At 34.9% G+C, this 288,358-nt stretch overlaps 2 protein-coding genes, 3 long non-coding RNA genes and 1 pseudogene across 12 annotated transcripts; 2 read left to right on the plus strand and 4 right to left on the minus strand.

Annotated features, from left to right (window-relative positions):
* Nucleotides 1-11,194: 11,194 nt before the first annotated feature.
* Nucleotides 11,195-202,515, plus strand: LOC123569875 (ubiquitin-ribosomal protein eS31 fusion protein-like). Of its 8 annotated transcripts, XR_006693762.2 has the most exons (5): nt 11,195-11,372; nt 11,543-11,639; nt 52,045-52,142; nt 53,864-53,988; nt 54,441-55,289. XR_006693762.2 is itself a non-coding variant. In XM_065533374.1 (4 exons), exons 2-4 carry the CDS (start codon nt 11,609-11,611, stop codon nt 202,440-202,442), a joined length of 414 nt encoding a protein of 137 aa, XP_065389446.1. In that variant the 5' UTR covers nt 11,195-11,372; nt 11,543-11,608; the 3' UTR covers nt 202,443-202,515. The 8 variants fall into 8 exon arrangements, 2 of the variants coding, with proteins under 2 accessions (XP_065389446.1, XP_065389445.1); XR_012426451.1 differs by lacking the exons at nt 52,045-52,142; nt 54,441-55,289 and adding an exon at nt 80,774-92,074; XR_012426452.1 differs by lacking the exon at nt 52,045-52,142 and having other exon boundaries at nt 54,335-55,289.
* On the minus strand, nt 54,566-67,613 carry LOC135968121 (uncharacterized). Its single transcript, XR_010582630.1, has 2 exons — nt 55,832-67,613; nt 54,566-54,764 (listed from the first exon to the last, which is right to left on the minus strand). It is a non-coding gene; the product is annotated as an uncharacterized lncRNA (long non-coding RNA).
* Nucleotides 173,233-202,090, minus strand: LOC135964416 (uncharacterized). Its single transcript, XR_010582631.2, has 2 exons — nt 187,495-202,090; nt 173,233-184,207 (listed from the first exon to the last, which is right to left on the minus strand). It is a non-coding gene; the product is annotated as an uncharacterized lncRNA (long non-coding RNA).
* A 57,517-nt stretch (nt 202,516-260,032) lies between the features above and the next one.
* Nucleotides 260,033-264,150, minus strand: SLITRK1 (SLIT and NTRK like family member 1). The gene is made up of 2 exons (XM_045377378.3): nt 263,800-264,150; nt 260,033-263,346 (listed from the first exon to the last, which is right to left on the minus strand). Exon 2 carries the CDS (start codon nt 263,291-263,293, stop codon nt 261,203-261,205), a length of 2,091 nt encoding a protein of 696 aa, XP_045233313.1. The 5' UTR covers nt 263,294-263,346; nt 263,800-264,150; the 3' UTR covers nt 260,033-261,202.
* A 5,035-nt stretch (nt 264,151-269,185) lies between these two features.
* Nucleotides 269,186-275,080, plus strand: LOC102114805 (uncharacterized). Its single transcript, XR_285911.5, has 3 exons — nt 269,186-269,321; nt 272,884-272,952; nt 273,249-275,080. It is a non-coding gene; the product is annotated as an uncharacterized lncRNA (long non-coding RNA).
* A 10,730-nt stretch (nt 275,081-285,810) lies between these two features.
* The window catches only part of LOC135968122 (homeobox protein VENTX pseudogene), a 3,810-nt pseudogene continuing 1,262 nt past the window's right edge, over nt 285,811-288,358 (minus strand).

A 288,358-nucleotide genomic window follows, 5' to 3' on the forward strand; every position in this document is an offset into this window, starting at 1 on the left:
GCAGACCGTTTTTCCCCAGAGTATTTCTTATTATGAGTATAGGTTCGAGTCTAAGGATTGAAGTTTGGCTAAGGATTGAGGTTCAGCTCAGGTAGAGCATGAGCACCCTGCTGAAAGAGTTGCCACCAAATCTTGTATTGGTTGTGGAGAACTGGAGCGACAAAACTGAAGACCTGGGAATCCTCAAACACGTGGTGGTTTTCTCTAAAATATTTGTTGATGTCTGACTGGATAAGAGATTAGAATCTGGGTTGAAAGCTTCTTTAAAGTAGCTTGTGATCTTTTAGTGTCTCAAGAATTTAGGAAACAAAGAATTTCCAAGGACCAAAACCTGAAGATAAAACAGACATGATGTGAAAATCATAGAGAGAGAATCTAAACAGCAATGAGATTTTACAGCCACTTACCACTTTTCCACTTGGGATTCCTTAGACTTTGGACTTGAACTTCTGAGTGACGTAAGAACTTCACAAAGATTTTACCATTTGCATAGAACTGGAATGAGGTGGGGCCAACTTCTTTCTCATGGCATTTGCCAATTTTGAAGCTGGTTGGAGACAAAAGCTATATGGTTAATATTAAGCTCAAAATAAATTTCCTCCATCATTCAGGACTGAGTAGATGAGACCTCCAGGCTCTCAACTGAAAGACTTGCAGAAACACACTTCACTAACAAGAATAATTCGAGTGAAACCAACCCACATCTAAATTGCATCCAGCTCTCAATCAGCATAGTTCCTGATCAGAATTAGAGATGTTATAATACCTTTCTTATTCCCTTGAGGAAAAAGAACAGTATCTCTCTTTTAGAAGACAATATCATTTACAACAGGGTCTTTTCAGTTCTTTAATGCATAGAAAGTGCCTTTTCTATATATTCTGGTTTTATACCTTGGGACTTCACACTGGATACAAAGCAGGGTGTTTGTAGGCTGGACATAATATGAAAAATTACTTTTTTGAGCCTGAGGAGGGGGAATCTTAATTGAAAGGCTACAACATTGGTGCCCATCCTTTTGAAAAGACATTTTGAAGAGACATCTATAATAGTTCCTCGCATAGTTGGTTAATGAAATTTTGATCTGTTTTATTGTACCAGTGCTTCCAAAGTTTATTGCAAATTAGTTCAATGATATTAGGTATCCATTTTAATTCATGTGATGGACAAAATAATAAACAAACAAGACCTTTGTGTAGGTAGACACATGGAACCTGTAGAACAGTTAAAGTGTGCCATCCTTGCAAGGATATATATTAATATCAAAAGATAGGAAGGAATAGCTAAAATAAGAAAATTTTATTATTGTTTTCTGGATGAGAAAATCATCTGTAATGATTCTGAAAAGGGTGAAAAGGGTGAAAAGCAGTCTTTTTTTCAAGCTCTTCAAGGCAAGTTCTTCAAGGCTGTTCTTAGGTTTGAAACAGCTTCATGGGAATTAGATTATCAGAGGTTGTCACAATTTATAGGAAGCAATCAAAATTTGCTGTGGACTTTAATGTTTTTACAGGACCATAAAGACTAGTCAGTTTATAGAGTATAATTTTACCGTCACAGTCACTCGTGAACAGGCTCCCAGAGTCAGGACTGCAGGACATACAGGTATCCACACATGCAGAGCAGATTTCTATATTTCTAAAGTTCTTGGTGTTCTCATAGAAAGATTGTTTTTAGGCTTTCTCTAGTGATGTTTCTTGATTCCCAGAAATTTGTAAGGTGTTTTGTTTTTGATTGAGCAGGATTCTTAATTTAAATGTGTGGATATTAGGTATGAAATTATGGAGATGTCCAGGCTGGATAGAAACGGAACATTTAGTACAGATTTCACAGGTTTGCCAGGCAAGGGCACTGACAGGAAAATCTTAGGGAACAGGCTTTCACACCAGAAAAATCCAAGACTGTATATCAGACCAAATCCCAAAAGAACACAGCCTCTTTGCCTAATGACAAACTGCTGGCTTAAACTCCGGAGTACAGCCAGGATGCTACAGAAAATAAACTGCAGAATGCTTTGTTATAAATGATCACAGTACTCGTTGGAAGCTGAATTCCATTTATCAAATTGCTGATCCAAGAGATGTATTTATAAGGACCTGGAGTAACCCAGAAATTTGGCATAAATGAAAGCAAGTAAGTGTCAATGAGAGTTCTAGAAATGGCAACACATGGACTCCTCAGACTCCTGAGTTACAGTGATTAAGATGGAAAGACTAGCTCTGACACGAACGTATTGGCACATATTAAGACATGCTTCTCGATCATTGCTTGGAAAGCCTTCTCTCCATCAATTTAAAAAGGCTGAAAGTCTAGGGACTTGGCTAGTTTGTCAGTCAAGGTACCTTGAGGCCTTTCAAGAACTATCTTCAGAAGAATAGGTCATTCCACTCTGCCTCCAAGTCAGAGAAACTTAATAAAGTATTGTTAATTATCACAGACATGAGGACGTTGCCCAAATGATTTTTGCTGCAGGAAGGCCCTAAAAATAGTTTTTCTGGTTGGATAAGGCAACTGATATCTTTCCCGACTCTTATAAAAGCAAGAAAAGAAAATGTATTATACATTTGTATAATCCTGTCTTAGCTTTGGCTGAGATAATATACCATAGACTGAGTAAGTTAAACAATAGAAATTTATTTCTCACAGTTCTAGAGACTGAAAAGTCCGAAATTAAGGTACTAGCATATTCATCTCTTTGTAAGGACTCACTTCCTGGCATACGAATAACCATCTTCTTGAGGAATCCTCACATGGTGGAGAGAAAAGCTCTCCTATCTCTTTCTCATCCTATGAGGGAACTAATCCCATTATGAAGTGTACTAGCCCATTCTCACACTACTATACAGAAATACCTGAGACTAGGTATTCATAAAGAAAAGAGGTTTCAGTGGCTCACAGTTCCACAGTTCTACGCTCACAGTGTGGCAGCATCTGCTTCAGGGGAGACCTCAGGAAACTTGCAGTCGAGGTGAGAGGCAAAGTGGGAGCAGGCATCTTCACATGGCCAGAGAAAGAAAAAGGGAGAGAAGCAGGAGGTGCTACACTCCTTGAAACAACTAGATGTTGTGAGAACTCACTCACTCACTATCAGGAGAACAGCACAAAGAATATGGTGCTATGCCATTCGTGTAGGATCCACACCCTGACGCAATCACCTCTGACCAGGCCCCACCTCCAACATGGAGCAGTATATTTCAACATAAAGTTGGGGCGGGGAGACAGATCCAACCCATATCGTAGGAGTACCACCCTTGTGACCTCATCTAAACTTAATTTCCTTCCAAAGGTCCCATGTTTGAATACCATTACACCGAGGATTAGGGCTTCAGCATATGAATTTTGGGGGACATAGGCATCCAGTACGTAACAGAGCCTAAGGTTGAGAGAGTCCTGTGCTGCTGTTGCTGTGAGGGAAAAAAAGACAGCAGGGTGGTTGAGTTTGAAATTCCATCTCCGGGTTTCCATAACTCACATACATCAATATTTCAAATCCAAGTCTCATTTACCACCCTTCTTCATAGATGTGACAGGGCTAAACAAAATGTCTCTTTAAGTACAAAAAGACGTATATGTATTGCTTAGCTTGTGATAAACATACGAGTTTGCAAAGAGCAATACAGAAGTGAAGTCATAAATACTATATTTTTGTCTAAATGTAACATCGGAATAAGAAAGATTTCTATAATACTAATTTTTAAGCTTTTGTATGTTAAAATATGAAAACCCCATGTTGCTTTTACTGTAGGGAAAAGAAGAAACTTATCCACGGAACAAAATTGGATAACTAAAATTAAAGTAAGTAGTGATTAGTGATCCAATCTGTTCAACAGCTTATTACACTTTCTTACTCTGTTTCTTTAAATCTATCTTTCAATTTTATTCTGACCTTCATTTATTAAATAATTATGAGTAATCCTAATTGTTTAATATGTATGAATTAACTAACAATTATCATATATGAATATACTAATTTTATAAACATGGGGTGATGAGGCTAAATTGTGAATTATATTTTTGTTTAGCAAACAGAGTTGTATGGAATTATTTTAGTTATCTATGCTTGGACTAAATCCTGAGTAGATTTCATTATTTCGGTTAAGAAATAAAAGCTGGGCATCACATGCACATGTTTGCAAGTACTCACATCAAGAACCTGATTCCTGGGAGGAAATAATCTTGTCAATTATCTGCCTTTAAACTCAAGCATTTGATTGCAAATATCACACATAAATTGTATAAGATTTTAAACTAAATTTATTCCTCACAATTTAAAAATTGATGACGTTTTATTTAACTGTATTTGGGAAGCACATTTATATTAATTTTCTTAAAAAAATTAATGGGTCTATATCAAATAATAATTCAAATCTGTTGTTTTACGGAGACTACCTCCTCTTTGTCTCTACACATAAAAATAATTAGTTAATGATTATAGTGCTTATATGATCATCTTGTTTAATATGCATAATATTCTTGAGAAAAAGGTGATGTACCCATTTTGCACCTGTCAAAACAAATAGTAAAAGAGGTTAATTAACTTGGCCCTGGTTCAACAGATGGTAAACAGTTGGGATTTAAACCTAGGCCCCAGTAGTCTCAATCATGGTAAACATATGATGCTGCCTCTCTGGTTTAGGTAGTTATTAATCAAAGGAGAGAACTATTTGTTTTTATGCCTTTAAACATTTTGTTTTTGAAAACTGTAGGACATACTCATTTTGGAATCAAATAAATAATACATTCCAAATCTTACTTTCCATAAAATGCTCATATAAGCAATTAGGAATTTCAAAAATTCTAATTTCATAAAATAGCTGATATGGTTTGGCTCAGTGTCCTCACCAAAATCTCAAGCCTAATTGTAATGTCCATGTGTCAGAGGAGGGACCTGGTGGGAGGTGCTGGATCATGGGGACAGATTTCCCCAAAGTTGTTCTTGTGATAGTAAGTTTTCCCGAGATCTGATGGTTTAAAAGTGCGGCACTTCTCCCCTCACTCTCCTTTTCCTGCAGCCTTTTGAAGATGGTGCTTGATTCTCCTTCACTTTCTGTCATGATTGTAAGTTTCCTGAGGCCTCCCCAGCAATGCAGAACTGTGAGTCAATTCAACCTCTTTTCTTTATAAATTACCCAGTCTCAGGTAGTTCTTTATAGCAGTGTGATAATGGACTAACACAATAGCTAATTTCAAATCCATTCAATTTTGCTGTCTCCAGTATTAACTGCATAACTGACTCATAGGAGGAAATAGATCCAAATTAAGCAGAAAATCTTTCCTGACCCCTTTGCAGGCAGGAACTGGAGTGCACGGGCACTAGAACTAGCCAGCCACTTTGATACTGGCAGAAGTGGACTCCACTCACTCGATCCTCTTGTGCTCAACCCCTCATGGGAGGGAGCACATAGGTGAGTGGGTACAGGAGCCAGGGAGAGTGCTTTTGAGTGCTGGCAGGAGTGAAACTCCATGCAGGCCCCACAGCAGCATCTAGTGAGGAGTACTCATGATCTCCAAAGCTCCAGAAGTAATATTGCGGTCAGTGCTCTTTTAGCTTTGCCATTCAAAGATGAGTCAAGAATTAACAACTCAGTGAAGGATCAGTGTGACAGCCTTCTGCATCCATACTTTTGGTACCGAAGCTCTTGTTCGACATTCGGGAAAATTCAGGTCACACAAATGAATTGAAGGGTGGTGAATATGGAGGATTTTATTGCTGATGAAAGTGGCTCTTGGTGGGAAAGGGAGTTAGAAAGGGGCTGGAGCAGGAAAGTGATCTTCTCCTGGAGTCTGGCCAGGGATGGCCACACTCCTTTCCAAAGCCATGCCATCAAGTCATCCCTCTGAAATCAAGCTGCCTCTCTTTGATGTTCAGCAGTATTCTCCAACATCCGGCTGCTTTTCCTCTTTTCTTCCTCTCCTCCCTCTGTTGGCAGACCCTGGGGTTTTTATGGCCACAGGATTAGGGATGAGGCAGGTCATGGATGGTTTTGGAAAAGGCAACATTCAAGTCGGAAAACAGGGACATAAAGTTCTCAATTTGGGTCATGATTCCAGGTGTGAGGGTGGAGTTCTTTCCCAAGGACCTACCCTCTTCTGCCCAGAATTTCCCTGCCTCCTCTCTCTATCACATACATCTCAACAATCTGTTTTGGACTTTTTTTTTTTTTTTTGAGATGGAGTCTCGCTTTGTCACCCAGGCTGGAGTGCAGTGGCACGATCTCGGCTCACTGCAAGCTCCACTTCCTGGGTTCACGCCATTCTCCTGCCTCAGCCTCCAGAGTAGCTGGGACTACAGATACCCGCCACCACGCCCGGCTAATTTTTTGTATTTTTTTAGTAGAGACAGGGTTTCACCGTGATGTTGCTCTCCTGATCTTGTGATCTGCCCGCTTCAGCCTCCCAAAGTGCTGGGATTATAGGCGTGAGCCACTGTGACCGGCCTTGGATTTTTTTTAACACCATGCATAAGGCAGTATATGCTGATAGTGACAACGACTTTGCTCCCTATGGAGATGTAAGGGAAGTCATTAAGAAGCTAGTATAGGGAGTTTAATGGGAGTGTCAGATGGTGATAGTAGAAGTAATAAGGACAGACAACCAGTGTCAATTGTGATAAGAGGTAAGGGGGGCAAGAGGATATTAAAGGGAGGTGAAGAAAAAAGGAAAAATTCAGGAGAAGAAACATTTCAATCTCTAGTGGCCTAAGGCAGAAAGTGGTTAAATATGAGGCCACATAAAATTTCTTCATTTTCTACTATACTTACTAGCTTTTTCTAATCCAAAGTAACTGGTTAAGCACCTTTACTCTAGGGCAGTGGTTTCCAAACCTTGTTGCCACACAGTATTATCTGGGAATATAATGCTAAAAAATTTTAATGCCTAGGATATATGCCTCACATTTTGATTTAGTCCAATTTGAGATGAAGCAGAGAAATCCACTTGCTGATTAAAATTAGGAATTTAATTTTTCTTCTGATGGCATAGGGAGCTTCAACTGTATGTTTAATAATTTGGTGACTGAGAAAGCCATCATTTTGTTAACCCAAGATACTGTATCTTATGGCCTATCATCAAAACACTCTGTCCAGGCTATATTGTGATAGTAGGGCAAATTTGAGGTATTGTTTGCAGGTTAAAGTTATAATTTAATGCTTACAAATTTAATATATAAACAGCTTGGGTTTAATTACATTAAGTACATTATGGCAAATAATATTGACTACTAACAGGCATTTCTCGTTTTTCTACTTTGCTAACAGGGCCTCAGTTTTGTTATGGATGATGTGATAGTGTTGTCAGGGAAGTTAGATGCTGGTGTTGATCCATGAATCAACCAATTAGGTAGACCAGTTACAGTATTCCTATTCCCTTTTTCCGGTGATTGGCTTACAGTTGTGCTTCTGGCCAATGAGATTAAAGAAGAAATCTTCCAGGGTTTCTGGAAAAGATTTTCCTCTAAGATAAAAAGCTGGGGTTCTACAAGGATTTCCTTTACTGGTTTTGGATGCTGTTTTGTGACTCTTATCATGCCTAGAGTTTGTGATGCTTGGAATTGCTGTCACCTTCTTGAAATTATGGAATTAAAAGCAGCCAATACAATGGATGCACAAAGAAGAAAAATTAAATGAGCTATGGTTCTTGCGGATATCTTTTGGCTTATTAACCAGCCCTGCTTCTGCTTATCTCTGAACACTTTATGAGAATAGATCACATATGTTTTCATTGTTCAAGTCACTGTCAACAAGGTATCATTTTATTGCACCTGATACATTGATTTATTCCTTTCCCTTTCTAGCAAGATGTTTTTTACTTAATTCTGGCTCACAGTTTTCAAGCTGGAGGGTACTGCTCTGATTTCTCCTGTGCCACATGAGTTCCTTTGTCTTTCTTTTAGCATTTCAGCATTATCATACTCACCTTACAGCACATTTTCCCCCCAAGGGTCTCAATGCTTCCAACTGATGATTTCAGCAAGGTTATTTAAATTTTCTTCAAGAGGAGTAGATTTTTTAAAGTAAGATTCCTGGTGTTTTCCATATGTGCTGATTAAATGAGCAGCAGACCAAGGTACGTTTATTAAAAACAGCAAGAATTTTAGCATGGAAGAAAAAGGCCAACAGTAGGGCGCACCACAGAATTAAAATTACAACTTAGCCAAGCTGTGCTGTCAAAATCCAGTGATTTCTGTCTCTTAACTCCAGTGTGGGAAAGTGAGGAAGCTGAAGTGGAAAATATTATTTCTGGGGTCTGGAGACCAAAAGAGGCAGAGTAATTCCTGGCTAGAGGAAATTAGTTCAGTTCAGCAGGGTCTGTAAGTAAGCTTCTAGGGGCAGCAAGAGAGGGAGAGACCACAGAGCTGATTAAAAAGATCCATCATCCCTGTATTCATGAAGCTTACTGTTGTAGGGAGAAACATGAGTGTACAATCAGTCAAACTCAAGGCAAAAACGTAGCCAACTCTTAAACAGTACCAGCTTTGATACAAACCTGTGTTCTGCCATGAAGAACCTTGAGACCTTATCAAAGTTAATTCATTTCAGGCCTTCAGTTGCATTCCAAATTAGAGGTCCTAATCAAGAGTGATAATGGAGAGTCTTTAATATAGTAACACATGTAGACCTATTAGCATACTCCCTGGCCCATGATAAATAGGCAATACATGTCATATGTTTAAAGTAAAAAAAATCATAAACTATGTGAATATTTAACTAGAAATAAAGAAGGAGAATGGCTGAGTTTCATAAATGATTGAATAATTGATTATTGGAGGCTTAAAACACTGATGAAAGGGGTTATAATTTTGTCATACTGCTTAATTCCATAAAGATAAAAGGCAAAACCAGAAAAAAAGAAAAGGATAGTAAGTCAGGTATATATTAATGTATTAGTAAAGATTTTGTGCAATTAAAGTCCAAGGTGTTATAAGGCTTATGATGTTTTTTATCTTAATCATAAAGTTTCTAATTTTTTCTCTTATGGCAGAATATTTTATAGACAATACTCTTGAATTAGTAATTATTTTTGCTCCCTTGGGGAAATTTGACAATGTCTGGAGACACTTTTAGTTGTCATAACTGGCTAGAAGTTGCCACTGCTGTCTAGAGGGTAGAGGTCAGAAATGCTACTAAACATTCTACCATAAACCAGAAAGCCTCACTACTACCCTCATCAAAGAATTACCTGGCCCCAAATACCAACAGTGTCACATCTAAGAAATACTGTTTCTTTCTCTTTGCAGATTCAAGATGTACATGTGCAGGTTTGTTACATGCGTATATCGCGTAATGCTGAGGTTTGGGCTTCTGGTGAACCCATTACCCAAATAATGAACATAGTACCCAATAGGTAGTTTTTCCAACCCTTACCTTCCCCACCCACACCACCACCATTTTTGGAGTTCTCAGTGTCTCTTAAAGAAACTCATTTTAAATTAATCCAGTTTGTTTTAAAGAATAAGTGTTACTGAGATAGGAGTGTGTCTCTGTATGTGTTTATGTGTGCACAAGGACGTGTTCGAATGCAATAATAGAGATATTCCACAAATATATAAATCTTCTACAAGCAAGCAAAGAGAAAGAGGAAAAAAGGAACTTTGATAATCGTCCAGTGTCATCTAGACTACAAGCCTATTATTTGCATAGGATTATGTATTGTATTTAAATGGCAGATTCAGAACTAAAATCCAGGGTTTTCTGCTGCTAAATCAAGGCATACTTCCTGAAATTATATCCTAAATATCAGTATTAAGTTTAGCTATTTTTGTTTCATTAGTGTCATGATAAACACATTCAATGTTTCTAAGATTTCCTGAAATACAATAATGATGTTTCTTATATTACATTGTAGCATATCAGAAGTCATTGTTTCCATTTATGCATATTTTTATTGACTTTGGGATTTCCCATAAGATATAAATACATTTATAAATGTTCTAGAATCTAGCCACTATTTAATTTATAATGTAAATAACACAAGCATATCATTTTAAGCATAACAAAACTTTTTTTTGTTCTTCCTACTCATGTAACAAAAGATTTTGTGCTAATTTTTTGTACCTTACTTATTGACTGTGTTTGCAAGTATGATCATTCTGAAAGAGAGTAGGTATTTTCTGTAACTGTGCAAGTTCTGACTCAGAAACAAAATTAGTCAGTAGAAGTAATATAACCTTGACCTTCTTTTAAAATATGTATTTGTGTAAAGTATGTTGCTTCGAATGATACAAAAGGGTAAGAGAGTGCCTGTGCTCTACAGTAATACACAGCTTTATCAATTCAAGCTGTTTGTACTGCAGCAAAAGAACGCCTACTCCTGAACTCCTCTGCATTCTCCTCTTGAACCAAAGCAAAGAATTACAGAGGCAGAGCCAGTGATGCTGCAGCCTCTTAGTGAGACCATGTTTGTCACGGGCTTCCAGGGTTGCAGTCAGCTGTGACTGTGAGAAATTGAATACAAGCTTTGAATGTCAGTCTCCCTTTCCGTGTCTGTCAGCAAAGATTACAAACCATGCAGAGCCAACAGGAGCAGAGTCATAAGGGCATTCTTGAATGCCCAAAGATTTGGCTATTTATTAAACTCTTTCATAATGAGGTCTCCATCATTGGAAATATTCAATATGGAGTAACGTGTTTTTAAAGGGAATCAATCATTGCATAAGTAGCAGTCATAGAAAGTATCTAGCATTTCTTCCATGACTGACATTTCTATCAGGGTTTTACTCAACATACCTTCCATATTATGTATAAGAAAGCAAATATCACTAGCAAAAATGCATAGACATAAAGAAAACAAAATGCACCTAAAACTTTTATTTTAAAAAAATGGCTAATGTGAATGCTTACAATTGTTTTATAGGAATGAATTATATAATTTTTCTTATTTATCTTAAATATTAATATGTTGAGTAAATTGCTATTGTTCAGGCTAGAATTATATATATGCAAATTGTGTTTTATCTTACATTCCCTCTATTTTTTGATGCTTTGTGCCATTGCAGGCTGAATGGTGCCCTTCAAAAGAAGTTCATGTCCTCATCCCTGCAATCTTTGAAAATTTTGTATTACATGACAAAGGGGAATTTAAGTAGCAGATGGAATTAAGGTTAATAATTGGGTGACCTTGAAATGGGGAGATTATCCTGGATTAGTTGAGTGAGTCCAACTTAATCATGTGTTCTTAATTGTGGAAGAGGCAGGCAAAAGTGTCAGAAGGATGCTGTGTGAGAAAGACTCAATCAGCCATTGTTCACTTTGAAGATGCAATAGGGCGACAAGCCAAGAGATGTGAGCAGCATCTGGTAATTGGAAAAGGCAAGAAAACAAACTCTTTGTAGAACCTTCAGAAAGAAGCACAGAACTGCCAAGTCCTTGTTTTTAGCCAGGTGAGCCCTATTTCAGACATCTGACCTGCAGAACTGTGAGATAATAAATTTGTGTTCTTTTAAGCAACTAAGTATATTTTACTTTATAACAGCAGCAATGGAGAACTAATACAGTGCTAAATAAAAACCTCAACCCTGTTGAATCTGTTCAGTTGTATTTTTGGTTGCAGGTAAAATACAATTCAAACTAACTGAGGCAGAACCTCAGAAAGGACAAATGCTCGTGTGATTTGGGGATGACTGGAATCATGAATTCAACAAACATCCGTGAGTTTTTCTCTCCTATAGTCTCTGCTTCTCTATGTGTTGTCTTCATTATTTCAAGCAGCCTACCTGTACACGTGATCACAGGCAGCAGGCAGATCCCAGAAACAAAGCACCTTAGCTTCATCTCTAATTAGGATTTTCAAATGAAAAAGAAAAACCCTAGTTAAGAGCCCAAATGGATCATTATATTCTCTTGTGCAGGTGGCCAGACAATGTATCACTTCAAGCCTTTCAATAGAAAAACAAGAATGGATGGAGTGAGGGGAGTTTCCTAAAAGAATGTTGGTGTTTTACGATAATAAGAGAAGTAGTACCCGCAGATAAAAGTAGAATCTACAACACAGGGTTTCGTGTATCCTCAATACACAGAATGGAAACCAGATCAATACTGCCTTCCAAATTGTAACAATGATAGAGAGAAATCAGTGATTACATAAACTAGTAGAAATAAGAACAGAAATATATATGTTAGTTCCAGGCACCCAAATTATCTTTGAAAATTGATTTTAGTGTTGGAAGAAATAAAAGTAATTGTAAAGTCAAGTTTTAACACTTTCAGCTTTAGGCTATTATAGGTTTTATGTTTTGAAGTGTTTCATATAAAGAGTAGCTAGATTTTTGGAAACATTAGGTTACCTACCCTAATGATTTCAGGAATGATTGCAAAGAAGCAAATGTAATTTAGACAGTCTAATGTGCTCCATTCCATTTCATTACCAAAATGAATTTCGTTAGATTTACATTTGATTACCTTCAGTTTTAGCTTAAATTTTTATTACATGAACTATTCCTATGGTTGGGGTCTTCTAAAAATATTAGAATCGTACATTTAAAAATATTGTTTTTCAAGACCTTATTTTGAAGTCCTGTCTCCCTCTGGCAGCTGTTCTACTTATCTGTCAAACAACCCTCCGGGTATTACAACTCTCTAGTATTTTGATAGGTAAAGAAAGATCATCTCTTTTAGTAGATTTTTAAAGATTTTTTTAAAGTTCTTTGGCAACCCAATCTTAATTTATGCAACATTAAACCACAAATAAAATTGAGAGAGTCTCATTTAATGACAATTAAAAAGTCTACATATTATTTTGTTAAGATCTTTAGGAAAACATAATAAACTATAATTCCGTTCTCAAAATTCTGAAAATGCTCACTATTTCAGATATAAAGTAGCTCTCCAGAAATTTCAAATGAGTTTTACGAGAAATTATTGTTGAAAAGTAAATGTCACATGTCTTCAGCACAAATCAGTTTTCATAACCAATAATTATATATTCATCTTGTTTGTTTTCAGTTTTTTATTTATAAACATATCTAGAAGCTTCATGTTAACTCCCCTAAATCAATGGAATATTTTAACTTTATCTAATGTTTGGTTTTTATGTCACAAAATTAATTATGAGCTTCATATTTCTTTTCATAATAAAACAATATCAGCTTGGAAAATCAGAATATTTTCTAGTAATCAATCATAACCTTGCCTAGATATAGTTTGGACTCTTTTTGAAAGACTACCACTTAACACCAATGTACTGCCAAATTTAAATATCAGAGTTCTAAGAGAGTTCAAGGGCTAAGTTGATACCTCTGTAGTAAGAAGAACTGAAGAAAAACATGGCTGGGCACAGTGGTTCACACCTGTAGTCCCAGCACTTTGGGAGGCCAAGGCGGGTGGATCACGAGGTCAGGAGATTGAGACCATCCTGGCCAACATGGTGAAACCCTATTTGTACTAAAAACACAAAAATTAGCTGGGCATGCTGGCACGAGCCTGTAGTCCCAGTTGCTCAGGAGACTGAGGCAGGAGAATCACTTGAACCCAGGAGGCAGAGGTTGTAGTGAGCCAAGAGAGCGACACTGCACTCCAGTCTGGTAACAGAGCAAGACTCAGTCTAAAAAAAAAAAAAAAAAAGGAAAAAGGAAAAAGAAAAGAAAAGCATGAAGGAGAAAAGAAAAACATGAAGGTATTCATTGCTTTATTAATATTTTAAAGAAATGCACATTAGATCTATCTGGGGATATTTTCTAAATAGATATATTATTTTATCTAGTGCTATTTTATGGACACAGGAGCAATATATTCAGAATTAAATAAAGCCTGTCTTCAATAGACCTGTCAAATTGGTATACTCCCTATCAAGTAGTAAGCAGTATGATTGGAACCACAGGGATTGTGGGTGTGACCAATTGGACACTGGATCCTCAGAAATTTTTAAAAAATAGGCTGAGTGTGGTGGCTCACACCTATAATCCCAGAAACTTGGGAGGCTGGGGCAGGAGGTCTGCTTGAGGCCAGAAATTTAATACCGGTCTAGGAAACATAGTGAGACCTGGTCTCTACAAAAATATAAACTAAAATATTAGCCAGGTTTAGTGGTACATTACTGTAGTCATAACTACTTGGGAGAATCATTTGAGCCCAGGAATTCAGGGCTGTAGTGAGCTATGATCATGCCAATGATTCTAGTCCTCCAGCCTGAGTTACAGAGCAAGACACTGTGTCAGATAGATAGATAGATAGATAGATAGATAGATAGATAGATAGATAATAAAATAGATAGCCTATAAAAGTAATATTTTATCTATACAACATAAAAAATTACTTCCTTCTTAAAAACTTCAGATCAAAAGCCAATAGCTTTCTCCCAGTTGCTAAATTTGAAGAAATTCATAGACCCAGAACCCTATTAACTAAAGACAGGTTTGATTTTCTTAAGCAGTTGTTATTAAAGTATGGTCCTGTCTTCAACATCAGCATCAGTTGGAAATGGATTAGAGAAATTCTCGTGAAATATTACACCTCCGACTACATCAGAAACTCAGAGTTTGGGCCCAGTAATCTTTTTAAAATCCCTTTAGGTAATCCTGAAGTATGCTACAGTTTGAGAACCACTATTCTTAAGGATGAACAATGTGATTTACAAAACCTGCCCTAAAGAGAACTGTGCCAGTTGGTCAGGATGACTATATACTAGGAAATTAATATACACACATGTTGGGAAGATGTTTAGATACTGGTTCTAACTTGTTCTTTTTCCTTGGGCATGTCAGAAAGGGAGTTTACAAAGCTGAGATCATTAAGTTTGGGCTCAGGTTTATCTTCCAAAAGGCCCAGGAATTCCACAAACCCTGTGTAAAGCTATTTCTTGAGTTCTTGAAGGAAAAGTTAAAGTAGACACATTTGTCAAATAGCATAATCTATAGCTTGGTTCTCTGACTCTTAAAGTGAGGGCTATATTCCTGAAGGATCCAGTGGAAACTGGTATGGATGAGACTGCCCATGCATACTAAAATATTAAACCAAAGAAATGCCACATTTCTGGAAATTTTTGGAGATCTGTGAGACTGCTAAAAATTTTAAAGATGCAAAAATGATGTTCTTATCACACTGCTCTTTTACATTATCTGTTTGGTAAAAAAAAAAAATCAGATGACCATTACAGTGAGGTCGTAACTATAACCACCTTCGAAGCCAGAGATATGGCATTCTTGCTAAAGTAATTCAACACTGTTTCTGGCACCTAGTAGCTATTGGGATCTGTCAAATTTATTATTTTCATGCCAGTCAAAAATTATATCACAAAAAGTGGTAGGAATAGAAATCCACCTTAATCCTCATTTCCCAGGAGTAGTTCCACTCTATTCTTGTCTCACTATCTCACTATTGTACCTAATGACCTCTTACTATGTTTTTTTCTTACTTTTTTATTTTTTACATGGACAGATAATGATGTATATTTACCTCATACAACATGATGCATTATCTAACATGGTTGCTACTTTTGTGGTAACATAACTTCGTATTCAGTCCATTTTTCAATATGAAAAATTATTAACTACAATTACCAGGTTATAAAATAGATCTCTTGAAATTATTTCTCTTGTTAATTATATTTATTTTCCTTTGGGCATCATCTCTTCACCCCCACTACCAACCATTCCAGCCCCTGAGATCAACTTCTTTGTGTTCTCTGAACATGTGAGATCATGCATGATTTGTGTTTCTGCAACTGGCTCATTTTATAAGTTCCCCTAGCTTCATCCATTTTGACATAAACAACAAGATTTTCTTATTTTTTATGACTTAATAGTAAATAGTATTTCATTGTGTATACATACTACATTATCCGTTCATTCCTTTATTGAAACTTAGATTGATTTCATCTACTTGCAATTGTGAATAGTGCTGCAATAAACATATGTGTAAGTCCTACTACTAACAGTGGGATTGATATATTATATGGTAGTTCTAATATTATTTTTTTGAGGAAACTCCATACTATTTTTCATAATGGCTGTACTAATTTACATTCCCACCAACAGTGTGCAAAGATATTTTTCCCACATCCTCACCAATACTTGATTTTTGTCTTTTCGATGATAGGCATTCTAATAGATATAAGAGGTTATCTCATTGTGGCTTTGACTTCTGGGACCCTGATGATTAATGATGCTGAGTGTTTATTCATATACCTGTTGTGCATTTATATGTCTTTTTTGGGGAAATACCTTTTTAGGTCTTAGCCCATGTTTTAATCAGGTTATTTGTTTTGTTGCTATTAATTTGTTTGAATTGCTTATATATTTTGGATATTAACTGCTTATCAGTTGCAGAGTTTGCTAATATTTTCTCCCATTCTGTAGATTGTCTCTTTACTTAGTTGTTTTCTTTGCTAGGCAGAAGATACTTAGTTCGATGTAATACCATTTATTTACTTTTGCTTTTGTTGCCTGTGTTTTGGGTTTGTATTAAAAAATTATTGCCCAGCAAACATCATGGAGCTTTTTCTCTATGTTTTCTTCTAGCATTTTATCATTTTAGGGTTTACATTACATTTTTAAACCATTTGAGTTTATTTTTGTATGTGGTGTGGGATAAGGGTCTAATTTCATTCTTCTTCTTATCCAGTTTTCCTAAAACAATTTATTAAAGAGATTGTCCTGCCTTCATTGTATATTCTTGGCTCCTTTGCCAAAAATCAGTTAGCTGAAGATATGTGGATTTATTTCTAGGCTTTTGGTTCTGTTTTGTTGTTCTCAGTGGCTTTCTCACCTATGGCAGCTGTCCTCACACATTTTGGCCCTGGAGCCCATAAGGCAAATGCGAGAGCCCCTAGGAAGAGCCAGAGAAAGAATCCTTTGTATATTGCAAAAGCCTTAGGCAGAGGAGAGGAAGCCCCAGCACTCCCTAGACTTCACTGGCTACCACTCTGTGTCCATTTTTGTATCAGTACCATGCTGGTTTACTTACTGCATTTTTGTAGTATATTTTGAAGACAGGTACTATAATGTCTCCATCTTTGTTCTTTATCCTCAGATTATTTTGGCTATTCAGGGTATTTTGTGTTTCTGTACAAATTGTAGAATTTTTTCCATTTCTGAGAAGAATGTCATTGGTATTTTGAGAGATATTTTATTGAATCTGTAGATTGCTTTGGGTGGTATGGACATTTTAACAGTATTAATTAATTCCAATCCATAAACAATGTATATCTTTCCATTTATTTGTGTCTTACTCGATTACTTTTATCCATGTTTTATAGTTTTTAGTGCAGAGATCTTCCTCTCATTAGTTAAATTTATTCCTATTGTTTTAGTTATAATAAATATAATTTTTGTGAATTTCTTTTCATATAGTCTACTGTTATGTAGAAACACTACTGATTTTTGCATATGTATTTTGTATCCTGCAACTTTACCAAAATCACTTTTTGGTTTTAACACCTTTTTGATGAAGTCTTTAGGGTTTTCTATTTATATTACTATCTTGCTGGCAAACAGGGACAGTTTCACTTCTTCCTTTAAACTGAATGACTTTGTGAAAGGAAAATAAAAACTTGGGACCCAAATTCACTATAAAGAAAGAAAAAATTAAGCTGAAAGCTGAGTCAAGCAAGAAACTGCCTTTTGTTCCTAAGCAGAGAGCTGTATATAAAAAGTTAAATATCTCCACAGGTAGTTACTCTATGGTCAGCTTATCTTATGTAAAGTGCTGATTTATTGAGCACTAGACACTAGATGAATATATAATTGGTTCTTCCTCTACCCGTTCCTTTTCCCTTATAACATGTGAATTACTACACATTTCCTCTTTCCCTTCCAGCCTACTTTTCCTCTTTAAATATTGAGGCCCTCGAAATCATCTTTGGAGAAAGGCACTGATCTCTTTCCTAGACATGTCCTTAACCTTGGCTAAATAAACTTATCAATTGATTGAGAGTTGCCTCAGGTTCTTTTTGCTTTACAACTCTTATTTCTTCCTCTTGCTTACCTTTTCTGGCTAGGACTTCCAGTACCGTATGGCATAGAAGTGGTGAGAGTGGGCATCTTTGTCTCATTCTGGATCTTAAAAGAAAAGCTTTCAACTTTTTCTAATTGAAGGTGATGTTATATGTGGATTTGTCATATATGGCCTTTATTATCTTGAGGTACATACCTTCCATACCTAATTTGTTGAGAGGTTATTGAAAGAGTGTTGAATTTTATCAAATGTGATTTTTGCATCTACTAAAATGATCATATGATTTTTGTCCTTCGTTGTGTTAATAAGATGTATTACATCTGTTGTTTTACACATATTGAACTATCCTTGCATACCTGAGATTCATACATTGTGATCTTGTGTGAATGGTCTTTTTATATTTTTCCAAATTTGTTTTGGCAATATTCTGTTGAAGATTGTTGCATCTATGTTTGTTAGGTATATAGATGTGTGTTACTCTGTTTTCATGCTGCTGATAAAGACATACCTGAGGTTGGGCAATTTACAAAAGAATGAAGTTTATTGGATTTACACTTCTATGTGGCTGTGGAGGCCTCACAATCATGGCAGAAGATGAAAGGCATGTCTCCCATGGTGACTTGTGCATGAAAACTCCCCTTTTTAAAAGCATCAGAACTTGTGAGACTCATTCACTTTCATAAGAACAGCCCGGGAAAGACCCACCCCCATAATTCAATCTCCTCCCTCTGGCTTCCTCCCATGACACATAGGAATTGTGGGAGTTACAATTTAAGATGAGATTTGGGTGGACAAAGCTAAATCATATCATTCCACCCCTGGCCATCCCAAATGTCATGTCTTCACATTTCAAAACCAATCGTGCCTTCCCAACAGTTCCCCAAAGTCTTAACTCATTTCAGCATTAACTCACAAGTCCACAGTCCAAAGTCTCATTGGAAACAAGGCAAGTTCTTTCCACTTATGAGCCTGTAAAATCAAAAGCCAGTTAGTTACTTCCTAGATACATTGGGGGTACAGGCATTGAGTAAATATAGATATTCTAAGGGGAAAATTGGCCAAAACAAAGGGGCTACAGGCCCCATGCAAGTCCAAACTCCAGCACACCAGCCAAATCTCAAAGGTCCAAAATGTTTTCCTTTGACTCCAGTTCTCACATCCAGGTCACACTAATTTAAGAGGTGAGCTCCCACAGCCTTGGGAAGCTCCAACCCTGTGGCTTTTCATGGTGTAGGCCTCCTCCTGGCTGCTTTCATGGGCTGGTGTTGAGTGTCTGTGGCTTTTCCAGGTGCATGGTGCAAGCTGCTGGTAGATCTAACATTGTGGGGTCTGGAGGATGGTGGCCCTCTTCTCACAGCTCCACTAGGCAGCGCTCCAGTAGGGACTCTGTGTGGGGACTCTGATCCCATATAACCCTTCTGCACTGCCCTAGCAGAGGTTTTCCATAAGGGCCCCACCCATGAAGTAAACTTCTGTGTGAGCATCCAGGCGTTTCCATAAATCCTCTGAAATCTAGGCGGAGGTTCCCAAACCTCAATTCTTTATTTCTGTGGACCCACAGGCTCAACACCACATGGAAGTTGCGAAGGCTTTGGACTTGCACCCTCTGAAGCCACAGCCCGAGCTCTGCGTTGGCCCCTTTCAGCTGTGGCTGGAGTGGCTGAGACACAGGGTGCCAAGTCCCTAGGCTTCACATAGCACAGGGACCCTGGGCCTAGCCCAGGAAACTGTTTTTTCCTCCTAGCCCTCTGGGCCTGTGATTGGAGGGGCTGCCTTGAAGACCACTGACATACCCTGAAGACATTTTCCCCATTATCTTGGGGATTAACATTTGGCTACTCATTGCTTATGGAAATTTCTGCAGCTGGCTTGAATTTCTCCTATGAAAATGGGATTTTTTTTTCCATCCCGTTGTCAGGCTGTAAATTTTCTGAACTTTTATGCCCTGCTTTCCTTACAAAACTGAATGCCTTTAATAACACCCAAGTCACCTCTTGAACTCGTTGCTGCTTAGAAATTTTTTTCAACAGATACCCTAAATCATCTCTCTCGAGTTTAAAGTTCCACATATCTCTAGGGCAGAGGCAAAATGCCACCAGACTCTTTACTAAAACATAACAAGAGTCACCTTTGCTCCAGTTCCCAACAAGTTCCTCATTTCCATCTGAGACCACCTCAGCCTGGGCCTCACTCCCAGTATCAATTTACTGTATTAGTCTTTTTTCACCCTGCTGATAAAGACATGCCCAGGACTGGGTAATTTACAAACGGAAAAGATTTATTGGACTTACAATTCCACATGACTGGGGAGGCCTCACAATCATGGCATAAAGTAAAAGGCATATCTCACATGGTGGCAGACAAGAGAAGAGAGCTTGTGTAGATAAACTCCCATTTTTAAAACCATCTTATGAGGCTCATTCAATATCACAAGAATGGTGCAGGAAAGACCCACCCCCATAATTTAATCACCTCCCACCAGGTTCCTCCCATGATGTGTGGGAATTGTGGAAGTTACAATTCAAGATGATATTTTGGTGGGGACACAGCCAAAAGATATTTTTGGTAATGTCTTTGTCTGGCTTTGGTGTCAGGTGATGCCAGTCTTGTTAAATGAGTTTGAACACATTCCTACCTTTTATATATATTTTTGGAAGACCTTTAGAAAAATTGTCATTTGCTCTTTAAATATTTGATAGAATTCAGCAGTGAAGCCACCAGGTGCTGGGCTGTTTTTTCTTTTTCTTTTTTCTTTTGGAAACTTCTTTTATTACTGATCCAATCTTCTTCCTCATTATTGATATATTAAGATTTTATATTTCTCTCTAATTCAGTCTTGATAGGTTTTATTTTCTATAAATTTATCTCTTCTAGGTTATCCAAATTTTTGACATATTATTAAAAATAGTCTCATAAACTTTTATATTTCTGTCATATTAGCTGGAATATCTCCTTTGTATTTCTGATGTTAGGCCAGCTAAAGTTTTGTCAATTTTATTTATTTTTCAAAAGCCAACTCTTAGTTTCATTGATATTTTCTATTTTTTTTCTGTTCTCTCTGTTTTCTTCTTCCTCCTCTTCTTTTTTTCTGTGATCTTTTTGTTTTGTTTTGTTTTGTTTTGTTGAGACAGAGTCTCACTCTGTCACCCAGGCTGGAGTGCAATAGCGCGATCTAGGCTCACTGCAACCTCCACCTTCCGAGTTCAAGCAATTCTTCTGCCTCAGCCTCCTGAGTAGCTGGGATTACAGGCACCAGCCACCATGGTCAGGCTAATGTTTTGTATCTTTAGTAGAGATGGAGTTTCACCATGTTTGCTAGGCTGGTCGCAAACTCCTGACCTCATGATCCTCCCGCCTCAACCTCCCAAAGTGCTGGGATTACAGGTGTGAGTCACCGAACCTGGCCCTTGCTATGATCTTTATTAATTTCTTTCTTTTACTAACTTTGGGCTTAGTTTGTTCTTTTTTTTTCTAGTTTCTTGAGGTACACCATTAGATTGTTTCTTTGATACCTTTTCTTCTTTTTTCATGTAGGTGTTTATTGCTAACAACTTTCCACTTAGAACTGTTTTTGCTGTATTTCTTAGGTTTGTGTATGTTGTGTTTCCATTTTCATTTGTCTCAAGAATGCTTAAAATTTTCCTTTTAACTTTTCCATTGACCTATTGGTTGTTCAAGAGCCCATCATTTAATTTCTGGGTTTTTTGAATTTCCAATGTTCCTACTTTGGGATCAAATAATACAAAGTTATTAATTTTTAGTTTTGTACCATGGTGGTTGAGAAGATACTTAATATAATCTCCATCTTTACAATTCTTTTAAAACTCTTACACTTGTTTTATGTCCTAACACATGATCTTTCCTGGAGAATGTTCCATGTGCTGTTGAAAAAAATATAAATTCTGTAGTGGTTGGATAGAATGTTCTGAATATGTAGTTGAAGTCTGATGTTTTTGTACTGATTTTTTTATCTGGACGATCCGTCCATTACTGGAAGTGGGGTGTTGAAGTCTCCTACTATAATTGTATTTTAGTCTATCTTTCCCTTCAGACCTATTTGTGTTTTCTTTATATATTAGGTTCTGATGAGTTCACATATATTTATAGTTGTTATATCCACTTGATGAATGGACCTCTTTATATTTTTATATAATGATACTTTTGGGTTTTTTAAATAATGTTTGACTTAAAGCCTATTTTATCTAATATAAATATAGCTATCCTGTTCTCTTTTGATATCTACTTGCATGAAATACCTTTTATCATCTCTTCACTTTCAGTTTATGTGTGTCCTTACAGGCATATATGCTCTTTGTAGCAGCATATAGTTATTTTGTTGCTATCTTTAAAATTCATTCAGTTTCTCTGCCTTTTGATTGTTGAATTTATTCCATTTACATTCAAGATTATTGTTAATAGATAAGGACTTGCTACTGACATTTTATTGATTTCTATTTCTTTTGTATATTTTATTATTCTTTCTACTTTTCTGTCTTTCTTTGTAGATAAGTGATTTTCTCTAGTGGTATGTTTTGATTCATCATTTTTTGTATGCATCTACTACAGGTTTTTGTTTTGTGGTTGCCATGAGTCTTAAAATAAACATCTTATAGTAATAACATGCTTTTTTTCAGCTAATAATAACTTTGATAGAAAAAAACGCTACCCTTTTACTTCATTCCTCCCAACATTTTGAAGTTTTAATATTACATTTTACATATTTTTAATATTGCATATCCCTAAAAAATACTGTAACTAATAGTATTTTAACAGTTTTTTCTTGTAGTATTAATACTAAAGATATAGGTAATTTATATACTATGATTTCAGTATTAAATAATTCTGTGTTTGCCTTTGTACTTTATCAGTGAGTTTTATACTTTTAGATGTTTTTGTGTTTCTCATTAGCAACCTTTACTTTCAGCTTGAATAACTCCCTTTAGCATCTCTTGTAAGATGAATTTGGTTGTGAAAAATTCTCTGAACTTAAGTTTCATAGTAAATTATTTCTCTCTCCATAATTTTTGAAGAGTGTAATAATCTTGGTTGGTATTTGCCTTCAGCACTTCTGAATATATTATTCCACTCTCTCCAGACCTATAAGGTTTCTGCTGAGAAATCATCAGCTACTAATATTGAAACTCCCTTATATGTTATCTTTTTTTTTGCTGCTTTCCAGATCCTCTCTTTGTCTTTGATGTTTGACAGTTTGATTATAGGATTTCTTAGAGTACTCTTATTTGGATGGAATAGAATTAGAGACCTTTGAGCTTACTCTACCTGGATAGTTTCACCTTTCTCCAGGTTTGTAAAATTTTCTTCAACTGTTTCTTTAGATGAGCTTTCTATACCTTTGTCTATTTCTTCTTTGACTTCTATGACTCAAAAAAAATTACTCTTTTATGCTGCCCCATTAATCCTGTAAGATTTCTTTATTATTATTTTTTCTTTTTTTCTCTTGTCTCCTCTATGTTTTTAAACATCCTTTCTTCAGGTTCACAGATATTTTTCTTGTGCTTGATAAATTTTGCTATTGGTGCTCCCTATTGCACTTTGCATTTCATTTATTGTATTTCTTAGCCCCAACATTTTTGGGTTTTTAGTTATTATCTCAACCTCTCTATTAAATTTCTCATTCTGGTCACATTGTTTTCCTTATTTTATTAATTTTTTTTCTGTGTATTTTCTTGAAGTTTGCTAAGCTTCCTAATAGTATTAATTTTGAATTATTTTTCAAGTTGTCCATATATCTCTGTGTCTAACTCAGTAACCTGACCTTTACTTTGCTGGTTTAGTGGTATCATATTTCCTTAATTTTTCTTGATCCTTATGGTTATCCATCAATGTTTGCATATTTGAAGAAGTAGATACTTATTGCAGTCTCCACAAACTCACTTTGTCTGGGTCAGATTAGAAACTTAGGACGGATTCAGCCAGCATGGCACCACCAGAAGCCTGGGATTCATTAAGGCAGGCATGATGCTGGGACACTAAGTCATGAAGCTAGGAGCCACTAAGAGCTGCCTGTTGCTTAGGGCTGTCTGGGGCCCAGGGCCACTGACATTGGCTCAGCAATGGTACAGGCCGGGGGCTGAGTTCTCAAAAACACCTGGCATGTGGGGCTGTGTGATCCCACCTGGCACCAAATCAGTTCCAAAGAGTTAGTCAATTTGTACTCACCTGAAATGCAGGGTCATGAGTGTCTGCCCAGTACTGGGTTTTACGGTGGTAAGCCTAGCGTTGAGTCCAAGACAAAGTCCTATGCTTGCTTCTCTCTCTCTCTCACAAGTGAATGGTATCTCTTCCCATGCTGTGTTCCCTATGGTTGGGGGAGGGGTAGCACATATGATGTCTTACTGTTCTTCTTACTCTCTTCAATGAATATTTTCTTAATATTGTGCTATAATCAGGTACTGTGGTCTCTTACCTGTGTTCCTTTGCTATTGGGAAAATATTTTTGCATGTAGGTAGTTGTTTAAGTTGATTTTTATGCAGAGCAATGATTGCTGGAGAGTCTTACTCTGCCATCTTGCTTCAATTCCCATTCCTAATTCCAATAACCCACTTTTAGCACTTTTGCTTCCAACTCAGTCAAACCTGACCTCTGCTGTTCCAGGTTTGTTGGCTCCCAAGATGATCCTATTAAACTTGAAATTGGAAAGACTTCCTGGATACTTTGGACACCTCTGTCTCACTGACAAAAAGAAAATGTATGAAAGGGTCTTTCTTTGACTTTTTGATGGCTAAAGTAAATGGCCTTTAAAAAAAAAAAAAAAGGCTAAATATATCAGATAGCTTCCTAACCAGTTAAAGAAATAAGAACTGTGGATTCTATACATAATTTTATTAGGTAGCTATTTATAGCCACATTTATTATCAATTATGAGTATTGCTTTTTTCTTTTTTCTCTTTTCTTATTATTTTAGATAAAATATATTAGAAATTGTTAATTTTATAAGTTCATAGATTATTAAAATGAAAGAAGACACATCTGAGCCTTGTGCCAGAGATCTTGAGATTCTTGCAATGACTAATGGAGTTTTGTGGTTCTCATTATTGATGAGGGGGAAAAGAAGAAAAAGAAGGAAGAAGAATAAGGAAGAGTAAGAGAAGGAGAAGGAAAAAAGGAGAAGAGGAGGAGAAGGAAAGAGGAGAAGGAGGGGAAAGAAAAGGGCAAGCCGATGTATATCTATTTTTATTTGATAATAGTTGACTCATGTCAAATGAAAGAATATTCTTTCTTTCTCTTTTTTTTTTTTGAGATGGAGTCTTGCTGTGTCACTAGGCTGGAGTGCAGTAGCACAATCTCAGCTCACTGCAACCTCTGCCTTCCAGGTTCAAGCTATTCTCCTGCCTCAACCTCATGAGTAGCTGGGACTACAGGTGCATGCCACCATGCCCAGCTAATTTTATTTTGCATTTTTAGTAAAAATGGGCTTTTACCATGTTGGCCAGGATGGTTTCTATCTCTTAACCTCCTGATCTACGCACCTTGGCCTCCCAAAGTGCTGGGATTACAGGCCTGAGCCACTGTGCCAGGCCAGAATACTGTTTCTTAATGTGAGTAAAATGATGAGCATAGATACCAAAAGAGGAGGGCATTTCTATTGTTAGACTTTGGCTCCTCTCTTCCCTAATCTGCTTGTTATAATGGAGAGGGAAATGTTTTCAACTACTGAATATTTTATTTCCCAGACTCCAGGATCAACTTAATTTTTACTGGAGGATATCAGCAAAATATTGAAGGATCATTTCCCTTTCTACATCAGCTAACTTTTCTGGCAGCCTTTATTTGTCCTTTATAATTTCAATTCCCACTCTCATCAGCAGATTAAGCTGCTGTGTTTCTTGCTTCTTTCAGTTGATCAAGACTTCTGGGACACAGAAACACCATTATTTTCATTTGCTTCTCATGAAGAGGCAAAACTAGTAGGGTATTGTGTTGTTTTTCTTCTGGATTATTTTATCAGCTCTTATATAGCTCTCAAGCTCTTCACCACCTATTTAAATGCAGAAATTCCCTCTGCGACAATATTTTAAAAATTGTTTAGCTAGACAATGACGGATATAAAACTTGAGAAAAATGGTCATTTCCCTATAATGCAACAGCTTTGGGAGATTTCAGTACAGGGTTTTATTTTGTTTTGTTTCTTTTTCAACTTTTATTGTTAGGATGAGGGGGTTGTTATGTGCAGGGTTGCTACATAAGTAAATTGTGTGTCACTGGGGTTTGGTGTACAAATGATTTCATCACCCAGGTAGTGAGCATAGTACCCAATAGGTATCTTTTCCGCCCTCACCCTTCTCCCATCCTCCTCCCTCAAGTTGGCCCCTGTGTCTATTGTTCTCTTTTTGTGTCCATCTGTAACCAATGTTTAGCTTCCACTTATAAGTGAGATCATGTGGTATTTGTATTTCAGATAAGAAAAAGTTAACCAATATAGACACAGACATACTTTAAAAGGGATTTGGGTACCATTAAATCTTTAGCGGGGGTTCTTTTTGCTACTTCATGTAACTGCTGCCTTCATTCTGGTCATAGTTATTTGAGGGGTACAGGTAAACCTTCTGATTGGGACAAGAATTAGTATATAATGCCTTTCTGTGCTAAATTCATATATATGTTCATAGTAAGAACATTTATGTGCTTTACCCGTGGTTATACCTTTATTAGATACATTTCTAAAATTTATGTAATAGTAGTATTTTCCTTTAGGATAGGAACTCAATCTGCTCTTATGGTAGTTGATGCATATACTTATTTGGATTATTTTCTTATCCCCTGTGTGTAATGCCATATTAGTTTGCCAGAGTCATCATAAAAAAGCACCACACGCTGAATGGCTTAAACAACAGAAATTTATTTTCTCACAGTTCTTGAGGCTAGAAGTCTGAGATCAAAGTTTCGGCAGGGTTGGTTCTCTATGCGAACCTATGAAAGAAGAATGTTTCAGGCCCTTCTCCTTGACTTTATGTAAACACTGTCTCCTCCCTGTGTCTTCACATGTTCTTCCCTGTGCGAGTATGTCTCTTGATGCCTAAATTTGCAATTCTAATGAAGACATCAGTCATACTGAATTAGGGCCCACCCTAATGACCTCATTTTACTATAATTACCTCTTAAAGACTGTGTCTTCAGATACAGTCACAATCTAAGAATTCAAAATTTGTATTTCAGTATATGAATTTTGGGGAAACCTAATTCAGTCCATAAAAAATGGAGGCAGCAATTGTTCCCTGAGTCATATCCCTTTCCATAGAAAAGACACATAATTAGGGATTATGTTGTCTAGCCTACCTTTTCCTTAACTGTATGTGTGGCCTTATTACTAGTCCTTAGCCAAGAATGCTATGAGAAACCATGAGTATCACTCCTGTCTGGTTTTAAGGAATTATTGGTGCCTCCTTTGTTCCTTTTTTCTCTTCTGAGATTTTCATAGTTAGAACGAAGAGGCCCTAACCTAGGGGAATTGGAGCCCCCAAAAAAGAGCTGGAGGAAATTATGCATTGCATGGAGAAAAACAAGCCAATCTACAAGCAGATATGTTAGCATTGAATGTTGTAAGGCTATCATATAGACTTGTCTGTAGTTTGCTATGCCTCAAAAATGTTGGGATTTAATATCAGATAGCTTTTACCTGATTCATAAATACGTAGAACAAATGGTGGGGGGAGCAGTTGTCTCGTTAGTTTAGCATGTATGTTGCAGATGATTAGGAAATAGCAACTTCAGATTGAAAAGTTGAAGACCTTTATTACTTAGTGGCAAAATACCTGAGAAAACTATAATTACCTGTAATAATTCTGAAGACAAACTGTGTCCTACTGAAGTCTGTAGCTTTAGAGAAGTAGTTGGAAAAGGTGAGAAGGTTCATGTTTGTTAACATTTACTTAATGTTTTAGAAAGGTGTTATTAAGAAAGAGAAAAGAGTCTCCAAAGTCTATTATTCTATACTCTATGACCACATGTATGCATTATTTAGCTCCCGTTTATAAATAAGAACATGTGGTGAAATTAAAAATAAAATTAAAAAGAGACAAAAATTGACTAACTCAGAACACAGGTAGAAAGAAATGGTGAGAAATTTTGAAGCCACACAAATTTGGGAAAGGCTCAAACTTCCAGTGACTAAACAGTAAGAGGTATTACTAGAAAAGGGATTTGCATGGCAAAGATCCACTAAGATTTCTCCAAGAGAGCATATCAATCTTTTGGTAAATATTAAATTAGGAAACTTTTCTTCCCATCCATGCTAATTATTTCAGTTTGCATGAGGATTAAAAAAAGCCAGGCCTGAAATTTAAACTAGAAGAAAATTTTGATATGTTTACTCACATGTAATTGACTAATGGCAACTGGATCAGAAGTCTATTAAGCTCTGCAGAGAATGAAATTGACAAAGAAAAAAACAAAAACCTCATCTAAATGTACTGCAGTTCTAAAACCTTCCTAGGTACCTAAATCTTTGAAACAGAAGGAAGTATCCCTCTCCCACACAGGATGCATTCCTCAGTGCCCAATTCAGAAGTAATCATCAAGGATGTTGTGACACGAAGAAACTCCTAAAGATTGGAATCAAGTGCCTGCAAAAAATGCCAGGGATCTTGAGGCTAATCAAATAAATCCCTCCTTTCCTAGCACAGGGATGCAGAAGGAGTTCATTATTGCCAGGGACCAGTATGTACATATGACTACTGTATGTCTCTTATTCTTCTATTTTAACATAGGCTATTTTTACCAAGATAATGTTGTCCTTAGTTTACCATTGCACATTGCGGGAGTTGGGTAAAGGCAGGTAATTTATTTTTAGTTTATAACTTTCCAGACTATGTGATACCACATTTGAACATAAATAGTAGGCTCTAACTGAGATACTGGACTTTGAGATATAAGAAGTACCTGGGATAGACACTGGTTTTCTTTTTCGAGGTAACAAGAGAATATGGTGTGTGAGTTTAAATAAAACTACAAATAATTTTTTATTGACCAGGAAGACAGATTGTGGAAGAAATGGCTGACTGTTCCTCTTTAAATTCATCTCCTCTCTATCCTGAAAACATAGCTTATTATATCTCTCAGGATTCCTTGCAGTTAGGGGATACCATGTTGCAGGGTTTCTGTAATGGAATTTTGGCAGAAGTGACAGACACAGCTTCTAGGTCTTGTGCAAACATCTTCTGTGCAATTGTATCCAGTGTCTCTCTCATTCCACCAATTGGATGTGGATTTACAGAGCTTCTGTCAGCTGGGTCCTTGGTTTTTTATTATTTTTATAGCAATGTCACTCCCTGTTTCCCTTACTGACCAGAAATAACCATATCGTACTTTGATATGAGTAAGATGTAACTTCAATTTTGTTAAGCTATTGAAATGCAGACATTCACTATGAGTAGTAGCATGGCTTCTCAATTAGGCTCCACTCATTTTAGTTCAATGCCCTCTTTACCAGTATAACAGTAGTGTTCTGGTAAAAAAAAGTTTTGATTTCTTGAATATTATTCATTTTTATAATTTTCTTCTAAAAATTTTTATTTCATTGATCAAAATCCACAGTCTTCAATGTGAATTTTTGTGATCAATGATAAGAAAATGCAAATGGAAAACTTAGGAAGGAGGAACAGGTAAATGAGACAAGAAATGTGGACAACAAATTCTGGTTTTATTTAGGGTTCATGTGGTAACTAGCTATAGGTTATGGTAGCAATAGCGTAAATCCAGTCTTGACAACAACTCATTTAAGAAGTAATCTTTACATTATACTGTATCCGAGGATGAAATGACTAGAGATGAAGTAGCGACCATCTACATTGTATTTTCCTGACTGCTTTCATAGGCGACGTAGTGCACACATTTCCTTAAGTAAATAGATGGAACAGATTAGGATTAGGAATATAACTCATTTCTCTCTAGGTGTACCCAGCTTTGTATATTTCTGGCAGGTGGATAGATATAGTAAGTATTCAGTAGTGATAACAAATTAGAAAGGCATTGTGCTTTAATTTTCATTAAGCCTATCCTCCAGTGATTATATGTTAGATTATCTTCAATACTTCTTTCACTAATATTTTGAAACTGGTTTGCTTTGCACCTGATGTCTCTGTTGTCAAAGTACCATTTAAGGGATTGAGTATCTGGGAAAATAAATGTCAAGTCTAATATTATTTCCTTTACCTGTAATGCAGGATCCCAGCCTTACTGAATTCTCTTTATTTGGGGTATGCTTCATTATGTGTCTGAACTGTGGGTATAAAAATTAGATCTTCTTACATTTGAAGGCATGACTTTCCTTTTCTCCTATTCTTTCCATCTTTAATTACTTTCTCATTACCTGAGCAATATACAGGTTTTGCTGCGTGTTACCAATGCTTTTCCTCTGTGGGATACCGCTAATGATGCTGCAACAGAGCTGTTGTTATTCTCACAGTAACACAAGAGAGCTGTGTGGTCCAGAGAGACGCAATGTACAGAAACAAGTTGGAATCCAAAGGAAAGTAAGGAGAAGGTCACATCAATCAATACAAATGTTACATTTTCCAAAGGAGAACCGGTAGTATGTCCTTGTGTGCTACCTAACAGAGACTTAAGAGAAATATTTCTTCAAATATTAATTCATATTCATCTTTTTTCCTCAATGTAGTAACCCAGAGATGAAGGAACAATACTACATTTGTTTTCTTTACCTTGGTAGTAAACTAAAATATTAATTGATTCATATGCTTTTAGCTAAAGTATTTATGAAATATATCACTCTTTTGTCATAGATCCATGGGCAATCAATTAGATTTTTCATTTTAAAAATTAAAATATTGGTTAATTCATGTTTAATGATAAAGTGCACATGGAAAATGTCCACTATTTATCATAGAACTACATGTAATATATTTTATTTTTTATTTTGAAAATGAAAATACTAAGGCTAGAAAATTTGCTTAACTGTTCTAAGATAGCAGCCTGAGTTAGAGGTAGACGGAGAATTGGAAGGCAAGTCTTTGGCATTTGTGTTTACTAGTCTGTGCATCCAGAAAGCTTATTTTAAATCTACTTAGGGCCAGGTGCAGTGGCTCACACCTGTAATCCCAGCACTTTGGGAGGCCGAGGTGGGTGGATCACTTGAGGTTAGGAGTTCGAGACCAGCCTGGACAACATGGTGAAACCCCATCTCTACTAAAAATACAAAAATTAGCTGGGCGTGGTGGCATGTGTCTGTGGTCCCAGCTACTCAGGATGCTGAGGCAGGAGAATAGCTTGAACCTGGCAGGCAGAGCTTGCAGAGACCTGAGATCGTGTCCTACTGCACTCCAGCCAGGGCAACAGAGCGAGACTGCATCTCAAAAAAAAAAAAAAAAAAAAAAAAAAAAAAAAAATCTATTTAGGCAGTGACTACAAAAAAGCTCAAAAAGCTCATTTCAAGTGTTACTTCGTTCAGTGGTATTTTTTCTTCTTTCTAATATTAATGCAATCGAATGTACCATAACAATACTCAATACTTGTTTTTTCTCTGCAAATAACAAAATGTTGTCAGAATGAGTGTAGCATAAATCTCTATTCAAAGAGTATATGCCAACACAAAGCCATTCATACAAGGAAAAAATTCTCTGGAGCATAGATTGACATAGTAAAGAATAGATTGAAGTAGACATGGCCTGAATGAAACAGCTTTAGGTTTTTGCAAAATGAAGTATTTTGGTTATTTTTATATTGTGTTTATATATAAGTGTTTATTATATTTTAAACATTTATATTTGCAATGAGTAAATGTGGCTGAATTATAATCAAGACTTTGACATTCACTGACATGATTTGTTTAAAAGTGTGACTTTATACTCTTATTTAGCCTAAGAAATTTAGGTATCCTTTGTTTTATTTTGAACAAACTAGATTTAGGTGAAGCAGTTCTGAATTGAAAGAAGTAAGACACTGCTAACATTTTGCCTTTCCACATATTTACTCATCATCGATGAAGAAACACATTTAAATTTAGAGAATCTAATACTAACAGCAATAAAATCTTATCTTCTCAGAGGCACAATCAATTCACCTTGTTAACTTTTTCTAAGACTAACAGTAAAATTCAATAAGGTTCTATTTTGTTTCCTATAAACTAAAAGCAAATAGGTCTTCAAATTTTATTCATGAATGTTGAGAGAACCATACAAAAAAATCCTGTAAATTGCATATAGAAAACACAAAGCAGTTACATAAAATTTTAAAGGTAAATAACACTAAGCCATAGTTCTTAGTTTATTTAGACTTCATATTTTCAGAGATTTAGTGGGAAGAATAGGGAAAACAGAAAAGTTACCATGATGATAAGATGTTTAAGTTTAGTGTGCATGGAGGTAAGCATGAGGCCTCTATTAGTTTCTTCTCATGCTGCTAATAAAGACATACCCAAGACTCGGTAATTTATAAAGGAAAGAGATTTAATTGACTCAGAGTTCAGCGTGACTGGGGAAGCATCAGGAAACTTACAATTATTGCAGAAGGGGAAGCAAACATGTCCTTCTTCACATAATGGCAGGAAGGAGAAGTGCCGAGCAAATGGCGAAAAGTCCTTTATAAAGCCATCAAATCTCGTAAGAACTTGCTTACTATCAGAAGAACAGCATGAGAGTAACCACCCCCATGATTCAATTGACTGCCACAACACCTGGAGATTATGGGAGCTACAATTCATGATGAGATTTGGATGGGGACACAGCCAAGGTCCTTTGACATATGTTGACATACAGTATTTCTCAGAATTCTTTTCAGAAGTTATTCTGCATATTTATAAATAACAACATCCACTTTCATTGAGAAGAGCTCAATTATTCTGAAGGATGATCTTTTAAATTTCAGTGAAAGAATATGTAAGAGGATATTTCCCATGTGTTCAATACTGCTGTTATGTTTTGTTTGTTATCATCTACATAATGCAAAAGAATAACATGCAAAGTTTATTTTTACCTTCTATTGCAGTTTATTATAGTCCTTTATGTAGATGGTTTCCAACAATCATCTAGGTCTTCCTACAATGTGTACCTTCAAGTCTTGCTCAATATTAATGTCGTAAAGAAATGGTTATGGAAGACAAATACAAAAATCAACTTGGAAAATGAATTTTAAAATCATAAAGTGAGAAAGAGGGAAATGAATGAGGTATGCCTCCCTAGGATCATGCTACCATTTTGTTTATCTCTATCCATGTCGAATAAAGCCCACTTTACAAATCCTCCATTGCTTTACTTGTAATTTTTTGTCTTCAATATTTTCTTCAAAGGATCAAAGCCAATGCATGTCTGCTTTGCCTGCAAGATAAATTTACCCTCACTTGTTTGGAAGGATTTGCATTTTAAAAAACTTGTGCAATGTACGAATTATTGCATTTGGCTTGGGGAGTTGAAGATGAACTGGCTGGAAACCAGACAACCATTTCTTTAAAGTTTTCATCTTGTTGATGAAAAATATAGTCAAAATATAACATGATATGTAAAGCAAAAAAGTTCCTTATGAACTTTTTATATTTGGTTAAACATAAACTAAAACAAAAATTCAAGCAATGCAGCCTAGATAAGTATTACATACATGGATTCTGAAGCCAGTCCTCCATGGTTTAAATCTTTATTTTGCCACCTACTAGCTCTATGCCCTGAAATAATTTGCATAATATTTGCCTACCTCAGTTTCCTCACATGCAAAATAATAATATGACTAAAGTACAAATTGAATATGGAAAATCATAAGCACTGTTTAGATGTAAGCTGTGTGTCTTCAAAAATAATGTCCTGCATAATATGTTAATGTAAATTATGCAAAACATATTAAATTATATTTATGAAGCACAAGAAGCATTTTAATTAGTTGTGATTAAGACATGCCTCAGTGTGGACCTATGTGATATGTAATATACTGCATGTTCCAGGACAAATTGAGATGAAAAAATAATTAAATGTATGGTCTACTGTCCAACATTTAAAAATCATATTTTTATATTATATAATTATTTTTTCTTAGTTTTTCCCAACTCAAATGATTATCATCTTAATTCAGGTGAAACAGTTTAAGTTTTCAGGACAAGCATTCACAGAAATTACAAAACTCTCTTGAATGGCAACTTACTTTTTCCTTCTTAATTAGGAATGCTGCTCCCTTGTCTATGAATAGCTTCTTACCTTCCTGTGCATGTCAGCTTAAAAATCTCCTCAAAGAGACCTTTTTATGACCTTAACTTAGCAACTGTCATCCTTTGGCTTGGCTTAAAATGCTTTTAACAACCTGAAATCATCATATACATTCCACTGCACATTTGTTTTTATGTTTACCACTATGAACATATGGCAGTTTTGATCTGTCATCCTTCTATTCCCAGGGGCTAGCATAATGCCAGGCACAGAGTAAATGCTCAACAAATATTTGTTGAATGAATGCATACTGTCAGCTAATTATGATTGCTATTCTTACATTGTAACATTTGGTTTTGGCTGTTTGCTTCTCTTAGATTCCATCCAGAAAAATCTTTTATCTTATATACAGCATTTTTATCTAAGACTGAACTGCCATTTCTCTCTTCCTTTTTGGTATTTTTTCGGTTGTTGTTGTTTTGTTTTTCTCCACTGAACTTAGGTTCAGCGCTGCTGATCTAAGTTAATTGATGTTCCTACTTCCGAATGACCTAGAACTCAAAATAATTTATATGTAGTAGAGAAGAGCCTTTTATTTTTATCCAGAAGAATGAAAGTTAGATACAAAAATAGAATGCTCATTGTATGGAAAAACTAGAAAATAGTTTTTTAAAAATATAATACTATCTGCATTCTTAAGACAGCTTTCATTAATTTTAAAAAACTCTGCCATTGGCTGTCACTTTTTATTGAACTGCTGCCTATTATAACTCAATGTTTAATTATATACATTTTACCAAGTGATGGCTAAATAATCAATCTATAACTGTATATGAGTTCCATGCCTAAACAACAACAATAATTATCTGTTCTATTGTTTCTACAGTTTTCTAAGTATTTCATTAGGGAAAAATATTGTCTTTTAATATGCTTCTGCGGCTTTCCTTCTATTGCTTATTTTTACTTAACTAGATGCAATATGCATATCTAATTATCATCACTAAGCACAAGGTCAATCCAAGGTTGTCTTCATTCTCTTCATCTATATCTATTTATATGCCACCTTTTCAGACATCCATGCTAATACACAGGAGCAGTGATTCAGCGACATTATGTATTAATTTGCTAGGGATGTCATAACAACGTACCACAAACTGAATAGATTAAACAACAAAACATCATCTCACAGTTCTGGAGGCTAGATCAAGGTGTCTTCAGGCTTGGTTGCTTCTGAGAAATATGATGGAGAATCTGTTATGTGCCTCTCTCCTGGCTTCTGATAATTTTTTAGAAACCTTTGATGTTCCTGGGCTTGTAGACACATCATCTCATCTCTTCTTCCATGTTATTATAGCATTCTCTTTGTGTACATGTTTGTCTCTTCAAATTTCTCCTTTTCATAAGGCCATCAGTCATATTGGATTAACGGTTTACCCTACTCCAATAAAACCTCATCTTATTACATCTATAACGACTCTATTTCCAAACACATTCATATTTTGCAATATTTGAGGTTAGAACTTTATCATATGAATTTTTAGGTGAAACAATTTAACCCATAGAACATTGTGCAGTTCTGTAACTGATAAGTAAATGTAGGACACTCAGATTAACTTTATCTGATAAAAGGATGCTCTTTAAAGAGTGCAAAAATGTTAAACAGTCATCAATCATTTGATCAGATTGATCAAAAATCAGTACGTTTTTTGCTAAAATACGTTGCTGTCTTCAGATAAATAAAAGCCTTAACACTGCCTACTTACCTTTTGGATACAGTCTTTTTAAGTTATACATTTGTTTATGGGTTGACATATATCTATGACACACAGGCTTGTATTTCCCACTCCTTTTTCCTACTCTGTAGCTGTAAGGAAGGAAAATGTCAGAAGCTTCATGTTGTTGGTATATTTGTACTATGAAGTCATTCTTTACATTTTCATAATTAATATTTCTTATTTATAATCCTCTTACATTACCATGTTTGTTTCAGTTTTTAACTTCCGCTCCTCCAGTTTTGACTTTATTTTCCTTCAGATTTTTTTCTTCCCAGTGGCATGTACGGCTATGTAAATGCAATTAGCAAATAGTATGTAGTTACAAAACTCAAGAGGCAAGAAACGCGTAAAACTTAACCATAATACACTTATTATATACACACAAAAAATAAAAATTTTAATTAAAAAACATAACTATGATATATTACTTTCAGGTAACTGTTAGCAGTAGCTGGCTTTTAAAAAAAATCTCATAAACAAGACTTTGATAATTCATTTACCTTAATCATATACAAAATAGTCAAGAAGATGGCTGGCCTTGACATGTGAAATCATTGATTTAAGTAAGCTAGAAAAAGTCTCTTTTTACAATTATGAATTCTTTATTCAAATAAAGAACTAGTCTTATTTCAATACTAAAGAAAAAATCTGTGTAATTTACTAAAAATGGGAAAAAAAGTGATGAAATCACTCAAGCACTTAGAAACCAATATTGACTAAAAATTTATATATATATATATATATGAAATATCCTGTATTGTAGAAGAAATAGGCCCTAATCTCTTGCTTGAAAACAATATACCATGCAGTTACACTATGTTTTTTTCCTACCTGTGCTGAATATAACCTATCAAGTTTATCAACTGGCAATGTTTTGTGATACGGTTTGGCTCTGTGTCTTCACCCAAATTGCATCTCGAATTGTAATCCTCATAATCCCCATGTGTCTAGAGAGGAGCCTGGAGGGAGGTGGATCATGGGGGCAGTTACCCCCATGCTATTCTCATGACAGTGATGAGTTCTCATAAGATTTGGTGGTTTTAGAAAGGGTTCTTTCCTATTCACTCCTCACTCTTCTCTCTCCTGCCGCCATGTGAAGAAGGTCCTTGCTTTCCCCTTCACCTTCCGCCTTAATTGTAAGTTTTCTAAAGCCTCCCCAGCCATGTACAACTATGAGTCAATTAAACCTCTTTCCTCTATAAATTGCCCAGTCTTGCATAATATCTTTATAACAGGGTGAAAACAGACTAATACACTTTGGTAAAGATCAGTAAAATGAAAATCTGCACTTCTATTAATACATCAGTTCACCAATTTTTTTTTTTTCTTTTGGAACATCATAGGGATAGTTAATACATAACAATCAACATTCTTTAGGTTAACAGTGGTAGGTTATGTTGTAGATTAATTTGAAGTCTCCAACCGTTTTAGATTTTAAGCACTATTTTATAAGCGCACCTAATGAAGTCAACAATCATCAAATAGAGAACCGAAATGTCAGCATGGACTAAATCTGAAAAATTGCTCATTATTCACTGTCAAAACTAGCTTATGAACTTTTAATAGATAAGCCCTCAAACTGTGAGAATAAAATAATTGAACGGATGAGACTGGTCTAAGTGATAGCGTGAGGTATTTCAATTCTATGCCTTTATGATTTTATAAAATAATATATATAAATTTCAAAATAATGATAATAAGGTCTTTGACCTTTAGAATTTCTATCTTTTATTATGTATGCTTATTTATGTCATTAATTTATAGATAAAGATGAGTCAGTCTTTTGCTCTTTCAGAACTAAAGGTATAATGTTAAGTGTAAATATTGAAACCTTTACAGAAGACAGGTGTTGTTTATCAAATATGCTTATTTTTTCAAATTTTCTGCTCCTTTTCAACTCTGTATAACCTTTCACTTACCCCTGCTGATTCTCTGATGTTCCAGGGGTCACACCTGTTCTTAAGGAAGCGTGGGAGGGAGTGGGTTGGGAATTTGAGAGAAATGCCTGGGTGAACTTTGCTGTAAGGGATCTTTAAATATTGCTCAGTCTTTTCACCTCCTGCCCCGTTGCCTTCTCTGTTGACAACAGCAGAATGCCTCTTGCTGCCCCATGGGTTAGAATTCTTCCTTACAGGCAAAATAACAGCAAACAGCTCTACTCTAAGAATAGTGAGCAGTTTTTGCTTTCAATAAAAAGCTCAACACTAAGAATGCAAGCATAAGGAAGGGATTTTGTTATAAAATGATACATAAACACTGAAACATAAAGTATGCATTTTTAGGAGAAGGAACATCAAGGATTTATTCTTAGCATCCAAAGTAGTATAATCTTCAGCAAGTTATTTAAGATATTGGAACTTATTATCTTTATACATAAAATGCTGTTCAACTAGATGATGTATAATGTATCCAGTTCCTGTAGTCTAACTCTATGGCATTTCAAGATGTATGGGCAGTTATTAGTTTCCAAGTGATGATTCTTCATCCCACCTTCCCCAAAACACAACTCTATGGCTTTGCCATTAAAACTCTGCTGCTTTTGATGTTAAAGCCATTGGAGGAGTATGGTATAATATTGCTACAGAATTGAAGGCAAGAAATTGATTTCAAAAAATAAGTAGTGGTGAATTGATTAAGCTTAAGTAAACAGATGCTAAGGAGCCAAAATACCTGCTTGCATGATGGTACCTGCTTTCACCCTTTAACCCTTTCACTCTTCTCTGGGAATCTGTCTGACACTATACCAATTAGATATGCATTGGAGTTACCAAAACTTTTCATTTAAATACATCCTTTAAAACTGATTGTAATACTAAAGTGGGAAGAATGTTTAATGTAACTGCTTTCTTGATCTTATGAAATAGATGGAATAAAGGCTATGAACAATGGTTTTACCACCAACAAACCATCTGCCCAGTGTGTGTAATGTGCCAGTGTTTACTAAGCTGTGTATCATCTCACTAAAAACTCACAAAGATCATATGGAGTAGAAATAATTATCCCCGTTTTACAGATGGTCAGATGGCTAAGCCAAAGATCATCATGTTTATATAGTTAATCTGTGGCCACAAGAGCTAATAAATGAAACAAATGATATTCAAATAAATGTTTAACTCTAAGTCTTATGTTTTGGCTGCTATTAAATGTTAATATATTCAGATAGCAAGGGTTTACAATACTGAAGGAAGTTTGAACAATATCGTATTTATTTAATATGATATATATATTTTCTTGAATTGAATACTTGAATTTTAGCCTAAGATTACATAAACATAGATTCTACATCATTAGAGTCTTTCTAAATATAATTTAATTGATGCCTGTATTCACTTTCTGTTGCTGCTGTAACAAATGGTCACAAATTTAGTGGCTTAAAACAATACAACTTTCTTATCTCGCAGTTTTGAGAGTCATAAGTTCGTGTTGCTGAGATAAAGTAAAGATGTTGGCAGGGCTGCATTTATTTCTGGTGGCTCCAGGGAGAATGTGTTTCCTTGCCTATTCCAGCTTCTAGAGACTGCCCGCATTCCTTGCCTCATAGTCACTTCCCCCATCTTGAAATCCAGCAGCAGTGGGTTAAGTCCTTGTCATATTGCATTACCCTGACCTACACTGCTGTCTCTGTCTTCCACTTTTAAAAACTCTTGTGAATACATGGAAGTCACCTGGAGAAAATATAAAATTTTAGCATCAGATGATTAACAGCCTTAATTGTGTCTGCAACTTTAATCCCCCTTTGCCATGAAACCTAATATAGTCATAGGTTCTGGTGATTAGGACATGGGCGTATTTGGAGAGTGGGGCATTATGCTGCCTTTCACAATGGCTAAAATAATATTTTCAAACTCTATCCTAATATTTTATAATGCCATTATCCTCTCTCTGAATAAATTTTATTAATGTTGAGATTGTTACCTTATGATACATACCTAAAAGAAGATAACATTTCAAACACATATACATACATTATATATTACTTGCCTGACACAAGTTTCCCACTTCCTGAGGTCATAATTGTGTCTCATAGGTTAGTCTTTAGAATATGTTGTAATTTTAAATTTTAATGTATTTTTCAAGATCTCTGTAAATTTGTGAATATATTTATGTTGATTTGTTACATGAAAGCTTAAAATACTAAGTGCATATAGTTTTAATTATTCCCCACTGAGGATTTGTAGGAATACCATATTTTCCCTGTCATCCAGCATTTCATAGGTGAAATGTTGGGCTAGAAGAGTAGGTGAACGTACATTTTCTGTTGTATTATTAGGTAATTTACAAAAAAAAAAAAAAAAAAAAAAAGGAGAAGAAAATAGTGTGGTAGGCAGAATTGCCTCTAACCAAATAAATACCTTAATTCCTGTAATGTGTGACTACGTTATGTTACATGGAAAAAGGAAGTGTACAGATGTGATTATGATTATGGACTTGAAGACTGAGAAAGTACTCTGGACTATTAAATTGGGCCCAGTCTCATCACATGAACTATTAGAAGCAAACAAATTTCCCCAAGCCAAAGTCAGAACGATGTGGCAGAAGGGGAAACAAAACCCAACTCCTAGCTGAGAGCTAGCAAGGAAATGGGGACTGCAGTCCTACAGCCACAAAGAACTGAATTTAGCCAACAACCTGGGTAAGCTTGGGGGCAGATTTCTTCTCCAGAGCCTCCAGTAAGGTACACATCCCTGCCAAACTTTTGATTTCATCTTTGTGAGAACCTAAGCAGAGGGCCCAGATAAACCCACTGAGACTTCTGACAGATGAAACTATTAGATAATAAATGTGTGTTGTTTAAACCAAGTAGGTAGCGATTTGTTTAGACAGCAATGGAAACCTAATATAGTTTCTTAAATTGTAGCCAATTAGCAATAAATGAGTATATGTATTTTGAAATAGTTCAAATTTCATTCCATCAGTCAAATTGGCAAAGATAAAAAAAATTTAATATCATGTAGGTTTAGCCAGGGTGCTTACATAAACCATTTATGAAAATATTAATTCGTTGTGACTCTTGAAAGAGTAATTTGACATTATGTGTGAAAATTAAAATTCTCATGCCACTTGATTGAATACAAATATAACCACACCCAAGCAGACATGAAAAAGGATGTATGTTAATTTTAGAGCTGTTCGTATGAGAATAGCCAATATTGCGTCAAAACTGTTTAACTCAATATGGAACAACAATGTAATAGAATGCCAGGAAGCAATTTTCACAATCAGATGGATCTATATTTGTTGTCATAAAACAATCCCCAAAATGCATTTTAAGTAAAAATAAGGTGTGGAAGAGTGCTTGCTGCATTATTGTCACATTGGTATGTGGATATGTAAAATATATAATAATGCATAGAATCTTTCTAGATCAATATCTTAAAACTGGTCAAACTAAGCATGTGTAGATGACATGGGACCTGGGAGTCTAGGCTAATGAGATAACATTTTACTGTAATTATTTATATTGTTTGAATTTTACCATGTGCCTATACCTCCTTTTATGAAGTAAGAATAATTAATAGAAATCCTTTGAGAGTTTTCTAGGTGTGGAAAATTTCTTGTTATTATCTGGGTTATGGTAGTGAAAAACATTTAGATACTCAGTTTATTTTGTTTTAGTCCCCAAAAGTATTATATTTTTATGCATGTCTCTTTGCTTGTTACTTTTGTTCTTTTTTTTTTTTTTTTTTTTTTTTGTCTCACTCAGGAATATCTATAACTCTAAAACTGGATGCCCATCACTTCTGTCTATATTTATTATTTTCTTGTTTATTTATTTTTTGACTCTTTCTTTCCATTCATGGAAAGCATCTTAAATATATCCTTCATGTTTTTTATATATAGTCATATATATAAAGGAAATATATATATTTACATATTTCATTATATGTATTTATATATTTCCTTTAGCTTTATTATGGCCTCCTCTTCCTGGATCCATCTTTCCTTCTTATGTCTTCCATTTAAAAATAAATATTACCCTATTTTTCATTGGATTTATAATTTTTTCTTAGGGTTTATGTTTCCTCAGAAGCTACTAAATCTATCAGCCTCTTGTAAAAAATTTGTTTCTAATAGCTCTAAAAATAATTTCCAAGGTCTCAGTTTTATAGACTTGGTATGATGCTATCAACTTGCTTTTATTTTGAAATATATTTTATAATATCCATGTTCAACAGGATTTTTTTTCTCCTCTAAATATTTCTTTTAGACTCTTATGTTTGCTCTAGCAAAGCATAAGACTCTAGCACTTATGTTTGCCTACAAAAGATAAGTGCTTTGTTATAATTGACCCTGTGTTCTGTCTACCAGTGGCAGTACTGATGAAATTTCCTCCTTACCTATATGCTGAATGGCAGGTTACAGTACACCACTCTTAGATGAAGACTTTATAATATATGTCAATATAGTTTGTATCAATGGACACAGATACAACATTTCAGTAAGATTTTTTATTTCATAACTTTCAGTTCTTTCCAAAAAGTATTATAAATATATACCTTCCTAGCAAGTAGCATATATAGCATGTTGTAACCTGCTTATTGTCAGTTAGACCATGAGATGAACATTTTTAAATGCCTCTTTATATAGTTTTACAATGTTAATTTTATGATTACATCATGTTCTGACTTTCAAACGTTATATGCTTCTTTTTAAATAACTTTCATGTTATTAATTATTTAGTCTCTAAATTGTGTTACTATGAATATATTATAATCAATAATATTAAAAATACTTTTGTCTACCTTTTGTTTCCAAAAAGTAGAATTATTGAGTCAAGATTTATTATTTTTTCAAAGTTTTTTTTTCAACTTACAATCAAATGCTTTTCCAGAAATTTTTTGACAATTTACATTTCCATGAAAACTTTTAGTACATCTATTTTCCTGGAATAAGGCTTTTAAAATAGGTTACTGGTTCCCTCTCACCTTTCTCCCTACCCTTAGATACAAACATATCCAAGAACTCATAAATACACAAGAACACACATATATTCCATACTTACATTTCTACATAAACTCAAAGTCTGAAACACCAAGAGTATCTGGGCAATAAGAATATAGAATGAGGGAGGGACACAAATTCATGTAATACTTTCCACATGGTATATATTGTTTTAACATATATATGACCAGTATGGGGCAGTGGACATAATGTATTGATATGCAAAGTGGGAGATATTCATGCCCTAATCAAACATTAAATATATTTGTAATATGGTTTTAATTCTAGTGGAATAAATTCAACTGAAACATGATATTAACTATTAGACTAAATGAGATAGCCATTACCATGTAAAATGTTAACTGCCTCTTGGTAGTAAAATTTAGAGAAAGTTGAGTTTATCTCTGTTTCCTATATTTCCTATAATAAACATGTAATACATTGTCATTAGAGAAAAAATATTTTAAATAGCTTATACATAATCAGGAAAAGACAGTTAAATAATCTCTCTCCACCATTGTTAACTTAGGTACAGATAATAGGGACCAGACCAGGGCTTTACCTATTTAGAGATGAATAACATGGATGAGCCATTGATTGTGTTTTCCATTCTGGTTTCATAGTCCTACTTTTTGATGTTGTATGCATGTTGTTTTCCAAGTGTCTTCATGGGCATGTTAGCTAAAAGCTGATAGGTGCTTATTAGTTGTTACTAACCACGCTCTACTCTGAAATGTATCCTAATTCGGAACAGGAAAATTTATTTGTGTTTTTGAATTGTGTACAACATGTAGCTAATTCAAATTAAGTATATCCTGTTATAAATGATAATTAAACATTGGATAATGCTCATCTTACCTGAACTGCCTAATTTGGTTCCAGATTCAAGACAGCTGTAGTAGTAGTCAGGTGAAGTCCATGCAGACATATTTCTATTCTGTAATAATAACTCAGAGATTTTTTAACTTTATATTTTGTGAACAAAATAAAAAATATTAGTTTTAAATCATAAACTCCCTACAAGTAATAAAATACATGTATTTATTTATCTGATATGTTATTGAGCATGAAAACTAAATTTTTCATGAGAATTGCCATTAACATTCAGTTGTAATTTACCAACACACATGAAAGGCATTTGGCTAAGATATTTTTTGTTATTGTCCTGGTTCATTCACATTTCTCTTCTTGATTTGTTTCTGTTCTATTGATCTTGTGTTCTTGCACAACACTAATGAGATTTGGGATATCACTTTCCTATGCGAGTATTCTTATTACTCTTTTATTAAAATGTAGATTTCTATATCCACATTGCTTAAAATTCACTTTGAGTTTGTATCTTCAGAAATTATTCTCTAAGGAGAATAAATTTCTCTCTAATATGAGATGCAAAGTCATTGCCTCTAGTTACTCATTAGTAGGAAAATAATTCCTTATTCACATTGTCTTGAAGTTGCCTGTATATCTCTGAATCTTCTTTATCAGCTAGATCCGTGCTCTACATGTATTTTGTTGCTAGTAATTGTCTTGAAAACTCATCTCCTTTTAGAAGAAAGAGTGGAAAATGTGTTCTTTTTGTTTAAATGTGTTCATTCTGAGTATTCTTTGGAAACTACCAATGTTATTGACAGCTAAAAATGAAAAGTTAGTGTCCATCATCAGGGCTGCAATAGGCTGTTGTTCCAACTGTGCACTCTGTAACATAAAGGGGAACTATTGGACACATAGACATCATTGTTTATATATTTATTGGAACAATTTTTGGGATGGCATTCATGTTTTTGACAATATTTTGATATATGGAAGTGTCCTAGGGAAGAGATATTTTTTGAAATTTTTGATCAAAGTGTAACATTGATCAAACATTTGATCAAATGAGTTAACATTGGCTCTCACTATTGTAGCAAGGGATGTTGGGACTGCATTTATTCAAATACATTTAGGCAGAAAGTACAACAGAGTAGTTGAGAGTATGGTCTTCTTTGGAATCAGAAAGACTTGGTTCAAATAATGTTTCTTTTGTTTGTTTTGTTTTCCCTACTAGTTGTGTAACCTTGGAATAGATATTTAACCATTGAGAAATTTGGTTTTCTCATCTGGAAAAATGGGAACAGATAACAAAATTGTTATAAGTCAAAACAAAATCAATGGATCATGAAATATGAGCATACACTGGTAAAAATGGGAAATAAGTATATGCTGCTGGGCCAGCAACCTGGGAGACGCAGGGAAAGAGTTGCACTTTGAATGTGTATCATGTGCATGCATATCATATTTAAATAAATAAATAAAAATAGCATCATTTTTAAATGATGCTGTAGGTAGAATGCTTATCAAAGTGGATAGCATGCAGTAAATATGTAATGGCAACTCCTAGACATGCATCCATGGCAATTAGAAACATTGACCCAAATGGCCAGAACTGCAGATAATTTGAAAAATAGGATTTGATAACTGAAAACTACAGGAAGAAGTCTCAGAAGCAGAGGCTTTGAGTGCATTGTACAGAATGAGCTATTATAGATATGACTAAAGTCCATTGCTTCCTCTGATCGTTTTCCTCTGACCTAAAGACCTTTGATCTTTTGGTGCTCAGAAAAAAAAAAAAATAGAAAATACATCTACCTAACACCATTTTAATCTCAAACGATCCACAGAAGTTTTTGAGACAGAATACCTGATTGAGAGCAGATGTGGAAGTCTGGAAAAATAAACTGAACGAGGCATAACTTGGCTGTGACTATTGTATACAAAACTACATCTTTCAAGCATTTTGTTGCTTTAAGTTTTTAGCATTTGTAATATTATGCACTTTTTAATCCTCTTTTCTCAAAGCAGTTTCCATGGATCATCAGAGATGGGATGTAGCCCGGGAAAAATGTGTAGTCACAGCCTAATGGGGGTCTAGGGGAACCTTTATAATTAGACATGTAGGGATATTTGTGTGGCTTGCTGGATTTTCTGTAAGCAGCTGGGTTTGAGATGGATTTTTGATATAAAATATTTATTAAGGATTGGCACCTGTGAAATAAAAGCGGGAGAAAAGGATTGAGCAGAGGGAGAAATTGAATAGTGATGTAGCTCTGACAAAACTTTAACCAGCCAAGTAGGTAGCTGTGAATTGAGTGCTGCCCAACAGAGTTTCCCCACATTGGGTTAAAATGGCTGGGCCTTTATAACCCACCTTGCTCATTCAGTGGATGTAAGCAGCTGTCTCTCCTTTTCAGCCCCACACACCAAGGCCTCAGGCAAAGGCAGTTAAGTTAGACTTGGAGAAGCTGATAACTGGATACTGCTGAGTGCACTTCAGCAGCCAGGCATCAAGTGTGGATGGATGCTGTGGGAACATGTCGCTGTGACTTTCACTCTCATATTAGAATTCTAAAATGACTTTGATAAGCAAAAACTCAACCGACTGCTGTACTTCCACAAATCTTGAGTATTTGTATTTCAATTGTTCATATCCTCATGGAAACCTTATTCATTTTCATTTGTAAACCTAAGAAAGATATCATAATAATAAAGGTATAATAATAATAAACTATGTATGTTTTTAAATACCTGCCAGGTGTGTGTGATCCATGTTTTCAACCCAACATCTAGACAGACACTCCAGAATGTCTCTTTATTTCTCTCGATATAATTGTGTTTCTCATTTTTTGCAGTTTCTCTTTTATTATGTAGATATATAATCTTGATGTCATACTTTTTCAAGTAAAACTAGGAAAGGTAATACATTCTTTTATTTAAATATGTTTGAAAGAATAACAGAATTTACCATATAGAAAAAATGTATAGTAATATGATCAATTATCCTGGTCTAGAGAAAAGTTTTAAGTTGATAAATTTGAAATCTAAGGCTGAAATAAGCTCTTTAAAATTATATGCATTAAGTTTTATATTTGAATACATTATTTTTAAAATAACATGTGAAGGGCTTATTTTTCAAAATGAGGGCCTGTTTCCCTGGAGGAAGGGAGAAGTTCTCTTTTTTCATATTTTAATAAACAATAGTTTAAACCTAACATTGGCAACTAATATCCCCAGTGATATGGTTTGGTTTTGTCCCCACCCCAATCTCATCTTGAATTATAATCCACATAATCCCCATATGTTGTGGGAGGGACCCGTGGGAGGTAATTGAATCATGGGGGTGGTTTACCCCATGCTGTTCTCCTGAGAGTGAGCGAGTTATCCTGAGATCTGATGTTTTTCTAAGCGTCTGGCATTTCCCCTGCTGGCACTCATTCTCTCTCCTGCTGCCCTGTGAAGAGGTGCCTTCTGCCATGATTGAACTTTCCTGAGACCTTCCCAGTCATGCAGAACTGTGAGTCAATTAGACCCTTTTCTTTATAAATTAACCAATTTCAGCTGTTTCTTCATAGCAGCATGAGAATGGACGAATACGGTAAATTGGTACCAGTATAGTGGAGAGAGAGTGATGTGGTTAGGCCTTGTGTCCCCACCTAAATCTCATCTTGAACTGTAATTCCTATAAACTCCGAAATCCCCATGTGTCAAGGGAGAGACTGGGTATAGTTAATTGAATCACAGGAATGGTTTCCCCTGTGCTGTTCTCGTGATAATGTGTGAGTTCTCACAAGATCTGGTGGTTTTATAAGGGGTTCTTTTCCCTGTGCTCAGCACTTCCCCTTCCTGCCACCTTGTGAAGAAGGTGCCTTGCTTTCACTTTGCCTTCTGCCATGATTATAAATTTCCTGAAGCCTCCCCAGCCATAGTGAATTATGAGTATATTAAACGTTTTTCCTTCAGAAATTATCCAGTCTTGGGCATTTTTTTTAGCAGTATGAAAGTGGACTAATACAGTACATTGGTCCCAGGTGTATGGCACTGCTGTAAAGATACCCAAAAATGTGGAAGTGACTTTGGAACTAGGTAATAGGCACAGGTTGGAACAGTTTCAAAAGCTCAGAAGAAGACAGGAAAATATGAGAATGTTTGGAACTTCCTAGAAACCTGTTGAATGGCTTTGACCAAAATGCTGATAGTGATATGAACAATGAAGTACACACAAAGGTGGTCTCAGATGGAGATGAGGAAGTTATTGGGAACTGGAGCAAAGGTCACTCTTGCTGTGCTTTAGCAAAGAGACTGGTGGCATTTTACCCCTACTCTAGAGATCTGTGGAAACTTGAACTTGAGAGACATGATCTGATATTGGAATTTATGTTTAAAAGGGAAGCAGAACATAAATGTTTGGAAAATTCACAGCCTGACAATGAGATAGAAAATAAACATTTATTTTCTGGGTAGTAATTCAAGCCCACTGCAGAAATTTGCATAAGTAACGAGGAGCCAAATGTTAATTACCAAGACAACGGGGAAAATGTCTCCAGGGCATGTCAGAGGTCTCACGGCAGACCCTCCAATCACAGGCCCAGGGCCTAGGAGGGAAAAATGGTTTCCTGTGCTGGGCCACGGGCCCTTCTGCTGTGTGTAGCCTCAGGACTTGGTGCCCTTGTCCCAGCCCCTCCAGTCATGGCAAAAAGGGGCCAACGTACAACTCAGGCTGTTGCTTCAGAGGGCGCAAGCCTCAAGCTTTGGCCACTTCAATGTGGTGTTGGTCCTGTAGGTGCACAGAAGACAAGAACTGAGGTTTAGAAAACTCTGTCTAGATTTCAGAAGATGTATGGAAATGCCTGGATGTCCAGGCAGAATTTTGCTGCAGGGGTGGGACCCTCATGGAGAACCTCTGCTAGCACAGTGCAAAAGGGAAATGAGGGGTCAGAGCCCTCACACAGAGTCCTTGCTGGGGCACTGCCTAGTGGAGCTGTGAGAAGAGGGCCACCATCCTCCAGACCCTAGAAGAGTAGATTCACTGACAGCTTGCAACCTGCACCTGGAAAAGCCACAGACAATCAATGCCAGCCTGTGACAGCTGCCTTCTGGGAGGGGGGCAGTACCCTGCAAAGCCACAGGGGCAGAGCTGCCCAAGTCCATGGGAGACCACTTATTGCATCAGCACAACCTGGATGTGGGGCATGAAGGCAAGGGAGATCATCTGGGAACTTTAAGGTTTAATGACTGCCCTATTGGTTTTTTGGACTTTCATGGGGCCTGTAGCCCCTTTGTTTTGGCCAATTTCTCTCATTTAAAGCAGGTGTATTTACCCAAAGCCTGTACCCCCATTGTGTCTGGAAAGTAACTAACTTGCTTTTGATTTTACAAGCTCATAGGTGGAAGAGACTTGCCTTGTCTCAGATAAGACTTTGGACTTGGACTTTTGAATTTATGCTGGAATTAGTTAAGACGTTGGGGGATTGTCGAGGAGACATGATTGTATTTTGAAATGTGAGGATCTGAGATTTGGGAGAGGCCGGAAGTGAAATTGTATGGTTTGGCTGTGTCCCCACCCAAATCTCATCTTGAATTATGATTCCCATGGTCCCTACATGTTGGGGGAGGGACCCGGTTGGAGGTAACTGAATCATGGGGGCATTTTCCCCCATGCTGTTCTTGTGATAGTGAGTTCTCATGAGATCTTATGTTTTATAAGCATCTGGTATTTCCCCTGCCGGCATGCATTCTCTCTTCTGTTGTCCTGTGATAGGTTTCTTTCACCATGATTGTATGTTTCCTGAGGCCTCCCCAGCCATGCAGAACTGTGAGTCAATTAAACCTCTTTTCTTTATAAATTACACAGTCTCCGTTATTTCTTCAGAGCAGTATGAGAACCGACTAATACACCTAGTTGAGCATGTATAGTTTATTTTTTGGGGAAAAAAGAAAGAAAAAAAGATTAAAAAAAGATAATTGACTGCTGAGATGGTGACAGCTTTTTCTTTGGCTTTCTTCAGTAACATTTCTGACATTTCTTTGACCATTCCAAAACTTCATGAGACCCTTCAGTCAGGAGTTTCACAGGAGTAGGCAAGCATGAAATTAATTTCCCAAAGTGAAGTAGCTTACAGATGCCAGAAGATCCCATAACTCAGTAATACTGGTAAATCCCTAAATTAGTTATTTTGCTTCTTGGATTTTGATTGCTGTCATTGTTATTGCCCTTATGATTTAACTGGGTGAATTTCTTCAACTTTTGGTTTCTTATATCAAAAGAGTGGATTACACATTTTTAGAACAAGGAAATCACTGCTTATTGGTGTGTGTACGTGTGTGTGTGTGTGTGTGTGTGTGTGTGTTTTAATTTTCTGGCAACAATATTTCTCAGTAAGACCTACTTATCCAGGTATATACCTATTTTTTACTCTATTTTTTAATGTTACTAATGGATATTGTCCCTTCATATTGCATTTAAAATTGTTCTAATCCTTTCATTATAATCCTGCAGGAAGGGTAGTATGTAGAGTTGTTGCCCTATAACTGTAATTCCTACTCTAAGGAATATAAATTGTGATCTCTGTATATAATCTTGGAGGAATTCCACAAGAAGGATTGTACTATGCTATACTTGTTTCTCATTTACAGATAGAAGTATCAGGTTAACTATATTAAAAATATGTAATTTTTAGTAGTGCAATCATTTAAACCTAAATTTTAGTATATGTTTATTGACCTAAATATAGTATTTTATTTTAGCCCTTGCTAAGTAATTGTCATCAATTATTTTAAATGAGTCACAATCAGGTATTTAGAATAGTGAGACAGACAGAGAGAGAGTGTGTGTGTGTGTGTGCGTGCGTGTGTGTGTACAGAGGATTCTCTATTGATTTGGGACCATAATGGGTAATTTGGAGGTCATTTGTTAAGATTCTTCCTGTGAGTTTAATCTCTCATCTTCATTTACATATTATCAGCTATAAAACACTGACAGAAATTTTGCATAATGTAGTGAATTATTGTGGCCACAAATCAGAAATTAAAACAAATTGTGAATATAAGACTTTCTGAACTAATCATGTATAGTGACTCGCTCTTCTATTCTGATTAAGCACTAACAGTTTCCTTTGTCAGCATGGAAGGATATGAAACCTCAGAAATAAATGGTAACCCAATCTGAGTCCGTGCCTCAGAAAGACTGATGGGTCGTCAATCCATTGCTGTTCATTTCTCTAAAACCTTAGTATATAATTGAGATGGATATTGAATTAGAACAGTCTTTACATTTATACCAAGACCAGTAGAATAAAAAGAAAATGGAAGATCCAAGTGGAAGCCCTAATACTACACTTCCTCCACCTAGATCTAGGTAATAAATCAGAAGCAATATTATATTTAGACAGATGGCAGAAGTTAGTGCCATTCTCATAGATGTATAAGACGCAGTGTTAATGTTCCATCATATCCCAGTTTCCTATATAAAGAATAAGTTATTGTACCTTGCATCTGCTACTACAAAGAAATAGGTATAGTACTTGGTATGCTTCTGTGAATTCTGAAGACTGTACATGCTACATACAGGAATATGGCTCCAATCTATTGGAGCCTTAAAGAGTTGTCGGTTCTGAGTAGCATGAAGAGGAAGAAAGGATTCTGCAAGAGATTCAAGACATTTGCGGCTCTGCCAATTAAACCATATGGCCCAGGAGATCTCAAGTCGCTGGAACTGTCCATATTAAATAGGAGTGCTTTTTCATGTCCTGTGTAAGTCTAGTCTCTTATGAAGAACAGGACCATAGTTTCCATAAGTTTGCACCATGTTTTCTAAGGAAGTCCATACCATCAGCAGCAGAAAACTGTTCCTTATGTGAAAAGCACCTCCTGATATTTACTGGACTCTAGTAGAGATTGAATGCCTAGATATGAGATAACAAGTAACTACAGTTAGAATTGATCATGTGCTGGGTACTGAGTATAGCAGACCAGTCAAGTCAAAGTCTTTGGAAAAAAGCATTAACTCGTATAAAGAAAACAGTGCATACATATGTGGTTCTGCGACAATTAAGTGTATACGAGTTAGTTTAACAAACAAATGGCTTGTGCACCCCTATCACCAGCCTCTGTTACATGTCTCCCCAAAATCAGATTACATTATGGTCTGTGATGTCTTATGTATGACCAGATAATTGAAAAAGGAGAAGAAGAAAGGTCTGGTCTGGTTTAGAAATAGCTTGGCTCAATACTATGCTACAGGAGAAAAAGTATCTGCTGCTGCCCAAAGCATTACTTAGAGGTGGCCCCGCAAGACCATGTTGAAGAAAAAATTCCCAGTATGTAGAGTTCTGAGCAATACATCTGAGCATAAACTTGATATAGATGGAGAATAGCTTGAGGCAATTCCTAAGCTGTAACTGTCTTGGCTGGTTAGTCAGGAGCCAGGAAGGAAGAGTAATGGAAAATCAGAGGCAATGTATCCTGGCAAGGAAATATGTGGATGGTCTACAGGAGTGAGCACATACTGTAAAAATGTTTTATTTCTCATCAGCATCCACCAGGGAGAATCTCTCCTAGAGAATACCCTACAAACCATCTGATAGAGTTCAGCCAGCCACTGTCCTCAGCCATCCCAGGACTGAAAAATTGGTAATGTTATAGTTATTATCATAAGGGATGAAAATTTGTCATGCTCTGATGGGAAGCGTTTCTCTTACCAAGGCTTCTTCTGTAGCGTTTACCTCCGTTTATTGTTTCAAACACTTGGTGACAAGTTAATTGTGTTAAATCCCTTCCTTACTGGGGTCAGAAATTCATTTTGACTTAGATTAAGACTTCTTCTAGGTTTATCTTTGCCTTTTTTGCCTTCAGGCTTTAGTATTACACTAATATCCAAAGGTTTATAAAATGCCTCATTTGTCATTATATGATTCCATATAACATTGTCTTGCAAAGGAAAACGTTCCACTTACAAAGAACTGTGACAGTTGACCAATTACTATGGTTATATCTTCGAAGCAGTCAGCCCCAGAGAATCCACCAGCTTTGGGAAGGTACCCTGCAGTTTTGACTGATGTACTTCAAGTCTGTTATTTCATGGTGATCTGTCCCATTTAGGTATAACGTACATGTCCAGGGCACAATAAAAGGATATAACAATGGCCCCCTATTGCCATATTTCCCTACCGGGAAATTTGTAATTCCCATTCACAATATTAGTATTTGCTGGGCTAGAATCCATTTCTCAAGGAGGATACTTCTAGCAGGAAACAAAATAAGATTTTACCTAGAAGTAAAATTATGCCTGTCACCTGAATTTTTCTTTTCTTTTTTTTTTTTTTTTTTTTTTTTGAGATGGAGTCTCACACTGTCACCCGGGCTGGAGTGCAGTGGCACAATCTCGGCTCACTGAAACCTCCCCCTTCCAGGGTAGCTGGGATTACAGGCACCTGCCACCACGCCTGGCTAATTTTTTGTATTTTTAGTAGATACAGGGTTTCACTATGTTGGCCAGGCTTGTCTTGAATGCCTAACCTCACGATCCACCTGTCTCGGACTCCCAAAGTGCTGGAATTACAGGCATGAACCACTGTGCCTGGCCTGTCACCTGAATTTCTAATACCTGCAGAAAAGCAGGTGAAGAAGAGTGTCACTATACTGGCAATAATGACCCTGCTTATCATAAGGAGATAATCATAATGAGGGCAAGGTTATGCCTGAAGTTCAGAGAATTCATTGGGGTAAATCTTGATGTTTCCATGCCTGTTGATCATTGTAAATGCGCAATTGTAGTGACTAAAGCTAGACAAGAAATAGTGTTAGGGGCAAGCAACAAGGAGCAGCTAAAGTGCTAGGCAAGCGTGTGGGGAATCAAGAATGGGTAGTAGAGGAAGGAGACTCAGAATCATCAGTTGCAACTTCAGAAACATGGTACCAATGCCAGCTCTTACTTGTTCTATTTACTGCATTATAACTGGTTGGAGGCTATTACAAAAGGTTTGTTGCAAGTCCGTTTTTTTCCTCACTTCCTCTTTCCTTACTTCCATCTCTCCCTTCCTCAATTCTTTTCTTTTGATGTATGTAGAGTTCCTTCCCTCTCTGCCTCACTCATATGTCCTTTCCTCCCTCATGGTTAATTGTGAGTAGTTACCTTGGAAGAATCAATAATAGGATGAACTGTATTTATTTATTTATTTATTTTTGAGATGGAGTCTCTCTCTGTCACCCAGGCTGGAGTGCAATGGCACTATCCTGGCTCACTGCAACCTCTGTCTCCCGGGTTCCAGCAATTCTTCTGCCTCAGCCTTCAGAGTAGCTGGGATTACAGGTGCACACCACCACACCCAGCTAATTTTTTTGTATTTTTGTAGAGACAGTGTTTCACCATGTTGGCCAAATGGTCCTGAACTCCTGGCCTTGTGATCCACCCACCTCGGCCTCCCAAAGTGCTGGGATTACAGGCATGAGCCACCGCGCCCGGCCTGGATGAACTAAGGTATGTACATATTCTGTGCAGTGTAGCAGGTGATGTCAATGTCCTTTAGGTAACTCTCATCTTTATCATTCCAATTGCCATTACTGGCATGCTACTGCTTAGGGTTTTTCTTGCTGCTAGAGACCACTTTTCCACTTTGCCACCACTATGACACACTGGGAGTGCTGGGATCTTGCAGACACATTGAATTAGCTCGGAAGCAATGACAGATGGGAGTTGGTATATAAATAGACTGCTTTCTTGCTGCTCAGGCGGGATAATTTGGAATCAGGTGTCTTAGGCCAGCTGCTAGTTTCCCCAGTGGAATTAAGTTCAAATTACTAACTTCATAATACTTACTTTATAGGGTACCTTCTTTTTGCCTTGTGGTTCCATTTCTTCACTCCTTCACAAGTGTTCTCTTTACTTCCAAAGTAAACCGTTAACATTCAGATGGTTGTCTCTACTTCTAGGTCTTGAAAAACTTCAATGAAGATATTACCCTTCTGTAGGGTCCAGCCCTAACGGGGCTTAGCAGGTGTTCTCCTCATGTGCGGAGACGAGAAATTGTAATAAATAAAGACGCAAGACAAAGAGATAAAGAGAAAGCAGCTGGGCCTGGGGGACCACTACCATCAAGACACGGAGACTAGTAGTGGTCCTGAACGGCTGGGTGCACTGGTATTTATTGCATACAAGACAAGAGGGGCAGGGTAAGGAGGTTGAATCTTCTAAGTGATTGACAAGGTGAAGCAAGTCACGTGATCACAGGACAGGGGGCCTTCCCTTTTTGGTAGCTAAAGCAGAGAGAGAAGGCAGCATACGTCAGCGTTTTCTTCTATGCACTTATAAGAAAAATCAAAGACTTTAAGACTTTCACTATTTCTTCTACCTCTATCTACTATGAACTTCAAAGAGGAAACAGGAGTACGGGAGGAACATGAAAGTGGACAAGGAGTGTGACCATTGAAGCACAGCACTACAGGGAGGGGTTTAGGCCTCCGGCTGACTGCGAGAAGGGCTGGATAATATCCAGACTCCCACAGGAAGATGGTGGAACAGAGTGTTCCCTGACTCCTCCAAGGAAAGGAGACTCCCTTTCAAGGTCTGCTAAGTAATGGGTGTCTTTCAGACACTGGCATTACCGCTTGACCAAGGAGCCCTCAAGCGACCCTTATGCGGGCCTGACAGATAGCTCACCTCTTGCCTTCAAGGTCACTTCTCACAATGTCCCTTCAGCACCTGACCCTATACCTGCCAGTTATTCCTAGGTTATATTAGTAATGCAACAAACAGTAATATTAAAAGCTAATGATTAATAATGTTTGTAATAATCATTGATAATTGTCCGTGATCATTTCTATATTTAATTTGTATTATGACTATTCTTATTCTAACTATTTTCTTTATTATACTGAAACAATTTGTGCCTTCAGTCTCCAGCTTCGGCACCTAGGTAATCTTTCGCCCATACCCTTCCTGGCATTCAACTTGGATGAAGTTTTCTGTTTAACCCAGGCTTTGTCATTCTTTATGCTAGTCTCTGCTGAGGCATCTGCATTGATTTCTAGTTCCTGGTTGCACAACCCAACATACTTCTGAAACCTCCCTACTTTCCAGCCAGAAGGTTCTGTGGTTATAGTAACTCTTGTGTCCATCCACATCACTTTCAATCATAAGGGAATATCATTCAGCGACCTTGGGCTCACAGGTTTCCTACAGGCGGTTCAGTCCTGGTTATTCAGGTACTTCTGCTCTGCCTCTACTTTTTGTGAAATTGCTGCCTATCAAAAAACTTTCTGCCTGGAAATGTACCACTGGTACCCCCTGATTTCATAACCCCAAGCTGAATTTCTTCCCTTACCCTCCTCTTCATGCCAGGATTTAACGCTAAATGTTTCCAATAATATTCCTTCTGCTTTGGTCAGAAAGCACGTTCGTTTTCTTGTCTTCTTAGTAGAAAGCAGTACTTCAGCAAGTACACTTGCAAACTTAAGGCATCTTAGTCTTTTTTAATGTCTACAGCCAACAATTAATTTCTCTAATTTCTCATGACAATTCTGCTGTGGCTTCATTATCTAACAAGAATGTTATAGTCTAGCCTGAGAGAAGAGAAGAAAATAAAGTACACACATGTATATGTGAACATAGTAGTTAATATTTTTTAATTAGTTATCCCTCCCACATGTGCAATGAAATTAGTCTAAACCAAGCAATAATCATGATAAGTGTTCAGAGTGAGAGATCACAAGAGATCAAATGTTAGATGACTTCTAGGTTAGCAAGGGTAGAGTTGTTAAATACAATTAAGATAAAACGAAAATACTCATCAGACTTTTACCATATGTCATGAAAAGGGCATGTGTATGTATATGTGTGTGGAAGTGGGGGTGTAAGTAAGGGGCAGGTGTCATGGAGCTACAGAGTAACACATAAAAACTTACACAGTCATAGAAATTGATCAGATACTAATAATTAACTATTTCCACATGACTTTATGCCAAAATTTCTTTAAAATATATTTTTTGTGTGATGGCTTTTGAAAAAATGTATGCCTAATAATTTAGACCCATTACCTCTTATCATGTTAGTTCCATTATTTCCTTCAGGATATTTACCTGTTCATATATTTATATATGAATATAATGCTATATTATTCTCACATATGATAATATAATAGAATAAATAATATATAAGTATATAATATATAATTAAGTTTATATCATATATAGCCTAACTAGTTATAGAGGTATATCTAATTAGTATGACTAATATATAATATTTAAACACAACATATTATATTTAATATATAATCATCATGTATATTATATATTTTTAGTTAATTCATCAAATAATGCCCTATGTTATATATTTTATATTGCTAATTTAATTATTTAAAATATAAAATATATTAATTCTTTCAGAATTAAAGAATTCTTAAGATTTTAAGAATATATTTTACATATTCCTAAGTATATCAAGTTTCTATTCCTATGATATATACATATATTTATATATGTATATATATACAATGATATATACATATATTTATACATATATATATCCAATATATATGTATGTATATATGTATACATATATTGGATATATATAGTATATATATGTATATATAGGATATATATACATGTATAATATATATGTGTATATATAGGATATATATACATGTATAATATATATGTGTATATCATTGGAAAAACATATATATATATAAAATATATATATACCCCAATATAATTATTTAATCAGAAAGAACAAGTATTTTTTTTGTTGCCCATGTTTTATTTGAGCAACACTCCAACTGGCTTATTGTGCATGATAGACTCTTAATATGCCTTAGTTAATAACTGAAGTCTAATCTCCAAATCTGCTAGTGTCTTTATTTCTGTCAATCTTCAGAATTTACAGCAACATCTGTCCAAAAGGACAGGTAGATGATTGTTGCTGAAATAAACCAGACTCTGTCACAACTGAACACTTCAGCTAGTTTAAGGTGAGCAGAAATATAGGATGCCACATTAAGATACAGGGAAAAAAGCTGAGAACCTATTGTATTGCATACATCTTGCTTTTCAACATGCATGACAAGAAAACACAGTCATATTAAAGGCAGACCCGGGATGGCAAAGGTGATTTCTATATACATCTGTTTATCAGTTTTGCAAGCAAAAAATGCATCTGAATATGTCATTACCTTGTTTTAAATGCTGAATTAATTTGCTGCTAATCACTAGTTTAACAATAAGACATTTTGCATACCAGTGTTTCTCTTTCATAATTCTAAAACTGAAAATTAATTAACTAACTTTTATCAGTATTTTCTTGGTAAAACAAAACTTGAAAAAGAGTAGCTACCTCTTTTACTGAAATATGTCTTTAAAAGGCAATTGCTAAAAAAAATGAAAGATGCAATAGGAAAATAAGAACTCTGTATGGTAAAGTTATACATACACACACACACACACACACATATATATATATACACACACACATATATATACACACACACACACACACATATATATATACACACACACACACACACACATATATATACACATATTAGTAAAGATAGTAGGTGAAATGGCCTAGACCCTTCCAAGGAATATGTAAAAGGATGTGAGGAAATAACTATTGCTACCTAACGTCTATTGAAAGGTTTTCATGTGCCAGGCATGTAGTTGATCACAATGATCAGGTTAGTTTTAGTTTCCTAATAAATGAACAAAACAACAGCAAAAAAAAGTATAAATCAAATGCATAATTCTACCGTTTTACAGATCGAATTGTGCAAATCACATAGCCAGTTAGTGGTCTATTCTTATTTAAACCCAGGTATTTCTAATCCAGAACTTAAACTGCAAGTTACTGTGCTTTTTGTGCAACTGTGAATAAATGCAAATACACAGATCATCTTGTGTGTTATTAGATTTCTTTGTGCAAGAAGGGGGAGAATCGGCCTTTCTGAGATGGAAGAAAATACATACTTGTAGCCTTAGGTACAAGCACAGTTAGTCTCTCGAGCCTGCCAGAAGCCTGTCATCAGACTTACTCAGAGTTTTTCTGCCAGACGATGCTTTATGATACATTGGCAGATGGAATGGTGCTCCACAAAACTCTATTTCTCCTAGATGCAATCTTAAGTGGAAGATGAGGTGTTTCCACCATTGGAGACATGTAACACTCCATAAGGACTAGTTATACGTACCCCTTCTGGTGAATGCACCTCTCTTTGAAGTCCCCCGCTATTAAATTCAATGTGCATAGTATGTTCCTTGAAACTATGAAGCTAATTAATGTCAACTGATGCCATGTATATAGGCCGCCCTGAGGATTCTCTCTCACTTTACAGAAAAGAAATCTTGGATAGTTCTTTTGAACATTCATCCATTTATTATTTAACAAATATAAATTAGGAACTTCTACATAGATTTTTGCCAGCAGTGTTTCAGGAACTGGGGCTAGAGCAATAAACAAAACAATGTCCTTTCCCTGTGGGGTTTGTATTTGAGGGAAAAGAGAGAAGGCTGGTAGGAAGTGAGATAAAGGAATAGCTAAGGACCCTGGGAAAGATTTGAATTTTACTGGAACTCTGATGGAAAGCCACTGGAGGCTTTTGAGCAGGGAAATGATCAAACTTAACGCATGTTTTGAAAGAATTATTCTAGCTGCTGTGTGGGGAAGGGACACATACTTCTGCTCGTGTATCCAAATTAATTAATTTGGCCTTAGATAAATAGTTTCTGGATTTCTCCCAAGAACCTTTTTGTGATGCATTTTAATACCACATGCAATGTGAACAAAGTTTCAGGATTATGACCCTTGCATTTCAGTCTTAAGAATCCCAGCATACAACAGAGTTAAGCAGGCACTGATATTTGAAGATTGTGTTCTCAAGAAAGACACATATTTTAGTCCAGTCTATTTGCAATTCTAACAAGATAGATTATCTATTTTGTACTTCTGCAGATTGCAAGCAGTACTTTTGGAGAGACTGTACTCTCCAAAATTGAAACAGACATGATAAATTTGAATCCAAAGGTAACAAATTGCTTGTTTTGGCTTTGGAATTTTGTGTATGTGTAATTCAAATGGCTTCTGCACTTTTTGTATTATATGCCATCATATAATACTGTTCTTGTTCTAGGAACAACATTCCTGTTCCTGACACATAGTAGGTGTTTATTAAATATATTTTAATAAAAGAATAAATGTTGTCCATTTATCAATCCACAATTGTATACTGAACGCTCTCTATACATCAGGCAATACGCTAAATCTCAGGGCTGTTACATATTGAGAGAACACGTGAGCCCTGCTTTTAAGGAGTCTGCAACCCAATTTGGCTTTAGATTAATGTGATGACTGTTTATATGGCATAAATAATAATTGGCATTTACCGAACGTTCATTCAGTGCCAGGCACTGTTCTCTGTGCCATCAATATTATTTTCTCTCTTGTCCTTGGAACATAGATAAAAAGATAACAATGTTATTACCTTCATTATTCAAATAAAGAAACTGAACCTTGGAAAGTTAAAATAATTTGACGAACATCCTTGAACTGAGAAATGAACCCAGACAGTCTGACTTGGCTTCTTAACAATTAAGTAATAATTGTCTCTAAGTAGGTGGAGGTGTCAGACTGTAACTGGTATTAACCTTCAGCAAAGGAGAAGACATTCTGTTGTTGAATTCTCAGGGAAAAGTTCATGGAGAAGGTAGGTCAATGAAGCAATAGTAGAAAGACAGAAAGCCATCGATCCCAGAGGCATGTCATCAGTGACAAGGTTGAAACAGCAAAACAAACAAACAAATAAAAAAAAAACTGAGTTGTGTGGAAAAAATAGAGGTTACAGCTTTAAAATTTCAATTAACTTTGGGTATGTATGATGTGTGTCCCTTTGTGTACATATTTTTATTCTTTAATTTTAATTTTAAAATCAGAGATATGCTTTACACGAATTTTAAAATTTACCTGCATTAAGTTATTTAGCTGATATAATTTTATGTATTCCTCTATTTTGTAAGATGTCAATTTTTGCAAATTTTGTAGAAATAGTCAAGAACAGGAAATAGGAAATAACTTGCAAATTTACACTAACCCACCAGAAGATGTGTGTGGGAAGGGATGGTGAAGGAGGGAATAAGGGGAGCAAATGAAAGGGGGGAAAAGAAGGAGAAATGGAGAGCTGAAGCAGCAGGAATTGGACAATGGGGAGAGGGAGTGAACTAAACTACCACAGCTAATGTTAGAAAAAAACAGCTACCAAAGGAAAGGATACTCTCTATTAACATAAATTCAGGTAATGTGTACTATCTATTTAAAGTATGGATGACTCTATCTCAAACTCTTTTAATGGCATAGTACATTGACACATAGAAAGGGGGAAATATGTGTGTGTGTATGTATGCATATATATGTGTGTATGTGTATACATATATACATATATGCATACATATATATACACATACACAGATATATATATATATATTTCTACAGCTGTGCCCCAGAACTCTTCTCATTGTGTGCCACCATGGAGGGCTTGTCTCCCTGCTGCCTAGTGCTCTTTTTCCTCCCTTTTCCCTCTCTAGTCTTTTCCCTATGCCTTCCAATCTCCTATAGAGTAAGAAGACTAAGCCCAATATATTGCATGCTGTGAAGATTTTAAATGACAAGATAAATGCCAAGGAAGTCTCCGAGTACTGGCAGGGTATTTCCAGAGCTCAGGGTTTAAATGCTTTAACCTTTAGATGCAAGTAGCTCTTTATCTCTGATTGACATGCGTTCTTTAGTCTTGTTGGTTTCTTCCAGTTCTTTAGCAAGCACTTTATATTTGTTCCTAAAAATATATATGATATCATTTTAGTGCATATCATCTTTTTAATGCAAATTCCTGTTTCAATTTGGAGCAAGACTGACAGAGAGAAAAGCATTGAGAAGTGCAGGCACAGCAACAGCTATTCATAATTTTAATATTTCTTATTTCATTATGGCTTTCAAAATCTTTTTCTGTTTATACTAACTTTAATTTGTTATTTGCTAATAATTGTTATATCTGTTACAAATTATGTTTTCTGATAGTAATAGTCACTAAACTACAAAGTATTCAATATTACATACTTTCTTCCCTCACATAAGAGAAGGCCAGAGGTAAGCTGTTGACGGTTGCCTTGGTAGCTCTGTGCAATCAACGTTTGGCTTGTTAGATCTGTGCAATCAACTAGGAACAAAGCTTCCTGTCTTCTTTGTGGTCTGTCATCCAAAATGTGTCATTGGTACCCACAAGCTTACAAAATGGTTGCTGCAGCACCATCTGTGGTATAGAATTTCCAGATAGGACATAGAGGAAAGAGGGGAAAGCAAAAGAAGGCCTGTGAAGGAAAATCTGTCCCAGATTTCACTGGTGAAGTTTCCCAGCAGAACCACGCATCACTTTTACTTATATCTCTAGAATTAAATATTCGGCCATACCAACCTGCAAGAGAAACTTCAAAACTATAATTTCTTTAATGGACATATTGCCATCCTGAATAAAATTATAAATATTTCACTAGGAAAGAAAAGGAGAATAAAAATAGTATAGGCATCTGCCACTCCCTGCCATAATCATGTAACTTTTTATTCTGAATCTGGTTATCTGAATCTCATTATCTAAGCTGAAAGTGACATTGGAGATAACTTTCTAATATTAGAAATGAGTCCATTTATTGCTAACATTTAATAAGTACTCACTGGGATAAACAACTTACAGAAGGCTTTATATGCAACATATTATTTCATCTTCCTACTATGCTGATGAAGTGGCGTAACTACTGTCTAGCTGTGGTTTTGATTAAGACTTAAACTTAACACTAAGCCTTACCTTCCACACAGGGTCCTGGAGATAGTAAGTATGTAATATTTGTCAGGCTTTAAGGTGAACGTAAGTGAGGATTATGTACTCAATATGCACCATACAAAGAACAGTGAGTGTTAGATGCTCAGTTAAAATTTTTGATTAATAAGTAGAAGTTCACAGTGCTGGCAAGAATTGAAGCAGTTATATCTGACACCAGAGCTTGGGCTTTAGACTACACTGCATTGCCTTTTTTTTTTCCTGTCAAAATGTCTTATTTTAAAAATGTATTCATCACTTTACATTTTTCATAGTACTTTTTTCTCACAAATAGTTCGAAAATCTCATGAAATTAGGATATTTTTTATCGCAAATGAATGAAACCCAATTTAAATCAGTTTAAACAAAAGGGGAATCTACTGTAGAAATACTGGTGTTTGTCAAGGAATCCAAGTAAACAGATACTCTTAGATCTTGGGAACAACTAGCAACAACTATGCCACAGCAGGCACTTTCTGGTTCATGTATTTGCTCATTTCTGCTCACTTAGGTACTCCTCTTTCACTCTACGTTTTGTCATTTTATGATCTTCAGCCCACAAAGCAGGGAACAACACATTGTCACACAAATGGGGTATGTTGTATTTTCAGCAATTAGAGAGAAACAGAGTCTCGTGGATCTCAGAACTCTGAGCCGCTAAATTTGTGTGAAGTGTCTGCCTCTGTATGGATACATTGAGAGGAAGGGGACTGTGATTATCACTTTGTATCAACATAAGCATCATTGGACACTATGGTTTCCAGTTATTCAATCAAACATCAATTTATGTGTTGCTCTGAAGATGTTTTGTAGACACGATTAAAGTCCATTACCAATTAACTTGAAGGGATATTAGCATAGATTATCTGGATGGGCCTTGTGTAATTGACAAATCACTGCTGATTCTCCTCAGGACATATCCAACCACCCCAGTTTGCTTCTAGACTAAGAATCAAGTCCCAGCAGGCCACAAAAGATGAGTTACAAAGAATAACCCAAGAGGTTGTGCACTACAACCTCTTTTTGAGGATGAATACTGCTATATTTGGCTATATTGCCAAGGTATAACGTTACTTTTTCACCAAGTCTTTCTTAAAGGATTTATGACCATTTACCAGGGGTGTTACACTGGGGAAAGGGGGATGATAAGACTATTTGTTCATTGCTGGGTACTGTCTTTGAACTCAAAAACATTCCTAAAGACACAAAATATTATTGTAGTCTACCAGTCAGAGAAGATGTTTGAAGAGGTCAAATAATCCATAGAGTTTTAGCCCAGATCCATATCATCGTTGGTCCAGTAGGTTACAAAACACCTTCTGTGGTTACTTCCTCAGTTCTGGAATGCATAATCAAAATAGACATAGTCCTGGCAGAATCTGCACATTTGTTCTCCAGCTGTGAAGTGATGGCTATTTTGGTGGGAAGGCCAAGTGGAAGACACTAGAACTGCCTCTACCTAGGAAAATAGTCAGCCAAAAGCAATACTATATTCTGTGTGGGACTGCCGAGATTGGTGTCACTATCAAGGATTTAAAGAATGCAGGAGTGATGATGCCCACCACATTCCCATTCAGCTGACCGATTTGCCCTGTGCAGAAAAACAGATGAATCTTAGAGAATGGCAGACGATCATAAATTTAATCAGGTGGTGACTCCAATTCCATCTATTCTTCCACATGTGGTTTCACTGCTTGACCAAATCAGCACATTTGTTAAAATTGATATTCAGCTATTCATCCAACAAATGCTCTTTTCTAACCACCTATTAGTAAGGGCTGCTGGAAGTACTGCTTTTTGTTGGCAGGTCTTAGCAATACAACTTCACTGTCCTACCTTGGCTGGATATCAACTTTCCAGCCCTGAATCATAATTTAGTCTACAGGTAGTTTGATTGCCTATTCCTCTCCACAAGATATCATGCTGATTAATTATGTTGATATTACGCTGATTGGGGTTGGGGAGCAGAAATTAGATACTACATTTGTTATACTAAATATCAAGTATAGAAACTATACTTGATTTCTGTGTGTCAGAGTGCAGAAAATAAATCCAACAAAATTCAGAGACCTGCCACCTTAGTTACAGTTTCAGGGATCCAGTAATATGGGGCATGTTGAAATATCCCTTCTAAGATGCATGATAAGTAGCTACAGCTAGTCTTTGCAACAACAAAGAAGTGCAACATCTAATGAACCTCTTTGGAAAAAGAAGGCAACATTTTCCTCATTCGGATATGCTAATATAACCGATTTACCCAGTGACAGTTATGAGCGGGGCCTAGAATAAAAGAAAGTGCTGCAACAGGTCTGCAATGCTATTCAAGCTGCTCAGTCACTTGGGCCATTTAGTCCAAATAAGTTTGGTACCTTTCAGCAGCCTCTGTAGGCTAATTATAGTATCACTCTTCAGTTTTTGGAGCAAAGTCCTCCATCCTCTACAGAAACCTACCCTCCATTTGACAGTTTTTGTTTACTATTAGGCCTTAGTAGACACACTGAATGCTTACTGATGGACCACCAAAGTGCTAGACGACCTGATCCTCATGTGAACACTCACAAAATGGTGACCTCAGCAGAAGATTTTACTAACAAAGTGGATAGGATTACCAATTTTGTAGATATCATTTAGTCTCTTTCCCCAACTATTCTTGTCCATGTTCGATAATCTCATAAACATAATTAACATGGTGGCAGGGATGGAGGTTTCTCTTGGACTCGACAATTATAAACTGAGTGTTGTCTGACCCTTTAAACTGTAAATGGGACATGCAAGGCAGTACTCCGTCATCAATGGAAGTGATACATGTGATAGCAGGCTTCAGCAGGTCCTGAAAGCTCAAGTAAATTGCATGAAGAAGAGGCCCAAAACGCCCTGGGCCCTTCTTTGCCTATGTTACTTTTACTCTTTGAAGCCCACACTAATGACTCCTGGAGAGCTCTGTATGAACAGTTGACTGAGGAAGAGATAACTTGGGTCTGCTTTAGAGATAATTCTACATGATATCCAGGATACATGACAGTGGACAGCTGTAATACTATAGCCTCATTCTAAGACTTTCTTGAAAGAAAATAGTGAAATAAATTATTATCAGTTGGCAGAATTTTGAGAAGTACACCTATTTGTTCATTGTGCCTGGAAAGAGAAATGACCAGAGGCATGTCTATAGCAATCCACGGGCATGGCTAATGGTTTGACCATATGATCACGACTTGAAAGGAAAATAATTGAAAAATTAGTGACAAGGAAGTCTCAGGAAGAGGGAAATGGCTATTCCTCTAGGAATGGGCAAAGAATGAGAAGATATTTGAGTCCCATATGAATACTTATGAAACCATGACCTCAGCAAAAGAATATTTTAGTAAGTAAGTAGATACAATTACCCATTCTATGAATACAAGCAGCTTCTTTCCCTAGTTACTCTTGTCATTGACCAACGGGCTAATGAACAAATTGACCATGATATCAAAGATGGAGTGTATACACATGCTTTCCAATGTGGGCTTCCATTGGGAATACTAAACTGACTCCAGCTATTGCTCATTGTTCACTCTTTGAGAAGAGATTAAATCTAGGTCTCCTGGAATAAAACTAGATCCCTAAAATGGTCAGCCAGCTACCTAATGGCAGATTTATTAAATTGGACAACCTTCATTAAAAAATAGATAGTTTTTACCCTGGATCTGGATGTGCCTTTCCTGAACTCAGTACTTCTGCCAAGCTACCACCCATGAACTTACGGAATTTCCTCCATAGGTTTCCTGGAAACTGCAAGTTTAAGTGAAATAACTTACAACAGAGCCTCAAATAACACTGTTCACTTCATGTCATTTTACTATAATGTTGATGAGGAAGACATTAATTTTGCTATGCACTGTTTCACTTAAAGTCACAGTTTCAAAGAACCTATCAACAATATTCAGTGAGGACTTAGTGTACTCCACACAACATTGCTTCTCATCAAAGAATTCACTTAACAGCAACGGGCCCATACTCATAGAATTACTGGTATTAGCATATCTGCCATCATCCAGAAATGAATGATAGCATGGACTTCTGGAAATTTAGTTTCAGTGCCATATAGGTGGCAATACCTTAGAGGACTGGAGCAATGTCTTCCAGAAGACTGTGTATCATCTAAATTAGCATCCACTATATTATTTCTTCCATAGCCAGTATTCACTGGTCCAGGAATCAAGGGGATGGAAACAGGAGTGATCCTGATCACTATTTCACCAAGTAATCCACTAGAAATAAATGTAGTTCCCGTTCCTATTCATTTAGGCTGTACTGGTCCACAGGTTGCCACACACTGTTACAAAGATAAGAATGCATCTCCAGGGAGATGCAACAATAATTGAACTGAACTGGACACTGAGATTACCACTGGCCACCCTGGACTTGACACGTCTCTGAATCAACAGGCAAAAGAGTTACTATACTCTTTGGGGCAATTGATCTTGACTACCAAGGGAGAATTGGGTTGCTACAATATGACAAGAGTGAGAAAGACCATGTTGGGAACAGGGCATTCCTTGGGGTATCACTTAGTACTATAATGTCCTGTGATTAAAGTCAATGGAAAACTACAACCACCTAATTCAGGCAGGACTGCTAATGGGCCAGGCCCTTGAGGAATGAGAATAATGACCAGTGAGGTGCTGAGGTACTTTTTTTTTTTTGAGAGACAGGGTCTTATTCTGTCACCCAGGCTGGAGTGTGGTGGCATGATCAGAGGTCACTACAGTCTCTGAATCCTGGGCTCAAGTGATTCTCCTGCCTCAGCCTCCTGAGTAGCTGGGACTACAGGTGCATGCCACATTGCTGGGCTAATGTGTAACTTTTTTAGTAGAGATGAGGGCCTTGCTATGTTTACTAGGCTGGTCCCCAAACTCCTGGCCTCAAGTGATCCTCCTGCCTAAGTCTCCCAAAGTGCTGGAATTACAGGCATGGAACACCATGGTCAGCCCAGGTGCTTCCTGAGGGCAAAGGGCATATGGAATTTGTAAGAAACTAGCTAACTATAAACACCAATTGTGATCATGTGACCAGTTCCAGAACTAGGATTGTAATAATTATTCACATTATTATGCACATTTGTTTCTTATTTTGCTATGAATATGTTTATATATATATATGGATATGGAATATATATACACAACCACACACATATCAGATTTTGTGTTCTTTGATCCCTTTAACCCTTATCTAAAGTAAGATGTATTGTTAATACTTAACATTTTATCATAATATTAATCTAAAGGATATTAAAGGAGAAGTGTCAACCTCACCTCAAGGCTTTGCATCCTCTCCTGCTGAAAGGATAAGCCTATTTTCAAATTTGTACAAGATAGTTGTATCATGTTTTGTTAAGGTATGACTTTGTTATGCTAAGTTAGAAACAGTTTGGTTTAAGAAGATGTGTATGGGTGCCAAGCTGACAAGGTTGGGACTCTAATGGTCAGTTTTACATTTCAACTCATTAAGCTATTGACCGAAGTATTCAAACAGACATTAACCTAGGTATTGTAGTAAAGGCATTTTGTAGATGTGGTTAAATCCCACAGTCAGTTGAATTTAAGTAAGTGAGATTATCCGAATGAATCTGCATGAGTCTCGTCCCATCAATTGAAAGGACTTAAAAGCAAAAGTGAAGTTTTCCTGAAGAAAAAATTTCAACTGTGGACATCAGCTTCAGCTCCTGCCCAAGAGTTCCAAACTGCCTTTTCTATCGCAAGTCCTGTGAATTTCAGACTTGCTTTACCATCCCCCAGAAGCAAGTAAGAGATTTCCTTGAAACAACTGTCCTCATGTCCATCTCCTATTGCCCTGCTTCTCTGGTTGTACCTGACAATCTGTTATGTACCTTTTACATAATAGATGATGCAGTGGGAACCAAGGCATAGAAAGGAACAGGGATCAAATTGAGGATTGAGTGAGTGGGGGTGTGGTTTAGGGTTAGAGTGGAGGGATGGTGAAAAGATGTAGCTAGGCCTATGGTTTATAGGTTTCTTTTCTGACATATACACTGAGGCTATGAATTAGTTTGTTCATGCACTACAATAAAACTGAAACTGTGTAATTTATAAAGAAAAGAGGTTAAATTTGCTCATGGTTCCACAGGGTCTATAGGAAGCATGGCTGGGGAGGACTCAGGAAATTTACAACTGTGGCAGAAGGCAAAGGGGAATCAGGCATGTCTTACATGGCCAGAGCAGAAGGAAGAGAGAAGTGAGACGTGCTACACACTTAAAGAAAAAAAAAAAAAGAAAAAAAAGCTGGGCACAGTGGCCACGCCTGTAATCCCAGCACTTTGGGAGGTCGAGGCAGGTGGATCATGAGGTCAGCAGTTCAAGATCAGCCTGACCAACATGGTGAAACCCATCTCTACTAAAAATACAAAAATTATCTGGGTGTGGTGGTAGGCGCTGTAGTCCCAGCTACTTGGGAGGCTGAGGCAGAAGAATCACTTGAACCCAGGAGGCAGGGTGCAGTGAGCCAAGATTGTGCCACTGTATTCCAGCCTGGGCGACAGAGGGAGGCTCCGTCTCAAAAAACAAACAAACAAAAACACAGATCTAGATCTCGTGAGAACTCACTATCAGGAGAATAGGAAGCGGGGAAATCCGCCACCATGATCCAGTCACCTCCCATCAAGCCCCATCTCCAACACTGGAATTGTAATTCAACATGAGATTCGGGTGGAGACCACAAATCCAAACCATATCAGCCTGCAATCAATATTCATGATGCTTTGTATTGTGTAGAAAATTTCACATAAGCAGCATGATCTTTTTCACTCTCTTTACATGTATTTATTTATCTACAGTGTTCTCAAATTATCCACATTGTTTAATTTAGTAAAGAATAATGCTCAAAGGTTAAAAAATTTTTTTTCTGATTCTCATAATCTCAGAATTTTTAGTTTTTCAGCTGATCAGTTAAAATGCAACTGCAGTCTCTATAAATACCTAGCAACATACTCTAGAAAATTTTTTTAAATACATATTTAAGTTGGGACTGCATGTCTCTCTAAGTCTACATTGTCTCTGTTTTAGATTCTGAGCATTTCGACATATATTGTAACCACTTCCCTTTTATTTTCTACGGTTTGTATTCTTCATGTATTCCTTTTATCTTTACTTTTGCTGAAACAAAATTGCTGCTGAATTGTCCATTAACTCTTCTTAGCAACTGCACTTTCTTAAGAAAAAAAAAATTCATACTAGCTCAAGGCAAAATGAACAGATATTGCCAGTATTTTCAGCAGCTCCATTACATAGCAAATAAGGGAAGAATATTAGACTTAAAGAAAATTAAAGCACTAACAATACAAGGTCTTTCTTAAGAATATTTCTGCTAAAAATTAATCTGTTCTAAAATACAGAATGAGTTCGCTATATTGATGAAGCTCTTCCTTACAATTAAACATCAACAAGACAATTAAAATATATTATCCTTGTTTTAGGTCTCTCTTTAGGAGGATAATCAGGGGAAAACACACACATACACACAAAATGAGGTAAGAAAAATAAATGAGACTAAGAGGAAAGATGGGGTAAAATAAGCAAGAAAGAGGAGAAAGTTCTAGAGAAAAAAATCTTGCCGAAATAGTAATATTCAACCTTTGTTAACTCAATGCATAATTCAGTCTGCCTCACAATAGACTATCTGATTCACGGGAGTCATTTTGAATGTTATCTTCTCAAACAGCAATTTTGCCTTTTGGAAAACTAATTTCAAATAGGCTAGGATTCCTTTGTAGACTGTCAACAATAATAGCAGGTAACAAAAGAAAAAAAGAAAAAAGAAATAGTTGCGGGGAGGGAGGGAAAATAAATGGAAGGAAAGAAGGAAGGAAGGAAGAAAGCAAAGATATACTTTGTGAAGTTTGATATACTCTTGTTACATGCATCTTGCATGTGGATTACTGTTTTTTAAAAGGTTCACATAGAGCATTTTAGAGGTTTATATTTAGATCCATGATGTTTATACGTTTAAATTCAATAATATATTTATTTGAAGATTAAGCTAAAGAACTATTAAATACTTAGAAAAATATATGTTCATTAAGCTATACATTACTGCAAACTTATTTGAAGAGGGGAAATTAAAAGAAATGTAGTTAGGACTCAGAGAACAGTTAGTAAATTGTAGGCCATTAATTAATGAAGAGTAGTATTCCTTTGCTAAGATGATTATTAGATGCTCTATGCCTGTGGGAATGAATATAATGAAGATCTGAAAGCAACAGTTGTGTTTGAGTAGTGGAATTGTAAGTAATATTTCAATAATTATCTTTTTTATGTAATGCATGGAAATGAAGAAGAAGATTTGGCCTATGATGTTTTTTCAAAATTTTAATTTCCCTAAAATAATTGGTGGTTTTTAAATGACATTTTGTCTAAACTTTCTCTTCTACACCTGTATTTCTCTTTTACTTTAATCACACTCTTTCTTCTCTTGGTTCACTTGTCCAGTCCCACTGTTTTTATATTGATGGTATTTATTCTCAGACTCTCTAATTCATTACCTACCTCAACTCCCATTTTATAATATGTATTTATTTACATCTAAAGGACATTGTTGGGGAGGAAAGAAAGACATCTTGGGAGGAGGGAAAGAAAAGATAATAAAGAGAGAAAAAGAGAAAATAGAATTCCATAATGTAGGTGCTTGAAGACACAAAATTGAATTCAGGTGGACATAGTCCTTTTCCAAAACGATGTTTTAGTCCCATAAGTAAAGATAGACATTAAAAATAATAATAAAACAATTGTACACATACTTATGTGGAAAATTCCGTGAAAATGAGTATACTTTAATACAAACACACACACACACACACACACACACCCCAAAAAGATATAATTTAGGTTTGGAGTTCAAAGAAGGTGGTATCCACAAATATCTTATATTAGGATCAATTATAAAGAATATAGTAATTATTCAAGGTGAAAGAAAAAAAGTGATTGTTAAGGGCTAAAGCTTCTTGTGTGGCAAAGATTTAAAAGAAAAAAGGAAATGAGATCTATAGGAGTTTGGCACATATGAGAAAATTGGAAGATTGTGGTTGTGGTCAGAGCATATGAGAAAGGAGAAGTATAGAGTTGATGTATGATGGGGTCAGAAATTTAGACATGACTTTTTTTGTCATCGTAAGAACTTAGGATATTTAATCTAAAAGCAAAGAAACCACAGAAGTATTTAATGCTAGGAAAGAACAAGAGACCAAACTCAGGTAGTAAAAGGAATGCCTGGATGCTTTGTAGACAATCATCTGGAAGTAGCCAAGGGTGAATATGAAAGCTATTGAAAAAGACAAAGCAAAAAATCATAGTGGCTTAGACTAGGGTGCAGACATGAAGACAGAGAGGTTTTGTATTAAGAATATATTTCAGATATAATCCATAGAATTTGGTGATTAACTAATGTGAAAGCAAAAAAGGTCAGACAAATACTGAAAAACTCATAACATTTGAAGTTGTGGATAATGAACACAAATAAAAAGGAGGCGTCTAGGAAGAAGTGCCAGAGATATAGAAATAAATTTTTAAAGGGTAATCACAAAGAAGACAGGTATAAATTATGTGTAACTTAAGTGTTTCTGTTTACTTTTTCCTTCTGAGGATGACCCCAGCTATCTTAGAGAATTTGGTTTTATTTTCTGTCCTGTGTTTACAGAGATCGGACTTTCTTCACTGCCTCTTCCTCCCACCAGGGACTCCTCACAAAACTCCTTGTAGGGAACTATTGTTCTGACTTATGTGAAAGCAGAAAGAGATTAGGATACATCAGGCTTCCATTCTCCTTGTCACACTCTGTCTCAGATAGCCTTCATGAAAATAGTATTCCAGAATGCAAAGTTTGCTTTGAAGGGCCAGGGAAATCTCAAAATGAAGCTAAAACACAGGAAATACTAGTGGTTAGTTAACTTTGACTTTGACATTGCACAGCACTGGAGAAAAATTTCTAGGCTTAAGCTATAGGATCCTGTGTGACGCCTGGGAAGTTTTCTCCACAGGCGAACTAACTCTCCTGGCTGGTATCCCCATTCATATGTAGACTGACTTCCTCCTGGCTCTCAGTTCTAAAGCCTCACTCCGTTCCCACCCTCAAAACTAATACCTCCTTTATATTTTCCCTATCCTTTCCTGCAACCTTCAAATGGGATGACTTCAGCCCATGAGTTAGCAAGCAAAACTCCATTTCTAGCTAATTCTCTTCACATGTAAGAGATCGTGGCTTCTTATTTCTCTTACTACAAATCCTAATCAGAAACATAAGTCTAAAAATTAGCATTTCCTTTACAAAAAATGCATGCTATACTTTTAAATTCATTTGCAGCCATTTAGACTCAAGGAAAATTAGGTTATATTCTGCTACTTTGGGGGGCACTAAAGACATCAAGCAATTAACTGAAAACATTTGATGGCCGCTTTTGGTTTTTCGTTGTTGTTGTTTGTTGTTGTTGTTTTTTTTTTATTTGGGTTTCACTCTGTCACCTAGGCTGGAGTGCAGTGGTGCAATCTCAGCTCATTGCAACCTATGCCTCCTGGGTTCAAGCAATCCTCCCACCTCAGCTTCCTGAGTAGCTGGGACCTTGGATACATGCCACCATGCCCAGCTAATTTTGTGTATTTTTGATAGAGACAGGGTTTCACCATGTTGCCCAGGCTGTTCTCGAACTGCTGAGCTCAAGTGATCCACTCGCTTCAGTCTCGCAAAATGCTGGGATTACAGGGGTGAACTACTACACCCAGCCTGTTTTCTGTTATGGGTGTCCATCATATTATATAGTTTTTATTTAAAGCATTTCTTTATTAGAAATAAAGAAGACTAACAAAGATCTATTTTAATGAGTTATTGCTAATCTCGGATACTAAATTCAATACCGGGAACACTAAATCTTTTTCACTGGGTGGAATGTCTTGTTAAACTGACGTGAAGTTATTCAGCTGTGTGAAGAGGTAGAGGCCAGACTGGAGCGGATTGAGAGTGTTGATGAGAGATGGAGAAGTGGAAACAGGCAAAAGAGTCTGCCTATACCATACATAGAAATGAGGTGAATTAAAGAGTTAAAATGGCTGCTGGATGGTGAAATCTCAATTTTAGGTGGGAGTATTAATTTTTAGAAGTCACTAGATTATATATGAATGAAGATGAAAAGAATAAAATTTAAAGGCAGAGATAATGTCATAGAAACATGGGCTAATCAAGATTAGAGAAACCGGAGGAAGAGACAGCTCACAAAGGAACAGATTGCCTTGATAAGAGGAGGGACACAATCTTGACTAAAATATATATGAAATTAAAGATGATGGGTACTGCAGAGATAGATTTGGATAATGTGTGCCAGAAATTGGAAATAATTTTTGCTTTGTCTTTTACCTTCTTAGTGAAATATGAAATGCCAAGTGTTCAAAATGGATAAAATTTGAGAAAGTCATTACAGATATTACTCAAGAAAGCTGATTAGAATAATGCAATAGGATACCAAGGGATGATTACTGAGGACCAAGTGGAGGTTAGTGAAAATGAATTTTCATCTTTAACAGTCTGCCGGCTATTTGTGTGAGATTCTCCAGCAGTCTGCATCTACGCTAGGCAATGTAGAGAGGAGGAAAATGTATTAATGATTAATGCTAGTGTAGGAGTGAGTTTCAGTCGTGCCAACAAATAATTATACATACTGCTCTAACACATTTTACTCTACTCTAACACATTTATATAACAATGTCATGTATGAAGTTTTTGTTTTGTTTTGTTTTGTTTTAGAGATGGAGTCTCACTCTGTCCCTCAAGCTGGAGTGCAGTGGCATGATCTCCTTCCCTGCAACCTCCACCTCTGGGTTCAAGTGATTCTCCTGCCTCAGCCTCCTGAGCAGTTGGGATTACAGGTGTCCACTAGCACGCCTGGCTAATTTTTGTATTTTCAGTAGAGACGGGGTTTTGCCGTATCGGCCAGGCTGGTCTCAAACTCCTGACCTCAGGTAATCCACCCAGCTTGGCCTCCTAAAGTGCTGGGATTACAGGCATGAGCCACCATGCCTGGCCTGAAGTTTTAAAATAAGATAAAATATGTGTTTGCTTGATCAAACAGCTCTGAGACTTAACACTGATAGCATCTCTTTGGAAGCTCTTCATGAGTTTGGAAATCACCCACGTTTGTGATTTCTCAGTCTACACTTTGTATCATTGCTTCTATATTTTAAAATCTAGTTATTGGCAACAATTTCACTATAAACTATTGTATATAATGGTTTAATATAAACTTGCAATGCACAAGGACATATATTCTGTAAATAAAATTTCATTCTCTTGTTACAATTTTTATTCTTGAGCATAGATATAAACTAGTATGAACAATATAACAAATTCTACCACATTATAATCCTCACCCACAATGCAAAACTATTTGTAAAAACCTAAAGTAGTGTCATTATATGTATGATTCGATACATATCAATTATTTTAACCTGGTTGTGAAAGTGCAAAATAATTCTCCCAATTCTGACAAATAATGCATTTCTCTTTAGGTGATATCTATATGTAGTTCCAGCAAAACAAGTAAGATACTGGCTCTATCTCCTGAATATAACTACATTCCCTAAAATTAAGATAGACACTCTCTGTATATTTTCATATTATTTTAGTGTTTGTGTGTGTATGTGTGGGTGTGTTTGCTTGTTTTGTTTGCTTTATTTTGTATGTGCAAAATAATGACTGGGGGATGTTGATAAAAAGTGATTCTTTTGTTGGAAGCAGAAGGCAATTAGGATAGAAACAATCCTTATATGCAGGTGATTTTAATAAAATATATATCTCCCTCTGCTACTGAGCCTTAATGTGTTTATCTCTTCCTACTTCTGTTTTTCATCTCCTAACTAAAAATGTTGTTTTAAAGGCAGCACATTTTTTTCTGTATTTTAAGGCAAATAACTCTTATTGCATATTCCACCTGCTTTGGAGAGTCTTCCTAAATAGAAAAAAATTGACCGTTGATCTAGAAGGATCATTTCTCAGCAGAAATAATTTTAGACAGTGGGAATATGGAAGTTACATGTAAGTTATGTGTCCCTTCCCCGGAGCTGACTTCACAGCTTTAACATTCACAGAAGGAAGGAAACTGTAGCTGCAACCCTCGGGCTAACTGTCACTGTTTTTTAATGTCATGATCTGGAAGTTCAGGAGGGTCATCTGAAAATGGGTCTTGGGCTAATCCTGAGAAATGGCTAGAGGATGTATAAAAATTGATGCTGTGGCTGATAATACATCCTCATTGCCAGAGGATTTGAAGGCTGCTTGGAGAAGTTAGATGAGAATATTTTTTCAGAATGTTCATTGCTAGTAATTTTAGTAACTGGAAAATGTCTGGGTATCTGTGGTAAACATGGACCGTTTAATCATGCTCTGAGTGTAAACAAATATGATCATCCAAATAATAGTAGGATTATATAGTTCAGTGCTTTTAAAAAGTATATTATGACCTATAATAGTTTCACTTATTGCACATTTTTCTATGAATTGGCACTATTACATCTTTTGGCTTTTTGTCTTGTTTTGGTTCTCAGCCCACATAACCTTATTATTACCTATATTATTATAAGATACATTATTTTCAGAAGAAAATGTATTTCAACTTACTTTATAGCTAAGGTATTTTTTAAAATAAAAATTCAGAATATTTGATACTATGTAAGATGCTTGAATGTATTAAAAACTGAACTGTGAGAGCTTTATAAACTCTAATTTTTCACTTGAAAACTTCAAAAGATGTTGTTGTTAATTGTAATTTTAAAATGGTAGAGTAAGGGATATGATTCAACAACATTTTAAAGATTAGATGGTTTGCATAGGTTTTGTCAAAATGCTTATTACCTAATCAGCATTACAAAAGAATAGGGGGATAATAAGGTATGATTTGGATTTTTTTTCTTTTGCATTTTCATCTGAGATTTTAATCTAGCTTGGGAAGAAAATTTCTCCCTTAAAAATTTTATACATTTTCTAAAATATTTCTTCCCAAAGAGTCACATCCTAAAATACTCATTGTGAGCCATGATTTAATAAACCAAAAGAATAATTTATGAAAATATAGAAGAATGATTTTTCGGAATAATTTAGTAAAGGTGGGTATTTGTTGAAATAATAGCTCTTCATATTGAAAACAGTTGATTAAAGAGAAAAGCATAATGTAAATAATTATCAAATGTAACTCTTTATAAAGAATAACATAAAATTGAAAAAATCACTTGACTTACCATGTATTCGAATTTGTGTTGTGAAGTTTACATTTTTTAAAATATTTGAATATTTCAAATATTATTGATAGTTTTCTCAAGAATGAGCAGAGGATATATTGTTAAATTTGCTCATTGTCACATAGCGAAGAACGTGAAGAAATTGAGATTTGAGATTTCAACCCCCACGTGTTGAACTTGCAAGTTAATTCCAACACAAATATATTTTTTCTTGACTCTAAATGGAAGTTTTTCTGATTAACTTATGAATAGTATTTTCCAAATAATAAATTATTATATTAGTTTTATAGAAAACATACAGATATAGTGAGATAATTTCACCTGTAATCTGAAAATTCTGTTTTAGTGTGTATTTGATAACTTGTGTGCTCCGTGGTGTGGTATATATACAGGTATGCGTGAACAAGGGTGTCTGTGCATGTGTAAGTGTATAACATAAACGTTATTCATACATTGAAAATATGTGTCATCTCTTCTTTCCTTTATTATGATGTCATTGAATGTGTTCAAAGAAAAACAAAAATTCATTTACAGATAATGTTTTTAATAAATAAAGCTATTCTTACATTTGAACTATATCAGTTGAGTTTTGTGAAACTGAATGACAAGTGTGTCTATTATCAAAATTAGAAGATGAATTCTCTACTTTGAAATTTTTTATCTCCCTGTTCTTCAATACACTTGTTACTTTAAGTGATCTTTTGACTTATTATATAATAAATCATCTATCAGTTCTTATAAACAGAGCATTTCTCAAATGATAAGAACTAAGAATTTTTTTTCATAACAACATGGGTTCTCCTTTTGGTCACTGGTAGTCACTGGCTTGATCAGAATTAATACGTTATATAATAGCTGCTCAATTTGTCAAAAAAAGCAAATTAATATTGATCTCATTTTCCTTAACATGTTAAACCCAAGTACATATATATTGCAAGAAAAATTATCTCTGTTTAGAAGGGACATTAATATGAAGGAAAATAATTTTTTATTAAGTATTTATGCTTTACAGCAAGCATTGAAAATTGCCTGGAAACATTTTCTGTGTGCGTTAGTGCCTATAAAAATTATCTTCCATGTACCATTTAAGTATAAATAGACAAGACCATGTAAATTATACCTTACAACTACACCTCTGTAATCTCCATACAGTAAAACTGGAAAGGTCAGAATATTATTTAATGTTTTACAATTTACATGAAAATAAACTGAATCGTAGCTTCCCATTTGGCCTTGACAGGTAATATGGTAATATTAAAAGCTTCTAGATTCTTTCTTTTTAATTCATATGGTAATCTGACATCACCTTCAGTTTCTAATTTGCCTTTTAGTTTGCTAACACTTTCAGAACTACTGGTACATAAAGGTCTTATTAATACCTTGCCTCTATTATTTCCCAAACTGATCTGCATCTCTATTCACTCAATTAAGAAAATCTGTCCTACCTATAATAGCAATGCAGTCAATGAAATAATTGGTTTAAAATGTTGTACTTTGATGCTGTACACTGTAAAGACTTTTGCAGCCATTATAGTTTTTAGGATATCACTTAGAATGTGATTTGTGAAGTGTACTGTTATTTAGAAGAAATTGCAGGACAAATTTAATGCATTTGGTATTTCCCTTGACATGAGTGCTTTTCATACCTTTTCCCTCATATTTTTTGGTTTTGAAAATTTTTTTCTCCCATCTTATGCAGAGTGGCAATATGAGGCTGCAAAAATGCTCAAGTATTGCAAGAGAGCTGACTGATCATACAAAGCCCGTGTCTTACAGCCTCAGTTCCCTCACCTCCAAGCAAAGTTTCTAACCAAAAGCGATCACTGGAACACTAAATGTGTTCATGTAAACTCATTCCATGCAGTATGATTTGTTTAATTTAATCTTACTATATTTGTGATATTCTATTTCGCTTCATATTTGTTCCATAAGGGAAAAAAAAAACCAATTTACATTATCCCCATGTGTTAAATTGGCAGCTTGAAAATTTTTGCAATTAGGAAAACTTGGGCATAAAATTTTAAGAACTTGCTACAGGAGAAAGGAAACACATTTGGGAGTCAAGTATTAACTTTGCCAGTTAGTGGTTGTATATATTCTGGCAGGTCACTCAGTTTTCTCAATTTTGATATATTGAGCATCTAAAATAGGCATCGTTAGAATAAAGATATGTAAAGTTTCTGGTATTTTAACCAAGTATACATGCAAGAATTCTCCACTACCCTTTTCCTTAATTTCAGGAAACCTGAAATGGGCCAATGATGTGCTATAATTACATTCTTTTTAGTATATATGGACACGTGTAATCTTTCAGACACAAATCCAGTCAGGGGAAGGGCAGAAACCTAGTGGGTGCTTTAAAACACTTTGCATTTATCAGTTAATAGGGATGATTACTCAAAACATGCCTGTACAGTGGCTATATGGTGGATTTGAAGCAGTCCAGCCAGAAAGAAAAGAAGTATTTTATCACAGATATTGTTTAGAATTGTTGGCACTTGGTGTTAATAAAACATATACTCACTTTTATTCCACTTTAATATTGTTTTTAAATTATCTAAAACAGAGGTTCCCCTCTCTCCTTATAGCAGTCACCTTTTGAGACATTATGGACTGAACTGGTTGTTTTTGTCTGTTGTCCAGTCAGAATTGGTCACTTCCCATTTGTCATTTCCATGTGCCAATGGGTCAGTGCCTGTTTCTGAGAGTCAGTATTAATGCTGCCTTGCCGTCAAATATTGTCAATATCAATTCTGATTGAAAGAAACTATATGTAATATCAGATAGTAAAGGAATGATTCGGATAATGAGAAATCCATTTGCTGCCCATACATCCTCCAAAACCCTTTAAGATGCTATGTTTCTGATGCAATTGAATATATGTAGTATAAGAAATATGTATATTTTAACCATAAGTAAGAATCGCAGGATTAAAAGAATCCTATCAAACACTGATTTTTAAACACAAAGTATAATTCTAGCCATGTTTCAACTTTTACCAACATCCCGACTATTAAATATACTTTAAAGGAGAATCTTTAGGCAGAAGATAAAAATGACTTTGATATGCTAGCACAGACCTTTTTTTCTTTTAGCTACTTTAAAGTTACTTTTTCCCATTTCTCCTCCAAAATTCTCAAAGACTAGCTTTGTCTCTCTTTGTCCACTTTCTAACCTCACATTCACCATTTAGCCCACTGCAACCTGGTTCCTGCTCAGCTAAAAGCACTGTCGTTGTGAAGGTTACTAGGCAGTTCCTAATTCCCAAACCTAATGGACATCACTTCATTTGATGTTATTGAAACACTATTCCACTTATTTCTGAGTTTCATAATTCTTACTTTTACTTTTTTATGAGCACATTTATCTCGTTTTCCACATTATGCATTTTACGATATTCCTCAGACCCACCACTCTTGACGCTTCACAAATTCGCTTACTCTCCTGGTAGCTATGACTTTGTATACATTGAATCCCAAAACTATACGTTCAAGAGCAGAGCTTACAAACAAAACTTGAGGTTGAGATTTTTTAAATCAAGATCAGAACTTTAGGACAAAATGTGAAGCTGAGATAATCATGAATTTACTTTCTTTGACATCTCCACCCACATGCCCTACAGGTACATCATATTGAATATACCAAAAACAGAGTCAATTGTGTCTATGCTTAAACAATACTGTATTTTCTGAGTTTGTGCTATTATCATCTATTTTTCAAACCTAGAAAAAGTTGAGTTATATGTTTAATTATCTTTACTTGCTTTCATTTATCTTATTATCGTTTTTTTTTTTTTTTGGAGACAAAGTCTCGCTCTTGTCCCCCAGGCTGGAGTGCAGTGGCTGGCTCACTGTAACCTCCGCCTCTCTGTTTCAAGCGATTATCCTGCCTCAGCCTCCCACGTAGCTGGGATTACAGGCACCTGCCACCAGGCCCAACCAATTTTTGCATTTTTAGTAGAGACAGGATTTCACCATGATGGCCAGACTGGTTTCGAACTCCTGACCTCCGGTGATCCGCCCACCTGGGCCTCCCAAAGTGCTGGGATTACAGGCGTGAGCCACCGCACCCTGCCTCTCTTTAATCTATATTTAATGAATAATCTATTCCTTAGGTACCCTAATTTTTATCTCTATTTTATCTTCTCAAGGTCAGATCTTTCCTCTCTACTACTAGACATAACTACTGTCGAAGCCTCCTAGGCCAGTCTCCTGTTTTTGGTCTTATCTCACAACAGTCATTCTCCAGAGAGTCAATGCAAAGTTTTGTAATGCAAATATGCCTTTGTTTTTCTGTGTAAGTGTTGAGGCACATATAATGCATTTTTAAAAATATAGTCACATCTTTGTTCAATACCATATCTGTATTCTCCTCTTTTACCTGTTGTGAAGAATCTGTTTGTAAGATGTCTCCTCCATGACAAGTTAAAATGCAAACAAACAAAACATGAATCTGAAGAGTTAGTGGCTTTATTAGGTCCAGCTGATAAATCTTGAAAATGTGATCAGAGAACAATCAGGTTTCATTCTCTGCTTCCATTACTGCTTTTTCTAGTTCAAAGTGTTATTATTGCGAATAGATTATTGTTACAAGATTTTCCCTTTCATCTGTTGGTATGGCCAACAGGCTTTGCTGCTAGAATATCAGCATTAGTTTCTTAGACCAAAACAGTTCATTTCTCCCCAGTGTTATCTTAAACCAGGATATCTGATCCTACCATAGTTTTTGCAAAGTAATAGGATTTGAATGTACCTTAATACACACACACACACACACACACGCACACATTTTTCAAACATGCCTTTCTAGTCTTGGAGTATAGCTTTTAGAAATAATTCTAGGCTAGGACTTGTTTTTTCAGGAACAAGCCATCTTCTGTGACAATGAAGACCAGAGGAATCAATTCACAATGCATTCCATTCTGATAATTTCCTTCTCAAGAGAGCCTTGATATCCTAGCCAGCCAAATGTCTTCACTTGGGGTTCTATAAATGAATGTCAAATATTCAACAACACCAACATTCACAAAGTAAGGAGTAAGAACCTTGATTCGTTTTCTTCCCAAAAGGGATCATTATCATTGCTCCATATCCGAGAAATGTGCTTTTCCTATTTAATATGGTATACTTTCCACATCAATAACTACTACTGAAAATAAACATAATTCATAATGGCTGTGTATATTATACAAATACACCAAAAAAATTAACCAATATCCTTATACAGAGTAATTTTTCAAAAGCGCTTTCTCTATTAATACTTTTGTAAATATCTTTGTACAGAGATCTTTGTTGTTCTGTGACTATTCCCTTAGAATGTACTTCCTTCAGTGGAATTACTACAAGAATATTTCCAACATTTTTAAACAAACAGGCTAATTACTTTCTACAAAGTTATAAAATTTATATTCATGTCAACACTATGCAGGAATACCCATTTCTTATATGTTTAAGACTGTATTTTAGCATTTTAATAGCAAAATAGCATTTTTATTTTAATTTCATATAATGGATTTGTCGTAATTAAGACCCTAGGCTCTCTTCCCACTGGTATTTGTGCATTATTCATAAGGCCCTATGTATTTCTCCAATGAACTGGCATAATACTGTTAGTTTTCACTTTTTACAAATTACTTCTCAAATTTGGTCTTCATGGTAATTTACTATTGAGCTCTCTGATGTCAAGACACCAGTGTTATTGTATGTTAAAAAGAGTGGTTTATCTGGTTGGCCTTCTTAAAGATGCTTATGGTTGGCAAGATCCCTTTTTTGCTGTGCTTTACCCCTGACACATTTAAACCCTACTGTTATGTTCTAGTAATATTTTAAAAACAAACAATTCTACTTCCTTCTAGAATTCTTTTTGCCTTTGAGATATTTTCCTCATATTAATTCCCTGTGTTCAAACACTATTGTCTCTGCAGATGAGCCCTTTACTGTTCTTATGCAAAGTAACCCCCACCGTACTTCTTGTCAGGCCATTCAGAAGTGTACAAACCATCGATATGTTAAGCCATATCAACTTATAATCACTCCTTATTATAAACGGAACTTTGTGGTGTGGAGGGGCAATAGTAACTTCTATGACATGTCATAAGGCCGGTTACCGAAACATACCAAAACTTATAGAGACCAATATGCACTCTGGAATTCCTTAACTAGATACATTAAAGCCATCAATTATTTACACTTAATTCAGAGTATAAAACAACCAAAGGGAAATGAAAAATTCATTTATACTATGGTACATTCTTTCGGTTCAGGAGTTTTTACATAGGTTCATAATGTCCATGGTCCACTAGAATACATATGAAGTTTTTGTTTGAATTGCATATTTTCTCTAGCTTTTACAGTTGCTGCAAGGGCTTGACTCAGAAATATGTTTAATAATAAAACCACATAGAGGTAGTTTTCAGTAAGATTTCTATCCTTCTGATTACAAGAGGACAGTAGCCATGTGAGGAGAGAGATTTTTACCTATGCCAGAGGGATTATAGCAATATCTTAACTTTTTGTTGTGTTTGTTGTGTTTATTTGTTGTTTGGTTGGTGGTTTTATGTCCTGGTTTTCTATGCAGCTGTGAATTAAGACAAAATGATTTGGTTTTTTTAATTTAAAAAATTGCTGAAGGCAAAGACTTCTCTCTTTAATACTACTCAGCAATTCTTAACTGAAAAGTTGGTTTAAGAAAAAAAAAACAGTAGGGAAATGATTTTGATTAACCTTTCTGATGAGGACATTAATTGATAATTTTTATCATTTGATGTTATTTTTCCACCTATCCACTTTCCAATGACCTTTACGGAATAATTCTGAATTAGATTTAAGTTTCCTTTCGTCTTTGTGATATTTACTATTGAAATATCATTTACTTTGTGGATCATTTTTAAGAGGCTCCTTTATGCACATAGCATTACTATAAATGAGGCACTGATACTTCATGAAGTCTTTCTTCTCTAATCTTTTCATCCTTGTAGCCAGTGTTTAGTTTCCACATATATATTCCAACTCTAAAATACACTGTTTTTAGTACAATAAATAGTGATCCTCTAATTATTTTAATAGGCAACTCTAATATAAACTAATATTGACTTTAAAAAATCAACTTAATGAACAAAAGCTTACAATTTGATATTTTAAAATAGCATTATTTTTCAGTGCCATGTAATTAACAAAATATTTGTAGTGTTTTTACGGCCCTGTTCTGGATATAGGAGAGATAGAGAAAATGGTGGCTACACGACTTTACAATTCTGCACAAATTCTACAGTCAGAAAGTGTAAAGTTTTCTACACTAGTGTATTAGCTGGAGATATGTAGTCTAAGATGCTGCAAAGTCATGTATTTCTCATTTACATAAAAATGAGGTAGACTGGTGGTCCAGTGTTAATAGGCCGCTGATCTCCACTTAATCATCCAGGTTCATGGCCCCTGTTTTTGGCTTCTCCTATACCTCAACTACTGTTGTTATCTGCATATTCAAACTTGGTTCACCAGCACCACATCCAAGTCCCAGACCACAGAAACGAGAAAAATTTAAAAAGAAATGCCAAAGGTGTGTGGTTTTAAGGGCAAGAACCCATCCTGAAAACAATTGTCAAGAACTTTATTACCCAATCATACATAGCTACAAAAGAAATAAGAAGTGTCTTTTCTGTCTATGCAGCTCTGGACTAAATTAAAACTTTGAAACCACTAATAATGAAAAAAACATGAGATTGAAAACTGGAGAATTATTATCATTACAAATGTGTTTTTATAGAAATAAATATTAACACAGACAAGGTGCTGTAATATGCAGAAAGGTGTTAATGTAGGAACATGAGCCCTTACTTGTGGATGTGAGAAGTTCAGAATATTTCATAAATGCTTTTTGAACTGAGGCTTAATGTTTCACTTGCAATTCAGCCTATATAGATGGAAGGAAGGAGCTTTCAAAGAGAAGGGTCAATGTGGTCTATGGTTTAGTGATGAAAAATATTAGGAGAAGAGGGGAAAGTAGTTTGTAAGAAGTAGAATAAAATTTTAAGATCTGAACATGCAGGGATTGCATGAAATTCAAGGGATTTAGGATTTATTCTTTAGAGCATTAAAAATAGTAAATGTTAAATAGAACCTCATGTTAGCAGTACATTTCTTGAAGTAATATGACTAGAAGAAGATAGGAAAAGGTAGGATGACACAACAATAGTTATGGTAACAGGTAATCAATATTCAAATCAGTACAATTGAAAATTAGTTTAATATTTTGAATGGTGGTTTTATTTTATATGCACAAACATCATGTTGTTAAGTAATTTAAGATAATCCTTGAAATATCTATAATCATACTTTAAGTTACTAATTAACAATATGATGCTATACATTTTACTGTGTTTGAAACACCTATAAATTATGTTTCCAGATATATAAGAAAGAAAGATAACCAACATTTCCCTAGAGTTAATATTTTATGTTACTGTAATTGAGTTGAAGTGGTCATATATCCAGTTTCTTGACAATTCTACTAATGCTATTATTCATGGTTTTTGTGGTAGTTAGCAAATCAACAAAATAGACACCAATTCTAAGCACGTAACAAGACCAATGGCTTGGCTTCCAAATGTTTTATGAATTACATGGAAATTTCTAATCAGAAAAATAAAGTTAATTATTAAACATTTCTAAAACAGGACTCAGAATTCCAACAATTCCACAATAGTGACTTTAAAAATATTTGTGACAAAATGTTAGAAAGAAGTAATTGAATCACTAGTCATATTTTATCTTCCTATGTAGCACAGGATAGCTATTCTTTCATTTTCCACTATTACAATTGGTGGGGAAGGGGGAAGAAACACGATAATGTTGAAAGAATTTTGTATAAGGTGTTAGTAAAACTGAGTTCCAGTTCTAGTTTGCCTATCTTCCAAGCTATGTTTGTGTTTCAGTTATCTATTGTATCATTATAAACTACTCTAAAAGCTAGTGGCTTAAAAACAAAGTAATAATTGCATTGCTCACAAATATTCCATTTTGTCTGGGCTTGGTGAGGGCAGCTAATTCTATGTGCTGTCATCTACAATGGGTCAACTATGGCTAAAGGATGCATTTCAAGGTGGCTGGCAAGTTAAGGCTACTATCAGCGAGGAGTCAGTTCTCATCAATGTGAGTGACCCTCTTCGTTGATTGTGTGGGCATTTTCTAAGAGCAAATACTCTAAGAGGCAAGAAGTGAAGAACTGAAGAACTCTGCGGAACTGGAGATGTGAAGAACTGAACTCTCTGAAGATCTGGCCAGGAAACTGGTATGACATCACTTCTGCCAAAATCAACTGGTCAAAGCAATCTCAGAATCCATTACGATCCAAGAAGAGAAGACACCCAGTGGTATGCTGGTAAATTATCTCTTACGAAAAAAAATCCCTGTCTGTAATATACACCAGTTTCTGTGGTGTAAATATTCTCATGATGGCAGAATTTGAGCTACCAGTATTATGTCACTAAACACAGAGTAGGAAAGCAATGAGGAAAATCTGCTTTTGTGAGCTGATACAAGCAGGTTCCAGGACACTACTTCCCATATCCAAACTCCTAATGGCAGATACTATGACCATGTTTAACCGGACACATATTGACAATTTCAGTGAAATTGTGTGAACTTTTTCATTGCTAAGTTAGGAAGAGTGTCTGTATTGCTTCACAAATTTTGTGTCAGGCAAAAGGATAGGTTATAATTTAAAACACTTTGAAGTGTAACCGCTTTGTTACTAGAAGCTATTCTGAAATTGTGTCATTAATGATAGTGATGTTTCTCCATAATATAACATAAGGTGTTATTTCGCCATCAATTTTTTACACTAAAACTAATGAACACTGTGAAAATCTTTTAAGTTATAGCTCACATTCTGGAGAAAATACTGTATTTTATTCACAGAGAGTTCTCAAAAATATATGCAGTCTTAAACATAGGAATGCTATTTGTATCTGACTAAATGTACAGATTTTAGTAATCTCTTTTACATGTAGGGTAGAGGAGTGCCAGAATGCAGGTCTCTTAATTTGCATAATACAGTTTTTCTCCCTAAAATATAGTGATACAACTGTCCTTCTGATCTCAAAGAACAAGTAACAGTGATAATGAGAAGCACTTGTTTTAATGTGGTATTGAAAAAAAGAAAGGTCTTTTTCTAGAGATTGATAACATTTCAAAGCACATTTCATAGGCTGGGAAATCAAGGTTACTGTTAATATTGACCCTTGTTTCAAAGACAGCACTTTGTTCTTACGTAAAACAAGTATTTTAAAAGCAGTTTGTTTCAATATATATCTGTGAATTTTAAACCCACGATCAGATAGAAATATTTTTGAAACAGGAATCCCTAACAAAATAATTCAAAAACTACATTTTCATATTTAACTCTAAGTCTTCAAGAAAAATTTTTTTCTGAATTAGATTTTATAAACATATTCCTAACATCTCTTACAGATCCATTGATTTTTATTGGAGATTTTATGTTATTATCCATTTCAATTGTATTTCATGAACTCAAAAAGCATTTTATCAACTATGTAAAAAGTAAAGACTAAGTAGAATGCTGGGACTTTAGAATACCTTGTTGATATTTGAAAGAAAAATAAATTACTATGCTATAATATTTCTTGTGATCCAGTTGTCTATAAAGCAAGTGCTCTGCTGTTATTTAATTATTCTTTTGAAAGTGTAAAACTCTCTCTGTATAATGTTATTTATAGAATATGGCACAATACAATATTCATATGAAAATACAAATGTAACTTACAGGGAAAAATCTGAAAGTAAATAAAAAGCATCATAGAAATGCTTTAGTAATTGAGACAATATTTCTTTTTACTGAATTGATTTTTATAATATTAAAATATTTTTTTCAGGCTAGAAAATTTACTTAACCATATCAATTTTCTATCTTATAAGTAAAAAATTTGAAAAAATGTAACATCCATTTAAACAATCTTGACTAAAAACATACCCCCTCATTTTTCAAAACTACACTGAAATGACAGAAAGTTATACAATAATTTAAAATAAATGAACCTTACCTGTATGTATTACCATGGATTGATCTCAAAAACACAATGTGAATAACAGATACATACTTCACAATAATATAGAGAGTATGATAGTTTTCCTGTAACAATTCCTCAACACATAAAGCATTCACATACTGTTCTTGAGTGTGTCTTTGTTCAGTTCATCTAAGAACTAATTGTGTTGCCCCATTCAGGGGCCAGGGACTGTTCAGTGCTCTGGGGATTCAGATCAAACTGCTGTCTTCAGGGTATTTTCATTCTCGTGGTAACAGACAGTAAATAAACAAGTATAATTCATAAAATAGATTAGAGGTTGATAACTGCAATGGAGATAGAAGGCAGGTAAAGAGACAGTGTGTGTTGTGGATGGGGAATATCATTGCATTTTAAAGAGAAGTCCTCCCTGATTCTGTGTAATTTAAGCAAAGAGACGAGAGGAAGGATGAGACACTGAGCCACATGGGTATCTGGAGGAATAGCATTTCAGGAATAGGAAATAAATGCAAAGGTGTGGAGGGAGCATCTCTGCTACAATGGAAGAAAAGTATGTGTTGGGGCGGGAACCACCAGCAGCAGCAGCTGGTGCCGAGACATGAAAACAAGTAGCAGATGTGGCCAGAGAGGTAAGTAGAGTGGAGGGTTGTGTTGGGTTTGAGTCTGCAGAAACAGACCCTGAGAGTAAATATACATACAAGTGATTGATTATGGAAATGTTCCCAGAAGAACCCTGTGAGAAAATGAGGGGGAAGAGGGAGAAGAAGCACAGAAAGACTCTTATTTCAGGCAGAGTTCCTGACTCAGTCTGATCCTTCAGAGGAACTCTGGAGTACAAATTTCTCCCTCAGATTTTATTCCAACTGCAAGCAACATGGCTGAAGTTTCATATCCCAACTCAAGTTAGTCCTCAGGTTAAAGGCTGCTTGGGAGAATGTAAATGCCCTGGGGCCATCAGCTCCCTGAGGGCAAAGTGACTGCAGCAGCACGGTCCAGGCTCCGAAGAGACTCGCAGCTGTGTCCTATTAGAGGGAAGCACAGAACTAATAATAGGGGTTCTAGTGCATCTGAGCAAAACACTCACTGCGTATCTACAGAGCTAAAGATTATGTAGAGTTTGGCTGATCTTCCAAAGGTTTTGCCTTTTACTTTAAGCAAGGTGGCAAACCACTGGGAGATTCTGAGCGGGGGTGATGAGTTCTGATGATTGTTTTAAAGGAATAGACTAAAGCAGTCAAGGACAAGAGGAGAAAGAATAGGAAGCTAGGAAGTCGTAGCTATATTCCCTTTGACTCTATTTTCATAGCTTTGACTCAAGTGGTAACAGTAGAGGCATTAACAACGATTTGGGTGGAGGTTAATCTTGAATATGAAGCAAACAATATTATTACATACGCTTGTGTTGTATGATAGACAAAAAATCAAAACCAAAACCAAACAGTGAAGGAGGACTCCAAAGGTTTTGGTCTGACCAACAGGAAAGACAGAATCCATCATTACCAACATGGTATAACTTAAAGAGAAATATTTTTTAGTATGGGAGAGCATATCAAGAGCTCAGTTTTTGATAATTAAATTTAGAAATACTTACTAGATATTTGAGTAGAGATGTCAAGTAGGCATTTGAATGAGTTAGCCAAATTTAAGGGAGAGATTCCGTCTGGAGATTTAAATTTGTAAGTAAGTATGTATGTCAAGGTATGAAAATACACAAAGAACATCTGAAAGTGACAGTAAGCCAACAATAAAGGTTTTCAAAGATAGATACCCTGAGTTCTTCATGATTTATATACAAAGAAATGAGGAGAAATAAAGAAAATTAAGATACAGTGGTCAATGAGGTCCAAAACTAAATAAAATCCTCGGAGACCAAGGGAAGAAAAGGCTTCTTTCCTAATCTGAGAATTATATCAGATGCTGCTGTGCCTCAGGATAAGGACAGAGAATTGACCATAATATTCAGCAACTTGAAATCATTGGTGATCTTGACACCTCAACTAAACATATTTTGATGTGATGATGGTGACAAAAGTTTGGCCGTAGTGGATTTAAAGGAGATAGAGAAATGGAAACAAAGTGAGAGAATGAATACAGGAAGAATATATAAAGTTGTGAAATTTTGCTGCAATGGAAGGGAAAAAAATGGGTATTAGTTGAGTGTTAATATATAGGTAGAAAAATGTTGAATGTTTGAAGTCAGAAGAAAATTAAATAGTTATCTTTCACACTGGGAGAGTGGATGACTTAAAGAAATATGATTGTAAAATCATATTTTACAATCAAAACTTCAGTGAAGTTTCAACTGAAATTATTGATCATGAATTTAAATCACAAGATTCAGCAAAAATTTTGTTTTCTTTAGCTATATTTATCAAGTTACTATGATAGATCAGGGTCAGGGTTGTATTTTGGCCAAATGAGTGTAAAAAAAGAGTTCCAAGAGAATGAGGGTGTTTGAAACACAATGATTAACATGATTATTTATGTTAGTCAAATTCATGTTAACCAAAAGAAATAAATGCTGTTTTGTACATGTGAATATGAATTTTTATATATCAAGATGAGCAAACAAAACCCAACTGTTACCGAGTGACACAGCAATAATTCTAAATAACTGGAAATTGAGTATATCTTGTGACCTCTTTGGGCCATTCATGTAGGTAAATAAATCGCAAGGAAGAGATCACTGTGTTACATGGGATAATTGATTCTTATTATTAAGGAGAAATTGGGATAATACTAGCAAATGGGGTGTAAGAAGAAGAATGTTTTGCTTTCTGAGGTTCCTATAGGTATCTACATATCCTGCAACTAATGTCAATGAGAAATCATATGAACCCAGCAGAGCAAGGATGTCTAATAACCCAGACACTTTAGGAATAAAAGTTTTCCTCATTCAACCATACAAGGAACCACAACAAGCTGAGGTGGCTGCTAAGAAATACAAAATGATAGTCAGGAAAGGTAGTGAAAAACGCTCATTATGGCCTCATGACTAATATGATTAAATAAGGACCATATTTGTTATGAGTGTTTCATCTTTATTTCAATAAGGGATGTATTCACATAATTTAAGCATTTTTCCTTGCTTTCTACTCTCTTACCAACTAACAAAATGCCTTAGTAGTAGCTAATCTTATATCTCAATATTTAGGTTACAGAATATCAAAGAGGAAATGTGACTCATCCTGAAGAGAAATAAGCATCAGCTAAAAATAAAATAATTTTATAAATTTATTTAGGAAGACGTTAGTATGAAAGGGACAACTGAATCACATCAGGAGTAAGCATGATTTTGGAATTTATGTCTGGTTAATAAGGATATGTATAGTTTCCAAGAGGGCAAGAGATACACCTTGACAGCTTTTTACTGTGTCAATTTAGCTAAGCTGGAACAATGTTTCTCAGACTTTCCTTCCTTTTATGCTCCTTAGGCAGGGCTGGCCACTATAGAAAATTACCTGTGGAATTTGGAAGGTGGACATAAACAACAGCTTGATCAAGGCTCAAAGGGTCATGTAATATCAGACACATTATAGCTCATGCATAGTGTTGTAGACTTGCTGACTCACCTTGTTGGTGTAAAGCAGTAGCGAGGCTTCCAACTCCTCCACCATCTGGGTATGTGTCTATGCCCTTGGCAAATAGCACCTGCTTTTGTCAAGATTACCCATATCATTGAAGTTGGACAGTTGGAGGTATTGAGACACAACTATGCTTTCCAGTTTATACTCATAGGTTCTAATTCATCCTCACAAGTTCAAATTTGTCCTTGCCCCCTCTTATACTATATATTTGTTTCCTCACATACTTCTTAACTTCTTCACTTCAGACCCTGCACCAGATACAGAAGCAACATTGGTAAATGAATTTTTTAACCACTCCCACAATTGCATAAACAAACTCTTGTAATAACTATTTTGTTATATGCCATTCTTAGTCATCCTTCCCTAATTGATCTCTGCTACAAATACCCACACACTGAGAAGAGTTTTGGAAACTTCTCTTCTCTAAAGAATCTCTTATTTAAATCTATCACTGATTTCAAAAATTTCTGCAGATATTTTCAGTATTTTTTAGTCATTGAAATACGGTATGTAATAAAGTAATATTTATGATAGAGTAACAAATATTTTCTCCCTTTAGCAGAATATTATGTTTTTGATTTACTCTATATTAAATTTTTTTAATCCATAAAATTTAAAGTGTTATATCAAATTAGGATTAGAGACCAAATAAAAACTAGCTTATAGAAACATGCCCAACACAATGGCTCATACTTGTAATCTCAGCACTTAGAGAGGCCTAGGCAGGAGGATCTCATGAGGCCAGGAGTTTGTGACCAGCCTGGGCAACATAGAGAGACCCCATTTCTACAAAAAAGTAACAAATAAAAAAAAAGAAACAAAACTTAGCTGGGTATGGCAGTATGCACCTGTAGTCCCTGTTACTTGGGAGGCTGGGGCAGAAGGATCACTTGGGCCCAGGAGATCGAGGGTGCAGTGAGCCATGATTGCACCACTGCTCTCCAAACTGGGTGACAGAGTAAGACCCTGTCTCTGAAAAAAACAAAAACAAAAAAAGAAATTTACCAAGTTTAAGATAATAAAAATTGATAACATTTGCTTTTATAGTCAATTGATGAATCTATTTTCATACTTTTATTTATTTGTTTATTCTAAACTATCAATAAGATGCAAGTGAATATTTCAGGCCACTCTTGCCTGAATTTTGTTATATATGGTAGTATTCTTCCCAATATACAATAAAAACATATCAAATGACTGCATTTTCTAAGTTTTATTTTAGTTTTGAATTATGTATGTATGTTATAAAAATGTTTATGAAACATATATGAATTTTGATCAAGTAAGTTAATTTGTAGATTTAGTGAAGATCATTATTATGCAAATTTAACCCAAGGGAAAAAAGAAAGAAGAAGAAGGTTATACAAATGAAACAACATGAGACGAGGATTGATAAATGTTTAACCTCTATGGAATTACTTGTGGTAGGCCCTCAAATAGCTCCAGGATGGGGCCTGATCACCAAAAAGACTAACCACATTACAGGGTTTGAGCTTTGAACTAACCTAACTTCCAGAGGTGGGGAGGTGGCCAGTGATTAATAAATTATGCCTATGTAATGAAGCCTTGATAAAACCCTGTACACAGAAGCTCAGTGAAACTTCCTGGTTGGTAAAACCCATTGATGTGCCTGCCAGTGATATATTGATTCCAAGAGATAGCTCAGAAGCTCTGCATTCCCTCTCAGAACTCATGCATATGAGGACCCTTTTTATTAAATCTGTAATAGAAGCACAGCACTTCCCTGTGTTCTGTATCTTTCTAGCAAATTATCAAACCTTAGGGGATGACAGAAACCTTCAGATTTGTAGCCATTTACTCAGAAGATCAGATGGTCTGGAGACTGCTCTGAGAATTGCAGCGCACATCTGAAGTGACAATGGTCTTATGGAGGTTGTTGCCCTTAACTTGTGGGGTACGTGCTAACTCCAGGTAATTAGTGTCAGAATCAAATTGCAGTACACTCAGTTATGGTTGGACTAGTTGGGCTAAACATAATAATTGTCTCTTCGATAAGAAATACATTTCTTTTGACATATTCTTTCAGATATAGCCTCTTATTTCTCCAACATTTGTCCCTACTCTCTAATTCAAATTGGTTTTGTAAAAACACCAACATGATTATATTCTAAACATATCTTGCTTCTCTTCATGCCTATGCTCATGTCACCCTCTGTCTAGAATGTCCTTCTTACAGTACTTAGGTATAGTCAAGTATCATGGACTGATTCTTTTACACTTAGCTTGGTAATCACTTTTCTAGGATGCTTTCCCAACCATTAAGCCAACTACACCCACTGTCAGAAGTTTGAGTAAGGTACCTTTTTAGTATTGTCACCAACCCTATAACCATCTCTATTACCGTGCTTGTGCGGTATTTTATAGTACTCAAGTAATTCTTTCCCACAGCATGCAGTTAGTTCTTCACAAAAATGATTTTATCTTTCTGTTTTTCTATCCCCAGAACATAGCTCAATAATTGCACCCAATGGGTATTGAATAAGTATTTGTCACTGGAATTATTTGAAGAAAGTCAATGTCTCTGTATATGCCTTTGTAAAATGTTCATTTTGGTTCTTTAGATCTAAGTTTAATGTGTGATTTATTCTTGGAAATAAGTTATTTTTATGATTTAATTAATTTTAAATAAAGTTTTTTTTCTGTTAGATGAGGAGCGTTGTTTGCTTTTTGTTACTTTTTCTATAATTTTCCTTCATGTTCAAATCAATCTGCTCCAATTGCTCTATGCATGAATGAACACAATTATGTGTGCTTTTTCCTCTCAATTTGAACTGTCCTTAGACATCCTCATAAAAATATTTTATAATTACATTGTAATTTTGGCATATAAAGGCTAGATAATAGCATATATTAATTAACTTTGTCTATATTTATTACTGATATAAGATTAGATCTTTATGAAAGGATGGTACATTTTGCCATTTCTCTTTTGAAGATTAAGCTTTATGGTAATACAAATATCATATTTATCATCAAGACTATCAACAGTTGAATAGTGAAATAATCCTTAATTATTCTATTAGAGTGCATCTTCATTATATCATGTTGATTACCTTTTATCCTCTCCAGTGTATATGGAGCAGACTAGTTTTGATCCAACAAACTGTAAGACTGTGTCTCTATAATGTCTGTTATTTAGATGATGAGTAAAATTTCAATTACTCTAAATTGATAACTGGTGTGCAATTAGAGAACTGAAGCTAGAAATTCACTTCTTTTTTTTCTTAAAATTAAAGCTGAAATGATGTAGGCCTCTGGACTCTCACTGTAAAAGCAGTTAAGAGTAATAATCAGGATCTGCTAAGAGAAAAACTTTCATAAGAACCAGAGTATAAGTGCCTTTATCAAAATAAATATTTTAAGTCTTGTGTACAGAGAGTGTAAAGTGATACATTTATATCTATATAGACCATTTTATTTTTTCCCAAGCTACTTCTTTGCAATTATATAGACATGGGTTGAATGTATTTACATTTAAGGTTCTCCCTTTCATTCATGTTACTGCTCATTTGCAAATTCTTTTATGTTTGAAAATTAAAATAATATATAATTTCTGCCTTAAAAGAGTTTTAAATTACCCTTAGAATAGGATGTAAAAGCGAAATCTTTCAGCAGCGGCAGAAAGGATGCCCTGGTTAGAACTCTACACAAATGTTATCACTCAACGATATTTCTGAATGAAGGAATGCATATATGCATGGGATAAGAATCACTCCATGTTATGAAAAATTGCCTAGAAGTTATCACCAGATCCATTCAATTTATCTATTTGTATATGTGATATTTTAGATTAAAACATTTTATATTTGTAGTAATCTATCTTTTCTACTGGATTCTAGAAAATTTGATCCTATTTCTCTAGTTTTTAGGTTTCATTCTTCCATAAATATTGAGCTCAAGCCACCTCCTCATTGGTGCCTCTGGCTCAAACTTAATTTCCCTTTTTTTCTTACTAGTGACAGCATAGCACAATTTACTACCTTATTATTCTCTAACTTTTTGAGAACTGTGCTTATCTAGTTATGTAAATAGCTCTTTTATATCACCAATAAGGTTTTATTTTTCTGTTTTGCTTTCTTCCTTCAAGGAACAACCCAAGAAATATGGTACCAAACGTTGAATGGATATATTATACTTGCATGATTAATTAATTAAATCATTGATTTACTGAACTTTCTACTCAATGTAATCTCTTCTAAGCAATCTTCCAAAGTAAAAAGACAGCCCTGGGCTAATATATTTAAACAACTAGGATAATAATGCCTCTTCCCTTGCCTCTTCTCTTGTCAGTTTAGACTTATTCATATGTAAATGAAATAGTTGCATATATGTGACTCTGTCATTTGAATATGGAGAAAGAGGAAAAGCAGAAAAAAAGAGACAATATAAACATCACCACCATAAGGAACATTAGCTCTGAAGCCAAAATGCCTATATTCTCACCTCAGCTCTGTCATATATTAGCACTTTTATCTTGAGCAAATTACTTAACTTCAGTGTTTTAATGTCCTCATTCAGAAAATGGGGATAATTTGTAACCATTTAATACTTTTCTTCATGGAGAATAAATAGGAATTCAATGTGAAGTAGCCAGAATAATAAATATATATGTGTTAGAATATATATAGGATAAATGATAAGCTGTTTGTATATGCATTACAAATATACATATAGTTCATACTTAACCCTACATTGTGGTCACCATAATATTGTCATTCTTAGTCATCTTTCAAGACTCCTTGAGAAGATTCTATTTTTTTTTTTTTTTTTTTTGCAACGGAGTCTCACTCTGTCACCAAGGCTGGAGTGCAGTGGCAAGACTCAGCTACTCAGCTCCACCCTCCAACCCTACCCCCACATCCCCCAAGTGATTCTCCTGCCTCAGCCACCTCAGCCTCCCAAGTAGCTGAGATCACAGATGCACAGCACCACACACAGCTAAGTTTTTATATTTTTGGTAGAGATGGGGTTTCACCACGTTGGCCAGGCTGGTCTCGAACTCCTGAGCTCAAGCCATTCACCAACCTCAGCTTCCCAAAGTGCCGTGATTGCAGGCATAGGCCACTATGCCTGGAGAACTTGACAGGTTTCTTTTGGGGATGTTTAATAGTTAAAAAAAAAAAACTAAGTCAATTCCTGGGAAAGAACGCACTATAAGGGAACAGGTATTAATAGTTATTGTATTTAGCATGCGCTAGTACAAATTCTCAGTGTCAGGAATGGATGGTTTGAGTACCAAAGAGCATGTGTCATTTTTAAATTTATTTAGTTATTTTATTTTAGGTTCATGGGGTACATGTGCAGATTTGTTACATGGTAATATTGTGTGATGCTGAAGTTTGGGCTTCTAATGATCCAGTCGCCCATGTATTAGGTAGGTACAGAAATAATTGTGATTTTTGCCATTACTTTTAACAGAAAAACCGCAATTATTTTTGCACCAATCTAATATTAAACATGGTACCCTATGTGTAGTTTGTCCACCTTGTCCTCTTCCCTTCCCCCCTCTTTTATATTACCTTCCAATTCAGACTGCGGTGAATGACTGATGCTCGAGTTTTAGGAAGAAAGAAATGTGGCAAGAAAACGTGTATCTGACATTTGAAGGGAAAAGCAACATGGTCCTGTAGCCCACTTATGGAAGCATAAGAATTATTGTTGGCAAATTATGACGTAGACACAACCACTTGAGATACATCCGGTAGGAGGAATGGCTGGCAAGTAAATTAGTTTATGAGTCACTAGTGCAAGAGTTAGCTAGGAAATTAGATTTTGCAGTGGTTTAGAGTTGTTTGTGGTTTGGGGGTAATTTTCTAGCATTTCCTAGCATTTTTGGTAGCACTGATCCTGCCATTAGTAGTAGGAGTTATTAATGTCAAAAAACAGAAGATAAAAAGTTAGATCTCAGAGAGTAACTCACTAAATATTATATGGCTTGCTTAAAAATTTTACAAAGTGGAACAGAAATAAAATGTAAGTTTTCCTTCTGATCCAGAACTTTGTGCCATGTTTTCCTCCCATCATTAACTAGATTTTCATATATTATTGGTGATCAAAGTCACTTGGAAGATTTTTCAAAAATCCTGAGTCTAGTCATTGAAAATTTGACTCACTATATCAATGGCTGGTCCAAGAAGTCATAGTTTTTGTAAATCTTTTTTTCTGTATCTGAGACACGGTCAGCTTTGGAAGCCAATAACCTAGACTATTAAATGATTCCTTTTTAAATTTTATTCTTTATCTTGTTTTGGAATCAGCTAGCATGAGTAAGTATCCTAGGGTTTTATATATATATATAATATAATATATATAAAATACATATTATATATATAATCTTATGATGGTATGTATATAATATATATAATATACATATATATCATCTGGTATATATATAATATATATAATATACATACCATTATATGATGGTATTTTTAAAAACACTTTCTTATAATAGTTTTTATATACTTGAGATAGGTTAATATCATTACAATTCACAATTTATAACAAAGAGTGGGAAAAAAAGTCAAAACTGAGATTTTACTGAACTGAAATTCTTTCTATTTGTCAAAATACATAAATTATTAAATAAATGAAATACCTTTCACAGGTAAACTACTTAGTTTATTGAATTAACTACCAAGAAGTATCAATATTTACTATTTTAATTCTAAGAACAGTCTATCTCATTATTTTTACAATGAGCTGATTATTATTGTTTGTTATGTTTTCTTACTACTTTGAAAATTAAATCCAAATATTTAAATTATTTAATATAAGTTAAATCCTGGAGTTGGCCAGTTGATTTCCACTTTTAGGATTTTGAACAAGTCATAAATTCTATGTAACTCAGATTTCCAGTTTGCAAAATACTATTTACTTTATATGTTTTATTACTTCTGTTTTATGAATTATTCCAAAATATGCTATTTTACTACCCAGCTTTGACTACTATCAGAAATTTTGTATAGTTATGAAATTGAGGTTCACTATATGAAAAAATTAATATATAATATCAAATTAAATTCAGTTCTATATCTTCCTATGAACTAATACAAAGATGAAAATAGTTGATATTTATAAAATTAGAATTTTCTATTTTATCTGAAGTCATTTATCAAAACCTATTTCTATAAAATGCCTTGAATATTTTTACAACACACATACACAGACATGTATATACTATATACACATATTTTTTGTTTTCACAAAACATTCTCTAGTATAGTACAAATAGTTTCAACTGCTTCATGTTTGCAATCAAATTATATCATTCATAAAGATTGTTACCAAGTGGCATTTTTGTTTTGCTTTGTAAATATATATTATATATAAGCATATATATGTTAATATAAAAGCTAATAAGTGTATACACATTGTGTGTATACACAATGACATATACATTCAATTTGTTTTGGAAGATATGAATAAACATTTTTATTCAAAAATTTGGCTGTTTAAGAGTTTAAATTAAAGAAAACATATTTACTAAAGACCTTTACATACTTTTGCAATTTTTCCTAGTCCTGATTTACAGTGTTCATGGCCAACATCTATATTATAATCAGCATTACTATTCAGCATAATTCAGAGAATCAGTACATGTAGTCCTAATATTGAAACATATTTTAGAATTCTCTATTCTATTACAAAGACTCCAAAGTACACTGTGCAATGCGCTTGAAAGATGTTATTAAATTTCTATAGCAACAAACAGCAAAAAAAAAAAAAGAAATGGAATCATAACAGATACGCTGGATCTGCTTAACATTTAAATTATGTTAGGATAAAGGTGTTTCTGATCATGAATGGAAGCATACAAGTAAAAAGAAGAAATAAAAAATATATAATCCTTATATTCAAGGCAGTTCAAATAGAGAAGCAAATATCAAATTAAAGAGAAGCAGAGTAAATCATTATTGTACTATAAGTACAAATATTCACACTGATTATAATAAGAATTTTCATTTGTATGAGGAAATAGTCTTTTTCATAAAGAGATTTATGTTCAGCTTTAGAAGATAGTAAGTTTTAAACAAATAGAGAAGGAAGTAAGGAAAAAAGGGAAGAATTTTAGAAAAGACACATAGTAGGAAGAGTACCATATGCTCCTCTTTTCAGAAAATGGCAAATTGGCATTTGACTGAAGAAAGATTTGGGGATAAAATAGGAAATAAAAAAGGGAAAAGTCGAGTGACATATCATATTCCTTATGGAATATGGAAAGGTCCTAAACCTTTCCAGCAAAATATAAGGAACTTGGTCTTTTATACTCACCAAACAGTTGTTAAGAGAATAATGCTATAATTTAAATTGTGTTATAGCACACCAGCTACCCAGAGCACAAAGAATAAAGTAGGAGACTCAATTCTGGGTGAGTAATTAGACCACTATGAGGCAAGGAGCATTGAAATTTTGAATAGGCAGATGAAGTAGGAAGAAAGAAGGAAATACAAAATATTAAAACAATTTAGTTTATGTTTAAAGGTGAGGTTAAATGAAAGCAGTGACTTTGAGATTTGTAGCCTTGGTGACTGAGGGGATATAACAACACAAAATAAAATATTATCTTACAAAAACCAAAATCAATTTAAGAATCCTACAAAATAATATATGATTTTCTGAAAATCAACCAAAATTACTATTAAAAAATCTTACTATTTATATAAGATATTTATTTAGAAAATTCAAACCTTTATGAATTTTAGCATATTAGAGATCTAAGCACCATAAAGAGTAAGTAACTTCATTTAAAATAAAAGAGATTTGCACACATAACAACCCATTAAATACCACCCTCACTATTAAGTCTCTTGAATGTGATTGGGACATTCCCCCATGACAAAAATAACTAATTCTCAGAGGTCATATTAGATGACATGATTTAGTTTACTATGTTTAAAACCTTTCTCAGCTGGGTGTGGTGGCTCAAGCCTGTAATCCCTGCACTTTGGGAGGTCGAAGCAGGTGGATCACCTGAGATCAGGAGTTCAAGACCAGCCTGGCCAACATGGTGAAACCCTGTCTCTACTAAAAATAGAAAAATTAGCTGGGCATGGCAGCCCATGCATGTGGTCCCAGCTATTTGGGAGTCTGAAGCAGGAGAATCATTTGAACTCAGGAGATAGAGGTGCAGTGAGCCGTGATGGCACCACTGCACTCCAGTCTGGGTGAAAGAGAAAGACTCCATCTCAAAAAAAAAAAAACTTTCTCATCCCAGTATTTAATAAGTGGCTGTTTTTTCAGGCTGTTGCTTCATAATAGAAAATAAGGAGTCATGTATGATCTTTGTTGTGAGGAACTGTAAATGTTACAAAATTAGAAAACTATTCATTAAATGTTAGATGCAAACAAGTGCGATGAAACTTCTTATATTTTGATAATGGTGTATAAGAGAAATTCACAGAAAGTCTCTAACTTCAATTTTACTTAATCTCTTCAATCTCCCTATACTAAAAATTTAACCAAAAGATTTAATATTAGGTAAAATTCCCCTGATAAAATGTGTCCTCTGACACAGATGCCAGCATGATATTAAATGGCCAAAACTCTTGCAAGGCAAGAATACAAAAAAAAAAAAAAAGAAGAAGAAGAAGGAGTTAGTTATTAATTTTAAACTATTTTATAAACTTGTGCATGAAAAGGATGTGGATTAATTGAGCTATTTAGCAATTCCTAATATGATGGTAATTTCATGATATAAAATGTTTAAATAGTTAAAAAAAAACTAGGCTTGTATAGCTCTATTACTTATTCATTATGACTTTGACAAATTTATAGGCCTCTTCTATGTGTGTTGCAGGTTTTATGACATAAGAATACTGAGTCTAAAAGAAATGAGTAAAATATAAGGTTACATGCTTATGTTAGCCTTGAAAATTATTAATGACAGTAATTGGAAAGGAATAGCAAAAAAAAAATTGTAAATCCTGGTTCTAACCAAAGTTTCCTTTAAAGTCTAATTTGTTAGTTTTTCTATAGATTGCTATTATCTTCATTAACCCAAAAGACTTTTGAAGACATGTGCTTTAGAAGCATATCCTAAAAATTACTATTGATGGAGAAAGAATCCAGTACATTTGTAGTTTTCTAGACACTAGCTAATGTGTTCTCTACTTTATTAGGCTTAGCTTTAAAACGTGGAGTATAAAGAAAAGGAAGACTGATTTAATAGACTAAGGCCAGGCGCAGTGGCTCACACCTATATTCCCAGCACTTTGGGAGGCCGAGGTGGGTGGATCACAAGGTCAAGAGTTCAAGGCCAGCCTGGCCCATATGGTGAAACCCCGTCTCTACTAAAAATACAAAAATTAGCCAGGCATGGTGGCGGGTGCCTGTAGTCCCAGCTACTCAGTAGACTAAGGCAGGAGAATCACTTGAACCCGGGAGGCGGAGGTTGCAGTGAGCCAATATCATGCCACTGCACTCCAGCCTGGGCAACAGAGTGAGATTCTGTCTCAAAAAGAAAAAAAAAAAGACTAAGTTAATTGGATTAAAGAATCTTCAGATTGGGAAAGATACATATGGGCATCTAGCTTGAAAGCATCGCATTATAATACCAGCTAGTATTTGCTACAAGCCCATAAGCCAAAGTACCAGAGTCTTAACATCATTTATTTAATTGTCACATTTTAATAGGTGTTACTATTAACAATTTTATTTTATAGATGAGGAACCTGAGGCCCAGCAAGCATCATTAGTTCATTAAAGCCTATCCAGCCAGCACATGCGAGGTCCAGTGTTTTCACATACAAATATTTAACTGTCAATACTTTCATCTTTCTGCTACCCTATTCCTCAAATAAGCTATTTAGTGTAAAATATTGGTGTTAGGTGCGTTAAGATCAGCTTTTGTCTATAACTCTGAGATGTTTTCTTCCAACAGATGGATTGCCTGTTGACGACGCCCTGCTTTTCCTTTTATTTTTGAACCTCAGTGAATTATTCAACAAATGTAAATAGTATCACTTTTTTTTTTTTTTTTTTTTTTTTTTTTTTTTTTTTTTTGAGAAGGAGTCTCGCTCTGTCGCCCAGGCTGGAGTGCAGTGGCGCGATCTCGGCTCACTGCAAGCTCCGCCTCCCGGGTTCACGCCATTCTCCTGCCTCAGCCTCCCGAGTAGCTGGGACTACAGGCGCCCACAACCGCGCCCGGCTAATTTTTTGTATTTTTAGTAGAGACGGGGTTTCACCGTGGTCTCGATCTCCTGACCTTGTGATCCGCCCGCCTCGGCCTCCCAGAGTGCTGGGATTACAGGCGTGAGCCACCGCGCCCGGCCAATAGTATCACTTTTATATGATTACAATTAAATTTAGAATCTTGCCCCAGATTTAAATTAATCAATTGCCAGAATACATCTTTTTCTATTGTCTTCTGTTTAACCTTAATAAAGGATCGAAATGACTAGCACAACCTCTACAACGTTAACTCTAATTTGAGCCTTTGACACCTGCATTTTAAGGTCTTCATAATTTTATCTTCGTAGGCATAATGATCCATTTTGAAAAGATGAATATGAACTGGGTTATCAATACCACCATACAATTATATTTAAGTGTGTGTTCTTGTTTCTCAGTCTCTATTCCTGCTTGTAATCAGTATTAGTTTGCATGTTTCAAAAACATTTAACATAAATTAGAGTCCCGAGAATGGGCTTTGCATGCTAAAGATGTCGCTTCCTGGAACTTCTTTGTATAAATCCTCAATCATCTACTGTGATCTTATCTAGATCTTTGATTTATCTTTGATGCATTCCACCATTTATATAAAATTTAGAGATTGATTTAAGTATTAAATTTCTGAAGGAGGTGAAAGCAGCTCATCATTTTTCTTCTGCTTAAAAGTGTTAGATCTACATTAAGATCATTTTCCATTTCTCTTGAGCCTTTTAAACTGTGTTCTTAGGTGAGAACAATGAACTACCTGACAGAAAAAGGTTCACCTGTACTGCCAAACTTCCACTGCATGATAAAAGGATCTTATGCAGTTTTTATGTAGCCCATAATGGCTGCTGGCAGGCAACTGTGACAGGCAAGGACCAGACAGCACCTTTATTTCACAGATCACACAAAACAGCTAGTGAACCAGGGAAAGGGGTGCAGTGAAGGGTAACTCCAACTCACTTCATTTAGAGGAGACATGGCTTACATTTACCTTTCCAACTTTGAACAAAATTGCAGGATTGCAATAAACCAAACTTTCCAAAAGGAAACATGGTTTGATGGTTTGGAAGATTACTTGAACTAGTAAGAAATGTATCATAAATGTAAGAATAATGCTATTAATACATAAAATTGTTCAAGATGAACCTTGAAAACATGATACTAGGTGAAAGAAGCCAGACAAAGACCATGTATTACATAACTCCATGTATATGAAATGCCCAAACGGGCAAACCAATAAAGATAGAAAGTAGATTGATACTGGGGATAGAGGAAGGGGGAGGAAGATATAGGGAGGGACTGCCAATAAGTACATCTTTCTTTTTAGGGTCGTAAAGGTCTTGTGGATTAAATAATGGTGATGGTTGTACAACTTTACAAATATAGCAACAGCAACTGAATTGGACACTTTAAAAAACTGAATATTATGGTATATTAATTATACTCTAAAAAATAGTTTCAGACATAATATTTTGAAGATGTTCAAAGCCAAAAAATCTAGGGAAAGGAAACAGAAATTTGACCAAATGCTACAAAGTCAAAATTTAATAAGAATGCATATTCTAAAGTTAATTTTTCTCAGGCACTTGAAAAAACCTTAAACTAGAATGTAAAGTTAAATATTCCAGCCAATAGCTAAGACATGAAGTTCTAAAGTTTCCAGATATATTTCCTTTTATAATAAGTATGAGATTTGAAATCCAGGAGTCCCTAAACTCTTAGCTTAAAAGTACTGAAGAAAACAACAACAACAACAACAACAAAAACAGCAAAGTAAGCCACAGTTAATGTTTGTATTGGTACTGTTTATTCTAATTCTAATTTTTACTCTCTAGTATGGATACATACATCAGTGTTATAATTAAATCTGAAGATTAAAATTCTGTGTGACTATAAGAACCTAGCTTTCTTCTCTCTTTCTCCTTCTATCTCTCTTGAAAATGTGCTAAGAAGCTTTGTTTTAATGAAATGACAGAGTAAAATAGCTTTTTATCAAATAAAACCATTAAGTTTATATAATAATATTATAGCAATTTAAATGCACTGTTGGTAAGTATATTGCTTATTGAAAAGCAATCATGTTTATGGCTTACTCAAAACTTTATTTTTTCCACCACACACATTCAAATGAAGCTGAAACCACAGTAAAATTTTGGCAATGTAGAAACTCTGGCCAAAAATGTATATTAGTCATACAAATTCCTTCATTACCTATTTCTCAGTAGAAAAGAATAATTCAAACAAAGCATCTTATTTCCTGCACCTGTATTGTTCACATGTTGAATGGCACATAAAAATAAATGTTTTACATTCTGATTTGCAGTTACTTATTTTTATTTCCTAAGCCATCTCTTTAATGACACAGTGAAAATGTGTTTCAGTATCATGAAGCTAACATTTTAAGACTAATAGGCAAAGAACTGAGGAAACAACATAAAGAGTAACAGTATAAGACATTTTAAACTTGAAAATAAGGAAAATTGTTATAGATACTATTTACTAAGCATCTATTAGGAAGCAAGATTTTATAACACATAATATCAAGTAATTCTTCATAATTGCAATTCATCATCAAAAACAAAAGTGTGAACTTATAATGCAGTTAAACTTTTTCAAAATCAAACCATTTAATAAGTAGATGTTAATATGTTAACATTTTAATAAGATTATATCATATCACTTTGAATAAAGTTCACCATACTATACACCTGATTATAGGACACACACACACACACACACTACACACACATGACAAAATAAGAACAAAAAATCTACCAACGGTGCTATTTTGTAACCACATATTTGTGACAGATATTTAAGTTCTCCAATTGTCAAAGATGAATTATTATAGTCAATTCATTTTTTACTCACAAAATTGTTGAAATGCACAATGATGTTACCATAGCATAGTGGCATAGTGATACAAAGCAGCATGAAACACCATAAATGTAATGTGTTTACACAGTTGAGTAATATTAAGCCCATTTACTTCAAGTGAGATAGTGTTATAGGCCTTGTTGTTACCATAATTTTTTGAGAAGGGAACAATATTATTACAAATAAAGTCATATGTTAATGAGAATGTTAGATAGCATTAGGTAGAATTTATTCATGGAATTTGAAGAAAAGATAGCATCATTTCCCAAAATATTATTATATTGCAAATATATTTGGAACCACAGACTGGTTACATATATAGATTCTGGGTATCTGTGTATTTCCTATCTCAATACCATTTGAATACAGTGAATGATAGTGTTCAATATTTTACAAATAAACCTTTTTAATGAATTTAAAAACAGCAAGAACACATTATCCTCAAAAGCTGTACAATGTGTTTATAGTTATTTAAGTTGTGTTATATGTATAATACATTCGTTCATTATTGTTTTCAGAACATTAATGGTATGTTCTACCATAATATGGTTTATTTAAAAATTCATTAAAATACACTCTTTACTTGTATACAAATGACAATTTCAGCTTTCTTTGTATATTTCCATTACAAAAAATTACTACATTATCACATATTAATTTTTTTTATATGTAAACCATTCCAGATTAAAGAATGCTAATAGGATTTTGATACTAAAATAAAAATACTATATGTATCAGATTGCATGACTAGCAATGACAACATTACATACTATTATGACCAGAATTTAAATAAAATCCAGCAAGGATCACTTGAGCCCAGGGGTTTGAGGCTGCAGGAAGCCATGAACATGCCACTCTGGTCTGGGTCACCAAAAATAGTAATAATAATAAACTAATTAAAAATAAATAAAACTCAGCTAAACAGTCACACAAATATTTAAGATACCTGCCTTAATGCATAAATAAAATGTTGAAAAAAAATTTCTGAAAATGAAATATTAAGTGCCATCTTCTACAAAGTTATGTTGTTGTGATTTGATGTAACCAGACATTGATTTAGTCTAGAAATACACTAGGATTATGTTTTTATGGACAAAATAGGGAAAAGGGCGTTTATTTATTGGATGTCAGTGACACTTGGTCTATGTCTCACTAGTTGACTAATTTTCAGTCAAATGAATCAGTCTTTATACTAAAATGAGAGAGAAAGAGAAAGAGAGAGAGAGAGGCGCTTAACATTTTAATGCTAGTCCTAGATAGAATATTATTACAGACTGTATATCTCTTCCAATTTAACTTAGAGCAGCTAGTAGAGATTTGCTTCTTTATTGAAGAAAACATCCAAAATTAGGACAGCAATGTTCTTCATGCTTACAGCAAAGATAAATAATAAGACAAACTAATATAAATCAAAAGTAGGAAAGGCATATCACATTTTTTGTTGTTGTTCTTATTTATGTGCAGTTATTTTGTGTTTGTTTTTGTATAAATTCTGTTTCTGGTGGCTGAATTTTTCAAGCCTATAGTTATAAAGTTCAACTATTGTCTGTTCAAGGGAAGCAATTAAAATATGGAGTGGAAAAGTATGTCCCAATTTGTTAGTCTTGTCTAACTCCAACAAAAAGCCACTTCTCCTTGCTTTGTTATGTTAATCACAATAGTGAGGGACTACAGGTGAAAAAGATGCCAGTGATGGTGAAAAAATCATCCACATTGAGATAGGTCAAGACATCAGAGGATTTAACAATGGATCTCGGAGACACTTCTCCTTAAAATAATGTGAAATATACAAAATATATAAGGGCACCTAAAACTCAATAGTATTTTTTGAAAACCTAATAATTCCTTTAAAAATGAGCAAAAGACTTGAATAGACATGACATCAAAGAAGATATACAAATGGCCAACAGGTATATGAAATAATTCTCACATCATGAATGATTATGGAAATCCTGCCATATGCAAGAACAAAGATGAACCTAGAAGACATTATGCTCAGTGAAATTTTCCCGTAACAGAAACACAAGTTCTGTATGATTCTATCTGTACGAGGTATCTAAAGCAGTCAAACTCATAGAAAGGCAGTGTAGATGGTAAATGCCAGGAACTGTGGAGAGGAAGAAAGAGAAGTTACTATACGGCTATAAGTTATCAGTTATATAAAATGGAAAAGTTCTAGAAATCTGCTGTATAACATTGTGACTTTGTTAACCATACTGTGTTTTGCACGTAAAAGTTTGTTAAAAGAGTAGATTCCTTGGTGATTGCTTTTACCACAATTTTAAAAAATAGAAAAAAATGTGACATAAGTCCTGGGATTCCTTAAGAAATAATTTTGGTACATTAGAGTCAATTTATATTTGTAAAATTCTCTCAGTTATTCACTTGAATGTAATTTTGTAAAAACACAATATAACATTTGTGGGAATAAATGTTAATATTCAGACAATGAGAGAATGTCAAATTAATTAACGTTTATATCTATATTTTTGTTAGACAGTGTTCATGTAAACCTGTTTTTCATTTCCACTTTGGAGTTATACTGAAATATTTTAAGTATACTTAAACATGATATATTATCTCTTTTTATGGTTTCAGCAGAAATATTCATTTTTATCTATAATAAAAAGGTTAAAATAGCAATATTTTGTTATTGCCATTATTTTTGTTTTCTTTTTATTTTTGATTATTTTCCAGCTTTCTTCATACCAGAAGTTATCACTGAACACACTTAAAACTTGATTTCCAGCACAGAAAATAATACCAACCATCTCACACCCTTTATAGGCCTATCTCAAGAAAATTCCACATTTGGAGCCAGTTCAGTTGTTAATTAAATCTCAAAGAGAGTATGATATAAAGTCCCTAGTCAATATGATTTTAAAAATATTAATTTTTGTATTTCAAGTATCTTACCTTGAAAATTACAAATTCTGAAATAATTTGCATAATGTGTTATTTATTATTTATAAAGTTTGATTTGTATCTCCCCTTGAGATACATGGGATCATGAGTGATGGGAGGATTGCCTCACAAGAGGAAGAACAGATGAATGGAAGCGGGTAAGCCACAGCCACCATTATAGGAAATATCCTACCCATATCTATTGAGTATGCAGCTGTTGATTGATTTAACTATATTTGTGTAACCATGTTTTCCTGCCTGCTTCATGTGACTAAACTAAACATTAATAATATTGTACTGTATAAATAATAACTTTTTTTCTGTTACTCAGTGAATTGATATCAACTACTTACATTCGGTTAACTTAATAAATGCTCATTTCATTGCATTTGGAATTAACTAAGATAATTCCTAACAGTATTTTTCTCACTAACTAGACATATAAAAGCATGAAGTGAGAGGTCTTGAAGAGATCATTCATCAAACATATCCCACCATGGCATTGGGGTTGGTTAAGGTGGGGGGGGGGGGCTCATGTTACTAAAGGCAAAACTGGTATCTATTTCATTTTGCATTTTCTAGAAAATATATACTGTATACCATAATTTTAGCAATATAAAATATGACCATTTTAAGGTTTTTTTGTTTGCTTGTTTGTTTGTTTTCCTTTTTTTTAAGACAGAGTCTCGCTCTGTCTCCCAGGCTGGAGTGCAGCGGCGCCATCTCGGCTCACTGCAAGCTCCGCCTCCTGGGTTTACGCCATTCTCCTGCCTCAGCCTCCAAAGTATCTGGGACTACAGGCGCCCGCCACCTCGCCCGGCTAATTTTTTGTATTTTTTAGTAGAGAGGGGGTTTCACCGTGTTAGCCAGGATCGTCTCGATCTCCTGACCTCGTGATCCGCGCATCTCGGCCTCCCAAAGTGCTGGGATTACAGGCGTGACATTTTAAGGATTTGAGGTGTTGGTTTTGTAAGAATTTTTAATGGCTCATGGAGATTATGAGTATAACAAATACTTCATTGTACAGTTGATTTATTATTCACTGTATGTTCTGGCTGTTTAAAACTTTATTTTTTTTCCAGTTGTTTGACAGTTTACTCACATTTGTTTTTTCTTTTTTCTTTTTCTTTTTTTTTTTAAGAGAGTATTTCGTTCTGTTGCCCGGGCTGGTGTGCAGTGTTGCAATCATAGCTCACTGCAGCTTTGAATGCCTATGTTCAAATGATACTCCTGCCTCAGTCTCTGGAGTAGCTAGGACAAGTGTGCACCACCAAACCTGGCTTATTTTTAAATCATTTTGTGGAGACAGTATCTTGCTGTGTTGACCAGGCCGACCTTGAACTCTTGACCTCAAGCTATTTTTCCCCCCTGGCCTCCCAAAGCACCAGAATTACAGGCATGAGCCACCCCTCCCAGTCTCAGTCATGTATTTCTACACATATATTATGAGTTATTGGTGAATGACAGTAACCAGTCAAAATTGAAGTCTTGGTATAGATATCCATAAGTATAGCAAAAAACAATGAAAATGAACCAACTACTGTTTTATGCAAAACGATACAAGAATATTAGACAAAATAGAACTAAATCTAAAAAATGCCACACACCACAAAGAACATGTTGTATGAGTCCACTTAGATAAAGCTCAAAAACAAGTTAAACTAGCCTATAGGATAGGAAGGCTAATGTCTGGAATGTGACATAAGAATGCCTTTCTGGTGCTGGGAATGTTTTATATTTTGAAGAGCATTGTTGCTAAACAGATGAGAAAATCATCAATGGCATATGCATTTATATAAGTTAAGCTTTATTTTTAAATATTTAATAAATATATTGGAAGCAGAGTGTTCTTAAAAAAAAATTCCAAAGAAAAAGTACAATGGGTTTTGGAAACTCTTAAAAGATAAAAGATAAAAAATATATCTTATGTTATGAAAGCAATTGACTGATATCAAATATATGGATTTTACCACATAGCAGATACAGTTAGCACATTGTAAATCCTAGCTTCAATTATTATTATTTAAATTATGTTTATGAAGACTTATAAGAATTTTGGTGTTAAATATTTAAATAAAATAAAGGAATACTAAAAATATTTGGTAATATGTACAATACAATCAAGAAATAAATACAATAAATTGTTAAAAGTAACTGTATTGTGTTAAAATGGTTGATTTGTCTTTTCTACTTTATACTTTTCTATATCTGTAAATTTCCTAAAGTTTTCATTAAAACTTAAAAACCATTTCACGAAAATTCTCATTTCCATTTACCCAATGATTATAAGACCGAATTTTGTTTTGTCTAAATAATTTTACATACAGGAAAAGAATAATATTATTTATAATAAAGGAACTAACCAAGACTTGATATTCAACTAAAGGAGACCATTGCAGGCCAGGCGTGGTGCCTCACGCCTGTAATCCCAGCACTTTGGGAGGCCAAGGCAGGATGTTCATGAAGTCAGGAGATCGAGACCATCTTGGCTAACACGATGAAACCCCGTCTCCACTAAACATACAAAAAATTAGCTGGGCGTGGTGGTGGGCACCTGTAGTCCCAGCTACTCGGGAGGCTGAGGCAGGAGAATGGTGTGAACCTGGGAGGCAAAGCTTGCAGTGAGCCCAGATTGCACCACTGCACTCCAACCTGGGCGACAGGCGAGACTCCGTCTCAAAAAAAAAAAAAAAAAAAAAGATCATTGCAGTAACTATCATATACCTGACAAAAAGTTTATAACAACACATACAATATCATAAAACTAGTGATTCTTCTTTCAATATATACTTTTCTCTATTATTATTTGCTCAGAAGTGTCATGTTATTAAATTAATATTTTAAAAGCATAATATGTACTTTTTGTTGAGCAGCATTTGTGAAATATTAACCAGCTCTCACATGCTAATAGTCTAGAATAGCCCATATCCAAATACAGTGTTCATTGTTTAATGATGGAGACACGTAATCAAAGCTGTGTGTTCATAGTAGGTATAGGAAAGGTAAAGAACAGGCCAAAGTTTCAAGCAAAGGTGAGGATTAAAGTCAAACTACGTATAATTGTCCATATAAAGAAACTCTGCAGTTGGAATCAAGCAACCTGTTTAACAAGTTCTGCGTATGATTCTGATCCATGCTAACATTTGAGAACTCCAAGTGTAAACTAGAACATAATGGAGTGGCTCAATATAGTTGGTATAGATATTGGCATTAAGACTTACCACAGGAGTAAATAAAAGTGAGTAATTAACTAGAAATTGCTAAGTGTGTTGTAAGAATTCTAGTTAAAAGAATTATGTCTAGATCTAAAATTAAATAACTAGAAGCAGGTCCTACAGGACTCTCTTATTTATAAATTTCCACAAACCTGCCATGAGGAAGCTAATACAGAAAAAAGAGAAAGTTAAATTATTAATTTAAATTTATGTAATGCATTTCACATTATGAAAGCTTTTCTATAATCACTGTTTAATTTTATCCTCAAAGTTGCTAAGAAAATGTACATGAAATGTTACATACACTTTTTATGAAAGAAGAGAAAGACTGTGTCTTAAGATGAAATTACCTTCTTCAAATTCCATGACTGAGAATAAGCAGTCAGAACTTTTGACTCCAAATCTACTCTTCCAATGTTTGTATTTTAAGAAAGAATCAAAGGAAAGAACAATTTTTGCATAGCAAGCATGACTACTCATGAATTTTATTGTGTGTGTGCGTGTGTGTGTGTGTGTGTGTGTGTTTGTGTCTTCATACGCCACTCGATTTCCCACCACTACAGAAAAGGAAACAAAGTTTTTTACATGAGGCTCAGAGTTATAATTAAAACAATCAAATCCAAGATCTCTAAAATGATTCTGAATAGATTGCAGATTGCTTAAAAGCAGAATATAATCAAGCAAATAATCAAGCAAATCCACGGACAATTTAATAGACAGAAACTTCTGTCTTAATTATATGTACTGGTGCAGTAGAGAGCCTGTAATAAAGAGGGATCATTGTATTTTGTTTTTAGCGGACTGTGTCTCATTATCTTGCCATTTGTCATAACAAATATTTATCTTAAAATGTGCATGTGACCAACCTTTTAACCTTTCTCTCTGTGTGAACTATCTGGATCTAAATTTTCCTTTAAACATATGAGATTATTCAATACTTTTTGGGTTTCCTAATTGCTTATCAACATGTAGGTCTATATATGAGAATTAGTGATACAAACTGCTCCTTCAATTTCCACCAGTCTGCCTTTATTAAAAAATAATAAATCTATTTGCTTTAATGACGTAGCAGTAGAAACATATGAACTAGGTTAAAATGTAAGTTGACAGCATGAGTAATACATTATTTTTTGCTTCTATTCACATATTACCCTGCATATGTTACAGGGTTGAGTCTTTTTTGGTTTAATTTAATGTCACTGTCCACATCAAGGTATACAGAAGTTTTATGAAGGAAAAATAAACCAATTCAATTAAATGGGGTATCAGTTATATGTCAGGCATTAGGCTAGGTCGTAAGAACTCAGTGGTGAATAACAAAGATGTTGTTTCCTTTTGGGAAAGACTGACAATGAACAACTATGAGAATAATAAACATGAAGGTGGAAGTTAAAATGAACTAGGAATCCAACCTAGACACAAGAGAGAATTGAGCCCTCTAAGAGCAAGTTGTATTTCTGATAAGAGATAAAGTATATTAGTTAGGTAGCTACGATGGTTATAAAAAGAGATTTCATTCAGACAGAATAGCATGTTTAAAAACATGGAGAACATGGCTTATTCTCAGAACAGACAGAAGAAAAGCAGGGTCAGGAGCTTAGAGGGAGTAGTGTTAAAAATGTGCTGAAAATGAAAGCAGAGGCTATTTACATGTCTTCAAAGCCAGATATAGGCCTTGACCAAAGATCTATAAATAGATATCAAAGGATATTAATGACTTTATATACATTTTTTAAAGAAATAATAATTTTGAATGCAGTGAGTGGAATATATTAAAGAATGTCAAGAATAGGGATTTAGCAGGATACTCACTTAGTTTTGCTTGTGATAGAGGCATTAGGGATGGTTGGAGCTTAGTGGAAAAGTTCAAGATACATTAAGTTGTTAAATGAAAAGATTTGGTAATTGGTTAGGTGCACATGTTAGGAAGAGGTGTATGTTTTAGGAAGAGAGAGGAATTGAGAATGACTCCCTGGGATGTGGCTTGAGAAAGGAGGTAGACGGATGTGTATAATAATGGCAATAAGAAACTCCAGTAGAGAAGTTGGTGTGGGTGAAGTAGAATGAGCAGTACAGTCAGAACCATAATGAATTTGAGATGTTTGCAAAGAGGTAACACATACAGATGTCAGTTTCACAGTTGGGCAGTCATTCTAGATTTGCAACAAGGAGTTTCGGGCTGGGAATTTGCATTTACAATTTGATGATGATAGTAACTGCAATGAATCAACTCTCATTAGTAAACATACAGGACAAGACAAATGCCAGCCTTCCAGGAACATGAGGGGATACACTATTTGAGGGAGAGATTCAGCAAATGATATGGAGGATAAACACCTCCAAAACAGAGTTGAAAGCCCAAGAGAGTATAATGTCCTGGTATCCAAGGGTACATCAGGAAGGTTGGGGGGAATAAGCTGGATCATCTATCCTTGAGAGATCCAAAATTCTCTAAAGTAACGATTGGTTTCAGTGACATGGAAGTCATCAGTGACTTTAGCAATAGTCAGTTCTACTGATCAGTGAGAACGAATTGAGAACAAATGGGAAGTTGAAAAAATAAAGACATTAAGTCTATATAAAATTTCAACAAATTTTGCTTAAAGGAAAAGTAACATAGATCAAGTTACATATCTAAAGGTAAAATAAACCTTCTCAGGGGAAGGGAAAATAATACAGAGTTTAACATTTTTAGATTGAAAGACAAGAATACAGCATAGAGGCAAATAGGAAAGAGTCAATAGAGGAAAAAAGGCTGAAGATACAGGGAAGAGAGTGGATATAATTAAGGTTCTACTAGAAGCAGAAGAAAACTGGACTACCATGGGTGGAGATTGGAGAAGGTGTTTATACAGATGAAAGAAGTGAGAAAAAAGGTAAGAATAAAAAAATGACTAGAGAAAAAGGAATTTTAAAATGTATTCTGGCTGGGCACAGGGGCTCATGTCTGTAATCCCAGCACTGGGAAGTCTAGGTAGATGGACGATGTGAGGCCAGAAATTCCAGACCAGGCTGGGCAGCATGGCAAGACCCCGAACTCTACAAAAAATGAAAAATAAAAAATAAATTAGTTGGGCGTGGTGCCACATGCCTATAGTCCCAGCCAGTTGAGAGGCAGAAATGGGAAGATCTCTTGAGTCCAGGAGTTTTAGGTTCCAGGGACTTACGATCATATTATTGCACTCCAGCCCGGATGACAGAACAAGAACCTGTCAAAAAAAAAAAAAAAAAAAAAGAAAATTATTCTGAAGGAGAGCTGAAATAGAGTATTCATAAAAAGAAATATGAAAATAATAGAAGTTGAGAAGTTTAGTGGAATGGAAAAGTAAAAGAAATATCAGAGAGCTTGAATAGGAAGAAAATTAATTAGATAGCACTGGGGAAAGAGGAATGAGAGGAAGATGGGGGAGTTTGTCCTGAAGAATTTGAGGGCTATGACAATATTGTAATGCAAATGACCCTAATTAGTGTCTAGAATCTAAGACAGGGTCAGGTATGTGTCTCCTTTTTTACAAGTTATAACACAATCTATAATTACAACTTAACTTTGTACCTGATCTAGGAGGAACACCCTTACTTTTTTTTCCCATTTTTTCATTTTCTATCCTTTCAGTCCACATGCAAAACACAATTTCTTGCCATTGTGATTCTAAACTAGTCTTGATTTACCATTGTCTTCAATTTATACATGCTTCTATTTATTCAAGTCGTTTACAGGTGGCAATTTTGACAAAAATGAAAGTACTTTTCTTGACACAGTTGATTAATACCAATGTGTACTTTTATTGGCACAGTTGATTAGTACCAGTATATTTTGGCATTGTTTCCATTGTGTTTAGTTACAGAATCTAACAGATTTCTTTTATCAGAATCAAATAAAGAAGATATTATAAGGATATAAATGGGCAAAGTTCATGATCCTCCACCTGCACAAACACAAGTTTGTATTGTATAAACAGGAATTTTGTATTGCATGGTGCATGGTCTTTGGCGCCACAGAGACCTGAGCCTCAATTAAAGTTTGAAAAACTTAAGCAATCTATTTAAACTTCAAAAGCCTCAGTGACTATGTGAAAAATAAGAGAAACAATATCTGCTTTTAGAAGAATATATATAAAATACACAACTCACAGCAATGCTCAATAAATGTTAACTTTTGTTTTACAGGATTTTTTATTTTTTATTTTTATTTATTTATTTTTTGAAACGGAGTCTCACTCTGTCGCCCAGACTAGAGTGCAGTGGCGCAATCTCGGCTCACTGCAAGCTCCGCCTCCCAGGTTCACGCCATTCTCCTGCCTCAGTCTCCCCAGTAGCTGGGACTACAGGCACCCACCACCACGTTCAGCTAATTTTGTTTTTGTATTTTTAGTAGAGACAGGGTTTCACCGTGTTAGCCACGATGGTCTCCATCTCCTGACCTCGTCATCCACCTGCCTCGGCCTCCCTATACAGGATATTTTAAACTGTTATTTTTTATTGTTGTCAGTCGTACAATCTGATTTGTTGAGAAAATAAATATTAAATTTAAAATAATACACCACCAAAATATTATTGAGGAAGGATCACTAAATTCAAGGGCAGAATATAGTAGCTAACATCTGATTTATTTTTGCAGAAATCATTTTCTAAAAAATTTTGGTAATGACTTAAAATATATTTTATTATGAACAATTAACTGTAATAATAAAAGAGGGAAGGACATGATATTTTTGTATTATCTGGTATGTATGCTATGCTACATGTGCAATTTTTACCCATTGTCTTATGTAACTATAGAACAATCTTTATCAATGCAAGTCACCAGGAAGAAACTAAAGTTCCAAGAGATTTGAACTAATCTTCCATGATTATTCAATTAATGCATATTGGAAACGAGCTTTAGACAAATCCCTGTTGGTGCCACGGTCCATCCTCTACATTTCACAATTCTACAAATCAAGAGAAGAAATTCCACAAAGTCTTTCCATTATAGAAATGATTCAATGGTAAGAACTTCCTACTAGGAACTTGAGAGAGATCCTTCCAGGAAGAATGCATGTCGAGTTATTTTGCCTAGAGTTAGGTAATGAAGTCTCTGGTGTCCAAACTCTCGAAGTCCTTGTCATTGATTTTTATCCCATCAGTAAAACAATTAATTTATTGACATGCCTGATGAAGTCCAATCTCTCTTTTAGTTGAGAATTATATATAAAGAGCTATGTGTTTTGGTGTTTTTCTTCCCCCCCTCCCCGCCCCCAGTGTTTTGTGTGGCAATTTGGACTCAGATGTCTAGGCTGCAGGACACATATTTCATAGAACACCCAAGAATGTTAAAAATACCACCCCCAAGTTAATTCTCTGCAGTAGTAGGGGGAAAGAACCAATGGCAAAGTTGATCCTACTTGCTCACTAAATTACCTATAATACTCAAAACTCAAGGTTTAAAATGCTTAATGTTCAAATAGTTCTCAGATATTGTTAGAAAGTTAAAAAATCCCTTTATTATTTGATACAACCTAGACCATTCTTCACATGCTAGCCATAGGTGAAAGTACTGTCTTTCCTTGCTGACTTTCTGGAAATTTTCATGCCATCTTAATTCTTCTGTTGACTTATTTGCTTTAGACAATAAAATGGTATATCATATATTTTATATTATCTAATTTTTAGACACAGTTGCAACAACACCAAAATAGCATATACTTTCCCTCTCATTTGGCACTATTTATGTTTACATAATGCATGGGTAGCAGCAGGTGTTTGCAAGATATAATTTCACACATATATACACACACACTAACTTACTAATTTATATAGGTACTAAATAATTAAGTAGTTACATTTGGTATGCAGCACATAGAGCAGCAGCACAGATAAGTCTGCAATATTAAAGTTTTTTGAACTGTAGAACTATATTCTCATATTCAGATTGTTGATGAATATTTAGTTTGGGAATGGGGACAGTTGATTGCACTAACGATTTTGAGGCTGCACACCCTTCTTTCTCATCTGCTCCAATAAAAATCATAATATTGCCCTGGAGTTGACTATTACATGTTTTAGTTCATTTGCATTTACCTCCCTCTTGAGGCCTATTGTCCTTCTCTTTTTATGTTATAGTGCATGATTAATTTATCTACTCACATTTATACTTGAAACAAAGCTTACATTTAAGAGGTAACATTTGTTTTAAAGAGAGGCGAAGAGACTGACTCTAGTTGATGTTTGTAGCCAGAGGTTTAGTCAGCAATAAGAACTTTATGGCAGTAGAGTGATTGTATATTATAAAATATATACAAGGCCATTTGGTGATTATACTCTGTGCATGTTTTATAAAGGAGGATTTTTAACACAATCATATTTGCAATTTTATGGCAAATAAAGTACATATGGGCGAAGAGATTATATGATTTTTTTCTAAAGCTTTAGTACTTTACCAATATTTTCCTTAAAGTATTTGCTATTAATTGATTATCCTGGCTCCTATATTATTAATTTATTATTTTGAATCTCTTTCAAAAATAAGATTTTTAAATGAAAATGACTTGGTATATAAAAGTTAAATCAACTTATCAATATGTATTTTTATGAAAATTAAATATATTTTAGATTTTAGAAAAAATAAATTGAAACATATTTTTACCTGAGCAAAATAATTTTAAAATTATACTTAAGTCAATGATGAGTGAGAACATTATTATATGATTAGCATCTTCATATAGTTTTGAATTTTCTTACAAAGCTTATCTGAGACTTAAAATTAACAAATTATGGTATTTATGATGTTTATCATTCTTCATTTTATATAGATATAGATATAAATAAAAATATCTTTATGTATCTTATTATATAATCACTCAATTGTTAGATCAATAGATCAAGAGATAGATGCATCTTAATGCCTCTCAGGGAATATGTGGTCTTAAAGCAATCACACATAACAAAACACTACCAAATAAAGACAAAAAGATTTAGATATTCATTAGTATTAGTATATTTTTGGCTATTTAGATATTATTATTATTGTGAGAGAAAGACATTATATGCTCAGAGACTTTAAATCCTGGGAATATTGCGTTATTCTGGCAGATATTTCTCAGTTGTGTTGTATGTTCTGCTGACATTCATCTCTAATAAATTCCACCATTTTTGCTTTCTAAGTGATTTCTCTTTTTAGCTGTTGTGACTTTTAACTCACCATTCTTCCACAATTTTGAGTAGCACAGAAAGTAGTTAGATCTATTGGCATCTTGCTGTTAGTGTTGTCTGCGTGATGAATCCCATGATTTTACCGGCAAATATTGAGATAGCAAAGTCCAATTGTGTCATGTAGTAAACCATTTGATTTCCCTCATGACATAATCCTTTTTTTCTGATGCCATTTCTCTGGATAACTACTACTACTATTCATCCTTACAGCGATTACAGGCATGGATATTAAATACATTCATTTCTGAATAACTCTTGCCCTCCCCAAATACATGTATTTGGAAGAAAGTAGTTTCCAAATAACCAATATGTTAGTAATGTGATTGCAGGAAATACTTTGTGCATGCCTTCAAGGGTTACCAAGAACACATGCAATTGTTTGTATGGTACAGAGGATCAGAGGATTCTCCTTTTGCTCAGGCTGATTTGTTCCTTTTATAGTCTTTTATTTGTGTTAAATTCTGTTTGTGATTTGTGTCCAAAAATGTGTTGGATATTTGTTTCCCCACTAAAGTCCTGTGTAATTAAGGCAAATTTTAAAGAATGAATATTATAAAAGTGAAATAAATCATTTTTAATAGAACTTTTAAAATCCTTTTAAAAATTATGGTAATACATTTCCCCAAAAGGGAACTCTTTTTTACATTCCTCTCACTTTCCTACTTTTAGCAATACTTATTTAACTTTGCTATAATTTTCCAAATTTTCTGCAATACTATTTTTTGTTTGTTTTGCTTTATTTCCACTGCTGTTTTGAGTGTGCTGCTACTTTTTAATGTATGCAGAACTGTATCTCATCAGAGATGTAAATTAGAACACAACATGTCATGAAAAAGTCAGAAACTTTTAGGCAGAAAAATATTAAATTTCAATGTGGAGGTTTGTTCTTATGTTACTTTTTGACAATAGTGTGTAAATTTTATAGATGAGAGAATTTTTCTTATTTGAAATATCTCTCTATTGACAGATATTTTATCATGAGGCATTTACTTCATTATTTATTCCTTATGTATAAATATAAAACATAAATTAAAGATATTTATAAATGGCATAAGCTTTTCTTTTGGAAAAAAGAATTTATCAACATAACAAAAAAAGGCTCTATGTTTCTTTCTTTCTTTTTTTTTTTTTTCAATGTGAGATGGAGTTTTGCTTTTGTTGCCCAGTCTGGAGTGCAATGGCATGATCTCGACTCACTGCAACCTCTGCCTCCTGGGTTCAGAGGATTCTCTTGCCTCAGCCTCCCAAGAATCTGGGATTACAGGCACATACCACCACGCCTGGCTAGTTTGTATTTTTAGTAGAGACGGGGTTTCTCCATGTTGGTCAGGCTGTTCTCGAACTCCTGACCTCAGGTGATCCACCCACCTCAGCCTCCCAAAGAGCTAGGATTACAGGCGTGAGCCACTGCCCCAGCCCTATGTTTCTTCTTATTATTAATGATACCACTGAGTACAGTCTCAGGTTTAAGTAGGACTAAAACCAAATTATCCTCATGAACCAATTTGGCATTTGTCTACTGATACCCTTCTTTGGAGAAGACAAGATCTTGTGAAATTTTTTTCACTCATTTATTTAATATATGTATTTAGCATCTATTTTGTTCCAGACAGTCCTAGGAACTGCTGATCCAGAAATAGTACACATAGCTCCTCTCCTCATGGAATTTTGTGTGTGTTCCCTATGGAGTTTAGAGGGTGTTCTGTACTAAGTCTGTGAATTTCCCATGATTACATCAACACCTTCTTTTCCCCTTGCTGTAAACCCTCTTTCATTGTACAGACACCTTTCACTATTATGTTAGATAGAAGCAATTAATCTTAAAAGCAATAAAATGTGAGATTGAAAAATGTACGTCCTTTTTGTCTGTTCTTACCATATTATATTTAACGGGAGAAATGGAGCAGAAGAGTGAAAGGATATATATTAAAGTAAGGAAAATGCACAATTACCTTGTAACCATTGATAACCACTTTGATTTAAAATGTAACAATAAAGTATAAAGAAAACCTTTTTTGGCATTTTTAAGCCTCATTTATCTTTTCACAGAAAATGTTAATGGCATTTGCAATTTAGCTTAACTACTAACATATCAGTAGAGGTCTTATTCCAGTTCTCCCTGAAACCCATGCATCTCCTAATACTAAAGTTATTCCATTTCCATCTTTATTTAAAATTCTTAAATTGCACCATTTTCATCAGCAACATATTGCTCTGAAGCAGTTTTCACAGCAGTCTCTTTTACCACATATCAATCAACATGATTAGTCCTGCCAAATATTCAAAAGTAAGACATAAAAGAGCACAAATAAGACAGACCTGCCAGGTATAACTTTTCAGATCAAATGATTCAAAATCTCTGTATTAGTGATCATTGTAGCTCAAGGAATATTTAGAGAAATGTAGACTTGAAGCTGAGTTTATCAAAAGTCATTTTTTAAAAATCTCCTATCACTTTCTTGAATCTCTTTTTTCTACAATAACTTAAATAGATGGTGATAACCTGCTGAAATTAAATTTCTGATAATTTAAACAATAAGCCAAAGGTTACATATAAAAGCAAATTTTAAGGAAAAATATATAAGCAAGCTATCTCAAATGCATATGTTTCTCTTTATTCACTTTCATTAAATATAACCACTCTGTAATTTATATAACAAAAATGAGATCATTTTCTAACTTGTAATAGTAATGAATGATTTGCCTAGATGAGACAATGTTCTTATGACTGTTTTAGATAATTATTTTAATTCTTTTAGTGTTCTTCATAAGTACTTTGTTACATAATTAATAATGCTGAATTGATTCAGTCATACAGTGTTTTACCATTTTTTCCTGAATCTTATTTTTAGTTATTCTGTAGACAAAAGCGTAAAGCTTAAAATTTAGTGTAACACTATAATATGATCAGTTTCATATGTACCCATTAGGACTAATGTAAAAGGGGGATCTTCATAAACAGAATTCTACAACCATATGAGAGTCTTTATGTTTCCTCTCCAACATAATGTGATATGTGAACAATTAAAAGTGGCCAGATGCAGAGGCTCAGTCCAGTAATCCCAGCACTTTTGGAGGCCAAGGTGGGTGGTTCACTTGAGCTCAGGAATTCAAGACTAGCCTGGGCAACATGGTGAAATCCGGTCTCTACAAAAAAATTAAAGAAAAAGAAATAGATAAAATAGATGGGTGTGGGAGCACATGCCTGTAATCTCAACTACACCAGAGCCTGAGGTGGGAGAAACACCCCTGAGCCCAGGCTGTGAAGGCTGCAGTGGGCTGTGATCCGGCTACTGCACTCCAGCCTGGGTGACAGAGTGAGATCCTGTCTCAAAAGAACCAACCAACCAAACAATAACAACAAAAGAAAGTGAATAGCCTTTCCTATTTAAAACTTTACAAATAAAAATATTTATTATATGGGATCTAATTACACTAAAGAGTTACACCGCAAAAGAAACTATCAACAGAGAAAACAGACAACCTATGGAATTAGAGAGAATTTTTGCAAACTATGCATCTGATAAAGGCCCATAAGAAACTGATGCAAATTTGCAAGAAAAACAAACAACACCATTAAAAAGTAGGCAAAGGACATGAAGAGACACTTCTCAAAAGAAGACCCTTACACATCCAACAATCATATGATTAAAAAGTTCAGTATCACTGATCATTAGTGAAATATAAATCAAAACCACAATGAGATACCATCTCACACCACTCAGAATGCTACAATTAAAAAGTCAAAAAATAACAGATGCTGGTGAGGTTGTGGAGAAAAAGGAACACTTTTACACTATTGGTGGGAGTGTACATTAGTTCACCCATCATAAGGGAAGACAGTGTGTGATTCTTCAGAGACCTAAAAACGAAATCTGATTTGACCCAGCAATCCCGTTACTGGATGCATTAGTCCATTTTCACACTATTAATAAAGACATAACCGAGACTAAGTAAATTATAAAGGAAAAGAGGTTTAATGGACTCATAGTTCCACATAACTGGGGAGGCCTCAGTCAAGGCAGAAGGCAAAGGAAGAGCACAGTCACATCTTACATAGTGGCAGGCAAGAAGAGCTTCAGCAGGGGAACACCCAAATATAAAACCATTAGATCTCTTGAGACTTATTCATTACCAGGAGAACAGATGGGGGAAACCACACCATCTCCACCTCGCCCCACCTTTGACATGTGGGGATTAATACAATTCAAGATGAGATTTGTGTGGAGAAGCAGCCAAACCACACCACTTGGTGTAAGATTATAAATCATTCTATTATAAAGACACATATACGTGTATGTTCACTGCAGCACTATTCCCAATAGCAAGGACATGGAATCAACAAAAATGCCCAGCAATGATAGACTGGATAAAGAAAATGTGGTACATATTTACCATGGTATACTACGCAGTTATAAAAAAGAATGAGATCATGTCCTTTGCAAGGACATGTATGACACTGTGAACCATTATCCTTAGCAAACTAATGCACGAACAGAAAACCAAATACCACACATTCTCACTTATAAGTGGGAGCTAAATGATCAGACAACACATTGACATATAGAAGGAAACAATGTACACTGGGGCCTACCAGAGGACAGAGGGTGGAAGGAGGATCAGGAAAAATAACTAATGGATACTAGGCTTAATTCCTGGGTAATAAAAAAACCTCCACAACAAACTCCCATGATACACATTTACCTATGTGACAAACCTGCACGTTTCGCAAATGTACCCCTAAACTTAAAATAAAAGTAAAAAAAATCATTATAGTTTTCCTGCTATTTTTCTATATGCATTGGGGCAGGATATTTCATTATTCATTTATCTATCTATCTATCTATCTATCTATCTATCTATCATCTATCTAACTGTTTATCATCTCTAGACTATAAAGAAAAATATCTGTATCTGACAAAGAGGAATGCATATTGCATTGAGATACTGATTCAGTCGTCTCCTGAAAAGATTGAAGTTAGCATGTTTGAAAGTGTATATAAAAAGAAAAAATATTGTTATTGGAGGCTGAAGTGGTAGAAAATAGAAGTTATTGCCATTGAACTCCACAGACACACATTCCTCCCCCAACTACCCAGCTGCACTACCCTTTAATGTACATTTGGGTGGGCTCAGAGTAGTCTATGACTTGATGATTATCTCAGCCCCCTTGCCATTTTTTTGCTCCAGGAAACCCAGTCTCTATATTGATCAGCATATAGTAATTTTACAGTGAAAGAAATAAGTACAATTCAAGCCAAAAGTTTACCACTGACTTCCTGGAAAATTTTTTCGCTTTAAAAATCTAGGCAATGGTCATCTCTTCCCTGCTGAATAAAATTGCTACTGTTCCCCTTTGCAATCATTCCATGCCTGCCAGAGGGAGACCAAGTGGAACCATGGAAAAAATATGTATGAATCATGATGCTACTGTTCCCCTAAATCTTCAGACCCTGGATCTCATGCTAAGCTGTAGACTTCCTTTAATGTGATTAAATACATATTAATATTGTTCAAAGCAATTTGAGTTAGATTTTCTGCTTCTTACAGCGGAAAGAATATTAGGGAATACTTTATCTCCAGGTTTGATCGAATATTAGCTTCATCTTGACTCAATAATTTATTTATCCTTTCAACATTTATTAAATATCTACTATCTCAGTAAAACTATATTTGACTGTAAATAAGTGTCTTAGACAAAACATATGTTTATTTCCCTCTTGCATAAACACACTTCCGAGGTAAATGGTCCAAAATTATTTACTGACTCTGTTGTATGAACTCCCTTAGGAATCAAAGGCTTCCCCTTTAGAACCCTGCTATCCAGTGGATTTGCCCCCAGTGTCACATTTCAAAATGGAATACACATCTCCCAAGAAGTGACATGAAGGAGGGAACCAAAAACAATAAGGCCAAAATGTGTGTGCCAGCTCTCGCTTAAGGAAGGTTTCTATAAATTGCCAGATGACATTTCTTCCTATATCCCATCTGACCTGAATTTACGCTCGCTCCTGGAGTCATGTGTATTTTGGATTGGCATGTATAAATTTAGAAAATTTGGAGTACAGATATTGAGGACAGCTAACAATCTCTGCCACTACCAGTATGTGCCAGAAATTATGTTAGCTGCGGAACATTAGCATAATTCGGGATTGACAATAATTTTGTGACAAACATACGACCAATAGATAAGATAACCATTTAATCTATTGCCCAAACCAGAACAACTTTAAGCATGAAAGAAGGTTCTTTGTAAAATTTTGTTGGATAATTAACATAAATCAAAACTGTATCACAAAAGTGTGCAGGTAGGCAGTATCATTTAGGTTTTAGAGCCATTTATATATTTTTCCTCTTAATTAAAACATGTCATATTTGCATAATTTTAAATAACAACTCTGTATTCCTAATATTTTAAAATTTAAAATAAAATATTCTTTATTATTGATTCCATGTCCTGGGGAAATTATTTTTAGACATTTGGGAATATGTTGAAAGCCATAAATATGTGTCCCTATGCATTTTATTATATATGATTATGTTTTATGAGCCCCTTGATTTTTTTTATTATTTCTTTTCCTCTATGGTTAATCTGTAAATTATTATTCTTGGTTTTGGTCACTATGCTTTAAGAGTCACTCTAGCACTCTCCTATAAAATTATTGTTCCAAAGTAGATTGAGCTGAAAAAAGAGATAAAAGATCTTACTAGAATTGTGTGTAAAACAAAATGCTGAGATGGATCCAAATGAGTAAAGTGCATTTTAGGGCATGAAATTTTAGACAGCTATTTCAGGTTACCTAGAGGTCTGTGTAATGTCTTAGTTCAAATATTAATACTTATTCTATAGAGTGCAGATTATTAAGGGAATCTGTGCACATAAAATAGAAAAATATGTCCTGTTGCTATGCATTGTATTATATTTGCTCGTCTATATGGCAAAACACACTTTAGACAAATTTTTAATTCCCTTACTGTTCTCTTCCTTTAATATGCCAAGTACATTATATCATTGTGTCTTCCCTAGTCCAGTCAGAGAAACAGAAATCAATCCAGGTTGTTCAAATGGGCTGAAAGCTTACAGAGGCAGCAGAGGGATAAAAGATAAAAAAGACAAATGACTGAAAGGACTGAAGGAATAAAAAGAAAGGAGACATAATGCCAAGGAATTAAAGTTGCTGATGCCTCTGGGCTGGAGTCCTCCAGCCTGCATCAGCTACTGCACACTAGAAGAGGTTGTAGTAGTAGTTTTGGATCCACTAATGAGGCATCTTTTTGATAAACATTGAAACTATCAAAAAAGTGCTCAAGTTCAATAATTTCTCACTGCCACCAACCACTATTGTTTCTGTTAAGAAATCTAGTCAGCAAGACATGTGAAAAACAAAGTTTGTAAATTCCCAGTGCCCTAAAATACATAGTGTGACACAGAAAAACATACATGAGGGCCTATATTAAACTGGAAGAGATGAAAATAAAGACTAAACTTTGAACCTAGGAAAATCAACCATACAAATTGAAATTGAGGATGATCCTATTGGCTGTGGATGTGTCAATGATGTTGGCTTCTTATCCACATGCTGTTTATAGGTGTTTTCTTCTTCTGCCTGGAAAGTTTAGAGTAACTCAGGGATAGCTTTTTTATTACCAGATTCAATTTGAGTTTTTACTTGAATTAGCTGGTGACTACTACGTGCATCGGTCACAGACATGTGAAGCACATGTATACAATTAGACTAGTATCTTGCATAATTCTTTGGAAGGTTGACATAATTCAATAAATTCACTTATGTTTGGTAATAAAATTGTTTTCATGCCTGTAGGATTGTTCCTATTACAATAAACACATTTTCACTTTTATGTATCTATTCAGCTAAATATGTATCAGTTGTGTTAATATATATTCATACTGTATATACATTAATATATACAGTATGGTCAGAATAGCTTAGGTTTTGTTGTGCTGTATAAAGAAAATGGCACTGACATATCACACACACAAAAGTTTATTTCTTGTTGCTCTTATATCTGTTGTAGGCTCAGGTGTTTGTTTAGACTATGCTGTCAACCCTCCATGTCGCAAATGAGTCATTTAAGCTGCTCAGACCTCAACATTCTTCCTCTACCTCAGAACAAGGTCTTCTCACTTTTTGGAGCATTGCATGATGCAGGCAGAAGGTCGCACAAAGGCTCTCCTATGCGTATTCCTGGAAGCAATAAATTACTTCTAGTCACAAATTTCGTGGCCCACTAAAATTTTCTGATATGTTATCTTTTAGGAGTTTCAGAGTATTGTGTTTTACATTTAAGTAGGTCTATGATCCATTTTGAGTTAACTTATGAAAGGTATAAAATCTGTTTCTTGATTCTGTTTTCTTACATGTGGATGTCCAGTTTTTCCAGCATCATTTATTTAAAAATGATATTTTCTCCATTGAATTTTCTTTGTTCCTTTGTTAAAGATAAGTTGACCATATCCATGCAGAAGATGATTATTTTAAGAATTGATTATAGGAATTTCAAAACTAAACAGGAATAAAATTCCCAGATTACAATAAAACTAATTTTGGGGTTTGGCAATGACTTCTTAGTTTAACACAAAAAGCACAATCCATAAAAAACGATAAATTAGACTTAATTAGAATTAATAACTTCTGCTTTGTGAAATATACTGTTAAGAAAATGAAAATGTAAGCTACATGCTGGGGAAAAATTATAAAACACTTATTGAATAAAAGAAACAGATCCAAACTATAGAAAGAATGCTTAAAGCTAAATAATAAGAAAATAAAGACCCAATAAAAAATGAGCATATATCTAAACAAAAATTTCATCAAATAAGATATACAGATGGCAAATAAGCATATGAAAAGATGTTCCACATCACACGTCATTAGGAAATAGCAAATTGAAAGAATAATGAGATGTCAATATGGACTTATTGGAATGGCCTAGATCCAAAGCATTGACAAGGCCAAAGACTGGAGGGGACATGAAGCAACAGGAGCTGTCATTCTTTGCTGGTCAGTATGCAAAAGAGTACATCCACTATTGAAAACAGTTTGGTAGTGTTACACATCTAAATATAGTCTTACTATGTGATCCAGCCATCACACTTTTTGGTATTTGCTTAAATGAGTTGAAAACGTATGTCCACAGAAAAATACATTGCATGTGCTTGTTCACTTCGGCTGTATTCATAACTGTCAAAACCTGGAAACAAGCGAGATGTCCTTCAATAGATGAATGGATAAACAAAAAGGATACAGCCATACAATGGAATATTATTCAGAGCTAAAAATTAAATGAGCTATCAAGCCACTAAAAGATACAGCGAAATCTCAAATGCATAGTGATTAGGGAAATATGCTAAATAGTCTAAATACTGCATGATTCCAATGATATGACATTCTGAAAAAGGCAAAACTATGGAGACAGTAAAAAACTAGTGGTTGCCATGTGCCTGGGGTAGGGGAAGGGAGGAATAGGTGGTACACAAGGAATTTTACAGCAATAAAGCTCTTCTGTATGATATTGTAATATGAATACATTTCATCACACATTTGTCAAAATAAAATTTTTAACACAAAGATAAACTACAATGTAAATGTGTCAATATTGTCTCAATAATCATAACAAATATACCAGAGTAATGAGCAATGTCAATAATAGTGGAAACTGGGAGAAAAGTGAGGGGTATAGAATCTACTTTTGCTCTCATTTTCTGTAAACCTAAAGCTGTGTGAAAAACAGTCTATTTAAAAATATTCTTTGTATCAACTTCACCATATTGATGATGCTCTCAGAAATGTATTTTTAAGATTTCAGACATGTTTATATTTGAATTAGATCATATGTTTAAAATATTGAAAAGTATCCACTTTAAAGTTATAATTTTGAAAACTATCTACTGTTATGTTTACTATAAAAAATAAAGAGAACAAAATATTTACTAGAATTTGAAAATAATTTTAGAACATAAAGGCTTGTATTATCAGACATTTGGTGTTGAAATAATTCAAACAATATGGTGCTAATGGGAGATTCAAGGCAAAGATTAAATCTTAGAATGTATTAACCTTAAAAACGTTTATGTGTCTTTTTTAATATGTAAAAGAAGTTTTAATTCACATAATTAAGAGAGTGATTAAAATTATAGTATAGAAAAATGTATAATACAATCAGTCAAATTAGGTGTTCACCCTCCACTATTATCTAAAAACTAAATAAATACAAAAAAGCTATAAATAACAAGTAAAAATGAAACAAAGAATGAATAGGAGATTAAATCATAATAATAATACCATGAGATCACATGTTCATCCCCTCTCCTGCCCAAATTGCTAGGTATGGCAAGAAAAATAAATGCATAACCACTCTACTGATTATGTTGACATTAGAGTCTCTTGTAATTCCTGAAATAAATCGGGAATATAAAAAAAAAAAAAAAATCAGTGGATTTTATCCACCCTGTATCACTGGCAGGAGGATTTTCCCAGAGTTGGCAGAACAGGAAACTGAGAAGGCCAAGATGGCTGACTAGATGCAGACAACTGGAATAGCTTCCAAGGAAGTACTGAGACAACCAGCATGCTTTCTAACAGATCTTCAGAGAGAAGGCACAGAGAATGGATTGAGGGAAGACACAGAAGGGAGACACATTTCTCCCCCTTTAGGGGAACCCCACATGGCCTACCATGCACTGCGACTCATTTTTAAACCAAAAAAGTCCTGGGAAATGGGTAAGTTGAACAGGCAAGAGAAACACGCTGTCTCCAAGAGTCTCTGGAACCCCAGCGGTAGGAGACTCTATGACCAAAGAGACAGTTGAAGTGGTGGGAAGAGCTACTAAGAGAAGTGGTGGGGTGGTAAGCCAGCTAGTGCAGCGCCCAGAGGGTTTGATACAAAGGCATCTGTAGAGGAGCACAGCCAGGTGTGGCCATCCCTCTAGGCTCAGCTTGCTCCATTTCCCTAGTGCTCAACATTAGCATTAGGGAAACTATCAGATCTGATTGCTGCAGGATGGTCTTGCACTTCAAGTGGGGCTGGTCTGACCTGAGCACCCCTTGGTCTGCTGGCCTCTCTCAGGTCCCCAGTCTGGCCACATCTGCATACAAGCCAGTCTTGGGTACCCTAGAGGCCCACACCATAGCTTCTGTACTGGCAGAACATGTGTGACCAATGGAGAACTCCAGTGAGGTGACTGCTACAACTGCACACCAGCCTGCACATTCCCTCCCCGTACTGCAGCTTCCCCTAGGCCCACAGCAACTCCGCACATCACTTTGCTGGCAGGTGTCTCCATTGCTGGGTTTTGTTTTACTTACCTCATGAGCATGTGGGAGTGTAGTCCACTCCCCTTCACCCCCATCACCTTTCCCCACTGACTGCCATTGTAGATGGAGATTTGGTGGGCAAAGAGCCAGAAATTCCCACCTCTGCCAGAACCCCGCCCTTGCACAAACACTGTGCAGAGAATTGCAGATCCTTCCATACCCTGAGAAACCACTCCTGCTTGTGGGGAGCAGGGAAGGCACCCAGACCTGTGCCAGCCAGAATGCTGCCCCAAGCCAACATCACCTCCAATGCAGTGGTGCACACAGTCTCCAGCAGGGACCACTACTTCCCCCCTCTCCCCAACTGTTTTACCTTCACCACTGTGGTGAACACCCACAAGGAGCAGGCATCCCTGCCTTCATGGTACTCTGCTGCAGCTGCCACATCTCAGCCCTACAGTGCAGGGGACTCCAAACCTCAAGGAGCCAGACAACAAAGTCAGGGCCCAATACAAGTCCCCCAGATTTAGACAATGAAGTCCAGGAGTTGGGAGCTGAGTGTTGCCCCCTGAAATCTCCCAGAAATGAAGCCAGTCAGCTGAATCCACCTTACAATACAATAAAACCCTTGTGGTCAAATAGAATATGAGGGGAAAAAATCCAAAAGTCAGCAACATCAAAGATGGAAGGTGGATAAGCCCACAAAGACGAGAAAGAATCAGTGCAAGAACACTGAAAACTCATAAAGCTAGAACGCCTTCTTCCCTCAAGTGATTGCATCACCTCTCCAGCAAGGGTTTGGAACAGGACTAAGGCCGAGATAGTTAAAATGACAAAAATAGCATTCAGAATATGAATAGAAGCAAAGTTCATTAAATTACAGAAGTACAATGAAACCCAATGCAATGAAGCTAAAAATCATGATAAAACAATGCACGAGCTGACAGACAAAATAGCCAGTACAGCAAAAAACATAACCGGCCTGATTGATCTGGAAATTGCACTACAAGAATTTCATAATGAAATCACAAGTATTAATAGAACAGACCAAGCAGAGAAAAGAATCTCACAATTACTATTCACAGTAGAATTATAAAATAATTGGACTAATGTCTAATAATAATGATAGTTACATTAATTGCCTATTCTACCATATTTTTTGCATTTGTACATTAGATATTATTCAGCCTTTATAATTCTATGAGATATGAACTATTTTCTAACTATTTTATAGGTCAGCAAACAGGTTTGGTGTGGTTAATTTGGAGAGATATAATTCAAACACAAGGAGTCTGGTACCAGTGTTCTCTTAATCAGTACGTTATAATGAGACTTTTTAAAGTGAGAAAGTATTGAATATTCATATCAAATAATATGGATTATATCCTATCAATAATAATAATAGAGGGAGATCCTGCAAAGGACATTAGGATGACCTGAGATTTAAAAATATATTTTAAATAAAATAGGATACTAAAGAGCACTAGATTATTCATCGACATTTTATATAGTATGTCATATATAGTAATGCATAAACATGTGTATAAATATATATGTGTGTGTGTATGTATGTGTACGTACACACAGAGCAGGAGGGAGTAAAAATTTAAAAGAACATGAGCATCTACATAAAAATATTTGAGATACCCAAGGAGACTAAACTAGTATAGAGTTAAAATAGCTAATATTTACCGACCGCTTAATATATTCAAAATGTTTACGCTTTTCTGAGAAATTAACAGTAAAAGTTGTTAAATATCTGAAAGTTAAGTCTGTGAACTCACTTAAGATGCTCTTCCAATTGCCTGTAATTTTTTTTTTTTTTTTGCCCAATTTCCAGAGTATTTCTCATAACTTTCATCTGATTCTACTTGGTCTTCCAACCTCATAGTATTACTGTTACCTCTACCCCCTTCCTCCAGGTGACAATTCAGGTAGTGGCGATTAACTGTTCTGTTTTGAGTGTGGTATACTTTACACTTTTTAGTTCCCTAAGAAAATCTGTTTCACTTAGATCCACTTTATCCACCAGAGGACTACACTAGGATTTGCAAAAATAGCCATTTAGTAATTAAATATGATCATTTCTATGAATGATTACTTCATAGCTCATTAAGATACTCACTGAGATTAGACAAAGTTACTTGGACACTTGGGGGATTAGAATGGCAATATCTTACCAAATAGCCACATGTATGTTAAAGTACCTTACAATTCTCTTGATTGATTAGCCTAATATTTCTACTATATCAATAAAGTATTCAGATATATTTTTAGCCTATCAAGGTATTTTTTAAAGTTTCTCATCATATATTATGGCAAATTTGAGAGATTTATATGAATTATATTGCAGTTACTTTGTTTTACAATTATTTGAAAAATTATGTCCCAGGAATGAGTAGCAGATTGTTTGAAACTGGAAGTAGGAGGTTTTGAAAGCTGTCTTAAGTATGGTATGTTTGGTGTGCTACAAAGTCCCATCTTTGGCTTCCACGTTGTTATTAACGTCTTTGATAAGGTTATTTTGGTTGCTGATGATACAGATCAACCAGAGCAGGGAGAAAAAAAATTCACACTTAATAAGTATGGCTTTTCATATAAGCTGAATTAACAGGCAAAGACACAGAATAAAACAAAGAGGCATATACTTACATATGTGCATACACACATGCACAGATTTACTCACATGCTACACAAATTGCATTCCCAATTTAGTTATCCAAGGATAGATAATCACAAAAGAAATAGGCTTTCCATTGTGGCAAAACAGATGTAGCCCTATAATCCTTAATAAGTGAACATAGTTGCCTGTAGCACAATGCCTAAACAAGGTAGAGTATAGTGGGGCCCTAAAAAGGCAACTTGTGCTGTAATTCTAACCTTTTATGCATAGAACTTTGACATCTGTCTTAAATTATCAGTCAATATGCTTTTTTCCATAAATTTATAGAAGTCTTGAACTAAATTCTGCATCAGCAAAGCCACATATTCTTCTAGAGTGAGAAAACACAGTTAGTGCCTAAATGACTGAAAAAATCTCTGCATTTGGCTTTCTCAATAAATGACTTTCTTTCTACAGTAGCACAACTATATTTCAAAGTTCTGATGAAATAAACAACCTGAAATTTAGCTATAATAAATGCAATGTCTGTGTTTCAATATAAAACACGATAAAAATATACAATGAGTGAGGAGGCAGGGGTAACATCTATTTAGCAAGAAAAAATTTAACTCAGATATATATGATTTTATTTTAATGTTTACTAGTTCACTGTGCCTCTAAAACAGTAAATAACACCCTCAAGATTTAAGCCTAAATAAATAAATTTAGGGTCCAGTTAAGGAAGCTTGTCTGTGAAACCCTTGTAATCCCAGCACTGCACTTTAGAGTTATTACAAAACAGAGTAATGCAAAAAACAAATAGCATATTACAAGATAAATTTAATAATATAGTTTGAAAAAGTAAATGTTCTAACCATCTTCAAATACTTTATTGGCTTCCGGGTAGAAGAAAGCAGATTGATTTCATGTGTGAAGGACCAGGACAAATCTTTAGGAAGTTTAGGAAGTTGATATTTAATCAGTCCAAGTAAGGACATTGATTAGAATTAAAACAATCCATTAATAGGTATAGACTGTGTCACAGTCACAGGGGAAACACAAAGTGGCTTATTCAAATAAAGTTTAGATAAATATCTATGAAAGATTTTGTAGAAGGGATTCAAATGACACAGTTAATTCAGAAAATCATGCTCAAATCTGATCATGAGCAACAGTTTATCAAACGAAGTTCTAAACTCTGAAAAATCTCTAATGTTTTTGTCCAATATAACAAATACCCAAGAAATGGACCCATATTAGCCACATGATTAGTATGCTTCACCAACACCTAGCACATTGATGATGTCTTGGCCTAATTTGTAAATGTGTGCAATATAAATGTGTGCAATATAAACCTTGCATTTAGATAGTTACAAGGTGATCTATGTTTGTGAATCTGTACCCTAGCTGTCCATTAGAGTCACCTGAGGGTTTTTTTTTTTTCTCATCAGTTCTTAGACTTCTCTACACCCAGATATTTTGATATAAATATTTGGAGTAGGTTTTTCCTTTCCTGCATTCAGAGCTGAGAGCCACAGAAGTCACCTAACTTTATTACAATGGGAGTGAATAGCAATCTCATGGTGTAAATTATATAGAGCTTCAGTATTTCTCAGGAAAGAAAATAACTTTCTCATTTATTCATAAATCAAATAAACAATGAGTCCTTTTGCTAAGGCTAAGAATAAAAGAAAAGCGAGATTCCTAGGCAAGATGGCCCAATAGGAAGAGCTCTGTTCTGCAGCTCCCAGTGAGACCAACGCAGAAAGCGGGTGATTTCTGCACCCCTAACTGAGGAACCCGGTTCATCTCCTAGTGACTGGTTAGACAGTGAGCGCAGCCCATGGAGGGCAAGCTGAAGCAGGAGAGGGCGTTGCCTCACCTGGGAAGTGCAAGGGATCAGGGAACTCCCTTCCCTAGCCAAGGGAAGCTGTGAGAAACTGTGCTGTGAGGCACAGTGCACTCCAGCCCAGATACTATACTCTTCCCACAGTCTTCACAGACCGCAGACCAGGAGATTCCCTTGGGTGCCAATGCCACCAGCTCCCTAGGTTTCAAACACAAAACTGGGCAGCTGTTTAGGCAGACACCAAGCTAGCTGCAGTTTTTTTTCATACCCCAGTGGCACCTGCAATGCCAATGAGACAGAACCATTTGCTCCCCTGGAAACGGGGCTGAAGCCAGGGAGCCAAGTGGTCTTGCTCAGTGGATCCGACCCCCATGGAGTCCAGCAAGCTAAGATCCACCAACTTGAAATTCTCGCTGCCAGCACAGCACAGCACAGCACTCTGAAGTCGACTTGGGACTCTTGAACTTGGTGTGGGGAGGGACATCCACAATTACTGAGTCTTGAGTAGGCAGTTTTTCCCTCACAGTGTTAACAAAGCCGCTGGCAAGTTTGGACAGGGCGGAGCCCATCACAGTGCCACAAAACTGCTGTATACATACTACCTCTCCAGATTCCTCCTCTTTGGGCAGGACATCTCTGAAAGAAAGGCAGCAGCCCCAGTCAGGGGCTTACAGATAAAACTCCCATATCCCTAGGACAGAACACCTGGGGGAAGGGGGGCCATGGGCACAACTTCAGCAGACTTCAACATTCCTGCCTGCCGGCTCTGAATAGAGTAGCACATCTCCTAGCACAGTGCTCAAGCTCTGCTAAGGGACAGACTGCCTCCTCAAGTGGGTCCCTGGCCCTTGTGCCTCCTAACTGGGAGACATCACCCAGTAGGGGTCGACAGCCACCTCATACAAGAGAGTTCCGGCTGGCATCTGGCAGGTGCCCCTCTGTGACAAAGCCTCCAGAGGAAGAAGAAGCAGGAAGCAATCTTTGCTATTCTTCTGCCTCTGCTGGTGATACCTAGGCAAACAAGGTCTGGAGTGGACCTCCAGCAAACTCCAGCAGACCTGCAGAAGACGGGCCTGACTGTTAGAAGGAAAACTAAAAAACAGAAAGCAGTAGCATCAACCTCAACAAAAAGGATGACCATGCAAAAACCCCATCGGCAGGTCACCAGCATCAAAGACCAAAGGTAGATAAATTCATGAAGATAAGGAAAAAACAGAGCAAAAAGCTGAAAATTCCAAACACCAGACCGCCTCTTCTCCTCCAAAGACTCACAACTAGCCAGCAAGGGAACAAAACTAGATGGAGAGTGAGTTTGATGAATTGACAGATATAGGATTCAGAAGGTGGATAATAAACTCCTCTGAGCTAAAGGAGCATGTTCTAACCCAATGCAAGGAAGCTAAGAACCTTGATAAAAGGTTACAGGAACTGCTAACTGGAATAACCAGTTTAGAGAAGAACATCAATGACTTGATGAAGCTGAAAAACATAACATGAGAACTTCATGAAACATGCACAAGTATCAATAGTCAAATCAATGAAGCAGAATAAATGACATCAGAGATTGTAGATCAACTTAATAAACTCTGAAGACAAGATTAGAGAAAAAAGAATGAAAAGGAAGGAACAAAGCCTCCAAGAAATATGGGACTATGTGAAAAGACCAAACCTATGTTTCCTTGGTGGACCTGAAAGTGATGGGGAGAATGAAACCTAGCTGGAAAATACACTTCAGGATATTATCCAGGAAAACTTCCTCGATCTAGCAAGACAGGCCAACATTCAAAATCAGGAAATACAGAGAACATCACAAAGATACTCCTCGAGAAGAGCAACACCAAGACACATAATCACCAGATTCGCCAAGGTTGAAGTGAATGAAAAAATGTTAAGGGCAGCCAGAGAGAAAGGTCGGGTTACTCACAAAGCAAAGTCCATCAGACTAACAGCAGATCTCTCTGCAGAAACTCTACAAGCCAGAAGACAGTAAGGGCCAGTATTCAACATCCTTACAGAAAAGAAGTTTCAACCCAGAATTTCGTATCAAGCCAAACTAAGTTTCATAAGTGAAGGAGAAATAAAATCCTTTACAGACAAGCTAATAATGCTGAGGGATTTTGTCACCACGTGAGTTTCTGAAGGAAGCACTAAATATGGAAAGGAAAAACCGGTACCAACCACTACAAAAACATACCAAAATGTAAAGACCATTGACGCTATGAAGAAAACTGCATCAACTAATGGGCAAAATAACCAGCTAGCATCATAATGACAGGATCAAATTCACATATAACATTAATGTTAAATGTAAATGGGCTAAATGCCCGAATTAAAAGATACAGACTGACAAATTTCATGAATAAAGAGTCAAGACCCATCGGTGTGCTGTATTCAGGAGACCCATCTGACATGCAAAGACACATAGGCTCAAAATAAAGGGATGGAGGAAGATTTATTAGACAGATGGAAACCAAAAAATGCAGAGGTTGCAATCCTAATCTCTGATAAAACAGACTTTAACAAAGATCAAAAAAGACAAAGAAGAGCACTACATAACAGTAAAGTGATCAATGCAACAAGAAGAGCTAACTATTCTAAATAGCTATGCACCCAATACAGGAGCACTCAGATTCATAAAGCAAGTTCTTAGAGACCTACAAAGAGACTTAGACTCCCACACAATAATAGTGGGAGACTATAACACCCCACTGTCAATATTAGACAGATCAGTGAGACAGAAAATTAACAGGGATATTCAGGACTTGAACTCAGCTCTGGACCAAGTGGACCTAATAGACATCTACAGAACTCCCACTCCAAATCAACACAATATACATTCTTCTCAGCACCACATAGCACTTATTCTAAAATTGACCATAATTGGAAGTAAAACACTCCTTAGCAAATGTAAAGGAATGAAAATCATAACAAACAGTCTCTCAGACCACAGTGCAATCAAATTAGAACTCAGGCTTAAGAAACTCACTCAAAACTGCACAACAACCTTCTCCTGAATGACTACTGGGTAAATAATGAAATTAAGGCAGAAATAAGTAAGTTCATTGAAACCAATGAAGAGAAAGGCAACAATGTACCAGAATCTCAGGGACACATTTAAAGCAGTGTGTAGAGGGAAATTTATAGCAATAAATGCCCACAGGAGAAATGACACAATAAGAAATCATAAAGGGAATATCACCACTGATCCCACAGAAATACAAACTACCATCAGAGACTAACATAAATACCTCTACATGAATAAACTAGAAAATCTAGAAGAAATGGATAAATTCCTGGACATATATGCCCCCCACGAAGACTAAACAAGGAAGAAGTTTTATCCCTGAATAAGCCAATAACAAGTTCTGAAATTGAAGTAGTAATTAATAGCTTGCCAATCAAAAGAAAAATAAAACCAGAAGGATTTACAGCTGAATTCTACCAGAGGTACAAAAAGGAGCTGGTATCATTCCTTCTGAAACTATTCCAAACAATAGAAAAAGAGGGACTCCTCCCTAACTCATTTTATGAGGCCAACTTTATCCTGATAACAAAACCTGGCAGAGACACAACAAGAAAAGAAAATTTCAGGCCAATATTCCTGATGAACATCGATGCAAAAATCCTCAATAAAATACTGGCAAACTGAATCCAGCAGCACATTAAAAAGCTTATCCACCACAATCAAGTAGACTTCAACCCTGGGGTGTAAGGCTGGTTCAACATACACATATCAATAAATTTAATCCATCACATAAACAGAACCAATGACAAAAAACACATGATTATCTCAATACATGCAGAAAAGTCCTTTGATAAAATTCAACATCCCTTTATGCTAAAAACACTCAATAAACTAGGTATTGATGGAACATATCTCAAAATAATAAGAGCTATTTATGACTAACGCACAGCCAATATCATACTGAATGGGCAAAAGCTGCAAGCATTCCCTTTGAAAACCGGCACAAGACAAGGAAACCCTTTCTCACCACTCCTATTCAACATAGTATTGGAAGTTCTCGCCAGGTTAATCAGGCAACAGAAAGAAAGAAAGGTATTCAAATAGGAAGAGAAGAAGTCAAATTATCTCTGTTTGCAGATGACATGATTTTATATTTAGAAAACCCCATCATCTCAGCCCAAAAACTCCTTAAGCTGATAAGCAACTTCAGCAAAGTCTCAGGAGACAAAATCAATGTGCAAAAATCACACTCTTATACACCAAAAATAGACAAACAGGGAGCCAAATCATGAGTGAACTCCCATTCACAATTCGCTACAAAGAGAATAAAATACCTAGAAATACAACTCAGAAGGGATGTGAAGGACCTCTTCAAGGAGAACTACAATCCACTGGTCAAAGAAATAAGAGAGGACACAAACAAATCACATACTCATTGATAGGAAGAATCAACATCGTGAAAATGGCCATACTGCCCAAAGTAATTTATAGATTCAAGGCTATTCCCATCATCAAGCCACAATTGCCTTTCTTCACAGAATTAGAAAAAAACTACTTCAAATTTCACATGGAACAAAAAAAGAGCCCATGTAGCCAAGACAATCCTAAGCAAAAAGAACAAAGCTGGAGGCATCACACTCCCTGACTTCAAACTATACTACAAGGATACAGTAACCAAAACAGCCTAGCACTGGTACCAAAACAGATATATAGACCAACGGAATAGAACAGAGGCCTCAGAAATAACACCATACATCTATAGCCATCTGAACTGTAAAAAACCTGACAAAAACAAGCAATGGGAAAAGGATTTCCTATTTAATAAATGGTGTTGGGAAAACTGGCTAGTCATATGCAGAAAACTGAAACTGTACCGCTTCCTTACAACTTCTATAAAAATTAACTAAAGATGGATTAAAGATTTAAATGTAACACCTAAAACCATAAAAACCCTAGAAGAAAACCTAGGCAATACCATTCAGGATATAAGCATGGGCAAAGACTTCATAACTAAAACACCAAAAGCAATTGCAATAAAAACCAAAATTGACAAATGGGATCTAATTAACCTACAGAGCCTCTGCACAGCAAAAGAAACTATCATCAGAGTGAAAAGGCAACCTACAGAATGAGAGAAAATTTTTGCAATCTATCTACCTGACAAAGGGCTAATATCCAGAATCTACAAGGAACTTAAACAAATTTACAAGAAAAAAAACAACTCCATCAAAAACTGGGTGAAGGATATGAACAGACACTTCTTAAAAGAAGACATTTATGCAGCCAACAAACATATGAGAAAGTGCTCATCATCACTGGTCATTAGAGAAATGCAAATCAAAACCACAATGAGATATCATCTCACACCAGTTAGAATGGCGATCATTAAAAAGTCAGGAAACAACAGATGCTGGAGAGGATGTGGAGAAATAGGAACACTTTTACACTGTTGGTGGGAGTGTAAGTTAGTTCAACCATTGTGGAAGACAGTGTGGGAATTCCTCAACGATCTAGACGTAGAAATACCATTTGACCCAGCAATCCCATTACCGTGTATATGCCCAAAGGATTATAAATCATTCTACTATAAAGACACATGCACACGTATGTTTATTGCAGCACTGTTCACAATAGTAAAGACTTGGAACTAACTCAAATGCCCACCAATGTTAGACTGAATAAAGAAGTGGCACATATACACCATGGAATAGTATGCAGCCATTAAAAAGAATTAGTTCATGTTCTTTGCAGGGACATGAATGAAGCTGGAAACCCTCATTCTCAGCAAATTAACACAGGAACAGAAAACCAAACACTGCATGTTCTCACTCATAAGTGGGAGTTCAACAATAAGAACATATGGGTGCAGGGAGGGGAACATCACATACTGGGGCGTATTGTGGGGTAGAGAGCAAGGGGAGGGAGAGCATCAGGAGAAATACCTAATGTAGATGACAGGTTGATGGGTGCAGCAAACCTCCATGGCACATGTATACCTATGTAACAAACTTGCATGCTCTGCACGTGTATCTCAGAATTTAAAGTATAATAATAAAAAAAAAAGAAGAAAAGCTAAAGGTGCCTTCAGCACAGTCTACTGGATGAGACAAAGTCATAAAAAATCAACTGCTAGATAGTATAAGTGTAAATATAAGACACAGATAAATATGGAAAGATGAAGGAACAAGCTACAGTCTTCAAGGGAGCATCTTAAAGTGGTAGCATACACTAGAAGATTGGTAAAGTATTAGAATAGATTGGGGAACTTGATCAACTTGGGAAAAACCCAATATACTCTAAGGCATTTGAGTCTTATCACAGAACAAAATGCAGAGATGTTAAGACAGAAAGAGCACCTCACTCCTCCTGCCTTTTTCCACTCACTTATTTTTTTTCAACACATAGACAGAAAGGAGCAGTATTTTTTTATTCTTTGGCACGAACTAGGTAGTCCTTAAATACTTGTGAACATTCAAATTGGAAACTCCCTTCTTGGTTCACGTCTCCAGGAAGAATACAGTCCTTGTCTCTGTTGCCTGAAAGAGCCTAGAACTAGTGCCCTTTCCAGTGCCTAGAACTAAAGATTATAGGAAGGTATTTAATGGGTATTTGTAAACAGAAAATATAGGACTTTGGACAATCATGGACTCAGAATAGATTTTGGAACTACTAGATGTCACAAAGAATAAAGATTCAGTGAGGAATTGAATGATAGATGAGTTATTTTAATAACTAAGACATAAATTAAAAGGAGTTGTCTGAGAACTGTTTATGCATTTGTTTTAATAAAAGTTATTACTATGAAATATTAATTATTATTATTATTATAGCTAGTACTTAATTGGTGCTTCCTGCATGGCATTTATTGTTATAATTACTTCATATCACTTATTTATTTTTGTTTGTTTTTGGAGACAGAGTCTCGTTTTATTGCCCAGGCTGGAGTGGAGTGGTGCAATCTCAGCTTACTGCAACCTCTGCCACCCAGGTCCAAGTGATTCTCATGCCTCAGCCTCCCAAGTAGCTAGGACTACAAGGGCGTGCTGCCATGTCCAGCTAATTTTTGTATTTTAGTAGAGACGGGGTTTCACCATGTTGGCCAGGCTGGTCTGCAAGTCCTGACCTCAAGTGATCCACCTGCCTCGGTCTCCCAAAGTGCTGGGACTACAGGCATAAGCCACTGTGCCCAATTTTTAAAAATAATAATGGTCTCATATTATTAAATCATAGGCAAAGAAAATTGTACACAGTAAATGAAATTCTGAAACAATTACATATTTACTCAATTATTTCAATCACTTCAATATCATGTTTTACTGAAATTACAGCAGGGAATACAGGAAGTACCAATTAAAACACTCATGCAAAAAAGTATGCTAAGGCCGGTTTAAAAATAACTCTAGATATAGGCCACATGTTGTGTTCAAATGAGGTCATGGTCTCAATTCAAGCTTATATAAAATACATAAAACATATTTTTAATCTTTGGCATCTCTTGTTTGTATGTGTGTGAGAATGTGCACGTGAATAGCAGTGATTTAATAAAATTATGCAGACATATGGCAAGAAGCTTGGCTTTGTGGCATGTTTAGCAAAATGACTTTAGTGATTTTTGAGTTATAAGTGAGCAAAAAAAAGAATACTTTTTAACTTTGTAAAACATTTAGATTTTCATAACTCTATATAATCCAAAATAACAGCAGTTATAAACTTTCTACTTGGCAACCTTAACATTCTTATTTCAAACTGAAAGAAGCTTATGTTGTGAAGTCTATGGAAATGTAATCATCTGCAGTCTATTTTCAACACAAGCAGAAGAGGAGTTTGGTTTAAGACCATATTTAACTAAATAATTAAACCCTTGCAGATACTCTGATGTGTATAGCAGTGTAGCTGAAACGAGACATTAGATAACGAATTCTAAATTAATATACTCATTAATTTACCCCTATGCTAGCTTAATGCTATCACTTCAGAAAACTTTCAGTTGAATGATAATTGTTTTGCAATTTTTTATTTACTTTTGGTAACCATAATAAGAAATTATTTCTGATATGCTCTTTAATACTCTGGCATTGAAAAAGATATAGTATATTTTTAAAATCTTTACTCTAAAGATAATAGTCATTTTGCTTTGCATTTTTCAGTGATGTTGAACATTTTTTTACATGCTTGTTAACCACTTGTATGTCATCTTTTGAGAAATGTCTGTTCATGTCATCTTCTACCGCAGTTGAAACAATAATTAAAAAGAAAACATAACAAATGCTGGCACAGATGCAGGGAAAAGAGAACACTTATACGCTGTTGCTGGGAATATAAATTAGTATAGCCATTATGAAAAAACATTACAGAGATTTTTCAAAAAACTAAAACTAGAACTACAATACCATCCAACAATCCCACTGCAGGATATTAATTCAAAGGAAAATAAATCAGTATATCAAAGAGATACCTCCACTCACATGTTTCTTGCAGCACTATTTACAATAGCAAAAGTATGGGATCAATCTAAGTATCCATCAACAAATAAATGTATGATGTTTTATATATACACAATGGAATATTATTCAAACATTAAAAAGAATGAAATTGCATCATTTTCAGCAACGTGGATGGAACTGAAGGTCACTATTTTAGGTGAAATCAGCCAGACACAGAAAGACACATGTTCTCACTCATATGTGAGAGCTAAAAGTTAACGTCGTGGAGGTAGAGAGTAGAATGGTTGTTACTAGAGGCTGGAAAGGGTGCATGAATGAGGGCAGATGAAGAGATGTTTGTTAAAGGATGCAAATAAACAGAATAAGTTATATTGTTTGATAGCAGAACAGGGTAACTATAGTTAACAAGCATATTGTATACTGTTAACCCTTGAACAACACAGGTTGTAACTGCATGAATCCACTTAGGTGCATCTTTATTCCAACAAAAAACAGCTCAAAAACATAGTATTTACAGGATGTGAAATCCACATATACAAAAAGCTGACTTTTTGCTTATAGGGTTTGCACGCATTTGGTTATATGCCAGCTGTCCTGGAACCAATCCCTCTGCATACTGGGGACATTCATATTTAAAAATAGCTAGATGGAAGGATTTTGAATGTTCTGCAAATACAGAAATGATAGATACCTGAGGTAACGGATAGCCTCAGTACCCTGACTTGATCGTCGCCCATTCTGTGCATGTAACAAGGTATCACATGTAATCCATAAATACATGCAAATATTATGTGTCAATTAAAAAAGCATCAAGCTTTTTATTTTTTGCTGATATTTATAATAGCTGTTTATCTTTTGGGGATACATATGATGTTTGAATACCAGTGTATTCTGTGTGATGATTGGGTCAGCATGGTAGGGATAGCTATCACCTCAAACACCTGTCCTCTTTTTGGGTCAGGAATATTGCAATTCTTTTCTAGCTATTTTAAAATATATACTTTTAAAATTATATTTGATAGGCTCATGCATTTTTTTCAAAAATTAATATGCCAAATTAAAAAAAAAAACTGTAATCCTACCACTTTGGGAGGCTGAGGCGGGTGGATCACCTCAGGTCAGGAGTTCGAGACTAGCCTGGCCAACATGGTGAAACCCCATTTCTACTAAAATTACAAAAAATAGCTGGGCATGGTGGTGCATGCCTGTAGTTCCAGCTCTTTGGGAGGCTGAGGCAGGAGCACTACTTGAACCCAGTAGGCAGAGGTTGGAGTGAGACGAGATCACGCCACTGTACTCTAGCCTGGGCAACAGAGTGAGACTCTGTCTCAAAAAAAAAAAGTAAAAATATATATTTTCTCCAAAGTTAAAAATAAAATGATAGTTGCTATTCTCTCTCTCTCTCTTTTTTTTTTATAAGCCACACTGTTAATGGTTTTGGGAAAGATAAAACAAAAAAAAACACTTAAAAAAAATCATGAGGATCCATTTTGTAGAAGCTTTGAGATCATGTATTTAATTTGTCATTCCTATACAGTATAAAAGGCATTACAGGTCAAACCTTATTATCATGAGCACAAAGAAACTTTTCAAAGATTACTATTAACATAAGTTTTCCATTATAAATGTGCTATGCAAGTTTTACTGCTCAGAGCATTTTGACATTATAACACAGTGTGACTCACATATGGATAGCAATAATCACCTGTTTACCATTTCCACAAAAGGGAAGCAGGAGAGATTTATCTCAGTCATAACTACTAAATTCTTACAAATGAATAATTTTTGTGGTTTTTTTTTTTTTTTGAGATGGAGCCTCACTCTGTCGCCCAGGCTGGAGTTCAGGGGCGTGATCTCAGCTCACTGCAACCTCCTCTCCCCAGGTTCAAGCAATTCTCTGCCTCAGCTTCTGGAGTAGCTGGGATTACAGGCAACTGTCACCATGCACAGCTAATTTTTGTATTTTTTAGAAGAGATAAGGTTTCACCATCTTGGCCAGGCTGGTCTTAACTCCTGACCTCATGATCCACCCGCCTCTGCCTCCCAAAGTGACAAATGAATAATTTTAAACACAATTACATGACATATAGATGTTTTGTGTTCTTTTCTCTTGAACAATTCGTGCAAAAATTGTACATTTATGGCCGGGCGCGGTGACTCAAGCCTGTAATCCCAGCACTTTGGGAGGCCGAGACGGGCGGATCACTAGGTCAGGAGATCGAGACCATCCTGGCTAACACGGTGAAACCCCGTCTCTACTAAAAAATACAAAAAACTAGCCGGGCGAGGTGGCGGGCGCCTGTAGTCCCAGGTACTCGGGAGGCTGAGGCAGGAGAATGGCGTGAACCCGGGAGGCGGAGCTTGCAGTGAGCCGAGATCTGGTCACTGCGTATCAGCCTGGGCAACAGAGCAAGACTCCGTCTCAAAAAAAAAAAAAAAAAAAATTGTACATTTATATATTTCCAAGATGAAAGATGGCCTTAAATTGTATGATAGATATTTTGGTTTATATGTTTATTTTTTTAATAATAAAGCCAGGCAGGGCAAGGTTGCTCACGCCGGTAATCCCAGCACTTTGAGAGGCCGAGGAGGGTGGATCACCTGAGCTTCAAGTACGAGACCAGCCTGACCAACATGGAGAAACCCCATCTCTACTAAAAATATGAAATTAGCCAGGCATGGTGGCGCATGCCTGTAATCCCAGCTACTTGGGAGGCTGAGGCAGAAGAATCACTTGAACCCGGGAGGCGGAGATCACAGTGAGCAGAGATAGAGCCATTGCACTCCAGCCTGGGCAACAAGAGTGAAACTCCATCTCAAAAAAAAAAAAAATCCAAGTAATATTATTTTTATTTTGATTTATAAGGAAAAATGAAAGCGTTTTTGTGTCTGCATGTTCGTGTATATATGTATGTTTGTGTGTATATATGTGTGTATATATATATTATATATATATGCAACATTCTGTGTTAATTCTGTTATTTCAAGCCCATACATTTTTAAATAATCAAGGATATTGAATAGTTACAAAGAACTTTTCAAATTCTTATTCTGTTGGAACATTATACATGGTTACTTACTCTCATTCTTAAAAAAATATGTATTATTTATTGGAAGTCTACCAGTTTCAAAAAGCTGTGGCAATCCTAAACCCAGTGAAATTTGTTCAAAGCCACCCCTAGGATCAGACATTGGTGAAAGTTTCTGAGTTTTATTCCCACTTCTATTATTCTAACTATGTCATATTACTTCTATATCTTTCAGTAAATAATTTCATTTATAACAGAATTTAAGTCTATGTAATGGTCATTTTTTATAATTGGAGCAGGAATAGTTTTTAAAATATTTTGATTTCACTTTTTAGTCTAAAAAAATAAAGCACTTGAACCTAGGTAGCTATGTACCTTCAGTCTGTGTTGGAGGAAAAAAAATTCCTTCTCAGACTAAATTGAAAGTTTTGAACTTGAGGTTTTTACAAGAGCTGCTCTTTATGGCAACTCTATATTTAAAGCATTAGTGGTACGCTAATTAGCCTCCTGTCCTGGCTATCGATGGAAAGAATACAAAATACATGCCAGTATTCATGGTGCAATTTGAAGCTGATGAAGTCAATGCAAATGTCATGTATGGGATTTTTCAGAGAGAGAGAGGCCAGGATGGGGATAGGGACAGAGTGTTCCTGTATGAAAGAAGTGTTTGTTCAGGCTGCTCAAATGAACTACTTGTTGCTGTTCTCAGCTGGCTCAAATCCACAAACTTTAGACCTCACATGTTCTTAGCATCCCTTTGTTTGGTATACTAATACTGTATTTTTAGCAGTTATGAAGATTCCTGACCTTGTTCAAGTATCCAAAAACAAAGTGATGTTATTTTTGTTATTAATCCACTCTATAAGAACAAGACTTACGTCAAACGCCATATACACAAGAGCAAGTGGCTATACCACAGATACTAGCAAGAAATCAATGAAATACTTTGTGTTGAACATCTTTGTATAGCAGAAATGCACTTGTGTTTGTGTTAATTCATGCACATTTGTCATTAGTCTCTTCTCTATAATATTTTTAAATATGTAATGCGATAATGTTTTATATTTTATAACACGGTAAAATTTAAGAAGTGTCATTTCTTAATTATAATATTTTAAAAATATAGTTTGTTTTACTCACAAACAGAGAGATACCCAGCAAGTCCTTACACACCCTTAATTCAGCTCCAGAGTAAATTGAATTAAGCTATGGCTCAATTAGAAATTGTGTGTATGTATGTGTATGTTTAGAAAAAAATGGGACAGCAGTGGCATAAGAAATAAACTCACTGTTTATCATTATGTAAGTGCAGTGATTTCTAAATTTGATATAGATGTACCACTTTTAATTTAAAAAGATTATATTCCAGGATAGTAAACTAGATAAGAAACATAAAAAAAAATAGGTACCAATCAGAGCTGGAAATATATTTTTAAGGATTAGACCAGATATAAAATATTGCAGCAAGCTTATTTTAAATATAGTTATGATAAAAATTCAAAAACAGACCGGGCGCAGTAGCTCACGCCTGTAATCCCAGCACTTTGGGAGGCTGAGGCATGTGGATCACGAGGTCAGGAGATTGAGACCACCTTGGCTAACACAGTGAAACCCCGTCTGTATTAAAAATACAAAAAATTAGCCAGGCGTGGTGGCGGGCACCTGTAGTCCCACCTACTTCGGAGGCTGAGGCAGGAGAATGGCGTGAACCCCAGAGGTGGAGCTTGCAGTGAGCTGAGATTGCGCCACTGCACTCCAGCCTGGGTAACAGAGCGAGACTCTATCTCAAATAAATAAATAAATAAATAAATTCAAAAGTAATTGAAATCTTTTATAAGCTAAGTATGGATCAGTGATGAACTTAAGGAATTACTGACCAAATATAAGTTTTGAAAATGTGTTAATCATTTTATTTTATTATTTTGAATTTGGCATTGTACTAACATTATGGAAATGCTTTCATTCGTTATAGGTCACGTAGTATAATAATCTAAAATATATTTAATAGAATGGCTTGCTAATAGAGTAGCTCACTAAGAGCTTATATCAAATAATCATTAACTGATATCACAAATAAAAATATTTGAACTGAGATATTTTCAATTGGGGAAATAATTTTAAAATGTATAAACTATTTAAATTATCGAATAACATTATGCTGTAATGTATTAATATAGTATTTTAAAGAAAGATCTCAAATAGGTTTAGGTTCAACCAAATACTAGAAAAATGATGAAATAATGGATATCTAAAACTGCAAAATTTTTATCAAAATATTTAATAAAGTTGGTTGTTTTACTCTTTCCCTCGAGATACCCAAAACAGAAAAGAAACTACATAGTGATTCTCAAACTTTGGAATGTATTAGAAACACCTGGAAGTCTTGTTAAAACTTAGATCACTGGGCTGGACTTTCTGATTGAGAGGGTCTGGGGTGGGACCTGTGAATGAGCATTTTTAACACGCTCCGCATTGATAGCAGTGCTGCTGGTGAACACCACATTTTAAAAACCACTAGACTACTAACAAAATAAGGCGATATCAGCATGCATAATCCATAAAAATGCAAAGCCAAATTAAATTTCCACTATTTTCAAGGATATGATTGCATGTTTGTTTTCACTTATCAATTTAAACAGTGTGAACCAAGTGAGGTACATTAAGTGACTTTATTTATCCCTTCATCCAATCATGGTTCTATAATTTTATGATCTTTGTTAGATATGAAAATGTTAGAAAAATTTGTGAACTTAATCCTCTATTCTCATGTCTATTCAACGTTTGTCTTCTTTTCCTCTCTGCCTGTGTCCAGCTTGATTCATGGTCTTAGTAACCCAGGTGCTGTAGGTGGTATGGTCCGTTTTCCCATTGCTACCTCTCTTCTTTGGATTCCTTCAACTTCTACTAGGTTTATATAAAAACAAGAGAAGTAGAAAGGGATGAATGCCTCTTTCAGCTACATTTTCCTTCCTCTTTTCTCTAACAGTAGGAGATTACTGTTGTCCTCTGTAACAAAAGTCTGAGGGCTGGCTATCTCCCTGTCTACATGGATAAACCTACTGACTAGAGATCCCTAAATAGGGTGAATTTTTCTAGCTCACCTTCTTCTAACTCTTCTTCAACTACCATCCTACAGTCTTTTGTTCATTTGGCAGCCAACCAGCCTTCCCAATGGAGAAATTGGCAACCTGCTTGATAATTTTATTATCATCTATAAATACAACGGAAATTTCATGCATCCTTGCCAAATGGAGTGATGGTTATGCTTGCTGTTCCACCCCACATCTCCTTTCTGCCTAGGATAGTCACTTTGATTTTCTCCTTTTGATAGCCTGAACTTGCACAAAACTATCACCCCTGCTTAATAAGGACTAGGAGATTCAGGATAGGAAATTCAGGAAATAAATTCAAGATCAAATATGAGTTCATTTTGGAAGTTCACATTTTTAGTAAAACTGAGATATTCAAGAAGAGATATATGGATGGAACTCATTGATTTAGCGTGGTACATGTCTCAAAAGACTTTGAAGCCATGGTTCAGAATGAAATCTCTAAGGATAAGTGTGTAAAGGAAAAATTAGACAGGATGAGGAATAGAAACTTTTGTTGGATAAGTAGAAACAGAGCATCAGTTAGGATGTTGAAAAAAAAATGACAATATGGAGGCATCACTAGAGCAAGGCAGGCTTCCAGATTGTGTCAAAATTACATAGAAATAGAGTAAGATTGATGCAAATCAGTTGGGTTGTCAAATTTATCTCATTGGTAGAATTCCTGCTTTTTAGTAGAAATGGTAGGTTATGGTAGACTGACATTCCCACTAAAGACTGTGGGAAAAGCTAGGTAAAATACTAAAATAATTTAATTAAACCCAGCAGATAATTATAGATGCAAGCAAGTTTATGTTGACAAAATTTCAGACGAATACTTCTCAAAAGTGAGCTAATGATTGCAGACCCTTTTCCCCCAGGGTATTTCTTACTATGGGTGTAGGTTCAAGGCTAAGGATTGAAGTTTGGCTAAGGATTGAGGTTCAGCTCAGGCAGAGCATGAGCACCCTGCTGACAGAACGAGTTGCCACCAAATTTTGTATTGGTTGTGCAGAACTGGAGTGACAAAATTGAAGACTTGGTAAACCTGAATAACAGGAAAACTGGAAAATGCACATGTGGAGACTAAACAACATGTACTTGGACAACCATTGTGTCAAAGTAAAAAAAATCAAAGAGGAAATTAGAAAATACGTCAGGTAAAATGAAAATGAAAACACAACATATCAAAGCCAATGGAAGTTCATAGTGCCCAACTCCTATATTAAAAAACAAGAAAGAACTCCAATAGCCTAACTTTACACCTCAAGGGACTACAAAAAGACCAAAAAACTTAGTCCAAAGTTAGCAGAAGAAAGGAAACAACAAACAGCAGAAATAAAGATACAAAAAAGTATTAGAAAAAAAATCAACAAAATTAAGAGTTGGTGGAATTTTGTAAAGATAAGCAAAATTTATAAACTCTTAGCTAGACTAAGGAAAAAAGAGAAAACTGAAACAGATAAAATCAGGAATGAAATAAAAGGCATTACAACTATTGGGAGCTCAGCTATGAGAATGCAAAGGCAACAGAATGACACAATGGACTTTGGGGACTCAGGGAAAAGGGTGCGAGAAGGGTAAGGGATAAAAGACACATTGGGTACAGTGTATACTGATTGAGTGATGGGTGCACCAAAATCTCAGAAATCATCACCAAAGAACTTATTCATGTAACCAAATAATGATAATAATAACAATAATAATAATTTGAAAAATAAAAAAGAAAAACAAAAAACAAAAAACAAAGGAGAGCCTTGAGAGCTATCTGGATCTCCTTTCACCATGTCAGGATACAATCAGAAGTCAGCAGTGTGCAACTTGGAAGAGAGCCTTCACAGAACCTGACTGTGCTGGCATTCTGACCTCAGAATTTTAGCCTTCAGAGCTGAGAGAAATAAATTTCTGTTGTGTATATATACTCCTAAAAAGACATTACAATTGATGCCACAGAAATAATAAGGATTATGAGACTTTACTATAAACAATTATACTCCAATGATTTGTATAGCCTAGGAAAAATGAATAAATTCTTGGAAATATACAAATCACCAAGAATAATTTATAAAGAAATAGCCTAAATAGGCCTATAATTAATGTAGAGAATGAACAGGCAATCAAAAACCTCCTAAAAATAAAAAAAGTTCTGTACATGATAGCATCACTAATAAATTCCATCAAACAATTAAAGAAGAAATAACACCAATCTTTCTTCAACTTTTCCAAGAAAATGAAGAGCGAACACTGTCAAACTGATTATATGAGGCTAGCATTACACTGATACCAAAGGCAGACAAACAAAACAGAGAAAACTGCAGATGAAAATCCTCGATGAATCTAGATGCAAAAGCCTAGCACATTCAATCTAACAATCCATTGAGGACCATACGCCATAGCCAAGTGGGACTCATCTCTAGGATTCAAGCATGCTTCAACATGAAAATCAATTAGTGCGATATACCACATTAACAATACACAGAATGAAAATCTCAGAGTAATTTAAATAGATGCAGAAAAAGCATTTGACAAATTCAACAACTTTTGTGATTTAAAAAAGAAACTCTCAACAAAATAGGAATAAAATGAAATTACCTCAACATAACAAAGGCCATGTATGAAAACCTCACAGCTTTTTCAATGCTCAATGATGAAAAACAGAGCTTTTCCTCTGATATCACAAACAAGGTACGGATACCCACTTTCACCACTTCTATTCAACATAGTACAGGAAACCCCAGCTAGAGTAGTAGGGAAAGAAAAAAAGGCATCCAAACCACACAAAAAAATAAGTAAAATTGCTCTCATTTGCAGATATGATCATATATATACATGATCCTAAAGACCCCATCAAAAAACTGTTAAAATAAAAAAATTTAACAAAGTTGTATGATACAAAATTAACATACAAAAGTCTATTGTATTTTTTCACACTAATAATAAACCAAGAAGAAAATTAGGAAAATAATTTCATTTACAATAACACCAAAAAGACTAAAATAGCCAAAAATTTGTTTTAATAAGCAAAGTCTTTGAACAGACATTTCTCCAAGGAAGACATTCAAATGACCAACAAGTATATGGAAAGATGCTCAACATCACTAATTATCAGGAAAATGCAAAAAAATGCAAATTGAAACTGCAAAATGCTATCACCTCACAACTATTAAAATTACTACTGTTGACAAGGATGTGGAAAAAAAAGAAACCCTTGCACACTTGGTAAGAATGTAAAATATTTCATCCGTTATGGAAAACGTTATGAAGGTTCCTCACAAAATTAAAAATGTAACTACCATGTGATGCACCATTCCCACTTCTGAGTATACATTCAGAAGAGTTGAAATCAGAATCTCAAAGAGATATTACCACTCCGTGTCCACTGAAGCATTATTTACAATAGCCAGCATGCAAAAACAATCTAACTGTCCACTGAGAGATAAATAGATAAAGAATAGATGGTTTACACATGAAATAGAATACTACAAAAGAAGGAAATCCTTCAGTATTTGACAACATGGATGAACTTGGAGAACAGTATAACCCAGTCACAGAAAGACAAATATTGCATGATTCTACTTACTTAGGGGAATATCGAAAATCATCAAATGTATAAAGTCAAAGAATGGAATGGTGGTTACCAGGAGCTGGGAAGAAGGGAATATGGAAAGTAGCTAATCACAGGGCATAAAGGTTCAGCCAAGCAAGTAAAATAAGCTCTAGGGATCTGCTGTACAACATTTTGCCTGTTGTCAACCACATATTGTACACTTAAAAATTTGACAGAGTAGATCTCATGTTACATATTCCTACCACAGTAAAATGCAAAGGAAAAAATAGACATTTCAGGAATGTTTGTTTCAAATTTATTTCTATCTGAAAACATTGAGGGAAAAAATAAACTCATTCAATTCTGGACTATAGTCAACATGTAGAAATGCTTTTCCTTCATCTGATACAATTTTATTTATTTATTTTTATTTTTTAATTGACAAATATAAGTTGCATATAGTTATATACACTATTATGTTTTGATATACTTACGCATTTGTGGAATGGCTAAATTGTGCTACTTAACTCTCATATACGTGATCTCACATACTTTTTTGTAGTGAAAAAACTGTAAAATCTACTCTTCAAACAATTTTCAAGTATGCAATATATTGTGATTAACTACAGTTGCCATAATGCCAATACATTGCTTGAACTTATTTATTTTGCGTGACTGAAATTTTGTTCCTTTTACGAACATCTTTTCAATCTCCATAACTCCAATCTCTGGAAATCATTATTTTACTCTCTGGTTCTATAAGTTCGACATTTTTAGATTCTCATGAGTAGAATCCTAAATGGCATCCTTGAGAGACAATTCCAAGAAAGAAAATTCTAATTTCCCTGACGATTCTATATTTTGTAGCTTATGGTCATTTACATTCTTTAAAAAAAGTCATCATAAGAACTGACATTTATTTGATACTTGCATCTGTCTGTTTTCACGTTGCTAATAAAGACATACCCGAGACTGGGCAATTTACAAAAGAAAGAGGTTTAACTGGACTTACAGTTCCACGTGGCTGGGGAAGCCTCACAATCACGGTGGAAGGCAAGGAGGTGTAAGTCCCTGCTTACGTTGATGGCAGCAGGCAAAGAGATAATCAGGAAGACCCAAAAGTGCAAACCCCTGATAAAACCATCAGAGCTCATGAGACTTATTCCATACTATGAGAACAGTATAGGGGAAACCAGCCCCATGATTCACTTATCTCCCACCAGGTCCCTCCCACAACACGTGGAAATTATGGGAGCACAATTCAAGATGAGATTTGGTTGGGGACACAGCCAAACCATATTAATACTTACTTCTGTTAAGTCAGAGAATGCTGAGTCTGAAATTTTACCTTATTTGCAAGCAACTAGGCAGCCAAGTAGAGTATATATTCACATACTGACAGAAGAAAAGAACCTGGGTCAGAGACATATAATGTTTTTTATTTATTTATTTATTTATTTATTTATTTAGAGATGGAGTCTCCCTCTGTTGCCCCAGCTGGAGGGCAGTTATGTGATCTTGGCTCACTGTAACCTCTGCCTCCTGGGTTCAAGTGATTCTCTTGCCTCAGCCTCCTGATTGCAGGTGCACGCTGCCACACCTGGCTAAATTTTGTATTTTAGTAGAGACAGGGTTTCACCATGTTGCACAGGCTGGTCTAGTACTCCTGAGCTCAGGCAATCCACCCACCTCGGCCTTCCAAAGTTCTGGGATTATAGGCATGAGCCACTGAGCCCAGCCACATAGTGTTTATTATCCACAGCAAAATAATATCCAGTGCAATACCATGTAGCAGTTCCCTGTGCCCCAAATTTTGCAGGACTTGTCAGCCCAGGTGAGGAAGCATGAACTTGAGAATTGTCAGCACAGGTGAGGAAGTGTGAACTTTAGAAGATTCTGACCTTCACTGGGGCTACCTGTTATTTTCTCAACCTCTTTTTTAGACAGATTAACATTACTAATTACCCTGGAATGTAAGCAAATTTACTCCATGGGAGTGTAAGATGATATCCCTCATGTGATACCACACCATAATATAAGCCAAGTTTTGAGGTAGGGGAATAAGTGGGCTCTATTTTCAAAAGCCTAGGATAAGATGACTCCAAATCTCTCCACAGGGATAAATTATCTCTAACTTCCAATTCGTTTTGCTATTCAATCATGCCCTTTGCTCAGAAGTCAAGATGCCATACAGAAACACAAGCAGAGAAAATACATGTGTCTAATAAGCATATCCTTAAGGAATGCAAATTATACTAATAATGAAATACTACTATACACTACTAGAATGGTGATAATCATTAAGAGTCACAATATCAAGTATTGGCAAGGATGTGGAGAAATTGAAACACTTTTACATTGTTAATGGGACGCTAATGTTATGCATAAGCAAAAATACGATGCTTAGTTAAAAAGACCAGGCACAAAAGAAGCCAGATAACATCTATATTAGAGTTCAGAGAAGACAAATTTATAAAGATAGAAAGGGAATCTGCAGTTTCCTGTTGCCAGGCATACGAGCAGGGATTGACCTCACACAGGCATGAGGAATGCTTTTGTGTGAAGAAAACTAAAATTGGATTGTGGTGGTAGTTGTGCAATTGTGTGTATTTACTAAATATTACTTGAGCAATATACTTACAAATGGTGAATTTAGATTATACCTCACTAAAGCAATTTAAAAAGAAGGAATAGGCACTCACAATACATCTGAAGTTTAGATTCAAGAAAATGAAAAATAATATTTTTGATTCAGATGACTATAAATTGCATCAAAGACAATGTTTTTTTGTTTGTTTGTTTGTTTGTTTTTTTTTTTGAGACAGAGTCTCGCTCCATCCCCCAGGCTGGAGTGCAGTGGCCGGATCTCAGCTCACTGCAAGCTCCGCCTCCCGGGTTCACGCCATTCTCCTGCCTCAGCCTCCCGAGTAGCTGGGACTACAGGCACCCACCACCTCGCCCGGCAAGTTTTTTGTATTTTTTTAGGAGAGACGGGGTTTCACCATGTTAGCCAGGATGGTCTCGATCTCCTGACCTCGTGATCCGCCCGTCTCGGCCTCCCAAAGTGCTGGGATTACAGCAAAGACAATGTTAAAACTACCATACAATGCTTAATATCCTTTGGTACCACTCAATGCAAATCCCACTGGTTTTGTATCATCTCTACACCATAACTCTCATTAATTCCCCTTTTCTAACACAAATTCTACTGCCCTACTCTCACTCAAACCTTCTGGTGATTTCCTATGAAGCCACTATTCTGCAATGAACAGTTTGCCCTAAATCCAGAATCTTTCACAGAGATCTTTAACCTCCTTTCCTTCATTGAAAATGTATATCCTTGAGAATCGTGCCTCTTATGTCCCTGTGAAGTAAAAGGACCTCTTACTCTGACATCACAGGTATTCCTTACTCCCTGCCACTTCCACACCATTACATTTGTGCCCTTTTATACCAAGCTCTCTTCATTGAAGCTTATCTGTGCTATGATAATGCACTCTTGTTTTATTGAAAAAAAAAATGCAGTGCATTACAAATGGTTCACAAAAATGCCATTTAGCTATATCTGTCTACTTTATGCTTATACATGGCAGTAGCTTTGCAGAATTTCTGAGGATCTTACATTGCACTCAGTTTCCTATTACAAACAAAGAACTATATTATACAGTGCTAGAAAATCCTTCAAATTAGGCTAGATGTAATGCTTAATCTAAAGTTATTATCCAGAGTTAAAAAACTCATCAGGAACATAGACATATAATCATCTATGAAAACAAAGAACTAGGAATCTTCCCAGCTACCTCAAACTTGATATTCTTCTGTGGTATTTCAACCTACTTCTCATTTTTAAAAGCAAAAATAACTTACATGTCTGCCACTGTGAAATATTTTAGACTCTACGCCATGTGTCTACATGACATTCACAAACAACCCAGCAAACCACCCCTTTACCACATCCTACATCCCAGAGATTTTCCTTCTTGCCAGCATAGTTTTAATGGTGTTAAATGGGCTGAAAGGCACACGTGCACACATACACACAAACACACACACACACAAACACACACACACACCATCAAAACCAAAATATTAAAAAACTAAATGAATAACGTTAGCTATATCAATGTATAAACAAGTAAAATACATATCCAAATCTCAAATGTAGTATTCCTAATTAAATTATTTTTTGACTCTTTATACAAATACCTAGTTCAAATGTTCAAATTATTAAACCAACTAAAGAACATATTTATAGCTTGTTTTCAGAGAGAGAGAGTCCCATTCTATCACCCAGGCTGGAGTGCAGTGGTGCAAGTCTCGAACCCCTGAGCTCAAGTAATCCTCCTGCCTCAGTCTCCCAAGTAGGTAGGACTACAGGCATGCCCATGACACTCAGCTCATATTTATAGCTTCAGGTAGAACATAAACTTTCCGCTTCCCAAAAGCATACCTTTGATAAAGTTAAATACTTAATTTAAGCAGTTTCTTTACAGGTAAGCTATAACTAATTTAAGTATTATTTAAACAAACTTATTTGAAAACAGAATTTTAATCTATTAGTTACTGTCTGTCTTCTTTTAAGGTATAATGTATTAATATTTATTAAATCAACCAACTTCATCAACACTATTCATATTCAAATGATTGGTGTGCAATCTCATATCTCCTATTATCCACTTTCCTGTACTTCTTGTATTCTCGCACATTCTTTCCTTACTTTGAATGGTAATCAAGCTCTCTTTATGCTTTGGCAGAATCTAGAAATCAGAAGGAGGTAATGTGTTAGATTTTCCTCCTTCCTTTACCTTTTTATTGTGTGTGTTCTTTTGTGTGTGTGTGTGTGTGTGTGTGTGTGTGTTTTCCATGCTCAATATCATATTTCACCCAGCTTTTAAGCTTGTTTATTTCAACCTCAAAAATGCCGTCTTCTTACTTACACATACATTATTTAAGACCTCCCTTTAAACTGATGAAATTTTATTTCAGCGAATGTAGATTAGACTTAACAGAAAAATAATGTATACTTGAATTAAACAGCTTTAATCATGCTTTTTCACTATGCTGGCAACTAACCTTGACCAGGCATGTGGAACAACTTAGTAAGGCTTTAAAATCACTTGAAGTTTTATCATATTGAAACAAAAGGCTAGTAATGCCAAAGTCAAAATAATCATTGTTATTTCTGGTAAGCATAATCAAAGCATTAAATTGAGTGAAGATGAAAAGTGTAGTGAGAGACAAAGATATCATTTTCAATAAATATCAAATATAGTTAAACCGGGTATTACATGGGCACTGACCTCAGATGAGTATATCCAGTGGTTTAAAATTAATATTTTTAAAAGTTAGGGAAGTTTTTTATATTTTAGTAAGGATGATTTGATTATACTATAAAATAACTACCTTATCTATAAATGAATGAATTTTCACACAAAGTGTTTAAAGCAGTTGAAGACAACTAATCCAAAAACAACTTGCAAATTCATTGGTTATGGTCCTAGACATGTTTATAAGCCTCTGGTTTACTATTGGGTTGTAATATTGTATACTATCATTAGTGCTTATGAATAATTGCACATGTATGTTAACCTGCATAATTTATTCATTGTCATACATTTCATTAAATATTGGGAATTTAGTTCAGACAGAATTGTTTTGTTTTTAATTAAAGTAAAGGTAATGAAGTAAAGATTATTTTATAATGATGGAACACAAAATATTTTTATGAATGTGTAGATCGTCCATTAATACTAGAGCTTTTAATTGTAATCTTATCTGGTGATTGATTACCTGTTGAGTAAAGTAATTACTTTACTTCTTTCAATTTTAATTATTTTGGTCTAAGTTGTCTTTTTCACAAAACCATGGAATGTGCTTGATTTTTAAAAAATTCACAAGCATTCTAATTACATATTTTCTCCAAACAAATTAACATTATATTTCTGAAAAGAATAGCTAATATGTGTATTTCAAAAACATCACATAAGTGACTGACCAGAATCTTCAGGGCTTATGACTTATTTATGATTGCCAGTTGAATAATATACTTCCTCTGGGCAGATAATTTTTTTTTTGATTGCATGATAGTTTTTGTTGTTGTTTTCTTCTCATTTAATTGTTATTTATCAAATTGATGTTTTAAGTGGTCATTTTTTGTTAAACATATTTTAAAAGATTTGGTGGGCAATGGCATTAGTTTTACAGTTCTTAAAAAGCAAAAGACTGTCTTACTAAAGAAGAATATCAGTTCAATCTATGTTTTTCTTCCTAACCTCACTGAAAAGAAAAATTACCTATGCCTTCTGATCATCAAGCCATTTATTCAGTATTCTTCCACTTTCAAGGTCTCTCAATAATTATAATCTAGTAATTATTCCTAGCTTAAATTAGCCATAAGGTCTTACCTGCAAGCTTTATCCAAGTTTAATCCCTGAATTCTAAAGATCTAAATCAGGGTAATTCATGTAACTACTGGGGCCTGATATTATTGAAGGTTATAGACCCAAACTAGGCTTCCAAAAAATTGGGCTTAGATGAGCTCTTTTATGTCCTTATTCTTTTAATTTGCAGAAAGATCAAAATCTTTATCTATATCACAAGTTCTCAATATCTGCATACTGTGCTAGGACAGTCTTCACATTGATCACAATCATCTCAGTCTGGCAGAATAAAGACAAATTTAATAACAGTTTGAAGTTTGAGCAGTGCCACACGGTATGTTGCAACAATGTTAATGGAAGAAATGTAGAAAATAAATAAATAAATAAATAAATAAATAAATAAAACTGTACTGAATATTCATTCTTCAAATACCAGTGTGAGTCAGAAAGAGTTTTTTTTTTTTCTTGAGACGGAGTCGCTCTTTGTCACTCAGACTGGAGTGCAGGGGCACAATCTCGGTTCACTGCAGTCTCTGCTTCCTGGTTTCAAGTGATTCTCCTGCCTCAGCCTCCTGAGTAGCTGGGATTACAGGCATCTGACACCACACCCAGCTAATTTTTGTATTTTTAGAAGAGGTGGGATTTCACCATGTTGGCCAGGCTGGTCTCAAACTCCTGACCTCAAGTGATCTAGCAGCCTTGGCCTCCCAAAGTACTGGGATTACAGGCATGAGTCACCATGCCCGGCCCTCAGAATTAGTGTTTTCATGTTGGAAATGTTCTTCAGCCCTAGTGACTTTTGTAAAAGTCCTGCTGTTATTTCTGGTGACTTATTTTACTCAGCTTTTCAGTTACTTTATTTTTATATATATATAAATAAATGTATATATATAAATATATATTCATATATAAATGTATATATTCATATATAAATATATACATTTATGAATATATATTATATATTTATGAATATATATAATATATATGAGTATATATAATATATATGAATATATATAAAAAATAATATGTATTATATATATTTCGTTTGTAAGTGCATATATAATTTACTCTAATACATATATATAACTCTTTTAATACTTAAAGAGTATTTTTATAGGCCCTATGCTAACATCTAAAGATACAAATGCAGAAATGCAGCCATAGCCTCTACTATGATTCTGCTTGAAATCTAGTATTAATAGAAAATAATTTCTTTCAGTTATAGTTAAGAAACCTCTAATATAACATCTTTTGATACAATGATGAGAATACATAGATGTAAAGCCAAGTTTTGCAAGTTTCATTTTACTCCACCAGCCCTTCAAACACAGATTTGGAAGCAAATATGTAAAAATGGTGAGAAAATTGCTCATTTTCAAACTCTAATTAGCATGGCTTTCTCTGCATAAGAAGAAAACTGAGGAATTGACAAATTCATCACATTGGTAAAGCTAAACCTAATTTTAAAGTTTTATTTGAATTGTCTGACTAATTCACTTGTAACTGTGTGTTATTTTAAATTTCCTTAATGTACTTTTTTTCAAGATGTCTGAATATGAACATCAGATACCAGTTCTACTCAAAAGAAGACCAAAGTTACAGGTGAATGGTCATGATTTGAATTGAAAACTGAGGAAAGAGAGCCAGGATCTGTCAGAAAGTCCACAGATAGAGGCTGGGGTATGGAAAAGAAAAGCAGCAAGAACCTGGCTATAACTGACCCCAAGAGAACTTCAAGTCATGCAGAAAGGGTAGGCAGGGATGCTTCTCAACTCCCTTCACACTTGTAACAAACTGCTCACTGCCAAACTGTTAGAGAGCCCTCTGGCCTCATGTTACCAGGCAATGCTGTTGGTGGAGATTTGGGAACTTCCTGGAGAAAGAGCACTGGATGGCCAGTTCATTCTGGTACACCCACATTCCCCTCAGACGTGAACAGAGATCCATTGTGCACCCATTGTAGGCCACTGCCCTGCACAGAGAACTCAGGTCTTGAGTTGCAGCATCACCATATCCTTCACAAACATAGCCCACAACTTGCTCTGACTTTGGCAAGCACAGGGAACCTGAAGGACCATGAGGAGCTGTGGGGTTCCTAAAGACCTAATCCTACACATGGGTCACCCCTAGGAGAGGCGGTAGTGCAGCCCATCAAAGCGTCCTTTGGGATAAAAGAAACATGCCCGCAGTGCCAATTGCTAAATGAGGTGGCACTGGTACCTAGGAGCAGAGGTGAAGAGAGGATTATCTCCTGCTCCTCCTATCCACTGTTATGGATGCAGCAGAGACTTTCCCCACTGGGGGCTGGCATGAGCACAAATGGAGACAGTTTTCCCAGCACTTTTTGTGGCAGCTATACGCCCACTGAAAGGAAGATACCCCACCCAGGCTTACATGAAGGACAGGACCCAACTCCTTTTTCCTATGCAGAGCAGCAGCATCCTGGAAAGAGAAGGTGGACAACCTGCAGAGCTATCCGCTGTGAACAGAGGCTCTTCCCTAAGGCCATTCCAGCAGTAGCCACCAGTGTGTTTCAATGGACCTCAGTTGCACTGTAGCTAGGAATCAAATGAAAATGTCTACATTTATGTAGGTCATAAGTCCTGTCATAGGGGTGTAATAGGGAAGTGGATTGCATTCCTGCTGGCCCAGGATGAGGTACAGGTGCAGCCCTCCAACCCACATCTATCCCTGAGACCTTAGAACAATCCAACACAAACTTCTCCTGCCATGTCATCAGAGCTGTTGCCTCCACTCATTATCAGACTACTGGCCCATAAGCTGGGTCTTACTCTTAATCAACACCTACTGGACTAGAGACTGAACTGCATCACCAAATAAAAAATCTGCTATCAGAAAGGCAAAGTGCTAGTGTATGAGGTAAGCTTCCTATAGACCTCCACATTCTCACCCCTGCAGAAGATAGTGTGTTGGCTCATAGACCCAATATATCACTACAACAAATAACATTTTAAAAAGCCTATATATATATATATATATATATGCAAAAACTATCCCTAACTAAGGTACCTATATAGTGAATTGGTCCCCTGAAAGCATACAGAAATGAAACCGAATGATCATATACAAAATAGACCACAATCATACCCTCAAGGGGAAAAAGAATTTAAACAAATTAAAAATTCCATCTTCATGAAATGGGACTTCTTTCATATTAAAAATAAGATATGAAAGTTCCTTCAGATGAGACAGATCAGTATAAAAACTCTGGTAATTCAAAAAACAAAGACTGTTGTGACACTTACACACAATAACACAGGATAACACGAGCTTTTTAGCAATGGATGCTAACCAAGATGAAAATTCTGAAATAACAATTGGGAATTCAAAATATGGATTGTAAGAAAGCTCAGTGAAATCCAGGATAAACTGAAAACAACACAAAAATAATTTAAAAATAATAATTTAGTATCTGAATGACAGCTATATTCTTAAAGAAAACAAACAGAACTTCTAGAAGTGAAAAAAATTACTAAAGGAAGTTCAAGAATGAATGTTAGAGCTAGAAGAGCAGTCTTTCTTTTTTTTGGAACAGAGTCTCGCTCTGTCACCCAGGCTGGAGTGCGGTGGCAGGATCTCCGCTCACTGCAAGCTCCACCTCCTGGGTTCACGCCATTCTCCTGCCTCAGCCTCCTGAGTAGCTGGGACTACAGGCACCTGCCATCGCGCCCGGCTAATTTTTTTTTTTTTTTTTTTTTTTTTGTAATTTTAGTAGAGACGGGGGAGTTTCACCGTGTTAGCCAGGATGGTCTCGACCTTCTGCCCTTGTGATCCACTGGCCTCAGCCTCCCAAAGTGCTGGGATTACAGGCGTGAGGAACCACGCCTTGCCAAAGACCAGTCTTTAGAATTAATCCAATCAGATATAAATAATGGGGAAAAAAGTGAATAAAGCCTATGTGAAGAAATGAAACCTAAGACTTATAAGCATTCCTAAGGACAAAAAGAAAAAGCAATTAATTTAGAAAACATATTTGAGAGACTAATTCAGGGAAATTCTGTGATCTTGCTAGGGAAATAGACATCCAGATACAAGAAATTCAGAGAACATCTGTGAAATACTATACAGTGTGAATATAACGAAGGCAAATAGTCATCAGACTATCCAAGGTCAAGATCACCTATGAAGGAAATCTCATCAGACTAAAAGCAGACTTATCAGTAGAACCATTACAAGCAAGAAGAAATGAGGGGCCTATTTTCAGCTTTCTTAAAGAAAATAATGCCAGCCAAGGATTTCATTTTCTGTCAAACTAAGCTTCATAAATAAAGAAGAAATAAAGTATTTCCCAAACAAGTGCAAATTTGTTATCACTACACTGTTTCTATAAGAAATGCTCAAAGGAGTTGAAACATAGATACAAAAGAACAATACTCACTACCAGAAAAAGACAATACTCACATGTAAGAACAAGGTTCATAGATCCTATAAAGCAATTATACAATTAAGTCTACGAAGCAAATAGCTAACACATTATATCAGAAACAAAACCTCACATATCAATATTAACCTTGAAGAAAATGGCTTAAATGCTCCATTTAAAACATACAGATTGGCAAATTGGATTTTAAAAAAAAAAAAGAAAGACCCAACCATCTGCTGCTTACAACAGATCCATATAATGAGTAAAGACACCCACAGGTTCAAAGTAAAGGGTAGTAAAAGATACATCACACAAATGGAAAACAAAACAAAAAAAAATAGAAAGTCATTATTAATAAATACCCACTAGATCTAAGAAAAGCAATAGACTGCCATACAATAATAGTGGAGGATTTCCACACCCCACTGACTGCACTAGACAAATCAGCAAGGCAGAAAGCTAACAAAGAAACTCAGACATAATTAGGACTCTTGACCAAAAGGTGTTAATAGACATCTACAGAACATTCCACCCAGCAACCCCAGAATACACATTTTTCTCATCTATGCATGGAACATTCTCTAAAATTGACCAAACACTTGGCCATAAGGCAAGTCTCAATAAATTCAAAACAATGAAATAATATCAAATATCTTCTCAGATCACAGTGTAATAAAATTAGAAATCAATAGCAAGAGGAACTCTCAAAATTACACAGGACATGGAAACTAAACAACTTGCTCCTGAGTGACTTTTGGGTAAACAATGAAATTAAGGCAGAAATCAAAAATATTTTGAAACAAATGAAAACAGAGATACATCCCCAAATCTCTACCAGACTAGGAAAAAAATAAAATGAATTTCCTTAATGCCTTATATTTATCTATGTATGAACGAATGAGACGGCTTATAGGTCATATATAAAGATCTGATATGGCAACAATGTTAGAAGACGATATAGCACTGTCTTCAACATTCTGATGGAAATATTAATGTATTTTTAACCTAGACTTTAGTTAACTGTGAGGATAAAGTAAAACCTTCTTCAAACATGCAAGTTCTGAAAAAAACAAAATCCTCCCAAAGACTTCTAGGAACTATAGATAAATGTGATCTGACAAAAGAGAGAAGTAAAGCAAGAAAGAAGATGTAAAACTAGGGTGGGGAAAGAATCCACCAAAGAAGAAAGGTATAGGAGACTCCCAGCATTAAGATAAAAGAGAGTTCTAAGGCTGACAGCTGAGCAATAAGCCTAGAAAACAATTCAGAACAGACCAAAAGGAAGAAGGATTTTGGGGGAAGCATCTCCATCTCTAGGAAAAAAAATAAAACAAAGCTGACATTAATTTATTCCATTCTCTGTATACAGATATAATGCTTAAGTCTTTTATGCTTTTGTGGATAAATTCAAATAGAAAGAAAAGTAAACTAAAAACTTTGAGATTAAGATGACAATGCCCCTCAATTAAATACTACATAAGAAAGTAAATATAACCATAGAAGAGTAGCAAAATGTTCATAGATATAACAAACCCCAAATATTTCACAAAAACAAGATAAAATGATATAGCAACAATGAGGATGGGAAAAGAAGAAGTGTGTCTGGGTGTGGGAGTGAGGGGTTATATATTAGGTTGAGTAAATCCTAATTTTCCATAAAATGCTAGTTTTTCATAAAAAGCAATAGATTATTTTGTCCACTGAAGAATCATGAAATAAGAGAGTATTTTTGTTAGTGGGCTATTTGGAAAAGAATAAAATAAAAAACAAAAAATAGTGTTGCAGTGGTTGACTCTAGCATGGAGTGGAGTGGGGAAGTGACAGCAATTTTGTTGTAAACATTATAGTATTATCTTCAATAACATAATGTCTTATTGTTAGAATAATAAATGGATTTAAAATAAAATGAGTGACTTCATATTTTTAAAATATATTTGAGAAAATGATTTTAGCATACTCTTATTAGGAAAAGTTTTCTGATAAACAAAATGTAATAACGTGTCCTTCAGTAGATATTTCTATTATAATTTATGTCATATGCCAGGCCATCAGAAACAGAGAAAATAGAATGACCCGAATTTCCAAGCTATGATAAGGCAATACTCAATTATTGTGACATAAATGAAATGCTAAAATAATATAATAATGAGACTCCTCCTGGCTTGATGAGAGAAATAGTTCTGGTTTTCAGGTTGGGCAGAGGTAGAGCAGACTACATGTTTGCCCAATTTTTTGTTACACTGAATCTCACTTACTCTTTGTATTTGGGCAAAATGCTCATGAAACCTGCCATGATGTGCTCTTTGTAGGGTAGCAGGTGGAGGGTAGAAGGTGGGAACAAAGAAAACAACAGAGAGTTGACTAACCTGCAGAGGCAGAAGTGGTAAAATCTAGTTGGTTAATTTTACCTTTTAGAAATTGAAGCCAGAGTGGATAGGAGAGTGAAAATAGACTGAAACTCTTATTTTATTCCAATGAAATTTAAAAGATAAAATATTTTCAAAATGATTTTTACAAGATTGTGCTGTTTTTATAAATTCTTCCTATAATATGTTCATAGAGAACAATAACAATATACTATTTAATCTCGAATTTACATCATGATAAAAACATAAAAACATAAAATGTTGCATTCATATTTGCAACTTTTATAACACATTTGATTAAAAGTAACAGATTCAAGTGCTTGTTACTTTGCCTCTTAAATAGGTCTTGGGGAAAAGAATTCATTAGAAATCTCACTGGAAAGAAACTGTTGATATACGCTGCTGACTTCTGCCACCCATGCAATTGCTTATACAACATGGCAATAAAAACAAATAAGAGAACAAAATACAAAATCTGACAGTCTTTTAGGAAACTTGGAGCTAGAATGTGACATACAATTGTCATAATAACTTTTCACGGTTTACAGAATAACAGTTTCCAATGTAGTTTCCCCGGTTTATTTTTCTTGATCCAAACTACAGGCAAAACAGTATTATTTTTCTAACGATATTTTTACATTTTTAAATGAAGACAGTGTGGTTAAACACCATTGAATAGTCTTCTCAAGACTGCTGTACTTATGATGCCAACCATTACAAGGGAAAGCTAGTTGTGATTTTAATTACATATAGCCTATATTTTAATAAAGTCAACATGTCTGGCAAAATATATTTAAAAGAAAATGTGGGATGAATGTCTGCTCTTCGGCTGCTCGGGGGCCAGTGCCCTATGCCGCGTTCTCTTGTGATCCCTGACCTAACCCATCTCTTCCTTTTCCCCAACCTCAGGTGGAGCCGCCATCACCCTCCATGTTGAACCCTCGGATACGATAGAAAATGTAAAGGCCGAGATCCAGGATAAGGAAGGAATTCCTCCTGCTCAGCAAAGGGGGATCTTTGCTGGCAAGCAACTGGAAGATGCATGGACTTTGTCTGACTACAATATTCAAAAGGAGTCTACTCTTCATCTTGTGTTGAGACTTCGTGGTGGTGCTAAGAAAAAGAAGAAGAAGTCTTACACCACTCCCAAGAAGAATAAGCACAAGAGAAAGAAGGTTAAGCTGGCTGTCCTGAAATGTTATCAGGTGGGTGAGAATGGCAAAATTAGTCGCCTTCGTCAAGAGTGCCCGTCTGATGAATGTGGTGCTGGGGTGTTTATGGCAAGCCACTTTGACAGACATTATTGTGGCAAATGTCTGACTTATTTCTTCAACAAGCCAGAAGAAAAGTAATTGTATGAGTTAATAAAATACATGAACTAAAAAAAAAAAAAAAAAAAAAAGAAAATGTGAAGGTGTTCCCTGTGGAATAAAAATTATCACTTAATATTTAAGTCTCATTTTCACATATAATATATGCTTAAAATATTATTTCTGCTTCACTGTGTCAAATAATTGTTACACATTTGAAATTTCATGAGTTATCACACTAGCTGAATTAGTGTCACACCTATGTCACATGTGAGAATCACCAAATAGAACACATATAGTGCCCTAAAATGGGAAATGGATAGAATTTCACTGTCATTAAAAAAAATTATCTGAAAATCTACCTCCCATATAACTAATATTACAAAAAATTATTAATAATGTAAACTATATTGAATTTAAATATCCTTGCAAAATTTGACAATTTTGATAGGCCAAATACGAAGCTGGTTTTTCCCTTTGTGAATTAAAAATTCCTCAATTTTACATGTTGGAATGGACACACAAGGATAATACTGAATCAATGTATTTTTAAAGAATATAACAAACTGTATGATGTTAGGAATTTTTATGACATTTGTAGAATGGTTTCATATTTTTAAGATAAATAGCCTAACAAGGTACACTAAACCTCTCTTTGTTTTACATCAAATATGAGGGAAGAAAGCACAGCCAGACAGTCATGATGGAGAGAAGAATCAATGCACTTTTAACAATGTGAATTCCAGATTCACAAAGACCCAACAGAAAACTATGTGGAAAAGATGAAAGCCTGTGCTCACCTTTGCTTTCATAAGTCTCTGAGGACATCTGTCTTGGATTCATTGGGTTTCAGAAAGCCCAGTGTGCTTGGGAGCGTTGTAAAACCAGATCCTCCCTGTCTCTTAGGATGTAATATATCTCTGAACGTTTGCTTGTGGTACTAGAGCCAAAGATAATTATTCAGAATCCTTTTGGGCTTCCTAAGGAAAAGGCTAGAGAGAGAGAACAAATAGCATGCTGCTGAAGTACAAATGCTGACGAAATGATAATGACTGAGACAGCATGTCAAGAAGACTTCTTCAGTTAATTCTTCCTACAGCTGGAAAAAAGTGCAGTTACCAATTAGGCATCATTTGTATTGTTTACTTGCCAATTCTGAGCTATATTATTCTAAAACCTCAAATTTCTTAGAGGCCTTAATGGTTGTATGGGCTGTATCATAAAAGCATAGCCACAGATAACATAATGTAAGGAAAACCAACATTTTTCTCACTACTAAATTTCAATCACTCAGTAATTCCACCATTTATGGTTTCATTAAATAGAAATATAAAGCTTCTATTATTATGCAACACTACCTAAGATGGTCAACATAGGAAGCACTGGAATTATTTTGATACTAAATTTGCTTTTCATAGAATTTAGACATCCTTTTAGCAGAATTCACTGGTAACAGAACCATAAACTGTTCACTCTATATGCTATTCCATAGAGGGGTAAGATGAATGTGAAGTATTCACTGCAGATGAGAGCTGGGGAGCAATATGGGAAGAAGGGGATAATGTAAGGGAAGACCAACTGAAGATAATCTCTGGGATAAGTCACAAGAAAACCCCCCTCAAGTTTACCTCAAATACTTGGACTGACATCAATAGAACTCCACATTCTCTGGAAATCTTTTCTCTTTCAGATAATCGATTGGGTTTTTATACTATTTGATCACAATTTCCCACCATTGCGACTCCATATAGCTCTAACACGTTTGTTCTTTCATCTCACTTTTACTTTGTTCTTTTGTTCCCTAATCTGTCTCACTCCCTGCATCTCTTTTCTTATTCTCCCTCCTTTTTCTAATAATTACCACTTAAATGACTCAGGTTGCTAACATACTCAAATAATTTGCCCTTCTGCTCTTCCACTCCATTCATCTAGCAAAACCGCCTGTCTGGATTGAAATAATTGTTATTAATGATACAGTAAATAGTGGATCAAGGGAAGTCCATAAGCAATGAAAACTGATCATGTTTTTATGTCTCTGATTACATTTGGGATACCAGCCTTGCCCTGCACTAACTCCTCTAATCTCTTAACTTTTAATTTGAGCATCTTTTTTTCTTTCCATCTGTTCCATCCCTTTCCTCAGAGGCAATTTTTAAAAACACCAGATGAGAACCCACTCAACTTTCTGCCATCAAACCCATAATGTACCCTTCTCTGAAAACCTTATTAGGGTTTTCTGTGGATTTGGATGCTGATTAGTGAGGGAGACCTTGGCTGGAAGGGGAATGACCTTGAATTTTCCCACAGAGCCCATCTCAGCCATGTTACTACAATCATGGCTATAACCCAGTCATGGTGCTGATGCTGGGAACATTTAATCTTTGTTTACCAACCATGTCAGAACCAAAACTATTCTGACAACTTCCATGTTCTCCCCTCTGCAATGTGAGAGGAAGGGAAAGTAAGGGTTGCCATCAGTGGCTTGGGATTTACAAAACTCAATTAGTGGCTTCTTTTATCTGTGCTACAGTCTCCATTACCTTCCACTTCCCAATTCATAACTAAAAATTTAGGAATATTCGTGAAAGGACCCGCTCTCCTGGAGCTTCTGGTGATGTTGAGTCCTTCTTGACTGCCCAGCTTTCATGAACTCGTTCATCTGTTAACTGAAATCAACATTAGTCCTTAGGTCGTGCATTAGATATCTAAACTTTTTCATCTTATATATCTGCTATTTTTTTATCCTTTGACCTACATTTGCCCCTTCTCTCTCATTTCATTCTGTATCTCTGTGTAGTTGAGCTTTTTTTGTTCTTATTTTACATATTAGTGAGATCGTGCAATATATTTTTTCTCGCTTATTTTACTTAGCATAATGTCCTCCAGGTCTATTCATTTTGTGGCAAATGTAGGGTCTTCTTTTTAAAGGCTGAATAGTTATTCCATTGTGTGTGTATATATACACACACACACATACCACATTTTCTTTATTCATTCATTTATAGGTGGACATTTATATTATTTCTATATTTTGGCTATTGTAAATAATGCTACAATGAACATGGGAGTGCAGGTATTTTTACAAGTTGGTGATTTTATCTCCTTTGGGTATATATCTAGAAGAACGATTGTCAGGTCATATGGGAATTTGATTTTTAATTTCTTAAAGAATTATTGTGAAAAATAGTATGGCGTTTCCTAAAGAAAATACAAATTAAATTTTCTTTTTAATTCAGATTTTATCAGAAAAAAGTTGGCTTTTGTCTTTACGATTTTAATTTTCTAAACCATGATTGTTTATTTGCATATAAATAATATCATTTAATTTATATTTGCTAATATGAAGTTTTTGTGAAAGTCATATTCTACCATGCAATAGGGTAAAGGGTAAATAAGTGCAAAATATGTGCCAATATGTGGAAGTGGTTTCTCAGAAAAAGTTAAAAATATAGGCTGCTGTAAATTAATTTTTACTTCTAGAAATAGAAAATCTTGAGAAAATTTCCTCTTAATTGATGGATTAATTATGCTTTAGTTATTAAAATATTCCTGCATTAAAATTTTTGTAACTCACCTCTAAAATTATTAATTACTTAAAACCAAAATTTATATAAACTAGTGACTAACTTATTTTGTGGCTTCACACTTGACATGCTGGCCACTTACTTGGATTTCTAACCCAACTAAATTACCTTTCTCTAAATTAATTCCTAAACTTAATTTTTAATGTGACCTGAAAATAAGTTTATGTACTTATAGAAATAAACAAAGTATACCACATAAATTTGAACATTGATTTTTATGTGCTATACATATTTGACCCATTTTTTTTTTTTTCCAAAGTGTCTTTGAAAACTCTGGGAATTTCTTGAAATTGACAATTTTAGCTGCTGTTCACTTGGGTTCCTAATTATGTGGCATATAGATTCACATGAATCACAAAGCATCAAAAGGAATGTTTTATTACTATAGCCTCATGTATCAACTGACAAGTATTTGATGTTAACTAATTCATTTTAAATCCCTGACAATAATCCACTGTTCTCATCTTTCAATGTTATCTGTTTTTAGAAGAGGGCAAAAAGATGAAAGAAAAAATAGAAGAATAAAAGACATTCACTATAATATTCAAAGAGTAAAAAAGTTATTTCAAATAATAGAAAAATTACTATTTTAAGCATTGAGTATTACATGTGATGGATTTCTTTCTCTCTGGGTATGGTCATGTTATCTTGACTAACTTTATTGAAAGCTTTACTAATTTACTTTAAATTTTGTTTATTAAAACTGCAGCTCTACTTCTGGTGATCTTCCCATTTAATTTCTCTCCATGAAAACTGGAGCTTATGAGAAAGTCTTCAGTTAGAGTAATATTTTTTATATCAGATACTGGAGGTATAAAGCAGTAGAAAAAACATAAAAATCTGAATATGGGAAGAGAGTTTTTATAAATTCTAGTTGTTAAAATAAGGGTTAAAAGGAGTACTTTTCGAATGCCTCTAATATTCACATTTTTTCTGTGAGGCTGTAGCAATCAAATTTCCCCAGAAAAATAAAACCAATAAAATATCTCTATCTATCTATCTATCTATCTATCTATCTATCTATCTATCTATCTATCTATCTATCATCTGTCATGTATCTATCTACATATCGTTACCTAGCTATCTATGTCTATCTATATATGAAGAGATTTATTTCAGTGAATTTGCTCACATTATTCCGAAGACTGGCAAGTCTGAAATTTGTTTGCAATTTGCAGGCTGGACGGCGGGAAAATCAAGCAGTAGTTGATGTTCTGGTCTTAAGGCAGATTTCTTCTTCTTATCAGGAACATCCCTGTTTTTGCTCTTAAGGCCTATCAAATGATTAAGTAATCCTCACCCATATTATTGAGAGCTATCTCCTATACTTAAAGTTAACTTATTATAGATGTTAACCACATGTACCGTCATAGCAACACCTAGGTTAGTGTTTGATTAAATAGTTAAGAACTAACACTTGTCAATTTGACACATAAAACCAACCAACACAGAGGCCATGTATGTATAAGCAAGCCATAACAGCAAATATTTTAATAGACAAATTTTCTTTATTCTGTTTTTCTGTTATTTTTAGTAAAAAGTAATTTTTAAAGTATTTCTATATTTTTCATGGCATCACTATTATACAAGGAGAAATTAAGAAATGTGAGCTGAGCTATACAAAGTGTTGAAATTTAATATTTATAAATATAAGTTAATCATTCTTAGGACTAAGATATCTGAATTAAATTTTGTTTAGTACTCAACATATCTGTAATTGTCTCATCACTTGCTTTATTTTAAATATAATCATTTTGATAGATACTATACTTCCTAAAGTTTAAAGAATTTATCTAGTAATTGACATATTTCCAACAGTTTCAAATTATTTTTCTCTTAATTCATATTTTAACAATTAAATCACTTAGGACAGGTATGTGTTGGCTTTCCTGACCTCTTTTTGCCTTTAAAATACTTCTGACATCTTATTTGTTTTCTATACTGGGATTATAATTAAAAATTATCTTTTGATTATTTTCTCAACCAAATTGAGTTAGAAAAATGTTTTATTATCATTATTATTATTATTATTTTGTGTGTTAGAAAAATGTTTTATTATTATTATTATTTTGATTTTTTTTTTCATTTTACAAATTCAGTGATTCAGAGTCTATTCAAGACTTAGGTAACATTTTGGATGAATAAATATGGGGTTCATTACTTTGTTTCAGGCCATGAGAATGCTATAGCTATAATGCACAGAAGGGCTAACATAGTCACATTATTGCAATCATCTAGATAATTGGGCATTCTCTAAAATTTGCAGCATTCTTATTTTACTGTTTCAGGTCATGAAAACTATTTTTTATTTATAGTATTTTAAGAAATATTTTGCATTTTAAATCTTTAGATATTTTGTTTAGTTGACTGTGTCCTTGTCTCCCATTACTTTCAGGTAAAGATGCATTCATATTTAAAATTGCCAGTTCAAAATACTATATATGCTATTTTGTTGACATTGTCAAAGAAGGAATTTAGATTCATACACACACACACACACATACACACTTACTTCAGTTTACTGTTCCATAAGTGCCTAAAGTGAGTACCAGGACATGACCTTGGAATCTAGGAAACTAGATAGGGAACATGGAAAAAAATTAGTCTGAAATTGCAATGGCAAGATTGTATGCTCTTAGCAATATTCTAAAACACAAAAAAGCAAGACACTTGTGATAAGCAATGAGGCAGATAGAGAAAGATTTCTGCTTTTATATATATCCAGAAATGGTAGCAGTTTATTAATTCTTGTTTGGGCATTTAAATGAGTAAAGAGTACTTTAAAACAATATTTTCTTTTCCTACTTACCAATTGCTGCTTAGAATATAATTCAATATATTGAAAAATAAACTCAAATATAGCCTAACAAAGGAGTGTTTCTTTTAAATCTTACATGTAGAAGGCAGAACACTCTAAATTACTTTTTATTATATTTTGAGCACTCCATAAAGACTTAGATAATAGTTGATTGAGTGTTTTAGATATTGATGACGCACAGAAAACGTCTGCATTCTTCTCCTTAACAATTAAAATAACAGCATTAATCCTAAACTGAAACATGCTTTATTTTGATTATTTGCCCCTAATATTTGCCCCTCTGTTAATTTTTCAATTTTAAATTGCAAATTATATTTTATGATATGCAATATACAATGATGCTATAAAAATCTATCAATATCTATTATATTTCCATCAAGACACTCACTTGCATTTATGTGGAAATACTATCAGAGTTTTAAAAATAGGATTTATCTACCATTTGGGCAGAGAAAAGATATCTAGGCACACATAAATAATGAGCAGTGAATGACCAGGGAGTTCTCAAGAAATAGAATCATCATTTTTTTGGTTTTGTTTTGTTTTTTGAGGGAGGGTCTCACTCTGTTACCTACAGTGCAGTGACACAATCACAGGTCACTGCAGCCTCAACCTCCCAGGCTGAAGCCATCCTCCCACCTCAGACTCTTGAGTAGCTGGGGCTATAGTCATATGACACCACATACAGCTAATTTTTTTTTAAGAGATGGGATTTCATTATGTTGCCCAGGATAACACAGAATCAGAAATTTTAATAATGGTTTGTATTTTCTGTTGTCACAGACATTGCCCTAAATGAATTTGAGTTGTCCCAAGTGAATATGTTTACCTATACAAGAGGATACGTTTGCAATCATAGCTGATGTCAAACATTCATTATATAGCTTTTCTGTAAGTTTTTGCTGCTTTATTACTGCTAAAATCTCCAGCTGGAAAGAGGCAAGAAAATTAAATTTTTACAAAAGTCAGGTCAGTTGAGGAGCTCCACTGCTAATAGCACCAACTTCAAGTAGATTTGTATATGAGCTTGTCCCAGAGGGAACAATTTCTAATAAAATCTGACTCTACTTTTAAGTTTTCTACATTAGGCACTTTGAATGGATCCACACAACAAAGTGAACACTAGGCAGCGTCACTGTTTTCTGATATGCAGTTTTAAATATTGTATATTACTCCAATTGCACATCTAGAAGGATATAAAAACATATTGTATGCATGTTTGGATTACAAATCAATTTAATGACGTATGTTTGTGAATATACTTATCTTTAATTTACTTTCATGCCTTAAGAGGAAGTAATTCTGTGAGAGTGATTTCTATATCACTTTAACATATTACCACAGGTGTTTTGTTTGTTTGTTTTTGGCCTAAAACAACACACATTTATTATCTAACTTCTGTAGGTCAGAAATAGGGATGAAACTGCTAGTTTTTTGCACTGGGTCTCAGAGAGCCAAAATCAGTGTCAGTGAAGCTTTGCTCACCCTTTCTGGAGGCTCTGGGGAATTAACCAGTTTCCACATACATTCTGGTTGGTTGGAAGAATTCAGTTCCTGTAACTGAGGTTCTCATTTCTTTTCTGCCTCTCAGCTGTGGGGGTTAATCTTCCCTCCTAGAGTTTGGGTGTTTTTCTTCTCATGCTTTTAGGTGCTTGTGACATTCTTCTTAATGGCCTTCTCACCCGTGGTCTCCAGCAACAGCAAGTGGATTCCCTCTCAGACTTTGAATCTCTCCAGTTTCCCTTTTGCTGCCTCTCTATGCCATCTTGTTCTTCAACTAGCTGTAGAAAATTCTCTGCTTTTGTTTTTGTTTGTTTGTTCTATTTTTTGAGATGGAATCTCACTCTGTCACCCAGGTTAGAGTGCAGTGGCATGATCTCGGCTCACTGAAACCTCCGCCACCCCCCCACCGGGTTCAAGCAATTCTCCTGCCTCAGCCTCCTGAGTGGCTGGGATTACAGGTGCCTGCCACCGTGCCAGCCTAATTTTTGTACTTTTAGTAGAGACGGGGTTTTACCATCTTGGCCAGGCTGGCCTTGAACTCCTGACCTCATGATCCACCCGCCTCAGCCTCCCAAAATTCTCTGCTTTTAGAGGCTAGATTACATTAGATTCAGTGATTAGATCAGCGGCACCTGGATAATTCAGGTCATCTTTCCCTATTTTAAGGTCTATGACATTAATTATGTCAGCAAAACTCCTTTTACCACACTGGGTAACACTCACAAATTTTCAGGGCAAGAACATTGCACATTTGCAAGGGTCTACTATTCTGGCTACCGGAACTGCTAGTCCACAGGAATTGGTTTACCTTTTCCTTTATGTTAGCATCTGATTTTTTAGGGTCACATTTTTTGAAATATGAATACAACACTTAATGTTGTATAATACAGTTATCGTTAATTGAAGAAATACATTAATTTTTTTCTATCTTAATTACAGAAAGAGTAGCATGATGTTTTAATTACTTAAAAAATATTGAATCAGGGGTTTTAAAAGTATCTGATATCTACCCAAACAGTTGTGTTTCTCGTTTTAAGAAAATCAGTAAATTGAATATTAAGAGACAGATTTTCCAGTCCATTTTTTGTTGTGCATTTCCCCCCAACTCCCCAAAAACATATAGGATCTGAAATTCCAAGATATCATGTTCATTTTATGTCCCCAACAATAAGACTGTATTGATGCTGGCTGAAATCGATGAATGTGTGACAGAATATTATTTCCATCCTTCATTAATATTCTAAATAGGCTCTACATTTAAATAGTTTCTATTTCCCATTCATTTCCTCAGAGAACTTAACATTCTTAGGCCAGAAAAAAACATGTTAATTTGTACCTTTCAATATGTTCTTTCCCCTCTATGCCTTAAACATTATCTGTAGCTCTGTTATAAGCTCTGGTATAAGTATTGCAACAAAAAATGTCCTGACTGTTCGTCACTCCAAGCATATTCTTTAGAAATAATATATTTTCAGTCCTGAAAGTGCTTGCTTACGTTTAGTTCATTAAAGTTTATTATTTCCTAAAATGCATGAAGTAAAAAATATTTCCGTTCATGTTTTAGATTTTCTATTAATTTTACTCTGCTCTTCCTTTTCTCCCATTTTCATAAACTAAGTAAACATAGTAAACTCTCCACAGTTTTTAAAGCATGAAATCCTTTCTGACATAAGCAGGAAACTACTTGAGTTTAATGATGAGGCAGAAATCCAACTGATTACAACAGTATCATCTACTGATTTTAACAGTGAGAAATTCTGTGACGCTATTTTGGGAATGTAATTTCTTTGCAGTCTGTCCCTTCAGCACCCAGGACATTTCTGGAATGATGGATATTCTATGAGGAAGGCAATGTCAAGCCTACAGACGTGCCTGAACACACTGTGGAAATTTATGGCCTGCTTTCTTGGTGCTAATGTAATGAGCTACATCATAGTTGAGGTTCAAGAAGAGAAGCTGTCATTTCAGAATTTGACATACATGGATGTTAGAAAAATTAACCATTTTCAAACAGATAAAAGCCATGCACGTATTTTCCTGTATGTTGTTGTATATAAATATAAGTGAAATTAGACTAATCATGGAAATGAATGATTTTCTAGCACATTTCCACTTAAAAAGGATAATAAAATATTTAGGAAAATCAAGATCTAAGTGAGCATTGATACTTTTTATAACAATTGGATACGGAATTTTAATTTCTTTTTTTTTTTTTGGCAATAAAGTATTAGTAATATCCTAAAGTTTTACACACACACACACACATACACACACACACCTATTGTCAGACAGAATGAGAAGATTCTGTTTGGAATTATTTTTCTAAAACAGAATAAAGATTTAAGCCAGGAAAACACATTGACAAGTTATTTAGGGTACTGTATTTTTAAAAGAAATATAGCAAAAGTCTTCTATGGAGCTATCTTTGAAAAGTCTCCCTAATACTGTAATACCATGTTTGATGCTTTCTAAAGTCAAATATGTGGTGACAAGTAAATGTATTCCTTTATCAGCCCAAGTACAAAACTTTTATGTATGTTTCAAGCCAATTGTCATTTTTTAATCTCCAGTTAAAATTTTAATTATCAATAACAAACATGGACATGTAATTATATTCTATAGCCGATCTGTTTAAGCAGGTCTCACTCTTTTCACCCCAAGCTAAATAATCTCAGTTGGTACATCACTGTCTTGAGATTTTAGTACAAAGTGGGTTTCTGTTAAAAATAACTATAGTTATAACATCAAAAAAAACTTGAGATAAATAGAAATTTTAGTTCATGATTTTTTCAAGAGTGCAAACATAATTCAAATATAATTGCTACTTTAAAATTTCACTTATGTCAGACAGTAAGCAATCACAAGTACAGAAAACAACAGTTATTTGTTGAACAAATAGTGAAGACTTTTATGAACAGGATACCTTTCATGTAGTGGGCCACATGAAGAAATTCACATTAACATGAAATTTTGACTTTGCATATGGATGCATATTTTTTCATAGCTTTTGAAGTCTACAGGAATCTCATCACTTTCTTCTCAGAATGTTCTCCATGAGATAATTGTGTGCCATTTTGAGATGGGAGAGTTCCCTGAACCCCTTTGCTAGATTTGCGACAGGGATGTGAACAGCTTACTCCACCACCATACTCAAACCCTTTGCAGGAGGGAGAGCACACAGACAAGTGAGTGCCAGGGCTGGGGCAAGGGCTTTTGGGCTCTGGCCCCATGGTAGTGTCTAGGGGTGTGCTACAACTAATGCTCTTTTAGCAGTTGCCATGTGCAAATGACTAAGTGTTAACCAGCTTAGTGGTGAGTTGGGTGACAGCCTTTTACACCCTGCCCTCTTGGTACCCTGGTCCTTGTCTGACATCCACGAAGAATCAAATCACATGGACTTGAGGGATGATGAATGTGGAGGTGTTATTGAGTGATGAAGGTGGCTCTCACTTGGATGGGGAGCTGGAAAGGGGATGAAATGGGAAGATAATCATCCCCTAAAGCCAAGCCATCTCCAGTTGGCTCCTCTCCAAAGTCATGCCATCTGAAATTAAGCCGAGTCTATCCACAGTCTCCGACACTCAGTTGCCTCTTCTCCTATTGACATTCAGCCTCTTGGCCCTCTGCCAGCTGAGGTCTGGGGTTTATATGGGCACAAGATAGAGGAGCAGGGCAGGCCAAAAGCAATATTTGGGTGGGAAAACAGGTATGAGAAGTTCTCATTTAGGGCTGCGGGCTCCAGCTTGAGAGTGGAGAACTCACCAGGGATCCTACACTCTTCTACCCAGTATTTCCTGGCCTCTTGTCTGTATCAATTTCAATTAAAATCTAACGTAGTTTCCTTCTACTTTCAAAAGCCACTTTAAAGTATAAGTACAATTTCTTATGTTACTAAGGGAAATCACTATGTGGATGAATACAGATACATTCACTTAACATTTTAAATGTCCAATACATCTAATCTCAGTCCCTCAGGTTTAAAAAATAGATATACAGTTTTCAATTATGAAATTGAACAATTCACTTTGCGGATTGTTTTGTTTTAATCTTTTTGACTGCAACACTTTCCTGCTGTTCACTGTTATTATTTTTTCGATTTATTCCTGTTCTTCACTTCTCTGTATGCCAAACAGAAGCCTAAAGGAAAGGTCTTTTAGATTACATCACTGAGTTAACTCTCCCCTGGTAACATAATATATCAAAAGGAAAACTGGAATCAAGGAGAAAACATTACAAAGATATTGACCATTCATCACTTTATTGAAAATACTCCTTTCTAATAAGAAATTGAAAGCTTAGTCTCCCAACAAATTATTTCAAAATCTTAGGTAGTAAACCTTTCTGCATTGAGCCTATATATATGTGCTATCTGTCTTAGACAAATTTATAAAGAAGGCAAAAGTCATTTAATGTTAGTCTTCCAGGTGCTGCTCTTTAAAATTTAGATTCACCAAATATTTGGGTTATCACAGATAGACATACAAAGTCTCTGAAAACAATATAATTAACTTGTGCCCTGGTCACTTAAGCCAATGACGTGAAATTGATTGTTTCAAAAATCCTCTATTATCAGAATTTCTGCCTTAGAACACTGTCTGGAAAAGGTCCCTCAGTGACTTAGCTATTATTTTTACTATTTTCTGAAAAATACAGCAGAACTCTGAAAGCTAGATGTTGGCTTTTTGTCAACTTTTAAAAATTCCATTTACAAAACTATGGTAAAGGAAAATATTTTAGCAGCATGTGACACAGTATGCTTTGCTACACATGACGTTTTATGTGAAGATGCAAAGTTCCATGCATATCTTACTAAGTAACAAAAGGACCTAGGTCAATTATATATTGCCTTGATTAGTTAAATTTTAGATAACCAACTACAAATTTGTTTTAATATTCTCTAGCTTATTTTTGACATCTTACATGGTGAAATATGTTCAAAATAAATAAGTAGGTAGACTTTCTTTTAGGATTTATTTTTTATGTTGGAAAATTAGTAAAAAAAAAAAAAATCTCTAAATTAAATATTTTTCAGATAGTAAAAGGTCATTTGCTGCCTAACTGGATTTTCTCAAATACATATATGTATATATATGTTTAACATATATATGTATACAGAATTTTAAACAAATTTACTATAGAACATTTGAACCTATTTCCTACTGAAGTATTCTAGATTATGAGAAATGCTGTAGATAATGTTCAAGAACATCATTTAGAATGAAATACAATGGACATTCTCTCATATGAGTGTTCGTATTCTAAGTGTCAGAATGTTATATTACTAATGGAATGTCTAACTTAAGTTTAACTTTTAATATTAAAGAAAGAAATCACAAACTTGAAATTTATCAAGACGTTAATCTTCTGATGGATAATAAAGGCTATTAGTAGAATAGGTCATAAATTTTATTTTCTCTAAACTATAAAGACAAAGGAGACATTAGTGACAATTTGCTTAAATTAACCTGGTCTTGCTTGCTTTGTTTTGTTCAAGCGAAGCATACCATTTTAGTGTAAAATATTTGGGTTAACTCAGTTACTTTTTAAAATTGAGCAATGCTCAACTGCCACTAAAATCAAAAATGTTTTTTGGTATGCCACTATAATCAGAAGTAATCACAGTAAAATACCATGCTTAGACACACAATTTCCTTGCAAATTTGACAGGAACTTTAAAACTAAGATGAGAGAAGAAACTTTCATGAATAAAGTGCTTCAGATATCTCGCTGATAGAGCATATTTCAAAAAAGTGGAACAGGAAAGCTTGTTGTGCTTAACCTTGATGGGTCAAGGACATCATGGAGCCAGACTGCTTGGATTCAAGTCCCAGCTCCATCACAGGCTTGCATCAGAGCTTTGGGAAGTTGTTTAACATTTCTGTAGTTCAATTTTCTTATCAGTGAAATATAGATAAATAATAGAAATATCTGCCCTATAAGCTCATTGTGGGATTAAATGACAATAAACAGTGGTTAGAATGGTGTCTGACTAGAAGATAAAGTTTTGTAAATTGTTATATACTTAATCTTCCCATACATCATTTCCTAGATATGATGAAAACTCAAGTAAATTTCTTTTATTTTCAGCAAATAGAACTAAATATGACTCACTCAGATAACCTTATTGAAATTTCATAATGGCTCTTACCATTATTTCCATAAGATTCTGCTACTAATGATGAAATTCTTACTGAAATTGAGGAACTAGGAGAACACAAGAGGAGAAATAGGCTATTACATATACTTAGGACCCTTTAGGCAATGAAAATTAATTAATAGTAATTCTTATTAACTATAAAAACTGAAAATAATTTTTTGGCTTTGAATGTAACAATACTAAAACAAGTGGTGAAATTTATTAAAGGACATGTGTACTATACTGATAAATATAGTTTTAAAGTGGACTTTTATACATATTTATACATGCTTAACTTTATTTCATATTTTATCTTTCTACTCTCTTAGTCTAGAACTCTGAATTAAAAGCCTGAATTAAAGTCAAATTTTAATAATATCAAATAACATAAAACCAACAAAAATTAATGCCCTATATAAATGAATATTACTGATATGGTTGCTAAATTGAAATACAAGTATAATAATAAAATTTTGCAATTATATTGTTTTTTCATTGTCTCATGTGTTTTACAAATTACTTATGTGTCTACATGGGTGTCACATTATGTCTCACTACAAGGGGTTTTTCCTTTAGCAAAACAACAGCTCTGCAACAGGACAGTGACCTCAGACACAGTTAAATGTAGCCAATTAAAGTTCTTTCCTTCTTTTGAAGGAAATAAAATACCACTATGAAAATAATATTAGACAAAAAAGAAAATAATATTACACACACAGAGACACACACACACACGTGCTATTTCAAAAGTTTCCTGGTTTATGTAACTAATAAAGTTAAGAAGCTGCACTTTTCAAAATCTTTTAAGTGGGACCGCTGATCAGAGATAATTTGTTGTTTGTCATTACATTGGTTCAATCAATTTAGTTTGGAGGGACTTCTCTAATAGTTACTGATGGTCTGCTCTAACAGTTTCTGTGAATTTTTCAGGTACTGCAGGGACTTGAGTTCACCAGCAATTCTCTGCTGTCCTTAGTGTGGGCTGTCAAGAGCCAATGTCAGATTATACAGGTGACTGTAATTAAGTTGTCAATGTGCATCTGTAACTCTGGCATTTTCCTAACCTCTCAACATATACGTGATGCCATAATCTGGTTTAAAATTCATTGTTTTCATACTGAATCCTTAGTGTACTGCTATGTCTTCTGAAGTGTAATCATATCCCTGACTTCAAAAAGTTTACCATTTTTCAGGGGGAAAAAAGCAAAATATTTTTCCTTTGATTCCTCTTTTACCTTATATTTCTAGCCCTGTAATCTACTCAAATCTACTTAGATAGACTATTTTATTTTATTGTACCCAGCATTCCAATTATTATTAAAGCCCCCCAAATAATGCTATGAATAAACCAGCATTCTCATACCCTGCAGATGGAATATAGTAAATATTCTATGGAAAGTTTTTAGAAATCTTTATCAACATTATAAAATTATAAATGCCGTTCTCTTGGACCCAGCAATTTCATGTCTAAATAAATTTATATATACATACCCCCACACACAAACACACACATATATATACACATACATACACACATATGTATATATAGTTTCTCATGTGAAAAATGTATAAAATTGTTCACTGTATTATTTTCTTGTAAAAATACGGAAAAGATTAAGAATTTTAAAGTAAATTACCGTATAAGTGTGTGTAAATGGATATTCGTTTAAATATGTATAGTTCTACAAAGGATACACAAGAAACTATTACATCATTTGCCTACTGGGATGTGAATTGGTATTAAATAGGCAGGAATGGAGGTTTTCTAAACCTTTTGAAATTCAAATTATAGGAACTGTTTGCCCTAATAACAATAGGGGGGGATGTCTTGAAAAATAAATCCTTAACCTTCCTCTTAGAGTCACTACTAATTTTCTCAGTCAATTAATAGTTGTTTAGCCCTTAACAGATACAGTGGCAAATCAAACACTAATACATTTGCTCAAAAGGCAGCACTAAGGCCCAAAATTTATATGCATCACATCTTTATTAAGATTCAATGTATGTAAAACTGAAGACATTGATTATACGTCTATGTAGCTCCTCATCATGATTTTTATATTTGTACTACTATTTTGGAACTAAATAAACAATACAATTTGACAATTAAATAAAATTTAAATAACACCTAGTTAAACATTTTAAAAATTGAGGCCAGTTTTATTTTCTTGGAGCCAGCAAAGAGAACACAAAATAAAAGACTGGGCTTCTTTTGGCTGTGAGTAGAACATTGTTTTATAAATTAGTTCATTTTCTCCAAATCATTATTTTAAGTTTTTAATATTTTTGATTATGGTTCAGGCTAGAACTTGTATTTTAAACCAATTTTAGGAACCAGTGGAAGTCACTGAATGACATTTTAAGAATAGGAATCCAACTTACAAAAAAAAGAGTATTAAAATTCTACAATTGGAAAATTTTAAATAATTTAAATTAGATAGGAAACTATATCAATGATTACTGACCCCACACACACATTGAAATTGCTCTGATCTGAATGTGTCTCCCCAAAATCTGCATGCTGAAATCTAGTTACCAATGTGATGACATTGGAGATGGGGCCTGTGAGAACTGAATTGGTCATAAGAGCACAGCACTCCTCAATGAGATTAGTGCCCTTGTAAGAGAGGATCCAGATTGCTGCCTGGCTCCTTTCACCATGTAAGGATACAGCTAGGAGACTTCATCTATCAACCACGGGACAGGCCCTTACTAGACACCAAATCTGCCAGTGCCATGGTTTTGGACTTCCCAGCCTCTGCAACTGTCAGAAATAATTTTTCCTTGTTTACAAGCTACCTAATTTATGGTATTCTGCTATAGCCAACCAAGAGAACTAAGAAATTATTGTCTCCCCGCAGTAAAATAATTACAGAAGGCATTACAGTGCTCCTCTCCTCCATAGAGATTAAAACATACTGCATTTTATGACCCTTAATAAGTGTGGATGTATCTTTTGACAGATACTGTATCTTAATTTTTCATATATTCTGTCCCTTGCTATTCGTAAAAATTCCTCCCTAAAATTTCAGTTAATATATGCATATGATTTAGTATTGTTTCAGTCTTTTTTATATACCCAAAGTCACTTACTGTAGAAAACAAGTGGTACAGTTCATTTGTAGCTATGAAAAATGCACCTCTAACAATGCCAATTTAAAGTACTTGACAAATTTGATTTATTAAAATTGCAACCAAAACAATCAGCTGGCCACTTTTTAAAAATATGTAATAGTTAAATATAACTCACCTCCTTTAGTAAGCAAAAGATATTGGTGCTGCTGGAAGGGGGCAAAATAGCTGGATATCCTATATGCATGAGGAAGAACAAACATAATTAAGCTTAGATTGTGGATGATTTTTGTTGTATAACTTAGCTACTGGTAGACAGACAGCAATTTTAAAAAATTTCTCCATTTTATAACTTTCTATGGGCCTTGTGATTTTGGAAATTTAATGAAAAAATAGGGAAAGTGATGACATTTGTTATATATATATAAATATATATATCAATGTGTGTGTGTGTGTGTGTGTATATATATATATATATAAAATGTACCAGTCACTGGGCCCAAAAGTTATGTATTGCCATATATGTTTTATTACTTAATTTTAGGAAGTAAGTGATCTCATTCTTTTATTCATTCAGTCAACAACTACTTCAGAATACCTGCTCCTATGTATGAAGAGTGTAGAGGTAAGCAAAACAAATGAACAGGGAAATCCATGTCTTCACACAGCTTACAATCTGGTAGTAAAATAATGCTGGCAAATATCATCAATAAAGCAATGAATCGTATATATAGTCAGGTAAACAAATTTTATCAGGTAAACAAATCTATGAAAAATGTATCAGGGTAAGGATATAAGTAAGCTTAACTAAGGGTGTCAGTTTTTAATAACGTGGTCAGAGTTGACCTCACTAGAAGAACCATTTAAAGCAGCAGGAGAGGAAGCCTTGCAGCTATCTGGGGGAAGAGAGTTTCAGTCAGAGAGATGGAAAGCCAAGCTCTATTGACCTAATGGACAGCATGCTGGCTATAGTTAATAACAATGTACTCTATAGTTGAAATTTGTTAAGAAGCTAGATAGACCTCATGTGTTTTCACCACAAATTTAAAAAAGGATAGCGATGTAAAAATAAATGTCAGGACAAAAATGAAGAAACAACAAAGGAGTAATGAGAAAATGAAAAAACAATGAGGTGGGAAGAAATCAACATAGTGTCCACAAAGGTAAAGGAAGAAGATTGTTCAAAGACGAAGAATGATTAGCAGATACAAGTGGTCGTGAAATGCTAAGCATAAAGTGGATTAAGAATTGACAAAATAACTTCACAATATGGATGTCATTCATGACCTTGACAAAAGCAGTATCATTCATCAAAAAACAAAAAAAATTAAAGTAAGGCCAGGAGCAGTGGCTCACATCTATAATCCCAGTGTTTTGGGAGGCAGAGGTGGGAGGGTCACTTGTAGCCAGGAGTTTGAGGCCCACCTGGACATCATAGCAAGTCTCTACAAAAAAACATAAAAATTAAAAATTAGGCTAGTGTCTGTGGCTCATGCTTGTAAGTCCAGCACTTCGGAAGACCATGGTAAGAGGAAAGACCATGGTAAGAGGATCACTTGAGTGCAGGAGATCGAGACCAGCTTGGGCAACATAATAAGACCCCACCTCTACAAAACATTTTAAAAATTAGCTGAGTGTGGTGGTGGCTGATTGCAGTCCCAGCTACTCAGGAGATTGGGGTGGGAGGATTGCTTGCCTGTACCAAGCAGGTCTTGCTCTGTCACCAAGGTGGGAATGTAGTGGTGCAATCAGGGCTCACCGCAGCATCAACCCCAATGCCTGAGTGAGCCCTGATCACACCAGTACATTCCTGTGTGGATGACAGAGAAAGATCTATCTCTAAAAAATAAAAAAATTAAAACATGAGAAAAATAGAAAATAAAAAAGGAAAAATTATCTGGGTGAAGTGATGCATGCCTGTGGTCCCAGGTACTTGGAAGTCTAACGCAGGAGACCGGCTTGAGCCCTGGGGTCAGAGGCTGCAGTGAGCTATGATTGTGCCACTGCACTCCAGCCTGGTCGGCAGAACAAGATCCTGTTTCTGGGGAAAAAAAATAGAAGTAAAAATCTGACTGAGGTAGATTTCAGAAATGGAGATGGTGTAGGTCAAAGGGAATGGGTAACAGAAAATTCTTTCAAGGTGTTGCTCTGGCAGTGGAATAAGGAAACAATGTAGTAGTTAGTGAGATAACTGGAACATGAGAAAGTTTTCTAAGATGGAAGGAATTACAGCCTATATTTATGCTAGTGGAATTATCTAGTAGAGAGAAAAAACAGATGATGCAATACAGAGAAAAGTGTTGCTGTCTCTATGTAGGCCAGAAGTGATAGGATCTAATGCAGAGTTGCATGTGTCTGTCTGTGTGGGTTAGGGATCAGCCTTAAGGATGAGGACAGACCATCTGTAGCAGCAGGAGAGAATGCAAAGTATATATTGTTAAGAAGAGTTAATATGGGGGATATATTTGCATTCTCAGTGAAATACTTAAGGTCATTAACTGAGACTGAGAATAGGAGAAGAGGGTTATAAATAATGTCCTAGGACAATGAGAAAGTACATGAAATAGAGTATAACTGCTGCTCTGTACTCAGACACAATATGAGGTTCATTTATAAGAATTTAAATTAAGACTTGTCATCAGTCCTGTGATTTTTTTTTTCCTCCAGCCACTGTCAGCAAGTATAGCCTAGATAGATAATTAGGTTAAGTCTAAGTCATGGCTTTGCCACACAAACAAGCTGAGGGGCATTGAGGAAAAATAAAGGGATGGGGAGCGGGTAATTATAAACCCTGACCAGAGAATTTAACCATGATAAGAAGGAAAAGAATGTATAAGTGGGAATGAAGGACAGTGAAATACTGGTAAAATCAGTGAAGTTTAATCCTAGGCAGGTAAAAGATTTGTTGGAATATTTAAACTTGCCACACTTCTCTCTTGATGTAGCAAAGACTAAGAAGAGGCAAATTCAATGAAAAACAGATTGTAATAAATACAAGTTTAATTTATCACATACTATCTTGAGTTTTCTGGTATTAACTCATCAGTAGACAATCATCCCAGTAGGATCTTACTACTTCTTCAAGGGTCATTGGGAGGAAGGTGGGGATGGATAATGGATAAAAAAAATAGTTTGAAGAATAAATAAGACCTATTTGATAGCACAACAGAGGTGACTATCATCAATAACAATTTAATTGTACATTTTAGAATGACAAAAAGAATATAACTGGATTGTTTGTAACACAAAGGATAAATGTTTGAGAATGGATACCCCATTCTCCATCATATGATTATTACACACTGTATGCCTGTATTAAAACATCTCATGTACACCATAAGTATATGTAAAAATACGTCTACTATGTAAACATACACCTGTGTCCCCACAAAAAATAAAAATTAAAGAAATATATATAAACACTTGGAAACTAAAAAAAAAGTCACACTTTTCCTTGTCACAGGCAAAATATTCACAAATTACTTCATGGGTATCATTTTCTTGCTCATATATTTTTTCTTTACTTTTTTATAATCAGAAGGACTTCAATGGTTCGAGCTCCTTCACCCCAATACTATGTTTCCATTGAATTCAAACAGGCCACAGAAAGGACAATATTACAAGTTGCTGAGGAACTTTCCCGTTCTTCCCAACATCACCATCAATTTTTCCTGCTCAAAATCATAAAACCTGTTATTCTTTTTTAAACTAGTTCAGTTGAATATTCTCATAAGATTATAATTTTATAGTTAAGTATATAGAAACTGATGTACAGAAAGTTTTTTTTTTTTTTTTAACAACTAAACTGCTGATTTGAGATTCAAAGCTAAGTCTGGAAATTGTTTCCACTACACTCTAGCGAAAATAAGCAATCATAGTTTCTTAGGATATTTTATATTTCATATTGTTTAAAAAGGAATACAAACTAAATTGTTTTCATTTGTGGCTTAAAATTAAAATGGAAAAATTTTGACCTACTTCTATTTATATCCATTTAGGATGTTTTTTTATTTGCTTTGATTTTGATAAGCCCTGAATGTTTCCAGGAGTTTTCAAAGTGAACCTGATGTCCTGACAATGATTAATCTTGGGATTGGAAAATTCTCATTACCAGCCAGCTCATTCTGTTACCTAGATATTTCAGTCTGAAAAAAAAAGTAGGCCAGTTGTTCTTTTCTGTATCTTAACCTTTCTTTACTTTTTTCCCTCTGTGTTAGTGTGTGTGTTCATGAGAGTGTGTGCCTCCTCACACTATCATGTGTGTTTGTCTCAGTATTTGAATCAAAAAACAACGAAACCAGGAAAATGTTTAGAAACTACAGCCTGCCAGTAGGCCTAGCAGAATTGAAGCAATGTGTTAAAGGATGTCAGCTGTAGTCACAGTTTGGTGATAGTTATGTCCAGTCCAGTTCATATGATTAATTCTATTCTCTTGCCATGCCTACTAAACACTTTAGAGAAGCAAAACATCATTTTTTTCTTCAAGAATAAAATGTAATCTCAAGTACATTGTATTCTAATGAGTTAAATTGTAAATTTAATATTTTGCAAAGCATTACAATAGAATAATGGCTATTTTAAAACTTCAGAGATATATACTAATAAAAGAAAATACATCTAATGTATTAAAATGGTTGCTTTTGATGTAAGGTAAGTAGGAGTAAGGAATGGGATGCTGTGAGATGACTATTTGTATGTATATATGTACTTATATGCATATAAATGAAGATGAAAATAAAAGCTTGACTAGGACCAGGAATAATGGTGAATTCTGAAAAGAAGCATATAAGTAAATAAAATTTCAGCATATAAGACAAAAATAAAACCTTATGATAGTATTAATTTGTGGTATAATTGTATTAATGATAATTGTCAAACTATAAGAAATTGTTGTATTTCTAGGTTTAAAAAGTAACATATTGGCAACTCCATGTTGTTTAAACTTATTCTAATATGATTAACTTATATTTACCTGTGACATCACTCGTAGGGCATTTCATGCCATCTTTACAAAAACATTGTTATATATTCAGGAATTATCATGATACAGATAATTAAATTATCACTTAGATAATTTAATTAAGTTTCTCAAGGTTAGAGAGGTATTACACATCAAAGCTAGATTTCTGGGGTCTTAAACTAATCTGCTTTCTAGTATAAACCATATAAAAGGTGGTCATGGGCTTTTAGTATCGTCCTGGTTCTGCTGGTAATAAGGAAAATTCTTTAGATTATAATATCTTTACAAAATGAAAAAGTTGGATATATAATCTGGTTTATGACTCATCAAATATGTCAAAGATTTCTAATTTTATTTTTGTCTTTTTAATAAAGGCCTCATGATTATTATTATTGCATTTACACTGAAGTATGAATATAGTTCCTCACTCATTACATTACTATTAAACAGACTGGGTCTCTGAGATCTTGGCTAAACCTTAATCTCTCATACTGTTCAATATAACTATTTTAGTAAAGATTTGCTTATGATGAAAAAGTCAGGGGACCACCCAACAGTAACCTCTGATGTTACTACCATTTCCTTTATTGAATGATCTTGGTCATTAACCTATAGCGGTGGCATTCACACATGTATTGGTAGTAAAGCCTTGATTTCTTTCCAATAACATTTTATGCAGAATCTAATGTAAAACAGACTTGCATGAGGATGAGGTCTTATTGCAGTAGCTGCAAATGAACCTGAAAAATTGCTCTTGTTTAACTCCGTATAAAATTTCCAGAAATCCTGAGGCTCCAGAAAATGTCAATCAAAAAACATTGTTCAATATTTGTATATTCTATTGTCATCTATGTGTAAGAACACTAACTGAATTCTCCATTGTATTTTCCTTCTGTGTACATGGAAGAGTTTTTTCTTAAGTTTTAGAATGCAACATTAAGTTAACCAGATAACAGAAAATGGGGATTATTTCCAAACTAGTTCTATGTTTCTTCACCTATAATGAACAAGTTTTTAAATCATAAGATCCTTACACATGAATATTTTTATTCTGAGTTGAATAAAATTAGACAAATGTCAAACAAATATTTACCGCATCTGACAGTCCTTTAGTATATTTGATTCTCTAAAAATGTATCATAAAATATCTGCTTCAAACAAAGTATCTGTTGATTTCACTGACGTTTCATATATAGACATCAAAGAGTTTGAAATTCTTGGCCGGTTGCAGTGACGCACGCCTGTGATCCCAGCACTTTGAGAGGCCGAGGTGGGTGGATCACCTGAGGTCAGGAGTTTGAGACAAGCCTGACCAACATGAAGAAACTCCATCTCTACTAAACATACAGAAAATTAGCTAGGTGTAGTGGCACATGCCTGTAATCCCAGATACTCGGGAGGCTAAGGTAGGAGACTTGCTTGAACCCAGGAGGCGGAGGCTGCCGTGAGCCAAGATCAAGATCGCGCCATTGCACTCCAGCCTGAGCAACAAGAGTGAAACTCCGACTCAAAAACAACAAAAAAAGGAATTCTTATATAATATTTGTTACTGTCCCACATATGGTGGACACTTCTTGCAGTGAACGCTGACATCAAGATAGAAACATAAGGAAGACATCCTGTACTTACTATCCATTATTGCAGCAATGCCCTAAGGGAAGCAAAAAACTTTTAGCATTGAATATAAAAAGAAACATTTTCACAAAGCACAAATGTTTGTCATATACTCAAAGAATGCTGAGATTCAAGGTTAATTATGTTTTCAATAAACTGCTTTATTTTGTTAAGAAACATTTCTTTTTATTTTAAAAGTGTTTTTCTGAGCATCTTTCAACATGTTGGATCACATAAGTCATTTTAATGCTTCTGTATCATCTAAAGAATCAATATGGAAATAAAATTAAATTATAAAAGAAGATACTACCAAAGTAAGTATTTTAAAATATAATTATTATCCAATGAAAAACACTCTAGACCACCCACTTTCTCTCATCTTCAAACATTTATTTTGGTAGTAGCTGAATTATCATATGCATCTGGGACTCCTCTGTCTGATCCAATTTCACAAACATGCTTGCCTTATTTATTAGCAAATAGTCCTTGCATGTCGATTTAGGGCAGGAAACTTCTATTCTGTAAATGGCCACACAGTAAATATGTTTAAAAAACAAACAGGCAATAGACTGGATTTTGTTCACAGAACATAGTCTACTGACTACTACTTACAGAAAATTCTTTAAAATTTACTTTATATTAATCTTTTATTAATTTATCTATTTATTCAGAGATGCAGAAAGTTAAAGGAAAAAATATGATAAAGAAAGGTCAAATGGTACAGTCTAAATTGTATATTATAGTAAAGACTCAATCCATCAGGGATCTATAAACTATAAGAAACTGAATACAATACATTTATTTTTAAAATTTACCTATTTCATTCTTACATACACAGAAATGAGTTGAAAAGTCTCTAAAATCAGTCTTTAATTCACAACTCTCTGCAGATAGCATTGCTTGAGGAAAACGGCTCATTTCCGAATGAATGAAAATCTATAGGGGAAGCGAAGGCAATGTTCTTTGTAGTGAGTGCCAGGTGGCAAGCCACAGTGGTATAATATATTTACTCCCTGTTCTCTATTGGCACTTGCTCTAGAAGCTGGGCAATCACTTCATTTCCCTGGGCTGCAATTTTCTCACCTATGAAAGGGATAGATGGGTTTAGATGCGATCTAAAATCCCTTCGAGTTTTAGGTTTCTGTTAAATGGCAGCCCATTTCTCACTTTATATTATCTGAAATCACAATGGAAATTCTCTGTATCTTGTCTTTGCAATAGCAAATTTCATAATACGTTTTGCCTCATATCTAATGCTACCATTTCACCAACTCGAGATGCCTACTCATTTCTATTCTTATAATGTTTCTATTTGTTAAGTGCCTTTTTCTTTCTGTTGCCAATGAAAAGCCATAATGGATTAACCTTCACTTCTCAAGTAATTAAAATAAGTTTTTAAATAACACGACTAGAAAATGTTTCCTCTCTGTTAAAAAATACCCAATGAATAAAAATTACATATTTTTTTTAAGTTTTCTTCTTTGTTGAACTACTTTTTGGATCTGTGGAAGAACATCAACAAAGGAGGCAGTCCTTGAAGCAAAACAATTAACAAATAGCTCCTCTAAGCAGCTGACAAAGACCCTGTTGTGTCACTGCACAGCAGTTGGAAAGTTTAATGAAAAAAAGAAGGGCCAAAAAAATGACTTTTAAGAAACTAATCCTTTGAAAATGATGAGGAAGCTGTGGCATCATATGTATCACACAAAATAAGTTAATGTTATCAACTCATTAATGACTAAAACCCACTCCTTAATATGCAGAACTTACAGTTTCAGGCTCTTGAGTGTAGGTAAGATACTAGCCAAACCTCACAAGGGCAAATTCAAAATGGGATAAAAATAAAAAGGGAGAAGATTAAAGAATCAAATGTGCATTCATAAGAACACTATTTTTTATCATGTCTTCAATTATAGAATTTCTAATTGTGAAAAACAAATATTGCCATTTTAAAAAATATTTATTTTATAAATCCATTTATATTTATTTTATAAATATAATTATGTACATAATATTTATTTTATAATTACAATTATATAAATATTTTTCATATATTGTTAACTTTCTTTTGAAAACAAGTAACATTTTATTGAACCTAGTTATTTTATGATTATAAACTATGTTATATTCATATATTTCAAGTAGAAGAAAAGCTATTATCTCCAGAATGCACTCAAATACGCATGTACATAGTAGAAAAATTACAGTCTTTTGCACTTTCAAAGACTGAGAGGAAAGATGTGACTCAAGTGATATAAAAGTATGATAAAGGTTACTTTTCAGATGTTGTTAGTGATGCTGAAAAAGTACACAAATTGGCTTTGGAAAACCTTGATTCAAATTCTGGCTCTGTGCTTTACTAAACAACTTTGTAAAAGTTATTTCACTTTATATTAGCTATAAAGTTGAACTCACCATCTGCCCTTCATACCTACCATGTGCTGTGGAGTTCAAAGGTGATTGTGTATATGGAAGAATTTTTTAAGGGGTAATACTCCATAAAATTGTTAATCAAGTTCTTCTGGAAGGATAGAGAAAAACAAATGAACTGAAAATCTGCTGAATTGTACTCGTTTATAATCTTTGTTCCGCCTTTAATTAACCATTAATTAGAGAAGTTTGAATGAAATATTTCATCTGGATTTTAGATTTTGTTTTTGGGAAATGAGGACATTGTTGATTTGGAAGATTTCCATGCAATCTTTGGTTCTAACTTCTATTATTTATAGCTGAAAACTTTTTCCAGGGTCTGTTTTTCTCCTTTCAGCATTATCTTCTCCATGAGTGAATTCCTCTACTCCTGAATCACCATAACTATCTATGGTACAAATTATTTTAAGTTATAATTATTGACTACTATTTTCCAGGCAGTTAGGTCCCTGTTCATAGCCCCAGTTCTTTCAACCATCAGAAATCTTCCCCTCCATATATATGCTAGAGATACATCAAGTAATAAATATATATTAAAAAATCACCATTTCTCTCTTCTCTAAAAATCAAGCAAAAATATATTTTTTTGCTTGTTGGAATTCTGGCACTAAAAGCCACCTTAGTAATTTGGACTAAAACTAGAGAAAAAAAGAAAGACAAAATCTTGACTCTTCCTTCTTCATCATTCCCTAAGCCAATTAATTGAGAGTCCTACAAAATTGTATTCTGTAAATATTTATTTTTTCTACATATGCTACATTTTCTAAAAGATAACATTAAAACCAGCAACTTGAACAAAAACTCATATAAGATGAAGTAGATTGCCTAAAAAGAAAATATATCTATAATCCTATAGTAACTATATGTCAAAGATAAACATTAAGTTTTAAGCACATTTTTATTTTGTACACATTTATAAATATTTAGTAATTACTACTAAATTTTATAAAACTAAATTTCTTATAAAAGTATCTCATAAATTATAAATTATATAAAATTATAAATTATAAAATATGTTATAAAATTAAAATATTTTTAACACTCAAAAATTTGTATACATTAAAAATAAAAACATTTTGTGACATATCTATGTATCTATTATCTTTAACTTCTTCTTTTCAGAAACTATGTAGTCATTAATTCCATTAGTATACATTTTATTTTTTTGCTATTTTTATAACACTCAAAAATAGAGTTAATATATATCTTCATGTATTGAGAAAGCAAATATTATGTGTGTGTATATATATAAATGAATGCAAAAAAGTATGCATTTCGTTTACACACATGTATGTGTTCTTTAATCTTTAGAAAGCAAAAATTTCACTTTTCAAAAATCATCCTTTCCTTCTCATTTACTACTGTCCTAATTCAGCAGTTTATAGTGTCTTTCTTGAGTCTCCACAATAGCTCCCTAACTTTCCCTAATGCCTGCGGCTGTTGGTCTTTAAATCTGTTTTTCTCAACATCATTCAAATGTTTTATTTGAAATGGAAGTGAAAACATGCCGTTGCTCTGCTTAAATGCGTTAATCGCTTCCAGACACCCACAGGATAAAACCACCTTCCCAGATTACCATGCAAATCCTCCATGATCTTGTTGTCACTTAGTACGCTCCTGCATATATATCTAAAATACTTTTCTTATTTTTTTTCACTACCTCACTCTCACGTATCTCTAAGGCTTAATTCAGATATTACATTCATCAAGTGGCTTTCTAGACATCCTCAGATTGGGTTACATGCTCATTTTATGCATCCTTCACTTCCAAAGTCTGTCACCACGTTACTCTTTTAATGTCTTCAAAGGGTAGGGACTATACATCATGGCCAATCCCTAACATTCTGTGAAACAGCAGTAATAAAACTTTGAACTTTGTAGACTTTGGTTGGTCAAGATTAATAAAACCTTAGGTATACACCTTGGTTACTTTCCTGTTGTCTGAAGAAAAGCCTAAACAATGAATTGTCCTAAGTTTAGAATGAATGTCTGTAAGTGGTACCTGGTGGCCTTCTAAGCCCTCTCTATTGTATCTTCAACTCTGAAACCAAGCCCCTTCACCCACCAACTGTGTCCACCTCAGACTGGCCCTATAGAAGCTAGAACCAAAATCAAGCTTACTGGTGAAGAAGCTAAAGTTCTTAAGGCAAAGCACTACATCTTCATGTTTGTGTTGATTTCACACTTAACATAGTATCTTATTTTACTTTCACTGATGAGACACCCACAAGGGCAATGAGGGAAATAAAACTAACCTCTTGAGATTTGACTGTAGAATCTTTATTAAATAGGCTAGAGCAAAGGGTTATTCTGATAGTAGAGAAATCCAATTAAATGTAATAGAGAAATAAGCTATTAGTAAGTAGAGGGAAAATATGATAAATTTAAAATATTGAAATATAAAGTCTTAACAGAAAAATTCAGCATTGCCCTTCATGTGCTAAGAAGGAGGATCCTTAGCTTAGACTTCCATGTTCATGCATGATTGCACTTTTCAACAATTTCATTTTCTTATTCTGATTCCATGTTCACAAAGAGATATCTTCAAAAAAACTTGTAACAAGTATAACTTGGGCATCAACCAATGTAAGCTACAATCAGTCTGAATGAAACCGGTTCTAAAATATGACAATGATCTCATCAGTGGATACTGCCTGGACATTAGCTTTTTATTTTACTACATTTCTAGGGCTGCTTTAACAAAGTAGCATAAACTGGGTTGTATAAAACAGCAGATTTTTTTTTTCTATCCCAGTTTTGGAGGCTAGAAGTCTGAACTCAAGATGTAGGACCTATGCAGGACATAGTTCCTTTGGGACTCTGGGTAGAACTCATCTTTGTCTCTCACTTGCTTCAGGTGTTGGTAGTCAATCCCTGCTCCTTGACTTAAAGTTACATCACTTCAATGTTTGCTTTGGGGACACCCGTTCTCCCTGTCCCATGTCCATGTCTGTGAGTTATGTAAAATCAATTTTCTAAGAAAGTTACCCATACACCTAGGCTTTTGTATTATGTGGCACCAAGAGCAAATTCCTTATGCAACAAGTTTCCAGGACAGAACTCGGGTCTTAGAATGCTTGCTCAGGTACTAAATGTCCTGTTGAGAGGCCTTTCAGAAGATTGGAAACGCTTGTTAAATTTCTAGCTATAATCTTAGTAGGGTGCAGTTATTTAATATACATTTGTTGAGTACAGCAAATAAGTAAAGAATAGTTATCAGTAAAAAACATTGTTGTCATAAAAATGTGAAACTTGTCAAAATCAAAATGAAGCTGATTGTATCAAGCTCTGACAAAATGGAGTCAGGGAACGCCATGAAGAGCAAGTTCTCATGCATAATTTCCTGATAACAAAAGATTCTGCCAATGGGAGGCGTAGCTTGCAGTGAGCCGAGATTGTGCCACTGCCCTCCAGCCTGGGCGACAGAGCGAGACTCCGTCTCAATAAATAAATAATTAAAATAAATGGCCAAACACTGCAACCTTGCACAAAGGCCAGAGCACAATATTACGTGTTATACTTCTACAACAACATCTGCCCAGCAACTACCTGTCTAATCTTGGACTGATACCATCCTTATTATTGATTCTGGTAGCTAAGGATATTTGCTTCAAAATAACTTATGTAATCCTCTTCACTTTACCTTTAAAAACTTTTGTCTTGGGAGGCTGAGGTGGGAGGATCATGAGGTCAGGAGTTCGAGACCAACCTGATCAATATGGTGAAACCCCCTCTCTACTAAAAATACAAAAATTAGCTGGGCGTGGTGGTATGGGCCTGTAATCCCAGCTACTCAGGAGGCTAAGGCAGGAGAATTGTTTGAACCCAGGAGGTGGAGGTTGCAGTGAGCCGAGATCACACCACCACAGTCCAGCCTGGGCAACAAGAGCAAAACTTTGTCAAAAAAGAAAGGAAAGGAAAGGAAGGGGAGGGGAGGGGAGGGGAGAAGAAAAGAACAAAAACAAAAACCTTTGTCTTCCCCTTCCTCCTTAAATATGCCCATAGTTTACTATGGCACTGCATTTCCCGTTGCAGTACTGACCCCCATATAAGCTCATTACCTTTGAATATTCTTTCTGTTTTCATTTTAAGTTGACATAAATTGGTGTCAAGAAATGTGACCTAAAGTGAGCTCACCTTGAAAGGATGGGTGACACCTGCAATTACATGCAGTACCCACTAAAGCCTGTTTGAGCTCTTGGTTTCCATGCCTCATCTTTTCTTACCTGGGGAGTCTTCTCTCAGGCTGAATTCCCTCCTTTTGGTGAGTTCTTTCGACTTTATTCAGAATCTGGTTGGGATAAAAGCTGCCTCAATAAAGGACACTGCATCCCTCTTGGACCATAAAAGATTTTTCGTCTTTTCTGGCAAGCCCTTTCTAGTATAAGGACACTGATCTTCCGGATAATACTCTGGTTTTTACAGAGATTTTGTTCTGTCTATGACGACCTCCTGTGTTTTCTGATAAATTCACATTTGCTTTTTTTTTTCTACGCACCTGGCTTAATATTTTGTTTGCTCTATATGCCTGTTTTAAAGTTTTTGTGAGTACTCTTTTTTGGGCTATCATTTTGGTTTGCTTATGCGCATCTGCAAATAATTTGGCTCTTACTTTTTTTTCCTTGCTTGTTTCTGAACTTCTTTCCAGAGCAAAATTATTTTTTAAATGGTGAATATGGGATGGCCACTAGAGTGATCATCACCATCTATGAGGAACTTCTGTTTTTGAGGGTAAACTATTCTGTGTTGGAATGTAGTGGGTATGGACAGGCAAAGTTACTACTAGGGCACTGGCCAGTCTCCAGAAAAATGCAGTATGAAAAGGAAAAACCTGGTCACAGGTCAAACAACCAAAGGTAACTTACAGGTTAAAAAAAAAAAGAAAATTCTGTGTCAGGTACACTTGCCAAGGTACACTTTGGGCTTTGCCCAAATCCTGAAATTCTAGATATAAATTGTAGGATGTTTTTGTTCTTGAAAGATTAATGAGAAACAGAATGGAATCTTCAAATTCTAAGGCATGCTAAGTTGTCTAAGAACAAGCTTCTTTCAGAGACCTCAACTTAATATCCATACAAAATGTTGGCTTTTCTTCACATACATTTTTAAACCACTGAACAGATTACACTAAAGATAATTTGTGGCCATTGTGGGCACCTTTTGAGTTCCCCAAGCTTATTTCTCTTACCATTAATGAAAAACAAACAAAAACACAAAAATGCAACTATAGGGTTAAGCAGTCCGAATGGTGCAGCAATATCTGGAATCTGCTGACTTTTTTGCTTGTATTAAGACAAATCTGTTACTAAATTCAAAGCAACTTAGAGGTTTATATTCCAGGCAGTTTTAACTGAAATATAACATTTCAGACTTGAGATAGAAAAGCAGAGGAAAAGAGTAAAGAGGGTTATTTTAAACTGCTGTGAAAACTGCTTTACTTCAAATTAGGTCCGCAGCCTTCATTAAGTTACCTAACAGGACAAATAAAAATCTTGAGGTTTAGCCACATGAACAGGTGACGTTAACTTGTGCCATTTTGTTGGAAATAAAATTTGGATCAAACTGTCTTTTATAAGTTAGAGTGAGTTTATATTACTGTATTTTACTGTCTCATGACAAAAGATCTAAAATGAAAGGTATAAGATCTTTCTGTATATACATGTTTATGTGGTTTATACATGTATTTTCTGTCTGCAATGGTAAAATCTCTTAAAGAATTCTATTCAAATTGGCTCAGTGATAAACGAGGACTTAAGCTAATTATACTTAAAACTTTAAAAATATAGAGTAAGCCAGATGTCTTTTAGTTCACATGACTCAAGTAAATCTTTGGTAAATAAACTCTTTTTACATTTGTTGGTAAAAATAAAGATGAAGGTGTCTTCAGAGTTGTTAGCATACATGTTTTGTCTGGGTTTGCTGATCAGACAAGGTTATATATGTCTCTCCTAGAGAATTTAACGTCATAAATCTGTACATTCAGCCTAAGAGCAAAATTATCTTTGTGTAACTTCTGATAAATAAGACTAATATAATATTGTTGGTTTCATGTAAACAGCTGTATCTTCTGCGTTATTGCCAAAATGCTCATATATTTTATTTTACCCTTACTTGGATCATTAACATCTGATATTCACAAGCTATAAAAATGGTTAGGAGAGCAATAACTTGAAATGATGACTAGCTTTGTCTAGTATCTCAGTTTTCATAAATGATTTATAATTATTAAAAAAATAGGTGTAAATGGAATAAATATTTATAAATGAACTTTTTATGTAATTTGAGATCTTAAATTTATGTTATTTTAAATTAAATAATACATATTTATGGAGGGCCTAGGTCATTTCCAAGTAAGTTAAAATACTAAAATGTTGATTGCTGAACATAGATTCAAGTTTATTTACTTTTGGATTCTTAAATTTTATATAAAAAAACGGAAAACACTTTGGTCTGTTGGTAATTATCTTCTATTCCCCATTGAAAATTTATTCCGTGAGAAAGCACATATTTTTAGAAATTACAAAATATGTTTTCATAAAATGTTGAAATGTGACAGGTTGCAACTTGCTTACTTAAGTTTTTGTTAGAAATTAAATATACTGACAGTTACAATTTGTAATTAATACATATATATACAAAGTATATCAGAAAAGTAAAATATGCTATTGGCTAAAAAATATGTGTGTATGTATGTGGTATGTATATGTGTGTGTGTGTGTATACACACACATATCCAAATATGTATATATGACATGAGAATATATATCACATATATAAATATGTGTATATATGACATGAAAATATATATACATGTGACAAATATTTATGACATGAAAATATGTTTTCTATTTAAAAGGAATGATTTTATCTACAGTTAGAGGTTATTTAAAGGTTATCTTAGAATATGTATTTAAGAATAAATTAGAAACAAGGCTAAAAGGAGCCAATAAGTAGGAGACAGTTGCAAAGAAAGTTGTAAGTATGAAAATGTATTTTTGTTCAGGAAAGCCAAAAGAAAAAAGGGTGTGACTTTTGTCTGAGAAAGAATTTTGAGTAGTCTCAATAATAAGGAAAAAGATAAATTTTTGTCCAAGGTAGAGTGGTTGGTTTTTCTATTTTTAAAAAGTATAGGGCAAAATTGATGTCTTAAGCAAGTCATAGAATGTTTGAACAAGATGTAGAAGGTTTGAGCAAGTTGTAAAAGGTCTGAGACAGTTGTAAAAGGTTTATAAAATATGAATCTTATAAGAGGAATTTTATGTGTGATCAAGTTGGCTCTAATTATTTGAAAGTTTTCCTAAGAATTATTAATATCAAAGTACAATAATGCAAAACCAGAATCTAGTCCCCTATGTTTAAAATTGATCTGCTCTTAATTTAAAATAATTTTGCAAGAGGTTTTAAATTTTTAATTCTGAAATTTGTTTCTTTAAAATTTCACCCATCTCCTGAACTTCTGAACTTCAACATTTTAATATTTTACATTTTCCATTTAATTCCATTTTATTTTTCATTTAATTACCCTGATCAGCTTACGATTGCTATCTTCACTCAAAATAATAATTCTTTTTCTCAAAATAAAATTTTCCTTTTAAAGCTTTTGATATTTATATCTCACAACTTCAACTTTTGCTGTATTTCATTGCACTTGATTTGCAGGTCATGTGTCATTGCCTTCTGCTCTTCATCCTTCTCTCCTTGAAAAGATACCTTTTTGTGGGGGGCGTTGGCTGGAAAAATGACTTTTTTGCTTAACTTTTTTATTAGTTTCTGTAGCTTTTTCTTTCCCCAGTTCTGACTCTGCTATTGTGGCGTGATGCTAAAAATATTTGTGTGGATGGTCTAAGGTAGCACTGTCTTCCTCCAGTATAACTTGATTCCATACTACTGGCTTTTTTGGGTATGTTTGAATTGTTCTTCATGCCCAGGAAATTTCACTTGCCTTCGCTATTTCTAAGATTCATGTATTCTGCTGCTCATGGTACTGGTTTTCTTATTTATTTCTTCTACAGTATGGTGTACATTTAAAACTTTGGGCATACATGCTTCCAGTGTTGGATTGAATTCAAGTACCTTTTCATCAGGTTTGACTTCCAGGATATCTAAATGGGCTTCCCACAAACAGAAGCAATCACACTGCAGGATATTTTTCTTTATCATTTAAAAACTGGCCTACAAAAACAAAGATTTGTTTCATCATGATTATTTTCTGTGCTTCTTGTCCTCAGTAAGCCTGTTTGATTGCTTAGACAAAAATAAGTCATCTCTGTTAGGGGTCTGAGATTCTTTTTAAATATATGTAACTTTCTGTATTTGTTTTTGAAGTCTTTAAATTATCGTTCTGGTTAAATGGCTGGTTATTATTTCACAGTGGCCTGTGATGCTGTTTTAATCAAGTGTCTTAAAATTTTGACATATTTGACAAGCTTCCTAAGAATCAAAGTTCTAAATTAAGTCTTCTTAATTGCAAACTAACTTTTGGAATCTCTAATTGGGCCCCTGGAACTCCGAAGGTATGTTTCTCACCTAGATATTAACTAATACGGCCCATTTACCATGTTGGATTATATGGGAAGCATTGTCAAATGATAGAGTGATGCTAAATTTTCTTTAAGTTCTATGTATATAAATATGCTATTGATGTAAATGTTCTGAGGATTATGTAAAATGTATAAAAGTCTGATGGTCCTGGAGTGATGCTATCAGTCATGATGCATGTTGTTGCCTTAAAGTAATGTATGAAATAAAAATAATTGAAGTTCATTTTTAATTGCATCATTATAATAAACTCTTATCAGATTTTTAAGCATGGCTATTCTATCTCTTTTTCATCCACAGTTATTGTTTTAAGTCTTCTCTAAAGATATCAATAGTCAGATTCATGAAAAAATGTTTCTAATCATTACTCTTAAATGCAGGTTTTTAATAACTTGAAGATCAGTGGATTAACTAAGAACTTCCAGATCACTATTTTAAAAATTGATAAATTTGTGACACTGCAAAGATCAAAAGGACAAGAAATAATGACGTGAGAATAAATGAACTTATTTTTTATATTATGAGTTTTACAGGCTATTTATTTAAAACATTACTGGTTCTTTACTTAAATGGTTCCCCCCCGCCCCCCGGATTTAAGGTATCTATAGTTACAGCAATTTGGTAAGTATCCTTTTCTGGACAAACTAAAAAATATTTACTTTTTCTCCCTATTTGATCTTTCCAAAATTCTGAAACTATTTCTAAATATTCTTATTTTTATGTGAATAGGGTTACTTACATAAGTTCAATGGGAATCTGTTTCATTTTATAATAAAGTCTAATTGAAAATCTTCATTATATTACCAAAGTATTGACTGGGATGTTATATTTAAATTGTTTCAGGTCCTGCAGACAAAATCTGAAGTCCGCTTGGTTTGGCTTTCCACCTTGAGAGGTTTTCTGGAGTCCGATTTGAGATTACTTATGTAGTCAATCATTATTATTGCTGCACTTATGTAAATAATCATGTCAAACTGGATAAAATTAAACTTTTACAAGCAAATTTGTCTTACCAATTATCTTGGGCAAAAATCAGGTAGAGAAACATATTATTTTATAAAGAAAACTATAATATACTTGTTATAAGATTGTAGCCCTGTGCATTGTTTTTTGCATTTTTACTTTCTACTTGTAGACCAGACTAAATCGTGAGTTCTAGTTTATTTCCATATGCTTGTTTTCTGTGTAATTACCAAGAACGAAACTGCTCTTTTCTAAAGCACCTTAAGCTGAAGTTGGACAATTTATTATAAATTTCAAGGAATAAGCTTCATACAGATGCCATAACCAGAGACATTCAAACTGAAAACCACAATGAGAAATTGATGGCTGCATGTTGTGGAAAACTGTCCCCAAAACAACGGAACAAGATTTCCATTTTAATGAGGTTCTTTCCCTATTAATTTTCATTGTTTATACCTACCATTTTTACTTGGCAGAACAATGGTGTAGTTAAAATTTTACAATCGGTAGGTTCTGTAGGCTAAATATTGGTTAAATAAGGAAACATATGTACTATTGTTAATGCTACATGATATATCTGGATAAATTTTTCTGAAGAAATTGAGACCCCAAAACATAAGATAAGAAAACGACACAAACTTACATCAGGTCTCATCTAGCTCACCACGGTCATGTAATGTACTCAGTAGGTGGCCTTTAAGCCAAACTTCATGGCTCAAAACTATTATACATGGCTCATGCCTGTAATCCCAGCACTTTGGGAGGCCGAGGTGGGCGGATCACGAGGTCAGGAGATCAAGACCATGCTTGCTAACACAGTGAAACCCCGTCTCTACTAAAAATACAAAAATTAGCCAGGCTGATGGTGGGCACCTGTAGTCCCAGCTACTCAGGAGGCTGAGACAGGAGAATCACTTGAGCCTGGGAGGTGGAGGTTGCAGTGAGCTGAGATAGTGCCCCTACACTCCAGCCCAGGCAACAGAGCGAGACTCCGTAACAACAACAACAATAACAACAACAATTATACAAGCTCCATTATTATACTACTATTAATTTTACTTTGTATTTTCCTTTCTAAATATTGTAACTATTTCTGCAGAACTATAACTCATAACAGAACAATGGTGTCCTAGGACTTTGAGATGATAGTCAATGCCTAAGGAAGAGACAAAATTGATACTTAACAATGGATTCCAACTGGTATCAGCCTAAGAGTTACTCCCTTTAAATCCCCCTTATTGCTGAAATGTGGACGAAAAGCTCTTAACACTGACTCGTAGTTGCCAATCGTTTTCCTCCAATGTGGTACCAGAAAAACAACCAGGACAGGTCCATCCCTGCACCAAAAGTCAATCAAAACCTAAACATACGATGTTTGATAAGCAGTGTTTCCAGTGAAAGGACTTGCTCAAAAGAGGAAAATGTGAAAGATGTCCAAATTAAAACAAAGTCCCTTGTGTCAAACCCTGACAAAATGGAGCCAGGGAAGGCCATAAAGGGAGGGTATCACACATGATTGCTTGGTAACAAGAACTATCACAAAGACTGGCAAAACTACAACCTTGCATAAAGGCCACCACAACTTTACACAAAAAATACTTGTGTGATGACATCCACCCGGCAACTGCCTCTTCAACCTTGTACAGACACAACCCTTGTTATTGATTCTTGTAGCTAACGATAATTGTTTCAAAATAATTTACGTAACTTAAATATCTTATCTAAAATACAAAATTACACAAAATAATTTATGTAATTTTTAAAACTTCATTTTCCCCTGTCTCCCTGAATATGCCTGTAGTTGACTGTGACACTATATTCCACATTGCAGGGCTCACTCCCAAATTAACTCATTATCTCTAATGATCTTTTTTTGTTATTATTTTACATCGACAAGAAATACCATCCAAATAATAAGTCAGAAATGCATGTGCCATTATGTACAGCTTTGAGGTACATGACTCACTCCCAAAAACATGGCCTTAACTTTCCTACTAAGTGTACCTCAGACTTGTCACAGAAACAGAATAATGATAAAATCGCTTTATTCAGAATGTATGAGTGTTTTATTTTTGTTACGTAGTATATCAGAAACACTTAGTTAAGCAGTGACTAGGAAGTCTTAAGAAAAGACAGAGTCCCAGTCACCTCCAGTTAATTTTAAACTGTATTGCGTTTGGGATTCTGAGAGTTTCACTGCTGCGGCCCCATGACTCTCATGAGAGTCACAGCTTGGGGACCCCCTCTTACTAATAGTAGTTGGAGGTATTCCCAGTTATTTTTAAAAACAAGGAAGAAAGAAAAGAAAAGTCAAAAACTCCTAATCTCAAGAATAATGACTGTGTACTAGAGTAAAAAAAATCTATCATGCTCATATATTTGATGGCAGCGGTGGCCCATCTGGACCGGCCACTGTGAAGGCACGGGCTGCCACAGGGGAGTGCCTCTGGGGCTGCAAGTGAGCTGGTGGGAGCCAGGGAGGTGGGAGCCCCACCCCCTTCCAAGTTGCCTGGGCAGGAGCTCTGCCCTCCCAAGTACAGCTGCAGCTGCCCAGCCATTGTGGGCCTGGGCATCCCTACACTCTGGGAGGCCTAGAAAGCCTCCCCTGCCCCCACAAACTCAGAAGTGCTTGCTCTTGCTGCCCGGCCTGCTCTCGGGGCCCTCTCTGATTTTGGAACAAAGTTGTGGCCAAGCCCAGCCACTGTCACAACCTGGCAGGGTCTGGGCACGCTCATGGTGGTGCTGACACACCAGCCCCCTGCTGCCTTGGCCCCCTCCAGACTTTGGACGCTGACGAGCACAGGAGGGAGGCTGAGGGGGTGCTGAGGGCCGCTTGGTATGGGCCTGCAGGTAACCCTAGGCACAAACAACCTAGATGCTGTGAACGGTATGTAGATGGCAGCAGGAGGCAGACAGGCTTCTGGGTGGAAAGGGGTGTGTCCCCAGTGAAGCCCTACCTTCAAGCCAGAGACAAGCTGAAACCTAGCGGCCAAGCTGTCAGTTCCTGGTGGAGTCTGTGCCGGGAGTGAGAACTTATGGTGCTTTTTCCAGGCCTGTGCATGGCCATCCATGGACCCATCAGTACGTACTTTCTGAGTTCATAAAAACCCTGGACTCAGCCAGACTTGGGCAGATGTCAGGACGACATGGCTGCAGATAGGAGCTATCCACTCCGGGTCTCGTCTCTGCTGAGAGTTGTAGTTGTCAGGATGACCTGCCTGCAGAAAGAAGCTGGCCACTTCAGGTCTCCTGAGAGCTATAGTGTGGCTCAATAAAGCACCTCTTCATCTTGCTCTGTCTCCAATTATCCATGTACCTTATTCTTCCTAGATGTGGGACAAGAACTCAAGACCCATGGAATGGTGGGACTGAAAGAGCTAGTAACACAAATGGCTGAAACATGTCCCCTCTCTCCACATTGTGGGAAACAAGGAGAGAAGGCAGGAGAGAATTGCTGTGGCCCTTCAGGGAGCCTAGACCTAGGATCTCCCCAAGCCAGGGCTGTGACATCACCTTTGGGGCTCTGAGGTTCCTGGCATCTCCAAGCTTCCAGGCACCACTGTGTTTCCTGGTGCCTGCAGTGGAAGCCACTTGCGGGACACTTGGTCCAGCTGCAGCCTTGCAGGAAGTCGATGCCTGTGCCAGCACCTGGAGCTGCCTGCCCCACCACAGCTGCTTGCCTGGCTGTGCGCAGTGGCCAGACTCTGCACTCCCTCGCTTATGCAGCCCTTGTCACTCTGCCCCAGGCTCACCTTCGGCAGGCGTGAGATCCAGGCCAGTAGCATGAGCTGAGCACAGCCTGCTAGGCTGAGCGGGCAGAACGAACCCAGTGAGCAAAACTTGGGCAAAGGCACCACTGGCCACAGAGGTTCCCGACTATAAAAGCAACACCTGAAGGATCCTGTGACATATTTTCTTTTGTGCCTGGAGGGAACTGGCTTTTTTAGACATTGAAATGGGCAAAGAAATACATTTTAAGAATAAATATGTGCAAAATTATGAATAAGAAAACAAATAAAACAAACAAAAAACAAAGAACTCCTAAGTTTGCTAAGGAATTCCACATGGTGAAGTATAAAGCTCTGGGTTTCATAAGATTTGGCTCTAAGCAGATCTTTTTTATTTCGTCCCAGCTTTGCTTTTGCTGAAACCATCTTAAATAAGTCATTAGAGACAAGTAACTCTTTATGGTAACTTAATATTTACATGCTTTTACATTTGTAAGAAGCTTCCAACACTGAACAAATAGTTAAGAATAGTTAAGAGATTTACAAGATTTTTGTCCTACAGAAACTGAAAACCTCAGGCCTTACTATATTATTGGGGGAAAGCAATGCTTTGAAAGCTGAGCTATTTGCAGCAATAGAAAGCCATGTTATCAAACATTAGGTAAATTAATAGGATCTTTTCTGAAAATATTTGAGGAAATAGCTTCTGGCATCCAACGTTGTTTTAAAACAAAAAAATAAAATCATTCTAGGCATTATTTGTACGACAAGTTTTGTAGAAAAAATAATCTTTCCAAGATTTAGCAGCATTAGTGATACAAAATAACTGTTAAAATGTATGTAAAGTATTCCAACAATATTAATAGGAAAATCATTACAGTAAGTAAAATATCTTGATTCCAAATAGTTAAAAGAGTTGCTGTGTTAAAAGTAAGTTAAAAGCTTTTTGCATTCCAAATGCAAAAAGCTATACCTTGTATTAATTAACCTAAATATTATTTGTCAGGCTTAGTATCATAGCACTGAGGGCTGCCAGAACCGTAACTATGTGAAAGTCCTGAATTTTTGCCAGTTCGGGATGCAGTCTCATTAGCATATTCATAAGTCACAGCCTTGTGCAGGTGCCAGAATGCTGCAAAATGTTTTGTGACTATTTGTTGCAGCAATAGATGGAAATAGTAAATTAGCCTTAAAAAAAAAAAAAAAACCTTTCATATAAAACATAACATTTAATGCTGTAGAATAACTGCAAAGGCTTTTTAGTAATTACTCCACACCAAATGAAGCAATACTTTTTTCATGACTAATGTAAATAATAGGAATCCAGAGCAAATGAAAAACAATAGTGCTTTTCTTATATTAGATGAATTAGAAATAAATTTGAGTTCTGTTAAATGATGAACTAACATTTTCTAGATAGACATTATTTCATGTTCAAGAGATAGAGTTGAAAATTTATCTTCTTCATTAACATCGAATTCTTAGTATTTTATTTTTTAAATACCTTGGGTCCACTAAATAAAATGCTAGAAAATACTTTTTTAAAAATATAAGTACTACTCAATATTCAGTCCTTTTTCAAGTGTGTATGTGCAGACACACACACCCCATACACTTGTTAATCAGATGGTTGATTAGAAAATTGTCTTATTTCCTTTATCCATTTACTTTAGAAAAGATGCTGTCACAATAAAAGAAAACCAGTGTACCCTAAGTGGCCAGAGAGGTTTTAGACCCCTTCCATGTTTCCAGAGTTTAAAAGAAAAGCCTACATACACTCATACATTTTCTGTTCTGCTGCATTTATAGAATCAGTGTCTTATGTACTCTGACTAAAACCTAAAAAAAAAGATTTGTTTTATTTTGGTTTTTATTTTTACAGAAGAAAGCTGTAAGGAATGAAATCTGTCATTTTAGTTAACTCTAATATTTCAATCCCAAAATTTAGCATTGTTACAATATTGCTGTAACAAACATATATAATGAAAGTTTACATCTTTAACATCTTGTTTATGTCTGTCTGTCTTTCTGAGATATATACGCCTCAAACACATGGACACGTGTATACATATACACACACACTTCTATGTGACATCATTTTGATTTTTGTACTACAAGAAATAAGTTTCTAGCCTGAAGGTGCATGTAAAAAATTATATTTTTTATGAAACTATAGAATGAAATAAAAGATACATTAGGATCATAATTGAAAATACTATGATTTTTGTTTAGATTTCAGTTAAATTTAGTACACATTTTAGTTTGTAATGGACATTTGTATAATCTGCAAAGATTTCAGAAATTAAAAGGAAAAATATCAAGGGTGAGATCAATAGGCCTCATTTTTCTTTTTGTTATAGGCATATTGCAGCTTTATTCTTTGTGTTTTACTTAGTTCAGTTTATTTCAGCAAATATCTATTAGAGATTTTCCTATGTGCAAAACACTAATGAATGCTGTGGAAATAAAATCACAAAACCCATTCTCTAAAGGAGCTTTATGGTGTAGTGAGGGAGATAAATAATTAGCAAATTTTAAAATAATACAGAACACACTGTAATATAGTTATACCAGGGGAGCGATTACCTTTATTCTCACCTTTCCCAGTTATAAAATAGCTTCTGAATTTGAAATGTTATGCCAGAAGATGAAGACTTCAGGAAGACAAAAACAAGCAAGGTAATTTGATCTTTCCACCTTCAAGTTTGAGTCATGGACTGCAGAAGACTGCAATCAGACAAGGCAGCATGTTAAAATAAATGTCAGTAACAGTTGTGGATTTTCTACTGGCAATAAGCCAAGTAGGTGTGAAAGGCAGAAAAATTTGTGCACCTCAAGGTACATGATCTTCAGAGTTATAATTTGTTATGCTCAGATAACTGAGGCACTAATGCAAAAGGATTCACTTTTATAACAGTACTTGGAAATTTTTCAAATTGATAGAATATTTCCCTTTCTAATCTAATTCTATTTTACTGTACATTGTTTGCTGCATTTTTGAAATGAAAGCAAAACAGAAACACATTAGCAATATTCTCTGACTCTTATAATAGTTTCTTTCCATCTGTTTCTGGTCTCAGAAATAGCCATCATAAAATTCATACCTCACTCTCTTGTCAATTTCAGATTTGTTTCCAGATGAGAAAAGTAAATAATTTCTTATATTGTAACTGTTTTGTGTTCTTTTTAATTGGACAAAGTATATTGGAAATGTTGTGATTTGTCTCTTTTGTGTGTCTCTCCGACACACATACACACACGCGCATATACACAGCTTTGACAGAAAAATATGAAAAGCAAGAGGTCACTAACTGTGTAATCAACGTGACATATTTGATCAGTCAAGAGGTACTACACAGAACTTAAATGCCCAATCTGGTATTTAGATTTTGCTTATAATCACAAATTACTTATTTTCTTGATTTTGTACATGTCTGTTGTCAACACTTTAAGAAATGAGACCCAGCCAGAAGCTACAAGACTTATACCGGAAGGATTTTGTCTGTTTAAATAACAGGCATTCTTCCTTGAAAAAAAAGAATTCTGATGGACAGAACAATACATTTGTGATCAGAATTTAGATAAAAAGTAAATGTTCCACTTTAATACTGGGTTATCTCTTTGGATGAATATAATTTTATTTCTTGTCTCAGTGGTCATTGTAATAGGCAATATCAAGACAAGTCTACTGAATGGGCTATCATTTATGCATTATAATGCAGTTTGGATATAAGATGCTAACATTCATTTTGGTTTAAAAGCTGTCTATAGCACATAAATGAATTTTTCCCTCAATTAATTATGTCTTGTCTTGACCTTTTAAATAGACCCAAAATTGCATAACCATATTTTAAGGCCATCTTTTTTAAAATATACACTTCCTGCTTATAAAAATTCAAGTTTAAATTGTTAATTTATCATTATCTATTCTCTTTGTGTTTTGGAGAAAACAACTTTTTAATTTTCCCTTAGAAAACAGCACATTAATTCAGGAGTCTCCCTATTAAATATGTTATCATAGTCTAAATTTTTTTATGAGTAATATAAATGCGAAAGACGAACCTGCCACATCTCATTGAATCTTTCTTATTTCTCTTCACCTCTATGTGCTTCAGTATGTGCTGCCACAAATCAAAAATTCCTAGAGCAAAACTTTTCTGCAAGAGTAAAATAAAATGAACAAAAAGGAGGAAGCCCATTTTTAGGTCATATCTTAGGTATACTATTTTTCTCTACAGAGAATGCACACATTTTTTTTCTCTGATAGTATATTAGTGCTAGATTAGTATTGTCAAAAATTGCCCCTGAAATCAGAGCTAAACTACTAGAGATATCTTTTAAATCTTTTTCTGAATTGTGTGCTGTGCTTCAATGACAAATCAGTCATTTTGTTGATTCTGGTTTAACAAGCTTTGGAGAAACTAGAGCATTCTTTTAGGATTCGGAGTGAATATAGTGATTGACTGTTTAAGTTATTTGCCCTTCAGAGATCTGCACACAAGATACATTTTGCTTAACGCAGATTGTTTTGTTGTTTCGCCTTCATGATGAAGGCAAGCCCTAGAATAGACAGTCACTTCAGCTTTTCCTAAATAGCATAATTTTTTATTCAAAACCTCAATTCACATGTCCATATAATAAATATTGAAAGCCATTGGAAATTAGATTCCTATTAAAAGCAAAAATAAGTATTGAGCATTGATGAGAGGCAGATGAGTCCCTTCCACTGTTACCTCCAAGAAAGTTGTCTTCATGAATTCATCAAACATATACTGAGCATCTATTTGTTCCTATCCCAGTACAATACCCAGAAATTAAAAGATAATAGAGCAGATTGTTAAGAGGGTAGAAGGTAAATTAATAATTCAATTATAATTGTTAGAAAAAAGTATAATAAATTATAAATGAGAGCAGAAATTATATACTATTATACTAGCTACTTTCTATGCGCTAAGAACTACACAGACCACAATATGATCCGCACGTATTTCACTGAATCATCAATACATCTCGTAATATCAATATGATTATTTCGATGATTTAGAAGAAACAATTGAGGATGAGAGAACTTTAAAAATTGAAATATGGTTCTTGACTATCAGGTGATAGAATTCAAACTGAGTTACTCCAAACCTCATATTTTTTTTCATTATACTTGAAAGCTAAGTAAGCCTGTAATGTTCACATAGGACTTGGCAGAAAAGATGACGTGCGATCCAAGACTTGAGGATAACCAGGATTATGCTATATAGTTAAGGTGTTAAAGGACATTCCAGGCCATAGGAACAGCTTATGCAACAAAAGCAAGTGCTATATTTAAGGATCTGTGAGTTATGTGTAGTTCTGGCTGTGTTTGAAGTGAATTTCTGAAGGGAATTGTAGTGTAAGAAGTTGGCAGGAAATGTCAGAGATGGTTGAGGTTGTTGTTTTGTTATAAAAATAAAAGTGGAAAGACATATTTTTATTAGGAACTTACAAAGAAATACAGATCAAGATTAGGGGAGCAAAAAGCATACTGTAAGTTATGTGACCATTAAAGTAGGCTGGAATTAGGGCAGCAACAGAAAGGAAGGCATGGTTCAGAAACAATAAAACATGTTTTTATATTTGTTTTTGTTTGTTTGAGTGTTTGAGAAGCACTGATTGGGCTGATTTAGTTTCTGATTTTGTATAAGTGTTGAAGGAAAGGAGAGAATGAAGATACTTAGGCTACTACCTTTGGGACTGCATAAATTTTGTCAGCCAAATCATAATATGAATTTTTATTTTATTTTATTTTATTTTATTTTTTGAGATGGAGTCTGGCTCTGTCACCCAAGCTGGAGTGCAGTGGCTCGATCTCGGCTCACTGCAAGCTCCGCCTCCCGGGTTCAAGCGATTCTTCTGACTCAGCCTGACCAGTAGTGGGGATTACAGGCGCCCACCAACACACCCAGCTGATTTATTTTTGTATTTTTTTAGTAGAGATGGAGTTTCACCATGTTGGCCAGGATGGTCTCTATCTCCTGACCTCGTGATCTGCCCGCCTCGGTCTCCCAAAGTGGTGGGATTACAGGAGTGAGCCACCACGCCTGGCCACATAATATGAATTTTTAAAAGAGGTGAAAGTAGGTTAAAAGTATTAAATCATTTTGAGCCATGCTTTATGTTTGATTACATAAAGTACCTGTGAAGTAAAAAACAACAAGACCCTGAAGAACAAAATGTTTAAGCTATAAGTAGGGGAGGAGAAACTATTAAAAGAATAATTTCAAAAGGCAGGGAGAGACAAGAAATTTCTTAGAAGTGAAGCATAAAAATATTTTCCAATAGGAATGGTCAACAACATCACATACACATCAAATGTCAAAAGAATGAGAAGCAACATAGGCCATCTGATTTAGCAAAATATTGTAAATGCTTCCATAAGAATATGGAAAAGTCTTAAATGTGGTGAACATGGTTAAGAAGTAGGATGAAACCAGTACCTTCATAATACATGCTGAAAAGTAAATCATGTTTGTGAAAATAAAGGCAGATAAGGTGGTCTATTATATTAAAGAATTTGCATAGCAAAAAGAAAAAGCAAATAGGGGAGAAGGCTTAGGGGAAAGTGCAATAACAGAAAGATTTTCACTGTTTGTGGTCTTTTACGCTGAGAAAGATTTAAATAAGTTTGTACTCTGTAGAGAAGAAACCAGAGGATGAGATAGAGTAGAAAGTAAGGAGGAAGAAAGGAAATGAGAGAGAAAGGGAAGGAGATGAGGAAAGAAAAGAAGGAGGAAGGGAGAGCGAGAGAAAGAGAGAGAGAGGGAGAGATGCTATGTGAGAGACATTAAGCTAAGAATGAAACTCTCAGATAAGGCATTGTGGGAGGGCATCCAGAAGGCAAATGGAGATGATCCTGGAAAGAAAAGTAAAGGAGGGAAATTTCTTGTTCTAAACCCAGAGGAAAGAAACCTAAATTTTGTAGCTTTATTTTCTCTCTTGTTTGAAAGATCATCCACAGAGGTAAAATGACCTGGAGACCAAGTAGGAGTTTGTGAAAATGTGAATGGCATATGTAGTCATTGGGATGAGTGAAAGAGGAGGGACCAGGGACAAATATGGCATTCCCTTGTAAACAATTCAGGTGAAATTAGAGAGGATAAATTCTTTTGGTATTCACCCTTGGACACAGATCAAATGGTTTTTCTTTGTTGGCTCAGGGATAGTTATCTTGAACATGAAGTATGAGTTGAACAGGAATCAGACTAAGCTGCTGAAGGAAAAGGTCACATCTTTCTCCCTACTCAATTAGTAATCAAAATGAATCCACATATTATAAGCAGTTTATCTCCACATGGTTTTCATTATATCCTTCAATGTATTCCTGAAGAATTTAGCATCTCTCAATTTCATTTTAGATGGAAGATTATCTCTTAATTTTAACTCCTGCATCTTTTTGACCTCCTCTATGTGCACATTTCCCCTTCCTGATGAGCCACAGCAGGCTTCTTGATTTTTTACTTTCCATTTTTAGGACTTTGTCTAAAATCATCTTCACACACATTCTGCTCCTTCTCTTCACCTTTTACTTTTCTGCTCATCTGTCACTTCTACCAACTAGCTTTCCTGAAGCATCCAAGTTGAAGCTGTTCACCATTCTTGAACATGCTCACACCTCACCTGTGTCACATTCTAGCTTCTTACTCAATTTTATTTTCTTTATATTATTCTCTGAAATCATGTTGTTATATGCTAAAACGAGTTCATTATTTTATTTTTTTATTGACATGAAAGTTAACTTCATAAATGGAAGGATTCTGGACAACTTACTCACTCTAATATCTGTAGTCCCTAAAGTAGTGCCTGACAAATAATATGGCTCAAAATATTGTTAATGAAAGACTGAATGGATTGGGGAAACAGCAATTGCCTGAGAATATACTTCTGGCCTGACTGTGCAATCGACTGCATCACAAAGAAACAAAGAAGAAAGAGGAACAGGAGCTAGAGCAGGAGGAGGAACAATGACTAATTACAGATTGCCATTTCAGGCATGTCTTTGGGTAATTTTTATACATATACAAAGAAAAACAATCTCCCATACTATTCTGTAAAAGTATTAGAAAGAAGACAAATAGGTTAAAAACAGTTATATTGGAGTGATAGATCAATTTGCATTTTATGAACTTCAGTATTTTTGTAGATTATGTTTTAAAGTTCAATAAAGCAAATATGTTATAAAAAGTTTCAATGAAAACTTTCTGTAAATTTTGTACATTTTGAATATTTGACTTTATTGACTTCTAATTTTCCAAGAGAATCTAATTTAATTAATTATAAGATATTTAAATTTAATGAATTTAATGAAATATCACGATTAACTTTTTGGAGGAGATGCTATAGAAATTCCAAATTATATTCATAAAACAAATTGTTATCTGTTCATTGTAGAAAATCGTTTCCTAAATATTATTAATTTATTCAATTAAAAATAAGCTATTTATGTTGAGAATAGATCAAAAGTTTGGCTTAGTAGACTAAAACAAAATATAAAAGCTTCATACTTTGCTATAATAATTTAATAAAATTTACTTTCTTATCCCTTTTGATACTCCCATAAAACAAACATTCTACATGAAAAATATGAATACAGCTTTGTTTTGTCCTTTAACAAACTTGAATTATTCTGTATGGAATTGCAGAAATACAGCACATAAATTCTGGCAAATTCTTGAAATTTGGAAAGAGCATGAAACCATGAAGATTTTCCTAATGTGGTGAAAAGAACACTTCAGACAAAATAAGGTCACATGGGCCTTGGTAGTCAGTACTACAGAAGAAAAGAGCTCTTGAAAACGGCCTGCAATGCCCTTTCTATGAAACAGGTAGGTATTTGGTTCAGTACTAGTTCTGCATATATTGCATATTGCATATCATTCTCTAGCTGTTTGAAGTTAAAAGTAAAATCTCTTTTATCCCATATTTTGAACTGAGTTTAGCTGGGACCAGCTAACAGATCCATCTTAAATATACTGTATTTTCTAATTTCTTACACCACAAGTCTTTTTGTTTGGTTTGTTTCCTGTAAATCTCACTGTTTTTCTAAAAATACATCCAAAAATACAGTTTTTTTAAAATATAAGTACATTATAAACAAAACATAAACAACAAATACAGAATTTACTTAGGTCACAGTACTAAGGAATGTTGTTAACCCAGGACAATGGGCACTGCATTTAGTCTTAAATTAAATTAATTCAAATAATGGGAATACTCATTGCTACTACCTAATTCAAATCTATGAGAAAAGAGGCAAATATATTAAACAAATACATTTATAATTTAATTAATGGATCAATTTTAACTTTAAAAACTTATATTTTATATCAGAGAAATATGGAGTAAGAAGTTAAAGGGAAAACACAAAATGTTTCAAAGCAAAACCACATACAATCTGCATAAAACAATACAGAAATGTTAAAATAAAATATGCCTATGAAAATGTTTCTTTCAGAGATGATAGTATAAACATTTCCAATTGTTAGCATTTGATGTAAAATTATGTAACTGAAATAATTTAAAGAATTTACAGTGCATTTTCAATATAACCTGAAATGTACGTAGAACAAAAATACATGCATTGTCTTTTCACTTGATCCTCTCGAGAACACTGTTAGTTGAGGCATACTTTTAGATAGTGAAGGAGAGTGTTCTGGAAAGTCACTCATTCAAGTATGCAAAGAGGTTACAGTTAGAACCTAGGACTGCCAGCTTTTTAATTCATACATTTGTATGATCAATCATTCATGTATCAAAGGTTATATATAAATACCTGTTATATGTCAAATATACTATGTTGAACATGAGAGATTCTACCTGTAATTCTTGCTGTTATGCAAATTAAAACACCACATTTTAAAATTAATAGTGTGGTAGTATTCTGTAAAGAAAAAGAGGAAGCTGAGTATTGACAGTGAGAAAAATATAGTGTAGCTTAGGTCAGCGAAGGCTACCTTGAGAAAACAACAGTGTTTATTCTATGCATGATGTATTGCATTTTCCATAGCTTTTCTAATTTCATGTATTGTGTTTCATTGTATGCCAAGATTTTCAAGGCATGAGTCCTAATTTTGGCTTGAGAAAATGATGAGATTCTTGTCACTTTACTATTAAAACAAAATGTGTGTAGAAATGTCTCAGGACACATTTTATTTGTACCTACAACCCCCTACCTTTGACTAAATAAATGCTTCTTCAAATAAAGGACTATTTCAACTTTTAAATTTGATAAATGAATTCAGGAGAGTTTCATGATAAAAAATTAATGTACAAAAATTAGTATCATTTCTATATACCAATAATGATCAAGCTGAGAATCAAATTAAGAAGGCAATCTCATTCACAATAGCAACAAAAAAATAAAATATCTAGGTATATATCTAACTAAAGATATGTTTAATTAAAAAATCTTTGCAAGGAAAACTAAAAAACATGGATGAAATAAATTATAGATGACATCAACAAATGGAAAAACATCCCATGCTCATAGATTGAAAAAATTAATATTATTAAAATGACCATAAAGCCCAAAGCAATCTCCAAATTCAATGCAATTCCTATCAAGATACCAACATTATCACAGAATTAGAAAAAAAAATCCTAAAATTCACATGAAACCACAAAAGAGCCTGACTAGCCAAAGCAATCCTAAGTAAAAAGAAAAAAGCTAGAGGCATCACATTACATAACTTCAAATTAGACAATGCTATAGTGACAAAAACAGCATGGTAGTGATATAAAAATAGACACATAGATTAATGAAACAGAACAAAGAACCCAGAAATAAAGCCACATATTTATAGCCAACTGATCTTTGACAAAGTTGACAAAATCATGTAGTGGGGAAAGGACAGCCTTTTGAATAAATGGTGCTGGTAAAACTGGATTACCAAATGCAGAAAAATAAAATTGGACTCCTATTGTTCATGATATGCAAAAGTCAATTCAAGATGGATTAAAGAGTTAAACATTAGACCTGAAACTATAAAATACTAAAAGAAAACCGGGTGAAAACTCTTCTGGACATTGACTTAGGCAAAGAATTCATGACTAAGATCTCAAGAGTATAAGCAACCAAAGCAAAAATAGGCAAATAGGGCTTAACTAAACTAAAAAGCTTCTGCATGGCCGAAGAAATAATCAATAAATTGAACAGACAACCTGCAGAATTGGAGAAAACATTTCCAAAACTATGCATCCAATAGGAGACTAATATTCAGAATTTACAAGGTACTCAAGCAAGTCAACAACATCAAAGTAAAACCACAGAGTCATAGCCCTATTAAAAAGTGGGCAAGGGATGTGAACAGACATTTGAAAAAAAAAAACTAAAAATAGCCAACAAACATATGAAAAAATGTTCAACATCACTAATCTTCAGAGAAATGCACATTAAAACCACAATGAGATATCATCTTATACCAATCAGAATGGCTTTTATGAAAAAGTAAAAAAATAACAGATGTTGGTAAAGTGCAGAGAAATGGAATTCTTATGCACTGTTCATGGGAATCTAAATTAGTATAACCTCTATGGAAAAGAGTAGGAGTATTTCTCAAAAAACTAAAAACAGAACTATGATTCGATCCAGCAATCCTACTACTGAACATCTACCCATAAGAAAATAAATCATTACATTAAAAAAAATCTGCACGAGTATATTTGTTGCAGCACTGTTCACAATAACAAAGGTGTAGAAGCAACATAAGTGTCTGTCAGTGCATGATTGGATAACACATACATATCTACATATGTAAAGATAGCAAAGATGTGGAAGCAACATAAGTGTCTATCAATGGATGATTGGATACACATACATACACAATGGAATACTAGTCAGTCACAAAAATGAATAAAATCATGTCTTTTGCTGCAACATGGATAGAACTTGAGTTCATTCATTTGAATGAAACAACTCAGAAACAGAAAGTCAAATACCCCATGTTCTCACTTTTAGTGGGAGCTTAAAAAAAGTGTGTGCACATGGACAGAGGTGTAGAAAAACTGACATCAAAGACACAAAAAATGGGAAGTTGGGAGTGGGGTAAGGGATGAGAAATTAATTAATGGGCACAATGTGAATATTCCATTGATGGTTACCCTAAAACCCACACTTAACCACTATCCAATATATCGATGTAACAAAACTTCACTTTTACTTCTTAAATTTATACAAATATTAAAGCTCAAGATTTCAAAACAGGGTTAAATTACAAAATATCTGCTGTTGTTATATTGAAATAAAGTTATTTCCAGAAGAATACAGCTTAAGCTGTTTCATTATTACTAAAAACTAAGATGAGGATGAGAGAAAAGTGGAAGTTTGGAATGGAACAGTAAGGGGGGCAAATTGTATGTATTTCAATAATAAGCACAAGTTCAAAATGGATTGCAGAGTTCTCAAACGTTCTCTACATGTGAACTAACCAAGGCTGATCTAATTAAAACCAACTGTGTACTTAATGCACTGAAAAGGAAAGGACAACAAGGTGTGGAAAGTTTGGGTTCTAATCTTAGCTCTACCATTTACTAATTAAGTGATTTAATTTCACTAAGCCTCTGCTTCCTATCTTATAGAAAGGAGAAAAATAGCATATAACATTTCTGGGAAAATTTCATGGCATAAAATGTATGACTGCATTTTGAATATAGAAGTATAAAATGATTCTAAAGCATTAATAGAAATAGTATTAAAAAACAATGGCCTAGATCAAAATTATAATATACTTTTTTTGAAGACTTGAAATTGCAAATTATTGTAGCCCTTCCTTCATTTCTCCAAACAATTTATTTTGTCATGAGTGAAACTTAAAAATAATTTAGTCCTAATTAAATTACCGGGTAAATTTCCATTAAGTTGAGAATTGCATCTTAGTCACATCTTACCTGAAGGACTGCAAGCTACTTGTTTTTCTAAATTCTTGACCATTAATGTGTACTACTACCATGTCGTGCTGTATTCCAAAGTTCTTAAAACACCTCTATCCCCATGCAACTTTCAAACTATGTAGGTCAGATTATCCTAATGTACAACTCTACAAGAATCATAATTTTGTCTTAACCGTTCAGTATGAAAATCACGCTTGTAGCAACCACGTAGAACCAAATTAAAATGACTATAAGAATTGCAGACAGGTGCACTGGCAGAGGACGATTCCTCACTTTCAACATTTAAGAAAAATTCCCTTGCCAGCCTCTTTTTCCTAATGAGCCATATTGATGATGATGGATTTCAAAAGAATGAGACTACTACAAAAATCAATGCATTAGTGAGATGAACGTATGTTAACTTCCAAAAACGACTGATAAAAAAAGAAAAGATAAAATATATTGCATTGGTCTCTAGCCTATTACACCATATGTCCTATCTCAAGAACCAGGTGAAATACTGTAATGTGTACATAAAAAATGAAAAGAACTTCTATATACTTATATTCCAATTGGAGGGGGGAAATCAGATAAAAAGAGCAGTGAGGTAAATAATACCAAGAGAATGGGAACTATTCTCTTTACATTTTTGCTGTTTCCTCCAACGTGTTCTTCCATGTTTTGTTCAACAAATTTTAAGTGATTGTAATAATGTACTTTACTCACTTCCTTTAGGCGATGATTCTATGGGCTGGTAGATTTTACTGCTTAGAAAATAACACTGAAACATCCTCAATTTGTTCTCTCTGTAATTCTAAGTACTTGTTGCAAGTTTGTTAGTTTGCCCTACGCCATGCATCTGAGCAAGAACTGTGTATTACATCTGGACTTAGTGCTCAGTAAAATATTGTTCTTTATTATTTCTTTAAATTGGAGGAGGTATAATTGATATCATTTAAGAAAATTTTTTAAAATCAAAAACAACATGCAAAGAGGTTTCTCTGGATTCCAGCAGCAACTGCTCTTGCAGAACCTGTTGCTGTTTCCTTTCCAATTATATGGAAAGCAACCTATCTCCTTTCTGTGTCAGATTTGTGAACCTGTGTTAGGAATTTTCAGGCACCATAAAACTCTGCTAAATCACTTAGCATTCTGCTTCAGTTTCTCCTTACAGCATTTACTTTGTTTACTTTGCAGTCTTTGAATGCTTCAGCGGCTTTGATGCCCTTATGTCACTATCCAGCCCCAAGACAAACCCTGCCCAGGGCAGAGCCTTTGCAGAGAGTATCATTTAAATGCAGATGAAATAGCCGCATTCTGGGCTCCATTGTTGATGACTCCACTTTGTTCATGATGCAGAATATTGCTTCTAGGAAATGATGATGAACTGTTTAAGAAACCTGATTGAGTATCTATTTTGACTATATTTCATAAAACTATCTTTCATAGATATAAAATTTGTAATTCACTAACACTTCTGAAAAACATGAATCTGATTCTGTTTTCCTGTACCTGTATTGAAATACAATTACAAGATCAACTGTCTACATAGCTGAGTCTTAAAATAAATGTTAACTTTCCACTTTACTTTGCCAATCGTGACTTGGCTGCTTATAATTAAATGTTAGACCATTTTTACCCTCAGGGAACTAGGATCTGAAAAGCTCATATTCCACTACCTAGAAACAAAATAATGGTCTCAGATTTTCTTTTCTTGTGAAAAGGCACTATTGAAGGTGACTAAGCCAAAGTTGATTTAGGACATGTCATGTTGTCTGAAGTAGGTATTTCTGAAAAAGTTAACATACTGGATGGTCGAGCACAGTTTGAGATGATCCAGATACCCAATTTTTAGTTGGTCCCATCCAGAAAGAGTCCTAAGTGCCTATACTGAAATAGTTCAGTTTACTAAATAAATTGGGTTTTAGAACCTGATTCCCTAGAACCATGGTGTGGCACAACTAATGAGATATTCTCCTGGTAGAATAAGGACTGGCATTTAACACAAAGCAGGGCTGCAAAATTACCTCCCTGGGCAATGTTAACGTGCATCTATTCAAGCTTCTCAGAGAACTGAAATTTAGAAAGAGTTAGTCATGGCTGGCTTCCCAATATTGACCAATTTTAAGAACTCCTCATTTTCTTAAAATGTCCTCTTTCTTTCTCATCTATTTTGGAATGCATATGCACCTCATTAAATTATTATTTTTTGTCTTTTGTGGGTGTGATTGGCAGTAAAGCATTAAATTCTTTCCTCAGTTTTAGCTATGAATTCCTTTATGGTTGGATCATATGTAAAGCATGGCTACCCAATCTTCTTTATTTCTCTGCATCAACAAACTATACATCCACCTCGATAATATGTGATAAATTCAAATCTCTTTCTATTAGCTTTTTAAAGATTTATAAAGTTTCTTTCATTTCAAATAGATTTCTTAATTTTGGCTTGCTTATACTCTTACATTTTTCCTATTTCTGTAAAATTCACCCACGTTCAGTATTTATAATTTACACCAGTTCCTTAACATTTAGTGTTTTAATGATCTTATAACACAATATGAATAATATAGTGGACATTTAGAAATGTCACTCCTCTTACTCCTCAATATATCATTTTAGAAATTGTGATACATTCTACTATTTTTTTTTGGTCATTGAATCAAATATTTCAGAATGTCAAGAGACTTCACAAGTGTTTCCTCATAGGACTTGGTTTTGTTAATTTTGCAACAAAAATAAAAGATTATATGTGAAAATCAGTTTTGCAAGCTGTGCCAATAGTTGGAAAAATACTCTTACTTCATCAAGCAAATTCTAATTACTTCATTTTCCTAAGAAAATAATGAGAGATACAGTTAAAGATTTATACACAAACTGAGTTAAAAAGAGCCTGACCCACAGACAGAAATGTGTAACCATACTATTAATTCATAAGATAGAGTATCTTTTATAACCAATAAAATATTTTCAAATAATTTTATAGTATCTTAAAAGGGACAAAATTATAAATATAGAATGTCAACAATATGAATATGTACATGCATAAATATATGCATATACGAATATATGAATGTATTATACACATACACACATATGAGTCAAAGACCCTCAGAAACAAGAGTACCAAAATGTTAAAATTGGACCCATCAAGGTGGTAATATTTAGAGGTTTCTGTTCCCTTTATCTGTTTATATTTCTCTATATTTGCCTGGGGCATATATTATGCTACAAAGTAAAAAATCAGTTTTTAGCCGGGCACAGTGGCTCACACCTGTGATCCCAGCACTTTGGGAGGCCAAGGAGGGTGGATCACCTGAGGTCAGAAGAACCTCTACTAAAATACAAAAATTAGCTCTACTAAATAGCTCTACTATTAGTTCTACTAAAAATACAAAAATTAGCTAGGCATGATGGCCCACGCCTGTAATCTCAGCTACTCAGAAGGCTGAGGCAGGAGAATCACTTGAACCCGGGAGACGAAGGTTTCCATGAGCTGAAATTGTGCCATTGCACTCCAGCCTGGACAAGAGTGAAACTCCATCACAAAAAAATAAAAAAATAAATAAATTTTTAAAAAAATCCATTCTTAGAAACAGATAAAATTCTATTTTTCTTTAAAGAATAAAAATATAACAGTCCGGCCTTCTCAATATCTCTCTTTTTTTTTTTTTTTTTTTTTTTTTTTTTTTTTTTTTTTGTGAGACGGAGTCTCACTCTGTCGCCCAAGCTAGAGTGCAGTGGCACGATCTCGGCTCACTGCAAGCTCCGCTTCCCGGGTTCACGCCATTCTCCTGCCTCAGCCTCCCCAGCAGCTGGGACTACAGGCGCCCGCCACCGTGCCCGGCTCATTTTTTGTATTTTTGTAGAGACGGGTTTCACCGTGTTAGCCAGGATGGTCTCCATCTCCTGACCTCGTGATCCGCCCGCCTCGGCCTCCCAAAGTGCTGGGATTACAGGCGTGAGCCAGTGCGCCCGTCCCTCAATATCTCTTCTCATGCGAGAGATAATGTTTTTTAAAATGTCTGTCTATTTGCACAAGTAAACTAACTACACCAGAAGTATAAACTCTAGTCTCCCCTATTCCAAAGTCGGTCCCTGGGAATGAATCAAACAACAAAGATGTTTCCTGAACGCTTACAAAGAGTCAGGTGCCATTTGATCACCATCAAAGCACCAAATAAATCCCAGAGGCCCCAGATAGAGGCAGCATGTGGGCCATCAATTCCGCAGGCACCTGCTAAGTAGCATCTCTGTGCACACTTAAAGCACACCTAGGAAACTTTTCTGGCAGTAACTGATTAGGCTACATTTGTGACCGACAAGCAATTCCCCTTACCTCAATAGCAGAATAAAGGGGGAAATAAACGAAGTTACTTCCCTTTTGTACTCAGTTGGTAAAACAAGTTTCAAATTGAACAATTGGCCCATTTTACCTCTAATAATGCCTTAGTTCACACTACGTTTTTTTGTTTTTGTTTTTGTTGTTGTTGTTGTTTTTTAACAGGTGTTGATCTTAAAATTATAAAATCTTAGATTTTCAAGATCGTTTATAAATCATTTTGACATCTGAGTCTTCACAGTTAAAGTCCATACAAATGATCTGGAGATATTGCTAAAATGAATTTCCTGGGTTCCACTTTCAGAAATTCTGATTTGATGGGCTAGAAATTTGTACTGCAAAAACATCTCCAGTGTAAGTAGGATTCGGATGGCCCATGGATAACTTTTTTGCACTTGAACAATGGTTAATTGTGAAAACACAATTAACAAATATATTGATTTCCTAAAAAAGGAGAAAAGAATAATCATTAGCAAGTTTAAGATTACCTATACATCGTTAAGTTATATTTATTTGACACAACCAGGTGACTTCCACGTCCTCATTTATGTTCACAGCACTCCAGTTTGGTAAAATAAAATTTAGAAAACACAACAAAACAAACTAAAAACAAAATTACCCTAGTAGATCAAAGAAATAGAACTAATATTGGCTTCAGTAGATCCTCAATACTTTACTAAAAAGTCAGTAGTGTTATAGAATTCTTTTCTTTTTCTTTCTTCTTTCTTTTTTCTTTTTTTTTTTTTGGCTTTTATTATTATTATTATTTTTAATTTTGAGACAGAGTGTCTCTCTGTAGTTCAGGCTGCAGTACAGTGGAGTGATTATAGCTCACTGCAGCCTGGCACTTCTGGTCTCAAGCAATCCCTGAGTCTCAGCCTTCTGAGTAGCTGAGACTACAGGCCCATGTCGCCACACCCTGCTGTTTTTTTAGTTTGTAAAGATGGGAACTCGCTATGTTGACTAGTCCAGTGTTAAACTCCTGGCCTCAAGTGATCCTCTGACATTGGCCTCCCAAAGTGTTTGGATCATGGGCATGAGCCCCGATGCCCAGATGTTTTATAATTTTGAAGAGGGAATCTTCAAGAAGTTCAATTGGTTTATAACAATTTGTAAAGCAGAGGCAACTTTTCCACTAGGCACAGTAAGCACAATACCAAAGGTCCACACTATTTTTAATATTCAATAAATTGTTTTACTTTCTTTTACAGTTAGAAAAACAATTGAACTCTAAGAAGAATATGTTTTAATACATAATATTAACATGTTTGTCTTTATATCAACACAAATGTAACATACAATTTTTAATGAGAAAAAGGAACCATGATGGCAAAGTCGCTTAGGGACCATGAAAGGTAAATTCTTGCCCACTTCTTTAAATACGTAGGCTTGCTCTTTTTTATTAATCTCACTACCCTGACAGACATTCAATTCTGCCCTTGCCAACCCTGGGTCCTCAAAAGCCTCCTCACCATATATCTTTGTTTGTGCTTCCAAAGTGTCAGGCTCAGTTGACTGACATCACTAAAAACATGTGTGAAATAGCTTACTTGGGCTTCAAATGGCCTGTCCTGAATTTTCAATGCTCTGTGTCAATCACTGCTTCTAGCCGCAATGCTTAATCTTATGAGCTTTCAAGCTCCCAATCTTTTCCTGGTTCCTTATTCTCTGCAGACAAATTTCCCTTATTAAGGTATTTAAGGACTCCGGGAAATTTTTTTCCTTTATATTTGGTCTCCTTCTTATGCATAATCTTTATAGCATTATTGTTCCTTTTCTTTCCTTCTTTTCTTCCTTCCTCCCTACCTTCCTCTCTCTCTTCCTCCCTTCCATCTTCTCTCTTCCTTCCTTTCTTCCTACCTCTAAAAAAAAAAGTCACTGTTCTAGTTGAATACATCCTTTTATTTTTAAATTTGTTTCTGCATAGTTACTAATAACCTTTGTTGTCATTTCTCTCTTTTTTTTTTTTTTTTTTTTTTTTGAGGTAACATCTCACTCTGTCACGCAGACTGGAGTGCAGTGGTACAATTCCATATTCTTCTTGATCATTCTATATATGTATTTACTATCAGCAATTCTTATCCATTGTTTAAAATCTCTCCTTTCTTATCTCCCAGTACACCCCCAAAGATGTGTTTTGCCTCTAACTTTCCTTCTCTGCCTACATGAAAGAACAGAATATTGTGCCTGTCAAATTCATTATATTTATAGCTTTATTTAAATTTTTTTTTTTTTTTGAGACGGAGTCTCACGCTGTTGCCCAGGCTGGAGTGCAGTGGCGCGATCTCGGCTCACTGCAAGCTCCGCCTCCCGGGTTCCCGCCATTCTCCTGCCTCAGCCTCCTGAGTAGCTGGGACTACAGGCGCCCGCCACCGCGCCCGGCTAATTTTTTGTATTTTTAGTAGAGACGGGGTTTCACTGTGGTCTCGATCTCCTGACCTTGTGATCCGCCCGCCTCGGCCTCCCAAAGTGCTGGGATTACAGGCTTGAGCCACCGCGCCCGGCCCAGCTTTATTTAAATTATATTCATCATGTCTCCTCACCATTTACCCCACAGCTAGCTCATTATCTTCTCTATCTTTGTTGATGTCTCCACTGAGGATCAAAGCCCTGGGTCATTTCTGACTTCTAGTTTTTCTTCTCCATACATATAAAATCATTTTCTGAGTCCCTAAGAGATTCTACATCCACCATATATCCCTTACATATTAATATTTTTTATTTTGACCACTTAAAATCAGATTTAATATTCTTGTGAAACATTAGTATATTTCTTCTTCTAGTTCTTCATTTTTGATTATATATACAACTAGAAATAATTTTAATTGGTTCCCTGTTCAAAATATTTCAATGACTCTCAGTATCATTACTTTTTAACTTGTCTATATTACTCTAACCTTGAAATTTTATGCTTACATGTGGCCATTATCATTAACATTAGAGACATGAACACTATGAACAAGGATCTTTCTATTTCTTTTTTTTTTTTTTTTTTTTTGAGACGGAGTTTTACCCTGGTCGCCCAGGCTAGAGTGCAGTGGGGCGATCTTGGCTCACTGCAACCTCCGCCTCCTGGGTTCAAGTGAGTCTCCTGCCTCAGCCTCCCCAGTAGCTGGGATTACAGGCTCCCGCCACTACTTCCGACTAATTTTTTTTTTTTCTTTTAGTAGAGACGGAGTTTCACCATGTCAGTCAGGCTGGTCTCAAACTCCTGACCTCAGGTAATCCACCTGCCTCGGTCTCCCAAAGTGCTGGGATTACAAGTGTGAGCCACTGTGCCTGTCCTGCATTTTATTCTCTTTTGCCACCATGCCTGACAAAAAGCTTGGCACATAAAACTTATGCTAAAAAATGTTTTTTGAATGAAATGATGTATTTTTTTTTTTTTTTACTAACAAGTTAAATCTTTAAAGACTTGGAGAAATTATAGGCCTACAAATATACACACATACAAATTAGTATAGCCTTTATGGAAAACAGTATGGAGGTTCCTACAAAACTAAAAATAGAATTACCATATGATTCAGTGATCCCACTACTGGGCAGATATCCCAAGGAAAGGAAATCAGTATGTTGAAGAGTTATCTGCATTCCAATGTTTATTATAGCACTATTCGAAATACCCAAGATGGAAATCAACCTAAGTATCTGTCACAAAAAGAATAAAGAAAATATGGTATAATGTACACAATGGAATACTACTCAGCCACAAAAAGATGAAATTCTATCATTTGTGGTGACATGGATGAGCTTGGAGGACATTGTGAAGTGAAATCAGCCCAGATACAGAGACATAAATGCTGCATGATCTGACTTATATGTGGAAGTTAAAACAGTTGCTGTTTTAGAAGTAGAGAGTAGAAGACTGGTTACTAGAGACTAGGAAAGGAGGAGGAAGGCAGGCTAGCTAGAGGTTGGTTATCATTTACAAAAGTACAGCTACATAAAAGGAATAAGTTCCAATGTTTTACAGTACTATTGGGTACCTATAATTAACAATTTATTGTATATTCTCAAATAGCTGGAACGGATTTTGAAATGTTCCCAAGGCAAAAAAATAATAGGTGTTTGAAGTGCTGGATATGCTAATAACTCTGATTTGATAGCTACACATTGTACACATGTATTGAAATATCACACAGTTCCCCATAATACATACAATTATTTTGTGCCAATTAAAAATAATAATAATAAAAAAGAGAACTTTTATTTTAGTAATATAATTTAAAACATAAAAATGAGATCTAAAATTATAGAGATAATGAGCAGAATTGATTTTTGTTCTGGTGTTTCTGTTGTTTTTCTAACACAATGTTAGCACAACTTTGATTTAAAAGTTTTTGAACAAATTTTGAGAAATTATGAAACTGATTTAGGAGAGGCACAGAGAAACCCTCATTCATAGGGAATTGGGGGCATAACATAAATATTTTAAAGCTATGCATACAAAACTTAGGTGTTTATTATTATTATGCTATAAATTCTGTGAGTACAGAGATCTTGTATTTTTTTTTATATTCACCGCTTTCCATGCCTTGTTGAAAAACAAATAAGATATATAAACTTTAAAAGATGCACACATTTAATAATTATTTAGTAAGTGCTGACTACATGCCCAGCACTATTCTAGACACTTTAGATAGACCAATGAACAAAGAGAAAAAAATTATTCAAAAAGTTCATATCTGGTAGAAATATTTTATCAAAAACAAACACATAAAATCTAAAATGTTCAGCAGGTGATAAATGCTATGGCATAAAATTAATTAGGGCAGGGAAGGAGATAGGGCATGTGGGAGTTGAATACTACAATTTTAGATGTAGAAGTCATGGCAGACATCCCTAAAAAAATGTAATTTCTGCAAAGACTTTGAAGATGTGAAAGAGCCAGCCATGTAGGTATCTAATGATAGATAATTCTAGGAACGAAAAAAAGGAAGTGCAGAAGCCCTATGGCAAAATAAGGTATATATACCTCACACTTCTGAGGAACAGCAGGAAGGCCAGAATCACAGTAACTGAGCGAGACATAGATTCAGGAGTGGGAAATGAAATTAGAGTGGGTTAGGGTACAGATTATGTAACCTCTTGGGAGCCTTCATCTCTTTTCAATGTGTGATGGGCAACAATTAACAGCTTCAAGCAGAGTTATGGCATCATCTAAATTGCACCCCAAAAGATGTCCCAGGCTGCCACATGTATACATGGAGGCTTGGGGAACAGGAATGGTGGAATAGAGAGTAAGGACAGAAACTTTGGGGAGGGCGCCAAGCCATTCGTGAGGGGCCCATATTCATGACCCAAACACCTCCAGCTAGGCCCCACCTCCAACACTGGGATCACATTTCAACATGAGATTTGGAGGGGACAATCAACCAAACTATATCATTTGCTAAGGTATTCAACCCAAATTGTGAGAGCAAGATAGGAATGGGAGGTGATATAAATGACTGCAGCCTGAGTAACTTAAATGGTCAATTTTTATGATGCCGAAGGCTATAAGAAAAGTAGATTTGAGAAGTACCAAGAAGTCAGTTTTGTACATGGTACATTGGGATGTCTACTAGCTGTCTAAGTGTAAATGTCTACTCTACAAACAAATGTATGAGTCTGGTGTTCAGGAAAAGGGTCCAGGCTGCATAGATAAACTTTAGTCATCGTTGTATAGATAGTATTTAGTTTCATGAGCCCTGTTTGAAAATATCAACATGGTGAGTATAGACAGAAAAGAGAAGAAGGGCAAGAAGCAAGTTCCAGGGCTCACACAGAGATGAAGTAGTCAGTGGGGCAGGAGGGAAACTAGGAGATATTGAAGTTTTGGAAGACAAGTGAAACAAACATTTGAAAAAGACAAAAATGATTATCTGTTTCAAATGCTAAATTCAAGTAAGATAGGTCTGAGAAATAGCAAGCAAATTTTACAGTGTGTTGGATATAGGTAGCTTTTAAAAGAGCAGTTTCAGAGGAGTGGTAAAGACAAAAGCCTGATAAAGGAGTTTAGAGAGAAAATGAAGAGAAATTGAAGACAGTAGGCAGCAAACTCACAAGGAGTTTTGTTTTCAACGGAAACAGAGAAAACGAGTAAAATTAAGGATATGGGGTAAAGAGAGAAAAAGATGGGGTTGTACTATTTTTGAAGTAATGTGGAGGAATTGCAAAAACAATTATCTCCTGATTTTCAGATCTCCCATGCATGTTATATGTAAGTTTTTAAATAGAAATAACTTGTTCAAGGCCTGGCGCGGTGGCTCATGCCTGTAATCCCAGCGCTTTGGGAGCCCGAGGCAGGTGGATCATAAGGTCAGGAGTTCAAGACCAGCCTGGCCAACTGTTGAAACCCTATCTCTACTAAAAACTGCAAAAATTGGCCGGGCATCGTGGCACGCACCTGTAATCCCAGCTACTTGGGAGGCTGAGGCAGGAGAATCGCTTGAACCTGGGCGGCAGAGGTTGTAGTGAGCCAAGATTGAGCCACTGCACTCCAGCCTGAGTGACAGAGCAAAACTCCGTCTCAAAAAAAAAAAAAAAAAAAAGAAGAGAAAAGAAAAGAAATAACCTGGTCAAGATATACTTAAAAAATAATATCTTTTTCAGGATAATGCAAATGTTCTCTTCAGCAAAATTAATCTCCTTACCAGAAGGGTACAGAACTAGTAACACTTGTATGAATGTATCTTAGGAAGTATTTTTAAATAATGCTGGAGAAACATTTATTAATCAAAAAATAAACCATAGTCTAGATATCTAGGTGGGCAATGAATTTACTAGAAAATCTCAAATACGATTTTTAGGATATATGATGATAATTCAATAGTAAGCAACCGGGATGTGGGATTGAGTGGGTTATACCGATATATGAAAAAGTGTTACAGTCTCTCACATTCTGATAAATTACTAATTTGAATTACAAAGAAAAGCACTTAAAAATTTCCAAAAAATAAATTCTAATAGGAGGAGAATTTATAGTATTTTGTTTATATTGTAACTGACCAGTTAAGATCATAAAAATATATATCACACTTCATAAATTTTTAAAATAAAAGTTTTAATGCAGAAAACAAAATTACATAGAGTTTATTTCATTACCTGTAAAAACTCAGTTATCATTTTAGTAGTAAAAAGTAAGATTTGAGGGAAAATACTTATCTTTCTAAACACTGGTTTCTAGAATACTAGATTGGGGGCTTTACAAGTTAATAAGCCTTATTGCACACATCAAGCTTATTAGTATCCAGTTACTCTGTCACTTGTGAAAATTAAATAGGGTAAAGAAACAAAAATATTGATATCACATCTATACATTAAATATATATCCATCACTTAATGATAAAGCAAAAAGGAATGATTACATAAGAATGAAACCTTACAATTTTGTGTGACTCCCTCTTACCTCTGTGTTCTATCCTCCACCCTAAGTCTTGGAAGAAGTGCTATCATGAAGATGTTGAGAGAGAAGCTAATGCTATTTTTTCAGATGATCCCTTCAAATGGGGCCCTGAAGGAAAGATTCAAGCTAAAAGACTCCATTAGATATTCCCTTGGAAAATAATATAGTTATTCTTGAAATGCTGCAAAGGAAATAACTGGAGTAAATCTGATTTAGAGAGGAAAATTAAGTTAGAATTATTCAGTTCCAAGACGTGGCTAAGGAAATATAGTCTATAAATGTAAAAGCTTGTTACTAACAAATCACTCCATTATATCGCAAGTGTATGACCTGGAAACTTACAGCTTCAGTAAACTTAGGAACCTGTGTATTTACTGCCATTCGTATTTAACTCTGTGATTGAGATTGAGCACCAGAGTAATCTGCCAAGAAGAGGATGTATGTCAAATTACTATACAGATTAAACTAGTCAACTTATGGGAAGCATAAAATAAGAATTATGCAATTCTATTAACTGAATGAATAATAAAACCTTAGGAAATATTTTAAGTAAATTGCCATATCATATTTATTCTAAGTGCTGGGAGAAATACGCCTTAAACATTTATTGGCTTATGATAATGTATCACACATATTCTTTATGAAATTAACTGATTTACACTCAGATTTCTGTTTGATAACTTCAAATCCTAAACATGCAGTTCTTTGCAATTGTGCAGTAATATACCTAAATTTATTGAGGACATTTCTAGTGTCAATTATGATGCTATATTGCCATACTAATGAGAACTAAACTATATGTTTTGGATTTTTATTTGTAAAACATTTCCACCATATTACTAAATTCCTTCATAATAGACAAGAGAATTGAAGTGGTTATTTTAGACCTGGTTCCGGTGGCTCATGCCTGTTTTCCCAACACTTTGGGAAACCCAGATGGGAGTATCTCTTGGGCCTAGAGGGTCAAGGCTGCAGTGAGCCTTGATTGCACCACTGCACTTCAGCCTAGGCAACAGAGTGAGACCCTATCTCAATAAATAAATAAAGTAGTTATTTTAGGATAAAGATTCTTGACTATATATGAAACTAAAAGCAAGAGAAAGGGAGAGTCAGATGAGTCTGTATAGAGAGATTATCTAAGAGATTCGATTTTTTAAAGAAAAGCCATTAACATTTCAAAAACAAAAAAAAATCATGTATAGTCAGCCCTCCATATAGACGGGTTTTGCATCCATGGATTTAACCAATGGCAGAGCAAAAGTATTCAAGAAAAAAAAAAGATGGTTGCATCTGTACTAAACAGATGTAGACTTTTCTTTTCTTTTTTTTTTTGCCATTCTTCCCTAAACAATGCAGTGTAACAACTATTTACTTAGCATTTACATGGTATTGGATATTATAAGTAATCTAGAGATAATTGAATGCACATACTACACCACTTTTATATAAGGGACTTGAGCATCGGTGTGTTCTGTTATTCCTGGGGGTCCTGAAATCAACCTTCCACGGGTACCAAGGGAGGACTGTACTTCTTGGAGATTTGATTCTCCATAATGTTAAGCAAATACAGAACTCATTTATTTCCAAAATCAATTCAAATATTAGTATTCTTTAAAGCATGAGTATATACTTCAGAGAGAAATTCATCCCAGTTTCCGCACTGAAATTTCCAGGTGTCTGGAGACCCTTAGGTCCAGGACAAATTAGAAATCTTGGTATGTGTGGGTGACCTCAAAAGAAAACTTTTCATTTAATTAATTAGTGGTTCTAAAGTAGGATTAAAATTGAGAATCACATCATTTAAAACAATAAAAACATGCCATGCATGTTTTACCCATTGATATAATAAATAGTAGATCAAAAACATATTAAATCACATGGGTAAAATACAGTAAGGCCACTTTCAGAAACGCTTATTAATTTAATATTCTTCCTTAGACATATTCTTTTTTTTTTTGCTAAAGTCCCAGTAGAAATATAGTTCAAAAGTCCCAGTAGAAATATAGTTCAAAATATAGTTCAAAATATAGTAAGTCACTTTTATCTTGCATTTCTATAACAGCTTTCTTACTTTGCCCCTTTTTCTATTTATTCCATTAGATATTTTCAAAAATTTTGACTCCATTATGTATTCTACTTATACAAACAATATAGTGATTGCATATTACCACCCAACAAAGTTTGTATTACCTTCTAATACTTAATTGCCTTTTGCTCAATTTGCTTCAATTCCAATTATGCTAAAAAGAGCACTGTGACTAGTGACGTCTAGGTAACCACGAGGCAAGCCTACTTTTTGCACTTACCCTCATTAAGTTACTCATTATTATTTTTTACCAGCAATATTATAATAATGTTATTTCTATGGTCTGAAATCAATACCTTCAACATATATTATCTGACTCAAAACGGTTCAACGTTCAAGACTCATATTAAGATTGCCTGCACTATCCGTAACTATCCTCCCATAAGTACCAGCACATCATTTGTCAATCATTTTAAAATAGCAAAGTGTTTTTTAAAGAAAAGTTATTTTTAACATTTTCTGAAACTTTGTGATAATTTGGAGGAAGTAGATAATGAATAAAACAATTATAGTAAGGTAGAAGTAATGGTAATATATGTCAATAAGAAAAGGTTTATGGGTATCTTGATGATAAAATTGTCTCTCCAACCTGGAAGTTTTACCTAACACATATTCAAGATATTATTTACCTGATTGGGTACTCATTTAGATATCTTTACAAGTCTATAGTAAATTACAAAAACTCTGATTTCTGAACTATTAAATTTTTAGATGTACATTTTACTTAATATATGTGTATTTTCCTCTTTAGTAGTGACACTGAAACAAATTCTAATATTGAAATATGAAAATTCCTTTCTTACCTTTCTTTGTGTTTGAAATATATAAAATATTCTTATTTCTCTGTACAGCGTGTTTTATGTCTAATGTGGAAAAATTAAGTATTTAGAACTATAATATTATAAAGTACTAATAAGTTCACATAACCATAAAACCTAAACTCATTTTATATACATGAGTTCCTTTAAAACATCACCCACAAAAATAATTTGACTTTATCCTAGTTACATTTCTAAATATTTAAATATAGCCTCACAAACACTAATAAACATTGATAAAAAAGTAATGTCTTTCTTATTTACAAAACGTTTTGTTAACTATGCCACAGAAAGCGAGGCTTTAAACATTTGAAAATTTTGAAAAAAAATATAGAGAGAATTACATAGTAGTCAATATCAAATAAAAATTACCTACAACTGTAACATTTCTGGAACATATATATATGTATGTGTGTATGTATTTTTCTTATTTCTTGGAAACTAGTGACTCTTACAAGAAATTTTTGAAAATAGCATCACAATATTCTATACATAATAATTATGTCGGAAAATGAATGGTTATTAAAGAAATCTATATTGACTTATGTTTTTGAAATTGGTTTCAGTCACCATCATAGCTATTATTTATAAAAGAGTACTGAATAAAATTATTTGTTTTCTAGTTTAATGTAGCAAACAATTGTTATAACATGAAGACTGGAAGATGCCTGTGAGAAGAGAACCACATATTACGATACGTGTGTCCTTATTTAGGAAGGTATATTATAAGACATATTGATATTTAGAATATACATTTTGGTTTCCAGTTTTTTGTTAGCAATCTCAAAATTCACTGTTGTGTACAATAATTTGGGCTGTTCATATGTTAATTCGGAAAATGAGTAACAATGTATTTGGAATTTTTCAAACACTTGCTTAAGTGGGTCTGAGATAAAGGATAACAATTTCATAAAATACAGAATCAGCAAAGTAATTTTTTCCAGGTAGGGACGGTTCTGACAATTTCCAATACTAGTGGCAAATTTTCTGAATGCCACAATTCTTCTCTCACTTCTCCACCTAACATATTCCAGGTAAAGTGAAAGTAGGTTAGCTTATTTTACAATATATGAACTCAATTATATCTTCTCTGTGGTAACCTTACTTAGGCATTCTGTCTTTGTGACTATAACAAACTGTTATTGCATATGTCATTTTGGTTTTTAAGTTCAATATAATTTTATGACTAGTTGATTTGTATGTAAAACAGGTGCTAATTTGACCTTTTTAGCAAAGAAATTAAACTGAAGTTTTCAAATTTCCCTCTTGACAGATTTAGAGAAAATAAAAAGGTAGCTTGTAATAGTAAAAATAAGTTTTATTGTATTCACATTTACTAACGTTTTGCCATCACATAATGTGTGTCACTGAGAAGTGTTTAAAAAGTCACTATCTGTAAAATCATGCATAGCACCATTGAAAATGTATTTGCTTCTATTTTGTTACTATAGGGGTAATAATTAATTTAATAAAATAATTTGAGAAGGACAAATGCAAATTAATCTTAGAACACCAGAAATTAACCTGAAATACTATTTTGTAAAAAGGGGCACCACCAAAAGGAAAGCTGATCACCATTGACTGTTCGAAAGTAATTCAACTGCCCCATGAAAGAGGAAAGAGAAATATAAGAGGCAGATACTGGTTTTTAAAGAAGGAGACAGCTTGCTAACATACTTTATTAGGAAAAAAGCCCTCAAAAAAGAGAGCTAAATCTTCCCAACCACGACACAGATGATCAGTTTAGAACAAATATTGAAGTTTGGTATTCTAAACAAAGAATATAGGGAAAGATACCTGGCTTTGAAGTAAAAATTTATGACTCAAGCATTATCTTGAGATATTTACAAATTTACCATTATTTCTTGCATATAATGACCACTAAAAATATAAATATTTTTATTATTTATAAATTTATATTTACTAGAAAATACAAAGGGAGTTTGGAAAGAGTTGCTTCCATCAAGTAGATAAAAACATAACATGTTGGACTAGAGTAATCCTAGAAGAAAATGGTGGCTGACAGCTGCTTGTATATGCTTGTACAGGTATGGAATGACTTCATTTCTGGAAACCTGTTCTTTTACTTCCTATGGAAAATATCACTTATTTTCCCCCTATTCTGTTAGCTTGAAAACAGGAACTATCTGATAATTTCACATTTTCAGGGAGATAATTCCATATAAACTTACACACAGATATGTCTTATGCCAATCATACCTAAGGCTTTCAGTAAATATTTGATGATTTAATGAAACTCCAAAAACATGTCAACTAACACCACTTTAAAAAGAAAGTCACACCACCATCCCCACTACCCTCTCCAACTTTAACTCAGTTACATATAAGAAAATTGACTGATTGGCTCGGGAAAATATATTTAGAAATTATGCAGTTATGTTCAATGATTTTTGCATATTATTATATATATGCAGGAATCAATACAAATTCTAATTTAGATTGATTCCTGCATATATACAATTATATGTAATAAACAATGGAGAAAATATGAATAAAATGATTACTGATCTGTAAGCTCTTTAACCATAGGACCATATATTTCCAGTTCCTAGAATAATCTCTGTTGAATAAATAAACGAATTTTAAAACTCTAACTTGCACATAAGCATTGTTTAAAAAAAGAACCTACCTATAAATCTATATTATTTAGTACACAGGACATATTTTCCCAGATAAATAATGTTTATAAATGATAAGGATTTTAAGTCCTTTCACAAAATTTCACAAAAGCCCTTTATATAATTTATCTACAGATCTGTACAAGTAATTCATTATTCACTGATCAACATGTATCATTCTATATAAGTTCTATGTATCTTTATATCTTATCATTAATATGCCTTGCTTGTTGTCAAAAGTAGTATGATACCTTAAAATAATCGGCACACTTGACATATATCAATCAATTATTACTGGGAAAATTGAATCAGATTGTAACGTTTCAAATGAATGTTTCTGCCACTTGAGTAAGATTGGGGCTTTCTCTACTCTTGACTTCTTCCACCTGCCACACAATGAAATCACAGATTCTCTGCTTATAAACCACCAATATTGAAGCCAGGGTGCTGCAGAATGTGGAGTAGAGGGTGAAAATAAAGTCTGTAAGCTACAGGAGCAAAAGGCCGTATAAACCATGACCATCTGCCAATGCAACACTCTTCTCCCAATAATTGAAACCATGATTTCTGTCACCCACCCTTTTTCTTCCACCTTAGAAGAAAACTGAGAATAATTGTGCCTACTATATCTTCCATTTTTAATACCAATTAAATGTGGCTGAAGTCTTCTCTTTATTCTACTAAGAAGAAAATGTCACCTCACAACCTTGTTAGCCACACGTGAATTGCATATAAAGTATTTTTAGCTAAACTGGTGAATTAACTGAACTGTAAATAACAGTTTGGAAACAGATAGACATTGAACATTATCCTTTGTTTATTTCTCTACCCCCCCTGATTCTTTTTTAATTCACATTTCAGAGAGCCAGGCTCTGGCAATAAGAGAATTTCAAACTAGCAGGTACAAAAAAATCAAATGTTTTGAGCAGTTTACAAACAATTTCTCAGTTTAAAATATGAAAATGAGGATGTTGATTTGGACCAGTCTCTAAGGTATCTTACAAATCTGTAATTATAATTGAATCTTACAAAACAATAGAATGATTATTAGACAAATTTCCATTTGGTGTAGTTTGTGGTCTATAAGGAAATACAAATACTACAAAATGCTGAACAACTCAAAGAAAAACCCAAGATAATTTAGAAGCATAGTTGTTTATAAAAGGAAAATTGAAAACTAGTTGATCTTATTATATTTTTCAGGGTCAAAATGTTGTCTTTGAAAAATAATCTAAAATTCTATAAGAGGATATAAATATATATGGTTTTTTCTTGTTTAGATATTTATTCTTTATAAAATATTCAGATTTAAAATTATGACCATATTTTTTGGCCGGGCATAGTGGCTCACACCTATAATCCCAGCACTTTGGGAGGCCAAGGTAGGTGGATCACCTGAGGTCAGGAGTTCGGGACCAGCCTGGCCAACATCATGAAAATCCGTCTCTCCTAAAAATACAAAAATTAGCCAGGCGTGGTGGTGGGTGCCTATAATCCCAGCTACTTGGGAGGCTGAGGCAGGAGACTCGCTTGAACCTGGGAGACAGACATTGCAGTGAGCTGAGATTACACCATTGCACTCCAGTCTGGGAGACAGAGTGAGACTCTGTCTCAAAATAAATAAATAAATAAAATTATGATCATATTTTTAAACATGTGATTGGTAGTCAAATCTTCAGGCAATGGACTACTATGTATATTTATTGTTTTTGCTTTTTTAGACATACTCCATGACCTAAAATTTCTGACATCACTGGTGGTTTTAGTTTTTCACATCTTTATCAAAACCAACTCAGGATAGAAATAAATCCCTACCATTGGCTGATACACACTGTTTATTTAAAGTACTCCTTTAGGGTAAGAAATTTACTTCCATTCATATGCTTTGGGAAGATTCCTGGATTCTGCTTTTATGATATTCATTTCTTGTTCAGAATTATAATAAATTAGGCTGTCTTCCTCTTGATATGGGTACAGGTGTTCTTTAAATGTGTAAACAATATACTAAGTCTTTAGAGAACTATTTTGAGAAATGCTATCAATGTACTTATTATCTTTAGCGTAGAAACAACTTCTTTGAAAACAATTTAAGAAATCACATTTTTTCATTGTTCTGGGGATTTATCAATTGCCATTGAGGAAATGTATGTAATTTCTCTCAAATTTTCTTCAGATTTTAGTTAATGAGAAACTTCATAAGATCATTACGACGTCTAAGTAAAACCAGTGTCAACATTTACAACTACATCTGTGTGTCTGTGTCTTAGTGATTTTCCACTGGTCTGCATACCAAGCTATGGAAGCAGAATGGAGGTATGAGGTGATTTATTTTTATTCAATAATCTACAATCGAGAAGAAAAAGATAGCAATAGATTTCTTTCTTTCTCTTGCTACTTATAACATTGTTTCTGAATTGCCACAGCTTTCTCACAAGAAAATATAATTTTTTTCATTAATCATTAAATCTTTAAAAGGTAAACTTTGTTATTTTAATTATACCATTTGGTAATTAAAATTGAGAAATATTAGGTGACCCTTCAGTAATTAGCAATCAAATGATTGAAAGAAACAGAGAATACATTGGAACTCCCAGGCCTATCTGTGTAATGTGCATAGTTTTCAATAAAGTGATGGAACGTCTCCAGAAGCAACTAACCAAATACATTTGAAGTGCCTGGAGAATATGACACCTAAGTCTTTCACCTTTATTTCAATTCAACCAGCCCTGTCTATTACCAGGGAATACTCCAGGTCAGTAATCTAAATCACAGTATCCCTCACTTTAACTTCAACATCCCTTTCTATCAGGTTTTTCAAAAGCTCATTTCTGGCAAATCTATTCTTCAGATTCTTAGAGACCACTATTGTCCCAATTGTTTTAATTTTTTCCTGTCTATTTGAAATATCCTTTCTCCGTTTCTTCTCTAGTTTGGACTCAGCTATTTATTCACTGAATAATTCTCTACTAAGATTATTTAAAGCACTCATATCACTATATGCTTCTACCATGCAGGTTTAGCAAACTCATATCTGAGTCATTATCATGTGTCTTTTCATTCAATTACTGAAGCACAGCTTAAAACACACACACACTTAGACACGTATACGTCCCTCTGCTGTTTGGCATTATTGCAAAAAATTGTCTCCTTTTTAAGCTGGAGCTTCAGATCTCTGTGAATTATTTCCATTTGCATTTTCCACTTCTATTCACAGAAAACAAGTTAATGATGAAGACTGTATTAGTGAAGAATAGTCTTTCCTAAATTCCTGTCCCCAAAACTAAAGCTTACACACATTCACAACACTCATAACATCTCTTCCTTTAAAAAGCAATCCATTCTCTTATAGCTTTAATTCCCTCTTCCTCAGGCCTTGGTCAGTTAGTCATCATATCCAATTTAAGTATCTTCAAAATCTTCCTCCAGTGTCTCTTTTTCTAATTCAATGATGTGCTCTTTTTTATCCAAAACAATGAATAATTTTTCTTTGAAATTGATTTACTCTCCATCTATGTTTAATATCTCCTTATCCAATTTTTGCAAAAGTTATATTTACAGTAATCACATATATCCATTTCCACACCTTCCATTCACTCATCAACATACAAGCATCTGGCTTCCTTCACGAGAAAACTCCTTCCACTCAGTTGGCATACTGCTAATTAACAAACACAGTGGGCCTTTATCTTATAGCACATATGCTGCACTAATACTCAAACTTTCTTCAACTCTCATCTATTTATTTTAATGATGAGTATTATACTTTTGATCAACCCCTGAATAAACATCTTTGCCAGTGTTCTGTTTTATTGTCACTGCTTTTTTCAATCTACAATTGCTTCTGTGTCATCTGGATGATTTCTTCTATAACAATAATTTTATTCACAATATTCTGTAATTCCTAAATCTATATTTTTAATTCAAGACTCTCCCCTGCCTTCAATCTTAATATCAAAATGTCGATAGTATTCCAAGAAGATTTATCACTTAGCATGCATAAAAATGGACTCATCTTCACCCACAAACCAGTGATCCATTTGGTATTTATTGTCCAAATTGCTGGCATCTCAATCTGTCAAATAAATCAAACTTGAAATCTGGGAGTGAGTCTTTAATTCCCCGTCTCCCTTATTCTAGAATTCAGTTATCAAATTCAGGCACTTTGGCAACCTAAATAGTTTACAAAGACATCCCTTCTCTATAAATGTAATGATTTACTCTCTTTCTAAACAATAACTTCTAATATCAAAGACTCCCACAAACAAATTGGTGGCTTAGAGACTATACACAACTCAGTTATTTTTGTTTTCAAATAATAGTAATATTAATCATGCACAGTAATAGATGGATTATATAGATGTATAAATATATAAATACTTAATCCTGCATATATAAATTATATGCAGAACGAATTGATATATGATAATACAGAATGCTTCTGGTCCCCCAATATCTACTCTGCACTGTATCTATAATAATAAAATTTTTGATAAGCAATGGCCACCTGGAATGCAAAATCCATTTTATAGCCTTCCTTGGATCTTGGCATATAGATGTAGAGTAGAATCATATAGCAGTGTCCAGTAACCTTATCTGAATGACAACCCCTTATTCCCCATTTTATTGACCAGTTCCTCTACTGCCTGGACACCTTCAGCCAGGATGATGTGTTACAGCCCAGGGATGCTGAAAGCGTGAGCTAGACAGAATCTGGCTTCCTGTAGTTTTGGTGGAACAGAGCTGACATTCCAGCCTAGGACTGCATTCTTCCAGACTAATTTGTGAGCAATAAACAATTTCATTCTTGCTTAAACACTATTATTTTAGAATATATTATTATTTGCAGCTGAACCTAATTCTAATGAATACACCAGATTTTGGGGTATTTTTGAAAGACTTGACAATCTGGCAATTCTATGCCACACTTCCCCATGGCAACGACTGGCTGGCACAGAGTAGCATCAGTGTTAAAAATACTGCATTGTCTCCCTCTCTGGACTTGTTTTTTAATAATTAATGTTATTTGCATTTGGATATGAAACACCAGATACTATCCAATTTCCTTAATGTAACATTCAAGGATCTTGATAACTTTATGCCTAATTATCTCCTTTATACTCCTTTTTAAGATTTTATTATGTATCTAAAGAAATTCCTTGCATTTCTTTACACATACCAGTCTCTTTCTAATCTCTCTTCCTTGTTTTATGCATTAGCTGCTATCTAGAAGACCTCTATAATGTTCCTCATTCCAAACAGCACATGTGCCAGTAGGTAGCCTTCTGTGAAGGTCACCCTTAGAGGTTTCTTCTTAAAGGAGGCCTTCTCACCCCTTCAGGTTGTGTTACAAGTCCTTTCTTCATGCTTGTAATTCTCTGAGCATATTAACACATTATTTTAAAAATAATTACTCAATAATATTCTGAGTAAAGTTTAGAATGCCTAAGAAATATGCAGGGTGCTATTTTTTTAAATGGCCACTGCCAGAAATTTGAAAATTGTGAATCAGTAAGTTTAAGACATTGTCCAAGAATCTGTACTTTAATCACCCCGATGATTCTTTCTTTCTTTCCTTTCCCTTCCTTCCTTCCTTTCCTTTCTTCTTTCTCTCTTTCCCTTTCTTCCTTCCTTCCTTCCTTTCTCTTTCTTTCTTTCTTTCTTTCTCTCTCTTTCCTTCCTTCCTTCTTTTTCTTTCTCTTTCTTTCTTTCTTTTCTTTCTTTCTTTCTCTTTCTTTCTTTCTCTTTCTCCTTCCTTCCTTCCTTCCTTCCTTCCTTCCTTCCTTCCTTCCTTCCTTTCTTTCTTTCTTTCTTTCTTTCTTTCTTTCTTTCTTTCTTTCTTTCTTTCTTTCTTTCTTTCTTTCTTTCTTTCTTTCTTTCTTTCTTTCCTCCCTTCCCTTTCTTTCTTTCTTTTTTCTTTTTCCCTTCCTTCCTTCCTTCCTTCCCTTCCTTTCTTTCCTTCCTTCTTTCTCTCTTCTCCTTCCTTTCTTTCCTTCTCTCTCTCTCTCTCTCTCCCTCCCTCTCTCTCTCTCTCCCTCTCCCCCCGCTTCCTTCCTTCCCTCCTTCCTTCCTTCCTTCCTTCCTTCCTTCCTTCCTTCCTTCCTTCCTTCCTTCCTTCCTTCCTTCCTTCCTTCGTTCCTTCTTTCTTTATAGGGTCTTGCTCTTTTGCCCAGGCTGAAGTGCAGTGGTGCAATCATAGCTCAATGCAGTCTCAAACTCTTGGGCTCAAATGATCCACTCGCCTCAGCCTCCAGAATAGTTGAGACTACAGGCAGGTGTAATCATGCCTGGCTACCCACTGATTATTTCAATGCAGGTGATCCACCAATGATATTTTGACAGGAAATGTCTTAGAATATGAGCTCCCTGAGAGACTTGAGAGGGTTTGGGTTGACTTATTTATCATATTATACTCAACGCCTGGCACATTGCCTTTTGCTCAATAAATGCTTGTTAACGGAAGTATCTCTCAGCACTTGGAGAAGCAGAAATCATTTCAGGTCACAAGGTCAATTTAATAAAACATAGCTACAGCATACAGAGCTTCATGGCATCTTCTCTATACCTTGGCTCAGTCTGGCAAACTGTCAGTACAGGCGTTAGCTAGGATTGTAAGCAAACATGTGAGTGTTTAGTGGTTTATCTGTGTTTCTAACTATTCACAAAGCTTATCTAGCACAGCAGTACAAATGCGCTTATTCATTCAAAGGTAGTATTTGTGTGCTTATAATTTGTGCCTATAATTACTTAATGGCCAATATGTGCAGTCTTTTATTGACATTCACAGATATTCATAGATATAGACATCTATCAATGACAACACTGTTGTCCCATTGATTGATCAATTCCCCTACTGCCTAGACACCTTGAGCCAGGATGATGTGTTACAGCCCAGGGATGCTGAATGAGTGAGATAGATAGATAGATGATTGATAGATAGATAGATAGATAGATAGATAGATAGATAGATAATATAGTTGTATAGATATAGATATATCTATGAATGTCAATAAAATATTGTACATATTGACCACTAAGTAATTCTATTGACCAACTCTACATGTTATTTACAAAATAATTTCTATGATTTATTTCATGTTGAGATCCAAAATGTAAAACTCTTATGTTTTCCAGCTTAGTAATGGAACATATTCTGAGTTGACAGAGATTTAAATTGAGAAAATGGTAAATGGCTATTTTAACATCCAGATTTTGTATTCCCTAACACCTTGGATATTCATCTCATTGGTCTAATTTAGTAGGTATCACATGAAAAATGTGTTTAAGTTTACAACTCAAAGGTCTAGGAGTTTATAATTTTTTAAAACAATTTAAATACATGTAAGTCCATATAATTGTTGTCTATGGAAATGCCTTTAATGAAATAAAATGTAAAAATAAATTGATATGCATTAATGCTATTTCCTGCTCAGAGAAAAGATGCTCAGCTTTTCTATTCTTGATATATAGCTAATTTATAGAAATCTACCAAACATTAATAATTTGTTTCTAAGTTATCAGCTTGAGTTAAAAGACACATATGAAAGAGACATATGTCATTCTGAGGAATACTCATTCTTTAACCTGAGGAAAAGCTCTCTTTGGGACATCCTTGACTATTTTCTGTCCCTCTTACAGCACCTGACTTTCATAAGACCTCTCGGTAACTTTTTCTATTATTTTTATTCCTAACATTTTGTCCATGCCCTTGCCAAACTCCACTATACACTCTAAACCACATATGCATATGAGTTTTCGTTTTCCTTCTTAATAGACCTTGAAATTCCTGTCTTAATGCCAACAATTAGTCAAACTGAGGGTTTCCGTTAACTGTGCAGGTTCCCTGACTAATGTTTCAGGGTAATAATATATTTTAACCCTGGGTACAGTTTTAGAGTACCATAATAAGTGTCTTAAACTTGACATTGTCTCCCTTTAAGCAATAACTTCTTCATTCTCTCAGTTAGTTTTCAATATTAGCTAAAATATTGACATATTGGGTCTTTTTTACCTCTTTACACAAGTTTGAAGGCACAGTTTTAGGGTTGGCTTAAAGGAGGAATTGTATTTAATTATAAAATTAGTAAGAATATATATTCTAAAACAATCTTCTAGGTCTCAGGTTTATTGTGAATAACAGGTGTGAGAATCATAAGAAATATTAAGTATGAAAATTTGTAATACAAAAATATAATACAAAACTAAATTGTGCTTAATATAAGTGAAACACAGCTCAAACATATATCTTACTGGTTAAACTAAACCAATGGAACAAATAATCTTTGCAAAAGAGTTGCCCTTTCATTAATATTAAAAAAAAAATCTAATGATTACATATTCATACCCTGGTGTTAGGCTGCTGAAATAATGTGATTCATAATCATCTATAGCCTGATAGAATCAAATAGTTCAATTTATAAAATATCTTCTTGTATTGAAATAACAGAGATTCATTTCTTGCCTCCATAACAAGCATAATAATTGTATCAAGCCTCCGTAGTCCAATGGGCCAAAAGAATGATACTCTCTTGTCATTTTTGCCCTGCTCTCAGAGGATACTTTTGGAAAGAAAGAAATGATCTCTGCAGTAGCATTCAAGCTGCACAGCTAGGGTCAGAATTACATGTAATTTTGTCTCCAAGTGCTGTCAGCCATATTGTAACAGAGGACTGGAAAGATTCAAGCTCTGTTTCCAACCCAAAGGCAATGGAGATCCCTTATTTATTTTCATACATTCCTTTAATCCATACAGCACACATTGGAGAATTCTCCACCTCTTTTCCAGAGCCCCAGTGAGCAACAAAGGGTGGATTCCTCCCTCAAACTTGAATTATTTTTTTGTTTTCCCCAAAGCATTCATGAATTATGTAGGAGCACTCTGGTAGAGAATTTACATATTTTTGGTGTCTCTAAACACAGATTGATAGTCTTAGCAAAATATATTAAACACTCTTATTGTATATCTGCTTTAATTAAAAAAAAAAACTGTGAATGAGTCATAAAACTTTATTTTTCTGTCAAAAAAAGAAAAACCTTCCACCCAATCATCATGAAAAATAAATCCAACCTTAATGTTAATGCTGATGTGACTCTATCAAAATGTTTTAATGCAATAAAATAAAATAAAGTAAAACAGGATTTCATGAAGAATTCATAGGAATTTCAGATTTTGGTACAATGTTATCAAACTTTAGAACACAATTGTTGCCATTCTAACATTTACAGACACAGTCATTAGTTTTAAGATCCTAAATTTAGAAAATGCAACTCAAAGATACAAGCTGATTGATTTACAAAAATAGAAAAAGTTATATATCCTTTTTTAAAAACTGATTTTTTAAAAACAACTGTGTAATACCTTAAAGATGATAATTAATAATTGCCTATGAATAAGACTATGGTTATTTTTCAATATAAAAAGGATTACAAGAACTATAAAATATTATCAATAAAAGCCAGTCAATGTTGAATAACTAATATTCCCTCACCTATTATAATTTGGAACAAATTATGATTGATTGCATTTAATAGGAACTAATAATTCCCAGTAACTATTATTAAGAAAGCTTAAGTTTCAAAATTATGTAAGAAACTCAAGCTTGCTGGGCGCGGTGGCTCACGCCTGTAATCCCAGCACTTTGGGAGGCCGAGACGGGCGGATCACGAGGTCAGGAGATCGAGACCATCCTGGCTAACACGGTGAAACCCTGTCTCTACTAAAAAGTACAAAAAACTAGCCGGGCGAGGTGGCGAGCGCCTGTAGTCCCAGCTACTTGGGAGCCTGAGGCGGGAGAATGGCGTAAACCCGGGAGGCGGAGCTTGCAGTGAGCTGAGATCCGGCCACTGCACTCCAGCCTGGGCGACAGAGCGAGATTCGGTCTCAAAAAAAAAAAAAGAAACTCAAGCTTTATTTGCAAACATATTTGACCCTTATTTCAGCCGTGTATGAGGCAACATTCGGCAAATTTTAAATGCGTAAAACATTTGCACCAGTCCTAAATTTTAACAAGTAGTTTTAATAAATCTATAATAAGGACTTTCTTCATTTGTTTAACAAACTATGCAAACACACAATTTTTCTTCTCATAATTCTATTTGACTTGCAAATTAAAAGAAACAGATGATATTTCCCTATTTTTCAGCATAGACCTCTATTTATTGGTGATCTGTCCTATTTATCCTTCATCAGTCAGTATCCCAGAGGTTATGGTCATGGTATACTACTGTGCTTTTTCTTAGATTATGGGGTATGTGTGGGGCTGGATGAAGAAAAGTTTTCCAGAAACACTTCAGTAGAATTTTATAAAAATCTTTTTGTAGCCACATCTTTGGTGAATTATGGCACTGTGACTCATTTGCTTTTAATGTACCATTTAATGTAAATCTAACTTTATATAAATCTATTTCTATCTCTATCAAATATGTATGATTAGTTTATCAAAAGATGAAGTTATACACCCCCTTTGAAATCTAACTGTGTTTATCTTTATAATAGACCTAGGAATGGAAATATTTGCTTACAAATATTACACTTTGTGGTGCAAAGTATTGGGGATTTGGGAAGAGTGTGGTCTGAAATTTCTCTGAAAGTAAAGATTTTGCCTTGTCACTCTGCTACCATATTTCAAAGCTTAAAGATAAATATCCTCATGCATGTTAATTAAATCGACTAACATTAATTATCTACTATTCCCCATATATCAGGGAGAATAAAAAATACGTAAGACATGAAACCTATTCAGGGAAAACTTATAATGTCAATTGACTCTAAAATGTATGGATATTCTAATGCTCAAAAATACCTATTTATGATTCTGAACATAGGTATAAATTATTTTAAAAGTAGATAGGAAGTAAATTATTTAACACATAGCATTTGCTTACTGATCTAACAAAACAGTGACAAGAATAAACTGACCTTTGTTTTATTAAGTATAGTCCTAAGTGATAAGTTCAGGTGGAAAATCAATTAGCTTTTTAACACACTAAATGAGAGGAAATAAACTTGCTTATAAAGCTGAGTAAGAAAGTCACCCATTTACAGATTTAAGAACTTCCATATTAATCACTTGTAGGCTATCAGTTTACTATTTATAGAATTTTATTTGTTAGTCTTACAAAATCTATGTATGGAAAAAACAAATCCATTAAAGACAAGGGGAACTTGGAATTGTGCAGTTTAAAAATACACACTAGTATGACCAATTAATCTTATTTCCGTGAAGTTGCTAAACTGATCAGTCTTCCAGGGCTGGATTAATAGAGAAAGTCTGTCCTTGGCATGTCCTCTATTTCTTGAAACAAAAGCTATTTTGAACCACTAGGTCATAAAGTAGTGATGTGATTCTGTGCTTCAGCAGATGGCACAATTGAAGAAAGGCCAAGCTCTTTATGGTAAATGGCCACAACTGGACTCAGGGATGCCCAAGAGCCTCAGAAAACAAATGCAATGGCTTCTCTTTTTGTTTGGTTGTTATTGTTCCCTGGATTATTAGTTTTTTTTCAGAAGAAATTGCCTGTGAGTCTATTATTTTAGACCACTATGAATTCAGTTTTCTAAGGTTTGAGTCTGTTTTCTTGTTTTTCCCCCCCTTTCCCCCCATCCTAGGTTAAGTAAGACAATTACTTTTTCTGGGCTGCAATTCTAGTAAGTGTTCTGGAAAAACAAACAAAGGTGATATGAAAGACAGGAGAGTAATGGGTTGTGAGGCCAATAAGTGTGGGAAATATATCATATGTTTCTCATAGAAACAGAATATCGTATTGGATTTTGTGAATACATACTCTTATAATCTGAAATCTTATAAGAACTATTAAGTTATTTAATGCGGTATTTCTCTAAATTTTAAAATCAAGAAATCCTTTTTGGAGGTCACGAGTTGTGTTATTACTTGGACCTTTGGAATCACAGACCACAGTTCTGTAAATAACAGAGTTAACATAGATTATATTAGAAGTCATGAGAGGAAAGCATGTTTTTCATCTTAAAAGCAAGTATATTCTGACATCTCAGCTCACTTCATGTTCAGTATTGGAAGGCAAAATGAATTTCTGATAGCATGGACTATTAGTATTATTTCAGAAATAATATTATAGGTACATCCATTGATAAATGCTGTGTCAAGCAAAATAAACCAAAGACCCTTAAAGACAACTAATACAGAGTTTTCCAAATCAAATACAATAGTTGCTTCAATTATATGTTTGATTTGGTAGGGGAAGAATTTTTGTTGAAAAACCAGGAGTCAGAATTTCCCTTCCAGTACTATAGGACAACTGGAAAGTGGTAAAAAGGCAAAATCCTCTAGTCTCATTTGCTGAGGCGATGGAGAAAAGTAGACCTTACACGTTCTCACCACGTACAAAAAAAGATAACTACGTGAGGGGATGAATATGTTAATTAGCTTGCTTTAATCTTTAAGCAATGTATATATATATCAAAACATCCCATTGTATCCCATAAATATATATACAATACTATGTGTCAGATAAATAAATAAAATTTTTTTAAAGATAAATATTGAGAAAGATAAATTTACAAATCTCTGAATGATTTTTAAAAAGGTGACTTGGCTCCTTAGCATATTTTATTTACATGTAATAAGAAGCACTAGAAAGCATTATTTCTGCCAAACATTCCCACTGAAATGCTAGGATTAAACATGCACTTGTTTAAGCTACCACACTGCTATTAAATTTTTTAAAACATCACACCTCTTGCAAAAAAAAAAAAATTATTAAACCATTTCATCACATCCTAGTGCTATATAGTTTGAGCTGTTTTTGTTTCTTTCTACAGACTAGCTAAAATCAGCTACCATGAAGAGATTTAGATGAGGCTTAGTTGGTAGAGGCACAGAAGGAAGAGAAATGACATTTTAGAATATCAATTACTGCCCAATAAGTAGAACAAGTGAGGGAGGATGTGAATTTAACTGTATTAAATTCTAAAAATCACGTATTTACTTCATTGTAGATATGGAATGGTGAAATACGACTACAAGATAGCGTTGTGTACCTATCATCCCAGGAAAAACAACAAGCATGTGGGTGTCAGAAAAGTGTCACAGAAGATTTAGGTGGATAGACACTGACAATCTTTCATCAAGTTAAAATGCATTTAAGTCCCTCAGACCTGGATTTAAATTTTGGCTCTGACACTTTGCAGTGTACTCTCGAGCCAGTTGCTTTCTCATCCTGGTTCTTTATTTATAAAATAGTGGTTTAAAAAATTGCCTACTAGATAGGATTATTTTGAGGATTTTTAAAAATTATACAATTGTTCTCTCCTATTAATAAATAGCTAATGCTTTCTGAAACTTCATGTCTCAAAACCTTTTTTAAGGATTACTATATTCTCTTTCATGGCATTTTCACATTCATATTCACATTGGTATATTCACTATATTTCTTGAGGTAGGTCCTGTTGTTATCATTCATGTATTATAGGTAAGAAAATAGACATGCTATAAGGTTAGTAACTTGGTTAAATTCACACAGTTGATAGTTCCAAGAGCTAGTATTAGAAATGATACAGTTATAGGTTACTAAGCAGGTAGCTAGTCAGAGAGGAGCAGGGCAGGGGAGAGACTTGCCCCTCCCAACCCTACACCAGTAATGTCAGGGGACCATCATGTGATGGTCAGACCGTTATTATCTGTCTCTCTAAAATAATTGGTTGCAGCTGGTCACAGGGACAAGCAGTCTCCCAATAGACAGAAAAGCTTGAAGCTGGTAATCAGCAGCTTCCAAATAATAACATCCGAGGAGTCTGGCGAGTGGGCTCAAGCATGTACACTAAGAGGCAAAATAGCTGAGTTTACGTGATATATGACCTCCTAGGAACATCCAATTGATTAAATATGATTAATTTACTATCAATCCTCTTCAACCATGGTTTTATTCCAGGCCTACTTTTATATGACATTTGTAATAATATTTTGATGAATTAACTGGGATTATTTTTAAAAACTATAAATTGAGTAGGAAAATATATGTACAAATATTCTATATAATTTTGAAAATTCTATGCAATTTGTATAAAGTAAAATATTTTGAAGACATTTTAAAGAACATATAATAAAAATCCAATTTGAGTTTTATTAGGTATCTTATGGTTAGTCCAGCCTAGGGATTGGCAAATTACCGGATCAGTTCTGATACTAGACCCGATTTTAAGCTCCCTGTGAGCAAAGAATACCTTTTATATTTTTAAATGCTTGAAAAAAAATTAAAAATAATATTTTGTGACAGATAAAATTTATATAAAATTCAAATTTTTGTGCTCACAAATAAAGTTTAAATTTTGCCAATAAAAATGTTTGGGAATTTGTTTTCTCTCTTATTTTACACATAATATCTACATAATATACTTATGTACATAATACCAACATAATATCCTTGATTTTGCATCTTAGCCCATAACACCCAAAATACTTATTATTTGGCCCCTTACAAAAAATGTTTTCTGACAATTTTATTCTAGTCCAACAGTCTCACTGCAAATATGAAAAGAGAGGTTTATTAAAATTAAGAGCCTTGCCTAACAGAACTGGTTAGAGGAGAACATAATCCAGAATCAAGACCCTCTGCCTGTAGGTTCATTTTTGTGGTCCCCCAAATGATTCCAAGGGCTTTGAACTCTGTAGTAACATGAGGCTGTATTACGAGAAACTAATCAGAACGTTCATCCAGCTTTTAACTTTCTTTTTAAAAATAAGCAGGGTAGTTACAACATGGTATCAAATCTATACAGAAATAACTAAAGCTACTCAGAGCCTTATGAAGGGAAAAGCTGTTCTTATTCAAAACTATTATTTGAATTACAGCAGTACTAAAAGTAAAACAAAAAAAACATAGTAATCACAATGTACTTAGAAGATTAAGTTCAATTATACTTAGGTTGTTAGGGATTAGAGACAGTTAATGATAATGAGCTGAATGGTATGTGCGCATAAATGGTTTTATAAAGAAAACATTATTTTTTAACAAAAGTTGTGCTGCCTACTCAAAGGTTGGGCTAAATACCAAATGTTGTATATGTTTTTTTTTTAAGAGCTTATCAAACCACAGAGTTGCATACAAGCAAAGGTAAAATAAAACCTTCCAAAACAGAGACCAACATTTAACTAAACTACCAAATAAATATAATCTGATTCACATTCTTGGGTTGACTACTAAAGATAAGCTTTCTTTGTCAGAAATCTTTCCTCTTAGAAATAAAAGTCTAAGTCTTTAGTCAGTAGTAATGGATGTGGTAATGGATAAGGTTAGTTACTTTATTCTCATTCTGAAATATGCCTATTAAAGCAGAACTTGAGCGTTTCAACTTAAGTTTTACATTGTACCTTTATGTCACGATCTGTTTTTATACTTTTCCACACTATTTTAGCTGTTTTTACTTGATTTTCAGAAAATAATAGTTTACTAACTTCTGGTTTGGGGAAAAATATACAGATATTACAGATATTGTATATGTTTCATACCTTTTCTATATTCCTTGTGTCTAAAAACAAGTTTACATTTAATTTTCAATAACTCTGCCCTGAAGATAAAGTTCACTAGTTAAATGCAACCAAAGATTTAGTTTTTAATCTGTAAAATGTAGCCATCAATAAAAGAGCAATGCTAAATTCTAAGTCCATATTTTACTTCCTGAACGCTCCTTGAGTTCCATATTCCCGTTAGCAGCCTACCCAGAATATGTAAATAGGCAATCTCAAATGTAAATACTAAAGTTAACTCTACAATAAATCCTGCTACCTCCAGCCTTTTCCTCTCAATAAAAGGCATAGTCAAGTCAGTTGATTAAAAAAAAAAAAACTCACAAAATTATTTCCCTTTTCTTTGTCCCCACACCAACAATATTCCTCCAGCTTTGCACTTCTGTCCATCTTCACTGCCATCACTATTGTCCAAAGACAGCATCATCTCTTACCAGACTCTACAACAGTAGCTGTTTGTCTTGTACTTTGACCCCATAATTCATCCCACTTTTTAAAAAGCCTAAAAGATCATCTAAATATACTACTTTGATCATATCACTTGCGAGTTTAAAACTTTCTGTTATACTTGAAATATAATCTAAATTACTTGCTATAACCTATAAAGCATTATCTGGCTTATCTTTGCCTCCCTATGTGGGCCAGACTCCAGCCACTTTTTCTTTTTAGTTTTCAAACATTTTAAAATTACAATATATTGTACTTGGTGATTTATTTTCCAAAATCTCTGTTGCCCCAAATATTAAAATGTGTGTTCCTTTCTTACCATTTTTCACGCAATTTGAGTCTTATCTCCTCAAAGAGGAATTCTCCGATGACCATAAAAGAAAGGAGATCTTTTTTTTTCATTCATAGCTCTTCAGTATTCAAGTTTATGTTATGTATTACTTATTGTTTTTTGTTCTTCTGTAATCCTCTATAGAATGTAAATTCAGGTAAACAGAAGCATAGTCTGTTCTGTATAGCTTTAAAACCTCTGCATGAGTGTCCTGTATATAGTAAATGATCAATAAATATATATTGACTCAATCTTGGCTATTGTAAATGCTGCAGATGGAACAGCAGGTATCTTTTCAATAAACTGATTTTTTTTTCTGGGTATATACTTAGCAGTGGGATTTTTTGCATCATATATGGTTGTTCTATCAATCAAAGTAAAATTGTTATCATCCCACTTGTTTTCCTGTTCCTTTTCATATTTTGAATTTGGTATAATTAAGATGTAGCTGCCTGACATAATGCTATGTTGGCTCCTCAAACCACCTTGGGCTATATGATACATTTACTACTGACGCTTGTATTCTAAAGAACTCACTTTATTTTAAAGGCTGTAGTGAAAATATTTCTCATTCATTGTTTAAAAGACAACATAAATGCAGGTTGAAATTTATCATCTGGTAGTATGTTGTACTAGTTTCATATATTATGAACTAAAAATCCCGAATTTATAAAACAGAATAACCCTGTTTCCAGTCTATGTGAGGACTAAGCGCTGAATTTTTTATCTTGCCCAAATTCCTACCTAAGGGGTCTAGGGAGTCATGCCCTAAACCATAAATTCTCATCAGATAGGTTTTATCTGACCCTATATATCATGACTTACTTTTCAGTCTGACTCCGGCATAAAATTACAAGACAAGGAAAAAAATTTTAGCCCCAAAATATATTTCATTGCCATACCTTGAAATCGCCCTGTAAAAATCTCCTGTGGGAAAAATCCACATCCTATGGAGAATCCCTTTAACATTTTATTTTCCTTCCTTTCTTTCCAGATCCAAGGAATAATCAACTAACAGTCAGGCACCCTTTTAGGTCTGATGAGAAACATTTTACAACCTGCTCTCTCTCTGAAGTCTGCTATCTGAGAGAATCCTCTGCACAATAAAACTTGGTCTCCATAATCTTTTATCTTAACCTGAACATTCCTTTCCATTGATCCCAGGTCTTCAGATAAACTCAACCGTCAACCAGAAAATGTTTAAATTTACCAGTAACCTGGAAGCCCCCGCTTTGAATTGTCCCACCTCTCTGAACCAAAAAAGATGTATTTCTTAAATGTATCTGATTGATGTCTCATGCCTCCATAAAATATATAAAACCAAGCTGTACCCAACCATCTTGGGTACATGTTCTCAGGACCTCCTGAGGGTTGTGTCATAGGCCATGGTCACTCATATTTGGCTCAGAATAAATCTCTTAAAATATTTTACAGAATTTGACTCTTTTCGCCGACATATGTATTTAATTACTCATCAAGTATGTAAATTGGGCTTGCAGGGATGAAAATTTAATAGGCAAAATATTAGCTATCCATGAAAAGAATACTGAAAAGAAAAGGCTCTATTTTGTAAAAAATTATGGCATAAATATCTTTCGACTGGCTATTAGTAATGTCATGCTCATGCAAATAATGTTCAAATGTGCTCTCATCTTACTTTCTTCTTAATTTGATGTTATAAATTTTGAGTTAAAATAGTAACATGACGTTCCATGTAATTCAATTCTTGGAGATTACTGCTATTTCCAGCTGTTACTTTCTTGGCTTCAAGTTGTGGTCCTCATAATATTACAGCGCAAAATAAAATACCCTCCTGGAATACTCTACTTTTTATGTATTTTGTCTAATTATTCCAAATACCATCTGTATCATGAAATCTGATTGTTGGAGAGCTGACTGGTATTGTGAAAAATACAAATGTCATCCAATCAAAGTTTTGCTGAAAATTTTAAAAGTAACATTTTCTGATCAAGAAAAAAAAATTGAGGGTTCTCTCTCTCATTAAAGCATGTGCTGATATATAGGAAAACATTTAGTCATTCAGGAAACAGAGGGATTAACAGCATTAAATTATCTACTTAAGTAATTTAGTCATTTCAATCTCTTTAGATTCGTCTGATAATTAGTTAAGTCAGTTGACATCCATGATTTGAAAACATTGAGACGTTCACTGACGTTAATATCAACTTAGTTATGACAAAGCCATATCCAACAATTTACTGTATAAGCTACCACAAAACACACTGATGGTAAATATGACCAATGAAGTTAACTGGATTCACAACTGAATCAGATTCACTACAAAATTCATCTAATTGGACATCAATTAGAACATAATTATTGTATGATACCATTTCATATTTAACAGAACAAAATATTTCAGATATAATAATTTAGTCATGTAGAATTACTTTAATTATATCACAGGTATGACAGGTTTTTAAATAAATAATAAGACCTGGACTAAAATGTATGGATTCTACTACAGTATAGAGGCAATGCATAGTATTAAATTCCTTAGCTACTTTGTAATCTTATTATTTTATGGAAGAGGCAGTAAATTCTATATAAGCAGAGAATATTATCCAAATCCTATTACTATCATAATGATGTGCATTTCTTTTTTTCTTTCATATGCAGCTTGGAAATGTTAAACAAGATATTGATTTAAAATGGAAAAGTGCACAATCAATGTCACAGAATCTGGTAACAGCCATTATTGTTTATGGGGCTAGTGACCCTTTTCCACTTATCCTCCTTTCCTGGGAAGCAAAGACTGCTTCTTTGATAATGCTGTGGAGTGGCCATTTATCATCTATATTTGAGGCACTTTCATTTTTCACTATATATTGACTTTTTCTATCGATATGCTACAGCTGAGCATGTTTCCTTCCTGTATGCTTCTGCCAAGAAATGGAGTTGGAAGCAAAGAGAAAAAGACATATAAGTCAGTAAATGCATGGCTTAGCTTACTCCTTCCTGCTTGTTAAACCTTTGGACTTGTGCATCTGGACATTACTACTAAGTAATTGAATATTAAGTTTTACTAAACAAAAAAATAGCAAGAGGATTATTAGCTTTACAGTAAAATTGTAAAATTGTATACAATATTATATTAAAGCTTCTATAATCAAAATCTATTACACATATATAAACAACAAAAATCAAACCTAAGTGCCCAGAGACTATTTCTAATCTTCTTATAACAGAAAAAAATTTATTGAATTTTCTAATGTCATGTTTGATTTCCCAGATAAGTAAATTGAAAAATTGTCAGTCATTCACTTGTCCTGATAAAAACTGGTTTGATTGTTTCTTTTTAGAATGCTTGTTAGAAAACTCTTCATGAAGTCATAACAGGAATTATTCCCATTTCACAGAAAAAGAAATGAAAATAAGACTAGTAAAGTAATTAAATTACTTCCATCATTTAAAACATTGTTTTAAGGTTTTCATCTATTTATACTAACTAATAAAGCTGATGTAATGATTACATATTTCAAATGATTTAAAACCTAATTTACTTGAAAGAAACACAAAATGTTCTAGCGGCATTCTTTAAACACTGCCAGTTATGCGCTGTTCTATAATTCCAAGGATGTATATATCTCACCTTTGTAGGGCATAAACTACTTGAGGTTTGAATTGCCTTATTTTATTTTCCCAAGAGAGCTTCTATAATATTTTTTATGTGGCAAGTGCCCAATTAATGTTGCCAATTGAATATTTATGTCTAACACATTCAAAAGTCTTCAAACTATTAGGTAATTCTCCAATAACCTTTGTGTGAAGTTCAAGTATAAAATATAATTATATTTCAAGTGTAATATAATATATATTTAGCAGGTAAGTGGAAAAAGAGTAATTAATTGGCTATTGAGGTCTAAGCCAATAAAGTTAAATTGCTAGTCAGTTGAGGGAAAGGGTTATACTGGGCTTGATCATCAAAGACGATATCTTCAGTGGTTTATTTCATTTTAAAACTGTAGTTTTTAAACACTTAATTTGTTATTATCTTAACTATTCAATTTTTTTCTGAAATCGGATTGAAATTTGGTAGGTTATAACAAATTGTAATAGGTCACAACAAATTTAGCTCACGTTTCAAAATTTGTTATTAATAGATGACTTCATGAAACCACTTAGTAGCATTTCTTTTCAATGCCAAGAAGATAATCTTGTACGTCTTCATGTTATAATAACATCTTAGTAACACTACAGATAAAAGAAAATGACAGGGGATTATAAGAAAGGTATTTAATTTAGCCCTCTTTATAGTTCAGGGCCATGTCAAAGCAAATCATATAACTTAAAAATCTTGAGTATGCATGTGCTATATCTGTTGATATCGTGCAGAGTTCATCTCTTAGATTAAATGACTAGATTTCAATAATAGAGAAAATGAATCAAAAGTTAATACATGCTAAAATTAAATATTTAGCACATTTTATATTTCCATTTTTCTTTAAATAAGCATACAAATAAAAATAAGATTTATAAATTAGTTAGCAGGACTGCTGAATTAGAAACCACTATTTTCAATATTACACTAACACATTATAAACAGAACTTCCTTGTTCACCCTTGCAAATTCATCTACCTCTTTCTACCTACTAAATAACATTAGAAATATGAAAAAGCTAAATTAACAAACTGTCTTTATAATCACCAATATAACTTTAACACTTATCAAAATTTCCGACAGTTCTAAGTACATATGATATAAATACTGTTAAGACAAAGAATCTTGTTATGTTAATGTTATATTAGCTATTTCAGTCTCCTCTTGGGTAAGCATGTAAAAATGGTTAAACAATAAATTTCTATGGCAACAACTTAAATTCTAGCATATTCTTAGTTATAGCAGCAGCCACAGAAGCTACTAATTTCTCTAAGGTAATGTAACTAAACAAGATCCTTCTTTTCTCCTTTTACATTGGGCACAACTAAAATCTCTTTTACTTTAATGAACTAAAGAATGATTTAACTAGAAACAAGATATCTCAACTAATGCACATGATAACTATAGTTACATGAGCATTTGATGCAAAGACAAAACAAAGAGAAGATACTAAGTATTTTAAAATGAAAGTTACATGGTGTGACCAAATGCATTATGTATCCTATAAACTAACATATATGTGTATAAAACTAATGTATATTAATTACATAATTGTTACAGAGATATTTTATCAAAATGAATAAAACCCTGCCAGATTAAATAAAAAATGTTCTTATACATGAAATTATTGGATATCTTTTGTACATAGATTTTTAACATTAATATTATTTATTAAAATATTCTTAGAGTCAATATATAGATGATTTAGTTTCAATCATCTGAATATCTGTAATTTTGAACTCATTTAGCAGACTCATCTTTTCTCTTATGTGCTATGTCTTCTTATATACTACTCTTGGAGAACACACTGAAGTTATCGCCACTGAATGAAGGGCAAATTTCTGTTGCTGCAAGAAATACCGGAAATATAAAGGGCCACCAATACATATTTGGGTATGAACATACAAACTGAGTCCATAATTAGTTATACAGTATTTTCATAAATGCTTATTTTTTTTAAGATTGCCTTAAGAACTTGATCAGGTAAATGTATATGATTACTCACTCAAAATATAAGGTCTTTGAGTACAAGGAAAATTGAATTTAAATTCCACTCTGCTATTTACCATGTATGACCAGAGTTACTGCTGACTTTTCTTAAGCCTCAGTTTTCTCATCTGTATAATGGAAATAGTATCTTACTAAACTGCCCTGTGGTTGTGGAGATTAAATAATTACATAAATCGCTGAGCACATGCGTGGCACACAATGAATACTCCAAAACCATTGAAGCTACTATTTAAAAATACTTTTACCCCTTTAACCTTGGTTTCTATATTGTAATTTATTTTCAATGAAAATGAAGAAAAGTTCTTGCCCCTGTGCACACCTTCTATGAGAAATTCTAGTTTCCTGACCTAGATTAGTCACGTATCAGTTTCAAAATTACTAATATACCTCACTAGATATCTGTCATTAAATGTCACCTTCCACCAGAGATATTGTTTCTACACCTGTCATTTTTTCTTTTCTTTCTAAAGGTCATAACATTGTCGAATGTATGCCTCTTCTCCCCTAATTTTTCCATCACAGGTAAATCTGTTGATTGCTTACCGAGAACCCCGTTGTACTTTCTGTAAAAAGAATAAAGCCATCCTGTGAGAAATTAATAAATAGAAAACAACCCATAATATCTGTCAGAGGGGAGTAGGTTGCAGGTTTACTGTCATGAAATGCAGTCCACAAACAAAAGAATCAAGAGAGAAAATGATGAATGTCCTTAGGAATAGTCATGGTTTATAATAAAGATTTTATTAAAAAAGTGTTAAAATAAATAATACATATTCCAGAACATTACTGTTCTGGGAAATCACTTCCCTTTAGAATATGAGTTCTAGATGGCAGATCTACTTACAACTGCTCTGGGGTCTTTCAGTAGCTGATTTATAATCCTATATTTAAAAAAAAATCTATAGTCTGCAGTCTCTTGACATACTTCTCAAGGGTGGATATGTGGTGGAATGCAGACTCCATCAATATGTGTGATTTTGTTTGGTTTTTGTAGCTTAACTGTTGTTTAGAAATCCCAGAGGAATATGATTGAGGCCAGAGTTACATTGGTTCAAAAAATTCAAACAGTTGAATGCTGTTTTTGTTAATTGCTGGGCCACAACCAGAAATCCGGATGATGGGAGAGAAACACTTCTTTAGGATAATGATTAATTTCCATAAAGATGAGTGCTTTAACAAATTTCAATATGCAGTTGCTGGGGCGGGGAGGGTGGGTGGGCACTAATTAGTTTTACCGTTTTCAGCAGATGTTGAATTCAAAATGCCAGCAGCATCTCAAATGCCAGTCATTAGGTCTGTCTTTCATTGAGGAGTGCTGACCAATGAAATCTTCACTCTGTTTAATGAGACCGATCTAGGCAGAGTCAATTAAATCAAATCTCTCCTAACATCCTTAATATCTGCAGTGTGGGCAGCACCAACAAAAGCAGCAGTGAGGGATTTCCAGTATTAATAAAGGGATTCACTGCTGCATTTGGAGAGGGGACAAAACGAAGGCGTGTATGTTGGGGCAAGACCTTTATGGACTGGGGAAAGCCGGTAAAGTCTGAGCGAAGGTGGGGGTGGGGTGGAGGGTGGGGGCGAGGGAAGAGGAGCTACTTAAAGGGTAAAAAGCTAAGTAAGGCGATTAGAGAAAGAGCCTTAATGGAGCTCAGGAAGGGATCTACCCCCAACCGTTTCCCTCCCCTGTCTCTTCCACCGCAAATCCAATTTACCACTTGCAAATATGAAGCTGGAAAAAGGTAAGGACCCAGAGTTGAAAACATTTTCACTTTAATACTGAAAAAATATGCCATTATAAAATCCTCGAATAGAATTAGTAAGTTTCACGTGCTTCCTCGGTTCTTTTTTCCTACTTTATAAGTAAGATTTATACCAGCACAGAATTGCTACCATAGGATCGCAGCCTAAGCACTAGAGTGACATTAATTGGTCATGCTTAACTGCCTCAAAATCATTTTTTAAATAATTACACTGATACTATAATAGAAATCATGGGTACTTATTTTACATTCAGATGGAAGGCATTATTGGATATGTATTAAAAAAATCCCCCTGAAAAAAATAAAATAAAATAAAACATCACCATCAAAATAAAAGAACCCAAAACAACCCCTAAAAACTTCCCTCAACAAAATACATTGTTAACTCATAAAATGGACGATGACTAGCCATGCAAATGTCTTAAATAAAACCTTTACATTTTTTTTTTCAGTTAACGTATGCTCTGAACTGCCTACCGATCACAAATAATGGCGAAATGGCACTTTCTGATTATACTGTATTTTGTTTATAGAAAGTTTGATACGATGGAACTTATCAGGTAAGAGGGTGGGTGCTGTGAAGGAGATGCCGTCTCCAGTCGCGGGGGCGGGCAGAGTCCCTGGAGCGCGTGGATTCCATGCGAGCCATGCAGCACTTTTTGATTTTTGTCAGAAGTCAGAGTTACTTATTTACAATACATTCATGCCTTCGTGCAACTGCCCATCCCTGCGTAGCCAACAGGGAGCCATCACGGGGCTAATCCACAGGGGAAAAATAGATATCTATCTCTCTATATAGATGTAGATATATGTATATATGTATAGAACCGTGGCATCCAACCCCACAGGCCCTGGGGCCGAGGGCAAGGGCACTGTCAGTTCTTCCAGCAGGGTCGTGCTGGGCTTTCTGTCAAAAAGGGCTCTCAGCAAAGAGCGAGCTGGCTGCGCTCTCCCAGCTCGCCACAGTCTGCTCTTTGTTTCCAGGAGGGAGCTAAGTAAGGGGTCAGCCCCTTGCGGTTGTGCGAACTCACAGTTATTTATCTACTTATGCCCATTCAGGCTGATGGATTTGGGTATACGCCCCTCCAGCCCCCTGGGGGGGTGCCTGCGGCGGGGGAGGACGTATCGCCTTCCCTCTGCCCTCCCCTATCGGGGTTGGGGTCTTAGTCTGAGAGCGAGTGAGAGCCACAGTCATACACTCTGTGGGCCCCATCTGCGTTGTAAGGCCCATTGTGCCAGTAGGAAGAGTCACAGACTGTCTGTAGAGAATTAATCTCGGACGCGGAGGAGTTGGCATCTCGTCTCTTGGACCGCTTTCGGTTCCTCAGGATAAACACGAGCATGCCCACCACGGTGAAGGCGGAGGTGACAAACACCAGCAGCAGTCCTGGGACCAACACCGAGATGGACACCCTGCTGGTGTCTAGGTAGGAGTTGGAGTGCGTCCCGGTCTCCGCCAACCCAGTGCTGTTTTTACTGTGCGAAGTTAACGTGGGCGAGATCCTAGCGTACAGCTGGGGGCAGATCTCGTCATTGGAGAGGAGCATGAAATCCTTTCTAAAGAAGTTCACCGGCGTCTCACACTTGAGGTCGCTCATCAGCACTTCGGAACCCAAGCGTTCTGCCCATTGCTTGAAAGGCACAATGGTGCAGGAGCACTCCCAGGGGTTTCCGTGGAGGTCTATCTGGATGATGGAGGTTAACTGGTCCAGCACCCCTGCCACCGGGAGGTACATGAAGTAATTGTTGTGCAGGCTGAGTTTAGAGAGCGAGACCCCAGCGAACACGTCCACAGGCAGGGACCTCAGCAGGTTGTTGTTGAGAATGAGGATCCTCAGTTTGGGCATGGCATTGAAAGTGCCCGGGAAGATGAGCTGGATCGCGTTGTACTCCACGTTCAGGTACTCTAGGTTTTGCAGCCCCGCGAATTTCTCCCGGGACAGCGTGTCCAGGTAATTGCTATCCATATATAGCCACCTGAGGTCCAAAAGGTTCTTGAAAGTGTTGTTCTCTACAGTAGCGATGTTATTGTTGCCCAGATCCAACAGAATGAGGTTCTTGTAATCCACAAAGTGCGATTTTCGGATGCTGTGGATCTTGTTATCTCGTAGGAAAAGCTCCTGCACGTTAGAGAGCTTGGGCTTCAAATCAGCCAAGCTGCTCACGTTCCGGTTGTTGCAGTTCATCTTTAAACCCGACCCTGGGATGTGGTCGCAGCTGCAGCCCCCAGGGCAGGGCAAACTGTTAGCTAAGGGTTTGTTTCTGGCGCTACCCGTCGCTATCGCTGCTGTCGGTCTGATTTTGATCTGCCAGTTGCCTGGGATCTTTGTACCTCCGTTTGGAGCAGACCCTGGGGTGGCATGATCTTCTTGCCCATTTGTCTTGAAAGGGGTTGGCAGGGGGCCAGGAGCAAAGGTCTCTTCTTGGGCAGGGGGTGCCGGGAGACTAGAATCCACTCGGTTTTTCAAAGGACACAAGTCCTGTTCGGTGGTTTCATTGAGGTCTTTACCCTGCAGTCTGGTGGGGGCTTCGCAGACCACTCGGCCGATCAGGGCATTCTTGGGAATGTTTTCCAGCCATTCTTTCAGGGAGAGCAGATCACAGGTGCAGTCCCAAGGGTTATCCTCTAGGAGGATCTCCGCAATACCAGGGATTTGCTCCAAGACCTCCTCATAGGGCAGCGTTTTCAGCCTGTTACCCCGGAGGTCGAGGTGAGTGATGGGCACATACTGGAACACATTGGCAGGTAGGGTGCTGATGAGATTGTCATTTAAAATGAGCACCTCCAGCTTGTTCAAGTCCTGGAAGGCCCCCGGGTCTATATCTCGTAATAAATTAAAATCAGCCTGGAGATATTCCAGATCATCCAGCCCCAAAAAAGTCTGCTTTCGAAAAGACTTGATCTTGTTGTTGTTGATGTGCAGCCTTTTCACCAGCTGCAGCCCCAGAAAAGCCCCCGGAACGATTTCATGCAAGCCATTGTTTTCCATGTGCAAACTAACCGCATTATAAAAGTTAGCGAACTCATTAGGGAAAAGTCGAGTGAGGGAATTGCCATGCAGAAATAAATGGTAAAACTGGGAAGTCGGGGCAGTGAAACGCTGCAGACTTGTGAAGCCTTTTTTTTCACAGTCTACGTGTAGGTCCCCTTCTATCTCATTGCAGGAACAGATCTTCTCTTTGCAAACGTCCCCTGTAACGTTTCCAGCGGCAAAACAAAGAGACGTCTCCAGCAACAGAATCCAAAGCAGCATTTTTAAAGCGAGCAATTCATCCCCGATCTCATCACAAAGTAACAGCGACCATCCTGCTCGCCACAGACACAATTCAAGTTCATTTAGTGCTCCAATGTCCGAACCCAGGAAAGGAGAAGAAAAGGTTTGGGGGGGTGGGGGTGGATTCCTTCCTCCCTAACCCCCCCGCACTGCAATAGCCCAGACGCCAGTCAATAATTATATCCACAAACTATCCAGGCACGTAGTGCAAGGCAAGCAAAAAAAAAAAAAAAAAAAAAAAAAAAAAAAAAAAGTAGGGAAAAAACCCCACTCCCCCACAACCCTTTAAAAATAACAGCAAAAGAAGTTAAATATATACATATAAATTAAAAGTACACCCTTACAGAATCTCATCTACTGATCCTCACTGATCAGAAATGAAACAATGCTAGTAATTAGAAGCAAGTGCATGTTAGAGAAACAAGCAGAGGGTTTGCAGCGTAGTACAGGCGCACTGCCTGTGCATGGCTGTGCGTCGGACTGACCTTGCCTCTCTGATACAAAGCAGGGTTTTCCGCGGCTTCTGTTGTTGAGGATGCTGGTGGAGTTCTTGCTGTGGTTGCGGGTTGCCCAGAAGTCCCCCCGAGGTGCTGTCCAGTCCCCCCGGTGCTGAAATCACGCCCGACCGAAGGACTCACGCTGCCCAGCCAATGGCGCTGGAAAATTTCCGCAATCGCTGCGTTTTGTGGTTGTCCATCCTTTTCCTTTCCTCCCCTTCGGTCCTCTTAAGGCTTTTTTTTTTTTTCTTTTTTCTTTTTTTTTCTGTGCTCTCGCTCTAGCTTACTAGCTCTTCTTTTCCTGTTCTCCTTCTCTTTCTTCTGCTCTTTCGGAATTACGTGGAGGGGGGCGGAGGGCGGGGGGCGAGTTGTCTGAGGGAGGAAGAGAGCGCGAGAATGAGGGGAGGGGGGCGGAGAAGAGAGTTGCTAAGAAGCTCTGCTCGTTCCAGCCTGGTGCACTCTGAAAGATCTGACACCCTCTGCTGATCTGCAGTAGCAAAAATCCATCTGGCTAAGGAATGCTGAAAGAAAAAAAAAATCAATCCACGTACAGGGCAAGCGTTAAAAATGTGGGCATAAAAGGCTGACGATCTACATAGACGCTTATTTTAAATGGATTATTTGATTCTTTTTGCGTGCTGGAAACTTTACCCTTTCCTTTCCTTAACGAGCTCACAGCCCCCACCAGCTCCACCATTCGGAAAGGAGTGCTTTTAAAACATTTATTTCCCAATGGCTTGAATAAAATTAGTGTCAGGGTGTCAAGCGAACAGCAATTTGAGGTAATTATACTGCACGCCATTTTCATCAGTGCTTTAAATGCATTTCTTCCTTCTCTGCGGCACAGTGTTTTATGCTATTTGATGTCTTTGAAACATTTTTTTTTTGGTATGTTGAAAGTGGCTTTCGGAACATATATGTTACATAATATCTAATTGAGTATGAATTTTTTGTTGCAAGGTATATAAATTAGGCATATAGTTTTTAAAACTTGCAGAAATTTAGTCAAGTTGATCATTGAGAGTTAGGTTCTTTGATGATATTTCTTGAATGTTATTTAACTCTGGAGGGTGAAACACAATGCACGCTTAAGTCCTTGATTCCAGTCCTGAAAGCTTTAACTGAGAACCGGAAAAGAAGGGAGGGGGCAGGGCAAAATCCCAAGATGATTTGTGAGTGCTGTTAAAAACCCACTGGCAGGCAGGGGCGCGCACACTACACGCACGCACACACACACACCCCATTGACAAAGTTTCCATATCAGTTTGAACTAATTTAAATATTTACAAGTAAATAACCAGTTGCATTTTGAGAGGAGGAGACAGAAATCTCTGGACTCTAAAGCTCAGCGCGAACGCTATCTGCAGGTAGCCGGCAGCTCCTCCTCGCGCAGATGCTTGTTGGGTCACTGATGCTGGGGAAACACGAAGCTCAGGCTTTTTCCAGTGAAGGAAACACCTGATTCCAAACTCAGAGCTTATAAAAATTCAGTAATATCACCTTCCAGGAGGCAAGGAAACGTGAACGTGCTGCTTCCGTGAAGCCTGTTTTGCTGACTTTTCCTTTCAGCGTCGACACCTTTTCCATCAATACGTCCCAAAATATTTATAGATAATTCTAAGATTTGAAATTTTTATGTCTTTTAAATAGAGTTACTGTTTGGCCCTTTCTTCATTCTATGCAGAGAGGATATGTTTACACCACTTGCCTTTTTAATTAGGTCTTTTGCAAGTTGGACAGCTGCTACAAGCCTGTTAATAATTTGTGCAAAAGAGCAAATGTTCTACGAAGTGTGTATTTTGAGAAAGATGGGGAGTAAAAATTTAGGGGAAAGGATCGGGGTTGGGAAAATTCCCAACGCTAAGGAAGGTCTTAAAGATGTTTACTTACAAGATTTTTTTTTTTTTTTTTTTTTTTTTTTCTGGGTCAGAAGCTAATTTCTAGGTGGGTGGGGAAAATATCTATACATAATGTTTTCATATGACAAAATATTTTTGTTATATTCCTCTGGTGAAATTCAGTGAAGGGAAGTGGGGGATGAAGACATCTCAGTGTGTGTGTGTATGTGCATGCATGAGTGTGTTTGTGTGTGTGTGCATGTGTGTACACTAGAGAGATCTTTTATAGACATCATGATACACTTCTGAAATAACTCTGTTCTCATTTAATTTGACCCATTACCACATATAGAGAGTGAAAAAAAAAGACCTTAATCAATCTGAAACCATTATGCTAAAGAAATGCTATGCAGTTGAGAACTGCAGATGTGAAGGAGTTCAACTGAAGGAAATAATTTTTCTGTCTCTTCTTAAATAGGACTCAGGTCTAAAATATCTTGGCCCAAGAAACCACTCTGATAAAGGAAACCAGCCTTATGGTGTTGGTGATTGATAGGGATAGGCTAGATTCAAGAAAAAGAGAAAAATGCTGGCTGTTTAGAAAGAACAATCATCTAAAATCCACATTTTTAAGCTTAAAAGGTTACCTGCTTTTTTCAACTTGCAGAATATTATCTTTATGTGAAGAGACTCCAAAAACATATTTAAGTTGGTTTAAATGAATTTAGATAACCTACAGTTTGTATTCAGATTTCATTCTCCTCTTCACCCTTTAAACTCTCTCTTTCTCTAATCCCTTATTTCTTCTTTCCTCTTACCACACCAATCACAATAGAAAATTTACAATTAGGATTCTCCCATTCATGTACCTTACAGCATCTTTTAAATTATATTCTCTTCGTACCTTACAACATTTTAAAAATTATATCCTCTTCAAATAATTTCTTATCTCTGCACTCTAAGAAAAAAGTGTGGTAGTTCCCAGATGAGCAACTAAACCTGAGAAGAAAAGATTGAGATTATACCTCCTATATGAAGATCTCCAGTACAAACTTGCAAGCAAAATATAGAGGTACACATGCAAGTCTATTGAAATGCACCCTCTATAGTAGCTATCATAATTTTAAAGTATTTTCATAATAAATACATTTTAGAGACATAAAACAGTCTAGAAAACCATGTCTACAACTTCAAAGCCTAACTATTCAAGTTAAACAATAAATGTATTGGTGGAGAATAAAAATATAAGGGATTTATATGTGATCTAAACATTTCTAATACCTTAGGGGAATATTTCTTAGGCATGAATTCTTCTTAAAAGGGTTCCACACTATCTATTTGAGCTCAAGTGAACTCCTTCAGTTGCCTTGCCTCTCAACAGATAATCTCAGTAGCTGGAGATAAAGGATATTCCAGATGATGATGATGATTGATAATATTTGTTCAGGGCTATAGTTTAATTTCCTGGCTGTGGCCAGAAAGATTTCAATTGTGTCATTAAATGTTCACACATTTCTATTCTTCATCAAACAAGTTCTCCTAGCAAACAAGAAAAGTTGCATGTTGATTGTTCAATAAAGAATGTTTTCAGATTAAGAAGAAATTTGTCAGTTAATTATCCATTTTTTCCCAAATGGCATCAAATTTATAGATATTTCCATATATGTACTACATTTTTAAAATGAAAAAGTAGAATTTATAACAAACATTTTTTGTTCAGTTTATTTAATCTTCACAATAACTTTAAAAATTACTGTTCTAATTTTTAACTGTAAAAGTGATACTTTTTTAACAAATACAAAATTACATATAGGAAGTCTATCTTTACTCTTCCCTCATCCACAACACTTTTTATTGCAGAGAACTATAGATAACTTGTTGGTTAATAGTCAAATTGATCCTATTTTATGGATGTGGAAACTGAGGCTGAGTAACACTGAGTAATTTACCAAGATTAAAAAACATCAGTTGATTTTGTTATGGTAACAAAGCTACAGACTCCTGAGCTAAGCTTTCACAAAGTCTCTCTTTGTTCTTAATATATAATACAATGCCATTTATGACTCTGGTTAAGCTTTCTGTGGATCAGTTTCCTTACTAGTATATTTAACATATACTAGTATATATTATAGTTTCTGATTTTTTTGATCCCTTCACATTCTTTTTTTCTGAATCCAAAACATTTTAAAAATGATTTTACAACAGACCTAGTGTCTCTTGCTTTCCTTAGACTTTTCACATTTGAACTCAGGATAATTGTTACCATATTTAATATTTGCTATGATTTGAAACCAGTAATAAACAGTATAACCACTGGGGGAGAGAATTCATTGGTCCTGAGTTTAATCTACTACTGTCATAAGATAAAGGGGTCATTGTGAATTTTTTCATCTTGAGATAATAATTGTAAACTACAAGAGGGTTACAAATCAATTGTGCCTATAAACAAATATGCTTAGAATGTAAGATTCTCACACATATTTTCATATTTTATTTTTGTAGATTGTAACATTCTAGGAATTGGGTGCTAAGATAATGAAAATATTACACAACTACTGAAGGTGAAGTTAATACAATATTTTTACAATATTTCTTTAATAGTATATCACTTTTTATAACTTAGCAACTTTTATTTCTCATCAAAGAAATAGCAATCTCAGTAAAACATGTCAAAATGCATGTACCGTTTTCTTTTGTGGCTTAAAGTATCACTGTCCTATGTTCACATCACTTTATGTTTTTTATTACTGTGGGCCATATGTTTGGCTATTTGGAGTAAAACTGAGTTTCTCATATAGTCTCATTTTTGTAATAAATCTTATATTGGGCTTATCGGAAAGAATATTGATCAAAACATAATTTTATATATTCAGAAATTCTAATTTATTATTTTTGTTATTTAACATGAATAAGGCAACCAAAGTTTTGCCCTGTAAGGGTAATACTCTTAGCTGTATATCACACTGTACTACATACACTACAAGTATAAGAAGGATCTATATTTCCACAATTGTTTATTATATTAATTGATGCTTAAGTATATATTTGTTGAGCACTTGTTTTACTCTTTTCTATATGTTCACAAGACCTTGCAGATAATCACACAGAGTAGAAAAAGTCTGTGTTTCCTATAAAGTATGTATTATATTGTAAGATAATGAAATACATGTTACTTATATAGGTTTTAGGAAACACAGAAAACAACAAAAAAAGTTGAAATCCACAGAGATTACTGCTGTAAAAATATACATATACTTTTAACATGCTTTTTGTACTTAACATTTATTTGTGAAAATTTTTAATGTTATTAAACATGTTCTACTATTAGAGACTTAATTCCTTGTATGACACAAAATAATTCATAGGACTAATTTTACCATAGGATATTTAGTTCTTTCTAGAATTTTTACTCTCATAAATAATGCAGCAAAGAACCAACTTAAACATAAATCAATGTTTACATCATTATTTATTTTCTTATTATAGGTTCCCGGAATTAGAATTCTTAATCTGTTTTGTGTTGTGTATAACAGAATACCTAAAACGGAGTAATATATAAATAAAATAAATTTATTTTCTACTGTTATGAAGGCTGAGGAGTTCATGGTCAAAGAGGATGCATCTAGTGAGGGCCTTCTTGCTGGCAGGAACTCTGAAGACTTCTGAGGCAATGTAGGTATCACATGTCCAGGGAACTGATGTGCTATCTCAAGTCAAGTCATCTTATTATTAAGCTACTAGTCCTACTCCTGAGATAATCCCTGAATCCATTAATCCAGGAATGGATTTATTCATTCATGCAAAGGCATGATTTCAGCTCACTGCAACCTCCACCTCCTGGGTTCAAGCGATTCTCCTGCCTCAGCCTCCCAAGTAGCTGGGATTACAGACACCCACCATCATGCCTGGATAATTTTTGTATTGTTGTAGAGACGGGTTTTCACCATGTTGGCCAGGCTGGTCTTGAATTCCTGACCTCAGCTGATCCGTCTGCCTCAGCCTCCCAAAGTATTGGGACTACAAGCTTGCCACCACACCCCACTAACATATTTTCAAATCATTCCGTACCATTAAAGTGAAGCCAATGCTTATCCACTTACTTGAGCAAACACAGTTCAATTTCTGATTATTTATTGAGTACATTGTCTTTGTTATTTTTCTTCAACTTTTAAGACATGTTTTTGTTTAATATCACTTCTGTGGATCATTTCCAGACAAAGCCACCTATACATTTCACTGCATTTCACCTTAAGGTATTCAGCAGAACAACTATTAAATTTTGCATTCCTTTTTTTCTTCAAAAAAATAAGTTATTTAAAAGACTGAGTTTTCAATAAAGTATAACATTCTTGAAGAGAGGGATAAGATTTTTTATCTGTTAATATCTAACACCCAGCAGTGTACCAGGCACAAAAGATGGTATGATGTACACTCCAGCAGAAATAAGGCAGTATGTGAGATAGTGATAAACTTTGTGGAACAGATCACAAGGGTAAAAAGGCTCAGAGGCAAGGTATATTCACAAACCAGGGATTTGGGAAAGTGATGCAATCTATGAATTATTTCGGTAGCCCTTGATATATTTTATTATGTATTATTATGCATATATTTATAATTTTTTATCTAGAAAATGAGATATACATTTTGTATATCCCAAAGAGTTATTACAGTACAATGCACCTGGTCAACAACCAATAATTTATGATGATGCTAACGATAGGAATGTATTCCTGTTTTTGAAAAAGGAAGTAAATATAAAATTAACTCTTGTGAATATAAATTATTAAAAACCATTAATCTAAAGACCCAGTGAGGTTAAGTCTAGGTTATTGATTGGATTTATAAAATGTATAAAAATAAAAATATTATTTGCTATTCTGTTAATCCTTTCAGAGCCATGACACAATCTCAAAGGGGCTAAATTATCTTATTTTTCTCCCATTAAAGACTTTACTCTCTTTATTTCTCTTTCTATCCCATTGGTTACATTATTATATTTTTGTATTTATTATTGTATTTTTCTTGGGACTTATTTCAAACCAAAATTTGATGTGTTTCTTTGAGAGGTTTCATATGATGGAAAAACGTATTATACCCATGTTCTGGGCCGGGAGTGGTAACTTATGCCTGTAATCCCAACACTTTGGGAGTCTGAGGCAGGTGGATCATGATGTCAGGAGTTCAAGACCAGCCTGGTCAATATGGTGAAACCCCGGCTCTACTAAAAATTTAGCAGGGCGTGAAGGTGCACACCTGTAGTCCCAGCTGCTCAGGAGGCTGAGGCAGAAGAATCGCTCAAACTCGGGAGGCAAAGGTTGCAGTGAGCTGAGATTGAGCTACTGCACTCCAGCCTGGGTGACACAGCAAGACCCTTTGCTCTGTCAAAAAAAAAAAAAAAAAAAAAAAAAGCAAGTATTATACCCATACACTGTTTTGTCAGTTTCCAGGAAAGGAATAATGTTAAAAATAATTTATTTATTTATCTATTACACAGACAAAGGCACACACATACAGGCAAGATACAAATATATCATATAATGCCTACTGTGTGCAAAAAATGTAAAATGCAAAACCAGAATAAATCTCTAAAGATATAATCACATGCACTATTGCAGATTAGGTAGAGAGATACATTTAACAGAGGTGGATACCTTTTAGTAATGGCAGTTAAATCACATCATGTAAGTTACATGTGTCTAATTGGCTAATAAAAAGGTCAACACCATCCTTTTAAAGATTTCTATAAAGCACTGTATACTAGTAATTAATTTTGATAACAATATAAAAAAAGGGGAATCCTGTGGACATTTTGAATTGTCCAAGGACAAAGGATAATGTGAGTAGGGTGACCATGCATGCCTGTTTTCTCAGAAAATTTTAGTTTATGCTTGCTGTTATAGTAGTAAACATTGATAACACACAATTTTAGTTTATAAAGTTTCCACATTCGTGCAATGAATTAATTGTATTGTATGCCTAATAAATATTATTAAAGTATAAACTACATATTTTCTAATTAGTTAAAAATTAGCTGTTCTTACCCTTACGGCAATCATTAGGTTGTGAGGAAGCATTATTACACATGAGCAGTTTCCTGGAACAGTGAAAATACAATAGGCGTTGGCGTGAAACTTAAGAAATCATACTTTGATGTACACTTTTCATATGTACACTTTTCATATGGGGAAATATTATCTTATTCCTAATATTGATCAATTTCTCACCTTTTAAGTCTTGTTTAAAGCTAAACCATATAAACTATTATAAAAGATGAAAATATTAGTCATTTTTCCAGGTCTCATGGTGGCCAGAGTAAATCATGACTTGGCTTGGCCAACTGGACTCACATATCTGGATTTTGAAATGAGAACTAGTGACACCAGGGAAGAGGAATAGAAGGATACCTCTACTAGAAGTAGCAATGGCAGGAAGGTGGAGTTCCCAGCATAGTAGTGGCAATGGTTTCCAGCATACTTGTTCTCAGGGTCCAGGACAGAGGGGGGCGATGTTGCATTCTGGTTTCCCACAGGTTTGAGCATTAGCAGCACCATCCTCAGCAAATGGGTGCTATGGCATAATTTCAGCCAATTCTGATTAGAGTACCATTTTTTTTTTTCCTGTCCATCTACCCAACTTAGTTTTCTCCGGTCTTTCCAGAGATTCTTTGAGCCATCCAGTTTCCTTTTACAAAATGTCTTTTCTGATTGAATAAATCAGAAAATCTGGCTGACTTAAAATGTGACTAGGGTGACCCTGCATGCCTGTTTTCCCAGAAAAGTTTTGGTTCATGCTGGTTGTTGTAGTAGTAAATATTGATAACACAAAATTTTTCTTTATAAAGTTTCCACATTCATACAATAAATTAATTATATTGTATACCTAACAATGAGGACATCTCTCCCTTTTGTAACATGTAAATGAAGATGATATAAATAGTGTACTAGCTAGTATATTCTAGGTAATTTAAAAATAGGATTAAAAAACCTAAATTGTAAATTCAGATTCTGATCATGCCTGTTTCTAGAACATATTTGGACATGAATCATTCATGTTTGAAGCTATATAATTAACAGATTTCTTGCCTCAAAGTAAGTATAAGTTGGGCAGCATTTATGTCTAGGATAAGAATTAAAGAACACAGCATATTTTACCTCTATTTGTGGTTGTTGTTGAAATATGTGTTCATAACCTTCAACGAATATTAGAAAAGTAATTAATTTATTCATATTTTAAGGAGAGCTGCTGGAAGCCAAGAAATGAAAAGAGAATGGGGAAATCCAGACAGATTTATGTATATATTAAGGTAAGGACTCGTTTTACAGAAAGTTGTAAGAGATTTAAGAATGTATGAAAACCCGAAGTAGTGCAAATAGCATATTATTCAATGACTTTTTATTTAAAAATGTGTAACACCTATTGTTAAAGCTCTACATAGTCTGAGAATTTATTTTCTATCCTCCCCATTGGAATGTAAGATGACCCAAACTAACCTTTTATAAATGGAAACTTCATAAATTAAGTTTTATCTTAGGCTGAATTTTAGAGTTGGGAATTATTGTGCTGAGAACAATTCGTAATTCAACATCTCTCTCAACACAGGGTTTATCTTCGAGGTTGAAATCACATTTCAAGAGGAAACTCTGCATGGGACACTCTGAAGGAAAGTATTGATAACTAATGTACCCACTAGAACCTCTTCTCATGTAAAAATTGCCACTGTCCCCAGCAAATTCCGTCAATCCTTTTTCAAATGCTAGCTTATTAAAGACATACCAAAAAGTGGGTAACTAGGGCTAAATCTGAGACCATGATGTTTCAGAGTTTTATAATATTATTGTGAATACACAGGAGAAAACAAATTTAAATTTTGTAATCATATTTGAAAACTCAGAGCATCACTTTGAGGGTGGCATTGAGATTCATGACCAGAAGTCAAGTTCAGTTTTAAGTTTAATGCCATTCAGCCTGTATCTGTGTCCCTGCAGCTAGACTAGCTAGCTAGGTTCCTATTTCCTCTTGGACAATCATCTCTATCGTAGTCATTTATTTCTATTTTTAAATATAGCTTGGTACATGGGTTTATCTTAAAAGTACAACACATACTCAGTTTCCAGTTATTTCAAGCTGAAGTTCATAACTAAATCACAGTAAGGTATACTTTTCCTAGAATATTTTGCATTGCCCAAAGCCTTTCCCTTCAACATAGCTACAGTGAAACCTAGGATGTCAGCTTTTATCTAGTAGCTGATTTGCACAATATAAGTATGCACACATACATATATGTAAATGCACATATGTGTGTGTTTTCTGAAATGTGGTTTTCTGTTTCAACTTGCTTCTTATTAGAATGATTTTTTAAGGTAACTAAATCTTCTTTAGATTCATTTGTTTTTTCAATAAAATTGACATAGTAACTCATTTTTGAGAAATAAGCTTCTATATATAATAATGGATGACTTCTATTCTTTGTCATTGTCTATGTAACATTCTCTGCCTCCCTATTTTTTTTTTTACTCCCTTCAATCCGTTTTCCAATATGGCATAGCTTGAAATTATCACTCTAAAAAAAAATCCATTCACTAGCATGGAAAATATATCAGCATATAAATTGCAAATATAGTGAAAACATGCATAACATCTTTAAAGTAAGTTTACTAGTTGAATAGTTATGTTAAAAGTAATTGTATAAAACAGATACTACATTTACATTCTAAAACTCATAGTGTAACTTAATGTTTTCTTACATGAAGTTTTTGGTATAATAGTTTTACTTGAAGAGAACAAATTTAGCAAAGTGTTATTTTTCAGTAGGTTTCTAAAAAGACTTTGGGCTTATTGTACATAGCCATTGATTTTTACATATCATTAGACTGACCGCATATTATTTTATTCTAGCTGCGTTTAGTTAAATTGGTTATTTGTAACATTTGTGACTTTTGCTACCTTAAATTGCTTGTTTATTAGCATACAACCTGCATAAAAATAATTGTTATTAAAGAACATCACTACCAGAAATTGCAAATATTGTCTCTATGATTTAAAAATTAAGTATAAAACCACCGTGGAATACTATGCAGCCATAAAAAAGGATGAGTTCATGTCCTTTGTAGGGACATGGATGAAGCTGGAAACCATCATTATGAGAGAGCTATCACAAGGACAGAAAACCAAACACCACATGTTCTCACTCATAGGTGGGAATTGAACAATGAGAACATTTGGACACAGGGCGGGGAACATCACACACTGGGATCGGCCATGGGGTGGGCGGGGGGAGAGATAGCATTAGGAGCGATACCTAATGTAAATGACGAGTTAATGGGTGCAGCAAACTAACATGGCACGTGTATACATATGTAACAAACCTGCACATTGTGCACATGTACCCTAGAACTTAAAGTATAATAAAAAAATTAAGTATAAAACAATAATTAAATTAATACAAAATAAATCTGTTTATTTTAATTCTCATGTTCATTTGAAGGGATGTTTTAATATACTCTTCTACACTTTTTTTTATCAAGCTGAATTTTAAAATATTTTGATAATAATTCCCCCACGTTTTCCTCCTTCTGAAATTGAAAATGAATACATTAATTAAAACATAAAACACAAAAAACCTGTAACTTTGCTTGTAAGTTTTATCGTTTATTTACTTTGACCAAAGTAATATAAAAATAATCAGTGATAATAACATATTTAACTTTTATAAAGTATAATTGTTTTCAGTTTTTTTAATGTTACAACATCATTAGGCAACTATTCAGAAGAAGATTATTTACTGCCACATTAGGATTACTATTTCATTTGCAAATTTACCAATTCAGCCAAGTTTTGCCTTTTACTGGATGTGTTAATTCTAAGTAAACAAAGTATATGGCTTCAAATCTTAAATGAATGGGTTTCATACCATTATCTCTCAAAAACTTTATTCTATCTTCATTCCTTCACCCCAGCAGCCCTTTTAGCAATTTTTTTTCCTAACTTCCCAAGGGAAACTTTCACACCAGAGATAACTGTTTATGTACTATATGGTGCTTTGGAGGACCACAAACCATTGTAATAGCTAAGATGCCACCACTCAAACTGTTCCCCTTGTGGGTGATATAATCCCCATTGAGAATGTATGGTTTATTCCTACAGATTTTACCACAGTTTAGTCACTTATTTACTATTCATGATATTGTTGAAGGAAGACTTGCTGAAATATTACCAGCCACAAAATATGTTAATAGCATTAGGAGATACTGAATGGCACTTTGTCTCTGAGGTGGTCTTGAAAACTCAAAATCAAATGTCTTATCTCAACGAGATGTCTCAAAGAAAAATCACCAGGTGCTAACTTTTGTTTCCATAAATTGTAGTTCAGCTCATAGGACTTAAACATCTGCAAAAATGTCAGTCAAAAGATGTTGAAACAGCTCCCCTAATCTTTGTTAAAAGGAGACTTTTTCTTTAATTTTGTTTTTTCTTTAATTCCACTTTGGCCTATTACAACTAACATCAGCACACATACCTCTGGCAAACAGTTTGCTGCACTGCAATCTCCTCTGGTCCCTTCTTCTTAAATCCTGTGTTAATATGCTGCTAGGTGAAAGTCTTCTTAGGGCAAGACAGCATTATTGCATTATTGGCAAAACAACAGCAGAAGCTTGTAAATGAGCCTGACAGCCCAAAATGGAAGACTTGTCCAGCAACAGGCTTTTATGTAACAGTGTGTTAATAACATTTTGAAGAAACAAATGACTTTAAAGTATCTATAATTGTTATCACTTGCCCATTTATTGGAGATAATTTTATGTGGATATCTATCCAATATTTGACAAAAATTGACTGTTAAAATGTGAGTTGGTGGTGGCAAATATTAATTTTCAATGGTATTACTTTTTGAGAAATACTTTAAAATGTTTCCCTAGGATAAATATACTATATTAAATAATGAGTTTCACTTGATAATTTAAGGAAGCTAAAATAACTCTGTAGAATAGCACTGTTATGAATAATAAAAACATATATAGATCATTTTGGGCCTGTTCACAAATAGTGCTATTATACACACTCTAGGTTTATTGTATAACATCATTTAATCAAGAAAAACAAAGTGGGGATTCAATGTCAAATAAAAAAGAGTGAGTACAAAAAGTGGTACCTGATTTTACCACTTTGAAATCTGAATCTATAGGAAAAAAAAACAAAAAACATTTCAGATGTAAAAAATCCAATATCATATCTGTTATTTAAATCAGAAGACTTGATTTATTTAATATAGAAATATTTTATAAATTTATAAAAATCATACTTAAATGAGAAGGAAACTATAAAATATTAAAGTAATTTCAGTTAACTTTCATACATATTATATGACTATGAAATAACACCTTGATTTTATTCGTAACTACCCTCATAAGCCTTAACTAACATGTTGCATTTCTTATATTATATATTTGATTTAGATTACCTAGATACTCATTAAGCTTCACTGCAAAAGAATGTTTAAAAGGCCAAAGCATTTTTTACTTTCTAATTTACCTTAAATTTAAAAATCAGAGAATATTAGATATGTTAGCATAAAGAATGGCAAATTATTATGCTACCTTTTTTCTGTTGGCAATGCATTTTCAACTCATTTGTATTTTAAAATTAACACTAGGAATTATAATAAATCATGGTTGTTTGTCTATATTTTTGACATGTTTTTTAAGATTAGCAGCAACCCATAATGAATACCCATAACTAATTTATTATGATTATGGGTATGACAGAAACACATTTAGACTGGGACCCTAATCACCTTTCCATTATTTCTACACTATTTTTTTTTAAATTTCTATACCTATATTAATGTCCATGGTTTCTGTGGAAAGAAAGGGACTGCTCCTTTTCAGAATCTGCTTTATAACTATTTGGGATATCTCTTGAGCAATTCTTCATAATAGAAGGCTTTCAAAAATAGACCTGGTGTTATAAATGTAATATAAGGCTTCAAAGTTTTTGTGCTGACTTGACATTCTTGACTTCACAGAGTCTCAAAGGTCTAACTGTGAGATCTCTGGCTGTTTCTAGGTATGTCCCTTACCCAGTGGGAAAGGCTCACCACCCAGTGGGAAACGCTCACCACTAGATCCCCTATCAGCCAGACTAGTTGCACTCCATGTCATCCAAAACCTAATATGTTTCCTTTCCCTGCCAGTCTGAAATTATTCAAACAAGCAACTAACATTCTTATGAGGAAACCTGGGGTCAGCACATCCTCTATTACTACTACAAATGCACTTCCCCCAGCTTCTGCTTGCTTGTTCATTCTGTTCTCGAGTGCAACCTCCCTGTGTTTCTGCATAGCAAGCGGTGTCCTCCTCCAGGATGTGTGTGTATGTGGCTAACAAACTACTGTCAATGTTATTTTTCCAGTTAGGTCTCATGTGTTTGGCCATCCCTGGAAGCCAAGAACAGGAATCCCTCCTTCACCAACGAGGTAAAAGGGAGTGAAGCCAAAAGAGTGGTAGAGTGAATAGCTTTGTTATAAAATAAAATTTCAAATTAAAACCAAATAAACCACAGAGAGCACTCAGATACATAGTCATATTCTACTTCTATTTTGTATAAAAAATTAAACAATTATTTATATATATGCACACATATCTCACTATTATTTTGTAAGTGGACATTAAATTATTTTGCTTTTGATATTTACAATATTTAAGTTCTTAAAGATTCAACAATATAAATTCATTGAGATTTTTCTTAATATGCTATCAAGTTATACTCTGATCATTGCCTCTAGGTTCTTGGCATTTTATTCCACATGAGGTCATGCCACTTCCTTCTCAAAGCTATGAAGAACTAGTGCCTAATCGGCATTTATACACACACACACACACACACACACACACACACACACACACACATATCAGAGTCTCAGATTTTCATCACGATGCATGCATTTTGCTTCATGAAAATGAAAAGCCAATGACACTTTAGAAGCAAAAAAACAGCAACATCACCAAAATTATAGTTATTGTCACAGAATCTATTCAGATTTGAGTATTCACACATTAGCTAGATCTTCCCAGTGGATCTATTTTTGAAAAAAATAATTGTTTCAGTTCAGTGCCCAGAAAGAGTAAACATACTCCTAAAGCACTTTGTAAATTTCCCATGTGTGTATACCAAATATGATAATGTGGAAGAGTTTGCTATTCCAAAGTGTCACAAAAATGGGAGTTACATTGGCTGGATTTTCAACTTGAAAAAAGGGATTATGTCATGTTTATCTTTGTATTTCCAGCATCTGGCAGAGGGCATGGCACAGTGCAGCTGCACAGAATTAGGCAATTAATTAAGAGCATGTCTAGTTCCACAAAGGATTTGAGGTAGTTTATAGGAAGTGCATACAATAAGGTAACAAAATATAAGTATAGTCTAACCACATTCTTAGGGAAACTACAAATTAGAAAAGGCTATCAGCACCCAACCTGCAGACCATAAGGTCCTTAGAGCCATTTTAATGTGGCTACAGGTTTACACCTGAGTATTATGGTGTCTGAAGTAAAAATGGGAAATACCACTTTTGCACTTTTGCTACTTTAAAAGGGCATGCTTATATGTAAGTTGTATTCCATATTTCTACTCACAAGATGCCAAATTCATACAATTATGGTATTTTCTTTTTTCACACTCTGCCAGTAAGGATGGCATAATTTTTAAAAAGTGCTTGTAAGTTATTAATCACCCCAGCTCATGCCCCCTCCTTTTTAACCAAACACATTTTACCTTTCAAAATAGTGTATCTCCATTTATAAAATGTACATGGGGTGCAGGACATTTTAAAATATCCTTTGGAAAGTGGCCAAATTCTGAAAATAAAATGCTACATTGGGAGTTGCTTCATAATATTAGGAGGAAACCTGTAGTTTTCTTAGGAAAACAAAATGTTTTTAAAGGCACTGAATTTAGAAAGATGTCTTCAATGTAGGCTTTCATATAAAAGACACTGAGATATGTCAATATTATGGAAGCTATATTATCTCCATAGAGCAAACACATGAGTTTTTTTTGTTTTGTTTTGTTTTTATGAGACAGAGTCTTAGACTGTCACGCCCAGGCTGAAGTGCAGTGGTGTGATTTTGGCTCATTGCAACCTCTGCCTCCCAGGTTCAAGTGATTCTCCTTGCCTCAGCCTCCCAAGGAGCTGGGATTATGGGTGCCCACCACCATGCCTGGCTAATTTTTTTGTACTTTTAGTAGAGATGGGGTTTCACTATATTGGCCAGGCTGGTCTTGAACTCCTGACCTCATGATCTGTCTGCCTCAGCCTCTCAAAGTGCTGGGATTACAGGCATGAGCCATCGCGCCCGGCCCACATGAGTTTGTAAGACTGTTTTCGTAGTATTTTTTCAGTCAATTAGCACCACTGTGCTCAAAGAATGTATAGGTTGCCAAGATCCAATAATTTGCATAGAACTCTTTAATTATCTGATGTAATCCATGTTCACAATGTTCATCGTCCAGAAATATAAATGGACCCCATATGCTTTAGGAACTTTCTTCAAATAGTATTATATATCTATTACTCTATCTTTTAAATAAAAGGTTAAGAAGCTTAAAAATGCTCATAATTGTACAATGAATGATGGTAAATTTGAACTATTTCACATGTAGAACGAGGTGAAATACACGTCCAGGTCTTCAAAGATAATACTCTAGAGGAAATATTTATATTCTATGCAAAACAGTGCTTAGATTGGGCTGTTATTTCTTTTAAAATATATTATTTATTTATTTAGAGACAGGGTCTCAGTCTGTCACCCAGATTGGAGTGCAGTGGCGCAGTCTCAGCTCACCGCAACCTCCGCCTCCAGGGTTCAAGTGATTCCCCTGCCTCAGCCTCCTGAGTAGCTGGGATTACAGGCGTGCATCACCACTCCAGGCTAATTTTTGTATTTTTCATTTGAGATGGGATTTCACCATGTTGGCCAGGCTTCCTTATTTATTTATTATTAATTGGTGGAAGGAAGTTTGAGATGTTAGTCAAAGGATACAAAACTTCAGATAGATAGGAAAGATAAGTACAAAAGATATATTGTACAGAATGGTGACTATAGTTCATAACAATGTATTGTATTCTTAAATATTGTTAAGGGAGTAAATTTTAAGTTTTCTCATCCACTGTCCAAAAATAATGAGTAGGTGAAGTAATGCATTTGTCAATTAGCTACATTTAATCATTTTACAATGTCTACATATTTCAAAATAACATATTAGACACAATAAATATATATAATTTTATGTCTCAATTAAAATAAATTTTAAAACAAAAAGAAAAACAGAGAGAAAAATATGAAGAAAAGAAGGAAAGAGAGGTTTTCAATGTTAGCCAACTATTGAGCTACAAGATTTAAAAATTACAAAAATTAAGGTTAACAATTCTCTAAACTTAGTAAAAACTTGAGGTAGAAAATATGCCAAACATAATTGAAATAGGTGGAGGAACTTAGATTCCAAAGGATACTAATTAATGCTTAAAAATAAATACAATCACTCTTTGTAGCTCGAAAAATAAAAGATGCACAACTCACTTTAATCATGCCCTACCTAACTCCTGTGTATGTTATGAGGATTAGAGAATTGATGTACATAATGAAGCTTTATCAACTATAAATCACTGTATCTTAGCTATCTAAGTGCACCATTATTTTACTTGCTTTTGGCTGTTTGTAAAATAATTTAAAAGGAAAAACTATAGGAAGTCGGCTGAGCAAAACCCAAATGCATACCTAGAATCTTCATCTGATTCTCCAAACAGTATTTTTATCAAAAGGTCTGATAGTCGTTAAGATTATGATGGAAACATGTTAGAGGAGTGTAAAAACCAAACATTAGACCCATAGAAAATTCTGCAAAAGGATGGCCCCTTTTCAATGCTTGTTCTCTAATAAACCTAAGTGTAAACTTAGTAGAATTCATATGGCACATTTCCCTACCAGTCTCATCATAGTCAAGCTTCTATTATATGTAGGTACCATCTCACATTACACATTGTAAACTTTGAATTTATGTGTATGTATGAATATATATACACACACACACACACACACATACACACACCAGTGTTAAAAATAATAATGTAGTTGGTACATTGTATGAAGCACAATAACAAGATTCATTTACTGACTATAGATTGGAAGTTATACTTTCAAATTAGTATGTGATACATCACCTTATATATGTGCTACTCACACTAAATACTAGCTCTTTGGGTAAATAAAACTGATGCCATTTGAGTAGTATCACAGCTGAAAACTTAAAAACGAGAGAAAAGCATTAGAAATGGAGCAAAACAGGAGGAAAGTCAGAGACAAAGGCTGTCTAATAACTTTAAGGAGAAGAGTAAAGCCCTGGAAAGTACATCTACGTAAGTTCTTTAATTCTGATTTTACTCACATCAATTTACCTTCTAACCACTATATATCTTCCCCAGACATTGCCTACAGGGAATGAGAATACATAACTTAAACAAAGTAGATAACCAAAATAAATTTTCAAATAAGGCCGGACGCCTGTAATCCCAGCACTTCGGGAGGCAGAGGCGGGCGGATCACCTGAGGCCAGGAGATCGAGACCAACCTGGCAAATTTGGCAAAACCCCGTCTCTACTACAAATACAAAAATTAGCTGGGCGTCGTGGCAGGTGCCTGTAGTCTGAGTTACTCCGAAGACTGAGGCAGGAGAATCGTTTGAACCTGGGAGAATCACTTGAATCACTGCGGAGGTTGTAGTGAGCAGATATTGTGCCACTGCACTCCAGCCTGGGTGACAGAGCGAGACTCCATCTCGAAAAAAAATAAAAGTAAAAAATAAAATAAATAAATTTTCAAATGAATAAATGGATGATAATTACAACATGAAATTAACTTATTTGAACTTCTTTTTTGCTGTATGTCTTTGCTTCTCATTTGTCTACAAATTATAAATTCCCAAATACCAAACATTTCAACATATAGTTTTCTTAATTTATAACATACCATTAACTGATTTTCTTGCTTAGGCTGTATGTACTTTAAAATTGAATTATGTTTTGCACTCACTTTTAGTAGGTTCACAGTATATATTTATTCTTTGAGTCTCCAAAATAAAATATATCACCAATATCAAATTTGTAATTCTATGTGTCAAATAAGATACGACACCACTAATTCCTTTTTCATTTAGTGGCTCAGAGAATAGGATGAATTTGTAATTTCTGAGCTTTATCAACTAGAAGTATATGCAGCTGTCCCTCCTTATCTGTGGAAGAGTGGTCCCCCGAAGATACCAAAATCCACCTATGCTCAAGTACCTCATATAAAATGCCATAGTTTTTGCATATAACCTATGCACATCCTCCCATGTTCTTTAAATCACTTCTAAATTTCTTGTAATAACGAATGCAGTGGAAATAGTTGCTATACTAAAAGTATTTTTAAATTTTTGTTAGTACTTATTGTTGTATTATTGTTTATTTTTACTTTTCAAAATATTTCTCCATTCAAAGTTGGTTAACTGATATGGGAGCCACAACTATGGACAGCTGACTTATTGATGTTCAAAATTATGATATCAGTTAAACATATATGAAAATCACTTCTTAAAACAGCAAATAGGAAGATAGCAAGAGACATGCCCTGAGCTCCTTGAAATATTTTCACTGGGTGGGGGGTGCTTTCCACAAATTATTATACTATTGATGTAACTAGAAACATAGAGCACATCACTAAAAAGACTGAAATGTTAAGTTTTCATTTCAGATTTCTAAAGCCACTTCAATTTTGTCACAGTGGAAACTCCAATAATGTGAGTTTGAACTTAAGTTTCTTCATGCAGCCTTGGTGACAGAGCAAGACTCTGTCTCACAAAAAAAAAATAAAATAAAAAGGAAAAAGATTAGAAAGCATGCACACAACATATGAACTACTGCATTTTTTTCCAGAACTACTAACAGTGTACATTTTTTCTAGATACCAACTACAGATATATTCACATCTTTTGAGTTTATATTAGGTGATTCCTAAGGTTTCTGGTAGGTCTGTAACTGTGATATATTAATGCTGGTGAAGAATGAATGACTGAATTCGAGAATACAGCTACTCTGATTTAGAAAACAATAATGATACAGTAATTGTTCTGATATGAAATACAGTTGTTTTTCTGGGAATGCTTTCTTTTGGACTAAAGAGCTACAGTTCAGATTTTCCAATAGCCTGTAGTTTGTACAGAAGAGTATCTGCCTTTTAAAATCAAAATGTAATTAGGTTCCTCAAAAACTAAAAGTAAAACTGCCATATGATCCAGCAATCACAGTTCTAGGTGTATATCCAAATAAATAGAAATCAGTATGTTGAAGAGACATCTGTACTCTCTTATTCACTGAAGCATTATTTACAATGGCAAAATTTTGAATTGACTAGAGTGTCTATCGAGGGATGAATGAACAAAGAATATCTGAGGTACATACACAATGGAATACTACTCAGCCTTACAAAAGGAGAATTCTGTCATTTGTGACAACATGGATGAGTCTGTAGGACATTATTCCAGGTGAAAGAAGCCAGGTACAGAAAGGCAAATATTCCATTATTTCACTTGTATATAGAATCTTAAAAATGTTGATCTCATAGACGCAGAAATTAGAATGATGCTTACCAAAAGCTAGGGTAGGGTAGCAGGAATGAAATACAGAGCTGATGGTAAATGGTACATAGATTCACATAGATAGCAGAAATAAGTGTTTGAGATCTATAACAGTGTGGTGACTATTGTTAAAAATAATGTATTGCATATTTCAAAACTGCTTTAGTACATTTGAAATATTCTCACCATAAAAAATGGTAAGTATATGAAGTGATGGATATGTAGCTTGATTTAATTATTCCACAATGTATACACATATCAAGACACCACATTGTATTCTATATATACAATTACTGTCAATTAAATTTTTTTTTTTAATTCAAATGAAATCAGGCTGAATATTTTGCTGCCCTCACCAGGGCACCACAGCATATGCAACTCTCAATTTCATTGTGAAAAAATTTGAATATTTATCTAGAAATATGTATATCCTTTAATACATGTGAATATAAATTTATACTAGAAGCCTTGTTACACATCTAATACTCACTCAATAATTCATGTATCTAACTTTTTAAATTTTCTTCCTTTTTTGAGAGGGGTATATCAGTATGTTGCCCAGTCTGGTCTTTTTCTCCTGGACTCAAAGCAATCCTTGCACCTCAGCCTCCCAAGCAGCTGGGATTACAGGTGTGTGACCACTACATCTGGTTTTTAACTTTAAAACTAAAGCACCAGCAATGTCAAACAAAGCCAAGTGAAAAATTAGCAGAAATTACTAGTAATAAAGCATGCTCAGAAAGGAAATCTATGTTTTATAGTATTTTTCTGATTATAGGGATTTTTAAAAAACCCTATTTTGTGCAGCCTAATACAGTAACATATCATGTAAAATTTAATTATAGAATATAGGACTTACATGTATTTCAGCAGCAACATGATAAAAATACATTGGTAGTTTATATAAAATAAAACATATACAGGGAAAAATACAGGAAAAAAAATCCTCTTGTTAGGTGGAAAAATACTCATTTGTTGGTGGGAAAAATATTAATTTGGCTATGAAAGTAGGTTTATCATCAAAGCTAGAGAGAATAATTAAAATAGTCACAGGAATCTATCGGTTACTTCACCCCTGTGCAGTCTTTTAAAAATGTAATGGGAAATACAGATTCTTCTTGACTTACAATGGGGTCAAGTCCCAATAAGTGTATCTTAGGTTGAAAATATCCTTAAGTCAAATGCATTTAATACACCTAACCTACCAAACATCATAGCTTAGCCTAACCAACTTTAAATATTCTCAGAACACTTACATTAGCCTACATTTGAGCAAAATCATCTAAAAAAAGCCTATTTCATAATAAAATGTTGAATATCTCATGCAATTTATTAAATACTCCACTGAATGTAAAAAACAGAATGTTTGTATGGGTACTCAAAGTACCTGTATGAATGCACATGACTTTCGATCCATCGAAAAGTCTGAAAAATTTTAAGTCAAACCGTCCTAAGTTAGGGACAACCAGTACATTACCTACATGGTCTTCCTCAAAAATGCCCATTTCCATCTTGCTTTGTTTTGTTGTCTTTCAAAATAATGATCCTTAATAATTACCTACTTGCATTGCACTTATTTTTGTGTTAAAATTACACTCACTCTGAGCCATGTAATATTTAGAATAGTCAAATTGTTACAAAAAGATTTGTATTTTTGAGTTGTTATTACTTGTAGAATTGTTTAAGGAAAAAAAAACCTTCAGGTATTTATGTTGACAAGAAATGGATGTTAGCTATTATCCAATCCTTTGCAGGTATAGTTTGATAAGTACAGATCAGTGAAATCAGAGATATTCCCTGATTTCCCTTCGTAGAACTTCAGATGGTATATAATTGCACATTGCTTAGATATTAAAAGGTGAATAATAAAATCATTAGTCCCTTACTAAAAAGTTTGTTACAAATAAATGAATATATATTCACATATATAAAGATATACACACATACACACATATACATTATAGCCACATGTTGTAAGTGAATAGTGAATTCGTGAAACTAATTAGCACAAATGCAGATTCTGAAATTAGGTCATCAATAAAAGAAAAATAGGAACAAAATGGAATTCTACAAACACTGAAAGTTTATTAAAAATTAATATTGAATTTACAAAAAGAATCTGTTTATGGGGTGCATCAAATGTAACACTGTCACTGGTAAGTATGACAAGGTTTAATTTATATTTTTCAACTCCATCATGATTGTATCATTTGAAATGTCATTTTAATATCACTAATCTTTTTCTTATCTTGCATTGTGAATACACATACACATAAACAACATATATGTGTATTGTATACAATGTATATTCTATAGGTATATATTTATATATAAGTATAAAGGTATATAACCATACTGTCATATTGTCATATAGCATGTAGTTTATATGGTAACATAGATATATAAAAGTTAGCTTATATTTCTTAGCAGTTGAAACCACTAAGCTCTATTTGTAACTGTAATCAAATTGTAGCTTATTTTAGAAATCAATAGAAATTACTATCTGTTCAAAAATGTTCTGTTGGGCAGTAATAAATTTAAGATCAAGATTGAAAAGGCATTATGAACAGCTTTAAGTCAGAAATTTGAAAAGTTATAGAAAATTAAAACATTAACTGCAAATATGTAAACTATTAAAACAGATTGAAGAATATTACATTTCATAAACTCTGTGTAATAGTGTAACTGCCCAATGGGTTTACCCTGCCCGCCACCTAGACAGAGCTGATTTATCAAGACAGGGGAATTGCAATAGAGAAAGAGTGATACACACAGAGCTGGCTGGTTGTGTGAGAGACTGGAGTTTTATTATTACTCATATCAGCCTCCCAGAGCATTCGCGAAGCAGAGTTTTTAAAGACAACTTAATGGGTAGGGGGAGGCCAGTGAGCCAGGAGTGCTGACTGGTCAGGTCAGAGACAAAATCACAGGGAGTCAAAGCTGTCTTGTTGTGCTGAGTCAGTTCCTGGATGGGGGCCACAAGATTAGATGAGCCAGTTTATGGATTTGGGTGATGCTAGCTAAACCATCAAGTGCAGGGTCTGCAAAGTATCTCAAGCACTGATTTATTTATTTATTTATTTAGTTAGTTAGTTAGTTAGTTTTTTTGCGGCGCACTTGTACTTTTATCACGGACAACGTGCCCCCATCCACATTCACAAATTAGTGCTGTCCAGGCCACACCCAGGAGCCCCTGTCCAACCACTGTCCTCCCAGGGCCTCGCCCAGGCTTCCTTCACACCGTCACTCGCTAGGACACACAGCAGCTCTTCCACTCTTACCTGAGGTTGTATTATAAAAGCACGTGCTGGTTGAAAACACTTCCAACAATGCAGAAATGAGCAAGGGGAAAGTGGAACTTGCTGTGGACACGGCCACACGACCACGCTTTTGTTCCTGTTGGGATGCCTAGGTCGGTTTCACAGGTCGCCTCGCAGTCCTGCAGGCTGAACCCGTCTATCTGGGCGCCCTGCGCTGCCTACCTCCTGGGCACTCTGGGGCGACGTGGACGGATGCGCCCTTGTCTAAGGTTCGGTGCGTGCAGTCAGGACTGCACCAACAATGTTCCGTCCATCGATGAGGGAGAGTCCTCCCCGGGAGGGGCTTCCGTGACTGCCATTCTGGGCACTTCCGGAGTTTCTGCAGGAAGTGCTGTCTTTGAGTCACTCTGTTTTGTCCCGAGGCTGCTGCGAGGAGGAGGACAGGTGAGCACATGCTGGAGGGTGGGGACGTGCGGGAAGGCTTCAGTCCAGGCACAGTCACAGGTCCCGGCTGCCCTGCTTTCCCTGGCCCGAGAAGAGCAGCCCCCAGCAGGCTGCGGGCACATTCCCGGCTCATGCAAGGCCTAGACCGCTCTGCAGGGCCCCAGCGCCCCGCCTTAATTTTCACCTTTGTTCCCTCCTGCTTTCCAGCTTTGGAGTCCTTGTTAGGAGGAACTCGAACCACAAGCTTATAAACGCGACACCTGCATTCCCTTCCAATCCTTCATGGTTTTCTTTTTTACACACAAAGCTTACAACCTTTACTTTTTCCAACTGCAAAAC

This window comes from Macaca fascicularis, chromosome 17 (genome assembly GCF_037993035.2).
Source record: "Macaca fascicularis isolate 582-1 chromosome 17, T2T-MFA8v1.1".
Taxonomy (NCBI): Eukaryota; Metazoa; Chordata; class Mammalia; order Primates; family Cercopithecidae; genus Macaca; species Macaca fascicularis.

Excerpts from the sequence above, each read along its gene's own strand:
- LOC123569875 (XM_065533373.1), top strand. The coding sequence starts at position 11,609 with ATGACTGGAATCATGAATTCAACAAACATCC. Across the intron at positions 11,640-166,456 it reads CATGAATTCAACAAACATCC|GTGGAGCCGCCATCACCCTC; the intron begins GTGAGTTTTTCT and ends CCCCAACCTCAG.
- SLITRK1 (XM_045377378.3), bottom strand. The coding sequence starts at position 263,293 with ATGCTGCTTTGGATTCTGTTGCTGGAGACGTCTCTTTGTTTTGCCGCT.